Source organism: Carcharhinus amblyrhynchos, chromosome 4, assembly GCF_965287045.1.
Source record: "Carcharhinus amblyrhynchos chromosome 4, sCarAmb.v2.hapA, whole genome shotgun sequence".
Lineage (NCBI taxonomy): Eukaryota > Metazoa > Chordata > Chondrichthyes > Carcharhiniformes > Carcharhinidae > Carcharhinus > Carcharhinus amblyrhynchos.
Window position 1 is genome coordinate 69,954,719 of NC_137327.1, and position 288,358 is coordinate 70,243,076.

Here is a 288,358-nt window from a genome sequence, read left to right on the forward strand (position 1 = left end):
TCTGGAGTTAAAAGTTAATGATAACCATAAAACCATTGTCATTTATTGTAAAAACCCATCTGGTTCACTAATGTACTTCAGGGAAAAAAACCTGCTGTCTTTACTTGGTCTGGCCTACATGTGACTCCAGACCCATAGGATTGTGATTGATTCTCACCTGCCCTCAGGGATGGAGGATAAATGCTGGCCCAGCCAGTGAAGCCCAAATAAAATAAAGACTCTTATAGTCCCAAACACCCTAATACTGCAAGAGTATGCCCAACATAAGGTCAGCTGAGTCTCGTCTTAAAAATAATGGTTAATGTCACTCTTACATCACTACCCATATTTCCATCCTTTTAGTTTATAAATTGCAGATGTTTCAGAGAGTGCTGATCTTTTTCAAAGTGGTGACGGCCATATTGCTGGTGGCAATTGAAGGCAAAGGGCACAGACTCCATACTGAAGTGCTGCCACTCAGTTACTACCTATCATGTATTATTCCTCTTCTTCAGCTCTCTGCCCGACAACAGGTCTGACTTACACCATGACTTTCACCAAGGCCCCTGTCTAGACAGTAAATGTTGAATACGAATCTGGCCTGGCCTGTAGAAGATAATCACAGCTAGGTGTACTCAGATCCTCTGTACCTGCTATACACAGACACACACCAGGATAATGATGAGGAAGAGGAAACTTTTGCTGCTCTCAGCATACCTTGCATTACTGCTGTCACCTCGGGCCGTGCATTGTGGTTCTCGCCTCCACCCTGCACAGCTCTTGCCTCTGCCCTGCATCGTCGCTTGCACCTCCACCCTGCTCCATGGTGCTCATCCCCTTGGCCTGTGCCGCAGCCCTCGCAACCCCCCCGCCCCCCCCCCGCCCCTCCCCACCTCCGGCCTGCAACGTGGCCCTCCTCAGCCCACGCCATGGCCCTCACCACCCCCCCCAACCCAGCCCATGTCACAGCCCTCGCCCCTTGCCCCCCTGGCTCGCACCACAGCCCTTGCCTCTCACCCCCACCAGCCCACGCCGTGGTCCTAGCCCCTATCTTGTATTGCTCTTCCCTGCATTTTTGCTGCCACCTCTATCTACTTCTACTACAAAATGTCAGCCAGCAGCTGCAATTTCCAAACAATGATGTGGAGATGCCCGCGTTGGACTGGGGTAAGTCCAATGCCAGTACCTCCATGCCATGGCTACCATCGACACCGCAAACTGCTGGCTCCAAATGGGGAGGATCTCCAAATGATCGTGCATATCAACACAGACATCAAGTTTCTACACCCACTGAAAATGTTGGACTTTAACCTGGTATTGTGAGACTTCTTACTATTCCAAGCAAAGCAACTTTCAGACATTCCTTGCAAACTAGCTCCTCAGAGCAAAGGCAGCATCAGGAGCAAGAGTGATGGGGTAGGTGGGTAGTACAGTGTGAACCAAAGAGAATGAGATGGATGCACCTGTGGAGTAAAATGACAATGCAAATCAGTTGGATGGAAGGGTGGAAAGAGCAGCCAATGTGAAGTGGAGCTGATGAGTGGCAACAAATTCTTGGGAAGTGAGGCACGGAGAGGAGAATATCAATGGGGATGAAATAAGGGGACATGTGGGGCTCAGCATTGTCATGCCTACTATTAAAATTGTTTAAACATAACATAGCGGTCAGTTATGTTTACCATCAATATCGATTCAATGTGAAATGTGGTATTGGCACAAAGAAAATGAAATGTTATCCTGGTAGAACTTTCTACTGTCCAAGTGCTGGTAAAACTGATGAATGTGGAGACATGAATGTGGCAAATATCTGACTGCCTTCTTAATATAAGCTATTGAGAGGGTACAGAGGAGATTTACAAGGATGTTGCCTGGACTGGGAGGCATGCCTTATGAAGTTAGGTTGAGGGAGCTGGGACTCTTTTCCCTGGAGAGACGAAGGTTGAGAGGCGACCTGATAGAAGTTTACAAAATGTTGAGAGGAATAGATAGGGTGGACTCTCAGAGGCTATTTCCCCGGGTTGAAATGGCTGCTACGAGAGGACACAGATTTAAGGTGCAGGGAGGGAAGTTCAGAAGTGATGTTAGGGGTAAGTTTTTCACTCAGAGGGTGGTGAGTGAATGGAATCGGCTGCCGTCAGTGGTGGTGGAGGCGAACTCGCTGGGGTCTTTTAAAAGACTTCTGGATGAGTATATGGGGTTTAATGAGATTGAGGGTTATAGATAGGTCTGTAGGTTGGTAGGTGTTGATGTGATCGGCGCAACTCGTGGGCCGAAGGGCCTGTTTGTGCTGTAGTGTTCTATGTTCTATGTTCTATAAGTAGTTGATGCTGGTTTCTGTTGGATTTACTTGTTTTTAGGAGCGTTTTCTTTTGTTCATTTTTGTTTAATAGATATGTGCAAATATTGTCATCATGACAGTCTGTTTGCTGGTTGTATAATTTTCTGTGATTGTATTTATATTGTTCTGGCTTCAATTCAGCAAGACAACAGCTTGCAATAATTATTGTGGCATGCATTTATATATCCAACAATGTATTCATTATGTGCAGCCCTTAGAGTATAAAAACTGCCTTCCTACCCAAAAACAAACCTATTCAAAGCAACCTCTTAGCTTCACCTCCATAGCCTATATAAAAGACAAAAAACAGAACTTGCATTTATTCTGATTCAGGATGTCTTGAGGTATTTAATGGACAATGGCCGGAATGACTGAGGCTGTGATTCTCCAGTCCTTTTGCTGTGAATGGAGATTTGGCTGAGAATTCCAGCCAATAAGTATTTTGGAAGTGTAGTCACTGTTGCAATGTAGGAACGGGGGAAACCAAAAAACTGGAGAAATAGCAGCAGGAGTAAACCATATGGCCCACCGAGCCTGCTCCATAATTTAAGACATTCATGATTGCTTCAACTCCACTTTTCTCCCCATGAATTTCCCTTAATTCCCTGAGAGACTAAAATCTGTCTATTCCGGCCTTAAATATATTCAACAATCAAGCATCCACAGCCCTCTGGGGTCGAGAATTTCAAAGAATCAATGAAGAAATTTCCCCTCATCTCAGCCCTAAGTGATCAGCCCTTTTTCCTGAGATTGTGTCCCCACTTTTAGATTGCCTGATTACAAACTCTATCAAACTTCTTCAGAATTTTGTAGGTTTCAATATGATCACCTCTCATTCTTCTAACTTCCAGAGAATATAAGTCCAATTTACTCAGCCTCTCATCATAGGACAACACCCTCCATTCCAAGACCAATCTAGTGAACCTTTGCTGGACCATCTCCTATACAAGTATAATGCTTCTTAAATGTGGAGATCAAAGTTGTACACAATATTCCAGATGTGGTTTCACTAAAACTCTGCACAAATGCAGCAAGACATCTTTACTCCTTTACTCCAATCCCCTTGCAATAAATTAATTGTGGAAAATCACATCCAGTGCATTCCTTATCTCTGCAGCTGTCTTCTTCAGAGCCCTAGCTTGGAGGCCTTAGGTCCCAGAGGTTTGTCACATTTTATCCCTTATATTTTTTCAATATTTACTCCCTGTTGTTCATTTCCATAATTTCTGCATCCTTTTTAGCTTTTAGTTTACTGTCTATTTCTGGAATGAAACTTGTGTCTTATACTGTGAAGACAAATATACTTGTTCAATGCTTCTGCTATTTCTTCATTCACCATGATAATTTCTTCTGTCTCTGCTTCTAATAACTTTTCTTTCTTTGTGTAGACTTGTAAAAGCTCTTACAATCTGTGTTTCTGTTACTAGCTAGTTTACTGTCATATTCTATTTTTTTTCTTTTTTATCAACATTTTGGTATCCATTTGCTGGTTTCTAAAACACTCCATATCCTCAATGCTGCTATTTGCAACATTATAAGCCTTTTTGAAAACTATCCTTAATTCCTGAGCATGTCATGGATGGGTCTTGTTGAGATTCGTTTTTCAATGTGATGTACTTTTGCTGAAGATTTTGAATCGTTTATTTAAATGTTTCTCACTGTTCATTTACCTCATTTACCTTAGCCAGTTCTCTCTTATACCTATGTAATTGGCTTTGTTTAAGTTTAAGTTTAAGATTCTTGATTCTGATTTGAGTATGTCACTTTAAAACTTAAAATGGAATTAAAGGTATTATGGTCATTATTTCCCAACACTGCTCCATTACATCATATTAGGTCTAAGATTATTTTATTCATAGTTAGTTTCTTAAAGGGAAACCATCATGAGTTCTACAACCTCATCTTTAAGACCATTCTTGCCAATTCATTGTCCCAGGCTATATGAAGATTAAAATCCCTCACAATTATTACTTTGTCTTTGTTACAAACTCTAATAAATTCTTGTTTAATGCTCTGTCCAGAATTGTAACTCCTGTCATGGAGCCTATAGACTACTCCCATCAGTGATTTCTGAATCGACTATTTCTAATGTCAATCCATTCTGATTCTAGTCATGATCTTCAGAGGCCAGATTCTCACTACTGTCCTTATGTAATCCTTTACAATCAAGGACACCCCTCGTCCTTTACTATCCAGTCTATCTTTTTGACACGTTGTGTACCGTGCAATATCTGTTCCCAATCATGATAACCTTCATGTCTCTGTAATGCTGATTAGATCTAACTCATTTATCTTTGTTTACGCCACAAATTCATCTATCTTTTTGCAGAACCTTTGTGCATTCATATAAAGAATTTTTATTACTTTGCCTATAATCCAGAGAATCCTTACAGTCCAGAAGGAGGCTATTCGGCCTATTAAGTCTGCAGCGACTCTCCAAAACAGCATCTTACCCAGTTTCACCACCCGTTGTATCGCTGTAACCCTGTGCATTTGATGTGGAGATGTCATACATTGCTGAAACTATCTAAAGGCAGCCTGCCAATCGGGAGAAGTCACTAAAAAGAATGGAAAATCACCAGCTGAAATGCAGTTGCAAAACCTCCATGGGGCAAACACAGTAAGAAGTCTCACAACACCAGGTTAAAATCCAATAGGTTTATTTGGTAGCAAAAGCCACTAGCTTTCAGAGTACTGCTCCTTCATGAGATAGGTGAGATTTCAGTTCACAAACAGGGCAGATAAAGATGCAAACTCAATTTTCAAAATAATGTTTGGAATGTGAGTCTTTACAGGTAATCAAGTCTTAAAGGTACAAAAATGTGAATGGGGAGAAGGTTAAGTACAGGTTAAAGAGATGCATATTGTCTTCAGCCAGGACAGTTAGTGAGATTTTGTAAGCCCAGACAAGCCATGGGAGCTACAGATAGTGTGACATGAACCCAAGATTCTAGTTAAGGCCGTCCTCGTGTGCGGAACTTGGCTATCAGTCTTTGCTCAGCGACTCTGCGTTGTCGTGTGTCGTGAAGGCTGTCTTGGAGAATGCTTACCCAAAGATCAGAGGCCTAATGCCTTTGACCGCTGTAGGAGAATACTCTTGCCTGGTGATTGTCAGCAGTGTTCATTCATCCGTTGTTGTAGCTGCATGGTCCCTGACTTGCCTGGGCTTGCAAAATCTCACTAACTGTCCTGGCTGGAGACAATACACATCCCTTTTACCTGTGCTTAACCCTCTCTCCACTCACATTGTCTGTACCTGTAAAGACTTGATTACCTGTAAAGACTCACATTCCAACCATTATTTTGTAAATTGAGTTTGTGTCTTTATATGCTTTGTTTGTGAACTGAACTCTCACTCACCTGATGAAGGAGCAGCGCTCCGAAAGCTAGTGGCTTTTGCTACCAAATAAACCTGTTGGGCTTTAACATGGTATTGTGAGACTTCTTACTGTGTTTACCTTGTGCATTTACCGTGGTTAATCCACCGAATCTACATACTTGTGGACTGTGGGAGCAAACTGGAATACCCAGAGGAAACCCACACTGACAAGGGAAGAACATGCAAACTCCACACAGTCACAAGAGACTGGGGTTGAACCTGGGTCCCTGGTGCTGTGATGCAGCAGTTCTAACTGCTGTAATGCTAACCACCATGTCACCTGTTTTTACACTGAATGCACTTGCAATCACATTGATTCAGAAAAGGCCCTATATTTCATAATGTCATAGAATCATTAAAATTAAGTCCCCTGGTTATTTTCAATAAGATAAGCAGACTGCTATTGACTGGAGCTCAGCTAATCAATGTCGAACATTGCTGAAACTATCTAAAGACAGCCTGCCAATCAGGAGAAGTCACTAAAAAGAATGGAAAATCACCAGCTGAAATGCAGTTGCAAAACCTCCATGATGCACTTAGTTTTTGGGAGCTACTTTGTTGAAAGAGTTTGGCAGATGAATGGTCATCTACTATCTAAAGGCAGCAAAATAATTTCCAAGCAAACTGTCCAGATCAATGGGTGGAACAGGCTGTAACAGTGCTGAGGGAGAGCTGGCATTCTACTCCTACTGGAGTCTTCGGAACCTGATTCTCCTGTTCGCATGCTCCTGCTTCTAGCAACAACCACTAACTACACAACACTTCCTGACACAGGACAGCACCCTCTTTGACGTGCAGTGCTCCCTCCATACTGACCCCCTGATGGCGCAGCACTCCCTCAGTGCTGACCCACCGACGGCGCAGCACTCCCTCAGTGCTGACCCACCGACGGCGCAGCACTCCCTCAGTGCTGACCCAGCAACAGGTTGTAGTACTCCCTTAGCATTGGTCCACTGATGATGCAGCACTCCTTCAGTATTGACCCCCTAACGATGCACCACTCCCTCAGTATTGACCCCCTGACGATGCACCACTTCTTCAGTACTGACCCACTGATAGTGAAGCACTCACGTACTACTGACCCACTGATAGTGAAGCAGTCACGTACTACTGACCCACCAACAGTGCAGCATTCCCTCAATACTGACCCTTTAACAGTGTACCATTCACGGTAAAAAGTCTCACGACACCAGGTTGTCATGTGCACCATTCCCATAGTCCTCATCTCGCACCAGTGTGATACTGCATCAGTGCTGATCCTTTGACAGTGTAACACATCCTCAGTACTTGCCCTCAAAGAGTGCAGCACTCCCCCAGTACTGACCCTCGAAAGGTGCAGCACACCCTCAGTACTGACAATCGGATTTTGCAGTACCTCCTCAGTGCTGATCCTCAGATGTTGCAGCACACCCACAGAACTGACCCTCCAACAGTGCAGCATTCCCTTAGTACTGAACCTGCACCAATGTGACACTCCATCAGTGCTCACCCTCTGACAGTGCAACACTTCGCCAGCACTGACCCTCTAACAGTGCAACATTCCCTGAATACTGACTCTCTGATACTGTGGCACTCCTTCAGTACTGACCTTGTGACAGTGCAGCACTCCTTCAGTGCTGACCTTGTGACAGTGCAGCACTCTTTCAGTACTGACCATCTGACAGTATATCATTCCCTCAGTACTGACCCTGCATCAGTCTGACACTCCATCAGAGCTGAATCTCTGCCAGTGCAGCACTCCCTCAGTACCTGCCCTCTGATGTTGCAGCACTCCCTCATTGCTGAACCTCCAACAGTGCAGTATTCCCTCAGAACCAATCCTCCAGCAGGGCAGCATTCCCTCCATCCTGATGCTGCACCAGTACAGCACTCCATCAGTCTGACTCTGACAGTGCAGTGCTCCCCCAGTTCTGACCCTCTGACAGTGCAGCACTCCTTCAGTGTTGACCCTCCAACAGTGCAGATACCTTCTTTTCTGACCCTCTCACCGTGCAGCATTCCCTCAGTACCGACTCTCCAACAGTGCAGCACTCCTCCAGTACTGACCCTGTGAGAGAGCAGCATTCCTTAGCACTGACCCTATGATGGTGCAGCACTCCCTCAATACTGACCCTCTGATGCAGCACTCCCTCAGTACTGACCCTCTGCCAGTGAAGCACTCCTGTAATACTGACCTCCTGACTGTGCAGTACTGACCTTCTAACAGTGCAGTACTCCCTCTTTCCTGACCCTCTGATAGTGCAGTACTCCCTCAGTACTACCTTCTGATGTTGCAGCATCTCCTCAGTACCGACCCTGCACCAGTGTGAAACTCCATCAGTGCTGACTCTGTGAGAGTGCAGCAATCCTTCAGCGCTGACCCTCTGACAGTGCAGCATTCCTTCAGAACTGACAGTCTGATGTTGCAGCATTCCGTCTGTTCTGACCCTCCAACAGTGAAGTATTCCCTCAGCACTGACCCTGCACAGTGCGACACTCCATCAGTGCTGACTCTGACACTGCTGCACTCCCTCAGTACTGACCCTCTGTTTCTGCAGCACTAAAAATATACTTGATATGATTAAATGGGGTATTTTTCAAAGTCCACATTTGAATTCCGACTAATTCTCTGACAGATTTGTTGGTCAGGCTTACAGACTAATGATTGTTCCTCCCTGGATCAAGAGCTGAATAAACAGGATAAACTGTTCAACAGGACCACACGCAGTGATTCTGAGGAAAATATTTAACATTGAATAGTTCACTTGAACAACATTATTGAAAATGAGCCTCAGAAATGTTGATCATTGAAGATCAGTCTCAAAAATCTAATTTTTGTTACAAATGGAGAACATTTCCATTAAACCCTCCCAATATGCACGGTGTGAATTCAAGCTGATCCTTATTCACCACGAATCTGTACAGTGGGACAGAATTAAAAGTGTCAGAATATGGTATATTTAAACCTCCTCCCCTCCTTCACCCATCCCCAGGTGCTGTCTGTCAACAAGCATTGATAATGGGTAATGTGTGCAGAATGATCCAGAACACATTTTAACCTCGGTTGAGTACAGTTGCTTATACATCTTATAATTTAGAAGTTATTGAATCTCCATTCAGTGTGAGGAATCTGGATGGAATGAGTTTGGACAGAGCCAATGCAGTAAACACAAACCTACACTGCTGTATCGCCCCTCAAAGTCTCTCATTACACTTCCTTGTTTCTCGCTGGACAAGCTCACATTCCATGGCAGACATCTGGTGGCCGCTGCAACAGGCAATCCTTCGCATGTTACTGACCCAATCCCTGATAGTGAAGCATGTCATGCAGGGGCTGTTTTGGCATACCACTGAGGATGCAAGATAAATCGTTTCTTTTGGCAGCTGCTAAGGTTAACAGAGGGAATCCAATACTATTTACCAGTGCCCAGCTCAATAATAATGATCTGTTTCCAAGATGAGGGAATTGCTTAGATTGATATTCACGGCATCTGTGGGCAGGTTGGGGCCACCCATATACTTTGGGGGTGAAATTATATATGTGGGCAGAGGCATGGTAGCAGTGCTAGGTGAAGTGGGGGGGGTGTTTCACTTGTTCATTTCTCATACCTTCAGCTAGAAGCGGTCAGGAAGCACTGGGAAAAGTCATACAGATTCTCACCATGAAACTTGGAAATAGCCTGTGACCGTAAAACTGGTTCTTCATGTTCCTAATGAACTCAGTAAACAAAACATCAGCCAATGCATACACACATGCACAGCTGATTAAGAACATAAGAACATAAGAAATAGGAGCAGGAGTAGGCCATCCAGCCCTTCGAGCCTGCCCCGCCATTCAATAAGATCATGGCTGATCTGTTGCTGCTCAGTTCCACTTTCCCGCCCTCTCCCTATAACCCTTAATCCCCTCTCCTATCAAAAACCCATCAACCCACGTCTTAAAAATATTTAGCGAGGCAGCCTCCACCACTTCAACGGGCAGAGAATTTAATGTTGGCAAGTGTGAGGTGGTCCACTTTGGTAGGAAGAATGGTAGGAAGGACTATTACTTAAGGGGCAAAAAACTGCAGCAGGCGACGGTGCAGAGGGACCTCGGGGTCCTTGTGCATGAGTCGCAAAAACCCAGCTTGCAGGTGCAGCAGGTGGTCAGGAAGGCGAATGGGATGCTGGCCTTCATAGCGAGGGGGATTGAATATAAAAGTAGGGAGGTCTTGCTGCAGCTGTATAGGGCATTGGTGAGGCCGCAGCTGGAGTACTGTGTGCAGTTTTGGGCGCCGCACCTGCGCAAAGATATTTTGGCCTTGAATTGATTGATTGACTGATACACCTTCTAACTGCCTATAATAACTAAACAGAGGGTGATGGTGACATTGACAGTGGATTTCATGGTGGAGATGTGTTCTCTGTCACTTTGTAGCAGGAGGCAACACCCTCAAATATTCCTACCATCTGCACTTTAAGAAGCAGAGTGGAAGTTAAGATCAGTGCTTAGAATTTGGTTCACTGCTCAGGCATGCAACAAAAGCTCACGTCTCTTGATTTGATTTGATTTGATTTATTATTGTCACATGTATTGGCATACATTGAAAAGTATTGTTTATTGCGCAGTAGTAGTCACGATGTGGGTATGCCGGCGTTGGATTGGCGTAAACACAGTAAAAAGTCTGACAACACCAGGTTTTAGTCCAACCTATTTATTTGATAATATACTCACAAGCTTTCGGGGTTAGCCCCTTCGTCAGGTGAATGGAGAGTTCTAGCCTCAGACAGAGCATATAAAGCACATAAACTTTGTCTGTGCTTTATATGCTCTGTCTGAGGCTAGAACTCTCCATTCACCTGACGAAGGGGCTAACCCCGAAAGCTTGTGAGTATATTATCAAATAAATAGGTTGGACTAAAACCTGGTGTTGTCAGACTTTTTACTGTGTATTGCGCAGTATACAGACAAAGCATAGAGAAGGAAAGAGGAGAGTGCAGAATTTAGTGTTACATTCATTGCTAGAGTGTAGGGAAGGATCAACTTAATGTGAGGCAGGTCCATTCAAAAGTCTGAAAGCAGCAGGGAAGAAGTTGCTCTTGAGTCGATTCGTACGTGTCTTCAGACTTTTGTACCTTTCTCCCGACAGAAGAGGGTGGAAGGGAATATGTCCGAGGAGTGTGGGGTCCTTAGTTATGCTGGCTGCTTTTCGGAGGCAGCAGGAAATGTAGATGGTGTCAATCATAAATCCCTACAGTGCAGAAGGAGGCAATTCGGCCCATTAAGTCCACACCGACCACAATCCCACACAGGCCCTATTCCCATAACTCCTGCTAATCCCTTTGATGCTGGTTAATTAACATGGCCAAACTACCTAACACACACACCTTTGGAATGTGGGAGGAAACCGGAGCACCTCAGCTCAATAAACATCCAGTAACTACTTTATTCCCTACCACTCAGTCAATTCCAGGTCCATGATGCTACTGTCCCTTTTATTCCGTGAGCTTTAAGTTTGATCACATGTCTGTTGTACGGCACTGCATCAAATACATTCTCTATTACTACTCCAAAAAACTCCAGCAAGCTAATTAAAAGCAATTTTCCCTTAAGCAATCTGTGCAGGCTTGACTTAATTAGCCTCATTTGGTCATGCAATCAATAGTTCATGCTGAACTATTGTTTGTCAAAGTTTCCCCAGCACTGACGTTACACTAATTGTCCTGTGGTTGCTGGATTTATCTTTACATCCTTTTGTTGAACAAGGAGATAACATTTGCAATTCTCCAGTCCCCTGACCATGAGTCTAAAAGAGACTGGAAATGGTGGTCAGTGCCTCTGCAATTTACACTCTAATTTCCCTCAGCATCTTTGGATGCCTCTATGTGGCCCTGATGCCTACTATAATCAACTTTAATACCTTGTCTCTATAGATTTTAAACACCTCATGCAGGCTAAAGGTATTTATTTGATCTAGAAGAATAAATACTTCGGAACAAAATACTTTGGCTGTTTATCTGGTGTGAGTGTTATGCTTTGCACAGGATCGGTGTTAGGACTGGGTGCTGTGTTCTGAGGTTCTGGTTGTTGTTGTAGAGAATCCCCAGCCAGAGAAGAGAGTGAGAAGAACATTGTCTAATTGTTCAGTGAGTGGATTGAGAAACATGAGAGGGGACACATTGTCACACAACGCATTATGATCAGGAATTTGCTTCCTGAAAGGGCAATGGAAGAAAATTCAACAGTAAATTATAAAAAGGAATTGGATAAAAGTTTTGAACAGAAGATCTCTGTGAGGATGTGAGGTAAGAGCAGATGTGTGGGACTAATTGAATGGCTCTATTAAAGAGCTTCTATCAATGAGGTGACACGGGTATGATGGAGAGAATGGCTTCTTTCTGTGGTACAGCTTATCCCTTTCTCTTCCCCTACAGTCACAGGTTGGTTCTCTACCCCACCCCCTCCACAACGCCCCCCCAACACACCCCACCTCCATCGGAAATTCAGGCACCAGAAGCAATGATTTAGGATTCCGATCACATTCTGTGATGGATTTGTGGGAATTTTGTCCCACTCGACTTGGGTGGGTGGCTCTCAGGCAGTGTCCCAGCATGGGTTTGCAAATGTTTGCTGAATGATACCCAACGCAAGGGTCTCGGCCGCTCTTTTGATGTTTTCAGTGAAATCCTCCTCTGCTTCCCACAGATTTAGTAAAAAGTCTGACAACACCAGGTTTTAGTCCAACCGATTTATTTGATAGTAAACTCACAAGCTTTCGAGGGGACTCCCTCGTTGTCAGGTGAATGGAGAGTCCCACAGATTTCTCAGGTATGTGGACATTCTTAATGGAAAATTCATACTTGGCCTTATACTGAGTGACGAGAGAAATTGGAAAGGCGCTGCTGCTAAATGCTGACAGTCGCAAGCTGAAAGCAGAATTAGAGATGAAAAACAAAGCTAAAAAAGGAAGAAAAACTTCGAACTGACTAGAAATTAAAATGTTGCAAACAGATGTTCTAAAAGCTGTTATATGTTCTTCCCCTCCCCTCCCCCTCACCCTGCTTCCAAATACACCAAGGCCATGATTGCTCCTCAGTGAAGTTTGGTTGGAGATGTGACTCTCTGAAGACCCCCAGTGGGGATGGTCTCCTCTCCTCTCTTCCTCCCTCTTTCACTAGTTCCACCCTCTCTCTCCTGTCCATTGCTGCTCCATATTCATCTCTAGGCCCAAAGACTACCTCCCTAAAAAAGAGGCAGCCTTAACCCAGTGAAACGCTTTCTCCTTCACAAGCTGCTCTTTGTAAAGTGATAAAACACATCAGGTTAACCAGCAGACAGGAATGACAAGGCAACACCTACCTTTTTAAGATTTACATAATGTTTAAGTAGCTCTGGTGTAGGGCCCTTCCTACCTCTTAGTGCCAAGTGTTGCAGGCAGCTTAGGCCCTGGAGCAGATCCAATTGAAAAAGCAGTCCTGTGGAAGCACAGTGCCTGAATTTAAATCATGTACTCAGTATTTAAAATCCTTCTACAGTCTGGATTGAGAAGAAACCCATTCTAATTTGGGAGGCTATGCAGTGTTTTCTTTGCCATATTGACACCTTAGGTTCCTATTTAGTACCTGAGAGCAGGCACGGGAGGCCTTTGAATTTCTGTAGGCCCTTGTCACAGTAACCCAGATCCTTCGTACAAATATAAGGGTGTTGGGGAAAGGGTTAATGTTTTAGCTGAAATGGAATGGATGGGGGAGGGGGAAGTGTTGATTTTACATGGTCAGAAATTCACTTTCACCTCGTATTTCTCAACAAATGAAATCCTCCATTTTAAAACCACTGCTCAGCAAGGGAGATCTGGCATCTTTATTCAAATGTCGGCATTCCCCGGAGAACTCTGGAATGTTCTAGCTTGCAAACTCTGCCAGCTCTTATCTTTGCAATTTGCTGAGGATGTTGAACATTTGAGTAAATCAGACCACATAAAGCAGTTCTCCCTTTATAGTCAAATGTCACAATCACTGGATGTTGGCTGCAATCTAAAGATGGGGAGGGGGGGTCAATGAAAGGGCAAACATTTCCCTGTATCGGTCTGAAACTTCTAAACACTCATGTAGCTTGATGGAGCCAGTTCTGCGTCATCAGCAAATATTCTTCCAACAAGTTTCCGACCAGGAAATTACTTACAACAAAGCTGCTTATTTTGTCCTGGTTACATCTAGCAGATGTTTTTGCCAGTTGAGCCCATTAGTACATACGAGAACAATAAGAGGTGGGTAGATAGAGGTAGAGGAAACAATAATATTGTCACCGGCACTGATCCAAAGACCCAGGGTAATGCCCTGAGGACATATGTTGATACCCTATCCAGCTGGAACTTGAATTAAATGAACTTAATTAGAGTCATAGAGGTTTACAGCATGGAAACAGGCCTTTTGGCCCAACTCATCCACGCTGACTTTTTTTTAAACCCCAAGGCTAATCCCAATTGCCCATATCCCTCTATACCCATCATACCCATGTAACTATCTAAATGCTTTTTAAAAGATAAAATTGTACCTGCCTCTACTACTAACTTTGCCAGCTTGTTCCAGACACTCACTACCCTCTGTTTGAAAAAATTGCCCCTCTGGACACTTGTATCTCTCCCCTTTCACCTTAAAGTTAGTTTTAAATTCCCCTATCTTTGGGAAAAGATATTGACTATCTAACTTGTGTATGCCCCTCATTATTTTCATAGATCTCTATAAGATCCTACATTCCAGAGAAAAAGTCTTAGTCTATTCAGCCTCTCATAACTCAGTCCATCAAGTCCCGGTAGCATTGTAGTAATTCTCCTCTGCACTTTTTCTTGTTTAATAATATCCTTCGTATAATAGGGTGACCAGAATTGCACAGAGTATTCCAAGTGAGACCTTACCAATATCTTGTACAACTTCAACAAGACACCCAACTCCTGTATTCAATGTTCTGACTGATGAAACCAAGCATGTTGAATGCCTCCTTCACCACCCTGTCTACCTGTGAATCCACTTTCAAGGAGCTATGAACATGTACCCCTAAATCTCTTTGTTCTGTAACTCTCCCCAGTGCTCTACCATTAACTGAGTAAGTACTGTGCTGGTTCAATCTACCAAAATGCATCACCTTGCATTTGTCTAAATTAAACTCCATCTGCCATACATCAGCCCACTGGCCCAATTGATCAAGATCCCTTTGCAATTGGAGATAACTTACTTCACTGTCCACCATGCCACCAATCTTGGTGTCATCTGCAAACATACTAATCATGCCCCCTATATTCTCATCCAAGTCATTAATATAAATACTGCAATTAATCAGGAATTATAAAACTGGGTTGTTATAACAAACCTATCTGGTTCATTAAGGTCCTTTAGAGAAGCGTAGAAGTTCTGGGTTCCAATGACTGACAACCAAAGGCTTAGAACAACAGTTCATTGAATACGCTGAGCAGCTCTTACACGTTGTGTGTCTGCCTGCGCTCCAGGGAGAAATCCCATGTTACCAACATGTGAACCCTTATATATTTGTGTCAGCCCAGCATCTGTGACCGTTCGCTCTACATCTTCCCCGTTTCCGATGGAGAAGTAACAGTATACAAGAACAGTCACAAGGTGCAAACTATTTACAACATGCAAATTGAACATGCAAACAACACGTAACTATTTACATTGTGTTAAACACAGATCAGGCTACCGCAGCTGCTGCACAGCCCATCACATCTCCTTTCCCCTCCTCCCCGAGCTCCCCCCACCTTCCCTCATGCCTTTAGTTGTAGACTAGTCTCTGATATAGTCCATGAACCTTGCTCTTGGATTTCTCATGCACCCTGAATGTTGACTGTGCCGGTTGGCTGTGCTGGAGATGCTCCTGTGTTGGTGACCTTATACCCAGTAGCAATATACCCAGTAGCTGGAGGGTTTGCTGCATTGGTCTCTGGAAGAGCCCTCATTTTCACTGGTGTAGGGAGCTGGACTGTGGGCTGAATGGCTGGGGTACTGCGATGGTTGGTGGTGCTAGTTTTGATACCTTTTTTCAATGTAATGGGCACAACCTGAAGCTACTGTGTGGCTGTTTAGCTGTGGGACACGGCCGTAGCACCAACAGTCTGTTGTGGCCATTTGTAGTCTGCATCCAGACCAAATAGCAGAGTAGAGAATGTGAGCATTTAGATCATTGTCAGCACTCACTGTGCTGACACTATGCTCTGTCTGAACACTTTTCACAGGCTGAGGAGTGAATGCAATGTAGAAATCTGTGTGATCTCAGACACATTTCTCTGGTAGGTGCTTGGCTGAACATACCGTCTGTCCTGCCAGGCCTTTGAACTGCAGGAACAAAAACAGAAAATGCTGCAAAATCTTAGTAGGTCTGGTAATATCTATGGAGACAGAATAATGTTTTGAGATTGGATGATCCTTCATCAGAGCTGAAGATTACTCATCAAACACTCCCAGATAAATACAACATGGGTTATATACAGAGTAATATTGCCCCAACACTGTCTCCATCAAACACTCCCAGGATAGGTACAGCACAGGGTTAGATACAGAGTAAAGCTCCCTCTACATCTTCCTCATCAAATTGTCCCAGGACAGGTACAGCACGAGTTTAGATACAGAATAAAGTTCCATCTGCACTGCCCCCATCAAACACTCCCACGACAGGTACAGTATGGGGTTACATACAGAGTAAAGCTCCCTCTGCATTGTTTCCATCAAACACTCCCAGGGCAGGTGCAGTGCAGAGTTAGATACAGAATGAATCTCCCTCTACAATGTCCAATCAACAAGCAACAAGTGTACTATACAAATAACTAACAGGGTAGTCAGAGTAATCTGATTGATAACTGGAATGACCATAGAGTGAGGACACCAAGTGCATATGAGCTGATTTAAAACCCTTCTTCTTCCTAGACTGTCCCCTACTCATTACTAACTTGTGCCCAATAGGAATAGAACATTTGGGAATGTGCCTTAAAATATCATCGTCTTCATTGCAGATATCCAATGTTCTCTGTATCTGCACCAAAAGGTAACTGAAGATCTGAGGAAGGCCTGAAGCCTTGGGGTCAGTGATATCATGGCAGCTCCCAATGCATCCCCGTTGAAGGGTCTTTTTCCAGCTGGAAGTCTATGACCAGTGGTGTTCCACAGGGCTCTGTATTGGGACCTCTGCTATTTGTGATATATATAAATGATTTGGAAAACGGTGTAACTGGTGTGATCAGCAAGTTTGTGGATGATACAAAGATGGCTGGACTTGCAGATAGCGATGAACATTGTCGGACAATACAGCAGGATATAGGTCGACTGGAAAATTGGGTGGAGAAATGGCAGATGGAATTTAATCCAGATAAATGCGAAGTGATGCATTTTGAAAGAACTAATGTAGGGGGGAGTTATACAATAAATGGCAGAACCATCAAGAGTATAGAAACACAGAGGGGCCTAGGTGTGCAAGTCCACAAAGCCTTGAAGGTGGCAACACAGGTGGAGAAGGTGGTGAAGAAGGCATATGGCATGCTTGCCTTTATAGGACAGGGTATAGAGTGTAAAAGCTGGCTGATGTTGCATCTGTATAGAACATTGATTAGGCCACATTTGGAGTACTGCATCCAGTTCTGGTCGCCGCACTACCAGAAGGACGTGGAGGCTTTAGAGAGAGTGCAGAGAAGGTTTACCAGGATGTTGCCTGGTGTGGAGGGTCTTAACTGTGAGGAGAGATTGGGTAAACGGGTTGTTCTCCCTGGAAAGACGGAGAATGAGGGGAGACCTAATAGAGGTGTACAAAATTGTGAAGGGTATAGATAGGGTGAACCATGGGAAACTTTTTCCCAGGTCGGAGGTGATGATCACGAGGGGTCACGGGCTCAAGGTGAGAGGGGCGAGGTATAACTCAGATATCAGAGGGATGTTTTTTACACAGAGGGTGGTGGGGGCCTAGAATACACTGCCAAGTAGGGTGGTGGAGGCAGACATGCTGACATCGTTTAAGAATTACTTGGATAGTCACATGAACAGACTGGGAATGGAGGGATACAAACAAATGGTCTAGTTGGACCAATGAGCTGCACAGGCTTATAGGGCCAAAGGGCCTGTTTCCTGTGCTGTACTGCTCTTTGTTGTTCTTTCTTTGTTGTTGTATGGCGTCACCAGTACCTTATACAGCTACAACATAGCCTCACTGTTCTTAAACTCCATTCCTCTACCAATAATGGACAAAATTCAATTTGCCTTCTTAATCATCTGCTGCACCTGCAAACCAACTCCTTGTGATTCTTGTACAAGGACACCCAGATCCCTCTGCACAGCAGGACGCTGCAATTTTTTACCATTTAAATAATAGTCCATTTTGCTGTTATTCCTACCAAAATGGATGACCTCACATTTACCAACATTGTACTCCATCTGCCAGACTCTCACCCACTCACTTAGACTATCTATATCCCTTTGCAGACTTTCAGCATCCTCTGCATACTTTGATTTGCCACTCATCTTAGTGTCATCTGCGAATTTTGACACAATGCACTTGGTCCCCAACTCCAAATCATCTATGTAAATGTAAACAATTGCAGTCCCACCACTGATCCCTGAGGCACACCACTAGTCACTGATCGCCAACCACAAAAACACCCATTCACCCCTATTCTTTGCTTTCTGTTAGTTAACCAATCCTCTATCCATGCTAATACATTACCCATAACACGTGCACCTTTATCTTATGTAGCAGTCTTTAGTGCGGCACCTTGTCAAATGCCTTCTGGGAATCCAGATACACCACATCCACACGTTTCTCATTGTCCATGTATATGTAATGTTCTCGAAGAATTCCACCAAATTAGTCAAATATGACCTTCCTTTCATGAACCCATGCTGTGTCTTACCAATGGGACAATTTATATTCAGATGTCTCGCTATCTCTTCCTTGATGATAGATTCAAGCATTTTCCCTACTACAGAAGTTAAGCCAACTGGCCTATAGTTACCTGCCTTTTGTCTACCTCCTTTTTTAAACAGTGGCGTCATATTTGCTGTTTCCCAATCTGCGGGAACCACCCCAGAGTCCAGCAAATTTTGGTAAATTACCATAGTGCATTTGTTATTTCTCCTGCCTTTTTAGTACCCTGGGATGCATTCTATCAGGACCAGGAGACTTGTCTACCTTTAGCCCCGTTAACTTGCCCAACACTACCTCTTTCATGATAATAGTTTCTAGGTCCTCACCTGCCATAGCCTTCCAGTCATCAGTTTTTGACATGTCATTTGTGTCTTCCACTGTGAAGACAGACATAAAATATCTATTCAATACCTCAGCCGTTTTCTCATTTCCAGTTATTACATCCCCCTTCTCATTCTCTAAAGGACCAATGTTTACTTTAGCCATTCTTTTTTGTTTTATATATTTGTAGAAACTTTTGCAATCTGTTTTTATATTATGAGCTAATTTGCTCTCATAATCCAACTTATTTTTCTTTATAGCTTTTCTCATGGCTTTCTGTTGACCTTTAAAGATTTCCCAATCCTTTAGGTTCCCACTAATCTTTGACACTTTGTATGCATTTTCTTTCAATTTCCTTTCATTTCCCTCCTTCATTTCCTCTGATCTCCATGGCTGATTGTTTCTTTTTCTACAGTCTTTCCTTATCACTGGTATATAAGTTTAATGAGCACTGTGAAAGATTGCTTTGAAAGTCCTTCATTGTTTCTCAATTGTCCCACCATAAAGTTTTACCCACCTCAAAATCAACCAGGTTGAAATCAAGGGAGTTGGAAGTGGATTGTTCTATTTCAGATCTTTATTTTAAATCTTTACATGCTTTGTCGGTCTTTATTTACAGAGATACATATTATAAACATACATGGGCAAAAAGGGGACACGAGATTGTTTTGGCAGATAAGGCAAAGGAGAATCCAAAGAGCTTCTACAAATCCATATAGAGCAAAAGAGTGACGAGAGAGAGTAGGGCCTCTTAAGGATCAACAAGGTCATCTATATGCGGATCCACAAGAAATGGGTGAGATCCTAAATGAATATTTCTCATTAGTATTTACTGTTGAGAAAAGCATGGATGTTAGGAACTTGGGGAAATAAGTAGTGATGTTTTGAGGCATGTATATATAACTGAGAAGGAGGTGCTGGGAATCTTAAAGTGCATCAAGGTAGATAAATCACTGGGACCTGATGAATTGTATCCCAGGACATTGTGGGAAGTTAGGGTGGAACTTGCAGGTCCCCTAGCAGAGATATTTGAATCATCGATAGTCACAAATGAAGTGTCTGAAGATTGGAGGGTGGCAAATGTTGTGCTTTTGTTTAAAAAGGGCTGCAGGGAAAAGCTTCGGTACTACAGGCCAGTAAGCCTCACATCTGTGATGGGTAAGTTGTTGGAAGGTATTTTATGAGACAAGATCTACAGGCATTTAGAGACACAAGCACTGATTAGGGTCAGTCAGCATGGTTTTGAGAATTAAAACTAATGTCTCACAAATTTGATTGAGTTTTTTGAAGGGGTAACCAAGGAGATAGACGAGGGCAGTGGAGTTGATTTTCTCTGCAGGGATTTTTAGCAAGACCTTTGACAAGGCACCGCATGGTAGGTTGTTGCATAAGGTTAAATCTCATGGGATCTTATAGAGTCTATAAGATAATGAGGGGCCTAGATCAGCTAATTAGTCAATACCTTTTCCAAAGGTATGGGAGCCTAAAACTAGAGGGCAGAGGCTTAAGATAAGAGGTGAGAGATACAAAAGTGTCCATAGGAGCAATTGTGTCACATAGGGGGTGGTGAGTGCCTGGAACAAGCTGCCAGAGGTAGAAGTAGAGGCAGGCACAATTTTGTCTTTTAAAATGCATTTAGGCAGTTACATGGCCAAGATAGGTACAGACGGATATGGACTAAATACTGGCAATTGGGACTAGCTTTGTGGTTTTTTTAAAAAAAAGGCGGTGTGGACAAGTTGGCCAAAGGGCTTGTTTCAATGCTGTACACCTCTATGATTCTATGACCTCCAAACTCCAATAACCACAGTTGTAATTTGCTCCTGTATAAGTACAGCTAATCTCCAATAATTCCCACTACCTGAACACAATTAGCTACTCATTTACTAGACAATTAACAATGGGATCTCTCTATTTTAATTGATGGTCTGCTCCTTTCCAACTGATTAGGGGCAGATTCATTCCTCCCTTTTAGGCCATGTCTCGGGTCACCCTGAATCTGACCATTATTTACCTGTCTTTTCCCTGGTACTCCTGAGTCATGTTCATTGCTTTACCAGACAGGGTGTACCATCTGCTCCTCGGCTTTTGGTAATATCACCTCATCATCAGGATCCAAACTCATCTTGGACTGACATTCCATTCGAACACTAAGGTTTTGAAGTGACTCAGTGACAACTGAAAGCTTTTGGGGTCGAACAGACAGTTTCTCCGGTGTAACATGTCTCATTTGCCTCTCAACCAACACAACTATGAAACAAATCAATCCCAATCCATCTGAGCACACTTGTGGAATGTTGCTGTGTAGAAAAAGTTAGCTGCATTTGCCTGCATAAAGCAAGACTCGAGTGCCCTTTTTTATTATTGTTTCTTACGATATGAGTATTGCTGGCAATGCCCACATTTGTCTCCCATCCCTAATTGCCCTTTAACTGAATGACTGACTGGCCAGGACATTTCAGATGACTGCTGGGAATCAACTTCATTATGAAGTGCTTCAAAAGGCTAGTCGTGGCATAATTCAATTCCGGCCTCCCAGATTGCCTGGATCCACTACAGTTCACTACTGCCACAACAGGTCCACAGCAGATACCGTTGCCCTGGCCCTGCACTAAACATTGGAACAATTGGATAACTAAGACACCTATGTCAGACTCTTATTTATCAACTACAGCTCAGCCTTCAACACCATTATTTCTACGAAACCCGTGTCCAAACTTTGTGGCCTGGGGCTTGGCTCCTCCCTCTGTGACTGGAGCCTGAACTTCCTAACACACAAACTGCAATCAGTAAGGGTAGACAAAAACACCTCCTTCATGATCATCCTCAACACTGGTGCCCAACAAGGCTGTGTCCTCAGCTCCTTACTATACTCCCTACACACCTATGACTGTGTGGCCAAAAGTCCCTCCACCTTGATTTTTCAAATTTGCTGATGACACCATCGTAGTGGGTCAGATCTCAAACAACAATAAGATTGAATACAGGAAAGAAATAGAGAATCTGTGAACTGATGTGATGACAATAATCTCTTCCTCAATGTCAATAAACAAAGGAAATAGTCATCGACTTCAGGAAGCATAACGGAGGACATGCCCCTGTTTGCATCAATGGAGATGAAGTGAAATGATTGAGAACTTCTAGTTTTTCGGTGTCTAGATCACCAACAGCCTGTCCTGGTTCCTTTATGTTTACATTATAGTTAAGAAAGCCTACCAACGTCTCGACTTTCTCAAAAGACTAACAGAGTTTGGCATGTCTGCTGCAATTCTCGTCAACCTTTACAGATGCACCACGGAAAGCATTCTTTCTCGTTGTATCACACCTTGGTATGGCTGATGCTCTGTCCAAAACCTCAAGAAACTACAAAGGGTTGTGGACGAAGCCCAGCCCCTCACTCAAACAAGCCTCCCACCAATTGACTCTGTCTACACTTCCCGCTGCCTCAGAAAAACAGCCAGCATAATCAAGGACACAACACACCCCAGGCATTCTCTCTTCCACCTTCTTCCATCAGGAAAAAGATACAAAACTCTGAGGACATGTACCAACTGACTCAAAAGCATCTTCTTCCCTGCTGCCATCAGACTTGTGAATAGACACACCTTGCACTAAGATGATCTTTTTCTACACCCTAGCTATGACCGTAACATTGCATCGCTACATTTTGCACTTTTTCCTTTCCTTCTGTGTGAACGGTATGCTTTGTCTGTATTGTGCGCAAGAAGCAATACTTTTCACTGTATGCTAATATATCTGACAATAATAGATCAAATCAAAATCAAACATTGCTATGGATCTGAAGTCACATATTTTAAGTTTATTTATTAGTGTCACAATCAGGCTTACATTAACACTGCAATGAAGCTACTATGAAGATCCCCCCCGCCCCCCCCGGCACCTGTTTGGGTACACTGAGGGAGAATTTAACATGGCCAATGTACCTAACTTGCATATCTCTCAGACTGTGGGAGGAAACTGGAGGTCCCGGAGGTAACCCACGCAGACACAGGGAGAATGTGCAGACTCTACACACACAATGACCCAAGCCAAGAATTGAACCCAGGCCCCTGGCACTATGAAGCAGCAGTTCTAACACTGTGCCACCATGCAATGGGCCAGACAAAGTAAGGACGGCAGATTTCCCTCCCTAAAGGACATTTCAAGTCTCACACTAACTGTGTTCTGCAGGAATGATTCCTCTAATTTCTCTGCAGCTGTTCCTCCTAAAGGTTCATGCACTATACCAACTCACCAAAGCTTCTCCAACACACCAAATGCAGCATCTATAATCTGCAGAAAGTAATGATGGGTAAGAAAGGAAACCCAGTGGGGCTTGGCTGCCTTCTTCAGATTAACAATGGGACTTGTTGCTTTTACTTTCAACTGCAGCCTTTTAATTTAGAATTCTGGCTCTTATTTTCATAGTGGACACAGAACAGGCAGTGGTTGCTTCCTGTTTGCATGTTAATCACCTGGAAAGGCAAAGGCAGCAGGTGCATGCAACACTATCAGCTCCAAGCTTCACTTCAAGTCACACTCCCTCTTGACTGGGAATTATATTTCTCTCACTGTCACTGGGCCAATACTTCCTCCTGAACAGCACTGTAGTGTACCCACATCACAAGAACAATTAGAGATGGGTAATAAATGCTGGCCTTGCCAGTAACACCTACATCCTGTGAATGACTAATAAAGATACATTTGCAAAGAAGCTGTGCATATTGGCCTAACTTTTGGCTTCTTCCTCCTTCTCTGCTCCATCAGATTTTATTCTCTGCTGGGTCCCTAAATGCACTAGGGTGAGCTGTTACCACCTCAGACCCACTATTCAGCTCCACTGAACCTCCACCCACCCCCTCCTGCCCCCAGCTTCTTGATTGACTCTGCCCCACACCCCACCCAGCACCCCCACCCCCCCCCCCCCCCCCAGCTTGAATGCCATTGGACACCCATCCCTGGATCTGTTGATCTTTCACCTTCTTCCTGGATCCAATTGCTCAGTAAAGCTGACCCCTAACTTCCACATTCATTGGTCGGTGCTCCAAACTGACACACCATTGTCCACATGTCACTTGTCAACACTCCAGGATTGTTCTGAAATCTCCAAGAATTAAAGTTTAATCTGCAGGGAATAGCTGTGAGAAATCCTGAGAAGAAAGATAATTAAAGTTTAATTTTATTTTCAATAGATTTTCTTCAACCATTTTACTTATTAGTTCTGAAATTATGAATTATTTGAATAAGAGTTGTTTGATAGACAGTCAAGATACATTCAGTCTGTTGATGGAGACTTTTCTTCCCTGACCTTGTGTGGCTGAGTGGCATGTCAGACAAACAATGGCAAGTATGTGTTAGGGTGGGGTCACTGGAAATAGGTGGTCCAAAAGTTCCAGAAATACTTTCAACCAAATTTGGTGTGTCTGTGCCACTGCAGGAATTCAGATTTTAACATGGGAATCTCTCTTTTGTCTCACTTATAACCAGAACTAATCTTTCTTATTCTCTGTCTTGTGTCTGGAATGCGAGATAATCCTGCGTCCACTCACATTGCACATTTCATCCGCTGCTCTGGAATCAAGCCCATTCCATCCAGGAACATAGGAATTGGATGAGGCTATTCAACCCTTTCTATTTCCCTGTTTTCTTCATTTCTCCTAGCTTACTTCACCTTCATGAAACCCTTGGTGGCATAATCAGCGAACAAAGGACTAGTTTCTAATGTATGCTGATGACACCCCACTTCTGCCTCTCTGCCTTTACACTACTTTCTCAATATCCAGTCCTGAATGAACGACAGTTTGCACTGTGAACACAAACACCAAAGCTATTGTCTTTGTTCCATGATACAAACTCCACTCTCCAGTCTCTGATTAAGTCCTTTCCCAAGCCCCAATCCAGACCGAACTAAACCATTCAATGGAACACAGAGCTGTGTTGCCAACCTTATATCCCCTCCATTAATAAGCGCTCCAACTTTCACCACAGTAATAATACCCATATTATACTGTATTAGCATGTTTATATTATTATAAATTATTCGTCACGATTGCATCCAGAGTTGATTTGGGAATGTGAAAGTTTGTACGCTATTCATTATCCTTGCTGATAGCCCTAATCAAACAAGTGGTTTGGATGTACTGGATTAGAAAGTCTTGACACCCTTGAACTTGTACGGATTGTATGGATACGATTGGAGCTGAGAATATTTCCATGACAATGCTGGGGACATTTCAGTGCATGACACAGGCTCTCATCCTGCCAACACAGATGGGGGACCGTCTAGAGCGAAACAATAGCTCCCTTCTTTTTTGGCTGAATTGAGGATTGTTCCTGGTTGTATCCGAGTGCCGTTAGTGTTTCTGAAAAGACCTGTGTCACTGTAATCTCAAATAGAATACATTCACTTGCTGCATACTCAGTCTGTAATCTCAGATGGGAGAGAGGTGGCTCATATTTTTGAGTTTGTTGTATATTTTTGCTCTCTGTGTTCAAAAGTCCTATGTGTGACAGAGCCCTCAGTAGAATTATATTGAAGACGCAGTGCAGAAACAGGCCATTCAGTCCAGCTGTTCTATACCAGTCTTTATGTCGCACATGACCCTCCTTCCATCTCATTCGATCAGCATATCCTTATATTCCTATCTCCTTCATCACCTTATGATATAGGGAAAGTCATTGATAAAGCAGCTGAAGATGGTTGAGCCTAGGCCATGACTCTAAGGAATGCCTGCAGTGATGGCCTGGAACTGAGATCATTGACCTCCAAACATCTCCATCTTCCTCTGTGCCAGGTGTGACTCTAACTAGCAGAGAGATTCCCCCCACTTCCCATTGACTCCAGTTTTGCTAGCGTTCTTTGATGTCACTATAGTCACTAGTTTTGAATTGGGAACATGTGAAAACATTGAATGCAAAATTCAGCCTCATGGTCTTTAACGTCAGTTTGGGCACTTGTGTTGCTTTGGTTGGATGGCCTGTGCTGCCAACTATTTCCTGAGTAACATATGCAGTATTCTGTGTCTTGGGGTGTCCGCGTGCACAGGGGCCTCATCTATGTACACCAAAATATTTTGAATTTGTGTTGTCCTAACATCACACTATTAAGCCAGGAAACCAGATGTAGACAATACTGGTGCAGATACTATATTTGTTAATCACTCTGCTAACAATGTGAATGCAGATGCAAGGTGGGCATTGTTTAATGGGTCAAGCAGCAAAATGCTGGTAAGGGAATTTTTAGGAAATGTTTTCTAATGTGGAAGATATTTTTGAGTTATCCTGGAAGACTGGTGGTGAATGTATAGGTTTAGGAGGGAATGTTGCTGCATCAGCACAGTGAGGGCAGAGGGTTAGGTGATTTGTTCGCACACAGACTGTGACAAGTTTCGGGGCAGCACTGGGAGTGTCTCTTGATCTGAAATCCAACAGGGAGATGGAACAGATATTTCAGAGAGGGGATGCCCTCTGCAAGCTTAGATCCAGAATCCCCTGTGGTCCTTGACAATGTGTTTTATATTTGCTCTGTCTGAGGCCAGAACTCTCCATTCACCTGACGAAGGGGCTAACCCCGAAAGCTTGTGAGTCTATTATCAAATAAATAGGTTGGACTAAAACCTGGTGTTGTCAGACTTTTTACTGTCCTTGACAATGACAGGGGATTGACATCTCAAGCAGCGCCTATGGCCAGTCAACAGAGTTAATGATTCAAGTCAATGATGATACTAACCTCATTCTTCACTGCCTGGCCTGCTGAGTATTTCCATCAATTTCCATTTTTATTGCAGATTTCACAGCATTTTGGTCCAACAGCCATCATCTTGCTGTGCATATCCATCATCAATATCCTGTGTACTGTTACATTAAAGACCCTCCCCGCATCAGAACTCATCTCTGACCCTATCCTCTGGAAAACCCAAACCATTCTGTACCCTCTCCTGGCTACTGCACACATGTGACCTCGTAACTCATTGTGTCTTGATGCCAAATCTTGCCTTGCAATTAGACCACGCCAGTGTGTGAATGTTCCCATTGGTGATGGGGAGCAGGTGTCAGGTCTGTTTTAGATCTGGAGCACACCTCTTGTGGAAAAGTGATGGAGTTTGGGATTTTCCCTGGGATGAGCCCTAATTTGGGGTGAAGATAGGTTTTCTGTGCAGTTTGAATTGGTGAGTCAGGAATGGGAACACATTTCAGATATTCAGGATGGCCAGAACGGGGGGGGGGGGCGGGTGATGGTTGCCCTGAGGGAGAGGGTTTGTGTCAAAGTCTGCCCTTGGCACCATAGGATTCTTGAGATGGCACAAGGGAGCCAGAGAACTGACAGACATGAGGGAATGGAAGGTGTCAAGAGGAAGCCACCTTGCCATACGACAGGCGCATCTCCCAGTTCAGTATCATCTCCCTCTGCCAAAGGTTATTTGAGGGTCCCACCTGCCCACACCAGTCACTGGACCTAGTGCCTTCTGAGCCTGCAATACGCCGTTAGTTGTGAATTGATATGTTGCCTAGCCTTGGCGAAAACAGCATTTATCATCTGGGTGACGCATTAATGTATACTCACTATGTGGGGTTGCAGAGGTCACAAGAAAACATAAGTGCCAGAATTCTACTGCCCTGCCTGCTCGCCACAGAATCGGAGCGGGCGAGGGGTGGACAATGGAACTGTCCATGACCTCGGGTGGGATTTTCCAGTCTCGGGTCAAGCGAGGCCATAAAATCCCATCCAAGGTCCGCATTGATAAGGGCACAAAGTCTGTGACTGTCAGCCAGTCACAATTGTCTCCAGTTCTTAGATGTCTCTTGGTCTCTGCCCATCCATCCTGTGCTCAGGATAGTCTTTAGTTCTCCTTTGTATCCCTTGACCCTTTCCTCTGCCCTCCTGATGCCTGGCACCCTGCCCTTCCTGTGCAGGGTGCTGCTCCTCACCTCAAATGGCCTCAATTTATGAGGGTTCAGCACCCACCTCCAACTACAGCCTTCCCAGTGCTCAGACAGGGTCCATCCACTGTGCCCTCTGCTCTGATCTACATGCAATGCCAGGGGGTTGACCACCCCGTAAACTGTGATGGAACTTTCAGAATAAGCCCTTTAAACTTCCAAAACCATCTCCACTTATCCTTAAAAACTCTTCCTACATCCACAGCATATCGTTGCATCCATGCAGCTAGTCTGACACTGGATAGCTGCTGAACTCTGGTCACCTCATGGAAAATTTAGAAACTATTCGAGGTGGGCTTTTAATGAACTGACAATAATGTCAATGGCCTTCTTACCCAGAGTGGACCTGCTCTGAGGCCTGCTATCCCCTACCCCCACCGTCCTCTGGATTATGGCCGTGAGGTTAGGTGACATTTTCTTTTCTGGTAGTAGTAAAGGAACAGTGCATTTGTCTAGAGTAGTTGATAACAGCAGAATGAAGGTCAGCACTGTCTGAAAGAAAAGTAGCAGAATGTGTTATTGGTGGGATAAAGTACATTACTGTCTGACAGCAAAGCATGAGAACAAGATGCAGGGTGGCAATAGGGAGGAAATGCTCAATGGAGGGCAGAGCTTATGGTTTAAAGTTGTTGAGCTGAGTGTTGAATCCAGAAGTTTGTAAGGTGCCTAACTGGAATATGGGATTCTGTTCCAACAGTTTGTGTTGGGTTTCACTGGAACATTACAACAGGCCGAGGAAATGTGACAATGAGAGCAAGATGGTGAGTTGAAGGGGCAAGGATAACTCCAGCAGGTCGGGGTTATGCTTATGCACTGAATGGAAGGCAGTTACCCGTCTACGTTTCACATGGGAAGTTTGGTTTGAGGAATGGGGCTTCGGGTGGCAAGTAAGATCCTCACCATCAAATGCTCTGCAGCTTGCTCTTCAAGATACAGAGCAGCATGAGGATGAGATGGGAGTTGAGGAGGGGAAGATATCATCAGACCTAATGTGGTTGTCATTAATCCCACCACTGATAACTCCATCTCTACAGCTCAGGAAACGTAGGTGTTCTTGTCTCCCAGCTGTTCTGCTCTATTCCCTTTGACTGTGTTACTTTGTTGTGCCAGTGTGAGAGAACAATGTCAGTGGCTCTGTAGCCACTGTTTGGTTGATGTGCGTGCCATTGCTGAATAGCTGGAGACATGCAGAGGTGGTGAGTAGTGGGTGGGAGGTTGGGAGCAATGGTTAGGTGTTTGAGGGTGAGGTGAGGGTATCTGGATGTGAGGCATGTGTCCTGAGGGCCAGGTGCTGCTGTTTGCTGAGTGATGGCAGTTTGTTGCACGGTGCTGTGTGAGGAGTTAGTATGGTGGTGGGTTGGAGATGTCTTGTGAAGATGCATTCTTGCCAAGTCCTTGGGTCAATCTGCATCATATCTGCAAGGCCATCCATTCCCAATTATTTTCTGGGGAACTTGAGGTACTCCTGCGCTTGCCCTCACCCCTCCCTCACTACCATGCTGAACTTTCGTGCCTCTGCTCCTGCCCCTGCCCTCCGCCCTCCCCCCATCACTCACCACTCTGCTGAACCTTGGTGCCTCTGTTCCTGCCCCTTCCTTTTGCTGCTCCCTCACTGCCATGCTGAACCTTGGTGCCTCTGCTCCTGCCCCTGCCCTCCCCCATCACACACCACCCTCTGAACTTTGGTGCCTCAAAGATCACCAGCCCCTTCTTTTCGCTGCTCCCTCACTGCCATGCTGAACTTTGGTGCCTCTGCTCCTGCACCTGGACAATGCTCTCTGCCCTGTAGGCTTCTTTGCTGTAATTTAAATTGCAGCAGTATTATTCAGTGTAGTCTCACTTTAAGAGGAACGTCCTGCCTTTACAAGCAGACTGGCTGCACCATGTTGTGTCTCAGTAGCTGGGCTCCCCCGCCGGCTGGGGGTGCAAGGGACAAGAAAGCAGTTCATCACACTAGTACCATAGTGCAATCAAATTTTTAACTCTTATCTTCTCAATGTCTACCTCATTGAATCCCTTCCTGGTTAGAAAGACCTTTATCAAGTATCTGCTCAGCAACTTTTGTTTAGACCATTCATCCTTTTTCTGATATTTATAACTTCTCTGTTCTGGTATCATTCTTGCAAATGTTTTTATGCCTTCAGGTTTTACATATCTAATTGTAACATGAAGACCAATACAGAAAAGAGCACAGGAGTGGCTGTGGTTTGACCTTGCTGAGGTTTAGCCTAACTTCCATACTTTGAAACTCCACCTCTCCAGAAATGAACTTTGAATGCACTTGTTTGTATTTTTATGACCTCAGACTGTTGGCACTTTCAAGCTCATATCAAACTAGCTTTTGCAGTGTACTGATAATGGATAACAGGATACTGAAAACAATGCATTGGGTTGCAGTGAGTAGTGTGTGTTGGACTCCGGCCCATTCAGCATATGTTGATTCAATTTGCACAATGGGTTAGTCTCCAAAGGGTAGAGAGTGTTTGGATTTAATGGGTATTCAGATTTGGGATACGGTGCTTACACTATTCTGGGATTTATTGTGTACATTGTTCAGGGGCTCAATGTGGACACTGTTCTGGGATTCATTGTACGCTGCTCTGGGATTTATTGTGTACACTATTCTGAGATTCCGTGTGTACACTGTTCAGGGGTGCATTGTGTTCACCATTTTGGGATTCAATGTATACACTATTCTAGGGTTGAGTGTGTGCACTGTTCTGGGATTCAGTGTGTACATTGTTTTGGGATACACTGTGTACACTGTTCTAGGATTTAGTGTGTACACTATTCTGGGGTTCGGTATGTACACTGTTCTGGGGTTCAGTGTGTACACTGTTCTGGGGTTCAGCATGTACACTGTTCTGGAGTTTCGGCATGTGTGCTGTTCTGGGGTTCGGTATGTACACTGTTCTGGGGTTCAGCATGTATGCTGTTCTGGGGTTTCAGTGTTTACGTTGTGTTTGGATTCAAATCATACAATTCAGTGACACAGTGTAGAATCTGTGAGCTGTCCCCTAGCAGAGGAATGGCATTCATTATGGGGTCGTTCTCCCTGATACAAGCCTGGAACTTCCATGGTTAAAGTGACAGCTCCACCCCTAAGGAGGCACTGGGGGAGGGCTATGTTGGTGAATGGGAGGGTGAAGGAAAATATATCCAGAAATGTACATGAAGATGAAGAGACTGTCAGCAATTGTCTAATTGATAGAAAAATGTAATGGACATGCACAACCCAATCCCAGTGCAACCATTAATCTATTAGAGAATGGAGTCAGAATTTACAGTGATTATAATGTTCTAAGACAGGACTTCCTGTAGTTAGTTTCCTCTCCTACTCTCTGAAGGAAACAAATCAAGATTTTAAATGCAGAATCTAAGTACTGTTTGGGATGTTACTAAGGGCGTCATATTTTTATTTTGCAGGAACAGTTTAAACTCCTTCAATCTAATCTATGCTGGAACTTCAAACACCCATCCTTGAAAGCCAGAGTTGACTGAAATGGAAACTTTAACAGACTATTGCTTTATCTCCATCAATGCCGTGTCTGTTTTTGACCACAGAATTTACTCTTCCTTTTTCCACTTCTTCTAAAGAGGCCTACGTGTGCTGAGACACAGGCTTGTCATCTGAAATTCTTTCTGTTGGTATCAGTATGAGACACTAGAGCCAAAATAACTTGCAGCTTCCTCTGAGGTTCAGTGTGTACACTGTTCTGGGGTTCGGTGTGTACATTGTTCTGGGGTTCAGTGTGTACACCGTTCTGGGATTCGGTGTGTATGCCGTTCTGGGATTCGATGTGTACACTGCTCTGGGATTCGGTGTGTACACTGCTCTGGGATTCGGTGTGTACAGTATGATGGGGTTCAGTGGTGACCAAGAATATCCTTGACAGTAAAATGATGACTATGGATTTTGTGATAACATGCTGGTTGGTGTGTCAGGTTGGATTGGGACTACTGTAGAACCAAATGGCCTGACTCACCTTAAAACCGGGGGCCTTCCAAAAATTAGAGGGCCTCGCTCTCCCCTCAAATAGAGGCCCTGACTCTCCCCCCACACTAAAGAACCTGGCTCCCCCTCATAGTAGTGTCTGGCTTCCCCACCCCCTGCCCCCATGGTAAAGGGCCTGGCTCTCTCATGTCAGGAAGGTCAGATATGTCTCAGTTATGTTACTGTACCTTAAGCATGATATTTGGTCAATACAGCAGGTAGTTAACCTTGAACAATCATTTGTGCATTGGCTATTGACTTCTTGTGCTTTTAAGGCAATTGAATGTAATTTCCACAAAGGAAAAGAGCAAGCATTGCCTAGTACGAATGGAAAGATAACACAACCAGCAAACATGTGATGACATCATTCCTAATTCACTTAATGGACTTTTGTTTAATATCTGATGTCACTGATAGATTAGAATGATAAGTATGTTATACTAATTCATTGCTTCACCCAGACGGTATCAGTAACCAAACAGAGGTCAGTCCATACTCTCTCTCATTGCCATCCCTGGATCGTGCTATTAATGACGTCTCCATTTGTTAAAGGCACACCAGTTGAAATGATTTAGCAAGTGTTGGTTAATATTCAAAGTTTCTAGTATCTTGTCCAGGCCTTGGGCCTGCAGAGTCTTACCTTACTCATGTGGTTAACGTTGCTCACCTCAGTTATTGCTAATGAAAGAGTTATTGAAAGAGTTGTTTTCTATGAAACAGCGGTATTGCATAGTTATGACAAAAAGCAAAACAGAAAAAATAAACAGTGGGTAAACACTTGTTTAATTAGCAGAAACAAAATCTAAAATCATCCCGAGGGACATCATTGAATCATGAGCTTAAAATCCATCTTTTCATTTGAAACAATTTCAATCTGATATGCTCCATTATTCCAATGTTCTCTTGGCTGACCTCCCAAACGTCAACCTCCAGAAAGTAACCTCATCTAAAAATTGGTTGTTTCTATCCTGGTTTGAACCATGTCCCATTCAGCCCTCTGCTCACTGACGTACATTGGCTCCAATGAATCCAATCCAGCCAAAGAAGACTATCTTTCTTGTTTTCAAATTCCTCTTAAGCCTCTCCCTTCCCTATCCCCATAATCTCCTCTAGTCCCACAGCCCTCTGAAATATCATAAAGAGCCTAGATCTCCCTATATTAGAAGCTCTGGTTCTCCCTCATAGTAGCTCTGACCCCTTGACTGTTCCCCATTACCTTTGTCCCTCCAATGGTGCTGGTGTCTTCAGTTGCCTAAACCCTAAGCTCTGGAATATCCTCCTTAAATTTCTCTGCCTCTCCCTCCAACGCCCTCTGCCTCTCCCTCCAACACCCTCTGCCTCTCTCTCCATCTTAGGCCTTGTAGTCCATCTCTTTGACCAAGTTCTTGGTCACCTGCCCTTACGTTACCCTGTGTGGTTCAGTGCCAATTTCAAGCTGATTATGCTATCGTGAAGCATCTTGGGGACTTTCACTATATTAAATATGCTATCTATACACAACTGATGTTGTTGCTTCCGTAGTAATCCAAACAAAGGTAAAGAAACAATAGCCATAAATCGTCCAAGAAAAAGCAATCATGGTTGGATTACCCAACCACTCCTACTGTGTTAGTCAGAATTCCTCATTTATGGTCAGGATTTTTGATCCTAGCTTCTTCTGTAGAGGTTTCCTGAACTGGAACTCTGCTGCGTGGTGTTGGAATGTCAAGAGAAAATAAGCCAGACTCACATTTCTATGATCCTAGCTGCCATATTTTAATAAGTAAAGAGTTCAAATGTCCAAAAACATCTTTAAAAAGCTACAGAGAGAAAGAAAGTGAGGAAGGTGGTAGGGTAGCAGAATGACAGCTTGTAGGATGGTTGATACCTAGGTTGGCAGGTGGGTGAGGTGGTTGGGGTGGAAGGTGTGTGAGTGGGGTAGTTGGGTCAGGTGGAGAGGGGTTTCCATTGTCAGGATGTGGATTTTGGGAGGTCGTCAGGGGGTTAGTTATAGCTAGCCAGGTTAGGAATAGTTTTTTTTTGGAGTGTGGGAGGAAACCGGATCATCTGGAGAAAACCCACACAGATACAGAGAGAACATGCAAACTCCACACAGACGGTCAACTAACAACCCAGGTCCCTGGTGCTGTGAGGCAGCAGTGCCACTATGCCACTCACAGTGTGCAGTTTGCACATTCTCCCCGTGTCTGCATAGGTTTCCTCTGGGTGCTCCTGTTTCCTCCCACACTCCAAAAATGAACAGGTTAAGTTGATCGACCATGGTAAATTGCCCCATACAGCCATGGGGTTAGGGAGATAGAGCCTGGGTGGGATTGTCGTTGATGCAGGCTTGATGGGCCGAATGGCCTCCTTCTGCAGTGTAGGGATTCTATGAATAGTTATCCAGGTGATGGACAGGGTTTGAATCTATCCAACATTTCCTGAGTAACTAAGTTGGAACTGTACGACTTGGGATTGGAGACTTTTGCGGAGGACCCCAGGGAGCAGAAAATTGGAAGTTTAAATCTTCCTGGCTGTCCTCAGGGAATCAGTGCTTTCGGACATGGGAGGAGTCCTGTTGCATATCTTCCAGGGTACGTTTGGTCTCTGAAACTTCAGAGACAGGAAGACCCAGGCGAATACATAAAAGAGCTTTGTGCACATAATCAGTGCCCAACTTCTTATCTGTTTACATTCAACTGCACAGAAAACAATGAAATAAATCATTGTCTTTTCATGTCGAAACTTCTAGAAACAGAATTTGAACTAAGGCCAGTGGAGCTGTTTCCTCGAACAGCTGGCAGTTCTGGAAAGTGGAACATTTCAATCTTGTTTCCAGATGAATGTATGTTTAAGATCGCTGTATTAACCTGTATCTGAATAAATGTTTAAGTTCGCTGGATCAACCCTGTCCCTGAATTTATGTTTAGGATCACTGTATTAACCTTTTCCTCAAGCAGTGCAGTAGGTCGGGAGACATCAGCAAGGGTTGGGGGGATGGGGGGTGGAGGAGAGCAAAGTAGTGGAGGGGGGGGAGCCTTTCGTGTCGTTTCGTGTGGTTCTGTGTCTCCCAAGTGCTTTTTTTTAATACAGTCAGCTCCACACTGGAAATTGGCACGGAGTTGATTATCGTAGACAAATTTCATTGAAATTGACATTTCCGTATGATTAGCAGGACCGAATGGTATTCTCGATCCTATTAGCATCTCCCACCTCCCCGCCGGGAGTGATTCCTTCCAGCAGTGTTCATATTTGCTCCGCCCTAATAGAGAACAGGCGTCCTCATCCTGCTTGCCCTCTGGGAGGTCGAAAGCAAGATGGGTGCCCTTTGGGTAGTGCCAACCTGCAGTGTCAGCTGGCACACTGGCACTACCCACTGGGCATCTCAGCACTGCACACTGAGCAATGAACAGTGCTAAGGTGGAGGGGCCAGAAGGGGAGGGGCGGGGCCTTTGGGGGCAATCAATGGGACAGTAACCTGCTGCCACTCTGCAAATAGGATTGGTAGGAGCAGAAGGGAGGAGGGTAAATGGGCTTGCCCATCGGTGGGGGGGTGGTGAGTGGATCAGGGCTGGCAAGGGGGGAGGGGGGCGGTGGTCAGGAAGGCCAACAATCAGAGCGGTTCTGGAGAAGGTCAACAATCAGGAGGCTGGTGATTGGGAGGGGGAATTACTGCACATGCTCCAATCTCTGCACTGATAGATTGGCGCATGCGCAGTGGCCTGCTATGTTGTGGGTGTCCTGGGCGGGAATAGGCCCCACCCCCTGTTTAACAGAGTGAATCACACTGAGATACTCAGCAGTGCTTATGTTGGCAAGTGTGAGGTGGTCCACTTTGGTAGGAATAATGGTAGGAAGGATTATTACTTACGTGGCGAAAAACTGCAGCAGGCGACGGTGCAGAGGGACCTCGGGGTCCTTGTGCATGAGTCGCAAAAACCCAGCTTGCAGGTGCAGCAGGTGGTCAGGAAGGCGAATGGGATGCTGGCCTTCATAGCGAGGGGGATTGAATATAAAAGTAGGGAGGTCTTGCTGCGTCTGTATAGGGCATTGGTGAGGCCGCAGCTGGAGTACTGTGTGCAGTTTTGGGCGCCATACTTACGCAAGGATATTTTGGCCTTGGAGGGAGTGCAGAGGAGGTTTACTAGGCTGATGCCGGAGTTGAGGGGGTTGAGCTATGAGGAGAGGCTGAATAAATTAGGCTTGTACTCGTTAGAGTTTAGAAGAATGAGGGGAGATCTCATTGAGACGTATAAGATGATGAATGGGATGGATAGGATAGAGGTGGAGAGACTCTTCCCGATCAGAAAGGATAGTAGGACTAGGGGGCACAGCCTCAAGATAAAGGGGGGCGCGGTTTAGAACGGAGTTGAGGAGGAACTTCTTCACTCAAAGGGTGGTGAATCTCTGGAATTCTCTGCCCGTTGAAATGGTGGAGGCTACCTCACTAAATATTTTTAAGACGCGGGTTGATGGGTTTTTGGTAAGAGAGGGGATTAAGGGTTATGGGGAGAGGGCGGGAACGTGGAACTGAGCCACGACAGATCAGCCATGATCTTATTGAATGGCGGGGCAGGCTCGAAGGGCTAGATGGCCTACTCCTGCTCCTATTTCTTATGTTCTTATGTTATGTTCTTAGGTAAGTATGCCCAAAAGATGGGTTGGTAATACTTCTACTTTCCCACCTGCTGGGCACTTAGTTTTGTTTTTGGAAAATCCCAGGCAATATTTTGCATTTATTTATTACCTTAAGCAATCCAAAATGTTTCACAATTCAAATTCTTGGAACTCTCCTGCTAACAGCACCGTGGGTGTACCTATGCTGCTATTCAAGAAGGTGACACACCATCGCCTTCTCAGGGTAATTAGTGATGGGCAATAAATGCTGGCATAGCCAGCAATATCCACATTCCATGAATGAATATTACAAAAGTAATTCCACATCCAAACATCCCCATTGAAACAATGGCCCAGTTTGCTTAGGAGCGTAAAATACGGTTCCCAGAAGTATCAATTTTGCCTTTCCCTTATGCCATTTCAATCTGCCTAGCTCAGATTTTGACTCCAAGGTCAGGTGTGCAGAGCTAAGAGAATTCCCGACTCTGCGAACCCAATCTTTAAAAATGACTGCCCAGGAGTCAGGTTTTATTCTGGGAAAGGCGGTTGTGGGCTGGGTTGGAAATCGGGCCCGCCGCCCCTGGAGCAAGTGCTCAGAGTGTCGGGTGCAAAGGTGGGCTGGGTGGAAAGCCTACCTTTCTGTTCTGACCCTGTTGACTTTCATTTAAAAAAATTATTTTTAAAAAAACAGTCCTCCTGGTCTCACCCCTCACCCCCCAACCTCCCTCACCCCCCAACCTCCCACACCCTCTCCATGCCCATCCATATCAACCTATACATTCACATGCCCCCACCAAGCTGCCAAGGGCCTCTCACACCGCTTTGTCAGCTCATGCTCCTCTACCCACCCACTTGGCCTCTCATACGCACTATGCCTCCCACATCCCATGGCCCTTTATAACCCCATGCCAACTTAGTGCCAACTCTTACCAACCCATTCCCCCACTCATTACTCTGCCCTTACACACTCCATGCTAACCCACCTGGTATCCATTGTGGGCAAACATCAGAAGACACACTTTTATAAAATGCATTTATGTCTGGTGATGATGTTACTATTAAAAAAGCACTCCCATTGATAAAAAAAATCATTCAACAAAGAGAAATTCCTTCAACTAATCCCTTATGAAAATAAATGATTAACTTCTGTAACCTGTTAAAGCTGTCAGTCAAACTGCACTTAATAGGCACCCCACTGCATTAATGTTAACTTTTGAAATCAGTCTTTGACATACAAATCCTATAATAATGGATAGGATTCTTCCAAAAAAGTTCTAAATGTTAATTTCACATAAAAACTGGAGTAAATCCTGCTGGTCTTTTTCAGCGGGACTTTCAAAATGAATCTCCCATACTCTGTGCACTGCAGAGAGTTCTAGCATGAATCTCATTAAAATTCCAGGGGGCAAGGTATATTGCCACAGAGAGGCCAGCAGCATAGTGCTGAGTGCGCCACTGCGTATGTGCCAATTTGGCTGAACAGAGATTGGCATATGCGCAGTAGCCCCGCACTGTTGGCCTCCCGATCGCTGGCCAGTTCGGTCAGAACCCCACAAACCTACTGCACCGATTCCCCCAGGCCCAAGTGTTGGTCCCCAGGTGTGTTCCAGCAATTCCTGACAAACACCCCCTCCCCCCCCATGAAGCAGCGCAATGGGATCACCCCCCCATTACTCTCAAGCTTATGTCAACAGAAGGAAATAGCAAGCACTGATTTTTTTGAATTCTGTACTTCATTAAAGACTTTCAAGGTCAGCAGAATTAAATCAATTGACAGTTCTTTGACAGCTCTGAAAGCTCCAATGAAGTTTTTCACTTTTCATGTACAATAATGTTTAGTTATTACTATTACAAAGGGTGCCTTACCTTTCTCAAAGCTATTGTTGGACCATATACCATTTATATAGATGATCTGGAGGAGGGAACCGAGTGCAGGGTGTCGAAATTTGCTGATGACACCAAGATTGGGGGAAAGGCAAATTGTGCGGAGGGTGTGGAGAGTCTGCAGAAGGATCTAGATAGGCTGGGCGAATGGGCCAGGAAATGGCAAATGGAATTTAATGTTGGCAAGTGTGAGGTGGTCCACTTTGGTAGGAAGAATGGTAGGAAGGACTATTACTTACGTGGCGAAAAACTGCAGCAGGCGACGGTGCAGAGGGACCTCGGGGTCCTTGTGCATGAGTCGCAAAAACCCAGCTTGCAGGTGCAGCAGGTGGTCAGGAAGGCGAATGGGATGCTGGCCTTCATAGCGAGGGGGATTGAATATAAAAGTAGGGAGGTCTTGCTGCAGCTGTATAGGGCATTGGTGAGGCCGCAGCTGGAGTACTGTGTGCAGTTTTGGGCGCCGCACCTGCGCAAGGATATTTTGGCCCTGGAGGGAGTGCAGAGGAGGTTTACTAGGCTGATACCGGAGTTGAGGGGATTGAGCTATGAGGAGAGGCTGAATAAACTAGGCTTGTACTCGTTAGAGTTTAGAAGAATGAGGGGAGATCTCATTGAGACGTATAAGATGATGAATGGGATGGATAGGATAGAGGTGGAGAGACTCTTCCCGCTCAAAAAAGACAGTAGGACTAGGGGGCACAGCCTCAAGATAAAGGGGAGGCGGTTTAGAACGGAGTTGAGGAGGAACTTCTTCACTCAAAGGGTGGTGAATCTCTGGAATTCTCTGCCCGTTGAAGTGGTGGAGGCTGCCTCGCTAAATATTTTTAAGAAGCGGGTTGATGGGTTCTTGATAAGAGAGGGGATTAAGGGTTATGGGGAGAGGGCGGGAAAGTGGAACTGAGCCACAACAGATCAGCCATGATCTTATTGAATGGCGGGGCAGGCTCGAAGGGCTAGATGGCCTACTCCTGCTCCTATTTCTTATGTTCTTATGTTCTTATATACAAAGAATTTTGGTTACCCAAACTAATCTACCAAGTTCAGAGTAGCTCTTACCAGGTCTAACCTGTACACTTAATTTCATACTCCTGACCAAGCAACATCTCACTTCAAAAGAGGCAATTGACAATTTAAATGGCCAGTTGCTTCTATAAACCACATATGAACGAATTTCAGACTGACTCCAGAGCAGCTCCTGTGAAAATAGTAAATGCTGCATTTGGGGGTAGCTTTCGAATTTGTGGGCTCATGTATCAGTTTTGCGACCACTTGGATCCTCTCTGTGATGGCAAAAATTTCAGCTTATGTCTTCCATTCTTTCTTTTAGACAAATACAAGAGATTATCACCAACTCTCCCCCTATCCAACCCAGCCTACCCCCGCCCCGGCCCTCTCTTCCCAGCTCTGCCAGACCGGTGCAAAAATTGGGATGAATGAGTTTAGAGGTAACATGGGACGAGATGTCAGATTAGGGACAGCAAAGGCCATTGATAAACACATGAGTGAATAAGAGTGGTGCTGCTTGTTCATTGGATGTGTGCATCATTGCCAAAGTCAGCGTTTGCTGAACATCTCTAATCACCATTGGGAAGGTGCTCATGAGCTGTCTTCTTGAGTTGTCTGTGTGGTGTAGGCACATCCAGAGTGTTGTTGGGCAGCGAGTTCCAGGACTTTGACCCAATACAGTGAACGAATGATGATATGTTCCAAGTCAGGTTAATGTGTGACTTGAAGGGTATTTCCTTACATTAGCTTCATAGAGTCATAAAAGTATACTGCACAGAAAAGGCCCTTTGGTCCATCACGTCTGTGCTGGTCAAAGATAAGCCACCTAACTATTCTCCTCCCATTATCTAGCACTTGGGCTTGAATGCCTTGCCATTGCTAGTGCAAATCTAAATACTTCTGAGTTATTATGAGGGCCTCTGCTTCCACCAGTCTTTTAGTTAGTGAATTCCAGACTGCCACTTCTGGGTGAAAAAACCTTTCCTCACATTCCCTCTAAATCTTCTGCCCCTTACCTTAAAAATCTATGCCCCCTAGTCATTGATCCTTGCACCAAGCGGAAAGGTTTCTTCCTGTCTATTCAATCTATGCACCTTGTCATTTTATACATAGAGTCATAGAGGTTCATAGTATGGAAACAGGCCCTTTGGCCCAACTTGTCTATGCTGCCTATTTATTACCACTAAGTTAGTCCCAATTGCCCGAATTTGGCCCTGATATACCTATCTTATCCATGTAACTGTCTAAATGTTTTTTAAAAGATAAAAATTGCACCCTACTACTGCCTCTGGCACCTCATTCCAAACAGTCACCACCCTCTGAGTGAAAACAATTGCCCCTCTGAATCTTTTTGTATCTCTCCCCTCCCACCTTTAATCTGTGCCCTCTAGCTTTAGATTCCCCTACCTTTGGGAAAAGATGTTGACTATCTAGCTGATCTGTGCCCCTCATTATTTTATAGACTTCTATAAGATCACCCCTAAGTCTCTTACGCTCCAGGGAAAAAGTCCCAGTCTATCCAATCTCTGCTTACCATCAAGTCCTAGTAGCATTCTGGTAAATCTTTCCTGCACTCTTTCTGTTTAATAATATCCTTTCTATAATAAGGTGACCAGAACTGTACATATATTCCAAGTGTGGCCTTATCAATATCTTGTACAACTTCAACAAGACATCCCAACTCCTGTGGTCAATGTTCCGACCAATGAAGCCAAGCATGCCGAATGCCTTCTTCACCACCCTGTCCACCTGTGACCCCACTTTCAAGGAGCTCTGAACATGTACCCTTAGATCTCTTTGTTCTGAAACTCTCCCCAACACCCTGCCATTAACTGGGTAGAGCCTGCACCGATACGATCTACTAAAATGCATCACCTCACATTAATCAAAATTAAACTCCATCTGCCATTCATTGGACCACTGGCCCAATTGACTAAGATCCTGCTGCAATCCAACCTTGTTCACTGTCCGCTATGCCACCAATCTTGATGTCATCTACAAATTTACTAACCATGTCTCCTAAATTCTAATCTAAATCATTGACATAAATAACAATCCCTGAGACACACCGCTGCTCATGGGTCTCCAGTTTGAAAAACAACCCTCTACAACAACCCTCTGTCTTCAATCTTCAAGCTAATTTTCTATCCAATTGGCTACTTCATCATGGATCCTGTTAGACTTAACCTTATGTAACAACCTACTATGTGGTACCTTGTCAAGGCCTTGTTAATGTCCATGTAGATAAAATCTGCTTCTAACTTCTTGGTTACCCCTTAAAAAACTCAATCAAATTTGTGAGACATGATTTTCCACTTAAAAAGCCATGCTGATTGATCTTAATCAATCCTTGCCTCTCTTAATGCCTGTAGGTCCTGTCTCTCAGAATACCTTCTAACAAATTACCCACTACAGACACGGCTCACCAGTCTGTAGTTCTTGCATCTCAATCATTTCCCCCCTCAGTCTCCTTTGGTCCAAGGAAAACAACTCCAATATACCAATCTCTCTTCATAACTAAAAGTTTCTAGCTCAGGCAGGTCTTGGTAAATCTCCTCTGCACCTTTTCCAGTGGTATCACATCCTTCCTATAATGTGGATTCCAGAACTGCACGCAATACTCCAACTGTGGCATAACCAACATTTTGTTGGTGTAACTTCCCTGCTCTGAAACGCTATGCCTCACCTAATAATGGTAAGTATACCATATGCCGTCTTAACCACTCTATCCATCTGTCCTGCTACCTTAAGGTACCGGTGTACATATATACCAAGGTCTCTCTCATCCTCCGTGCTTCTTAGGGTCCTACCGGTCATCATGTATTCCTTTGCCTTGTTTGTCCTGTCCAAGTGCATCACCTCACACTTATCCAGATTGAAATCCATTCTGTTCTTGTCCTTCTAGATTGTAGTGACCATGGGTTTGGAAGGAGCCTTGGTGAGTTGCTGCAATGCATTTTAATGATAGTATACACTGCTGCTACTGCGTGTCGGTGATGTAGGAAGTGAATGTTTAAGGTGAGGTGCCAATCAAGGAGGCTGTTTTGTCTTGGATGGTATCAAGCTTCTGAATTGTGTCTTAATAGCTCTCATCCAGGCAAATCCATCACATTCATGCCTTGTGCTTTGTAAATCGTGGACAGGCTTTGGGGGGGGTCTCATGAAGTGAGCTATTCATTGCATCCCTACAGTACAAAAGGAGGCTATTTGGTCCGTAGAACCATAGAAAATTACAGCTCAGAAACAGGCCTTTTGGCCCTTCTTGTCTGTGCCGAACCATTTTTTGCATAGTCCCACTGACCTGCACTTGGACCATATCACTCCACACCCCTCTCTCCATGAACCCGTGCAAGTTTTTCTTAAATGTTAAAAGTGACCCTGCATTTACCACTTTATCCAGCAGCTCATTCCACACTCCCACCACTCTTTGTGTGAAGAAGCACCCCCCCCCCCAATATTCCCTTTAAACTTTTATCCTTTCACCCTTAACCCATGCCTTCTGGTTTTTTTCTCCCCTAGCCTCAGTGGAAAAAGCCTGCTTGCATTCACTCTATATATACCCATCAAAATATTTTACACCTCTATCAAATCCCCCCTCATTCTTCTACGCTCCAGGGAATAAAGTCCTAACCTATTCAATCTCTCTCCGTAACTCAGCTTCTCAAGTCCCGGCAACATCCTAGTGAACCTTCTCTGCACTCTTTCAACCTTATTTACATCCTTCCTGTAACTAGGTGACCAAAACTGTACACAATACTCCAAATTCGGCCTCACCAATGCCTTATATAACCTTACCATAACACTCCAACTTTTACACTCAATACTCCGATTTATAAAGGCCAGTGTACCAAAAGCACTCTTTACGACCCTATCCACCAATAGTCTGCTCGAATCTGCACCAACCATATCCCATCCAAGCCCTATTCCTGTAACCTCACATATTTACCTTACTAATCCCCTAACACTAGGGTCAATTTAGCATGGCCAATCAACCTAACCCACACATCTTTGGATAGTGGGAGAAAACCAGAGCATCCAGAGAAAACCCTTGCAGAAATGCAGAACAATGTGCAATTCCCAAACAGTCATTGGAGGCCGGAATTGAACCTGGGTCCCTGGCGCTGTGAGGCAGCAGTGCTGACAACTGTGCCACCATACCGCCCCAAAGAATTCACTAGAGTTCTTAGCTTCTGACCTGCTCTTGTAGCCATATCTATATGGCTTGCCTAGTTCATTGGTCAATGGTAACCCCAGCATGCCCCAGTGGGGGATCTAGAGATAGCACTACTGATCTGCCTCTCATTCTCCAATCTTTTCTCATTGAATAATGGAGTTGATTACTGGGCATGTTTACTAGTGTTTATAGAATTGTATGCTTTAGGTGTCTATAGAATCCACATAGTGCAGAAAGAGGCCATTCAGCCCATCAAGTCTGCACCGATCTTCCAATCAAGCATCTCATCCAGCCCCTCCCCCCTGCCTTACTCTCGTAACTCTGTCCATTTACTGTGGGTAATCCACCTAACCTACAGGAAGCACCCGGAGGAAACCCACATAGGCACAGGCAAATGTGAAAATTCTACATAGTCACTCAAGGCTGGCTGGAACCGAAGAGAAAATGCTGGAAAGTTTCAGCAGGTCTGGCAACATCTGTAACAAAAAGAGCAGATGTTTCAAGTCCAGATGACTCTTTGTCAAAGCTAAATGACATAGAAAGTGGGAGATACTTATATGTGGGGTGAGGGAATGAAAGATGGGTCATAGCCCCAAAAGCAATGGGAAAGGATAGGAGGTGCTAAAAGGTAGTCTTTTGAGATAATTGAAGGTGCGAATGACCAAAAGGCAGAGAAACTGAAATCGGAGGGTAAGCTGTGACAGATGAAGATGTGGGAGGAGGCTCAACGCTGGAATTGAGCATGGGGCCCTGTGCTGTGAGGCAACCATGTTGACTACTGTGCTGCAATGCTGTCAGTCTTTATGCTCAGATATATATATATAGTGCATGTAAAGGAATAGCTGCTTTTGGCTTCCATTTCCCCTCGTAGCACTCTCACTGTAGACATAGTGAAGGCTGCTGACCCTTTATGCAATCACATGGAGGGGAACTGTCCTAAACCCACCTGTCTTGAAGTTGGCAGGAACCCAAATGTCCCTTAACTGAATGTGTCCCCCACAGTGGGAAAAAACTGAGAAAATTCTGCCCAATATCGCAGTAAAAGAAGCAAGTTGTATTTATATAGCATCTTTTATGAGTTCCAGACCTTCCAAAATGCTTCATAATCAATATTTTTCAGTTGGGCTCACTGATGTAAGAAACAAAGCAACCAATTTATATACAGCAAGTTCCCACAATCAGTGTGAGACAAGTGACTGGATAAATGTTCCAGTGATATAAAAACAGAATGTATGGGAAATATTGACCTTTAAATCAGAACTTTTAGGACCAGATTCTCTGCCTTCTATGCTGCATGCCAGCAGGATGTCCTATGCCACTTGTCAGCAGCAGCATCTTCTGATCCAGCTGCTGTTGATGGAATTTCCCATTGGTTCCTCTCTGTGCTGCCAAGAAACCAGAATGTCCCAGTCACAATCTCGATGCTTTTCTACCCATTGCTCGAGGGATAAATATTGGCCAGCATACACTGCCAAACTCCCTTGCTCATCTTTGAAAAGTACCATATCAACCCGAAACAGTAGGCATGGCCCCTATTTAAACTTCTAACTGTGAGAATGGCACATCTGACAGTGCAGCACTCTCTCAGTAGTGAATTGAGTGCTGTTCATACCCATTCAGTTGGCTGAATTGAGCGTAATTATAATGTCACTATATCCTGGCAAACTGCTGGCATGAAAATACAGAACCAGTTTATTTCAAATGTATATTTTATTTCATTTTTATATTAAACTTTTTCAGTGAGTTTAATAGGAAGACAAAACAATTGCCAATGCATCATCATTACATGGTATAAATCTAGCCATGATCCATCACTCAATTATTCAGCATCTCCCACCTTCACCCCTATACCATGACACTCCTGCAACTCACCTTCCTTCCCACAAAGCTGTGTCAGAAGCAAACAGAAAAATAAAAATCACCAAATACAAGCAAAGAATGCCTTGAATATTGAGGGGTTCATGGGGGCAATGCCCCTCCCCTCAAGCTGCAATATTGTGATTATTGACGTGCCAGGCTTATATAAAAAAGGTTGGCATTGTGGAAGGTGCAGGGGCCATGAAGCCTTGTCTGCTGCCAGTCTCAGGAAGTTGCACTTGCTGCATTCCGCTTTTCCTGCTCGATGGCTGCAAAACAAAAAACAAATACAGTAAGAAATATGCTGCTCAAGTGTTTCAAGGTTTAAACATCAGTAATGATCAATAAAGGGACAGTATCCCGTTCTTGTATCCAAGAGATGGAATGTTAATGTTGGTCAATACACATCTTCTGAAACAGGTATGGTGTTCAGGGATAAATAAAAACAGAAAATGCTGGAAAAATCTAGCAGGTCTAGTGGAATCAGTGTAGAGAGAAACAGAGTTGACATTCTGAATCTTATGACCCTTCTTCAGAACCTTTTGAAGTTCTCAGCTCCAAGGCAGAGTCACAGTGGACTCAAAATGTTAACTCTTATTTCTCTTGCCACAGAAACTACCAGACTTGCTGAGTTTTTCCAGCATTTTGTTTTCATTTCAGAATTTCAGCGTCCACTATTTTTTTGCTTTTGTATGGTGTTCAGGGGAATTAGCTACAATTCAAAACCCCAGGCCAAACCAATTTTGATGGAAGGTTGCACAGTTTGTTGGCAAATATATACAATGCCCATTTATTAAAAAAAGATCATTTTATGCACAGTTCCTTCTAAACTTGCAGGGCAAGGATCCCAACCCCAGGAAATTTGGTTACTTTCCGTTGTAATATAATGGTTGTGGCAGTTGGCAGTTAACAGGGCATCTGAAAAATCATTCTTAGAATCTCAGCTGAGCAACTGGAAGATAGATTGAGAAGGAAATGCTGAATGAAAAAAAGGAAAACGGTTTGTATATCCATGTACACAGATTTAGTTTAACTCTTATTCTTTGTTTGTCTTAAGAGTTACACTAAAGATCTCCTACTGCAGAAGGTAGGATTTTCTGATCCCTCCAGCAGCGGGCAAAGTCAAAGTCAATCACTCTCCCAATTTTCCAGTCTTGCTTGTGACAGTGGTAGGACTGGGAAATCCCACCCAGACTAAACTTAAAGACAAAACAGGAGGAAGCCATTCAAGCTCTAAACGGTTTCTATTCATTCATGATTGATCTGCATCATGACTCCATTTGTTCCATCTCCCTGATATCCTGACAAAATCCACTGATCTTAGATTTGGAATAAAATCTCCAACAGACCCTAGCATGCACAGCTCTTCTGGGGGAAGAATTGAAGATTTCTATTCTCTATTGTTGTGATTCCTGATTTCACTCCTGAATAGGTGAGCACTAATTTGTTGGTTTCTTCTTGACAGAAAATTATTTGTGTTGCCAGCGGACTAAAATGTCCTACTCTCTACTTTTTATAAAATAATATCCTCATGGCTAATTTCTAAAATTTTGAAAACTGGATAAAAGCCCTTTTCAAAATGACTGTCTGTGACCCTCAAATCACCTAATATGGCAATTTTGCAATAACTAATCTCTCACTATCTGAGGGGACCCCAATGATCCCTTGTGGGCTGTACAGACCACATTCAAAAAGGGAACTACACAAAGGCCATCTGCATTTCATAATGCCAGGTCTGACCACCTGGAACCAATTCATCTCTTAGAATAAAGGAAGTTGCATTATCCAACATCAATTTTCAACCTGCAACCTTTCTGTACTTTGATTCTGGGCTCTAGACGAGCATGGAACAATAATTCTGTGGTCTGTGATCTTTGCCCAATCAATCTTTGTTTCTCTATCCCTCTTCACTGCATGAGTGGGGTATGTAGTGACCTTCCCAGAATCCCTATAGTACAAAGAGGCCATTTAGCCCACTGAGTCTGCACCAACTCTGACAGAGTATCTTACCCAGGCCCTCTCCCTTGCCCTATCCCTGTAACCCCATACATTTGCCATTGCTCATCTATCTAACCTACACATTGGAACACTAAGGGACAATTTTCCATGGCCAATCCACCTAATATGCACATTTGGACTGACAGGGGAAACTGGAGCACCTGAAGAAAACCTATGAAGACACGGCGAGAGTGTGCAAACTTCCACCTAGTCACCCAAGGCCATAAATTTAACCTGGATTCCTGCCACTATAAGACAGCAATGCTAACCACTGTGCCGCCATGTCAGCCCCCTGCGGTTTGTGTGTGCAGAATAAATTTACCATAAAGATATAAGGGCAGAAGTTGGCCAGCCTATTGAGTCTGCTCCACCATTCAATGAGATCATGGCTGACTCCACTTTCCTGCCTTCTCCCTATAACTCGGGATCCCCTTGTTGATTAAAAAAAAATCTATCTCAGTCTTGAACATGCTTAGTAATTCAGCCTCTACAGCTTTGTAGTGAAGAATTCTACAGATTCACTACTCAGGTGAAGAAATGTCTCCTCATCTCTGCCTTAAAATGGGCACTCTTACTGAGATTATGTCCTCTGGCCCTAGACTCGCACACAACCCTCTCAGCATCTACCTTGTCAACTCCCCTGAGAACTCTGTCTCAATAAGGTCACCTCTCACTCTCGAGTACATCCAAATCTCAAGTTTGCTGTGGGGTTATTTATAGAAAATTGGATCATACCAAAACAAAGCAGGTTGGGTAATATGCCACCACTTATAAAAGGGGGAAGTAAATCAAAAGGTGGAGGTGGAGGTGGAGGTAGGGCTGGTTAAATTAATCTCTCCTGTCTGCAACATTATCTAATCAAATCCTCCTAACGTTTTCCATACTATGATCAAATCACCCACCAGCTTTCCAAATGCAAGGATATACAAGGCAAGGTTATGTAACCTCTTCTAATAATGTAACTTAAGTCCTTAAATCACTCTAGTGAACGTGTGTTGTGAAGGAGCATTAATCTCTGCATGCAGAAACTGAAGGATGATGCACAATGGGACTACCCATCTAGTCATTTTCTGCTCTTTCTTACAGCTGCCAACAGGACAAGGAGGAGGCCACAGCAGGAAGAGTTAGGGTAAGTCAAGGTTATAGGTATTCAGAGAGCTGTTGGAGAAGAGGGTCTTCAAAGTTAGAGTCAGATGACAAGTCTCGGGAAGCAGTCCTGGACCAAATGTTGGCAATGCAGCAAGATGTGGATGTGCCGGCGTTGGACTGGGGTAAACACAGTAAAAAGTCTGACAACACCAGGTTTTAGTCCAACCGATTTATTTGATAGTAAACGCACAAGCTTTCGGGTTAGTCCGAAAGCTTGTGCGTTTACTATCAAATAAATCGGTTGGACTAAAACCTGGTGTTGTCAGACTTTTTACAATGCAGCAAGAAGCAGGGGAACATCAGGCAGAGGTGCGAGAGGTCCTCAGAATGCCAAGTGAGGTGGAGGAGTTTGTCCATTTGTGCTGTGATGTAGCAGCATGGTGGCACAATGGTTAGCATTGCTGCCTCAGTGCCAGCAGGGACCTGGGTTCAATTCCAGCCTTTGGTCATTGTTTTGTTTGTGTGTTCTCTGTGCATTTGTGTGGGTTTCTTCCGGGTGGTCCGGTTTCCTCCCACAGTCCAAAGGTGTGTAGATTAGCTGGATATTCATGGTTAGAGCATGGGGATGTGAGGCGGTGGGGAGGCCCTTCCTCTAGGTAACCCATTCCCCAAAGAGTCAGGAAGAGGCCCTTGTGCATCCATAAGGAGGTAGATAATCAGGTGGATACCTCTGGAACCTCCGCTCCAGACTCTAAAGATGTGCAGTGTCCTCTCTGCCTCAGATCCCATTATTTCCAGCCTTTAGGACCACACCTGACCCAGAAGGCATCTGCTAAAGTTATCAAGGACACGAGGGTATTGTGGTCAACAGGTACCTCTGCCCATGCTGCCGATGTTGGGGATGATAAATGTAGTGGCAGGACACCTAAAATTAACAAGGTCTGAGTTCACTGTGTAGCACGGGTATACAATCATTGTAAACTGTTGTTGCAAACTTGTAACTGTGTATAGTTGCACTTAAGAGTTTCCGCTTGTGTTAATGCTTATGTACATCCCTGCCAAATGAAAGAGCAGACCCAGACTGGGGCAGTAATTCCACCCCCCCACCCTCCAAATCATGTCTGCACCTGGAAGCACCTATCTTTATCAGGATCTTTGCGAACCTTGTGCGAGAAGCTTTCCACACATCTTGTTCCTTCGCCTTCTGCTGCTGATTCTGTAGAAACTAGAAACAGCTTTCCCTTGTCAGGACACTATGTTCTCCTTCAGTTGTCCAGTCCAGTTGGGCTTCTGCAACACCCACCCAATGACCTTCCATCCAGCCAGCATTTTAGGAGTGATCAGCGCCTTAGCCGCAGGATGGTATGCATTGCCTTCCAAAAATGCTCCAATGCCATCTATCCTCCATTTGAAAGCAACACTGCCCACCCCCCACCTCCCATAACCATTAACGTCCACAGAGTAACCTTCATCCACCATAACATCAACTGGAAGCCCATCCATAACTGTGCTGCCCATTACTGTTACTATTCACAAGCCCTTCCTCCCTGATGTGCCCGTCAGCCACAGTCCCACTGCCCGTGTCTTGGATCCATTTCCGCTTCTGAGTTCTCTACAACAACTCTTCCTTCATCTGGCCATGAGGGGCTCTCATCCTGCCACTCTATATCATTCCCATGCCCACCTTATTTGTAAATGTTCCCTCCCACCACCAGAACCCAGCCGTCCACCATTGTCCACATAATAAAGGTGCCCCTCAGTAACAGTAATCATAATATAATTAAATTTACATTCAGTTTGAGGGAGGAAAGAGTGGGTCTAAACTTTAAATAATGGCAATTATGAAGGCACGGAAGCAAAACTAGGTAAAGAGAACGGGCAAATGAAGTTAAGGGATTGGTCAGTAGAGATGCAATGGTAGATGTTTAAGAGGATATTTTGGTATGCACAGAATAGGAGCATTCCAACAAGAAAGAACAATTCCAAGAGGACAGTAAAGCATACATGGTTCACTAAAAAGTTAAAGATAGTATGAAACTTAAAGAAAAAACATGCGATTCCCCAGGCTAAAACAGTGCAGTGGGCCAGGAGACTCAAGCAGAGACTGTGTAATGGGCTCCTAGCTGGGCACCACAGCCTTTGGAGAGTCTCCATCCGCTGGATTCCCAGCACTGACAGCTCTGCACCAAAAAAAAAGCGTGGAGCTGTACAACTTATTCTCATGATAGAGGTGGGGTAAGGCCAACAATCAGGGCTGGCATCGGGTTGGAGACAGGGTGGTCAGGGCTGCTGGTGGATTTGGGGGGGGGGGGGGGGGGCAGGAAAGCAGGTAGAAGATGGTTGGGGAGGAGATCCTGACTACCAGCAGAAGAGTGGTCAAGCCTAGCCCAGACATATCTCAGGAGGCCATGATCGAGCCATGAAGGGAGAAAAAAAAAAATTGGTGGGGCAGCGATGCGGGGTCGTGGTCGTGGGGCTGGCCAGCAATTGGGAGGCCAGCGCTGCAGGACTACTGCACATGTGCTGATATCAGTACATGCGCAGTAGCCTGCTCTGCGCTATGCTGCCAGCCTCTCTAGCAGGAATTGGCCCCGCCCCCTAATTTTCACGTGTTTTACACTCGTGCTCTCTGTAGTGCACAGAGTGTGGCAGATTCAGTTTGAAAATCCCACTGAAAAAAAGATAGAAAATATTTTCTACAGATTTAAAAAGAGAAATTAAATTAGAACTTGGGGGAATTAATGATGGAAAATAAGGAAATGGGCAGGTATTTGGTATCAGTGTTCTCTATAGAGGATAGAAGTAACATTTCAGAAAAATAACTTTCTCAGAAGACTAAGGAAATTTGACATGTCAGTTATGACTCTCACCAACTTTTATAGATGCATCACGGAAAGCATTCTTTCTGGTTGCATCACAGCTTGGTATGGCTCCTGTTCTGCCCAAGATCGCAAGAAACTACAAAAGGCCATGAATGTAGCCCAATCACACAAAATAGCCTCCCATCCAGTGACTATGTCTAAACTTCCTGCTGTCTTGGCAAAGCAGAGCGCATAATTAAGAACCACACACACCCCAGACATTCTCTCTTCCACCTTCTTCCATTGGGAAAGAGAAACAAAAGTGTGAGGTCACGTACCAAGCGACTCAAGAATAGCTTCTTCCCTGCTGCCATCAGACTTTTGACTGGACTTACCTTGCGTTAAGTTGATCTTTCTCTACACCCTAGCTATGACTGTAACACTACATTCTGCACTCTCTCATTTCCTTCTCTATGAATGGTATGCTTTGTCTGAATAGTGCGCAAGAAACAATACTTTTCACTGTATGTTAATACATGTGATAATAATAAATCAAAAAGAAACAGCTGTACGTCAGGAAAACTGGAACTCTGGAAAATTACTATCGCCAGAGAAGTGATACTGAGCTAATTGTTGGAGCTGTGGACAAGAGCCTGAGTATTGATGGACTTCAAACTAGGAATAGATAGTGAAATAGTCAATGTATTGGATTAAATTTTCTAAAATTCCCTAGATTCGGGAAAGGTTTCATTATACTGGAAAATAGTGAATGTAACTCCTTTATTCAAAACGGGGAGGGAGACAGAAAGCAGAAAACTGCAGGCCAATTAATCTAACATTTGGAACATATAGAACGTAGAACATTACAGCACAGAACAGGCCCTTCGGCCCACGATGTTGCGCCAACCAGTTAAAAAACAATGACCCTCTAACCTAAACCAAACCCTTACCATCCATAAACCTATCCATGGATCTCTTAAACGCCCCCAAACTAGGCACATTTACAACTGCAGTAATCATATTTGTCACAGAAAAATGGATAGCAGCAATTGTTAAAAGATGTTATAGCAGGGCATCCAGAAAAAAAAAACCAAGATGCAAATCTCTTCAAAGTCAATAAGATCATAAAGCAAAATATGCTATTCTTAAAGATAAATTTCATCACAGTAACTAGAAATGGGAGTGTTCAATGCTACCTATACATTCATCTCCATATACATCGGTCATATATACAGTATGAATAGAACCCTGTGTGGAACATTAAAGTGCAGCAATGAAGCTTAAATTATGCTTACTCTCTTGTGTTGGCAGTGTGTTTTTCTCCTGCATGTCTGTTTTCTTTAGGCTGGCTCTTTTGAAATTCTTGACCTCTGACATGTCGTTTCTCTGGCCATCTGCTGGTTTGTCCGGCATGTTTTGCAGTTCACTGAAAAGCAAACAATTATCTGTTTTCCTTTGAGAACATTCCCAAGAGGTAAGATTGAGATGTGGGAAAAATACCTGAACTAGACAGCAGCTGGGAATCACAGCAAAACGAATTGGCAGTAAAAAAGGAGTGAGACAAGAAGAAGAAACGCCAAAAATAAAAAGATAACAGCAATGCAGAAAAATGGATTTTTGTTATTTTCAGTGCAAAATAATTCCAGACAAACAGCAATTTGCTCTACTAAGAATTAGATATATTGCCTGTTGATGCCAAATGACATTGTTGCAGATTTGATTGCATGATACTATGACCACATGATACCCAGTTATATGATGTTGTTTGTGGAAATCAAAAGTGAGTTGAGGATTTTCGTTGGTGGATTTACACCAGCTGATGTTCATTTTTATTCTTACATGACGTGTTGGCATCTCTGACTAGGCTAACATTTATTGACCATCCCTTATTACCACAGAATCTTTTCTGCACAGAAATAGGCCAGCCAGTCCAGCAAGACTGCACTGACTCTCCAAAAGAGCATCTCACCCAGGCCCTCCCCTCTATCTCTGTCACCCTATGTATTTCTGATGGAGATGCTGGCGTTGGACTGGGGTAAACACATTAAGAAGTCTGACAACACCAGGTTTAAGTCCAACCAATTTGATAGTTTATTAAATAATAAACTGGTTGGACTTAAACCTGGTATTGAGAGACTTCTTACTGTGTTTATCCCATGTAATTACCATAGCAAATCCATCTAATCTACAAATCTTTGGACTGTGGGAGGAAACTGGAGCACAGAGGGGAAAACCCCACAGACATGGGGAGGATATGCAAACTCCACACTGACAGTGACCCAAGGCTGGAATCAAAAGTGCTTATCATTGCTTTCTCAAGGTGTGGCACAATGCTATTTTGAACTTTCAGTCGGAGGTGGTAGCAATAGCAGCATTTCTTCCCCCTTTAGATCAAACATCCCCAACACATTCAATCAATTGTCAAATGTCAGACAATTAAGGTTGTCATTCTCAATGGTTGTTGCCAAACCTCAAACGTCTGTTCCTTAGTGCTTGTTGCAACGTCTGGTTTTTCTAGCTCAATGTGAAGTCAGTGGTTGACATAATGATTTGAGGTTGACTGCATGTTTGATCTGGAATCAAGCTGCTTTTCCCAATGGTTCTGTTAGTGTCAGGTTTTCAGGAAGGTCTCAGGTTATCTCTCGGCACAGTTGAGTTTGGACTTTCTATAGGTTCCACTTCTGATGGATTGTCTCTTCCCACCAATCGTTGATTCGCATTCCTCTTCCAGATGACATTGCCTTGGGTTTGAACAGTGCAGGAGACAGTTGTAGTCTGTCCTATGATAACAGCAGGAACCCATTTTTGTCCTGTAGCTTAGTTTCTTGTCAAAAGCTTTAAGAGCCTGATGGAAGACACACAATTTCACTGTTTTCCTGCTGTATGATCCAATCCTATTGCTTTTTCTGGACGATTTATTTTGTCCTCAGTGGTTTTACCAAGTCAAATGCAGTACATAGTTGTTATTTAATCAGGGCACAGTATTCTTGCAGGAATCAACTCAAACATTTGGTCAACAAACCTTGTTCTCTGAATTTGCTAAAGATCTCACCCAATCTCTCAATCATCTTCTCTGTTGAGACTGACTTCATGATGGCAACTTCTGGCATTGACTAATTAGAAATGTGTCTTTCACCATCCTGCAGAATCAATGTGTACTCATTGCCAAGCCTCTTCTGGCCGTTCCCAAGAATACAATGGTGCTAGTGTCAGCAGGGTTTGCACCTTCGCACAAGATGAACGCGTTTCCACCTTCTCTAATTCTGGCCAATAGAACTAGCTCCTCATTATCTCCTTCACTCAATTCCACAACGGCCCTCGTGTAACTGTTTCAACACTAATCTTCCAAATAGTGGTGGAATGACGGCTCTCATCCCCAAAAAGGGACATCCTGCCTGAACAGAATTCAAATCTTTGCGTGGAATATGGCTTTGACTCAGGGTTTTCTCTTGAGCTCTTGCTTTGAAGCACGATGTCTGTTAGCTTGGGGAGTAATGGATCATATCTGGTGTGCTTCTTCACTTGTCCTGCAATGTATTACCTAATTGCTTAAAGTAGAAAACATTTGCATACAAACTACTCATTAGTAAAGAATTTGGTAAGTGCAATTGGCAAAACCCACTTGAATTAACATGAAGATTTGACAGATAATACTTGATAGTATACATGTGAACTGACAATAGCAATGCCCATCTCTATTCTGCTCACTGACAGGAATGGAATCCCTGTATGTGGCCCAAGTATTAATAGATGATGGTCCGTCAATCATGAATTTCCTAAGCTTGAGAAGATGAGCCCATGTTTAAGGAGTGGCTGTGCCTTCAGTGGCCTTAAAACCAAACTCTTTGACCAAGTCATTAATCAACTGTTCGAATATATTCCTTTGGTTCAGTTTTATCCAGTCATGCACAAAGTGGTTACTGTATCAAAAATGTGGTGTAAATACACATTGGTATTGATGATATCAAATAAAGTAGTGTGCTCTGAGCTATGCCTTGATTCAGGAAGAACAAAGAACAACACAGCACAGGAAACAGGCCCTTCAGCCCAACGAGCCCACGCCACCATTTTAACATTGTGAGTGCCCTCTTCTACCTATGACCTTTGTCTAAGCCTACTGGACTCCACAATAAAGGAACCATAACCAGATTGAGGGACGACTAATTTAGGGGCAATTTGTTAACACCAATCAGCCTAACAGCACGTTTTTGGGGTGTGGGAGGAAACCTGAGAAAACCTACACAAGCACAGGGAGAATGTGCAAACTCCCACAGACACTGGCCCAAATCCATGTATCTGCACAGCAAACAGTGATAGTCACTGAGCTGTCATGTTGCTCGTCAGCTAGTCCAGTTTAAGCGTACACTAACGACATGAAGCACTAGGCAACATCCAAGAGCAGCCCTTGCACGACCGTGTGTATGCCCCTTGTTGGGCAACAAGGTACCGAATCACCTGTGGATTAAAAGAAATCAATAAACATGCACAACTCATACAGAAGGTCCTTCTTTAGTCTGTGTGAGCATGTGTATGCATGTGAGTGTAAATGTGTTTGTGTGTATGTTTAAAATTTATTTTTAGTGTCACAAGTAGACTTACATTAACACTGCAATGAAGTTTCTATGAAAATCCCTAATCGCCACACTCCAATGCCTGTTCAGGTGCACTGAAGGAGAATTTAGCATGGCCAATGCACTTAACTAGCACATCTTTCAGATGTGTGTATGTGTACACATGCACGTGTATATATTTATGCACGTGTATATTTGTGCAAGTATATATTTGTGTGCACGTGTGCATGCATCTATATAGATTTGTCTGTAAGGCTCCTGCCACATGCCATTATTTAAGGTACAGGCCAGTAAAGTTGCACTTGGAATCATTGGGGATGTGGCTAGTAACATTGACCAGGAGACCGTTGAGCACAAAACCCAAACTTTGTGGCAAGGAAAATGTTTTGGATGGGGATGGGAAGGCAGGAGAGAGGAGCAGGGAGTAAAGGAGCAGAGAGATGGAACAAGTAGGAGTGGCTCAGAGGGAGGAGGAGAGGGAAAAGAAGGCAGTAGAACAGAATTGGCAGAAGGCATGATAACAGTTGTGGGTAAGCACAAATGATAAAACTTCTAGACTCTCCAGTCAAGTTTAGGTATGGGCACTGACTGAAGGACTCAAAACAGATTGCACTTAACCCTTCATGGTGGTTAGCATACTACCAGACAGCACCAGGGACCCAGGTTCTGTACTGCCCTTGGGTAACTGTATGGAGTTTATATGTTCTCCTTTTGTACGTCTACATGGGTTTCCTCCAAGTGCTCCAGTTTTCTCCCACAGTTCAAAAATGTGCAGATTAACTGGATTAGCCAATTGTAGCATAGTGTTACAGGGATAGGGCCTGGAAAAAATGCTGTTTCAGTTAGTGCAGACACAATGGGTTGAATGGCCTCCTTCTGTACTAAAGGGATTCTCTGGTTCTATTAAAGTTATTTTACTAATACTCAGTAACTATACTGTTTAGGGCATAGGTTTGTACTCATAGCAGGTTTACAAAAAAGTGTCCCCCCTCCCAGAAAGGGTGAGGCACTGAAGCTGTGAAGTTGTCTGTTGGGTTGATGAGAATTTATTTGCTCAAAACACTGGCTGTTTTTACAAAAGCGGGAACAGTTCATGTTCTGGATTAACAAACGATGAAGAAATGAGGACTCCCATGACACATAAGAACATAATAAGAACATAAGAAATAGGAGCAGGAGTAGGCCATCTAGCCCTTCGAGCCTGCCCCGCCATTCAATAAGATCATGGCTGATCTGTCATGGCTCAGTTCCACTTTCCCACCCTCTCCCCATAACCCTTAATCCCCTCTCTTATCAAAAACCCATCAACCCGCGTCTTAAAAATATTTAGCGAGGCAGCCTCCACCACTTCAACGGGCAGAGAATTCCAGAGATTCACCACCCTTTGCGTGAAGAAGTTCCTCCTCAACTCCGTTCTAAACCACCCCCCCTTTATCTTGAGGCTGTGCCCCCTAGTCCTGTCTTTTTTGAGCAGGAAGAGTCTCTCCACCTCTATCCTATCCATCCCACCCACCTTCAAGATTCTATCTTTGCTTTAACAGCAAGAAACCACCTTGTGAATAGGGATCAACATGAATTCAAATACTATACAACATATCACCCCGGTCAATTTGAAATAAAAAGCTCAACAGCTCCTTTAGAAATCTCTCTCATTTTTAGCTCTAAAAGGTGGAAAATACATGGATCTGGAAACTTTAGGAGAGACTAGAGAAATTTACAACTTCAATTCTAATGTTTGAAATATTGCTTTAACAAACATAGCTACAATACTGAAGATTTTGAACATTAATTTGCATTAGCTTACAACCCATTCTTAAACATCCCTCTGTCAAATTGTTTTTAACACCATTAGATCACACATAGAATAGCAAACGTCCCCAGAGTTTCAAAGACACGAAAACATCTATTACATTTGGTAAATAGATTTGTTTTTACTGGCTCCTGCAGCGCCCCTCTCCCCGCTCCTCTTCGCAAAAATCACTCCCTCCTCTCCGCAAAAATCAGAGAATAAATATTTTTGCAATCTATTCAATTTTATAGTTACCCATATTGATAATATAATTTTAAAGCTAAGATTTTTCTATCATTGAGAGATTGAATTGGTTTAAAAGTTGGGATCTCGCATCACTTGCCCTGTCCTTACCTGTGCTGATTACCAGGTGTATCACTGTTACTCCTTCTCTATCCCTCTCGGCTGTTTCTGCTCCTTCCTTCCCGTTCACTCCCTTTTATTCCAGACTTTGCAGCTCAACCTAACCTGAAATGGGTGGCACCCTACTCAGAAAACCTTGCTCCAATTGGATGTCAGGGCTGTCAATCATTGCACCCTGCTCCTTACAGGTTAGGATGCGCTGGAGAATGTTTCTGCTGAGGTAGGAGTTCCTTGAGGATGTGCATTTAGATGACCGAGGGTCTCAGCAGAGGGAGTTCTGTTTTTAAAACAAAACATAATTCGTTGATCTTTCAGACTAATTTAATGCATTATCTCAAAAAATCTGCAAGCCCCACAACCAGTTTATTGACTTTGTCATGTGGCGATCCCGGATAGAGTCAGATCCTTTGTGGAGATTGCCACCTGGTGGATGCAATCAAAATTAGGAAACTAATTCACCTCTTTTCTCTTTTCACCACCTTTCACTATTCTCCCTCCTCTCCTGTGAGTGCTGAGTTTCACTGGAAGGGTCAGTGTTGGTTGCAGCAGGATGTTCTATAACATAAGAGTCATAGAATCCATGCAATGCAGAAAGAAGTCATTCGGCCCATTGAGTCTGCACCAACCACAATCCCAGGTCCTATTGGCATAACCCCATGTATTTTCTTTGTTAAACCCGATGCACGGGTCAATTTAACATGACCAATCAACCTAACCTACACACCTTTGGACTGTGGGAGGAAACTGGAGCACCTGGAAGAAACCCACACAGATGTGGGGAGAATGTGCAAATTCCACACAAACAGTGACCTGAGGCCAGAATTGAACCTGGGTCCCTGACACTGTGAGACTACAGTGGAACTATTGTTCCACTATGCAACTTTACTGCAAAGGGGGAGTGAGACAGGCCTAATAGTCAGAGCAGTTGATTTGTTGCTATAGTGGTGCATGATTTGTTTTTGACTGTGCCTTTGACTTAGTAAAACATTCCAAAGTGCTTCACAGGGATGCTACCAAAACGTTGACAGTTATTTGCATAATTATTAGGGCAGATGACCAAAGGCTTCATTAACGAGCTAAGCTTCAAACCTTAAAAGGATGAGAGAGCGAGATTGAGAGCTAGGGACATTTAGGGTTGATTATAGCTGAACGTACAACCACCAAAGATGGAGTGATGAGATCAGAAATACAGAAGAGGTCAGAATCGGAGCAGCAAAGGCTTCATGGAGTTTGTGGGTCTACAAGAACAGGGCTAATGTGAGTGGGATAGTGTGAGTTAGATACAGAGAGTAGGTCAGTGTCTGAGTCAAAACGTCTTGGGTTAAACCCAAGACCAAACCCAGAGACTTGAGCACATAATCAGACTGGCACATCACTGCAGCACTGAGAGAATGCTGCACTGACGAAAATACCATCATTTGGAAAGATGTTAAACTGAATGTATTGGATATATTTGGAGCTTGGTGTTTTCACTGCTCAATTTATCATTTGAAAGGCATCACTAAAACTGAATTTGCGCAATATTGTGTGTTGCTGGTTGTGGGATCTTGATGTGCGTTAATCTTTTGCTGTACTTTATTAATTGCAACACTTTGAAGAGCATTTTATGCTGTAAAACATTTTTTTGTTCCAAGGCTGCTACATAAATATTGTGCTTTGTTTTTAATCTTCAATGTGCAATTGTGAAAAGGCAACACCTAAAGTGTACACAGCAAGCTCTCACAAACAGTAATAAAAGAAATCTGCTTCTAGTGTGATCAATTAAGGGATAAACCTCAGCCAGAACACCAAGCAGGAGATGAGGCCCATGTCATCTGAAAAACAAACCTCTCTCTAAAGTGGCACTCCCTCAGTTCTGAACTGGAGCACTGGCTTGTACTTTATAGAAAGAAGTCTCACAACATCAGGTTAAAGTCCAACAGGTTTATTTCATAGCAAAAGCCACTAGCTTTTGGAGCACTTGCTGCTCTTTCATCAGGTGAATGGGCTGTTTACCCCAGTCCAATGCCGACATCTCCACATCATTGAACTTTGTATTCAGGTTTCTGGACTGAGAGTCACTTCCAACACTTTCTGACAACAAGTGGCTACACTCCCAAAGCACTGAAATAAATGTGATACACTTTGGGAGTTTCAGAGGTCATGGAAGACACTATGTAAACACATGTTTTCACCACTGCTTCAATTTGAACAAATTCTGCTTGTCGCTCACATGAGAAGAAATGGCTTAAAGGAAGTTACCGCAGTGCACCAGTATGCAATACCCACAATACCTAGGCTTTAGTTAGATCACGTTTTGTTTTCTTTCCAAGCAGTTATCTTTATTTGGATTTAAATTATGAAGCAAATAACTTTGGAGATGATTTGTGGCTTCAAGTTAGAGCCAGTTTATTAGCAACAATATTTACATATGTACAAACATGGTCTAACAGAACTGAGTACACCTTGAATTTCTCTCCTCCTATCCCAGGACGTATGTCCTTGCACCTAATTGGCTCGGCTTCGCAATCTGCTGTTCAAAAGGGTCCGGCCTGATTACGTGGCCATCAGGGATTGCTCCCTTAAGAGGGCCACACTATCACATTCCTTCCCCCACCCCGACTCCTAAGTTCACATGTGAATGAAACAAAAGGAACAGCATAGGCATGCAAAACTCAGCAAGACATCAGGGACATCTCAGGAAAAATTTCATCACAAAGTCGACTTTGGTGGGACGTTTCATTCGGTGCTTTGAACTTTGGTGAGTAAAGAATCTGCAAAAGGCAAACTCATCAAACTGGAGTCAAGATCCTTCTCAGTAGCTATTGTCTCCTGAGCTAGGTAAACTGCTGGTTGCCCCTGCTCCACATTGACAACAGGGATCTCTACATCAGCAACTGGTGAACATGACTACCACAGGAGACATCTGTTGATCCTCTTTATCTGGCCCAGCTGTCTTCCTCAAATGATCCACATATTTTTCTACACAATGACCTTATAAGAACATAAGAACATAAGAAATAGGAGCAGGAGTAGGCCATCTAGCCCTTCGAGCCTGCCCCGCCATTCAGTAAGATCATGGCTGATCTGTCGCGGCTCAGTTCCACCTTCCCGCCCTCTCCCCATAACCCTTAATCCCCTCTCTTATCAAAAACCCATCAACCCGCGTCTTAAAAATATTTAGCGAGGCAGCCTCCACCACTTCAACGGGCAGAGAATTCCAGAGATTCACCACCCTTTGAGTGAAGAAGTTCCTCCTCAACTCCGTTCTAAACCTCCCCCCCTTTATCTTGAGGCTGTGCCCCCTAGTCCTACTGTCTTTTTTGAGCGGGAAGAGTCTCTCCACCTCTATCCTATCCATCCCATTCATCATCTTATACGTCTCAATGAGATCTCCCCTCATTCTTCTAAACTCTAACGAGTACAAGCCTAGTTTATTCAGCCTCTCCTCATAGCTCAACCCCCTCAACTCCGGTATCAGCCTAGTAAACCTCCTCTGCACTCCCTCCAAGGCCAAAATATCTTTGCGCAGGTGCGGCGCCCAAAACTGCACACAGTACTCCAGCTGCGGCCTCACCAATGCCCTATACAGCTGCAGCAAGACCTCCCTACTTTTATATTCAATCCCCCTCGCTATGAAGGCCAGCATCCCATTCGCCTTCCTGACCACCTGTTGCACCTGCAAGCTGGGTTTTTGCGACTCATGCACAAGGACCCCGAGGTCCCTCTGCACTGTCGCCTGCTGCAGTTTTTCGCCACGTAAGTAATAGTCCTTCCTACCATTATTCCTACCAAATATTTCTACAATGTAACAAATGGTCCTGTTCTTTCCACAATTTAACCAGCCACCCATGTCAGTCCTGCTGCAAAGTTCATGACCAAAACTAAATTGTCAAATTGGAAAATTCAATTCCTTTTTCTTGAGTAATGGTTTTCTTTCTGGGTGGCTTGTCTAGCTTCCGTCCTCCTTGTCAAATCTGGAAATACCTAATCCGAATGGGTCTGAAATTTCCAATTAGTATTCCTGCTGGCATCACCCCTGTGTTCGCATTTGGTGTGCTATGATATGAATACAAGAAGCTTGCCAAATGTAAAGGCAATGGCTTATGATTTTGGTTTTTCATCAATGATCTGAACATTTGTATAGCTTTCTGCTAACCCATTGGAAGCCGGATGGTAAGGGATTGACCAAACTTGGCGAATAGCATTTGACTTAACAAATTTCCGAAACTCCTCTGCTATAAATGCTGTGCCATTGTCTGACACTAAGCCCTGTGGGACGCGATGGATGGCAAAAATCTGCCTCACCTTGTCAACGGTGACTGTGACAGGTGTAAACTTCATCAATTGGACATCCTACTATTTTGAAAAAGGCATCAACCAGGATGAGGAACATGTCCCATGAATGGTCCTGTGAAGTCTATATGCAATTGCAACCATGGCCTACGTGACCACTCCCATGAATGCATACTTGGCAGTGCCAACAATGCCTGTTGTGTTTCACAATCTGGGCACTGGCTGACCATTCTTTCAATTTCTTTTTCACTGCCTCACCAACAGACATTGCTTTGGGCCAGTGTTTTCATCCTGCTTTGCCCAGGGTGTGTATCATGAATTCCTGTAATAAAAACTGTCACTTTTGGGGTGGCACTTTAACACAAACCACCCACAATAACATGCCATCCTCATATATTATTAGCACCTTACACTGCTGGTAGAGTTTAAGTTGCTCTGACTTATATCATCCTTCTTGTATCACCATCCTAACGTTTCATAACAGTGGGTTCCTTTCAGTTCAGGTTTTCACATGTGTAGCTGAGACCGGCAAACATTCGGATGGAATCTATCAGGCCAGCACCAGCACTACTTGTAGTGGTATTGGTGGTGAAAGTACTGAATGTGGCAGAAGGAGGTGGCTGAGTGCATCTGCACTCAATCTTTGTCTTCCTGGATGGAGCTGGAAAGAGTAGCTAGGAAGAGATATATCATAGGTAACTATCAATGGTTTGGTTGGATCAAAGTGCACAAGCAGTGCTGATACGGTAATGCCTGCTTTACTTCAAATGTTTCATTTTGTGCTTCCCCCCATTTCCAATGCCTCTTTAAAAGCTGGTGAGGTGGGGCTAAAATTGTAGACATATTTTGTCAGAATCTGCCGTAATAATTCACCACTCCTAAGAATGATTTTAACTCTGATATGTTTAGGCTGAGGTACTTCCTTTGTGGTTTAACTTCAGTCTCCAAAGGATGTAAACCTTTACTATCTACCCTGAAATCCCAGCATATAACTTCATTCCCTAGAAAGTGCATTTCAGCCATTTCAAACAGACACCCGCTTCTTTAAATCATCTTAAAGCTTCCTCTAAGGTTCACTTCGCTCCTCAGGTGAGGCTACTGTAATTAAGACATCATCTAGATATACCACGACATTAGGAATGCCCTGCAATAAATGTTCTATCATACGTTGGAAAATGGCACAGATCAATAAGAGTTCAAAAGATAAACATGTTAACTGGCATGGTCCTTTGTGGATGTTAATAGTAACCGGCCTCTGAGAATCCTTATCCAACTCCAGCTGCTGGTAGGTATGACTGAAGTTTAACTTGATGTACTTCAGGGCCCTAGCTAATTTAGGGTAGAGGTCCTCAATGCTAAGAATGGAGTATTTGTCTACTTGAGCTCCTCGATTTACAATTAATTAATGATATGTACAAATTCTCACTGTGCAAACCAATTTGGAAATAGGGACTATGGTGCAGTGCAATCAGAGAATTGTACAGATCTTATCTCATCTAAGTCTTCCAATCTCCAAAGCTCTACTTCAACATTAAAATGGGCGGACCCAAAAGAATTTTGCCATTGTCTCAGGATTCAAATACATTTTGGCTTTTGCCTCTTTTATTCATCCTGCTTCTGATTCATATCAACAATCATTTTTACAGCCATCCTGCCACCACCCTCCTCATTTATCCAGGTTGGGACCAGCACTGATGCACACTGATCTGCCTGTAAAACTGGTTGTTTTTTAACCCTAATCTCAGTTTATTTTTTCATAATTATCCACAGAATGTGGATATTGATAAAGCCATCATGTATTCTGCAATCCAGTGTAGCTTTGAGAAGGCAGTGTTCTTCAACCACTACAATCTGTGTAGTGTAGGAGTCCCCACAATGATATTAAGTAGGATGTTCTAATATTTGAACAGAGCCTTTGAGGGAGAAACAATGATATAGTTTGAAGTCAGGATGGTGCATACCATGGAGGGGAGCTAACAGTGTTCTCATGCATCTACTACTCTTGTCCTTGGCAGTGGTAGAGTTTGGATTTGAAAGTTTTTTGAAGGAACAGTGATGAGTTGCTGCAGTGTATTTTTTATATGGAGCAAACTCCATGCATTGAACATCATTGGTCGTGGGAACGAATCTAAGTTACTGGCTAGGGCATTGATCAAGCAGGTTCCTTGTCCCGAATGGTATTGAGATTCTTGAGGGCTATTGGAGCTGCGCTCATCCAGGCAAGTTCAGGCAATTCAACCTGTGCCTTGAAGATGGTACAGAGATGTTGGGAGTCATGAAGTGAATTCTCGGCCTCTGGCCTGCTCTCGTAGCCATGATATTTATATGGCTGGTCTTATTCAGTTTCTGGTCAATGTTAACCTTAGTATGTTGACTGTGGGGAATTCCAGTGTAATGCTCTTGAAAGTCAAAGGTTGGTTGGGTGGGTTTTCTCTTGTTGGAGAAGGTTATTGCCTGGCACTTGTGTATAGTGCCAATGTTACTTGTCACTAATCAGCTCAAGCATGAATTCTATCCAGCTGTTGTTGTATGTGGGCACAGACTGCTTAATTCTAGAGGAGCTGTGAATGGTGCTGAATATTGTGCAATCATTAATGAACATCTCTACTTCTGATATGATGACAGAGGGAAGGTCATTGATGAAGCAGCTGAAGATAGTTTGGCCTAGGACACTACTCTGAGGAACTCCTTCAGTGATGTCCTGTAGCTGAGATGATTGACCTCCAACCACCACAACCATCTTCCTTTATTCCAGGTATAATTGCAATTAGTGGAACATGTTCCCCGATTTCCATTGACTCCAGTCTTGCTCAGGCTCCTTGATGCCACAATCAGTCAAATGCTGCCTTGATGTCAAAGACAATTACTCCGACCTCAATATTGGAGGTTTAGACAAGGTGTATCAAGAGCTAAGTGACCCTGCAGAACCCAAACTGAGCACAGTGAGCAGGTAATTGCTGAGTAAGTATGCTTGATAGCACTCGATAACACTTTCCTTGCGGGAGTAGATTGATAGAATGGTAAGTTGGATTTGTTGTACTTTTTACCAACACAATTTTTCACTTTGTTGGGTATATGTCAGTCTTGTAGCTGTATTGGAATAGCTTGCCTAGGGGTGTAACCAGCTCTGGAGCACAAGTCCTTAACACCAGATCCTGGATATTGTCTGGGTCTGTACCCCTTGCTGTGCTCAGTGAGTTCAACTATTTCTGATATGGCATAAATTGTTGAACCTGATGGGTCACATTTTCAATCGCACCCCCAGAATCTATACTTAACATCCTCTGATTCTCTGCCTCAGTGTCTTAATTGAAAAATTGTTATCAGTTTCCACGTGTATGCTGATAACACCTCACCACTGCCTCTGTTGACCCTTTACTGTCTCTACAGGGCCTGCCATTCAATGGATGGACAAAAATGTCCTCCAAAATAAACATTGCAAAATCCAACGTCATGTCTTTGATCATCAATTGTTTCCGAGCATTGACTCCATCCCTTTCTCTGGTGGCTAACTGAGGGCTAAACAAGACTCTTTGGAAATTTGGTGTTGTATTTACCCTTCGGATGGTTGCATATCTGTCCCATCACTACTTGCACCAAGGTTACATCCTCCAACTCTGCCTCTGTCTCAGCTCATTTGCTGCTGAAGCCCTGAGCCATGCCTTAATTATCTGTATATTCAGAATTCTGGCATAATCTCTGTACTTTCACGTTCTATCCCCATAAACCTGAGCTCAACCATGTCTTAACACACAGCAAATCTCATTCATTCATCAACCCTGTGCAACGTTTAAAAATTCTCATCCTTGTTTACAAATCCTTCCCTGGCCTCATCTCTCTAAACCCACAACCCTCTGAAATCTCTTCACACCTCCAATTCTGCCATCATGAGCATTCCCACTTTTAGTCAGTCAACTATTGGTGCTCATGTCCTCCCATAACCTTTCCCTCCTCTGTCCTCTTTTTAATTAATTTAAAGCCTAACTCTTTGACCAAATTTTTGTTCATCTGCTTATGCATCTCCGTGTATTATTGTGTTTGATAATCACTCCTGTTAAACCATTGGGTACGTTTACCACATTAAGATCACTATATGAATCAAACTGAGAGAAAATATCTTCCAAAGATACCACAATAAAACCACAAAGAGTGGTACTTTGTTTGAACAGTAAAGGAATACACACAGATTGCTGAGGGAAGAACTCTTCTTTTGCCCCCTTGTAATTTTCCTCCACATTCTAGAAGTATCAGTGATATTTACAAGGTGGGTGTCACTTCGTGTGTTGTGTGCTGGTGGTTTACAGGAAATAATCACAAGGTCAGTAATTATACTACTATAACTTCTTCAGTAAGTAGAGAGCATCAGAGTTTTAATCTGATGGTCAAATGTTCAAATCACTGTCCAGGCATTGCTTATGAGTTGGTTAGCTCAGCTGGTTGGATAGATGGTTTGTGATGCGGAATGATGCCATCAGTACAGGTTCAGTTCCTGTACATGCTGAGATTATTCATGAAGGGCCCGCCTTCTCAATCTTTCCCCTTTCCTGAGGTTTGGCGATCCTCAAGTTAAAATCACCACCACTCAGCTCTCCCCCTCAAAGAACATAAGAAATAGGAGCAGGAGTAGGCCATCTGGCCCTTCGAGCCTGCCCCGCCATTCAATAAGATCATGGCTGATCTGTCGTGGCTCAGTTCCACATTCCCGCCCTCTCCCCATAACCCTTAATCCCCTCTCTTATCAAAAACCCATCAACCCTCTTCTTAAAAATATTTAGCGAGGCAGCCTCCACCACTTCAACGGGCAGAGAATTCCAGAGATTCACCACCCTTTGAGTGAAGAAATTCTTCCTCAACTCCGTTCTAAACCGCCCCCCCTTTATCTTGAGGCTGTGCCCACTAGTCCTACTGTCCATTCTGAGCGGGAAGAGTCTCTCCATCTCTATCCTATCCATCCCATTCATCATCTTATACGTCTCAATGAGATCTCCCCTCATTCTTCTAAACTCTAATGAGTAAAAGCCTAGTTTATTCAGCCTCTCCTCATAGCTCAACCCCCTCAACTCCAGCATCAGCCTAGTAAACCTCCTCTGCACTCCCTCCAAGGCCAAAATATCCTTGCGTAAGTACGGCGCCCAAAACTGCACACAGTACTCCAGCTGCGGCCTCACCAATGCCCTATATAGCCGCAGCAAGACCTCCCTACTTTTATATTCAATCCCCCTCGCTATGAAGGCCAGCATCCCATTCGCCTTCCTGACCACCTGCTGCACCTGCAAGCTGGGTTTTTGCGACTCATGCACAAGGACCCCGAGGTCCCTCTGCACCGTCGCCTGCTGCAGTTTTTCTCCACGTAAGTAATAATCCTTCCTACCATTATTCCTACCAAAGTGGACCACCTCGCACTTGCCAACATTAAATTCCATTTGCCATTTCCTGGCCCATTCGCCCAGCCTATCTAGACCCTTCTGCAGACTCTCCACACCCTCCGCACAATTTGCCGTTCCACCAATCTTGGCGTCATCAGCAAATTTCGACACCATACACTCGGTTCCCTCCTCCAGATCATCTATATAAATGGTAAATAGCTGAGGCCCCAGCACTGACCCCTGGGGCACTCCACTAGTCACCAACTGCCAATCCGAATAGCACCCATTGACCCCCACTCTCTGCCTCCTATTTGACAACCAGTCCTCTATCCACGCTGACACCCTACCCCCAACTCCATGTCCCCTGACCTTCTGCAATAACCTCTTGTGAGGTACCTTGTCAAACGCCTTCTGAAAATCCAGAAAGACCACATCCACTGGCTCTCCTCTATCCACCGCCCTAGACACATCCTCATAGAACTCCAGTAAATTTGTCAGACACAACTTCCCCTTAACGAAACCGTGCTGCGTCTGCTCTATCACGCAATTCCCCTCAAGATGCCTCGCTATTTCCTCCTTGATGACGGATTCTAACATTTTACCTACAACAGACGTTAAACTAACCGGCCTATAATTCCCCGCCTTTTGCCTGGCACCCTTCTTAAACAACGGCGTAACATTAGCCGCTTTCCAATCTTCCGGCACTTCCCCGGAATCCAGCGACGTTTGGAAAATAACCACCAATGCATCCACTATCACCTCCGCCATTTCTTTCAGAACCCTCGGATGCATTCCATCCGGTCCTGGGGACTTGTTCACAATCAGTCCCTCCAGTCTGTTGAGCACCGCCTCTCTAGTAACAGTAATGTCATTGAGACCCTCCAGTCCTACCACCTTTCCATCTCTAACACCTGGCAAATTATTCACGTCCTCCTCCATGGATGTATGTGGTGAGGGAATCTAGTAGTGTTTCAGGTGATTTTACTTGTAGGAAGTGTGTTAGATTGCAGCTTCTGGAGGAGCGTGTAAAGGAGCTGGAGGTGGAATTAGAGGAACTCCGCATAATTCGGGAGGCGGAGGTGGAAATTGATAGGAGTTATAAGGAGATAGTCACTCCTAGAAATGAGTCTTGGGTCACTGCCAGGAAGAGGGGAAAGAAGCAATTGGGGGGACAATCCCCTGGGGCTGTTCCCCTCCAAAATAGGTTTTCGGTCCTGGAGGCTACAGTTGAGGAGGAATCAACTGGGGATAGCCAAAGGGAGCAGGTCTCTGGGGGTGAGCCTAGTGTGAAAGCTCAGGGGGTTAGGGGCTGTAAAAGATTGGGCCTCGTGATTGGGGACTCCACAGTTAAGGGGACAGATAGGAGAGTTGGAAGTAAAGGTAGGGACTCAGGGCTGGTGTGTTGCCTACCAGGGGCTGGGGTCCGGGATGTATCAGAAAGGGTATTCAGGACTCTTAGGGGAGAGGGAGATCAACCCCAAGTTATAGTTCATGTCGGGACACATGACATAGGGAGGTTAAGGGAAGGGGATATTAAGCAGAGATTTATGGAGTGGGGGTGGAAACTAAAGGCCAAGTCTGATAGAGTGGTTATCTCCGGACTCTTGCCTGTGCCACGGGATAGTTTAGAGAGGAATAGAGAGAGGGAAAGTTTGAACTCGTGGCTGAGGGGTTGGTGCAGGAGGGAGGGGTTCAGGTATTTGAGCAATTGGGGCTCATTCTGGGGAAGGCGGGACCTCTATAAGAGGGATGGTCTACACCTGAATCAGAGGGGGACCAATATCCTGGGGGGTAAATTTGCAAAGGCTATGCAGGGAGGTTTAAACTGATTCGGAGGGGGGGTGGGATCCTGAGTAGAGGGGTTGAAAGTGAGGGGAGCATAGATGGGGACTGCAATGCACAGCATCGCAGGGGTGGGGTGGGGCAGGGTTTGAAATGCGTATACTTTAATGCGAGGAGTATTCGCAATAAAGTGGATGAACTTGCAGCGTGGATCAGTACCTGGGACTTTGATGTTGTGGCCATTTCAGAGACATGGATAGAGCAGGGGCAGGAATGGTTGCTGCAGGTCCCGGGGTTCAAATGCTTTAGTCGGAGTAGAGAAGGAGGTAGAAGCGGGGGAGGGGTAGCATTATTGGTCAGGGACTGTGTCACAGTGTCAGAGAGGAAGTTTGATGAGGACTTGTCTGTTGAGGTAGTATGGGCGGAGATTAGAAATAGGAGTGGAGAGGTCACCCTGTTGGGAGTCTTTTATAGACCTCCTAAAAGTTCTAGAGAGGTTGAGGAAAGGATTGCGGAGACGATCCTGGTTAGGAGTGAAAGTAATAGGGTAATTGTTATGGGGGATTTTAACTTTACTAATATTGATTGGAATTGTTATAGCTGTAGCTCGTTAGAGGGGTCAGTTTTTGTACAAAGCGTGCAGGAAGGTTTTTTGACTCAGTATGTAGATAGGCCAACTAGAGGTGACGCTATATTGGATTTGGTGCTGGGAAATGAGCCAGACCAGGTGCTAGACTTGGAAGTTGGTGTGCATTTTGGTGATAGTGACCACAATTCGGTTACGTTCACCTTAGTGATGGAAAGGGATAGGCATGAACCTCGGGCCAGTGGTTTTAGCTGGGGGAAGGGTAATTATGAGGCTATTAGGAGAGAATTAGGAAGCATAGGTTGGACTAGGAGATTACAGGGACTGGGAACGTCCGAAATGTGGAGTTTTTTCAAGGAGCAGCTACTGCGAGTCTGTGATAGGCATGTCCCTGTCAGGCAAGGAGGAATTGGTAGGGCTAGGGAACCGTGGTGCACCAAAAAAGTTGATTCGTTGGTTAAAAGGAAAAAGGAGGCTTATGTTCGGATGAGACGTGAGGGCTCGGGTAGTGCACTAGAAAACTTTAGATTGGCTAGGAGGGAGTTGAAGAGTGAGCTAAGAAGGGCTAAAAGAGGACATGAGAAGACTTTGGCTGATAGGGTTAAGGAGAATCCTAAGGCGTTCTATAGGTGTGTCAAGAACAGAAGGTTGGTTAGGGCAAGATTAGGGCCAGTTATAGACAGCAGAGGGAAGTTATGTGTGGAACCGGAGGAGATTGGAGAGGCATTGAACCAATATTTCTCTTCGGTGTTCACGCAGGGGGACATGGATATAGCTGAGGAGGACACTGGGTTGCAGGGGAGTAGAATTGACACTGTTACAGTTGATAAGGAGGATGTGCTGGATATTCTGGAGGGTCTGAAAATAGATAAGTCCCCTGGTCCGAATGGGATTTACCCCAGGATTCTCTGGGAGGCAAGAGAAGTGATTGCAGAGCCTCTGGCTCTGATCTTCAGGTCGTCGTTGGCCTCTGGTATAGTGCCGGAAGATTGGAGGTTAGCGAATGTTGTCCCATTGTTTAAGAAGGGGAACAGAGACTTCCCCGGGAATTATAGACCGGTGAGTCTCACTTCTGTTGTGGGCAAGGTTTTAGAAAAAATTATTAGGGATAGGATTTATAGTTATTTGGAGAGTAATGAATTGATTGGAGCTAGTCAGCATGGTTTTGTGGCGGGTAGGTCGTGCCTTACTAACCTTATTGAGTTTTTTGAGAAAGTGACCAAAGAGGTGGATGGGGGTAAGGCAGTGGACGTGGTGTATATGGATTTTAGTAAGGCGTTTGATAAGGTTCACCATGGTAGGCTTCTGCAGAAAATGCAGATGTATGGGATTGGGGGTGATCTAGGGAATTGGATCAGGAATTGGCTAGCGGATAGGAGACAGAAGGTGGTGGTTGATGGTAAATATTCATCATGGAGTTCGGTTACGAGTGGTGTGCCTCAGGGATCTGTTTTGGGGCCACTGCTGTTTGTAATTTTTATTAATGATCTGGATGAGGGTATAGTTGGGTGGATTAGTAAATTTGCTGATGACACCAAAGTCGGAGGTGTGGTAGATAGTGAGGAAGGGTGTCATAGTTTGCAGGAAGACTTAGACAGGTTGCAGAGCTGGGCCGAGAGGTAGCGGATGGAGTTTAATGCGGAGAAGTGTGAGGTAATTCACTTTGGTAGGAATAACAGATGTGTCGAGTATAGGGCTAACGGGAGGACTTTGAATAGTGTGGATGCGCAGAGGGATCTAGGTGTATGTGTACATAGATCCCTGAAAGTTGGGAATCAAGTAGATAAGGTTGTTAAGAAGGCATACGGTGTCTTGGCGTTTATTGGTAGGGGGATTGAATTTAGGAGTCGCAGCGTTATGTTGCAACTGTACACAACTCTGGTGCGGCCGCACTTGGAGTACTGTGTGCAGTTCTGGTCCCCACATTACAGGAAGGATGTGGAGGCTTTGGAGAGGGTGCAGAGGAGGTTTACCAGGATGTTGCCTGGTATGGAGGGGAGGTCCTATGAGGAGAGGCTGAGGGATTTGGGGTTGTTTTCGCTGGAAAGAAGGCGGCTAAGAGGGGATCTTATTGAAACATATAAGATGATTAGAGGTTTAGATAGGGTGGATAGTGATAGCCTTTTTCCTCTGATGGAGAAATCTAGCACGAGGGGGCATGGCTTTAAATTAAGGGGGGGTAGTTATAGGACAGATGTCAGGGGTAGGTTCTTTACCCAGAGGGTGGTGAGGGATTGGAATGCCCTGCCTGCTGCAGTTGTAAATGCGCCTAGTTTGGGGGCATTTAAGAGATCCGTGGATAGGTTTATGGACGAAAAGGGATTGGTTTAGGTTAGTGGGTCATTGTTTTGTAACTGGTCGGCACAACATCGTGGGCCGAAGGGCCTGTTCTGCGCTGTAATGTTCTATGTTCTATGTTCTCTGTTCTATGAAGACCGAAACAAAAAAGTTATTCGAGACCTCAGCCATTTCCCCATCCCCTACCACTAAGTCCCCCTTCTCATCCTCTAAGGGTCCAACGTTCACCCTAGCCAGCCTCTTCCTTTTTATATACTTATAAAAACTCTTGCTATCCTTTTTTATATTAAGCGCTAGCCCAGCTTCATAGTTTCTCCTACCCTTCTTTATCAACTTCTTTGTCAATCTTTGTTGACATTTAAACCTCTCCCAATCCTCTTCTCGCCCACTACTCTTAGCTACTCTAAACGCCTCCGCTTTTAATTTAACACTTTCCTTCACCTCCTTCGTTATCCACGGCTTATTACCTTTCCTCCTACGGTCCTTTTTGACCATCAGAATAAATTTCTGCTGAGCACCAAGAAAGATCTCCTTAAAGATCCTCCACTGCTCCTCAGCAGACCTACCTTCCAACGCGCTCCCCCGGTCCACATTCGCCAATTCTTCTCTCATCCTACCGTACTCCCCTCTGTTCAAACAAAGGACGCGTGTCCGGGAACCCACTTTGTCCTCCTCCATCTGCACCAGAAACTCCACCATACAATGATCACTCTCCCCAAGAGGATCCTTCACCGCAAGGTCCCTAATTCTACCCGCCTCATTACATAGCACCAGTCCCAAGATAGCTCGCTCCCTCGTCGGCTCCAACACACACTGTTCAAGGAAATTATCCCGGCAGCATTCCAAGAACTCCTCCTCGAGCCCACCGCGTCCAACATGGGTCGACCAATCAATATGCAGATTGAAATCCCCCAAAATTACGGCCGTCCCATTCCTGCACGCCGCACTTATTTGCGCGTTAACAGCCCGCCCCACCTCCAGATCATTGTTCGGGGGCCTATAGACAACACCCACCAGCGTCTTCCTCCCATTGCTGTTCCTAATCTCTACCCACAACGATTCCACTTTCTGCTCTTTAGCTCCAATATCATCCCTTGCTACCACCCTGATGCTATCCTTAATCAGCAGAGCTACGCCGCCCCCTTTTTCCTCCCGCCTATCCTTCCTAAACACTTGATACCCTCGGACATTCAGCTCCCAGTCCCTGTCACCTTGCAGCCACGTCTCTGTAATGGCCACCAGATCATATCCATTTGTGCTGATCTGCGCCACCAGCTCATCCACTTTATTCCGAATGCTTCGTGCATTCAGATAAAGTGCCTTCATCCCAGCCTTCACCTGGGCCCTATTTCCCGGAACGCCACCAACCATACTCACGCCCCCCACTCCCTTTATTATTGGGACATCCTCGGCCTCTACCCTTACCTGTACCCTCTCCTTAACTTTAGGCCTTGTAATGTCACCTACCCTCGCACCCTCCCCCCCCCCCAATTAGTTTAAAGCCCTGTCTACAGTCCTCTTTACACGATTCGCCAGGACTCTGGTCCCAGCACGATTCAGACCCACCCCATCCCGCCCGAACAGGTCCCACCTACCCCAATACTGATGCCAATGCCCCATAAATTCAAACCCATTCCTCCCACACCAATCCCTGAGCCACCCATTCACTTCCTTAATTTTGTCAACCCTACGCCCATCTGCACTTTGTTCAGGCAGTAGCCCAGAGATAACCACCTTGTCGGTTCTACTTCTTAATTCCATTCCCAGCTTTTCATACTCCCTCCCCAGATCCTCAGTTCGCATTTTGCCTATGTCGCTGGCACCCACATGTACCACAACGACCGGATTCTCACCCTCCCATTCCAGGTTCCTCTGCAGCCCAGATGCGACATCCCGGACCCGAGCACCAGGCAGACAACACACCCTTCTGTGCACTTTGTCATTGTGATAAAGGACAGTGTCAATACCCTTCACCCCACTATCCCCAACTACTACTACGTTCCTTTTCACCTTCTCTTTGCCTATGTCCTGCTGCATCACTGTACCGTGTGCAGTTTGCTCACTGACCTCACCTCCCTCATCCTCGTCCACACTGGAAGCAAGAACCTCAAACCTGTTATGCAGATTGATAGGCTGAGGCCTCCGCTCCCCCCCCTCCTTCCTCCGCTCCCCCCCCTCCTTCCTCCGCTCCCCCCCCTCCTTCCTCCGCTCCCCCCCCTCCTTCCTCCGCTCCCCCCCCTCCTTCCTCCGCTCCCCCCCCTCCTTCCTCCGCTCCCCACCCCCCTTCCTCCTCTCAGCAGCCCCCTCTTGTTCCTGACCCTTAGAGTTAGCCAGCCTAGGGGGGGTGGATGTTACTTGCACCCCATTGACAATGGCACCCTCTCTCCCCCTGATGAGCCTCAGTGTCTGTAGCTCAGAGGCCAGCTCATCTACCTTGAGCTGGAGCTCCTCCAGCAACCTGCACTTACTATAGACGTGGTCACTGGGGAGGACCCTGGGGTCCACCAGCTCCCACATCATACAGAAACAACACATCACATGCCCCTCCATTATTCACTGTAGTGGTATTGAAAATTTCCACACGAACTTATCCGGCCCTTTTTCCCCCCAGCCCTTTTGATCTTAAGCCCTAATAGCTCACTCTGCTTCCCACTCACTCCGCTGCCCGCTTTCTACACCAGGCCTCCTTTTAAACCTGGCGCTGATTTAAAGCCTGCTCCCCCTCAACTGCCTTCTAACCACTCCCTCAGAATTCTTAAAGCTGTAAATACAAAAAGCCCACAAAAATGCTTTTAAATGATTTAAACAGTTCTACAAGGTTAGTTCTTACTACAAAGTGCTTTAAACTTATTTAAACAGGTTTTTAACAGGTAGTTTTTTATCTGTCTCTCTGCTCCTTCCCTCGTCTGCTCCAGCAAATTTGCTATCCTATGTTCATCTGGGACTATGGTAATTCTACACTTCTGTCCAGTGAGGCTGACTGACTCAGTCTCTGGTTCATTCTAACCTTTCTGTTAAGACACCTCCTTCTCATTATTAACAGGTTTTCCAGTATAATATTATACCGATGTTTAAATGATGAAATCTGGAATGGGCTAGATAGAAATAGGCTGTTTCTGGGGATCAAAGAGCAAACTGTGAAGATCCATGGAGACAAAATCAAATGCACGAGGTTTAGAACAAAGCTTAAGAGAAATTTATTTATACTGGGAGTTGTGAAGCTCTGGCATTTACTTGCAGGATCATTGATTGAGACACAATGTTCAATAGTGACAAGTGATCCTTATGTTTTTTATCCAAGACCAGCCTCAGTTTAAACATTTGCTCCAAATGTTGGTGTAATTGTTCAAACTAAGAGGTGTCAGCTATCAAGAAGCAGCAGAAACAGTAAATTTAATCTAAATGCCAGCAAATATAGAGAATCTTTGTCGATTCCTATTTTAATAAAGTCTAATAATAACAGTCCAGGATACCGGATTAGGCCTAGAATAGAAAAGGTTTTGGACCCTTGACCTGATGGAGCTAATCTGTCATATTCGAGGTCAAGCATCATAACAGTCTCCACAAAATAACATTGACTGTGTAATGGGGTTCAAGTTAATCTCTGTTCAGTGCACTCTGTACTAGCCGTTGAATAGTTTCCAAACGGTCATTCAGTGAATCTTTCAGTAACTTGTGGGTAAAAGCAAAGGACGACACTGCCCCAAAGACTGAGAGGGTCATTGGCCTGAAACTATATTTAATCCCAGTTATCATACAGGCAACGACGGTGATTCCTAACAGCACGTTAGTAACTGTTGGTGGTATCTTCCTTGGCAATCGATGATTGCTTTCTGCTTTCAGAATTGAACTGGGTTTATTGACTTTGTTGGCCAGACTTTGCAGAAACGTGTCACTAAGTCCCAGCTGTTTCTGGAGGTATATCCACCCAGTAACTGTGAACCCAATGGTGGTAAACAAAGACCACACTAGCATTGACATTGGTTTTGAAGATGGTACTAACACTGGTGCTGCACCCACTGCTCCAGAGAGAATGACCAATAACCAGACTCTCTTCATCAAACTGCTTCTTTTGGCTTCTGTAATTTCCAGCACCATTTTTGGGATGGAGAGTGAGAAAACATTTGATTTAATGCTCGTGAGATCCCTGGCGAGGGTAGCCTTTAATTTTGGGAAATCGTATTCTTCCCTCTCAAAACTAGAGATCAGAAAAATGGCTGGTGGTGTAACCCCAACACTTTGGAAGTTACTGATACAGTCCCTGCGGATTGTGCTCCAGCCTTCATCAAGGTCAATCCTTTGCTTCTTCATTGAGTGAGCATCATTATCGATCTTGGATCGGATATAGTAGAACTCTTTGCCCTGTTCCTGAATCCTTTTGGCAATTTCTGCATCGTTTTCTCTGAATCGGGACTGAGACACAATGATGAAAAAGTCAAAGTTTTCAAACTTCACTTTCTTTAGGTAATTATTTAGTTCAAAACCAAAGGAATTTGTTCCTGGCAGATCCCAGAGTTGGACATTAGGCAGAGCTTGATAGGGATATCTGGTTGGCTCCATCCTGGTTTCTTCATTCCCTGTTGGAGCAGCTCCTTGATCGTCACTCCAAAGATCTCTCATAGCATTGATGAAGGTGGATTTCCCAGAGCCCACATCACCCATCACTGCAATGTTAAGCTGCACATTGTCTAAGCGGTTGGACTTATTCTTCATCTGCAGAATCACTGTTTCCAATTGATCAGAGTTGCATGTATATTGTAGCTTATTCCTTTCTTGAGCAGTGAAAAACTTGGAGAGAGTGGACTGGGCCATGTGATCTCTGAAAGAAACATCAATATACAAATATTAGACATGGGGCAGGATGTTCTGGTCCTTCCTGTCAGCAGTGTCTTCCAGTCTTGCCAAAGGTGACTCAGCACCCCCCCCTTACACTCCATGGCTGGTTCCCCAGTGACAGGACAGATGAGCCATAGAAAATGTCGTAAATACCCCTCTGAAATGTCCTAGCAAACCATTCAGTTTAAGAGCAATTAGGGATGGGCAATAAATGGGTAACAAATGCTGGCCCAGACAGCGACACCCATATCCCCTGAACAAATAAAAAAATACAACAATGGGACAAAAAGATTCCACCAGGAGCTAATGGCAAGCCACCTCCACAGCCAGAAAACACACTGTGCCAAGGGGGTGCAAGGCGTACCATCCTTGCATTCAGGAATATTTAAGAAGTTTCATAGCTTTTTTAGAGCGTTAAATGCCTCTTGTTGCTGAATCTACCAAAATTTTAAAGAACAGTTGCCTTGATGAATTGTCACAGACCTAAAGCTTTATTTCTCTCTCCTCAGATGCTGTACTCGTTAGAGTTTAGAAGAATGAGGGGAGATCTCATTGAGACGTATAAGATGATGAATGGGATGGATAGGATAGAGGTGGAGAGGTTCTTCCCGCTCAGAAAGGATAATAGGACTAGGGGGCACAGCCTCAAGATAAAGGGGGGGCGATTTAGAACGGAGTTGAGGAGGAACTTCTTCACTCAAAGGGTGGTGAATCTCTGGAATTCTCTGCCCGCTGAAGTGGTGGAGGCTACCTCGCTAAATATTTTTAAGACGCGGGTTGATGGGTTTTTGATAAGAGAGGGGATTAAGGGTTATGAGGAGAGGGCGGGAATGTGGAACTGAGCCACGACAGATCAGCCATGATCTTATTGAATGGCGGGGCAGGCTCGAAGGGCTAGATAGCCTACTCCTGCTCCTATTTCTTATGTTCTTATGTTCTGACAGACCTGCTGAGCTTTTCCAGCATTTTGAGTTTTCATTATTTCAGTTTTGTATTGATACAACTGTAGATTGAATCAATAGCTGGGCAAGGCTTTTGATAACGTCCCACATAAGAAGTTAGTGCACAAAATAAAAGCACAGGTGACTGGGGGTAGCAGACAGGAAACAGAGAGTAGGAATAAATGGATATTTTCCTAAGTGGAAGGCAATGACTAGTGGGGTCCCATAGAGATCAGTACTTGGACCCCAGATATTCACAATTCAGGAATAGTTCATTAAATATGTTAGAGATTGTTTTTTGGAGCAATATCAGGGAGCAAGCTATTCTAGATTTGGTATTATGTAATGAAGTAGGGCTAATAAATTACCTCATATTTAAGGATTTTCTCGGGAAGAGTGATCATAGCAAGCTAAAATTTCAGATTCAGTTTGAAGGCGAGAAACTGGAAACCCACACTAGCATCCTGAATTTAAACAAAGGAAATTACATCAGCATGAGGACAGATTTGGCCTTAGTGGACCAGACAGGAAGACTGAAAGGTAGGACAGTTGATGAACGGCGGCAGATATTTAAGGAGATATTCAAGTCCTCTCAAATAAAATATATCCCAGGGAGGTTGAAAGATGGGAAGAGGGGGGACACACTTCCATGGTTAAGCGAGGAAGTTAAGGATAACCAAAAGACATACCATATTGCAAAGGCTCGTGGCACACTGGAGGATTGGGAAGCTTTTAAAAAGCAATAGAGGTTCATAAAAAATGAAAAAAGAAAATGCTAAATTATTAAAGAAAACTCATGCAAAATATAAAAATTGACAACAAAAGCTTTTATCAGTATACAAAGAAGATGAGAGTAACTAAAGTGACTGTTGATCCCTTGGAAGATGAAGTTGGGGATTTAATAGTGGAGAATGCAGAAATGGCTGATACAATAAACCAATATTTTGCTGGTTTTCACAGTGGAGGACACAAGTATTATCCCAATAGTAGCAGAAGTTATAGAAAGGGAGGAACTTAGAACTATCATCATCACTAGGGAAAATTACTGAGCAAACTATTGGGATTGAACGCAGGCAAGTCCCCAGGGTCTGCTGGCCTACATCTTAGAATCTTAAAGAAGTGATAACAGAGACAGCGGATCCAATAATTACAATATTCCAAACTTCCCTGGTTGCGGGAAAAGTCAGTAAAAAGTCTGACAACACCAGGTTTTAGTCCAACCGATTTATTTGATAATAGACTCACAAGCTTTCGGGGTTAGCCCCTTCGTCAGGTGAATGCGGGAAAAATTACAGTGAACTGGGAAAATGCTAATGTAACACCCTTATTCAAAAAGGTAGACCATGTTCAACTTATGTTTTGCAGGTGGACAATGTTCCACCACCTGTTATTTGTGGAAATATTTATGCAGAAAACACCTTTGACCACAAGTTCATCAGCCAGTGCTCCACACATAACATGCTCAATTAGCTGTAGAAAAAAAGTATTGTGTATCCAGTCTGGTGGTTCTGTCAGCAGATTGCCAAAGGCAGTATATATACCTCATTGGCAGGACTTCCAACTAAGATGTAGCGTAGCCAGTGGTAAGAGGATCACTTACCATCAGATTCTTTCTACACATCCATAGAATCCCTCCAGTGGAGAAAGAGGTGATTCAGCCCATCAAGTCTGCACTGAAACTCTAAAAAAGCATCTTACCGAGGCCCTATCCTTGTAACCCTGTGCATTTACCAAGGTCAATCCACCTAACCTACACATCTTTGAATTATGGGAGGAAACTGGAGCACTCAGAGGAAACCAACACAGACACAGGGAGAACGTGCAAACTCCACACAGACAGTCACCCAAGGCCAGAATTCAACCCAGTCACTGGTGCTATGCGTTAGCAGTGCTAACCACTCTGCCACTGTGCTGCCCAAAGTCTCACAGCCTCCACTTGTTGGCCTTGAAGGGGCTGTGGTGGGGAAGAGACTATCATCCTCCTTCTGGAATGTGCCTTTGCACAACTATTCTGGAGACAGATAAGATGTTTTTGTTGGGGGGCATCTCTATGGCACAGGACATTGTGTTCTACAGGCTGTACCAGGGATGCACTCCAAGACAAACATCAACCGTTATTGGAGGAAAATTTCCAAAAGGCATCCAGTATGGTGTCACACAAAAGGTTAACAGTCAAGATACAGGCTCTTGGAGTTGGGCATGAATAGAGGATTGATTAAAGGACAAGAAGCATAAAATGGGCAAGAACAGCTTTTTTTCAAGTTGGCAGGCAATGAATAGTGGAATGTCACAAGGATCAGTACTGGAGCCTCAGTTATTTACAATCCATATTAATGGCTTAGTTGAAGAAACAAATAGTAACATATCTAAGTTTGTTGATGATGTAAGCTTGGTGGGAAGGTAAGCTGTGAGGAGAATGCAGAGGGGTAATAAATGTCTCTCTGCAGAGATTTCATATTCTGTTATTTTTCTTCATTAACTATTGAATTTGTATTAAAAGCCAGTCATAAAGCAGATGATTTAAAAGAAAAATTACTAATTTATTAGTGAAATGATGTAATAAATAATTGTTATGGAAAAAGACTGGATACTTTATAAACCTAATGTTTTCAGAAACTGCAGAATTGTTCAAACACACACATTCCCTTCCAATTTTGATAAGCTACAGAACATGATGTGCCAAAGCCTAGCTCTAGAACATAGAACACTACAACACAAACAGGCCCTTCGGCCCACAAGTTGCACCGATCACATCTGTACCTATACCCAAATTCCAATTGGCTTGATCATTGAACCTGATTCTAGAGGGATCACATCTATGCCTAGATGTGATACCTCTAGAATCAGGTTCAATGCTCAAGCCAATTGGAATTTGTTAAGGAAGAAATAATTGACTTTTTCAAACTGATTTTACTTAAACGTTTTTTATTCAGACTATTTTAATAAACAATATATTAATTAAAGATTATTGTATTAATTAGCTACCAGTTAGCAGCAGATGATTGAATCACTGGTAAGCCTTAAATTAGAATTAATGAATCAGTAATGGATCAGTGGTTACATTAGAAAGGCTGGGTTGTATTTTCTGTAAAAATGTAAAGAATGTACAAGTACGATGAATGTATTGTGAAGTGAGACCATCAAGCTTTGATTAGCCTTGAGATTTGAAATTGTGGAATTGTATTGAATCAGATATCAAGATAGTCTGGAATAAACTGACTGCATTTCTCTCCTAAAATGGTGGCGTAAGTCATTGGCAATCCAATTAAATTAATCTGATAACAAAACTGATCAATTGCCATATTAGAACTATCAAATTCTGATAGGAGGTCATGGTTATTCTGAGACTAAAAGTAAAGTTTCTGAATGTATTTCTTACTAAGGTAAAGGTAAAATTGCCATTGTCCCAGAGGCTGCTCTGGCCTTTTGGGGGGAGAATTAACTGGTGGTGATTAAATTTGAGGATTACCACACCTAAGGTAATAAGTAAATTTGTGAAGATGGGGCCTTCATGAATAATCTCAACCAGCACAGGAACTGAACCCATGCTGTTGGCTTCGATCTGCATCACTAACCATCTGTCCAGATAACTGAGTTAAACCAACTCCCTTACTAGCCAAGTATTGAAGACGTCTACAGTCAGAATTCCTGGGGGGGAAAACTAGTGAAGCGAACGAGCAGCCATTACAGCTGACACTCTGGCTGAGATCAGATAGACGAGAATGGACCCAACAAGATTAGTCCTAGCCAGATAAATTGTGAAAATAGATTGGAAGATGTGATCAATTGTATCAAAGGCTGCAGACAGATTGAAAAGATCAATGGCAGATGCAAAGGATATTATTTTGACTTTGGCTGAAACCCAGTTGGAGGCATTCAAACACGGAGTCCTGAGAAAGATGGAAATGGCTTTGTAAGGAGGTATCACATTTAAGCATAATGGAGAGGATGAGGAATTTGGACCTGGGGCATAGTTTGCAAGGACTAAGATATTCTGGCTGGTTTTTGACATAAGAGGTGATGATTGCAGATGTGATAGTTGAGAGAGTGAACAGTTAACAAAATTAACTAATACTGGAAGCTGTAAAGGAAGTTGGACAATCAGAATCATGTTGAGGCTGCAAGGGATGTGTCTCGGGAGCAAGATAAACTTAGACAACATGAGGGGAAACAGGAGAGAAAGCGTCCTCTACCTGTTCACCCACAGTGTGCCCAATCTCAGAGCCTGTACACAACACTCACTAAACTCTGGGCTTCAGGATTGCAATAACACCAGTTTTAAACAAGTTAAACAATACAAAGAAAAGGTGAGATCTGTGACTGATCTCCCCTGGAGGTACTTACATTGGACAGCTCCTTCACTGCTGTTTCTCTTCAGATTCGGAACCTATTTAATACACAAACTCCTAAAATGAGGATGCTTTTGCGATGGCTCGACAGTTGCAAAATGTTTCTGCAAGAATGAAACCGCAACTGAAAGAACGCTCACAGGTCGAGGGGTGGGGTTTGTTCTAACAAGGCAGGAAGTGGAAAGCACTCTCTCTGGAGGTGGAGTTACAGACAGTGACGGGATAACTCGATTATAAACACTAGCGAATTTAAACATGAGGCTGACTTGTTACTGAAAACAGAACAAGTTCAGCAGAGATTGAAAATTCTAAATTCAGTGTGTTGTCGTTAATCATCAGACAACCATTTTGTGAGTTAGATTTTTTAAAAAGCTTATGATTTGGTTCTGGATGAATAAACCAGGAGAATGATATTGTTGAATATTGCACACAGTCTAGGTTTCTGTGACTGTGCATTTCTACAATTAGAACAGACTATTCCATTTTTAAGCCAATGTATTAGAACAAAGAACAACACAGCACGGGAAACAGGCCCTTCGGCCCAATGAGCCCGCGCCGCCGTCCCATTGTCTCAGTGACCTATTCATGATTTTAGTCTACGCCTAATGTGCGAGGATCAGGGAGGTCCAATGTAGGGACAATTTGTTACCCAATCAATCAGCCTAAAAGCGCATCTTTGGGATGTGGGAGGAAACCGGAGTACCCGGAGGAAACCCACGCAACCACGGGGAGAACGTGCAAACTCCCACAGACACAGGCCCAAATCCATGTGTCCGCACAGCAACAGAGATAGTCTCTGAGCTGTCATGTTGCCCTCGAGATGGTCCAGTTTAAGCACACTAACGACATGAAGCAATAGGCAACTCCCGAAGCAACGTCCAAGAGCAGCCCACTACAACCTGCCGCATGCATGCCCCTTGCTGGACTTAAATGCCTGTGGAGACAAAAAATTCATTATTAAACAGGCAAAGACTGTAACATCCCTGAGGCAAAAACGTAATCCCAAGCCTACAATGTTTAGTAAGGCCTGCTATATCCCCCTATATGTAGCCCGCTCATGTGGCTGTCTAAGTGACTCTTAAACAACCCTAGCGTGCCTGCTTCCACCACCTTACTCGGCAGTGCATTCCACACCCCCACTACCCTTTGCGTGAAAAACTGCCCTCTAATATTTGTCTTATACCTAGCCCCCCTCACCCTAAGCCCGTGACCCCTCGTTCTATCCATTTCTAATAGCGGAAAAAGCTTACCACCATTTACTCTATCTATCCCCTTCATAATCTTATAAACCTCTATTAGATCCCCCCTCAGCCGACGTCTCTCAAGGGAAAACAGCCCAAGCTCGTTCAATCTTTCCTCGTAAGACAGCCCTTCCATACCAGGCAGCATCCTGGTAAATCTCCTCTGCACTCTCTCCAGGATCTCTACATCCTTCCGGTAGTACGGCGACCAGAACTGGACGCAGTACTCCAAGTGAGGCCTAACCAACGTTGTATACAACTGCAACATCAGACTCCTACTCTTATATTCTATACCCCTTCCTATGAAGGCTAACATACCATACGCTTTCCTCATCACATTCTGCACCTGCACCGACACCTTCAGGGACTTATGCACTTGCACCCCCAGGTCTCTCTGCGTATCTATACTCCGGATAGTTCTACCTTTTATCGTATAACTCCCCTCCACATTATTCCGGCCAAAGTGCATCACCTCGCATTTCTCCGGATTAAATTCCATTTGCCATCTATCTGCCCAATCTACCAGCCTGTCTATGTCCTGTTGCATTGCCAGGCACTGCTCCTCAGTACCCGCCAATCCAACCATCTTTGTGTCATCAGCAAATTTGCTGATCACACCACCTACCCCCTCTTCCAAGTCATTAATATATACCACAAATAGAAGAGGTCCTAGTACCGAGCCCTGCGGCACACCACTGGTGACAGACCTCCAGTTGGAAAAGGAGCCTTCTACTACTACCCGCTGTCTCCTCCTCCCAAGCCAGTTCTCCACCCATCTACATACCTGGCCTTGTATCCCATGAGCCTTCACCTTTTCTATCAGCCTACCATGAGGGACCTTGTCAAACGCCTTACTGAAATCCCTATAGACGACATCAACGGCTTGTCCTTCGTCAACCGTTTTTGTCACCTCTTCAAAAAATTCCACTAGATTCATAAGGCACGACCTCCCTGTAACGAAGCCATGCTGCGTATCCCTGATCAGATTGCAGCGCTCCAGATGTTCATACATCCTATCCTTGAGGATCCTCTCCATTAGCTTGCCTATAACTGAAGTCATTGGGCTGCAGATTCTGAGCTCCAGGGCAGTGTAACTGTGAGGGTACCTATAATAATCTCACTGAGGCCAGTCTTCCATCACCAACATCCTTTATTTACAATGTGCACAAATTACCACTTGGCAGCTGCAGTGTACAGGCCAAGCCCTGGAGTCCTTCTACTGCCAGCCTAAGTAGAGCCAACTGGTTTTAAACCCCCTAGAAACTACTTCCCTGTTGGGTGAATAGGGAAGCTTGTATTTGTTATGTATGAGGTACATAGCCCGTTTAGGAGGATGGGTCAGGTGACTCGGGGTGTGGGTTGATCTGTTCCGGAAAGCGCTCCGACAGCCTGTCGAGGGCTGGAGTGTGAGTGGGGGGAGGAAACTGGCACTCAGACTTGGGTGCAGCGATGGAACTATTCGTTACAGTGCTGCTGATCACTGGGGATGGCAGGGTGAGTAAGGAGTCTTGTGGTCATTGAGGGACCACAATTGACAGCTAAGAGTCAGCGCAGAAGGAACAGGCTTCGGGTTAAGTCACACTGAGGCAGAAAACCATGCAGCCGTCGGGAAATTGGAGAAAGAAATGGCAGGAAAATTTCGGGACCATTGGAGAGTTCTGTGAGAAAGCCAAGGCGTGGTCGGTCGGCTTACATAGAGAGATTCAGTATTTTTATTGCAGCGAGCAAGATACTAACCCACACAATGTGAGAAACGCAGCTCACAGTCAAACAATTTAGTCGAGTCAAGTTCCGAAGGAGCAAGATATTTTATTTAATGTTCTGGCAAGACCGGGTGTCCAAAAAATAGGCACACCTTACATCGAGTTTAAGCAGGGGTTTTATACTAGTTTTACAAGCCTATTGATCAATTACACAATACATTGTTCTCCCCTAATTGGTGTTCCCGATCCCATTTATGTGTTGTCATTCCCCTATTGGCTCAAGGTGCCCCAAGTTCCCATCCCCTCTACTCACCTTCTAACCATGTCTCCTGTTATCACAAGAGTGCTTATTTAATGTCCTTACGTGATTAGTCCTTATGGGTACCCATCCATCTTATCTAAAACTGTTTACATGTCCAATTCATACCGGCTGTAATCAATCTTTTGCTAACTTCATCACTGCTGTCCCGACTATCTCAGTGACCTTCCCCTTTAGGGAGTATGCTCAGTTGTAGAAACAACACATCTTGCATACCATTTGGTTTTACAACCTACACCTAATACATTCTTACAGGATGAGGTAGGTGTGCCTCACTGCGCACGGCACATCTGGTGTTATTCCTTCACAACAGGCAGTCTCTTCACTGTCCCTGACTATTGCTCTGTTAGCATCAGTGAATTTTATATCCTGTGTTTGTGACTAAAATCACAGTTGTTCCCATAATGTGGGTTAGCAATGTGCCTGGCTATATCCAGTCTACCTGACTTTAGGCTATTTCTCTATGGTGTGCAGATATATGTGTTAACAGCATCTTTACCTGTTGCTCACATCAAGAACAGCTTCTTCCCTAATGCTATCAGACTTTTGAATGGACTCACCTTGCATTAAGTTGATCGTTCTCTACACCCTAGCTATGACTGTAACACTACATTCTGCATTCTCTTGTTTCCTTCCCTATGAATGGTATGTTTTGTCTGTATAGCGCTCAAGAAATAATACTCTTTTCACTGTGTTAAGACATGTGACAATAATAAATCAAATCCAATCAAGATTGAAGATGACCTGGTTGTCCCAGTATTCTTGAGCACAGTGGGGCAGTAAAACATTTGGAGTCCTAAGGAACATTCTGCAGCCAGAGAAAGCAGATGATAAGCCATTCACAGAGTTGTCCCAATTATTGAAGGGATACTTTGTACCACAACCTCTGCAAATTGCACAGTACAGGTTTTATAAGTGGGATCAACTAGAGGTTGAAAACATTATAAATTTGTCACGGCTCTCAAAAGCTTGGCAGAATTTTGTGATTTTGGATCTTTTCTCAGGAAGCGGTATAGAAGTACGTGGGTTACTACAAGAAGAAATTAGGCAAAGGTTGTTAATGGAAGAGCATTTAGATTCAAAATGATTTCTGAGATCACAGTATCCACTGAACGGGCTGCCACGGAAGTCTCACACTTAGGCACTAGAGCAACAGTACACAAGACGGATACACAGATACCCCAGGAAATCAATTGAAGCCCGAGGTGGGTTGTCAGTGTGGTAAAAAGGGCCACATGCAGACCAGTAGCTGGATGAGAGGAGATCCGTGTTGGAGGTGTGGAAGAATAGGTCACTATGCCTGCAACTGTGGAGCAACACAGCTCCCAGAAAGAGCAAAACAGTAGCGACCGGGCTCCACAACCAGGAGAAAGTGACAAACAGCCACTGTTGAAGCAGACAAGAAATTGGGTAAGATCCATGGATGAAAAGGAACTGATGGAGATGATGAAATTTAAACTTAATGTGCTGTCAGTTCATGGTAATACAGAGCAGTTTTGGGCAACACCCAAACTAGAAGGGAAGATAGTAAGGAGGGATGTGGACATCGGGGCAGCAGTGTTGTTGATCCTGGAGTCCGTATATACAGAAAAACTGAATCATCTTCCCTTGAAACCTGCAAATATTGTTCTAAGAACATATACAGATCAGATAGTGCCTTTGAAGGGTTACATATACACCATGGTGCAGATGAGGGACCAGTGCGCACGTCTCCCCTTGTATGTCATAAAAGGGAATTACTCTGCATTGTTTGGAAGAGTTTGGATAAAGCAATTGAGACAAAATTGGGTAGTAGTAAACAGATTCATGGAAGCTGGTTTGGGCCGTGATGAGATATTGGGCAGATACCAGGAGGTGTTTATTGGAACTCTGGGGGAGATGAAAGGTGCGAAGGTGAATGTATAATTGAAATCAGGAGCTTGTCCCAGGAATATGAAAGTCTGGCCAGTACCATATGCAATCAGATCTAAAATGAAGACTGAACTGGAGAAACTGGTAGAGTTTCTCTACTTTCTCAGAAGACTAAGGAAATTTGATATGTCCACTATGACTTTCAGTAACTTTTACAGATGCACCATAGAAAGCATTCTTTCTGGCTGCATTACAGCTTGGTATGGCTTCTGTTCTATTAAAGACTGCAAGAAACTACAAAAGGTTGTGAACAAAATCCAGTCCATCACTCAAACCAGCCTCCCATCCATTGACACTGTCTATATTTCTTATTGCCTTGGAAAAGCAGCCAGCATAATTAAGGACCCCATGCACCTCTGACATACTCTCTTCCACCAACTTGCATCAGGAAAAAAATACAAATGTCTGAGGACACATACGAATTTACTCAAGAACAGCTTCTTCCCTGCTGCCATCAGATGTTCAAATGGACTTAGCTTGCAGTAAGTTGATCTTTCTCTACACCCTAGCTATGACTGTAACACTACATTCTGCACTCTCTCCCTTCCTTCTCTATTAACGGTGTGCTTTGTTTGCATAGTGTGCAAGAAATAATACTTTTCACAGTATTCCATTATATGTGACATCAATAAGTCAAATCAAAATCAAATCAAATTTAGGGGTTTTGGAACCAGTGGCCAAAGTGAGTGGGCCATGCCCGTAGTTTCAGTCATGAAGACCGATGGATCTGTGAGACTACGTGGGGACTTTGAGGTCACAGTGAATCCTAACGTATGTGTGGAATAGTGACCGTTACCATTCGTTAACTGGGCTGGGGAGGAGAAATTCATTAAGATGGGTCTTTCCCAAGTGTATCTGCAAATGGGGATGGCTGAGGATTCACAATCATTGTTAACGATTGTCACCCAAAAACGATTAAAAGCAAATTACTGCGGATGCTGGAATCTGAAACCAAAAAAGAAAGTGCTGGAAAATGTCAGCAGGTCTGGCAGCATCTGTAAGGAGAGAAAGGAGCTGACGTTTCGAGTCCAGATGATCCTTTGTCAAAACTAAAAGGCGTAGAAAGTGGGAGATATTTATACTGCAGGGGGAGGGAATGAAAGATGAGTCATAACCATAGAAACCAGGGATAAAGACTCCTAATAGCTGTCCCCAGAGAGAATAAAGGATGTGAATGGCCAAATTGCAAAGAAGCTATAAGATGTGACAGATGAAGATATTGGGACTGGGGGGGTGGGGGGAATGGGACAGAGGTAGAATGTAGAAAAGGGGAAAGGGGGGAGAAAAAATAAGGGAAGGGGGATGAAGTAGGGGAAGGAAAGAGTTGGTGGGGGGAAGGAAAATGAAGAAAGACCATAAAGAAATAAAAGGTAGAGAACAGTAAAATATTTAATAAATTGGAATGAAAATAAAGGGGACAGAGGTGGGGGTAGAGCAAATCATCTAAGTTGTTGAATTCGATGTTGAGACCGGAAGGCTGTAAGGTGCCTAGCTTGAAGATGAAATGCTGTTCCTCCTGTTTGCAGAATGCTGACAGAGGGAGTGAAGCAAAGATGTGTTTGGTGGTGACGTCACGCTGGAATTGGCGAAAATGGCAGAGGATTATGCTTTGCATATGGAGGCGGGTGGGGTGAAATGTGAGAACAAAGGGGGACTCTGGATTGTTTCGCTACAAGCGACTGCCTTTGGAATTACATCATTTCCGGCCATTTTCCACAGGAAAATAGACCAAATTCTATGTGGTCTTCCGGGGGGTGCAGTGCTATTTAGATGACATATTCATCACAGTGCTACTAATGAGGAACACTTATATAATCCGGAACGAATGCTGAAGAGGCAGGAAATTCCCTAGCATAGTAAATTTGTCTCTCCTAATTTGCAGACATGGTTTGCAAATCAGGAGAGACACATGCAAATTTTTCAAAGACTCAGTGGAGTACCTGGGTCATGTCATCGATGATGAGAGGTTGCATAAGGCTCCGAAGAAACAAGAAGATATTAATAAGGTACCCAGACTGGCAAATTTGCCACAGTTGAGATCCTTGCTGGGACGGATCAATTATTATGGCAAATTTATGCCAGATCTCACGATCGTATTGAAATCTCTGCATCGAATACTGATGAAAGGTCAGATATGGCAGTGGGTATGGGAATGTGAAAAGGCCTACCAAGTGGCAAAGGAGGCATTAAAGGAATCTGGAGTTTCGATACACTTCAACCCAAATCCACTTATTCAGCTGGCATGAGACGTGTCACCACATGGGGTGGGAGTGGTTCTCTCCCACATGATGGACAATGGGGAAGACCGACCCATTGCTTTCACATTGCGATCATGCTCTAAGGCAGAGAGAAATAGAAAAGGAGGCAGTGAGTATCATTTTTGGGCTGGCGAAGTTCCACCAATTCTCGTATGTCAGAAATTTGTCCTATTATCGGATTACAGACCAGTCACAACAATGTTGAGCCCCTATTCGAGTATTCCATCAGTGGAGACTGCAAGGTTGCAAAGGTGTGTATTGATCTTGTCAAGACATTCATTTGAGATCCATTATTGGCAGTTGAACTGAGTATGTTCTTATGTTCTTATGTGTGTTATCGAGACTGCCTTTGCCAGGGAACAGGGAGGATTCTGAGGAGACTGTGAAGATAACATATTTTTCACATGAGAATAAAGTTCTGATTATTGCTGTGAATATTAAGCTAGCCACAAGGAAAGACCTCATATTGAGTCGAGTGATACCTCGTCCAGAGGGGGACGACTTATCACAAGAAGGACCCAGAGTTGAGGCCCTGTTTGAACCGAGAGTAGGAAGTATCGTTTCAGGATGGCTGCTTGTTGTGGGGTATGTGTGTCATTAGCTTGACTGGAGCAGCTGCACTAAGGGCACCCAGGGGTGATACGGATGAAGGAGATGGCCAGGAGTTACATCTGGTGGCTAAACATATTTGCTAGTATAGAAGATTAAGCAGGAGCGTGAGTAGCATGCTCCCAAATTCAGAAAGCACCACCAGTGTTGCCATTACATTCTTGGGAATGGCCAAAAGGACCATAGGAATGTGTCCATATCGATTTTGCAGAGCCAGTGGAAAACTGCATGTTTCTAGTGGACATGGATGCATATTCTAAGTGGCCGGAGGTGAAATGCATGAAAACAAAGTAACCACAGTAACAACTACCACAGTAACTACCTTGGACAGACTGGATGACGTGCTTGCCAGTTTTGGGTATTCAGTGGAAGTGGTGAGTGACAACGGGCAGCAGTTAGTGTCATGGGAATTCGAGGAGTACATGAACTGCATGGCATTCAACATGAAAGGTCTGCTTCACATCATCTGGTGAACAATGGCCCAGTGGACCGACTTGTGCAGTGGGTAAAACACTCCTTGGCAGCACCAGAGGGGGAAGGCTCGTTGAGGCAAAAAAACAGTTTTTAAATATATATGGAAATACACCGCATGTAATGGCAAAATAACCCCGGTGACATTGATGCTAGGAAGACAGTTACAGACAATGGTCAACTTACTGAGGCCAGAAGAGACCAGACAAATAGTGGAGAAGAGTCAAGAGAGGCAGATGGACTGGTGAGCTGAGCATGCAAAACTGAGAACTTTTCAAAAAGATGAAATAATCCTAGCAATTAACTATGCGCCAGGAAAAATGTGGATTCTGACAGTAATACTCGTCAAAACTGGGCAGCTGTCCTACACTGTAGAGATGCAAGGTGAGCTGCCGTGGTGTCGGCCTGCAGACCAATTACTGGTGGCACCCTATCAAGGAATGAAAACACCAGCTGGAGAGGTTCCTGAGGAAGGGAGTGGGGACCCATGACAACAGTATCAGCTAATGAGCCAGGAACACCGGTAGTAGTGAATGATGTTGTGGGTATGGAAGAATCATTGGAGCCGCAGTCACTGGAGAAAGACCAAAGGCTGATCCCAGCTCACAGGAAATAACTTCCACGAAACTGTCTGCCTCTGGATTGATTGATCATTTTTATATAATATGAACAGTTGTGTGGCAGGCCAAATGAATGTTATTATGTCTGTAATGTGTAAAGTTATGTTTAAGTAAATAATTGATTGTTATTTCTGGATGAAGATTGCTAAATAAATGGGAGAATGTTATGTATGTGGGGTGTGGCCCCTTTAAGAAGACAGGTCAGGTGACCCAGGGTATAGGGTAACCTGCCTGAGAAACTGCCCCTACAGCCACTCGAGGGCTGGGGTGTGATAGTACAGTTCTTCAATGAACCCTATTGTTCCTGTGGCTTATCTTCCCATGTGGCTTCTTTGGAGCTACCCCCTGGTAGTCTCAGACTTAACAATATTCTACAAGACTCACGGGGAGATGTGTTTATGATCCCCCATGGCCATCATAACCTCCTTTCCCTTCAAATCCACTTCTTCCCCTGCACCCCGCCACAGGGCGGCCTGGCATTCGGCCTGGGGTCAATTAGAAGCAGGATCGGATCGGGGATATGAAACGGATTGGAGACATTCACTTCTGAAGGACACGTTATAAAGCCACTGGTGCTGGTTCTTCCTGAGGTCTTGATTCAGTTGGCCACTGGTCTCTTCCGTTTTCATCTTGGAATCTGTGCCCTCAACACCCAGAGGGACAGGCATGGGGTTGATCTCCAGTTATGACAGTGGTCATGCTCATAGCTGGTAATGAGACTTGCACTGGCAGGGATTTCTTACTCCTAAGATGGCGCTTCCCAACAATTTTGCCCTGCACTTGGACCTTATATGACAGTTATGATCCCAGGAACCCAATTTCATGACTATCATCACACAATGCAATAGGCTTTTTCGTTACATCTCTCCGGTGATGTTCCAGTAGGGCGACACGGTGGCACAGTGCTGCCTCACTGTTCCAGGGACCCAGGTTCAATTCCGGCCTTGGGTGACTGTCTGTGTGGAGTTTGCACATTCTCCTGATGTCTGCATAGGTTTCCTCTGGTTGCTCCAGTTTCCTCCCATAGTCCAAAGATGTGTGGATTAGGTTGATTGGCCATGCTAAATTGTCCGTTAGTGTCAGGGGGACTTGCAGGGTAAATATTTGGGATTACAGGGATAGGGCCTGGGTGGGATTGTTTTCAGTGCAGGCTTAATGAGCCAAATGGCCTCCTTCTGCACTGTAGGGATCCTATGATTCTATGATACTGCCCCAACCCCATAAGGGGAGGCATCACATGTTAGGATAAGGTCCTTTTTGGGGTCAAAATTGGCCAAAAAATTAAAGATTTCTGTTTAATGTTGTTGAAAGCCTTCAGCTCCGGTGCCCCCCAAGACAATTTTTGATGTTCCTGTAATAGAGTATGCAAGTGGGGGGCAAATAAGGAAAAAAAAATTGGAATAAATTTCTGTAATAATTCACTAAACCCCAGGAAACATTTCAATTCCATGGGATTCCTTGGAGTTGGTGCCTCCTTAATGGCCCTCACCTTGTTCTGCACCAAATGAAGGCCCTTGTTATCCACCCAATATCCCAAATAGATCATGGCACTTGCTTGGAAGACTTACTCTGACCTCCAACAATTGCTGTAAGACATCTTCCAAGTTTGTTATGTGTTTGTGTTCCAAAGTTCAGCGACCGACTCATTGTCCAGGTACACTGCGACCTGAGGTAACACTTGGAGTATGTTCTCCATGACTCATTGAAAAATGGTGCATGCAGACGAGACTATGAAGGGCTGGTGAATTTACTCACGTCAGCCTTTTTGCATGCTAATGTCACATACTTCCGGGAAAGCTCATCTAATTCAAGTTGGAGATATGCAAGGCTCATGTCTGACCTCGAAAATGTTTGGCCACCAGTTAATCTGGCATACAGGTCTCCGCTCGGAGCATGGGGTACCTGTCAAGTTTAGAAATCATATTCACAGTTAGCTTATAGTGTCCATAAAGTCAGATTGACTTTTCTTACTTAAGGACAGGAACAACAGGTGCAGCCCACTTTGTGATCTGTATGTGTCTTATTATGATGTGGAGATGCCGGCGTTGGACTGGGGTAAACACAGTAAGAAGTCTGACAACACCAGGTTTAAGTCCAACCGAATCAAATAAATTAAATATATATCAAATAAATTGGTTGGACTCAAACCTGGTGTTGTCAGACTTCTTACTGTGTCTTATTATGTCCAGCTTTTCCAGGTATTCCAGTTCCAACTCTATATTTTCAAAGAGTGAGTAAAAGACCTGGTCTCACTTTAAAATTCTTAAGCATTGCATCAGGATTGACTTAGATCTTAGCTTTGCTTCCCTTATTTTTAAAGTCCCTCGTGGAAAGCTTTGGATAAACTAGGCTTGTACTCGTTAGAGTTTAGAAGAATGAGGGGAGATCTCATTGAGACATATAAGATGATGAATGGGATGGATAGGATAGAGCTGGAGAGACTCTTCCCGCTCGGAAAGGACAGTAGGACTAGGGGGCACAGCCTCAAGATAAAGGGGGGGGCGGTTTAGAACGGAGTTGAGGAGGAACTTCTTCACTCAAAGGGTGGTGAATCTCTGGAATTCTCTGCCCGTTGAAGTGGTGGAGGCTACCTCGCTAAATATTTTCAAGACGCGGGTCGATGGGTTTTTGATAAGCGAGGGGATTAAGGGTTATGGGGAGAGGGCGGGAATGTGGAACTGAGCCACGACAGATCAGCCATGATCTTATTGAATGGCGGGGCAGGCTCGAAGGGCTAGATGGTCTACTCCTGCTCCTATTTCTTATGTTCTTATGTTCTTATTTATTGTATGGTTCCTCAATGGCCAGCCTGAAGATCTCCAGCCAGTTCACTCCAATGAGGCTATGTCCTTGTCGCATACAATGATTAGTAGAAGTTGTGCTGACTGCTGCCTGTTAGTCACTAGGATCAGCGTGGTGCCATTTATCCGCAATGGTTCCCCCATGTAGGTGACCTGCCTGGCCTTTCTGTTTTCTAAGCTCGTGAGCTGAATCTCAGCTAGGAAGCAATTATAAGTCTGCTTCTCAGTAACAGAGACTGCAGTCGCAATATCCACTTCCATTTTTAATGGGTGGCCATTCACTAATAAGTCCACCATTATGGGAGCAGCATTTATCATGAAGATGCAGTTTAATTGCATTGTCCCTGTTCCTGGCAATGGACATACCTGCAGGATATGATTTGGTACTGGCCTTGGCCTCATTTCAAAACATAATGCATCTTGTTTGTCCCATTCTTGTCACCCATGTAATAATTTTTGCTAGGCCAGTCTTCCATCACGTTTATTTGCAATGTACATTAGGTAGCACTTCTCCAGCTGCGGTGACAGATCAGCTCCTGAACATTTTGACTGCTGGCCTGAGTAGAGCCGACTGGTTTTAAGCCACTGCTGTTCCTTCCCTATTGGGAGCACCTCCACTCACTTAATAGGGGAGCTCGTGTACCACAAGGCCATTGGGGAGATCTATTAACAATCGCCCCATGACCATCATAATCGCACCCTAAAGATGCATTGAGGAATCCCACACACAGGTTCCCAGCTAAGGTTTGAATGCCAATTCCCAAGAAGAGCAAATTTCCAATAGGAAATTGACCTGCGCTGCGAAACATCTGAAAATGTGACTTAAATCTCAAACCTCGAATCGGTTTGACTAGATTCCATCAATAGTTGTCCAGAAAAAAATTAGAAGAATTAAAATGACTTCTAACTTCTGGGTAACTATTGTGCTGACTCATACCAATTCCTTATGGGACACACCCCATGCCCCTAAACCTCCAGGGGACTTCATCCACCCCCCAACTAAACCCCATGGGACTCCTCCACCCTCCAATATCTCCCCCTCCCCAGCAGGGACACACCACCCCCATTGGATAGCCCTCCCCAGTGGTATTCCCTGAATCCCAAGAAACGTCCTACTATGCCATCAGAACTCTTCCCCCATCAAGGCCCGACTTCAAGCCTTTAATCATCTCCTCCTACCTCTAGCTAACCCAACTCCTGACTCTCACTTCCACCCCAACATTTCACCGGATCCCACCCTCCCGTGTGGCCTGACCCATCTGAGACCCGACCCAACCCATCCTCTCAGTCTGATCTACCCCCAAGGCCCAGCCTAACTCCCCTGCCCCTCCTCAAAGACCCAACCAACCCAACTCAACCTGGTCCAGTATGATCCCGGCATCCTGAATCCCAATCCAAATCTCAAACACTCCCCCCCACCCACCCCACCCAGCAAGAGATTCGTAGGCCCAACTACACAGATGTTTATTAACAGAGAAAAAAAACACTCCTAATGCTCAATATAAGAGCTTCAAACAAGTGTAATGATGCTGCGCAACACTTAAAACCGTGACTTACTAATTAAAGTAATTTACTAATTAAAGTAATTTACTAATTAAAGTAAGTTACTAATCTGTGTGAAAAACCTCAGGCAAAATCCCACACGTTTTTGCCTAACCCTCAACTCAAACCCCCTCATGGCTCGACAGACTGGAGGGGCTGATTGTGAACAAGTCCCCAGGACCGGATGGAATGCATCCGAGGGTTCTGAAAGAAATGGCGGAGGTGATAGTGGATGCCTTGGTGGTTATTTTCCAGACGTCGCTGGATTCCGGAGAAGTGCCGGAAGATTAGAAAACGGCTAATGTTACGCCGTTGTTTAAGAAGGGTGCCAGGCAAAAGGCGGGGAATTATAGGCCGGTTAGTTTAACGTCTGTGGTAGGTAAAATGTTAGAATCCGTCATTAAGGAGGAAATTGCAAGGCATCTTGAAGGGAATTGCTTGATAGAGCAGACGCAGCACGGTTTCATTAAAGGGAAGTCGTGTCTGACAAATTTACTGGAGTTCTATGAGGATGTGTCTAGGGCGGTGGATAGAGGAGAGCCGGTGGATGTGGTCTTTCTGGATTTTCAGAAGGCGTTTGACAAAGTACCTCACAAGAGGTTATTGCAGAAGGTCGAGGGACATGGAGTTGGGGGTAGGGTGTTAGCGTGGATAGAGGATTGGTTGTCAAATAGGAGGCAGAGAGTGGGGGTCAATGGGTGCTATTCGGATTGGCGGATGGTGACTAGTGGAGTGCCCCAGGGGTCGGTGCTGGGGCCTCAGCTATTTACCATTTATATAGATGATCTGGAGGAGGGAACCGAGTGTAGGGTGTCGAAATTTGCTGATGACACCAAGATTGGGGGAACGGCAAATTGTGCGGAGGGTGTGGAGAGTCTGCAGAAGGATCTAGATAGGCTGGGCGAATGGGCCAGGAAATGGCAAATGGAATTTAATGTTGGCAAATGTGAGGTGGTCCACTTTGGTAGGAATAATGGTAGGAAGGATTATTACTGACGTGGCGAAAAACTGCAGCAGGCGACGGTGCAGAGGGACCTTGGGGTCCTTGTGCATGAGTCGGAAAAACCCAGCTTGCAGGTGCAACAGGTGGTCAGGAAGGCGAATGGGATGCTGGCCTTCATAGCGAGGGGGATTGAATATAAAAGTAGGGAGGTCTTGCTGCAGCTGTATAGGGCATTGGTGAGGCCGCAGCTGGAGTACTGTGTGCAGTTTTGGGCGCCGCACCTGCGCAAAGATATTTTGGCCTTGGAGGGAGTGCAGAGGTTTACTAGGCTGATACCGGAGTTGAGGGGGTTGAGCTATGAGGAGAGGCTGAATAAACTAGGCTTGTACTCGTTAGAGTTTAGAAGAATGAGGGGAGATCTCATTGAGACGTATAAGATGTTGAATGGGATGGATAGGATAGAGGTGGAGAGACTCTTCCCGCTCAGAAAGGACAGTAGGACTAGGGGGCACAGCCTCAAGATAAAGGGGGGGCGGTTTAGAACGGAGTTGAGGAGGAACTTCTTCACTCAAAGGGTGGTGAATCTCTGGAATTCTCTGCCCGTTGAAGTGGTGGAGGCTGCCTCGCTAAATATTTTTAAGACGCCGGTTGATGGGTTTTTGATAAGAGAGGGGATTAAGGGTTATGGGGAGAGGGCGGGAAAGTGGAACTGAGCCACGACAGATCAGCCATGATCTTATTGAATGGCGGGGCAGGCTCGAAGGGCTAGATGGCCTACTCCTGCTCCTATTTCTTATGTTCTTATGTTTCTACCATAACCTATCTTGGAACTTCAGCCCAAATATCCCTCGGACCTGACTGATGTTTACAATTCCCCACACAGTTGGTCCTTTCAGTGCAAACTGTAGGTCTGTGAATCAGGTTGAGCCTCTTCTTGGTGATTCAGTGCAAGACTTAACTGTCTTAGCCTTTCTATTAAAAAAATTATCAAAAATATCAAAGATATTTTCTGGAGACATCCTGTTTGGATGGTCAGTGCTTAGCATTTTTTAATCTCTTTAACCTGGTTTCTGCCTTGGTCCAGACAAACCATCGCGATGATGTTTCCAAAATTGAAACAATGGATCCATTCAGGTGTGATGCCTTAGTGTCTTGATACAGTACTGACATGTTTTAAAGATTAACCCCTTACAGTACAGTTGCGGCTTAGCCTGTTTGTTTACAGTGTTTTTTGTGTCCATGAAGCATTTGGGGTTTTGTATTTAATAAAAACACAGTTGGAGGGGATTTCCTTCCTACATCTGCTACACCTGTAAATGGTTTGATAGACTCACATCTCTCACTGGAGGAGTCATTGCCTAACGTGAAAATTATTAACCAAAAACTAATGTAGCTGTGCTGTACAAAGTTCATAGATACCCAACATTTCAACCCTCAAACGTGACAGAATTGGCATAATGGTCAAGAGAGAATTTGTTCTATCTGGGTTCTCACAGAATGGCCATTCAGAGGACACAGTAAATATCAAAATGTGACGATAAACTTGTGTAAAACTCAGAGGTGCTAATGATTTGGGGAGATTGTTATGAATTGCAGAGTCTGTCTGTTGGGTTCAAGGACTGCGGCTAAGTGGAGAAAAAGTGTTTCTGTTATGGGGGAAAACTGTACTTTCTGTTTGAGTTCCAGATTGAGAAAGTCTTTCTTCTTTTGCTCCAGGTTGTCACCAATGAACATGACGGTGAGAGTGACGAGAATGTGGAGCGAGGCAACTGGTCCTCAAAGACTGACTACTTGCTTTCAATGATTGGCTGTGCTGTTGGTCTGGGCAATGTCTGGAGATTCCCCTACCTGGCTTACAAAAATGGAGGAGGTACTGTCATGAAGTGTGCTGTACTGTAGGAGAGTGGAAGACAGAAAGCTTGTGACTAGTGGTGTGCCGCAGGGATTGGTGTTGGGTCCATTGTTGTTTGTCATCTATATCAATGATCTGGATGATAACGTGGTAAATTGGATCAGCAAATTTGCTGATGATACAAAGATTGGAGGTGTAGTGGACAATGAGGAAGGTTTTCAAAGCTTGCAGAGGGACTTGGATCAACAAGAAAAATGGGTTGAAAAATGACAAATGGAATTTAACGCAGACAAGTGTGAGGTATTGCACTTTGGAAGGACAAACCAAAGTAGAAAGTATAGGATAAGTGGTAGGACTCTGAAGAGTGCAGTTGAACAGAGGGATCTGGGAATACAGATGAGAATTCCCTAAAAGTGACGTCACAGGTGGATAGGGTCGTAAAAAGTGTTTTTGGTACATTGGTCTTTATAAATTGGAGTATCGAGTATAAAAGTTGGAGTGTTATGGTAAGGCATTGGTGACGCCAAATTTAGAGTATTGTGTACAGTTTTGATCACCTAGTTACAGGAAGGATGTAAATAAGGTTGAAAGAGTGCAGAGAAAGTTCACAAGGATGTTGCCAGGACTTGAGAAGCTGAGTTACAGAGAGAGATTGAATAGGTTAGGACTTTATTCCCTGGAGCGTAGAAGAATGAGGGAAGATTTGATAGAGGTGTATAAGATTTTGATGGGTATAGATAGAGTGGCTTTTTCCACTGAGGCTAGAGGAGAAAAAAAACCTGAGGGCATGGGTTAAGGTTGAAAGGAGAAAAGTTTAAAGGGAATATTAGTGGGGGCTTCTTCACACGGAGAGTGGTTGGAGTGTGGAATGAGCTACCGGATAAAGTGGTAAATGCAGGATCACTTTTAACATTTAAGAAAAACTTGGACAGGTTCATCGATGAGAGGAGTGTGGAGGGATATGGTCCAAGTGCGGGTCAGTGGGACTAGGCAAAAGATGGTTCGGTATAGACAAGAAGAGCCAAAAGGCCTGTTTCTGAGCTGTAATTTTCTATGGTTTTATGATTCTAAAAGAATATTCAGTATAAAAAAATCCAAAGTTGAACATTACTGGAGTAGACTTGAATACCACAAATTTAATCTTTTTCCAGATTTTTTTTATCAGATATTATTTATTCAGATGTGAATCATGTGACAAGGTGATATTTATTCCCCTTCCCTGAAGGCAGTAAGAGATAATCGTGTTGTGAGACTGAAGATGTGTAGGTCAGATTAGTTGTGGGTAGCAGTGACATTTTCAGCTGTGGAAATTAGCGAATCAGTTGGCACTCTTACCAGATATTGCTTTTGAATTTCCTATAAAGTAATTTGGATGTGGTTGTTTGTTCGGCAGTGTGTAATGAGGCAGTAATGATGGGAATTTGGTCTCATTCCCTTAGCCTGCTGTACTGCTCCATTTTACCCTGTAAAAGGGGCAGGTGCAGGAATCACTGGTCTGTATTTGCAGCAGCAATTTCACTGGGAGCAAAGCGTGTGGAAAACTGATGAGATTGGGCCCCACTTGAAATAAATTCCATTAAAGATTCAAAATGAACCTTAAGGTTTGATCTACAAATAGTGAAGAAATTCAGGATTGGGGGATTATTTGATGTTATAGTCATTAATATAGGATGAGTATCCTTTATGCGTAAATCCAAAATCAAACACAACCAAAAATCCCATTGTTTTTGAACCTCATTAACTTTTATTATTGAAGTATCTTTGTTGGACTGCCTGGTTAACATTGTGAGTTTAATTGTGAACATGTCAAGAAGGGACATGTTGCATGTATCCAGTATTTACTCTGTGAGACATCTTACTTTTCTACTCATTTTATTCACTTTGGACTATAGCTAACCTAGGCTTAGAATATTGTGATGTAAGCTTTTAGATAGAGGATACTTGACTGATAATATATTTTATCTAACGTGTGTATGTCCCACACTTTCAAAAGGAATAAATCGATCCTCCAGTCCCTGGAAGAAATTCAATATCAAATGTTTCTGCTGGGATCACTAATTATGTTTTAATTTCCAGCAATAAAACCCTCAGTGAATTCCCTGGAAATCTTACTGTGCTGAAACAGAACATTTACTCTGTTTTTGTTTGTATTTAGATGCTGAATAAACATGCAACCTGCAGTCATACTCACAACCATTTGTCTCCCATGTTAATATGAAATCCAACACTTAGTTGTTTGACAACCACTCCAAAACTGCAGTACTAAAATTGCTCGCTCAAGCATCCAGAGAATCTATTTTACTTTTCTTTAACTATATATTCCAGGTGTCTTCCTTATTCCCTATACACTCATGCTGGCACTAGTTGGGATACCAATGTTTTTCCTGGAATCTTCCTTTGGTCAGTTTGCCAGCCTTGGACCTGTTGCAGGGTGGAAAGCTGTGCCAATGTTACAAGGTTAGTGTTTATTCACCAGTACAAATTCGGAAGGGTTTAATTGAGCAATAGGGGGCCATGTTCTCTCTGGTCGGTAGAGAAGGCTGCCAGTCATTTGAATCAATATCACTCATTTTACACTTTCACACAAAGTGAAAATTACCCTAATGTTGATTAATTCATATTATTACACTGTTAATAATTTCATTATCAGCAGAGTTTGAGCCAGTCTTGCTGTTACTGTTCACAATCTGTTTTGTCATTCATTTTACAAGGACTGATACAGATTTTGGAGAGACGGACACAGTGAGTGAAAAAGTCCATTCCCTCGTTCTGAATTGAATCGGATGTTAGACCCAACACGAGGAAAAATCTCAGTCTGACATTTGGTTTTTAACACTGACGTTTGTTTTTATCATTCATTTTTCTGTATAAGATTTAGATCAATTGAAATTGTTAGTTTAATTTCATTGAAACAACTGGAGGCTCATGAGGTCACTGAAATTGAAAGCTGGGAATAAAGACATCCATCCTCAGTGTGCAGAGGAGGGAATTCAATCTCTTGTAGTGAACTGATTACATGATGTTGTATTTGTAACATAGGTCATACAATCAAATCAGTTTATCTATATTCCAGTTGAGCTGCCTCCCTTCTGTTTATAACAAACTCTGTCAGCAAATCCTCTAGTTACAACTCCCTCAAATCTTTGTCAAACCTCTTCTTAAAGACATCTATTAGACTTAACCAGTCTCTGCGGTATTGAGTTACACATTCACATCACTCTCTAGCTAAAGACATATCTCCTTAATTCCTTGCTGTTTCCTAGTGACCGTTTTAGGTTAATGGCCTCTTCCCCACAAGGGGAAAGACTGGTGTAATTTTATCCATGAGACCTGTGCGCAATACTTGGTCAAGGATAGGTTTGTTTCAGCAGTGGGCTTTCCTTGTCCCTTCAATTCCACCAAAGTACCAGCATTTTATTTTCAGCTTTCCCAAAATCCTGGAGTGCGAGTGTGATGACAGTTGCAAATGACGGCACGGTATTTAAAGGGAAGTCTGGAGGGCCGAGTGGCCTACTCCTGCTTCTAATTTGCATGTCAGAATAGTTGCATGAGACCTTATTTGTGAAAGCTACTTGAAGTTAGAGAATGAAGAACCAGGTGGGAAGGCTGACCTCTGGTCGACTATCTCACCCCTGGAGATAAAGCTGGAGATGTTAGGGCGAGAATGGGAATGGTCTTTTGGACCGGAGGAGGAGGAGCACAGCTACATGATGAAACAGGCCTGGCTGGCTTTTGTGGAGGCTGGAAGCATTGCTGGAAAAGGTTTAATAACCTTACCAGGACAGGAAAGGTGCTTGTTATATCACTTTCATGTAGCATCAGTCACTCTGTGCCTTTCCCAGTGCTCCTCTGACCTACTCGCTTCACAGTTTCGCACATTGCTTTCTGTCGAGCGATCTCTTCGAACTAGATTCTGAAGAGGCCATACTCACATTTAACCTCATCCAATTGCTAACTCTCACCAATCCCTCCATTCATCCTCTCCACATATTACCCTTCTCACATCCTTAACCCTCTGCTTTCTCTCTTTGCAGGAGAAGAGAGTGCACACCTCGAGACACAGCCAAAGAGCAGGGGAGCTACAACCACCCTGAATGTAGAAAGGCAGCATGCCCAGGAGAATGGCAGAATGGCACAGCCATTAGGGATCAGGGTTATAAAGCCAGCAGCCACCCACGTTGGTGACATTAAAAATCACACTGCCAATTGGTGCATGATAATCATTCATGTTGAATTGATGCTACCACTAACTGAAATGTCATGAGCTTTCAGAGCATTGCCCCTTCATCAGGTGAGTGATAATGTAATGACATGCACAATACGGCATCTGACCCTTTTCCACATATTAATACTAATTTAAGTCTTTTATCTCTCATAGGTGCTGTAATGGTAATGGAGAAGTTGCAGTTTTATGAGGATAAGGAATCCTTGGAGGAGACTGACCACACTGAGGAATCACTGTCACATGGCTTATGCACACGGTCTACCAGAGCAGATTCAGTAAAAAGTCTGACAACACCAGGTTTTAGTCCAACCGATTTATTTGATAGTAAACTCACAAGCTTTCGAGGGGACTGCCTCTTCGTCAGGTGAATGGAGAGTGAATGGAGAGAACTCTCCATTCACCTGATGAAGAGGCAGTCCCCTCGAAAGCTTGTGAGTTTACTATCAAATAAATCGGTTGGACTAAAACCTGGTGTTGTCAGACTTTTTACTGTGTTTACCCCAGTCCAACGCTGGCACATCCACATCATGAGCAGATTCACACCTTGGTGGGTACTGCATGGAGGTAGTTAGGTTGTCACACGGTGAGATGTATGACATGGGTGAGCAGGAACAGTTATTAGAAAGCAGGACAGGTGTGGAGAAACCCCATGAAGACACTTGAATAAGCATTGGTAAAACAATGAAAACAGAAAATGCTGCAAATACTCAAGAGGCCAAGCAGGTTCTGTGGAGAGAGAAACGGAATTTACAAATCAGATTTCTGAAAAGTCCAGTCAACTGTGGAGAAATGGGGCATGTGGGACATGGACGTGGAAGGCCCACCACTATTTCTGACAGATTCTTTTTTGCCGGCAGATGGAATCACATAGGTGTGAAGCCTGTATTTAGCCTGGCCATTTGTAATCAATGCTGAACTCATTCTCCTTGGTCCAGATCCTTAATGGTATAAGTCATGAATTTATGCTGTTCATGTAAATGCTCTTGAATGGTCATGATCTGATTTATTTAAATCTGCAGCACTTTAAGCATGAAAAAGCAGGCTGAAACTACCAGTTAGAGTTAATAAAACACTCTCTGTTGGACTGCTTTGATTAACAGTTAGCCACCTGGGATAAATTATAAAAATCATTTTGTAACCTGGAGACCAAAACTGCATGTAGCACTCTGACAGTAAACAACTAATATTCCGTACAGACTTAGGCAAGAATTCTCTGGCCATTCATGCTGGCGGAATCTTCCAGTCCCACTGATGGTGCACCCCTGCCATGTGTTTCCTAGCGGTGTGGGGTGGAATCAATGGGAAATTCCATTGACAGCGGCTGAACCAGGAGTGGTGGGAAATAAACGCCAGCTTAGTTTTTTTTAATAGCCTAATTACATGAAGGAGGTCATGTAATGTAATAGGTAGCATCCCTTCCCTGGACCAGAAGCTCTGGGTTCAATCCCAGCTCAGGACTTGATGACTGAATAAAGTGTGTCAATAATGTGGCCAAACAGGTTCCGTATCAACCTGTAAATCCTTCCAATATACACCATGACACTTGTTAAGAACGGGAGAGATTCCTAGTCACCATTCAATTGGAGCCTCTACTATCATCATCCATAGCTCTAGACTACAATATGCATGTAAAATGCCACAGTAACAGAAGTCCCTGAATTAACTATGACACACTAACAATTAATCCATGATTTGTATATTTGTATTCCTAGATCATTGCCCCTTTTAACACTTTTAGATTCCAGCTGTTCAAAGAAGCATGTAACCTTTTAATTTTATTAACTAAATTGCAATATCTCACACTTATCTATGTTGAAATTTATTTACCAATATTTTGCCCACTGCGTTGTCCTGGAATTTGATGTAGTCCACCTTAGTCCGACACAGTTTGGTTTCATCATGAATTCAGAAATTCTGCTTTGCATTTTAAAGCCTAAATTATTAATAGAATTCATTAACAATTGTCCCAGCGTAGATCCATGTGGGAACCAACTTTCCATTTCCTACCCCTCTGAACGGATGCTCTTTAGGCCCTAATCTGTGTTTCTTTTGTCTTACAGCCAGCGAGCTCGGCATTGCATTCTTTGTCCCTTCATTCTATATGCTGTAACCGTAATCATTGGTCTCTTGTGTAGCAAGTTATTGAAGGTCATTTGAAAATCTGGATAAATAACCACATTAGCTCAATGAAACATTCTTACTAATTTCTGATTTTTAAAATTCTGATTACATCTTAAGTACAGATTATTTCAGAAGCTTCATTATATCTCTTTCATTAACAGAAAGCATAATTAAAATTATCTGTGCACCCACATCCCCAATATTAATATGAAAGGACTTTCCAAGAGAATGGGATGGCTTTGCATCTGGAAAATGGAATGGCAAAAATCTTAGCTCTAGCTTAAATTGTACCAACCATTTGTGACAAGAAGATGTGATGAACACTTATCCACATGAGATGATCTCCGCTGTTTGTAAAGGGACAATGTAGAAATGAAAATTTAGAGTTGGTCATAATGAATGGTGGACATGGAGTTTTGGCAGCATCCAGATTCATTGATGCCTCTATGGAGTTATTGCTGAGTGCAGTGAGGAGCAGGAGACATACTGAAATAGGAGGGAGAACTGACTGTGAAGCACTTACCAATGCAGCTGAGGCAATGAGTAGCAAGAGAATTCTGCCTCAGTCTTAGATAAATTACAGGAAGGATTTACTGACTTAATCAGGGTCAGCCAGTGTGAGCATATATGATGATTCAGCTTCATCCTTTGGTTTAAGCCTTTTCATCCTCTCACCTTTCACTGTTTTTACAGAGTCATAGAATTTGTTTTTCAATCATTTACATGAAGGCATCACTGGCTTGACCAACATTTATTGCTCATCCCTGCTTGCCCTTGAGAAGGTGGTGGTGAGCTGCCTTCTTCAAGTGCTTCAATCCAAAAAGTGTAGGTACACCAACTGTGCTGTTAGGGAGGAAGTTCCATGATTTTGATTTTGACTGAGCAACAGTGGAGGAACAGCTATATATTTCCAAGTCAGAATGGTGAGTGACTTGGAGGGGACTCCAGGTAGTGGTGTCTGCTGCCCTTGCCCTCCTAGATGGTAATGAGTTGGAAAGGTCTAAGGCACCTTGGAGAGTTCCGCAGTGCTTCTTGTAGATAGGCACGCTGCTGCAATTATTCATCGGTGGTGGAGTGGGTGAATGTTTGAAGAAGGGATTTCAATCAAGTGGACTGCTTTGTCCTGGATGTTGTTGAGTTTATTGAGTGTTGTTCCAGCTACACTCATCCAGGCAAATGGAGAGTATTCCATCACATTCCTGACTTGTGCCTTAAAGATGGTGGACAGGCTTTGGGGAGTCAGGAGCTGAGTTACTTGCCACAGGATTATTAACCTTTGGCCTACTCTTGTAGCCATTGCATTTATATGGTGAGTCCAGTTCAGTTTCTGATCAATCATAATCCCCAGGATTCAGTGATGGTAATGCCGTTTAATGTCAAGTGCAATGATTAGATTCTCTCTTGTTGGAGATGATAATGGCCTGGCACTTGTATGGAGTGAGCATATATTTTTTGCCACTTGTCAGCCCCAAGCCTGGATATTGTCCAGTCTTGTTGCCTTTGGACATGAACTGCTTCAGTATTGGAGGAGCCATGAATGGTACTGAACATTGTGCAATCATGGGTGAACATCCACACTTCTGAACTTACAATGCAGAAGGAGACCATTCAACTCATCGAATCTGCACTGGCTCTCTGAAAGAGCGTTCTACCTAATCCCACTCCCCAGTCTTATCCCCATAACTTTGCACATTATTTTTTTCAGGTGGCAATTCAATTCCCTTTTGAATACCTCAATCGAACCTGCCTCTACCACCCTCTCAGGATATTCATTCCAGATTCCAACCAGCCTCAGGGTGAAAAGGTTTTTGCTAACAGATTCCATTATTTTGAATCTGTGCCCTCTTGAATGGGAACAGTTTCTCACCTGTCCATGCCCTTTTGGAACTTGAATACTTCTATCAAATCTCCTCTCAGCTATTTTTCCTCCAAGGAATAAGGTCCCAGCTTTTCCAATCTATCCTCATTGTGACAGCTCTTTACCCCGGAATCATTCTTGTGAATCTTCTGTGGGCTCTCTCCAGTGCCTATATTATACTAACATGTCACCCTTCACAGTCTCTCAATTGTTCAGCAACACCCACACTTCACTTTCCGTGCACTTGAACTCCCCATCCATCATTGCCACACACCCCAATCTTTATGCGATGTAATGCATCTGTCTCATGGTCACCCTGACTGAAAGCACGGTTCACACCCCGCCAATAGGATAAGTGCCTCGCCTTTATTCATTCATGGGACTGTCTTCATGCCCTTTGTAGGTGACAGGAAAAGAGATGGTCAGCTCCGAAAAGCCCAACAGCTGCAGAAGAGGATGCCCTGGAGATAAGTGACAGCTTTGTCTTCCTCTCAATCAGAGATGGAGAGAGAGAGAAATCACAAATATCTCAAACTCACATGCACTGACTTTATTTCACCATTGTTTGAGCCTCGGAAGCCTGAATCTGCCGATTGTCAGGATTCCACAAATGAATTGTATGCCTTTCTTTTATCTTCCAGGGTCGTCTTACATGAACAAGATTTGCATATTGTGCACAGTTCTTCACAGGATGTCAATAGTTTTGATTGCCGCAGTATTAATGTGAAAGTGGCTTGTCAGTGACAGGGTATCCCCCCTCCCCTACCTCCTTCTATGCCTCCCTTCAGTTTATTTCCCACCGGTGCACCACCCTCCCTGTGCACAGGCTGATCCCATCACAGCATGTCTTGGCTACCATGATTGGTTGTGGTGATGTTTGGTCAAACAGGTTCAACTCGTTCTTACCCAGATCTTGTTGATTTGAAATCTGCCAAGCTTGAATAAAACTGACATCACTCAAGTACTCTTTGTCAAATAATTCAATTTAATTTAATTATTAGTGAGACAAGTATAGAATCATTGAATCATAGAATCTCTACAGTACAGAAGGAGACCGTTTGGCCCATCAAGTCTGTACCAATCGCAATCCCACCCAGGCCCTATTTCCGTAATCCCACACATTTACCCTGCTAATCCCCCTGACTCTTGGGTCAATTTAGCATGGCCAATCAACCTAACTTGCACATCTTTGGACTGTGGGAGGAAACTGGAGCACCCAGAGGAAACCTCCACAGCTACAGGGAGAAAGTAAAAACTCCACTCAGACAGTTACCTAAGGTCAGAACTGAACCTTCTTCCCTGGCACAGTGAGGCAGCAGTGCTAACCACTGTACCATCAGGCCACCCAAGTTGGCTTTCATTAACACCGCAATGAAGTTACTGTGAAAATTCTCTAGTCGCCACACTCTGACGCCTATTTGGCTACACAAAGGGAGAATTTAGCATGGCCAGAGCACCTAACCAGCACCTCTTTCGGACTGTGAGAGGAAACCTGAGCACCCCAAGGAAACCCACGTGGCAAGGGGAGAACGTGCAGATTACACACAGTCACTGACCCAAACCGGGAATGTTTGGCAAATGAAACTGCAGCACCAGCTGCAAAAGTGCCCACTGTAAAAAGTGAACTTTTATTCAGATTAGATAATGATGCTATCCAGTGATCTCACCTGACTGTCAATTTATGGCTTTTCACAAGTCAGAAAATGAGGAGGAAATAACTGGCTCTTTTCTCTTGATATTAATGCCATTTTATCCAGTAGCTCAATGCATAAAACAAAATTGTGACATCTGAAGCAAGATTGGCTCAAAATTGAAATATATCAAAGTTAAAACTGTAACTATTATTAGTATGGTTTCACGGTCTAGGAGAAAGTTCAGAGGCGTGGGTCAGGGCTTGAATGTAAAACCATCAATGAAGCGCAGTTGATAAATAATTCTAGACAGTTATGAACATACAAATAATGGCAGATATTACTATGGTAACAAATTGTCATGAAAGAAGATTGATTTGTCTGATCATGTGAAAGAATTAATTTCAAATTAATAGTTTCTATTCTTGTTCCATTTCAAGGTGTGGGTATAACCATGATCCTTTTTGGTTCAATTTCCAACATTTCCTACTGCTGCATCATTGCCTACAGCCTGTATTACTTGTTCGCCTCCTTCCAATCCCCCCTGCCGTGGGCAGACTGCTTCAGTTGGTGGGGCGCAGATAAAACATGCAGCAGGACTCCCAAAGGTACTGTCTGAACTTCTATTGGGTAACCAACTGTTATCGGTCTGAATGTGAGAGAAACACGGACATTGGTTTCAGTGAGCTTTTTCGTTGTGATCACACAGCAGAAATACAGAGATAGAAATCAGCCACAGGAGCCATCTGACTGAAGGACTTGAAATTTCGGAGTGTCAATAATAAATATTTACAGACAAGCCAAATACTTTAAGAAAACTGATTGGTCTTCAATGGATTGATCCTGTCTCTGCTGGTGATATGTTCTCTTGTTCTTTGTCCCTTGCTTCCTTATTCTACTTATTTCTCTTCCACTTAGTTAATCTTCAGAGTTTAAATTTGGGAACACACAGTTTTAACCAACCTCACCATCCTAAACACGAAGATAGGGTGCGAACATCATGAATCTTACCTGTGACCCACACAGAACTTATACTGAGCAGCAAGTGGTTGGTGCTGTACTTAGTGTCTGAAGTGTGCATGGAGGATCAAGAGGTCAGGAAGAAGGGATAAAGGGTCATGGGGCTAAAGGCTAGGCTCAGGTCTGGGAGGAAGCTCAAAGTTGGGGGTCAGACTTTGAATGTACAAGGTCAAAGATCTCTGGAATCAGAGCAGTACAATTGTGGTAAAGACATCAGGAGCAATTTTACTACTTTGCCCTGCCATTGATAGGTGGGGTGAGCCGGTGAATTCACGGGAGTGCCAAGAAATCAGGTTCGCACCCAATTTCTCTCCTCTCATGATTTTACTGGAACCAGATATCAGGCACATTCAGCCTCCATTCATTTCCAGTGAGAGGCTGAATAAATTATTTAAATATGTGCCTCACCAGGAGAGGTTCTTTCCGGCGAGGAAAATAGCTGGTCCCCACAAATGGCGATCAGAAGTGATGGCCTTGCTGGCAGAACTGGAGGCCATTGAGGACCCCTTGGAAGTTGAGGGCAAGGGAGAATGCCCCTTGGGCAGTGTCAGCCCAGCACCTTGGCACTGCCCACAGAGCGGTGGCAGGGATCGGGTCTGAGGGCTCGGTTCTGCAGAGGCTGGGGCATAAAGGGGCGGAGCCTATAGGGCCAGGCCAATCAGGTAAGGATGGGTGGCTGTGAGTCGGCAGGCGATTGGTGGGGGAGGGCAATGATCTGAGCAGCAGGCAACAAGGAGCAATATTTCCAGGTAGGGGGACGTTCATGATTGGCCCCCAGTATAGCTGGGTGGGGGGTAGAGGGGGTGCCTGTTAGCAGTTTGTTTTGTCAAGGCTGGCTACAGCAGCAGAGAGCTGACAGGTGTTTTTCTCTCTGTCAGACCTGTCAGCTCTTCACTGGTTGCCATTGCACATGTGCAGCCACAGGTCTGCACTTGTGCAATGGCTCCCTTTGCTGCTGCAGCAGCCTTTCTGGCAAGTTAAGTCCTGTCCACATCCTCTATGGTTAGAAACTTTCTAGTCTATTTTTTCCTTCTCTAAGTGTATCAAATATGCAATTTGGACTTGCCCAAAAAATGGATCTGAAACTCTCCCATTTTCACATCAGCACTTAGAATTTTTCTCATATAATTGCCCCCATCCATTTTTTTACATATATATGAGTCATTTAAAGCTGGTTCTCTCTGAGGCAGTCAGCTCTGTACACCAGTTGTTAGGATCAGTACTTGAATTTATGATTAGCTTAAAGCCTATTTCAGGTGTGAGTAAAGGACATTGCCTGTTTGTCATTTTCCAACACAGTGGGAGGTTCACTTCTAGTTGGAAGAGAGCCCACCAATCCTACCCACGAACTTAGGGCCTTAATTGACTGTAGAACCTGTAAAATAATTGTATGTGGCCACATTTAATCCCTAATGTAATGATTTAGGAAGCCTGACTGGAAAGGAACATTATTTAATATAGAATGTTAAGTAAAACAGCTATTGTGATGTACACATAATAGTCCCTGCCTGGGAGTGTAGTTCAGCAAGCCCCGTCCTGAGCCTGCCTTATAAAAGGCTCAGATAATGAGTTCAAGCTGACCATTCTACTGGCTGTTACCAGAGGAACTCATTCTCAATGAGTCTCACAGGGAGATGAATCAGTGATTTCCCCATGGACCTTGTGGGAATTATCACACCTGATATCTTTTATCTGCAGGTTCTGGGTTTTTGTCACATATTTTTCCTTCAAAGAAATCATAGAATATCTACAATGCAGAATGAGGCCATTCAGCTCATTGATGTTCACTGACAAGAATCCCACGCAGGCCCTATCCCCGGATCCCCATGTATTTACCCTGCAAAACCCCCTGACACTAAGCGACAATTCACCATGGCCAATCCACTTAACTTGCACATCTTTGAACTGTGGGAGGAAACTGGAACACTCAGTGGAAACCCACGCATTCACGGGGAGAACATGCAAACTCCATGCAGACAGCCACCCAAAGCCAGAACTGAACCTGGGTCCCTGGCACTGTGAGGCAGCAATGCTAACCACTATGCTGCCGTGCCGCACCCTTGTTTGCTTCCCTTTGTGTACATCAATTTTTTCTCATTCATCACCTTCATTACAAGACCTGATGTGACACTTAACAATTTCCAAGCAAGGAGAGTGATTATACTGGAGTCATGGATCAGTACAGCAATGGAAGACATTATCAGAAATGAGTTGTTATTGATTTCCTGATGAATTAATGAAAATTTACCTCAAGATAAGTAGAGAAACTCTTGAAGTTGTTGGGGAGTTATAGTTTTGTATCAGAAAGATTTGATGTGGGAGATATAATAGATTTAGAAGTTTAGAAAAGCCTTGGCAATGTAACAATGTGACATCTGATTAGCTAGGGTCTGGTTTAACTGGAACAAGGAGCTGCAGCCTTGAGTCATGATTGGAGGGAGCAGAGAGACAGGATCTTAGCTCCTGGGTGATCGGCCGATCTATTTCTGCTTTCCGTGTGAGTAGGTAATATCTTGAGGCAACTCGATGTGGCAAGTAACAAACTCAAAGATTTATTGATTGAAAAGGGTTTAACAGCACAACTTTACAGGTCTACTCCCAGCAATGCTCTGACTCCAACTAAAACCTTTCAACCCTGGGAATGTACACCCTCACTTCTGATTGGCCCAGGTTCACTCATGCTCCATTGGTTCCGGACTGGTCAGATAGGTATGTGCTTTAATTAGCTGATGTGACTAGTGATGTCCTGCAAGGATCTGTGTTTGAGGCTCAACTATTCACATTTCCTACTGTAATAACTTGCATAGAGGGACAGAAAACCTTTTAAGTTTGATATTGGCACAGAGATAGGTGATAATGTGAGCAATGTGGAATTCTGAATTTACCAAGCAATGTTTATAATCCCAGTTGAAACTCCCCTGGTTAGGATCCAGTAGCTTTTGTGTTGTTGAAGTAGACAAAATTTGAGATCAGAATTATTCACTCAGAGGATAAAACCACAAGGTTCCATGGCTTTAAACAAACAGTTTGGTGCAGATTCGATGGGCTGAAGGGCCTCTTTCTGTACTGTAGGGTTCTATGATCTATGCTCCCCAGTAGAAATGTTTCTATAAGCAAGTTAACAAAACAAACAATTAATATTACCTCTTTTATATTCCAACATGAATTAACAGGCAAACTGTGATTGAACATCCCATTAATTTCACATGAAATGGCAGACATAATCAAATCAGATCCACAAATGTCAGTCATCACAAAAATTCTTTCTTGATCAGGGGAATTTTAACTCTGATCTTTTAAAGGGATGATCTGATCCCCAGCTGACAACGGTTCTGCTCTACCTGAGTTATATGAGTAAAATAAGAATGCAAATGGCACAATATTCCAGAATTCACTGCAGCATCTAAACACAGGCACAGTCCCAGTCCCAGCTTCCTTTGAGGCCTAATTTGTAACTGCAGTGATGCTCCAGAAGATCCTCTGAGATCCAGCCCACTCAGCAGCACAGAGCCAATGATAGCTGACCTTTCTCTACATCTGCACCTGAGCAACACACTCTTTTCATTCATTCATTCAGGAGGTGAAGATATCATTGGCAAAGCCAGAATTTATTGCCCATTCCTAATTGCCCTTGAGATACTGGTTGTGAGCTGCCTTGAACAACCACAGTACCTGTGGAGTAGGTGGGCCCACACTGCAGTTAGGACAGGAGATCCTGGATTTTGACCCAGCAACAGTGAAGAAACGGTGATATATTTCCAAGTCAAGAGGGTAACATCCAGGTGGTCGTGTTCCTACATATCTGCTTCCCTTGTCCATCTAGGTAGTAGGAATCGTGGGTTTGGAAGGTGCTGTCGAAGGAATGTTTTTGAGTTCCTGCAGTGCATCTTGTAGATGGTACATACTGCTGCCGCTGCTCATTGGTGGTGGATGGCGTGAATGTTTATGAATGGAATGCCAATCAAACAGGCTGCTTTGTCCTGAATGGTGTCAAGTTTCTTGAGTGTTGTTGGAGCTTCATTCATCCAGGCAAGCGGAGAATATTGCATCATGCTCCTTGCGTCTTGTGGATCATTGACAGGCTTTGGGGAGTCAGGAGGAAAGTTACTTGCCGTAGGACTTTTTGTCTGACCTGCTTTTATAGCCATAGAATTAAATGGCTAGTTTTGTTCAACTTTTGTCAATAGTAAATTCCAAAATATTGATAGGGGGAATTCAACGAAGGTAATGCCATTCAGTGTCGAGGGGCAATGGTTAGATCCTCTTTGGTAGGAGACGATCATTGCCTGGCACTTGTGTGGCACGAATGTTACTTGTCAGTTGCCAGGCCAAGCCTGGATATTGTCCAGGTCTTACTGCAATTGGACAGAGAATGCTTCAGTATCTGAGGAGTCATGAATGGTGCTGAACATTGTGTTCAGTCATCAGCAAACATCCCCACTTTCATCCTTCACTGTTTTTTAACCTTCTGTCCAATCTTTTGAGTTGCCACCAGTCCCTGCACAATAAAATATTTTTCTTTAAGTTTGATACTATTTGTAGAATTACCTTGTGGCAATAACTGGAGATCAGGGACTAACAACTATTAAGGTTTGTTGATAGTATTGAGTACCTCTAATGTGCCGCATATCACTATGCACCCAAGGGAAAACTTTCGCACTACTATCACATGACCCCTTATGTACCCGTGTCATCCCAGTGCCCATGTGACCACTGGGCCTACATCTTCCCCGTTTGAACTAGAATAATCGGTAGGTGTAACAGTGTAAGAGAGCAAAGTGTAAACTATTTTCAACATACAAAGTTAAATAAAGATAACAACACATATCTATTTACACTGTGCAAAACATTGATTGGACTGCAGCAGCTGGCACACATTGCCCCTTTCCTCTCCCTTTTATAAACAATGTCCGTTCATAGACTCGTTCTTCACATAGCCCATGAACCTTGGATTTGGTTTATTCAAACACCCTGGTTAAACCAAATTGTACCAGCTAGCTGTGCTGGAGATGTCCTTGAATTGGTGTCCTCAGTGTGGGTAGTATCAGGCATCCTTGTAGTTTACCCTTGGCTGAAGGTCTTGTTGTGTTGGTCTCTGGAGGAGTCTCCATTTCCACTGGTGTAGGGGCCTGGATTGCAGGCTGGATGGCTGGGGTACTGTGGTGGTTGATGTTCAGATATCTGCAATAGGTGCCGCCGGTATCATATGTACTTAGCACTGTCTGAGGAAATCATGTCGCTGTTTGGCTTTGGGGCATGGCTGTGTATTTGATTTTATTTATTATTGCCACATGTATTAGTATACAGTGAAAAGTATTGTTTGTTACACGCTATACTGACAAGGCATACTGTACATAGAGAAGGAAAGGAGAGAGTGCAAAATGTAATGTTATAGTCATAGCGAGGGTGTAGAGAAGGATCAACTTAATGCGAGGTAGGTCCATCCAAAAATCTGATGGCAGCAAGGAAGAAGCTGTTCTTGAGTTGGTTGGTACATTCCCTCAGACTTTTGTATTTTTTTTCCAATGGCAGAAGGTGAAAGAGTATTTCCGGGGTATGTTGTTGTAGTGGAGAATTTCTTGTTTCCTGAGCTGTGATAGTAAAACTTAACAAAGTTTGCTTTTTTAAAAATCAACTAGTTTTTATTATCACAAGACTGCGTGCAGTATATGGCCGAATCTTGGAAACAGAGAGCACTAACTGCTGATTCTATCCCAAGACCACGCCAACTATATGGATCAATTCAATAATTATACCTTTTTCTTATCAGCTTACATGACTTTAGTAACACAAGCAGTGGTACATTGAACAAATCAAATTCTGTGACTCCCTCATCCCCGACCTTATCCAATGTCTCGTACGTTATCTCACGGTATATGGAGTCAACCTTGTTAAGACAGGCTTTCCTGGTGTTAATCATGTCTCACTCAGGCTGTACGAAGTCAGCCTTTATCAAGATAGACTGAGGCCAAGCATTTGGCCTTCTCTGGTTGTAGTCATTTCTTTGTTCTGAGTCAGTTTTACAGGGGTCTGGCATTTTGAAATGGCTTGGTCTGCCTTCCTTACTTCATACTAAATACTTGACCATTTTTCCCATCATGCCACTGCTTCATTCGTACACTATCACAATGTGGCATCCTTAATTATGTTGGTTGCTTTTCCAAGGCAGTGGGAAGTGTAGACAGTGTCAATGGATGGGAGGCTGGTTTGACTTATGGACTGTTCTTCGTTCTCAGCCCTTTGCTGTTGCGATCTTGGACAGAGCAGGAGCCATACTAAGCTGTGATACAACCAGAAAAAATGCTTTCTCTGGTGCATCTGTAAATGTTGGTGAGAGTCATAGCAGACATGCTAAATTTCCTTAATCTTCTGAGAAAGTAGAGGCATTCGTGGGCTCTCTTAACTATAGCGTCCTGGAGGGACCAGGACAGGTTATTTATGATCTGGACACCTAAAAACTTGAAGCTTTTGACCATTTCTACTTCATCCCCATTGATGTAGACAGGGTATGTACCTCTGCCACTCTGTCATGGCTGCATCTAGTCAGATGGAACATGGCCATCTAAGCATATTCTAAAGGGCAGAGTTTATGAGCATTTCAATTGTAATAACTCTTTTCATATCAACACAGCTTGATGATAATGTTTTTCATGCTGGGTTTGATGTTTGGCTGTCAGAGGACCTGGGAACTGGGGATTGTGGTCCTGATGCACCTGGAGAACAGTCACTGTGCTGACTCAATATATTTTGCAGACCAGGAATGAGTGCAGCATAATAATCTGTGTGATTTTGGGCACATTTCACAAATAGCTGTTTTGCTGTTCTTCTAGGCCATTGGATTGTGGGTATAGGGGGCTACTCAGGATGTGCCTGAAAACCCATGTGTGTGCAAAGTTCCTAAACTCACTGGAGATGAACCAACGAGTGTTGTCTGTCATTATCCTTTGGGAGATGCCATGTGCCCTTTGAGCTTAATTATGATTGTGTTGTTCTTCATATCTGGCAGGTGGTCAAATTCAAACTACCTGGATTATGAGTTGACTGGGACCACGTGTTGTTTAGCATTCTATTCAAAAATGTCGGCTGCTGAGAGTGACCATGGAATGTTTGGGGACTTCATGTAAATGCAACCATTGTTTAGTTTGATGCAGCTTAACCACATTGCATGGTGCACATCCAGATACTTGCCTCTCCACATCCACATACATGGAGGGCCGGTACAGGGATTCCTTTACCCTTTATCTAGTTGCCTGCAGCCTGGGTGCCCTTGGTGAAGTTGCTGGGTATGATACCTCCGCAAAGACGTGGGAGTGTTGAATCGCGAGGCATTCAGTATCAGTCCATCCTGTATAGTTTGCGCCTCTTTCATTGAGAAAAATAGGTGGAACTCATGAAGAAGCTCCTTTGAGGATTTGGGCCAACTTTTCACAATGACCTCATAGAGCTGCATGAATGTGAGTTTTGTTTGTTGGACATCATTTAGCTCCTCAATTTGACGAGACAAAAGTGCCGGGTTGGAATGGTAGCACAGTTATTTGCACTGCTGCCTCACAGTGTCAGGGTTCGATTCTGGCATTGGATGACTGCCTGTGTGTAGTTTGCATGTTCTCCCCATGACTGCATGGGTTTCTTCCAGGTGCTCTGCTTTCCTCTCACAGTCCAAAGATGTGCAGGTTAGCTGAATTAGCCAGGGGAAATGTATGGGTTCAGTCCGAGAGTTAGTGCAGACCTGATGAGCCAAATGGCCTCCTTCTTCATTGTAGGGATTCTGTGGTGCCACTTTGATCATGATGTCAGTGTGCTCCTCATGACATGTTTGGTCAGTGATGGATAGGAAGGCTCAGCAAGAGCACCAAGGACAACTCCTTACTGTGTTTGTAGATGATGCTGAAATTGTAGCACTGTAGCTTTAGCATCATGAGCTGCAGTTGTGCAGAGGCTTTTTAGAATAGTTATGAATGGCTGAAGATCAGTTTCAACACTTACAGGATGACCATATATGAAATGATGGAATTTCTGACAGGCGAAGGTTCATAGATTCATAGAACCCTACAGTGCAGAAAGAGGCTCTTTGGCCCATTGAGTCTGCACTGAACACAATCCCCCGTATCACTACATATTTTACCCACTAATCCCTCTAACCTAAGCATCTCAGGACACTAAGGAGTAATTTTTTAGCATGGCCAATCAACCTAATCATGGATTGTGGGAGGAAACCAGAGAACCTGGAGGAAACCCACACAGACACGAGGAGAATGTGCAAACTCTGTGATGCAGGCCAGGAATCAAACCCAGGTCCCTGGAGCTGTGAAGCAGCTACCATGCCGCCCCTAGGAGTTCCTTCTTGATCTGAACATTACAAGTTTCAGTGTCAGTGAGGGCCCTTGAGGCAAAGGCTATTGTTCTGTCATTGTGGATATCAACTGCACCAAGTTCATGTTGGGAGGCGTCTGCTGACAGGAGTAGGGGTGCTCGAATGTTTAAGTGTTGTAGCAGAGATGGAGAGGTTCTGTTCGAGCCTGTTGAAGACCCACTGTGTGATGTTCCTGCCAACACTATTCAATATTCTGCTGGAGGAGCTGACAAAGGAGTTCAGTGACCTCCCTGTAACAAGGAATGAACTTAGAAAGATAATTTGTTATACCGAGGAAACAAAGAGCAAAGAACAAAGAAATTATATCACAGGAACAGGCCCTTCAGGCCTCCAAGCCTGCACTGACCACGCTGCCTGACTGAACTAAAATCCCCTACCCTTCCAGAGGCCATATCCCTCTGTTCCCATCCTATTCATGTATTTGTCCAGATGCCCCTTAAAACTCACGATCATATCTGCTTCCACAACCTCCCCTGGCAGCGAGTTCCAGGCACTCACCATCCTCTATGTAAAAATCTTGCCTCGTACATCTCCTTTAAACATTACCCTTCGCACTTTAAACCTCTGCCCCTAGTAATTGACTTTTCCATCTTGGGAAAAACTTCTGACTATCCACTCTATTCGTACCTCTCATAACCTTGGAGACTTCTATCAACCTCTGCTATTCCAGTGAGAACAAACATAGTTTCTCCAACCTGTCCTCATAGCTAATGCCCTCCATACAGGCAACATCCTGGTAAATCTTTTCTGTACCCTCTCCAAAGCCTTCATGTCCTTCTGGGAGTGTGGTGATCAGAATTGAACACTGTATTCCAAGTGCGGTCTAACTGTAAAGCTGCAACATGACTTGCCAAATTTTTAAACTCAGTACCTTGGCTGATGAAGGCAAGCATGCCTTCTTGATTACCTTCTCCATCTGTGTTTCCGCCTTCAGTGACCTGTGTCCCTGTGCACACAGATCCTTCTGCCTATCTATACTCTTGAGGGTTTTGCCATTTACCGTATATTTCCTATCTGTATTTGACCTTCCAAAATGCATTACCTCATATTTGTCCAGATTAAACTCCTTCTGCCGTCTCTCCGCCCAAGTCTCCAACTGATCTATATCCTGCTGTATCCTCTGATGGTCCTCATTGCTATCCACTAACCAACCAACCTTTGTGCCGCCTGCAAACTTACTAATCAAATAGTTACATTTTCCTCGAAATCATTTATATATATTACAAATAACAATGATCTGTAAAGCACACTTGTTCATGGGGATGGACATCTATTGTAAAGCCTTGTCTAGACCTAGCTTCATACCATCAGCTATGAGTTAGGGACTCAAGTAGGGAACCTGATCCATCCTGAATCTGCATTTAGTGGGGTTCAGCTTCAGCTGTCTAGTCCTGATTCTGTCGAGGATGAGACAAAGACAATGAGCATTGTGTTCCTGAATTGTATGACCAGGATGCTCCATGCATCACTGGTGAACCTCACTCCCAGTAGGGATCTTATAGGGCTCATGGAGAAAAGAATATCTTCCAACCAGAGACGTAAATGCAGTGAGTTTCAAGGATTCTTTATCGTGCAGGAATTGTCAGAATTTACAGTTCACATCCAGAATGGTGAAAACCTTGGCATCTGTTCCTCTGCCTTCATAGGGTGATGAGGTCTGGGGAGTGCCTTATTTAAGTGAACTGGGTCAATGCCAATCCTGACTGTGCCATTTTTTTTTACTGCAGCCACCATTGCAGGAACCCATTATGTGGCCGCGCTGATGGGAGTTATGACACCCAGTGTCATCATTCATTCCAGCTGACCAGCTACTTTCTGCTTCATAGGGAAACCCTTCTCAGAGCACATCTCAGAGGTGGAATTGCATCAACTAGCCTCATATGATATATTACAGGTATATTCCCAATGATGTCACAGTTGAATAGGTCTTCATATTCTATAATTTCTGGAGCCTGGTGCTGCAGTGCGTGTACATCTGGACCAAGGTGGATTAACCCCAGTGTGATGCTGCCCCAAAAACTCAACAGTGACTTCACGTTTTGGTAGACAATGTAAAACTGGAAGCAAACCTTCAGTGTGGAAGGTTTGTCTACCATATGCATGAGGTCCACCTGAATGTTGGGATCTGGTGTAGAATATGGGTCAGTTTCTTATAGCAGCAGCCTGGGCAGATTGTTGCACTTTGCTCCTGTGTCAATCTTTACTTTAAGTTTTGGATTGCTGCAGGCCATGTTTAAAATGGCGAAAAACTCACCCTTCATGATGGAATTGATACTCTTACAGAAGAGTGTTGGAGGCTCAGTGCCTTGGTTACTCTGGCTGAGTTTCAATTCATTTACCCTGGTCATGCTCTGGAACCTGGAGCAGTGACAGGCTGCAATGTGGTTGGTGGGATGTACAGGCTGCTCTGGCTTGGATCTGGGCGCATTTCACAAAATGATACAATTTGCCACATTTGTTACACCATTTACCAAATGCCAGACATGTAGTTCTGTTCTGTGAATAATGGCTGACGCAACTAGATCAGTGTGTGCTTTGTATTGTGAAAACCTTTGGCCAAATTTTCCTGTCTTGCCCACCACAGGAATCATAGTGGGTGGGACACGAATCGTCAAAGGCCCAGCCTTGAGGCGAGCTGGATCAGAAAATACCCCCTTTGTTTCCCATCTTAACTCTTTGCAGATCCTTTCTGATTGCTCATTTAGCATACAGATACTGACAGCTGATTCCATCATTGAATCTTTCTTGTGAAAAAGCAGACAACATCACTATTGACCCTACACACAATGTGATTTTTCATATAGCTCTGTGAGGGTCCAAACGTACACTTCTGTTCAAATTTTTGGAAGTGCAGTGTCCGACTGAATAGATTCATCAAATTTTTGGTTGGTAGAATTAAACACCTGTGTATTCAACATAATGTTCTTTACTGATATGCATATGTGATCAAACCTTTTGAGCAATATCTTGGGGTCGTCCTTTCCTCCCAAGGTTGGAAATTTCCACCCAAGCTCAGCGGACTTTTGCATGGTCTGCCCCCGCCCATTTTGATTCCTGTGCTGGGCGGGATGGGAAAATTCTGCCCATAGACTCAGACCCACTTTTCATATCTTGGGCTTCTCTTCCTCCAAAGGGAAAACAAAAGACTTGCACTTCTCGAACACCTTAGGACACACTAAATTTAAGAGAAGATTCACCTGTACCTTCTTTGATTTGTCTGATAAGTTGGCACCACAATAGATGCACCATTCCTTTTTGCATTTTGTCCAGTTGCCTGTAATGTTTTCATCGAACACAAGTAGGTTTATGCAGCAAAGTCCCTGTATCATTCTGTCAACACCTAACACTTCTCAGAAGGATTGGGTTGCAATTTCTGGCAATCAGAAACTAGCAACAAAAGAAATTTATTGATAATACTGAGCAGCTTTTAATTGCTATGTGTCTACCTGCACCCAGGGTAGCATTCTTGTGCTCCTGACATCTGATCCCTTTTGAACCTATGTCATCCCAGTATCCACATGACCACCCAGTTTACAGTATCTGTAATCATTCTAGTTAACCATGGATGCCATGGACTTTTTCTCACTCTTTGAAATATATCTATTCCGTGCAAACTGAAATGTCTGCCACAGCATATCTATTGACCTAGCCCTTAACCTAATATGTTCATTCAAAAGCTCAGCTTTTATAAGCTCATAACTGCCCTCATAATTGCCTTTATTTATGTTTAAAAACATAGGGCAGGATGTTCCAGTCAGGCGAGCCCCATGGCTGGAAATTTTCACCTGAGGTCAGTGGACTTGTCTGTGGTCTGTCACCACCCATTATGATTCCCGTGGCTGGTGGGATGGGAAAATTCTGCTCCTACTTTTAGACCCATTCCTCTCTCCTTCAAATTGAATGTAAAATTCAATCATCTTATGATCATTGCTACCTAAGAGCATCTTCACCATGAAATCATTAATTCATGGCATCACATTGGACAATGCTAGGTTCTAGTGTAACATTCTCTCAGGTTATATCCAGAATGTGCTGTTCTAAAAGAACTATCCCGGAAACATTCCATAAACTCCTCATCTCGGCTAGCTTTGCCCATCTGAATTTTGTAGCCTACATATAAATTAAAATCGCCCACGGGTTATGGTGTACCTTTCTGACAAGCTCCAATTATTTCTTCCTTTATGCTACATGTCAACGCAGTTACTATTAAAGGGCCTGTACATGACTTCCTCAAGTCATGAGGCGGCATAGATTTAAGGAGGATGTGAGGGATGTGATTTGTGTTATGCCTAGATATTCATGTCGAATATACAGAACCACCTCCTTTATCAGGCCCACATGGCAGGTACCTACATGAACGACAACTGGTTCCTCCCCCTCCCACTGCAAGTTTCTCTCCAGCCCCAAACAGATGTCTTAAACCCTGGCACTGGGCAGGCAACACAGCCTTCTGGTTCTTGCTGCAGAGAACAATGTCAATCTCTCTGACTATACTGTCCCCTACTATCACTACATTCCTTTTTGCTCCCCCCCCATTGAATGGCTTCCTGTGCCATGGTGCCACATCAGTCAGTACATCCATCCTGCAGCACCCACTCTCATTCAAACAAGCTGGAAAAATCTCAAACCTGTTCGGCAATTGTGAACGCTTTGGCTCCTGTGCTCCAGCCCTCTGAATCCCTTTACTTGACTCGCTCATAGTCATACCCTCCTGTCCCTGACCACTGACAAAACCAAAAGACCCTCTCTGAAGAGGTGTGACCACCTCCTAGTAGAAAGAATCCAGATAACTTTCCCCTTCTCTGATCGCCATGACTGTAGTTCAGTTTGTATTTAGTGCGGACATGTTTGCTGTGGATCAAACTGACATCTAGGAGCTCCCACATGCTGCAGCTGTGACACATCACCTGTGCTGCTACCCTTAATGTTTTCTATTTAACTAATTAATTATTTTATTAAATTACATATTTTACTTTTGCCTTGCTATATTCTATTTTAGTTGCTATTTTGAACCTTAGGAATAGACTAAATCACAGTCACTAGGTACTCACCAAATAAGTAGCTTCTTCTCCTGTATCAGAGTAAGAGAATTTCCTGAAGTCTGAGAAAGTCAGAAAGCAAAAAGCAAAAGAGTACCTCTTTTCTTTCCTAATTCCCAACTCCCAGCACTAAGTTGCACTTTTTGCAATAAACCTACTCTACAGCATTTCTTTCCCCTATGCTCTGAATTCCCCCTTTAAACCAAATTCCCAAATATACTCACTCAATCTGTGTTTCACTCAGGCAATGTCTTCCTCACTGACTTCAAAATCTTAATCTGGATAGTAGCATTATATATATCTGTTGAATAAAATCTACTGTTACATACAGTGTGAGCACCAGATCTGGACTGTGTTGTGAGTGCAGTGTACAGACTGTACTCTGTTGTTCTAACCTCTCTGTAACCTCCCCATTGTAATAAAAGGGATTGGACTGATTCAGTGAAACAGTGACCCTGATGATATCACTAGAAATGACAGCCTCATTCCCAGTGAAATGTAATTCTAGAACACATTCCCTATTTTCTAGATCCACTCTGTAACCTCACACTGGGTGATGCATATTTTGAAATCGTTAATATAACATGGCTGCACGGAAACAATGAAACTTGTCCAAATGGATCAGAAATCTACCTTCCTCACCAGGGACCAAGTGAGCAATACTGGAAGTAAGTAAATGACTGCAAATAGATGCACCTATATATAACCTGCACAGCTGTACCAGTAGCTTCCTCGTGGGAAGATTTGTTGTGGGAATGTCCTGTTTAATGAGTGAAAAGCTGTTTGATTTAGATAGAGGTACTATAGAGGTACTGCGCAAGGATATTTTGGCCTTGGAGGGAGTGCAGAGGAGGTTTACTAGGCTGATACCGGAGTTGAGGGGGTTGAGCTATGAGGAGAGGCTGAATAAACTAGGCTTGTACTCGTTAGAGTTTAGAAGAATGAGGGGAGATCTCATTGAGACGTATAAGATGATGAATGGGATGGATAGGATAGAGGTGGAAAGACTCTTCCCGCTCAAAAAAGACAGTAGGACTAGGGGGCACAGCCTCAAGATAAAGGGGGGGCGGTTCAGAACGGAGTTGAGGAGGAACTTCTTCACTCAAAGGGTGGTGAATCTCTGGAATTCTCTGCCCGTTGAAGTGGTGGAGGCTGCCTCGCTAAATATTTTTAAGAAGCGGGTTGATGGGTTTTTGATAAGAGAAGGGATTAAGGGTTATGGGGAGAGGGCGGGAAAGTGGAACTGAGCCACGACAGATCAGCCATGATCTTATTGAATGGCGGGGCAGGCTCGAAGGGCCAGATGGCCTACTTCTGCTCCTATTTCTTATGTTCTTATGTTCTTATGTTCTTATTTACATCATACACCTTTTACAAAATGACATCACAACACGGGCCCTTTAATTAGTTATCAGTTTTTTGGTTTCTAACAGTGAAAATTTACTTTAACAGTGAAAACTTTATTGAACATTTATATTTACTTCCTCAAGAAATTAGATTCATGACCAGAATTTCTAAACATTAAAGAATTCAAATTATCAGTGAGTGATATCCTTTTCCCTGTGTAATTGAATCCAGTATTATGTTTAACCCAGAGACCTGGGAACTGAGTTGGGGAAAATGTCTCGGAGCAGGGGCCATGTTTAATAATATGAAGGAGCTGAAATCATTGGGAGATACAGTGACTAACATAGGTAGTTTTAACAGTGCAATGTAAGGCAGTTGGTGAAGCGCTGTCAGAAAATCCTTCAAATGAAATCAGCTCTCCAGAGAATCTCACCAGCACTCACTGTTTTGCATTTTAAGAACAACCAATAAAAATAAGTGGATAAACGCTGAAGGATATAAAAATTATTCTCCATACTTGCCAAAAATTCACTTTTAAAAGTAAAACTGATTCTGTTAAATTGAATATTATTCAAATCCCCATATCTATTTAACTAAATACTTTGGTACTTGTAACTAATAATGCATGTGTATAATGAACCATATTCTTGTATGAGTATTTCTGTTGACATTTTATTTAGTAAAGTGGCTTTATACCGGAGCAGTTCAATGGAAGAGACTGGGGAAATAGTCTGGTATCTAGCCCTCTGTCTGCTTCTGGCCTGGTTCATTGTTGGGACAGCGTTATCGAAAGGAATCAAATCTTCAGGAAAGGTAAAATGGTTGATGATGAGTGATGTGTAAGCACCAATTGCTCATAAGGGATTGTGGAAACACATTGCAGACTCAGTTATTAATACAAGGCACATTTATACCAAGGTGGAAAGTTTGGAAACCTTAATGACAGAGCTGTTCTGCTCAGAAGCAAAAGTGAATCTAAGACGTGACACAATTCCCTACCAGCAGTGTCATGCTGATATCCCTTGAAGGCATAGTACACCATCTTCCTTCATAAAGATACGTTTCCCTCTTGCAAAGAAGTATAGTTATTTATATTACATGTGCATGTTTAGTTACCATTACCTTTGTTCATACAATCAATGCATCTATGAAACTAAAACGTAAATGCCCAGATCGAGTAATGGTAAGCTTGTATGGAATCTTCTTTAATTTCTCAGAATGATCTGTGTCATCGTCATTCTTGGATCTTGTCCTTGATGCAATTGTTGAGGATCAGAAATGAGTTTGTTTCTTCCTCGGCTGTCTCTCACTGTTGTACCTTTTATATATAACTTTTTTAAAAATTAGTTTATGGGATGTGGGTGTCACTGGCTTTCTTGCCATTCCCCAGTTGCCCTTCAGAAGATAGTGGTGAGCTGCCTTCTCGAATTGCTGAGGTGTACAGTGCTGTTAGAGAGAGATTTCCAGGATGTTTACCCAGCGACAGTGAAGGAACGGTGATATATTTTCAAATCAGGCTAGTGAGTGACTTGGAGCGGAATTTCCAGGTGGTGGAATTCCTAAGTACCTGTTGTTCCAATCCTTCTAGATGACAGTGGTCATGGGTTTGGAAGGTGCAGTCTAAGAAAGCTTACTGAATTGCTGCAATGCATCTTGTAGATGGTGCACACGGCTGACACTATGCATCAGAGGAGGAGAGATTAAATGTTTGTTGAAGGGATAGTAATCAAGTGGACTGCTTTGTCCTGGATGGTGTCAAGCTTATCTACAGCACAGAAAGAGGCCATTTGGCCCATTAAGCTTGCACCGACTCTCTAACAGAGCATCCTATCTATGTTCTATTCCCATAACCCCACATATTTACCCCACTAACTCCTTTAACCTATACATCCTGGAAAACTAAAGGACAATTTCATATAGCTAATCCATGTGAAACCTACACATCTTTGGACTATGGGATGAAACCCAGAAGAAACCTACATGGACATGGAGAGATTCTGCAAACTCCACAGTGAGAGACACCCAAGGCTGGAATTGAACCCAAATCCCTGGCACTGTGAGGCAGCAGTGTTAACCATTGTGCCACCGTGTTGCCCTTTGAGTGTTCTTTGAGCTGCGCTTATGCTTATCCAGGCAAGTGGAGATTATTCCATTACACTTCTGCCTTATACATTTTGAACAGGCTTTGTGGAGTCAGGAGATAAGTTACTCACTGCAGAAATCCTGGCCTTTGACCTGCTCTGGTAGCCACAATATTTACTTAGCCAGTCCTGTTCAATTTCTGGTCAATGGTAACCTCCAGGATGTTGATAGTAAGGGATTCAGTGATGGTCATGGCATTGAATATTAAGGGCATTGAATATTAAGGTTAGATCCCCTCTCATTGAAGATCAATATTGCCTGGCACCTGAGTGACACAAATATTACTTACATAAGAACATAAGAAATAGGAGCAGGAGTAGGCCATCTAGCCCTTCGAGCCTGCCCCGCCATTCAATAAGATCATGGCTGATCTATCGTGGCTCAGTTCCACATTCCCACCCTCTCCCCATAACCCTTAATCCCCTCGCTTATCAAGAACCCATCAACCCGCGTCTTAAAAATATTTAGCGAGGCAGCCTCCACCACTTCAACGGGCAGAGAATTCCAGAGATTCACCACCCTTTGAGTGAAGAAGTTCCTCCTCAACTCCGTTCTAAACCGCCCCCCCTTTATCTTGAGGCTGTGCCCCCTAGTCCTACTGTCCTTTCTGAGCGGGAAGAGTCTCTCCACCTCTATCCTATCCATCCCATTCATCATCTTATATGTTACTTGTCACTTGTCAGCTCAGCCTGCATATTCTCTAGGTCTTGCTGCATTTAGACATGAACTGCTTCAATATCTGAGGAGTCGCAAATGGTGCTGAACATCAGTGCACATCCCTACTGCTGACCTAATGATGGAAGGAAAATCATTGATGAAGCAGCTGAAGAGAGTTGGGCCCAGGACACTACTCTGAGGGACTGCTGCAATGATGTCCTGGAGCTGAGGTAATTGACCTCCAACTACCACCACTATCTTCCTTTGTGCCAGGTATGACTCCAACCATTGGAGAGTTTTCCCCCTGATTCCCATTAACTCCAGTTTTGCTAGGACTCTTGATGCTATACTAAATGCTGCCTTGAAAATGACTGCCAACGACAGTCACTCTCACCTCTGGCATTCAGCTCTTTTGACAATGTTTAAACCAAGGATATAATGATGTCAGGAGCTGAATGACACTGGTGGAATCCAAACTGAGCATCTATGAGTAGGTTATTGCTGAGTAAGTGCCGCTTGAACCATCCTTCTATCACTTTACTGATGATGGAGAATAGACTGATAAGGCAGTGATTGACCAGGTTGGATCTGTCCTGTTTCTTGTGTCTAGGACATGCCTGGGCAATTTTCCACATTGCCGGCGTTGATACCAGTATTGTGTCTGTACTGGAACAGCTTGGCTAAGGTTGCTGGAAGTTCTGGAGCGCAAACCTTCAGTTCCAGTGCTGGAATATTTCCAGAGTCAATACCTTTTGCCGCATCCAGTATCTTCAGCAATTTCTTGATATCACATGGAGTGAATCGAATTGTAAAGACTGACATTTGTGATGCTGGGGATCTCCAGAAGAGACCAAGATGGATAGCCACTCAACACTTATAACTGAAGATTGTTGCGAATGCTTCAGTTCTATCTTTTGCACTGATGTGCTGGGTCCCTCCATCATTGAGGATGAGGATATTTATGGAGCCTCCTCCTCCAGTGAGTTGTTTAATTGTGCACCACTATTCATGACGAGCTGTGGAAGGTCTTCAGAGCTTGGATCTGATCAATTGGTTGTAGAATCATTTAGCTCTGTCTATTAATTGCTGCTTATGCTGTTTTGCACAGAAGTAGTCCTTTGTTGTAGTTCCACCAAATTAACATCCCATTTTTAGGTATGCCTGGTGCTGATCCTTCCAAATTTCTTGCTAGGGTTTTAGTAACTGGGTCAACAGATGGGCTTATACATTGGCCCTGTAAACTTCATCAGACTGTAAGATCACTCATGCTTACATTCATCCATGATCTTACTGAATAGCGGGGCAGGCTCAAGGGGCTAGATGGCCTATTCCTGCTCCTATTTCTTATGTTCTTATCCTTGACTAGGTCTTTGATACTGTACATTTTGGGCTTGTCTAAACTCTGTTTCCTAGCTCTGTTTGAAAAATCCCAGTATGTACCCTTTACTCTGAATCTGTTGATGAAGTGGTCTATGGATTCTGCAGGCTGTAATTGAAATGGCATTTAGTCAATGAATATGGAAGTTTCACCTGATTCTGAACTGGTTTTCCAATGTAGTCCATGGCTTGAATTTTATACCTGAAGTCAGCACAGATAGAAATATTTGTGAAATCCACTGGTGCTAGGAATCACATTGTTAACACAATATTATACTGACTAGCTAATTACTGTGCCATAATAATTATTATTACCTTTCTGCAATAGTATGGAGTCATCAACATTAAGGGCATTTAAAGGCCATTGGATAAGCATGTGGATGACATTGGAATAGTGTAGGTTAGGTGGGCTTTAGATTTGTTTCATAGGTCAGCGCAACATCAAGGGCCAAAGGGCCTGTACTGCGCTGTAATGTTCTATACACATAGTGTGAAACATGCTCTGTGAACAGCTGAGTGCTGCCAGGGAGGGTGGAATAAGGGTAAATGGGAGAAAGGGATCATGTGGGCTGCACTTCCAATGTGCTGCCCCAGGGGGCAGCCACTGTAGGGCTGTCTGAAGGAGCTGCTGACGTGTAAACTATAAATAGCAGCAGAATAGCTGTGCCAGGAATGACTGGACAGAACTATCATGCACAAACCTCAGTCCACAGATATGTTCATTTTATTCAAGCCCTGACCTTTCATCCTGCATCGGGTCGAGGTTTCAGCTTAAACAAAAAAGCCAATCGGATTGCCCACCAACCATAAAGGCAAATAGGCAACATAAAATCCCAGTCAACTGCTCCTTAATTAATTTAAATTGGCTTTTTGATTGTCATTGGGTGCAGTTCTAACTCACGCTCACCTGCTAACCAAAATGTCGCTGTCCTTAAAAGCATGCTACAAGAATGAGTATAGAAACATGAGTGATAAACTGCAGATATCTACAAAATCAAAACAGAATTTATGAATCATTTATGGGCTAGTTTACGCACAGTTGATGTTAAAAATGTCTGTCCAAGAGTGCAGGGAGTTTTCCCTATGATTTAACCTCGGAGCTTTCCTATATTTCATCTGTATGCTGCTACTTAATCATAGAATCCCTACGGTGCAGAAAGAGGCCATTCGGCCCATTAAGCATTGTCAAAAATCCCACCCAGACCCTATCCCTGTAACCCCACATATTTCCCCTGCTAAACCCCCTAACATTAAGGGGCAATTTAGCTTGGCCAGTCAACCTAATCTGCACATTTTTGGACTGTGGGAGGAAACCAGAGCACTCAGAGGAAATGCACATCGACACGGGAGCACGTGCAAAGTCCCCACAGTTAGTGGTGACTCGAGGCCAGAATGTAACCCAGATCCCTGGCGCTGTGAGGCAGCTAACCACTATGCCACAATTCCAAAAGCATTGTGTTGTTTTCATAAGTTTGCTGATGACAGCTGGATTTAACTCATCAGCCTTTTCAATAACTGAAAAGTAAAGCATAGTGGTATTGTCACTGGATGAGTAATCCAGAGACCCAGGGTAAGGCTCGGGAACCCAGGTTCAAATGCCACCACAGGAGATGGTGAAATCTGAATTCAAGAACAGTTTAGAATTAAAAGTCTAATGATGATCATAAACCATTGCTGATTGTCATAAAAACCCATCTGGTTAACTTCCACCATTACCTGGTCTGGCCCACATGTGATTCTAGATCCACAACAATGTGGTTAACTCTTAAATGTCCTCAGGGATGGGCAATAAGTGCTTGTTCAGCCAGTGACACCCTCATCCCACGAATGAATGGAAATTTCCTCCAGTTAAGTATAAGCAATGTCTTTGGTCCCAGCTCCATTCTCTGTTTTCCAGTAGCAGACTTGATGGCCTAAATTTTCCATCTCACCCACTATAGGAATTGTTGAGGGTAGAATGGAAAATTTGATGGGCCAGAAAAAGATTCATTGACTTTGGGTGTGGAATTTCTGGTCAGGCAGCAGGCTGATCTACAAGATCCCACTTTATCCTTCTTCCTGGCAACTGTTTGAGCTTAAACTAGTCTGCCTGCAACTTCACTATCTTTTGGCACTGAGATGAACTTCTGACCATATGTTTATGCCTTATCATTAGAAAAAGCTTTAACATCACCTGACTTCACTCCTACATCAGTTCACAAGCTAATGGCCAGAGCTTCATCTGCTCTCTGGGAGTGGACTGGCAGGCAGAAGGGTGCATAAAACTGGGTGACATGGCTGGTCCACCATGCCTGTTACCTGTCCTCCTCCACTGGTATTTTATCAAGGTTGGAAGAGGCATCAAGTAACCCAACCAGTCAGGGGTCAATTGATTTCTTTAACATGCAAGTAATGTCCACTTCAGGGCGCCCTCCTGTGGCTGATACTTAACCAGCAGTGAGATGACTATCCAATCCATGTTGGTGAGGCAGCCCTTGGCAACTTGCTGCATGCTGTGGGTGGGGTGGAGTCCATTCTATACCCAATGGAGGTGCCCCCAACATGGTACATGCCAATCCACGCTCCCTTAATTGTAGTTTCTCTGTCTTCCTGTTGACAGCCATCCCACTTTTTCGCTATGTCCTTTCAGATTGACCCAGTGAAACCCCTGTCCCCCACCCCTCCTTCCATGTGACCTTTATCACCCTATTTTCCAGTTGTAGGAAGACTCTTTGATGGAGATTGGTTGCAATACCACAATGGCCACCAGTCCCATTTGATTGACTAGCAGATCCCAGAGATTGGATTTCCTCCGAGATAGAAGCAGAAGTCTCAGCCTGAGAAAACTAATGGCCCATGTGACTCTGGGTGGAATGTTCACCCAGGTGGGACAGGAGAATCACCATGTAAAGGTCCATTGACCTCAGGTGGGAATTTCTGGTCTGAGGGTATGCATGGCTAGAAAATCCCGGTATCATATTCTGTTTGATAAGGCTTCTCTGAAGCGCCTTGCAATGCTTAATTGCATTAAAGATTCTACGAAATAGAGGTTTAGTTATCAATGTTATATGTGCTGGAGCGGAGTGACTTCTTTCAAGCTGTTTCCAGCGTAACCTCTAAATCTATCTTTTACTCTTGTTCTCTGAGCTTTTTCTACACCCTAGCTATGATTGTAATGCTAGATTCTGCATATAAAAAAGCTATACTTTGAGTATTTTAGATAGGTCAGTTTATGTCCAACCTGTGCAGGAGGGTTTCATGACACAGTATGTAGATAGGCCAACAAGAGGCGAGGCCACATTGGATTTGGAACTGGGTAATGAACCAGGCCAGGCGTTCGATTTGGAGGTAGGTGAACACTTTGGTAATAGTGACCACAATTCGGTTATGTTTACATTAACGATGGAAAGGGATAGGTATATACTGCAGGGCAAGAGTTATAGCTGGGGGAAAGGAAATTATGATGCAATTAGGTGAGATTTAGGATGCATAGAATGTGGAAGGAAACTGCAGGGAATGGGCACTATTGAAATGTGGAGCTTGTTCAAGGAACAGCTACTGCGTGTACTTGATAAGTATGTACCGGTCAGGCAGGAAGAAAGTGATCGAGCAAGGAAACCGTGGTTTACTAAAGATGTTGAATGTCTTGTGAAGAGGAAGAAGGAAACATATGTCAAGATGAGACGTGAAGACTCAGTTAGGGCACTTGAGAGTTCCAAGTTAGCCAGGAAGGACCTAAAGAACATAAGAACATAAGAAATAGGAGCAGGAGTAGGCCATCTAGCCCTTCGAGCCTGCCCCACCATTCAATAAGATCATGGCTGATCTGTCGTGGCTCAGTTCCACATTCCCGCCCTCTCCCCATAACCCTTAATCCCCTCGCTTATCAAAAACCCATCAACCCGCGTCTTAAAAATATTCAGCGAGGTAGCCTCCACCGCTTCAACGGGCAGAGAATTCCAGAGATTCACCACCCTTTGAGTGAAGAAGTTCCTCCTCAACTCCGTTCTAAACCGCCCCCCCTTTATCTTGAGGCTGTGCCCCCTAGTCCTACTATCCTTTCTGAGCGGAAAGAGTCTCTCCACCTCTATCCTATCCATCCCATTCATCATCTTATATGTCTCAATGAGATCTCCCCTCATTCTTCTAAACTCTAACGAGTACAAGCCTAATTTATTCAGCCTCTCCTCATAGCTCAACCCCCTCAACTCCAGCATCAGCCGAGTAAACCTCCTCTGCACTCCCTCCAAGGCCAAAATATCCTTGCGTAAGTACGGCGACCAAAACTGCACACAGTACTCCAGCTGCGGCCTCACCAATGCCCTATACAGCCGCAGCAAGACCTCCCTACTTTTATATTCAATCCCCCTCGCTATGAAGGCCAGCATCCTATTCTCCTTCCTGACCACCTGCTGCACCTGCAGGCTGGGTTTTTGCGACTCATGCACAAGGACCCCGAGGTCCCTCTGCACCGTCGCCTGCTGCAGTTTTTCGCCATTTAAGTAATAGTCCTTCCTAAGAAGAGCCAGGAGGGGACATGAGAAATCTTTGGCAGGTAGGATCAAGGAAAACCCTAAAGCTTTCTATAGGTATGTCAAGAATAAAAGAATGACTAGGGTAAGATTAGGGCCAGTCAAGGACAGTAGCAGGAAGTTGTGCGTGGAGTCCGATGAGACAGGAAAGGCGCTAAATGAATATTTTTCGTCAGTATTCATACAGGAAAAAGACAATGTTGTCGAGAAGAATACTGAGATACAGGCTATTAGACTAGATGGGATTGAGGTTCATAAAGAGAAGGTGTTAGCAATTCTGGAAAGTATGAAAATAGATAAGTTCCTGGACCGGATGGGATTTATCCAGGACATGGTCAATGCATGGTCAGTGCACCAGGAGAAACCCATGCAAAGACGGGGAGAATGTGCTGACTCCTCATAAACAGTCATCCAAGTCGGGAATTGAATTCTGGTGCTGTGAGGCAGCAGCGCTAACCACTGTGCCACCGTGCTGCCCAAATGCCCCTATTTCTCCATTACTGCTTTGCTCTGCAATCACCTTTTTCAATCGATCTGTGTCTGGTCCCTTAAATCACTGTTTCTTCCTTCATTGAGCATTACTAACTCTAATATTTTCTGGTGCCTTTCCATAATTACAACCAACCAAGCTATGTTATGGTCACTGTTAGCTGTTTTATCTTAAAACAATTGATCGGTTACTTTTTCTGAACCAAATCCATTGCATCTTTATTCCTGGGTTGGACTAGAGACACAATGATGGCAAAACTCCTGAGTACGCTTTAGAAATTCTTGTCTTTCTCTTCCCTATTCTTTTGCTGATCTATATTAGGAAAATTATGGTCACATAATACTACTGTTCTAATTTTGTTGAACAATTTTTAGAATGTTCTAACTAAGAAACGTGACTTTAAATTAAAATTCTCAGCAATATAACAACTCCATGTGTTCCTTAACTCAGAAAGATTTATCCCAGGATCGTGTAGAATATCTGATCAATTCGGAACAGTAACGTTGCTCTAATTCACGCTGCTGCTCCCGCCTTCCCTTTCTGTTCTTCCTGATTTATCTTTCCTGACTATTCAATGTCTACTTGATTGGCCTTGTTTGAGCTAGACCTCTGTTACACAACAATAGGTGAAATTCTCCCATGCACCCCGCCATGGTTTTAATGGTGGGCAGAGAGGGTCAATGTGATGGGAGGTCCAAAAATCCATTTCACGTTGGCATAAAATGATGGCAGCATCTTCTGCTCCCACCGCCCACGGTGGGTCACAATTCCCACCATAGACTTGCATTGAAACCAATTTGCATATTGCTAATGTCAATGAAGGCCTGTCTCGAATTTCCTCTGTCAGCCATCCCCATGCCCAATTATCTGTATTGCCAGTGGGAAATAATGCCAGTGCAGAATACGTCTGGATCAACATTGCACCTACATATCGGTACTTAACAGAAGAAATCTTGGGGCAGAATTTGGGATCGAGGCTTCCAGCAACTGTGAATCCTGGAACATGCAGCAGTGGGTTGGGGGAGAATCTATCAGGTGGATTCTTCATCTTCAGTATCTTCAAGAAGGTCCATTTCCTACATTGGGAATGTTCCTGGAGGCCCATCTTTCTTTTCAGGAGGTCCATCTTTTCTCAATCGTGGCTCAGTTGCGTCAGGGTGTCTTTTCAAAATGGTGCTGTAACATGGCCATGGAGAGTGGGTCATCTGTCCCATCCAACAGTGTGATACCCCTGACTGAATAATTTATAAGGTTGAGATCGTGCAATACTGCACAAATTCCCAAGATCCTTCCCAGTGGGAACACTCCCCATCAACACCCCCACCATGGAGCTTAGTCCTTGATGAGAGAATTCTGCCCATTTGTCATGATCTTATGTAACAATTGATCCCTGCAGCTCAACAATCTTATTAGTTACATTGTGAACATTGACATTGGCGTAATTTATTACTTCCTCTGTCACTCGATTTTGTGATTGCTCAATTTGCTCTCTGCAATTTTGGGAATATTTCTAACTTCACTACTGTTTTTATCTCTCTGATCTAATTCTACTTTCTTTGCTGATTTTTGATTCAGGGTGACTGCCAAATTCATTTAAACCCTCCAAACTAATCTATCTGGATCTCTCTCCCTGAGTAAAGTTTCTTCCCTTCGTAAGTAGTGGGATCATCTAAACCTCCCTCTAATTTCACTATGACTCCCTTGTTGGAACAAACTGTTACTGAAATCAGGATTATTTTCTAGTTGGAAGTTAACGGTGGCTAAAAATCAGACAAAAATTGTTAAACATTTCACTTCAATTTTCACAGAAAGTCTCTGCCGCTTGCACATCAGCTCCTGATTGGGGCCCATACTTGGAACAACACAGAGGGGAAAGGTACAGAAACAAGCCTGATTCTGCAGAAGATTCTAACTGTGTGCAACACCTGACTATGACTGAGATATAAAGAATGACAAGAAAATAGCTATTCAATTTGTAAACATTGCTTTGAAAATCCATCACTGTTTTGGTGTACTCCTACCACTGTCTCAACTGAGTCTTCGATAGGTAGTCAATGTGTGTATATTAATAATCAGCTTGACATTCACCAAAGCAGGCTTGACGCCTGGACTTCAAAGAGAATTAAAATTAAAAAACAAAGATTTTACTATGGGCCCTGTAAAGGACTTTTGGGGAACCATTTGGTTGTCTTAGTGAGAAAATTGTACCATGTCTCGCCCCAGCAGATCCACTTCATGATGTTTATACAGTGGTTCTGATGTGCCCTTCATGGTGAGGGTGCCTGTCCTTGGCATAGCTGTGATCAGTATCAAGGAGCCTATCAGGAAGATATTAGCATTTGTGCTAGGACGTACATTGCTTTCAGGACCAATCATTTTTAAATTGAGGAATTTAGGCGTTGTAAAGAAACAGCTATACTTCTAACAATTAATTCAGAGACGAGGTTGATAAATGCAAATTTGTTCTAGTGATCCCCTTGATTTATATTCTAAAACATCTCATATATGTAAGGATTATGAAAGGATCAGGTAGATTTAGGCAAGGACTATCAGACGTTCTTTCTCAGTATGTTGTTTATTGGTTTCGGATTGTGTGTTAATAGTGTTAGCGTTTATATATTTCACTGACCCTAGCAAATCTTGCTGACTTTTTCAAAGTTTTACTTGCTGGGATGGCTGCAGGATACAGCAATCTTTTCCACTTCCCCACTGAGGCAAATTAAAACAGAAGTTATTGAGAAGCTCTTGGGGGTAGGGGAGTGTGGAATTTTGGAAGGACGCATGGAGCTGTCGGCTCCTAATCAGATTAAATTAGATGGGTGTGAAATGGGGAGACAGCTGCTTCAGGAATATTTTCCTAGCTCCGAAAGTTCAGTGGGGCAAAGGACAAAGAATTTGCAAAGATTATGGATACCCTTGGCACTGCACACATGGCTGGTAGCGTGTACACCAACATTGACTGGAGCCATCATCCCTTCGACCCATGGAAACAGAAAATGAAATGGCAAGAATGCCAGTCACAGGACGGCAGTGAACAGGGTAAAGGAAAGCTGCAGCTGGCAATGGGACAGGACTGAGAGATTTTGTCCCAATGAGATGAGGGGTAACATTTCCTGCAGGAAAGGTGGAACCGTGAACAGCAGGAGGTTATGGGAAAGGGGAGAGGAACAGGAAAACCATGTACATCAGGTGATCAAGATCCAGAAGAGATCTCCAGGGAGATGATTACAGACATCTGTGCCTGTTCAGAGATGTGTTCTCATCTCTGAAGAACTCGCACATTGGCACAGCATGGAACATCCCAAACAGTTGTATGTTATTGTGTCTAACTAGTCACTGAACCCTCTTGACCAGACCTGGACAATACATTGATTTCATAAGAGGTAGCCAGTCCTCAGTCAATTCAATTCACTCCACATGATATCAAGAAGTGGCTGAATGTACTGGACACAGAAGACGTCATGGGCCCTGACGACATCTTATCTGTATTGAAGAATGGTGCTCCAGGACTTAACTGCAATCAGCTCCAACATTATCCAAGCTGTTCCAGTACAGCTACAACGTGACAAAGTGGAAAATTGTCCAGCTATGTTTCATCCACAAAAAGCAAAGCAAGTTCAATTAGGTCAGTTACCATTCCATCAGTCTACTCTCAATCATCAGAAAAGTCATGGAAGGTGCTGTTGACAGTGCTATCAAGCAGCACTTACACAGCAATGCCTGTTCACTGACACTCAGTTTGGGTTTTGCCAGAGCCACTGATCTCATTACAGCCATGATCCAAAGATGAACAAAAGAGCTGAACTCCAGTGCTAAGGTAAGAGTAATTGTTCTGGGCATCATGACAGCTTTAACCAATTATGGCATCAATGTTCCTTCGTAAGTTTGACATTAATGGGAAACGGGGGGCAAAATCTTCACTGATTGGAGTTTGGTTGTTGAAGGTCAATCATCTCAGCCCCAATTTAAGTTTTCTTATTAGTGTCATTCGTAGGCTGACATTAACACTGTAATGAAATTACTGTGAAAATTCCCTAGTTGCCACACTCCGGTGCTTGTTCAGGTACACTGAGGGAGAATTTAGCATTGCCAGTACACCTAACTAGCACGTCTTTCAGACTGTGAGAGGAAACTGGAGCACCCAGAGGAAACCCACGCAGATACAAGGAGAACGTTCAGACTCCGGACAGACAGTGACCCAAGCTGGGAATCGAACCCTGGCGCTGTGAGGCATCAGTGCTAACCACTGTGCCACCACCAGGACATCACTGCAAGAATTCTTCAGAGTAGTGTCCTACTCTGCCATTTCAGCTGTTTCATTAATGAGCCACTGCCATTATAATGGCACCAGAATTGGACATGTTCACTGACGGATGCAGAGCACTCTGTATCATTCATGACTGTTCAAGTACTGAAGCAATCCATGTCCGTAGCAAGATCTGGACAATATTCAGGCTTGGGTAGATAAGTGGAAAGTAATATTCACATCACACAAATGCCAGATAAAGACAATCTCCAGTTATAGGGAATCTAATCTTCTCCCCTTGACATTTAACAGAATTACCATCTATTTTCATCAATAATTTGAGGGTTAGTACTGACCAAAACCTTAACTAGACTTGTTATATAAATGTTGCAGTTACAAGGGCAGTGACTAACTCATCTCCAGACTACCCAAAGCATGTCTTTCACTGGCGCTGACCCCCACCACACCCCACCCCCCCCCCCCCTCCCCACCGCCCCCCAACCTTCCAATGGCTGGCCTCCTGATCGCTGGCCCAGACCTCTGATGGCTGGGGCCACAGCCTCTGATTGCTGCCCCACCCCATGCACAGTTCCCTCCTACCCTCCCCTCCTACCTCTTTCCAGTCTGGCTTTGCCCCCATCTGGCCCTGCCATCATGAGGCCCCACTCCCTTGACACAGGCTGGCAGTGCCAGGGTACTAGGCTAGCACTGCTGGGCTGATACTGCCAAAGATGCACTTCTCCCCTTGCCCCCAACCTCCTTGGTGTCCTCAATGGCCTCTGGTTGCACCAGTGAGGCCATCACACCTGGTCAGGTTGCTGGTGTGGATTTCTACTGGCAGTGTTAGAAACATAAGGGCGACTGGATGATACTACCCCAGGTTTGTTAAGTAGACTGAAATGAGGCTATGGATATTGTAATCAGCCTCACACCATTCCCCAGAGCAAGGCTGATTACATCAGAAAAAACAACCCGGGAAGATGGGTCACGATTCCCAGTTTTGGCCTCCCACTTAAATTACCTGCCCCACTGCATTACATGAGCATGACCATCTCCTACAGGAGTGAACCTACACATCTCCGTTCGACACCAAGAGCTAAGAAAAGATTCAAGTACAATTTCATTGGATTCTTAGCGATCTAAGATGTGTTAAGCTCCTTAAAAATAATTCTTATCTTCCTCATTCTACAGGCAATTACGGTAAATAAAGGATTCTGTCTGCTCAGCAGAATAAATCTGAATCATATTCTTATGGTAGAATGTGATGAGGAAATAAAAGTGAATTCATGATCATGCTTTTGGGTGAACGCTCACTCATCCTTTGAGATTCCCCCTGACAGATTCCATCCATAACTCTTATTGGATAATCCATATGAAAGTGGAATCCTATAGCTAGAGTATTACATCGCCGATTAAAGATGGTGCGTGTTTTTCGCCAAAGATAGCAGCATCACTAGATTAATGTGTTGACTTATGAAGAGAACAGACTTTCCATTAAGAAACACTGAAATGGAACAACAATTAAGAAAACTGTTTTCATAATCTCATGAGCCTCCAGTTTGACATAAAAATTGAATAGCAACAGAGAGTTACAAGAGGCAAAATAAGGGGGTGCTCATTTAAGATGGATTTAAAGAAGAACTTCTTTTCTCAAAGAGCGGTGAACTCTTGGAATTCTTTATCCTATGAAATGTGCAGGATGAGTCTAATCAGTAGGGGAATTAAGAGTTACAGAAAGAAGGCAGGAAAGTGGATTCAGTGTTTGATCAGCCATGATTTTATTAAATGGCAGAGCGGACTTGAAGGGCTTGTGACCTACTCCTGTTCCTATTTCTTATATAAATAACTTGGGTAAAGGTCTTATGAGTGGGAAAATCTATGTGAAATGGAATTCAAGCTGGGCAAATGTGAAATCACACACTTGTTATATGAAATGACGCAGATGGTGAGAGACCAGGAGCTATGATGGAGCAGAGGGATTTAGATGTTTACATATCAAATCTCAAAAAGCACAGTTAGAAAACAGAATTAAAAAGGCTGATGGATTTTGGGTCTTTATCTCAATGGGGGGGAATTCAACAGTGAAGTTGACCAGACTCATTTGGCGCACAGCATTGAAACAATAAAACTGTATCAGCGTTTAATGTGTTAAATTATGAAGACACGTTACATCATAATGCTATGCATTTCTTAAATTTGAAAGCTAAAAGGGGCATCTGCTTGTCATGTTTAAAATGATAAAGGAATTTAATTAGGTAGAAACAAAGAAACCTGTTGAGAGAATCCAAAACAAGGGGCGGAATTTTCCTCCCGCTTGCCATGGAAATCATAGTAGCAAGACTGAAAATTCAATGGACCATTTAAAGTTCCATTGACCTGGGGCAGGAATTTCAGACTTGGGGTGTGCACAGCCAGAAAATCTCACCCAAGGAGTTAGAATCTGAAAATCAGATCCTGGCTGTTCAGATGTGAAATCAGGAAGCTGCTGATTCGCTATCACCCGTTTTGCGTCTTTCCCCATTGACTCCAATGTGAATTAAAATCTGGGGAGATGTAAAACAGGCTGTGGCCTCACTACCATCCATTTTACACAACCACAAAGTCACAATCCTATCCTAGGGTCTGAAGCAATCAATGCGGAATAATCTACTGGTTAAAACAGTGGGGTTGTTCAGAATACTGATGTGGGAATGTTCCTGTATTAAGTTTGAAATTGGGAGTGAAATGGGAGTTAAGAAAGAGAAGGAAATAAAATCAGAGAATCTCTACAGTGGCCTCTACAGGAGACTATTTGGTGTTTAATAACCTTTGAATCTCTGAATTACTGCTGGCACAGCATTTATGGAGCGATAGGAAGTGACAAGTAACATTCGCACCTCACAAATGCAAAGCAATTCTGTCCAAAAAGAGAGAATCTAACCATTGCCCCTTGACATCCATGGCATTACCATTGCTGAATCCCCCACTAGCAACACCTTGGGGCTTACCATTGACCAGAAATTGAACTGGAATACCTATATAAATGCTGTGGCTATTAGAACGGGTCAAAAGCGAAGAATCATGTGGCAAGTAATTTACATCCTAATTTCCCAAAGCCCGTCCACCATCTACAAGGCATAAGTCAGGAGTATGTAGGACACTCTCAACTTGCCTGGATGAGTACAACTCCAACAATACTCTTGACACCAACCAGGACAAAGCAGTCCATTTGATTCCTACCCCATCCACAAACATTCACTCCCTCCACCACCAATGTACAATGGCACCCATGTGTACCGTTTACACGATGCACTGCAGGAACTCAACCAAACTCCTTAGACAACACCTTCCAAACCCAAAACCACTCCCATCTAGAAGGATAAGGGCAATAGACACGTGGGAACACCACTACCTGGCTCCTCACCATCCTGACTTGGAAACATATCATGATGTTTCAGGACTCACCTAATGAAGGGGCAATGCCCTGAAAGCTTGTGCTACCAAATAAACCTATTGGATTTTAACCTGGTGTTGTGAAACTACTTACTGGAAATATATCACTATTCCTTTACTGTGATTGAGTTAAAAACTTGAAATCCCCTCCCTGTTCTGTACCGACACCACATGGAATGCAGTGAAGGTAATTCATTAGCATATACTAAAGGGCAATAAATTATGGGCAATAAATGCTGGTCTAGCCAGCAATACCCACGTCCTATGAATGAATGTAAAAAACAACTGATACCATGAGAATGCAGGGGTTCAGAATCAATGTTGAGGATTCTGTGGGAAGGTGATGGTGGTAGCTGGGACTTTGTAAGGTATATCAAGTTATTGCTTTGACGAGTTTGCAGGACAGTTCCTCCCATTTTAGCACACGCCCCCAGGTGTTAGTATTATTACATGACTTCTTTGTGGCAGTGTGATACAGCTGAGAGGCTTGTTAGACCATTTCAGAGGACAGTTAAGATCCAATGCTATCACAGATAAGCCAGATCAGACAAGGAGTGCAGCTTTCCTCCCTTCTGCAACTTTAATGAACCTGATAGGATTATACGAGTTACATGTTCATTATTAATGAGACAAACTTTTCATTTTATTTCAGATTTATTAGCTAATTAAAATTAAATTCCCCAACTACAATATGAACTAATACCTCTGGAGCATTAGCCTTGTCCTCTGACTCCGAACAATCCCACTGTGCTGCCGTCTCCCAACTCACGCCCCCACTCCAGATGCACAACTTCCAATCCCTGTTAGTGATGCTGCTACTCATCTGTCTCATTGAATCCTGATATGAAAACTTGCCCAATCACCCATATTCAAATTGTCTCCTGACCCCAATATCCAACTCACCCAAACCCCCAGTCTAATGTCTCCTTGACCCTGATCTTCAACTCACCTGAAAGTCCTTCTACTATGATATCCTTCTTATTCCAATCCCAAATATCCAACTAACCCTGACCTCTATTGTCCACTCATTATCAACAGTACTTGCTACATAAGTGATTCGTGGTTTAAAAGATATGAACTCCTGAGATTCAGGGAAGATCCGTTAGGTTGGAAGATAGCAAATACAACTCTAAAAAGGGAGTGAGACAGAAAGCAGGAAAAAATTGGACTTTAACTTGGTGTTGTGAGACTACTTACTGGAAATATATCACTATTTCTTTACTGTGATTGAGTTAAAAACTTGAAACCTCTTCCCTATGCTAAGATCAGTTAGCTTAGCACCTGTCAGAGGGAAAATGATAGTGCTTTTATTAATGTTAAAAGGAGTGTTACTTTATAACAGAGTTGCTAGTGGTACAGAGTGTTAATGTAGCAAAATCACAGCTGATGAGTAGAAATATTATCTTAATGCAAGGAAAGGGACTCTCTTTTTGTCTTCCTTAGCCCTTCCATTTTGCAATCTCCTGGAAAATAAATGAAATTGATAGCTGTGAAAAAAAATGGCACAGTGGTTAGCACTGCTGTGTCATAGTGCCAGAGGCCCAGGTTCAACTGCAGCCATGGGTGACAGTGTGGAGTTTGCACATTCTCCCCGTATCTGCGTGGGTTTCCTCGGGGTGCTCCGGTTTCTTCCCACAGTCCAAAGATGTGCAGGTGAGGTTGATTGGCCATGCTAAATTGTCCCTTGGTGTCAGCGGGTTTTGCAGGGTAAATGCTTGGGGTTACGGGGATAGGGCCTGGGTGGGATTGTGTTGGCATAGGCTTGATGGGCTGAATGGTTTTATTCTGTACTGTAGTGAATCTATGTTATGGGGGGGTAGCATATTGGCATGGAATGAAGATTGGCTAGCTAACAGGGTGCTGAGAACAGGCATAAATGGATCTTTCTCAGATTGGCAAGATTAATGAGTCGTGTGCCACAGGGATCGTGCTGGAACCACAACTGTTTACAATTTATATAAATAACTTGGATAAAGGAATGGATGGGATGGTTGCCAAATTTGTTTAATTTTGAAGAGGGCATAAAAAAATGTAGATAGGTTAAGTGAGTGAGCAAAGTCCTGATAAATGGAGTATAATGTTGGAAAATGTGAAATTGTCAATTTTTGAGGAACAAAAGCAACATATTATGGTCAGAGATTGCAGAACTCTGAGGTTAGAGGAATCTGGGTATTCTACTGCATGAATCACAAAAGGCTAGCATGCAGGTATAGCAAGTGATTAGGAAAGTAAATTGGAGATATAATTTATTGTGAAGGGAATTGAATACAAAAATTGGGAATTATGCTTCAATTATACACAGCACTTGTGAGATCTCATTTGGAGTATTATGTGCAGTATTTGTCATCTTGCTTAAGGAAGGATATAAATTCACTGGAAGCAGTTCAGAGATTTAATAGACTCATAGCTGGAATGTGTCAGTTGTCTTGTGAGGAAAGGTTAGACAGGCTAGGTTTGTATCTGCTTGAGTTCAGAAGAATAAGAGGTGACTTGATTGAAACATGTAAGATCCTGAGGGATCTTGACGGTGTGTGGATGTGGAGAGGAGATTTTCCCTTGTGGTAGGATCTAGAACCAGGGGTGACAGTTTTAAAATTAAGGATCACCAATATAAAACAGAGATGAGGCAAAAATGTTCTTTCCTCTTTCTGAAGCAGAGAATGAATATTTTTAAGTTTAAAGTTTATTTATTAGTGTCAGAAGTAGGCTTACGTTCATCTGAAATGAAGCTACTATGAAACTCTCCAAGTTGCCACACTCCAGCACCTGTTTGGGTACATGGAGGGAGAATTTAGCATGGCCAATGCATGTAACCAGCACACCTTTCAGACTGTGGGAGGAAACTGGAGCACACAGAGGAAACCCACACAGACACAGGGGGAATGTGCACAGTCCACGCAGTAATCCAAGCCCAGGTCACTGGCTCTGTGAGACAGCAGTGTTAAACACTGTGCCACTGTGCCATTACAGTGGCATAGTGGTAAGGGAGATGTGGATAGATTCTTGACAAGCAATGGGGTGAAAGATTATCAGAGGTGAATTGGATGTAGATTTGATATTACTAGCAGATCAACCATGACGTTATTAAATAGTGGAGTAGGCTTGATGGGCCAAATAGCCTAATCCTACTCTTAGTTCATACGGTTTTATGAACTCTGTGGGGATATTGTGAGGATGTGAATATGTAGTCAATCAATTCAAGTAATTTTTATGCATTACAAAACATCATATTAAAATCTTTTCTTTCAATGAGAAATGGCTTGGTTTTGAGCTGATCCCACTCCAGCCTGGAAGAACTTAATAATCTGAAGAACTCTTTTAGAATGAATGTGCTGGAGGCAGTTACACCACTAATGCAGTGAATTAGATAATAGAGAGTTTAACACCGCAGTGTCAGGAGAAACAGGCATAGGGAAATCCACCTTCATCAATGCGATGAGAGGCCTTATGAACGATGATGAGGGAATAGCTAAAACTGGAACCATAAAAACCACAATGGAACCAATCGCATAGAAACATCCCAACATGCCCAGTGTTCTGAGATCTGTCAGGAATGGGAATGACAAAATTCCTAGTGGATAAATACCTGAGTGAAATGAACTTTCAAAAATATGATTTCTTCATCATCATCTCAACAGTGTCAGTTCACAGAAAATGATGTAAAGAGATTGCCAAAGAAATTAAACGGCTGGGGAATAATTTCTACTTCATTCTATCTAAAATTGTTAATGAACTTGAATCATTGAGAAGGGAAAGGAAGAAATTTAATGAAGAGGAAGAACTGGAAAAGCTCAGGAATGACTGGGTCATCAAGTTGGAAAATGTTAGCATTTTATCACCCTATGTTTTCCTGATATCAAACTTTGATCTGAATTTGTATGATTTTAATCTGTTAAATAAAGCTTTTGAAAATGATCTCCTGAATGTAGAGAAAAACGTGTACATACTGGCCCTTCCAAATGTAACCTTGGAAATTGTAGAGAAGAAAAGGGAAGAGTTAAAGAAACAAGTCTGGATGTTGGCAACAATTTGCAAAATATTGGGAGCAGTGCCAGTCCCTCGAGTCTCCCTCATTTGTGAGATTGGGATCCTGATTGAAGGGATAATTTCTGTAAATTCTGAGTCTGGATGATGTCTGTCTTCGAAAACTGGTCAATAAGGCAGGGAAATCTATGGAAGAACTGAAGGCTGTGGTGAAAACTCCCCTTTTGGGAAAAATAACCAGAGTTTGACTTGGGAAAATGGAGAGGGGTCTCATTGATGATTCCATTTCAGCAGCTGATCCTGCCCTTCATTCCATTCCAGTCATTGGTTCCATCTTTAGACCAGGATCATCATATCTTATGACCTACCAGCTGTTGTGTGTTGCATTGGATGATCTTACAGAGAATGCACAAAGTGGTGAAGGCTGCATATGGAATAGATGAAAATAATCTGCTAAAAACCTGTTTAAATAAGTTTAAAGCACTTTGTACCTTGTAGAACTGTTTAAACTGTTGTGTGTTGCATTGGATGATCTTACAGAGAATGCACAAAGTGGTGAAGGCTGCATATGGAATAGATGAAAATAATCTGCTAAAAACATGTTTAAATAAGTTTAAAGCACTTTGTACCTTGTAGAACTGTTTAAATCATTTAAAAGCATTTTTGTGGGCTTTTTGTATTTACCGCTTTAAGAATTCTGAGGGAGTGGTTAGAAGGGAGTTGTGGCCCAGCAGGCTTTAATTATCAGGTGGTCACATGGTGAAGCCTTCCATTGTTTGCTGGAGCAGACCAGTGAAGGAGCAGAGAGAGAGATAAGAAATTACCTGTTAAAAACCTGTTTAAATAAGTTTAAAACACTTTGTACCTTGTAGAACTGTTTAAATCATTTAAAAGCATTTTTGCGGGCTTTTTGTATTTACCGCTTTAAGAATTCTGAGGGAGTGGTTAGAAGGGAGTTGTGGCCCAGCAGGCTTTAAATCAGCGCCAGGTTTAAAAGGAGGCCTGGTGTAGAAAGCGGGCAGCGGAGTGAGTGGGAAGCAGAGTGAGTTATTAGGGATTAAGATCAAAAGGGCTGGGGAGAAAAAGGGCCGGGTAAGTTCGTGTGGAAATTTTCAATACTACTACAGTGAATAATGGAGGGGCATGTGATGTGTTGTTTCTGTATGATGTGGGAGCTGGTGGACCCCAGGGTCCTTCCCAGTGACCATGTCTGCAGTAAGTGCAGGTTGCTGGAGGAGCTCCAGCTCAAGGTAGATGAGCTGGCCTCTGAGCTACAGACACTGAGGCTCATCAGGGGGACAGAGGGTGCCATTGTCAATGGGGTGCAAGTGACATCCACCCCCCCTGGACTGGCTAACTCTAAGGGTCAGGAACAAGAGGGGGCTGCTGAGAGGAGGAAGGGGGGTGGGGAGAGGAGGAAGGGGGGTGGGGAGAGGAGGAAGGGGGGTGGGGAGCGGAGGCCTCAGCCTCTCAATCTGCATAACAGATTTGAGGTTCTTGCTTCCAGTGTGGACGAGGACGAGGGAGGTGAGGTCAGTGAGCAAACTGCACACGGTACAGTGATGCAGCAGGACATAGGCAAAGAGAAGGTGAAAAGGAACGTAGTAGTGATTGGGGATAGTGGGGTGAAGGGTATTGACACTGTCCTTTGTCACAATGACAAAGTGCACAGAAGGGTGTGTTGTCTGCCTGGTGCTCGGGTCCGGGATGTCGCATCTGGTCTGCAGTGGAACCTGGAGTGGGAGGGTGAGAATCCGGTCGTTGTTGTGCATGTGGGTGCCAACGGCGTAGGCAAAATGCAAACTGAGGATCTGGGGAGGGAGTATGAAAAGCTGGGAATGGAATTAAAAAGTAGAACTGACAAGGTGGTTATCTCTGGACTACTGCCTGAACCGAGTGCAGACGGGCGTAGGGTTGACAGGATTAAGGAAGTGAATGGGTGGCTCAGGGATTGGTGTGGGAGGAATGGGTTTGAATTTATGGGGCATTGGCATCAGTATTGGGGTAGGTGGGACCTGTTCGGGCGGGATGGGGTGGGTCTGAACCGTGCTGGGACCAGAGTCCTGGCGAATCATGTAAAGAGGACTGTAGACAGGGCTTTAAACTAATTAGGTGGGGGGAGGGTGCGAGGGTAGGTGACATTACGGGGTCTAAAGTTAAGGAGACGGTACAGGTAAGGGTAGAGGCCGAGGATGTCCCAATAAAAGAGGGAGTAGGGGGCCTGAGTATGGTTGGTGGCATTACAGCAAATAGGGTCCAGGTGAAGGCTGGGATGAAGGCACTTTATCTGAATGCACGAAGCATTCGGAATAAAGTGAATGAGCTGGTGGCGCAGATCGGCACAAATGGATATGATCTGGTGGCCATTACAGAGACGTGGCTGCAAGGTGACAGGGACTGGGAGCTGAATGTCCAGGGGTATCAAGTGTTTAGGAAGGATAGGCGGGAGGAAAAAGGGGGCGGCGTAGCTCTGCTGATTAAGGATAGCATCAGAGTGGTAGCAAGGGATGATATTGGAGACAAAGAGCAGAAAGTGGAATCGTTATGGGTAGAGATTAGGAACAGCAAAGGGAGGAAGACGCTGGTGGGTGTCGTCTATAGGCCCCCGAATAATGATCTGGAGGTGGGGCGGGCTGTTAACGCGCAAATAAGTGCGGCGTGCAGGAATGGGACGGCCGTAGTTATGGGGGATTTCAATCTGCACATTGATTGGTCAACCCTTGTTGGACGCGGTGGGCTCGAGGAGGAGTTCTTGGAATGCTGCCGGGATAGTTTCCTTGAACAGTGTGTGTTGGAGCTCGCTCCCTCGTCGGCTATCTTGGATCTGGTGTTATGTAATGAGGCGGGTAGAATTAGGGACCTTGCAGTGAAAGATCCTCTTGGGGAGAGTGATCATTGTATGGTGGAGTTTCTGGTGCAGATGGAGGAGGAGAAAGTGGGTTCCCGGACACGCGTCCTTTGTTTGAACAGAGGGGATTACAGTAGGATGAGAGAAGAATTGGCGAATGTGGACTGGGGGAGCGCGTTGGAAGGTAGGTCTGCTGAGGAGCAGTGGAGGATCTTTAAGGAGATCTTTCTTGGTGCTCAGCAGAAATTTATTCCGATGGTCAAAAAGGACTGTAGGAGGAGAGGTAATAAGCCGTGGATAACGAAGGAGGTGAAGGAAAGTGTTAAATTAAAAGTGGAGGCGTTTAGAGTAGTGGGCGAGAAGAGGATTGGGAGAGGTTTAAATGTCAACAAAGATTGACGAAGAAGTTGATAAAGAAGGGTAGGAGAAACTATGAAGCTGGGCTAGCGCTTAATATAAAAAAGGATAGCAAGAGTTTTTATAAATATATAAAAAGGAAGAGGCTGGCTAGGGTGAACGTTGGTCCCTTAGAGGATGAGAAGGGGGACTTAGTGGTAGGGGATGGGGATATGGCTGAGGTCTTGAATAACTTTTTTGTTTCGGTCTTCACGGAGGAGGACGTGAATAATTTGCCAGGTGTTAGAGATGGAAAGGTGGTAGGACTGAAGGGTCTTAATGACATTACTGTTACTAGAGAGGCGGTGCTCGACAGACTGGAGGGGCTGATTGTGGACAAGTCGCCAGGACCGGATGGAATGCATCCGAGGGTTCTGAAAGAAATGGCGGAGGTGATAGTGGATGCCTTGGTGGTCATTTTCCAGACGTCGCTGGATTCCGGGGAAGTGCCGGAAGATTGGAAAATGGCTAATGTTACGCCGTTGTTTAAGAAGGGTGCCAGGCAAAAGGCAGGGAATTATAGGCCGGTTAGTTTAACATCTGTTGTAGGTAAAATGTTAGAATCCGTCATCAAGGAGGAAATAGCGAGGCATCTTGAGGGGAATTGCTTGATAGAGCAGACGCAGCATGGTTTCGTTAAGGGGAAGTCATGTCTGACAAATTTACTGGAGTTCTATGAGGATGTGTCTAGGGCGGTGGATAGAGGAGAGCCGGTGGATGTGGTCTTTCTGGATTTTCAGAAGGCGTTTGACAAGGTACCTCACAAGAGGTTATTGCAGAAGGTCAGGGGGCATGGAGTTGGGGGTAGGGTGTTAGCGTGGATAGAGGACTGGTTGTCATATAGGAGGCAGAGAGTGGGGGTCAATGGGTGCTATTCGGATTGGCGGTTGGAGACTAGTGGAGTGCCCCAGGGGTCGGTGCTGGGGCCTCAGCTATTTACCATTTATATAGATGATCTGGAGGAGGGAACTGAGTGTATGGTGTCGAAATTTGCTGATGACACCAAGATTGGTGGAACGGCAAATTGTGCGGAGGGTGTGGAGAGTCTACAGAAGGATCTAGATAGGCTAGGCGAATTGGCCAGGAACTGGCAAATGGAATTTAGTGTTGGCAAGTGCGAGGTGGTCCACTTTGGTAGGAATAATGGTAGGAAGGATTATTACTTACGTGGCAAAAAACTGCAGCAGGCGATGGTGCAGAGGGACCTCGGGGTCCTTGTGCATGAGTCGCAAAAACCCAGCTTGCAGTTGCAGCAGGTGGTCAGGAAGGCGAATGGGATGCTGGCCTTCATAGCGAGGGGGATTGAATATAAAAGTAGGGAGGTCTTGCTGCAGCTGTATAGGGCATTGGTGAGGCCGCAGCTGGAGTACTGTGTGCAGTTTTGGGCGCCGTACTTACGCAAGGATATTTTGGCCTTGGAGGGAGTGCAGAGGAGGTTTACTAGGCTGATGCCGGAGTTGAGGGTGTTGAGCTATGAGGAGAGGCTGAATAAACTAGGCTTGTACTCGTTAGAGTTTAGAAGAATGAGGGGAGTTCTCATTGAGACGTATAAGATGATGAATGGGATGGATAGGATAGAGGTGGAGAGACTCTTCCCGCTCAGAAAGGACAGTAGGACTAGAGGGCACAGCCTCAAGATAAAGGGGGGGCGGTTTAGAACGGAGTTGAGGAGGAACTTCTTCACTCAAAGGGTGGTGAATCTCTGGAATTCTCTGCCCGTTGAAGTGGTGGAGGCTACCTCGCTAAATATTTTTAAGACGTGGGTTGATGGGTTTTTGATAAGGGAGGGGATTAAGGGTTATGGGGAGAGGGCGGGAATGTGGAACTGAGCCACGACAGATCAGCCATGATCTTATTGAATGGCGGGGCAGGCTCGAAGGGCTAGATGGCCTACTCCTGCTCCTATTTCTTATGTTCTTATTATGTTCAAACATCAATCCAGTGAGTCAATGCTGTAGCTGTTATAACAAAGGAGTCTAACATAAGAACATATAAGAACATAAGAACATAAGAAATAGGAGCAGGAGTAGGCCATCTGGCCCTTCGAGCCTGCCCCGCCATTCAATAAGATCATGGCTGATCTGTTGTGGTTCAGTTCCACTTTCCCGCCCTCTCCCCATAACCCTTAATCCCCTCTCTTATCAAAAACCCATCAACCCGCTTCTTAAAAATATTTAGCGAGGCAGCCTCCACCACTTCAACGGGCAGAGAATTCCAGAGATTCACCACCCTTTGAGTGAAGAAGTTCCTCCTCAACTCCGTTCTGAACTGCCCCCCCTTTATCTTGAGGCTGTGCCCCCTAGTCCTACTGTCTTTTTTGAGCGGGAAGAGTCTTTCCACCTCTATCCTATCCATCCCATTCATCATCTTATACGTCTCAATGAGATCTCCCCTCATTCTTCTAAACTCTAACGAGTACAAGCCTAGTTTATTCAGCCTCTCCTCATAGCTCAACCCCCTCAACTCCGGTATCAGCCTAGTAAACCTCCTCTGCACTCCCTCCAAGGCCAAAATATCCTTGCGCAGGTGCGGCGCCCAAAACTGCACACAGTACTCCAGCTGCGGCCTCACCAATGCCCTATACAGCTGCAGCAAGACCTCCCTACTTTTATATTCAATCCCCCTCGCTATGAAGGCCAGCATCCCATTCGCCTTCCTGACCACCTGCTGCACCTGCAGGCTGGGTTTTTGCGACTCATGCACAAGGACCCCGAGGTCCCTCTGCACCGTCGCCTGCTGCAGTTTTTCGCCACGTAAGTAATAGTCCTTCCTACCATTCTTCCTACCAAAGTGGACCACCTCACACTTGCCAACATTAAATTCCATTTGCCATTTCCTGGCCCATTCGCCCAGCCTATCTAGATCCTTCTGCAGACTCTCCACACTGAAATTCTACTCTACAAATTTCCATATTTAGTGAATATATTCCTGGAAATACTTCTCATCCATTTCTGTGTTTTCATATGATATATGACGTAGTGTTTGTCTGGGTGTAAAAAGATATTCGAGATGTTGGTTTTTTTAAGTAGCCCACCCCATTTCTCACAGACTGTGCAACGAGATAATTCTCTTCATGAACACAGTAACAAGGAAATGATTTACACCATTGGTGTTTGACCATGAAAGTCTGCTTTCATTCTACTTTGAACTGGATGAGAGTCACGCAGTTCTTGTAACAAGAATTGTCTCCCCGGTATCCCTGGCAATATCTCTAGTAAATGAAGAGCCAGTATAATCTCTTGAGTTATGCTACTGTTTGTGGCAAAGGCAATCAACTAAATGTGTCTGCATGTGATGTATCTGTTCCAGGACAATGCTGATATGTATAACTGTACACTGTCAGTGAAACAGCCCATCTCTGCACCTTTGCAGAGGCAATCGGCATCACAGCCTTAGATTCTTTGAATAGATTTCAAAATGTGTTGTGGTCTGAAATGTTGTAAAATGTCAACCATAAATGTACTGATGGAACCTTTTGACACATAAATGACAGTCAACCCTTCCTTGTCTATTTGACAGTATTTCCTCTCCATGTCTGATAGCATTCTAGACGCAAAGTCAATGGGCCTTTCTACTCCATCAGGCATCCAGTGAGTCAAAACAGCTCTCGCTCCATACAATGAAGCATTGCAGGTTACTATCAAGTGTTTGGGGCAAAATGCACCAACAAGACAAACAACTGCAGAGCCTGTTTAAGTTGTACAGATCGTTCCTCTTGTTCTTCTCCCCATTTCCACCCTTGATGTTTTTTAACAGTTGGTGAAGTGAGACCAAAATGGTAGAAACATTTTGTAAAAATCTACCATAGTAGTTCACCATTCACTGAAATGACTTTTTTTGACTGTGGAACCTCCTTGATTTATTTTCTCTTCCAAGGGATGTAAACCTTTTGAATGGACTCCAAACCTAAATTGTTGATTTCCTCTAATTTGAATGTACATTTCTCTTGTTTCAACCTAACACCTGCTTCTTTAAACTATTTCAATACTTCTAAAGTTGATTTGTGTTCTTCAGGTGAGGTTTCAGTGATCAGTACATCGTCCAGATGAACCACAACACTGGGAATGCCTTGCAAGAGAGTCTCCATCGTATGCTGGAAAATGGCACCTGCTGATGAGACACCAAAAGGCACCTTGTATACTGGTACAAACCCTTGTGTGTGTTGATTGTCACCAGCTTTTGCAAGTCCTCATCCAACTCCAGCTGTGGATAGGAATGGCTTAGGTATATTTAGTACATCTTAAACTTTCTGCTAGTTTAGCAGAGAGATCTTCAATTCTGGATCTGTGGTACCTGTCTCTGTGCTCCTCTATTGACAGTTAAATTGTAATCTCCACAAATTCTTATTGTCTGACTCTGTTTTAAAATGGGAACTGTGGGTGCAGCTCTTTCAGGAAATCGTACAGGCTTTATGATATGTAAGTCTCCCAGCCTCCAGAGCTTGATTTCTACCTTCAGATGAAGGGCATAAGGCACCAGATTGTGTTTAGATGTGGTTCCCCGAATACAATAACTCCTGAAAACCCCCACCCCTCAAGTTTAATATTTCCAGCCAGTTGAGGTGTATTTGCTTTAACCTATCAAAGCCCATAAACAAGGTCTGTGATCTTTAAGGACCAAGACCAGAAGCTTCTCTGTCTGGTTCTGATATAGTAAGAAGTCTCACAACAGCAGGTTAAAGTCCAACAGGTTTATTTGGTAACAAAAGCTACTAGTTTTCAGAGTGCTGCTCCTTCGTCAGGTGGGAGTTCTGTTCACAAACAGGGCATATAAAGACACAAACTCAGTTTACAAAATAATCGCTGGAATGCGAGTCTTTACAAGTAATTAAGCCTTAAACGTACAAACAATGTGAGTGGAGAGAGAATTAAGCCCAGGTTAAAGAGATGTGTATTGTCTCCAGACAGGACAGTTAGTGAGATTTTGCAAGCCCAGACAAGTCGTGGGGGCGGGGAGACAACTCCTGTTACAAGAATTGCATGACTCTCATCCAGTTCAAAGTAGAATGAAAGCCCTAGCCAGGAGTTTTGTGTGATAGCTGAACATTGACAAGAAAATAGAAGAGATGATTAGTCAATGCCTTAGTTGCGAAGCTCAAGAGGCTTTACCACCACCAGCGAATTTGCATCTATAGGAATTGTCTGGCCAACCATAGCCAGGGCTACATATAGATTTTGCTGGGCCATTTACGGGTCATATGTTTCTTAAAGTAGTAGATGCACATGCCAAGTTGTTAGGCGTGGAGTTGATGGAGTCCACATCTGCCACAACCACTATTGACAATTTAAGGAAAGTATTTGCTATCCGTAGCATTCCAGAAATGGTGATGCAGGACCATGCACATTATCACATGGCAGAACGATTCCAGAAATTTCTCAAGTCAAATGGATTTGCATGGGCTTGCAAAATCTCACTATCTGTCCTGAATGGAGACAATACACATCTCTTTAACCTGTACTTAACGCTTTCTCCACTCACATTGTTTGTACCTTTAAGACTTGATTGCTTGTAAAGACTCGCGTTCCAACCATTATTTTGTAAATTGAGGTTGTGTCTTTATATGCCCTGTTTGTAAACAGAACTCCCACTTACCTGATGAAGGGACAGCACTCTGAAAGCTAGTTGCTTTTGCTACCAACTAAACCTGTTGGACTTTAACCTGGTGTTGTGAGACTTCTTATTGTGTTTACCCCAGTCCAATGCCGGCATCTCCATATCATGGTTCTGGTATTCCACTGTTACTGTTGCTGCATCCTAACCTGCAGTGTTTCCTGGGTATACCTGGTCAAACTGGTTCCAGACTCGTTCAGTTTTTATGTTTGGAATCCTTTTTGAAGATAATGAAATGCCTGTTTCTCTATGACTGTTGCAGCCACCCATCTATCGGTTTCCACTTTGAACATTTTGCCATTTACCAGTAAAGATATTTCTGTTGGAGGCACTTTGCTTGGAAGGATCTGGTTTAGAGTGAATGACATGGATCCCTTATTGGGCTCCTCATCCAGACTCTTTAAGGGAGTTAAATTAATAGTCACTACCTTACCTTTAGCTTTTCTTCAGCTGTTATTTTATTCGCTCCAATGAAGTAGCCTTTCTATATAATGTTCCCAGTACTCCACTTTGGGGTCAAATGGCTCGATCTTTCCAATCATTATCCTATGTGAATGTATCTTACTACTTCATATTCTTGATGTGCAAGACTCTTCCCCCTTTAGCTGCACACTGCAATCCCTGATGACTTTCAGAGTTTTTCACATTGCCAGTGTGAAGGATTGGAGATGAATAAACAAAGGCTTCATTGCCAACAATAAATTATTGTATATACTAAAGCTCAGACTGAAGTATTTATGCAACTGACCAACTCTCCTCACAGTTTTCAACTGCAGGACCTTCCTCGACCCGGATATTCACCCTCTTCGTGGTTGGCTCAGCTTACCAATTTGACAATCCGTAGGGTCCAGCCTGATCACATGGCCCTCAGGCAAAGCTCCCTTAAAGGACCACTCAATGTAACATTGATATCTGGACCCAGCCTGATGTTGTTTGATCATTCCTAATTTTTTGTATTAAACTCTCTGCCACATGGTGGAGCCAAAGTTTGACATTTTTCAAGATGAACCCATCATGTGGTGGGTTAGGGTACTGTGATCCTTACTGCAATGTTAACAACTAAGGTAAAAGTAAATTAATGTGGATGCTGGAACTTGAAACAAAGGGCCTGATTTTACCAAAAATTAAATTGCAGTAAATTCAGGCGTCAGGCCTGTAATGCGAAACCGAGCAGATCGCGTCTTTACCGACGCCTGATTTGGGTGCGGACCGTGCCCCAATCAAACAGCCCGACAATTTAAATGCATTAGCATGCATTTAAATCAACTTAATGAACCGCGCGCCCAGCTCTACTGCCAAATCTCATTTTACCATCTTCGGATCCGTTTTGGATCCGCACTGCTATCCACCTGCTGAATGAAAATCTGAAGCGGATTCCTATTCTGCAGGGGAATCTCCAAAGCCCATCTTCCTTGAACACCCTTCGCAGACCCCCCCACGCTAACCATCTCGGCAGACTTGCCCCCTCCTCCCCCTCCACCACCCCCCCCATCCAAACTCCCTGGGAGTCAGACCACCCCCCAACCCCCCCGCCACGATCGGACCCCCACCCCGGGATGTGATCCAACCCCTCTGGGAGGCAGGCCCCCCCGGCAGAACCACTGACCCGCAATTAGACCACCCCCACAATCAAGCCCCCCGGGAGGCAGGACCCCCCCAACCAGACCCCCCGGGAGACAGGCTCATCCAGCAGACCCCCTCCCACGGTCAGATCCCCCCCCCCCCAAGGAGGCAGCCCTTCTCCACAATCAGGTCCACTCTCCCAGGAGGCAGACACCTCCTCAGCAGAGCACACCCCCAACCTACCTTGATTGTGCTGTCCCTCCACCATCCTTCTGACCTGCACTCATTGATGTGGAGATGTCAGCGTTGGATTGGGGTCAACACAGTAAGACGTCACCCAACACCAGGTTAAAGTCCTGTTGGAGTTTAACCTGGTGATGTGAGACTTCTTACTGCACTCATTGGAGAGCCTGCAGCACCTTCCTGGCCTTCTGCTGGTATCTGCTAGAAGGTTGCCGGCAGGGGGATGGTGGGGCGGGCTCAGATGGATCTCTGGTTGAGGGGAGTGGTGGAGGCTGGGGAGAGAATGGACTTTGGAGAATCTCCACCACACCCCCCCAACCAGAGATCCATCTGAACCTGCCCCCTTCTAGCAGACACCAGCGGAAGGCCAGTAAGGTGCTGCAGGCTGTCCAACGAGTGCAGTAAGACGTCTCACAACACCAGGTTAAATTCCAATACGACTTTACCTGGTGTTGTGAGACTTCTTACTGTGTTGACCCCAGTCCAACGCCGACACCTCCACATCAAGGAGTGCAGGTCAGAAGGTGGAGGGACAGCAGCAATCAAGGTAGGTTGGGCGTGTGCTCCACCAAGGGGGGCCTGCCTCCTGGGGAGGGTCTGATCGCGGTGGGGGGGCAGCCTCCCGGGGGGTCTGACTGCTGGGGGCTGCTGGATGAGCCTGCCTCCCGGGGTGGGGGGGGTCTGATCGGGGGTGCCTGCCAGGAGGGAGCCTGCCTCCCAGGGAGGTCCGATGGCGGCTCATTCTGCCCCCTCCCCCACCCCGGCTCTCTCTGGTTTTGTTTTTTGCACCTGGGCACGCGCAGTTCAGAGCTCCAATCGTTCCGACAGCGCTAAGCCCCACCCGCAGTGCAGACAGGACTGGAGCAGGCAAAAAGCATATGGGTGCGCAGGAACAAGGATTCCGGACTCGGATCCATTTTACAGCTGGATCCGTCACTTCGCCTCCAATTGGTAAAGTCTGGCCCAAAATGTTGGAAAATCTCAGCACGTCTGACAGTCTCTATGAAGAGAGAACAGAGCTCATGTTCAAGTCTGGACTACCCTTTGTCAGAGCTGAAGATCATTGGAATATGGGAATATGGATGACACAGTGGTTAGCACTGCTGCCTCACAGCACCAAAGACCCGAGTTCAATTGCTAGCTTGGGTGACTGTGCAGAGTTTGCATGTTCTCCCCGAGTCTGCATGTGTTGTAGGTAAAAATACCTCTGAGACTAATTGTGAGTTAAAGTACAGCAGTTTATTCAAAAGCTTTTGGGAGATACACCTGTCACCTAACAGCGGTTCCCCAGGCATCTCTCCGAACACAAGTTAAAAGCACATATTTATACCCCCCCCACCACCCCCCAGTCACATACGCATCTTCTCATTCTCAGTAGGTTCCCGGGCTGTGGACTGTCCTCCATCATGGGAACATGGCTGCCTCGGCATTTCTTCATGGTCATCTCAAAGCCACAATTGACATGTGATTAGCCCTTAGCTAACGTACAGGCTGACAAGACAAGTTAAACTTAATGGGCCGGTATAACAATCTATACTCATAAGTTGTATAATATATGTTTATGTATAATATGTTAGTACATGACACATAAGCAGTATATAATGAACATATATATAAAATATATTTAGGACATGCAGGTTTCACTATATTAGGCGAAAGTCCACAAAATTAAAGACACAACATAACTACAAGCTGGGTCAACTACATTTCTAAGCAGGCTTATCATAAACTTGTGTATAACAGCGAGAGCAGCTGCTATCTCCCTGTCTGGGTCACCTGAAACTTATGTACAACAACAAGGGCACTGAGCAGTCTGGGCACACGAAAACAAAGTGACATTTATCTGAAATATATGAAAACAATCTGCATCTAGGCTACTGGATATTTTTCTCATTCTCTCAAGTGTTACAAAGTTCATTAACTCATTCCCTACTACAGCATGGATTTCCTCCGGGAGCTGCAGTTTCATCCCACATTCCAAAAGATGTCCTGGTTCGGGAATTGGCCATGCTAAATTTTCGTTAAGTATATCCGAACAGGCTAGTGTGGTGACTTGGGGATTTTCACAGTAACCTTATTGCAGTGTTAATGTAAGCCTACTTGTGACAGTAATAAACAAACTTCAAATAGGATGAGACTTATACTATTCTGGGGAAGGGGGGGGTGAGGGGCAGAGGACCAGTAAAGGTTGAATAGAGGGCCAGCGACAGGTTGAGGCAAGGGAGAGATTGACAAAGATGTAATGGACAAAAAAAAATGGGAATGTAAATGGCGGTGATCATTGCTAAGAAGGGTGCTGATAGCAGCTATGAAGAGTTCAGAATGTATAAATTGCAGAACACACATAAGGAGAATGTCAAAAGATAATCTGAGACATATAACAGGTAGCCCTGGTGAGTGGGTGGGAAAAAAATATAGAAAGCGAGATAAAAAAGGGAATTGAAAAATAAATCAAAGGAAGAGATGAAAAAGAATATACAAAAAATATATTAAATAAATGTCCTTGGTCTGTGGCAATGTTTCAGTGAAGCCCAACGCAAACTGGAGGAACAGTGCCTCATGTTCCGATTGGGCACTTTATAACCCTTTGGACTGAACCTTAAGTCCAAACACATCAGTGCTCAAACTCTTTCCTCCACCTTCACTCCATTTCCATTTTATTTTTAAATTTATTTTTCATTTTTTGTGGATGTATTTTTATCTCTTCCATTGATTCATTTTCAATTCCCCTCTTGATCACACACAAATGCAGAAAATGCTAGAAAATCTCAACAGGTCTGACAGCACCTTTGGACACAGTAAGAAGTCTCACAACACCAGGTTAAAGTCCAACCAATTTATTTGATAGTAAACTCACAAGCTTTTGTGGTTTGCCCCTTCGTCAAGTGAATAGAGAGTTCTGGCCTCAGACAAAGCATATCACAGCACAGACAGTTTACAGATTACTGATTAGAATGCGGGTCTTTACAACTAACCTGCTATTTAAGTCTCTTTGCTCTTTCCACTCACATTGTCTGCATCTTTAAGACTTGAATAGCAGGTTAGTTGTAAAGACTCGCATTCTAATCAGTAATCTGTAAACTGTATTTACTGTTATATGCTCTGTCTGAGACCAGAACTCTCCATTCACCTGACGAAGGGGCAAACCCCGAAAGCTTGTGAGTTTACTATCAAATAAATTGGTTGGACTTTAACCTGTTGTTGTGAGGCTTCTTACTGTGTTTACCCCAGTCCAATGCCGGCATCTCTACATCAGCCACTTTGGAGACAAAATAGAGCCAATATTTTGAGTCTGATGAAGGGTCATTCTGACTCAAAACATTAGTTCCATTCTGTCTCCACAGATGCTGTTAGACCTGCTGAGAGGTTCCAGCATTTTCTGTTTTTGCTGCAAGATTAACAAACACTTCCTCATGAGATGGGCTGAATGTGCCATTGAATGACAATCACCATTAAATGACCAAACTGCTTGTATCTACTGACAGAATGACGGAGCTCCATAGACATATGGAGCTTTCTGTGGGGTCATGGGGAAGACCATGGGGGTGAAATGCAAACTCCACCAGGATGTTTTTGTCAGAGTTTGTCAGCTGCAAAATGTTTCTGGTAAATCGAAACTCAGAAGTGAAATTGGAAGAGATTCAAAGGCATTATGTGAAACAAGCTTGCTGTATCATAACAGGAAGTGGAAAGCATTCCCTCTGGATGTTAAGTTAACATAATTAATTGCAAATACTTCACACAAACAAGACCAGTGGCTCCCAATCTGCTCAGCAACACAGGGTGGCACAGTAGCACAGTGGTTAGCACTGCTGCTTCACAGATCCAGGTCCTGGGTTCGAATCCTGGCTCAGGTCACTGTCTGTGTGGAATTTGCACATTCTCCTCATGTCTGTGTGGGTTTCCTCTGGGCACTCTGGTTTCCTCCTACAGTCCAAAGATGTGATTAGGTTGATTGGCCATACTAAGAAATTGCCCCTTAGTGCCCAGGGATGCGTAGGTTAGAGGGATTAGTGGGTACAATATATGGGGGGAGGGCCTAGGTGGGATCATGTTCAGTGTAGACTTGATGGGCTGAAGGCCCTCTTTCTGTACTCCTATGCACACACTTCTATACTGTAAGCATTCTATGGATCTTATCTTTTGGCCTGGAGCTCATTAATGATGCACCTGGGGGTTTGGTGCCTTGTTCCATGGTGGTACATGTCCTGCCATCACTGACCCATGTGGAAGAATGAAGATAGATCTTCAGGAGCACTCTGAGGCTAGAAGATGGTCCTCCTCGATGATACTGAATCTAGAAGATCAACCTGTAGATGATCTCCCCACTCACTAATGCAGTGCCTCTTCAGAAATGCCTGTGTTTGGAGTCCCCCTTTGTTTGGACAAGATTGCAAAGTGGTGCCAAGCCATGCCCTCTTTTTACAGCATTTGCTGTCATATTCTGGTAAGTCATCATTCACAAACACTGGGGAAAGCTTTGGGGCATTTAAATAGCTTTCGTCTGTGTTAGTTAATGGGTATAAATGAAATAAGTGGGAAAATAGTGGTAAGGTTGGGTCAGGTCCGTTCAGGTTGGAGGGTTGAGGGAATTGGGCGGTTGGGATGATTCGTGGAGGGGAGAGGGGTCAATGTGAATGATTGGGGTACCACTTGTAACATTACCCAGAATTTAGATATAGTTTTTATCTGTTTAATATTTCCTGAGTTCTTGTCCAGGGAAGTATGTTGGATTGCTCCCAATTCATTGACTCTAACTCAGCATTGCAGATATTTTCAGGGGGGGGTTGCTCATTAAATTAACGGACAATTCCTGCAGATTCTTTGGGCAGGATTTAACGGCTTTGCTCAGGCGAGACTAGAAATTCCTGCCTGAGGTCAACAGAGATTTCTGTTGTCAGATCTTCACTCCGATTGGTGGGCAAGGTGGTAGATTTCTGTCGTTTGTGTTGGGACCTCCAAGGGATCCTGTGGTGCATCTGGTGGGGTACATCTGGTCCATAGCAATCTGGAGATGAGAACATCTGGGTTGATAATCTGTTTTCGGAACGCAAACCAGTGCAAAGCATTTCCACCTGATATGAGTCTATTCGAGTTGAAATTCCAAAGCTCTAACCACGATAGAACTTTCTGGAAATTCGAATGAGAAGAATTCAAATTGAATGTTAATTTTTAAACAGAATTCAGTGTTGGAGTGAATTTCTACAACAATGTACTTGTCAGATAAAAATCCACAGAAAGGTATTGCTCAATTGTTGGAGTTTTCCACTGCTCCTTTGTGAGGTTGTGCTGAAGAAGTGGGAGCATCTTGGTGTGAGTTCACAGTGTGGTTGTTTCAGTGTTGCTGTTCTGGGCACTATTTGAAAAGAAAAGATCTTAGGTAACATTTTGTGCTGCGCCAATCACCCCCCTTTCTCACTCTGTAATCTCCTTGCTGATAGTGCACATTTAGAGTGAATTCTCCCATGATCCTGTCAGTAGTTCAATGGTGAGCAAACAGGGGAGAATTTGGCAGGAGTGCAAAAATTGATTTTGCTTCAATGTGAATTTCCTGTGGGATCTTCCACTGGTGCCAGTCATAACAGATCAGGAGACCTGCTGGAGGCTGGTATAAAACCCATTTGCATCCTGCCAATGGATGAAGCTCGGACTAGAATCCTCCACCACATCAAATTCTCCACAACGCCAGCAAGAAAATACACTGATCCAGAACACATCTGGAGCAAGGTGGTGTGCAGATGTTGGGACTCACCTGCCCATGGCTGCACCTGGAATTTGGGATGGATGTTGCAGCAACTGGACCCCAGAACATTACATTAGTGAGTGGGGAGATCATCTACAAGTCGATCTTCCAGATTCAGTATCATCAAGGAGGACCATCTTCTAGCCTCAGGGTGCTCCTGAAGATCTATCTTCATTCTTTCACATGGGTCAGTGATGGCAGGACATGTACCACCATGGAACATGGCACCAAACCCCCAGGTGCATCATTAATGAGCTCCAGGCCAAAAGATAAGATCCGTAGAATGCTTACAGTATAGAAGTGTGTGCGTAGGAGTACAGAAAGAGGGCCTTCAGCCCATCAAGTCTACACTGAACATGATCCCACCTAGGCCCTCCCCCCATATATTGTACCCACTAATCCCTCTAACCTACGCATCCCTGGGCACTAAGGGGCAATTTCTTAGTATGGCCAATCAACCTAATCACATCTTTGGACTGTAGGAGGAAACCAGAGTGCCCAGAGGAAACCCACACAGACATGAGGAGAATGTGCAAATTCCACACAGACAGTGACCTGAGCCAGGATTCGATCCCGGGACCCTGGAGCTGTGAAGCAGCAGTGCTAACCACTGTGCTACCGTGCCGCCCTGTGTTGCTGAGCAGATTGGGAGCCACTGGTCTTGTTTGAGTGAAGTATTTGCAATTAATTATTTGTTAACTTAACATCCAGAGGGAATGCTTTCCACTTCCTGTTATGATACAGCAAGCTTGTTTCACATAATGCCTTTGAATCTCTTCCAATTTCACTTCTGAGTTTCGATTTACCAGAAACATTTTGCAGCTGACAAACTCTGACAAAAACATCCTGGTGGAGTTTGCATTTCAAACAGCAAGTGAAGAGGAATAGGATTGCAGACAGTGAAGGAACTCTACAACCTAAGTACCTCCACATCCACAACAGTCTCACTGCTAAGACTAGCTACAGATCTCTATGCGTTGAATGTGTGTGTGCTACTTAATCTCCTTAGTGAATGTTATCCCAGTCCTGGAGCCCAGAGCTCGGGGAGTGTGATGTATAGGAGGTCAGAAAAGTGATAGGAGGTCAGTAGTCAGAGGTCGAAGGCTAGTGGAGAGGGGGTGGCGTGGGAGGGTCATGCCTGCTGGTTGGTGGGAGGCAAGAGATAGGATCCGATCCGGTCCACAGATTGGGGGTGTGGGCCTGCAGTGGCGAGATCCTTTGGGAGGTTGGGGTCATGGGGAAGACCATGGGGGTGAGAACACCTGGGAGGAAGGAAATTGGGGGTTCGGAGGAGTATAATCTGGGGTCGGGAGGAAGGTAATGCAGGGAAGATAATGAGGGGGTTAGAAGGACAATTGGGCAGAGGGTAATCAGGAGTTGAAAGGGTAATTGAGGGGAGGGCAATCCAGGGTTTGGAAGGGAGTAATGGGAAATGGTTAATCGGGGATTAGAGGAGAATAATGGAGGGAAGGGTAATCATCTTGGGGGTGTATTGGAGGGAGGGTAATCTGGTTAGTGGAGGGTATTGAGGAGAGGATAATTAAGGGATAGGATAATTAGTAATTTGGGGAAAGTAATTGGAGGAGGGCAATCAAGCGTTGGGAGTGTGTGGAGAGTCCCTGGATTATCGGGTGCATAGAGGGAGTCCCATTGGGCAAAGGGTCTCGGAGTTTGCAATAGTTATCCTAAAGCTACAAATAGTTTTAATTCTTCTAATTTGTTCCATGTAACTATTGATAGAACCATCCAAAGTTTGCAATTTAAATCACATTTTCAGATGGTTCCCAGCATAAGACAATTGTCATGCAAACTCTTACCTGCAATGTTCCGAAAGCGACTCAGCACACTTTTAGGATATCTTACAAATCTGACACTGGGGAGCTCGGAAGTTACAGCTGTTTATATTCTCCTGTTTTGTTCCTATACTCTGGGGCTGGGATTCTCTGGTCCCGCTGCAATGAAGGGAGTTTTGGCTGAGCGCCAAATTCTCCATTCTCATTGGCAGCAATGGTGGGGTGAACGGAAGCGGAAAATCCTGGCCTATATCTCTTCATTCTTTTATGGGATGTGGGATTGCTGGCTCGGCCAGTAATTATTACCCATCCCTAATTGCCCTTGTGAAGGTGGCATTGAGCTGCCTTCTTGAACTGCTGCATTCCATATGGCGTAGGTAAATCCCCAGTGCTGTTAGGGACAGAGTTTTTTATTCATTCATGGAGCTACACTTATCCAGGCCAGTGGGGATTATTCCGTCGCACTCCTGACTTGTGCCTTGTAGATGCCTGTCAGGGGATGAGTTACTCACTTCCTGATTCATAGCCTCTGACCTGTACTTGTAACCACAGTATTTATATGGTTGTCCAGTTCAGTTTCTGGTCAACAGTAACAGCATAAGAACATAAGAACATAAGAAATAGGAGCAGGAGTAGGCCATCTAGCCCTTCGAGCCTGCCCCGCCATTCAATAAGATCATGGCTGATCTGTCGTGGCTCAGTTCCACTTTCCCGCCCTCTCCCCATAACCCTTAATCCCCTCTCTTATCAAGAACCCATCAACCTGCTTCTTAAAAATATTTAGCGAGGTAGCCTCCACCACTTCAACGGGCAGAGAATTCCAGAGATTCACCACCCTTTGAGTGAAGAAGTTCCTCCTCAACTCCGTTCTAAACCACCTCCCCTTTATCTTGAGGCTGTGCCCCCTAGTCCTACTGTCTTTTTTGAGCGGGAAGAGTCTCTCCACCTCTATCCTATCCATCCCATTCATCATCTTATACGCCTCAATGAGATCTCCCCTCATTCTTCTAAACTCTAACGAGCAAAGATGTTGATGGTGGGGATTCAGTGTTGGTGATGCTACTGAATGCTAAAGGGTGGTGGTTAGATTCTCTCTTGTTGCCATATCTCATTGATCATCATCAACAAGCTAGAGAAAAAGTCTTGGTATATGAAGACTGTAGGAGAACCTGCCAGGACCTTCACCAGTCATACCAAAAAATGAGGTGTTAGTCTAGTGAAGCTATATTACAGGATTAGTTACGTGCCAAAGAATATAAGCAGCATGTGACAGACAGACCTAAGTGATCCTATAACTAATGGATCAGGTCAAAGCTCTGCAACCTTGCCACCTCCAGTCACCAATATGAATTAATGATTAAACAACTCACTGGAATGGCAGGACTGACATATGAGGAGAGATTGAGTTGGTTAGGATTATACTGGCTGGGGTTTAGAAGAATGAAACCTATAAAATTCTAACAGGACTAGACAGGGTAGTTGCAGGAAGGATGTTCCCAATGGTGGCGGTGTCCAGTTCCAGGGGTCACAGTCTAGGTTAGGGGTAAATCATTTAGGACTGAGATACAGAGAATTTACTTCGCACAGAATTCTACAGGTAAGCCAGTAGAATTCGCTACCACAGGATGCCAAAACATTGTTGAGGCCAAAACATAAGCAGAGACTGTTTAACAGGTTTTCTGTTGGGTGCCACAGCCTCCGCACTTCTCTAGCCGCCAGATTTCTGGCGTCAATTCCACACCAGAAATCGGTGCAGAGTTGGATAAGTCAAGTAAATGTTCATTTTAATATCATTAGCAGCCCCGGAGACTTCTCCCCCTCCCACTGCCTCCCACTCCCCCACCTGTGAGGAGTGTTTCACTCCAGCAGTTTACAACAGTTCCCCACTAACAGAGAGCTGGCAGCCTGACCTCACTGGTGTGAAGGATGGCCATGGAGGCCACCCAGAGGTTTGGGGGTAAGGGGAATCCCCTGGCACTGTCCAACGATCAATGTTGCAATGCACAGGGGGCACCTTGGCACTGTCCACCAGGCTTTGGGCAGTGCCAAGGGTGTGGGGCCAGAGGAGGCAGAGCCTAATGGCCTCTACAGGTGATTGGTGGGGGGGGTGGGGGGGCAGCATCCTACTGCCACTCTGCAGTCGGGATCGGTGACAGAGGGAGGGAGGGAGGCCAGCAATTGGGGCTAGACATCGGGATGGGGGGAATGGGCGGTGGGGGGGGGAGGCAGGGAGATTGGGACTGCTGGGTGGGGGATGGGAGATCAAGGCAGGCCGAGGTAGTTGGGGTGGGGGTGGGGGTGGGGGTGGAGGTGGGGGGTTAGGATGCGGTGGGGGGATGGCCCAGACACATCCAGGAGGCCAGCAATCGGGTGGTGGGAGTCACATGGCCAGCGATGCAGAGGCACAGGCTGACCAGCGATCGGGAGGCCGGAAGTTTGGGGCCACTGCGCATATGTGCACCTCTCAAGCAGGAACTGATTTTTAGCACGATTCACGCTAGTGCACTCTGTGATGCACAGTGTCAGAGATTCATTTTGATCATCCTGCTGAAAAAAAAACCAGAGGGATTTACTCCAATTTTTATGTAAATTCTGCACTTAGAATGTTTTGGGAAGAATCGCCCCCAGAATGTTTTCAAGGAGTTAGATATAGCTCTTGGGGTGAAGGGGATCGAAGGATATGGGGGTGGGGGGAGGCAGGATCAGGCTATTGAGTTGAATGATCAGCCATGATCATAATGAATGGCAAAGCAAAGGTCTAATCTTGCTCCTATATTCTGTGTTCCTATGTTTTTAATTTTCATATCCTCTTTGACAAAAGGCAAGGTTCTAAAGAACTGGAGAATAGCCAGTGTTGTTCCCTTGTTTAAGAAAGGAGGTAGGGATAATCTAGGAAATTATAGGCCAGTGAGTCTGATGTCATCGGTGGGGAAGCTTTTTGAGAAGATACAGGAAATATCCACATTTAGGAGAAAATGGACAAGTTAATAACAGGCAGCATGGTTTTGTACAGGGAAGGCCATGTCACACTAATTTGATTGAGGTTTTTGAAGAGGTGGCAAAGATAATTGATGAAGGAAGGGCTGGGGATGTAGTTTATAAGGACTTTACTAAGGCATTTGTCAATGTCCCACATGGCAGACTGGTACATACAAAAACTAAAATTACACGAGATTTGAGGTGGAGTGGCTGGATGGATACAGAATTAGCTTGGTTTTAGAAGACAGAGAGTAGCAGTGGAAGGGTGTTTTTCAGAATAAAAATCTGTAGCTAGTGGTGTTCCGCAGGGATCAGTGCAGGGACCTCTGCTGTTTGTTGTATACATAAATGATCTGGAGGAAAACATGGGGGGTCTGATTAGAACGTTTGCTGATAGTGCTGGGGATTGTCAGAGGATAAAAAAGGATTGTTAGCGCGAGTGGGTGAAACGACCACTACGGACTCAGGGTGAAGTTCAATAACGGCACAGCTTTATTTTCTTTACATCGACGGAGAAGCGCAGTCAGGACATACAATCCGACTGTCCCGAAAGTGCTCTAAAGACTCCCCCACACGGGCTACAGTTATACCTGAACACGTGTTTCAAATGCTAATCCTTTCTTTACAGTATTTGACTTCAGCCATCCTGTTTCGATGTTTTCGAGTGTTGGAGCAATTGTTTTAAGTGTGTGTTAATCGTTTTTGTCTGATTTGTTATCAATGGTCTAGAATCTCTGGGGTTTGAACCATCGGTGTGTCATTGATCTCAAAAGAGGTTTTGAGGGGCCAGGAATGTTTCCTTAACTATGCTAATTTTAGGTGTTTCCATGGGTTGTTTAACTTTTAAAAGTGCTGATTTTGATGGTGTGGGGATTTAGTTCCTGTAGGAGCCATCCTGTCCAGCTTCCCTTATGTGCTAGCCCTCATATGCATTCTAAAAGCATGCTCTTGCCTACTGATTGGTGTCTGTTAATTTGTGATTTTTAGTGGAGAGGCTCTGAGTGTAACTTTAGTCTGCTTCCATTTTGTGTGCCCAATTTCATAAAATTTGTTGTCCGATAACAGTTCCCCCCTGTCGGTCGGGGGCGGACTTGTTCTGCCTCCCTCAGACCGATTTTCTTAACAAATTTTATGTCCGGTGCTCCCTGCATTTGTATGCTGCAGTCGTACAGTTTAGGGGAGCCCCGGGTTTGTCAAATTAGGTGTATGCGGAAGAAGTCTTCCCGATTTGTTAATTGTCCCATATTGCCAATCATTCTGATTAGTTCCCTCCTAGTTTTGGTTTTCTTGTGCTGGCGGTATGTATAGCACATTATTACTCCCCAGTAATTGCCAGTATGAGTTGGATGTCAACCAGTATGTGCAAGATTATCCGGACCCAGGGGTGAATGTCTACACTTAGACCCCAGTCTCACACCCTCTAAACCCATGTCTGGCTCTGTAAGGCTGACTCTGTGTCATGCTCTAGGGTTTTGATATGTGATTGTAGCTGGTCGTATAATCGAACAGAGTGTCCCACTTTGAGACGGAGCTCTCTCAGTACTTCTGCTAAGTGTGGGATGGGAGCCTGTTCTGGCTCTTGGTAATATTTAGGGTCATCTCTCAGTGGGTCTGTGGCATTGAGTGTCAGGGTCTGCCTGCTTTGGATGTTGGTGATGTGGACCTGGCCAATAGTGACCGGTCTGTGAGGGGTGAAGCAGAAGTTTGGGCTGGGGATCGGGCGTGTCAGCCCGTTGTATATGAAGAATGTTCTTGTTGTGGCTACACAATCCCTGCCTTGTCCTCCATATCCTGCCCGGGCAAATTGTGGATCAGTGGGTGTGATTTCTAGGGTACAGCCCTGCGTTTTGTTAAACCCGCATTCAGCTGCCTCTCCTTGTCTCAGTGGGTGAGGGCAAATGGTTATCTCTCCCCTTTGTTTGCATCCCAAGAGGGAGGTACTGAACATCATGCCTTGAGATGGCCATAACTTCGGTTATATGGTAACGGAGGGAGGTATTGCCTCTAACAACACTGATGTTTTCAATCTGGAAAATAGGGAATGGTCCCGAGTCTGGTGTAACTATCGGAATCAATAGGACCATCCCTACTCCCGTACTCTCGCTAACCTCGCAGTCGGGGATCACTGGATATACCCGTATCATTCCTTTCAAGGTTCGGCTATCCAGCACCCCCTTCTGATCTGCGGGTTGTGCTAGCCGGGTGCTGTCAATCCAATCGGGCACCTCCCCCCTGTGTACCTGGTCCAAATTATGTCTTAATTGACCTATCATCCACTGACCGTACACATGGCACATCTGCCCCTGTTGTACCCGGGCAGTGTTTTCTCTCTCTCGCTATCTATAAGGCAGTTAGTGGTACGGGTGTGTGTTTCTAATATTGTGATTCCATCTAGTTGAGTATGGGCACCCCTCTCCCCCAAAACAGCCTGCTCGGCTTGTTGGGCAAGTGACCGTTGCAGGATATCTTTCATCACTCCCTTTATCTTATTATTGAGGCCCTGGATGTCAATTGAGTTAACCACGCTGGATCCGGTGTTTATCCCTGTGAGGATGGCATTGACTATACCCCTTTTGCTTCTGTGTGTGTGTGTGTGTGTGTGTGTGTGTGTGTGTGTGTGTGTGTGTGTGTGTGTGTGTGTGTGTGTGTGTGTGTGTGTGTTGTCTCTGTAGTGTGTTGCTCCCATCGCATCAATAGCCCGCTTTATAGTTTCCCTGCCCAGCATTTGGTACATGTCTCGTGTCTGTTCTGAACAGTATCCCGGCACCTGGATCCCTGAGATATCGATCAGAACAGGCATGATTTCGTGTTTCATATTTTCATATACAATTTCTCCCTCGTTCCACAACACCAGTCCTCCCTCCGGCCCCCTGCTCAGCAAGGGGCAGGGTAAGATTTCGGGCGTCGTGGTCATAAGAACATAAGAACATAAGAAATAGGAGCAGGAGTAGGCCATCTAGCCCTTCGAGCCTACCCCGCCATTCAATAAGATCATGGCTGATCTGTCGTGGCTCAGTTCCACTTTCCCGCCCTCTCCCCATAACCCTTAATCCCCTCTCTTATCAAAAACCCATCAACCCGCTTCTTAAAAATATTTAGCGAGGCAGCCTCCACCACTTCAACGGGCAGAGAATTCCAGAGATTCACCACCCTTTGAGTGAAGAAGTTCCTCCTCAACTCCGTTCTAAACCGCCCCCCCTTTATCTTGAGGCTGTGCCCCCTAGTCCTACTGTCTTTTTTGAGCGGGAAGAGTCTCTCCACCTCTATCCTATCCATCCCAGTCATCATCTTATACGTCTCAATGAGATCTCCCTTCATTCTTCTAAACTCTAACGACTACAAGCCTAGTTTATTCAGCCTCTCCTCATAGCTCAACCCCCTCAACTCCGGTATCAGCCTAGTAAACCTCCTCTGCACTCCCTCCAAGGCCAAAATATCTTTGCGCAGGTGCGGCGCCCAAAACTGCACACAGTACTCCAGCTGTGGCCTCACCAATGCCCTATACAGCTGCAGCAAGACCTCCCTACTTTTATATTCAATCCCCCTCGCTATGAAGGCCAGCATCCCATTCGCCTTCCTGATCACCTGCTGCACCTGCAAGCTGGGATTTTGCGACTCATGCACAAGGACGTGGGGACACACGTTGTAGGAAGTGCAAAACGTATATATGGTGAGACTACTGGAGCCTCAACTAGTCCATAGTACCCGCAAATATCAGTGTCCGGTTTCAAAATGTCTCATCTTTCGGTGCTTCCAGGTCTTCGGGAAGGGCGCAGATCGTTCCAAAGGTGCAGCCAGAGTCGCTCAGTGAGTCTGGCCATTGGATACATGTTTGGATCGTATCCAATGTGCAGGTGAAGCAGGTCACATCGAGACCTGGGTGGACTTGCAACCATGCATTGGAATACATTCTGTTGTTCTTGGGGAATGGCGCTGCCGGCACGCACAATGCCTCGGACGTATTGAATATTATTCCATGGGGTTGTTGATAGGTGGTGTATCCCTGGATGGCGAACCTTGACAAGAAGATCACGGATAGGGCCATCCTCAAAGTGGTTAACATTATCCTGGAGAGGGGTAGTGTGAGCAATAGGTAAAGATGTTGTTAACACATATATTTGTAGAGCATAGAGAAATAGCTTAAAGTTAAATAGATTGGATATAGTTAGGCACATTGATAACCCACTTTATGGAAACAACTGTGAGTTTAGTCACAAACATAGGACATAAGGTTCGATGCTGCTAACACAGCAATAATTAGGGATAATAAAAAGACTGCCTGTAATGTAGAGATAACATCAGAGATGTGATGTGCAGTGAAGCATACACCACATCCTGCAGGAATGTAAGAGGCCCACGTTATAAAAAGCAAATGGTCTGCAAGATGTGTTGTTTATACAACTAAGCATAAAAGGGGGAAGGGGTCACTGAGATAGTCGGGACAGCAGTGATTAAGTTGGCAAAGGATTGATTACTGCCAATCTGAACTGGACATGTAACAGTATTGGATAAGATGGATGAGTTTGCTAATGCACTCTTGTGATAACAGGAGGTGATAGGAACTTAGGGCACCTTGAGCCAATAGGAGAATGTCAACACATAGATGGGACAGGGACCACCAATTAGGAGAGAACATCACATTGCAAAGCCATTACAATGCTTGTAAAAAAAAGTATAAAATGTGCTGCAAATTTATGTGAGGTGTGCCTATTTCGCTAGACACCCGGTCTTGCAAGAACGTCAAATAAAATCTTGCTCCTTCAGAACTTGACTTGACTAAATTGTTTAACTGTGAGCTGTGTTTCTCACAGTAGGAAGGGTACACAAAGCCTGGTGGCCGCCAGATATTAGAATCTTAGTATTAACTAATCTCTACAAACTAATCTACTTAGGCGTACCTCTACATCTATATACACATATACACATATTAGAGCCATGGCTGATGTGTGGCTTTCCTCCATCCTAGAGATGAAGGTTGTTAATTCGATCTCCGCTGTGTGGATAGAGGTGGTTAGTTATGGGTCGATACGTGGCCGTTTATGTCGACGGACTATTCTTGTCTTTACAGTCAGTCTGTCCTGTCTCTCCCCCCCCCGGTGGTATGCCTTTAACTGTGACCAGTGTTTCCAGCGGCCTTTCCCTTTGATGTCAACACAGGCACATGTGTCGCTGGTGAGGATAATCTCATGGGGTCCTACCCATTTCAGTGCGAACCCTGTTTGATCAGGGGCAACTCGGATCAAAACCTTGTCTCCTACCTGGGGAAGAGTGGGGGTATGGCAGATGTCATGTTTCCGAACCTGGTCTTTTATAGCCTGTTGGTCTCTGGCTGTGTGGTGTAGTTCTCTGAGTTGGTGGTCTAACTGTTGCGCATATCTTTTCATTTTATCCCGGAGTGGGGGGGGTGCCACTGTTGTAATTTTAAAGATCTCTGATACTTTGGACCAGTTTGCTTACTCCAACGTTTTACCCCAGTGCCCTTATTTGCAAGATGGACAAAGGACAAACACAAGTAACGGTTCAACAAGTTTATTCAATTGAGTGATGCATGGAGTGGACGGATAAAGCTATTTACAAACTAGACTGTGATTTCCTGATTCTTCCTTAGTGAAGGGAACCTACGTGGACGGGCTTTGACTGCCAGGTACCATCTCTGGTAGTGAGCGCCGGGTCAAACGGTTCTGGGAGTCCCGGTACCGGGACGCCACAGGGGGTAAGATTTGCAGGGTGCCCCAACCTTTTCGTCGGCGCCTCCTGGGTCGTGGTTTTATTCCTAAAGCTCTGTAAATTGGGGCGGGAACCGTGAGTTCATGTGCTGGTTCTGGGGGTAGTGGGTGGGGGTTGTAGCTGCTTGTTGGGCCGGCCCTTCGAGGGGCGTGGGTTGGGGTCCATCGTGAGGGAATTGCTGAGTTAGTCATGTAGGGTCGTAGGGTGGTACCCAACAGTTCCGTGCAAAATGGTTGGGTTGCCCGCAGGTGTAACACTGTACTTGTGGGGGTGCATATCTGGGATTGGTTCTATCTTGTTCCCTGTACCTGGGATTGGGAATATATCGGGGTCCTGCCCAAGGCTGCGATTTTCTGTATCGATGATCGGCAGAGGTATATGGGGGTGGGTGCCCTCTGTGCCATACTCCACCTTTGTCCCTGGATGCCCCTGCCTGTTCCCACTGTGTCACCTCATCTGGGCTTGCATTACCCTGCAGCTGATAAATATCCACTTCCTCCAAGGGTGCTGTTGTGGTAGCGGCTACGTGCGGGACAGGTTCCCCAGCTGCAGCCTTGGCCACACTGTCTACTAGTTGGTTCCCTTCCTGTTCTGTCTTTACTCTCTGGTGGGCTTTTATCTTAACTACGGCTACTTCTGAGGGAAGCCTGGCTGCAGCTACCAGGTCTCGAATTATATTTTCATTTTTTATGCACCCCCTCTCCCCCGCCCCGTGGTGATAAACCCGTGTCTTTTCCAGGCCATCATGTAGGTGTGGGTCACCCCTTTGAAGTTAAATCAAAGTGTAAAGCATTGTGTACTCAAAAACAAACAGACCTTTAACAACTCTGCACTTACCTCAGTGCAACAATGACCTACATTCGACAAGCAGCCAGACCACACAAATACACTGAAATACAAAAACTATCCAAATTATCAGCTCAACCTTAAATTTTCTCGAATCAATTTTCCATCTTGCCAATTAATTGGTAATATTTTCCTAATATGTTGAGAGACTAGTCTCATTCTCTCAAAATTCTTGTAACACACCCTGCGAACTTCCTCCTTTAAAAAAAGCAAAGGATTACTTGGGTGTGATTATATGCAGTGCTAAGGTTCTTTAAAACATTCATTCCCTCCCAATCAACATCTCCTGGTAGTTCCATGCCTTCCTTGCAATGAATAGTCACAGAATTCATCAAACCAGGGGCAAATTCTAAACTTACTGTGGGATCAGGTGCCTCTGGAAAAAGAAGTGGGGGGTCCCCAGTCACTGCCACAACCCAATCCATAAACACTATCTCCCTCAGACTCAACTGTCCCAAACACAGACAACATCCCTATCTGCATTGACAACTGAGATTTTAATCTCCTGCTGGAACTTGGAGTAATCAGAACTTGGATTCTTTTCACTAACTTGATGTACTTTAAACTGACTCATAGACAATATATTTACCTCATTGTTTTGTTCCTGCTTATTTACTTTCCCACAAAATTACTTCTTTTCTGCTCTTAACTTCTCAACTAATTCAGTCACATTTTCTCTTTAAATTAATTTTCTCTGACTTCTCACTCTGTAACTCTTCTGAATTACTAATCACAATAACTTTACTCAGTTTCAACAAACATTTCCTTTATCTCTGCTTCTCTACCAAGGAGCTGTTCCAGACAACTGGCAATTGCAATCATTTTCCTAAACTTGTGAGCCCCTTTACCTACTTCCCTTTGGGCACGAATCCAACAATTCTCTCCCTCGGATCCCAGGTCTGGTTTCGGGGCATCACCCCACCGTACCCATTTGAGCCACTTATGATTCAAATATCAACGGAGAACTTCCTCCCATTCGGCATGACAGGCCATAATTATTTCCTTTTAGGATTCATTACTTTAGAATACATAAGGGATCAGAGTAGGGATCTGGTTTTCACTAAATTCCCTCCCACAGATTTTACCAAAATTTCCTAGACTGTTCTAGTTCTAACTACCAGTTTGTCCACCTTGTGTTACAGACACTGGGTTTATGGCCCAATTTACCTGTCAAATCTGTATTACTCCTTCACTCACTTAAGACTGGCCGTCACGTGGGGCGCCTGCCCTCTTAATTCAGGCTCAGACGGAGTGTTGGAGAATACTGGGTTGAAGGTTCAACTTTGGAGCTGCGTATTGCTTTTTATTGAAGTACCGACTGGCTTACGAACTGGCCACATCGGGGAGTTGGTGTTGGACACTGGGTTTTAAGATACCCTGGGCGACCAAAGCCTGAGCAATTTCCTCAGTGGCTTGTAGTGCCTCGGGCTTTATGGGGTATTGTTTGTGGGGAGTGTGGACTTGCCCGCATATGTATAGGGGAGGGATTCTTACGAGGCCGCAGTCTTGTTTTTCCTTGGGGACCCAGTATCCCTGAATCCCACATATGTGTATATGATTTAAATTCTACACCTTTTAAGCACAATCATGGCCATTGATTATACTCAAAAGGCTAAGAAGTTCCAAGAATCTACTTCAATTTTATTCAATCCAATTTTCAAGTTTTATTAAAACTTTGCGTCAAACCCCCCTGTTGTGAAATCACAATTGGGGGAAGAACATTAAAACATTAATAAAACAACAAACAAAAACATTGATACAACCTCTTTACCAAACACACAGACACACATGAAAGCTTTCAATATGCATTCCACATTACCTTCATCAGGTTTTTAACTAGATTCTTATTTTGTCTGCTAGATAGCAGGTGAGGGACCCTTCTGGTCCCCATTCAAATGTGGTACTGTTGCTATCCATGTTAGTTTCCTTTACTAGGGTCAGTAGTGTACCAACCCTGGCTCTAATGCTTTCACAGATACTTGTGTGTGTACCTGATTGGGTTACGGTCTCGTGTTCCCACTGTTAGTACGTTTGTACCTTCAGTGACAACCCGCAGAGCCCGACCTGTGTGTAGCGGGGAGATTGCCGCTCTCAGAGGCAGGTGAGCTCTGTACAGCCTCTCCGCAGGGGCCGCAGCATACGGAGAGACTACCGACTACGGGGACTGGGGCCGCTAAACTCCTACCCAAACTCCTATCGCTAAATCGACTCTCAGAGGGCAGCCGTTTCCCTATCTCCCAGGGAGTCACCCGGACCTGGGTGCGGACTGGTGTGTAGTCGACCGCGGGTCGGAGTCCCCCGATGTGTAGTCGTTTTTTCACGCTACCAGAGGTCTCCTGCTTGTAGTGGTCGAGGCACTCAGAGGCTCCAGACTTAGTAGTGCCTGGACATGTAGCAAATTCCTCGCGGATTTTGCCCCCAGTGGCCCAATCTTTTGCGCCTGCAGAGGTCCTCACCGACTTGCAGCGCCTGGACGTGTACCGAACTCCGAGAGTCCGATCCCAGTGGCCTGAAACCTTGGACATCCTCCTTAACCTTAAATCCCAGGGTGCTGTCCCTGAATCTTAAATCCCAGAGTAATATTCCTACTCTGTAACACCTGTTCTGTCGGGTCCCCTAGTGGACAGTCAGTCTGTGATCGGGCTGGTCGGGGGTCAGCGGAATGTAAAAATAACACAATGATTCACAGTTCGTGATCCCAGCCGCCCACCCAAAAAGAAACTTAAATCCACGTTACCGCTGTGCAGCTACTGAATGGACCCTGTTCACAAGTTCAGATCGCGGCAGCCGTGAAACACCGCTCTGACACTGGGACACTAATATTCCGAGGGTTCGATGAAATGAGTAAAGATACTCAGCCAGTGCCAGGAGACGGCGTTCCAGCGACGGTCGCGATCCTGAACGATCCCCCAGTTGTTCGCGCGAGTGGGCGAAACGACCACTGTGGACTCAGGGTGAAGTTCAATAACGGCACAGCTTTACTTTCTTTACGTCGATGGAGAAGCACAGTCAGGACATACAATCGGACTGTCCCGAAAGCGCTCTAAAGACTCCCCCACAACGGGCTACAGTTATACCTGAACATCGCGTTTCAAATGCTAATCCTTTATTTACAGTATTTGACTTCAACCATCCTGTTTCGACGTTTTCGAGTGTTGGAGCAATTGTTTTAAGTGTGTGTTAATCGTTTTTGTCTGATTTGTTATCAATGGTCTAGAATCTCTGGGGTTTGAACCATAGGTGTGTCATTGATCTCAAAAGAGGTTTTGAGGGGCCAGGAATGTTTCCTTAACTATGCTAATTTTAGGTGTTTCCATGGGTTATTTAACTGTTTTAAAAGTGCTGATTTTGATGGGGGTGGGGATTTAGTTCCTGTAGGTGCCATCCTGTCCAGCTTCCTTTATGTGCTAGCCCTCATTTGCATTCTAAAAGCATGCTCTTGCCTACTGATCGGTGTCTGTTACTTTGTGATTTTTAGTGGAGAGACTCTGAGTGTAACTTTAGTCTGCTTCCATTTTGTGTGCCCAATTTCATAAAATTTGTTGTCCGATAACAAGATAGATTGGAGCCTTGGGCAAAGAAATGGCAGAGAGAGTTCAATCTGGACAATTGCGAGGTGATGCATTTTGGAGGATCAAATTTAGGTGTAAATTATACTGTAAATGACAGAACCTTAGGAACATTAAGATACAGAGGGATCTGGTCGTGCAGGTCCACTGTTGGGTAAAAGTGGCAACACAGGTGGCCAAGGTGATTAAGACATGCTTGCCTTCATCAGCTGAGGCATTGAATACAAGTGTTGGGAGATCATGTTACAGCTATATAAAACCTTATTTAGGCCATATATGGAGTGCAATTCTGGTCACCACACTACTAGAAAGATGTGGAAGCTTTGAAGAGAGTGCAAAAAAGGTTCACCAAAATGTTGCCTGGTTTCAAGGGTGCATATGACCTGAACTTAAATAAACTAGAAATGTTTTCACTGGAAAGATGGAGGTTGATGGGAGACCTGATAGAGGTCAACAAAATTATGAGAAGCGTAGACAGGGTGGATAATCAGAGGCTTTTTCCAAGGTTGGAAGTGTCAGTTATGATGGGACACAGATTCAAGGTGAGAGGGGGAAAGTTTAAGGGGAAGTTTTTCACACAGAGAGTGGTGAGTGCCTGGAATGTACTGCCAGAAGAGGTGGTGGAAGCAGGCACATTAAAAACATGGGTACATAAATAGGGAGGGACCAAGTAAGAGCAGAAGGCTCTTTTTTTGGTTAAATTTGGGCATCATGATTGGCACAGGGTTGGAGCATCAAAGAGCTTGTTTCTGTGCCAAACTTTTCTTTCTTTTTTGCTCTTTGCTCTTTGCTGCCTCACAGCGCCAGGGACTTGGATTCAATTTTGACCTTAGCTGATTGTGTGGAGTTTGCACATTCTCCCCTTGTCTGTGTGGATTTCTCTAGGTGCTCCGATTTCTTTCCACACTCTTAAAATGTGCAGATTAGGTGGATTAGCCATGGCAAATTGTCCCAAGTATGTAGGTTAGGAGGATTAGTTACGACAGATGTGCTGAGTTGTGGGGATGGGGCTGGGGTGCTGGGTGGGATGCTGTTCAGACGTCAGTGCAGACCCGATGGGCCAAATGGCCTCCTTCTGCACTGTAGGGATTCTGTGATTCTATGAATACATTGAGAGCAGGAATATAGAATGGGAATAGAGCAGTCATCAATGTTACAGAGTGAGAAATCTCTTTGTTTTTCAGTTCACTGCATTATTTCAGCCCAGTATTTCCTGCTTTGAATCGATAAGTTCTGATTCTAATTTTTCTTCTATCTTTGATTAAAGATGCACACAGATTGGATAAATTATCCATAATGTAAAGAGTTTATTCTTTTCCACAGAGACCAGATGGCTCAGTCTTCAAACTCTTCATTCTTCAGTGAGGAAGAGCTTGACAAACTGAAGTCTGATTGTAAAAGAGACGAGCTGGGGGCAGCTTCACTATTGATACAGAAGAAATTAGAGGAGCTGGATAACAAAGATTTTAACATTGCAGTGATGGGCGAATCACGTTCAGGGAAATCCACCTTCATCAATGTGATGAGAAGATTTCAGAGCAATCATGAGGGAGCAGCTAAAACTGGGAACACACTAACCACAACGGAGCCAATCGGATATAGACATCCCAACTTGCTGTTTGTTTATTTGTGGGAGTTGCCAGGAATTGGGGCTAAACATTTCCCAGCAGATGAATACATGAAGAAAATGGAATTTAAAAGATATGATTTCTTCATCATTATCTCACAGTCTAGATTCACAGAAAATGATGCAAAAATTGTCAAAGAGATTAAGAAGCACCAGAAGAATTTCTACTTCATTCGATCTAAAATTGATGGTGATTTAAATACATTTGAAATGGATGGTAAGAAGGTTTTGGTAGGAATAACAGATGTGTTGAGTATAGGGCTAACGGGAGGACTTTGAATAGTGTGGATGAGCAGAGGGATCTAGGTGTATGTGTACATAGATCCCTGAAAGTTGGGAATCAAGTAGATAAGGTTGTTAAGAAGGTATACGGTGTCTTGGCGTTTATTGGTAGGGGGATTGAATTTAGGAGTCGCAGCGTTATGTTGCAACTGTACACAACTCTGGTGCGGCCGCACTTGGAGTACTGTGTGCAGTTCTGCTCCCCACATTACAGGAAGGATGTGGAGGCTTTGGAGAGGGTGCAGAGGAGGTTTACCAGGATGTTGCCTGGTATGGAGGGGAGGTCCTATGAGGAGAGGCTGAGGGATTTGGGGTTGTTTTCGCTGGAAAGAAGGCGGCTAAGAGGGGATCTTATTGAAACATATAAGATGATTAGAGGTTTAGATAGGGTGGATAGTGATAGCCTTTTTCCTCTGATGGAGAAATCTAGCATGAGGGGGCATGGCTTTAAATTAAGGGGGGGTAGTTATAGGACAGATGTCAGGGGTAGGTTCTTTACCCAGAGGGTGGTGAGGGATTGGAATGCCCTGCCTGCTGCAGTTGTAAATGTGCCTAGTTTGGGGGCGTTTAAGAGATCCATGGATAGGTTTATGGACGAAAAAGGATTGGTTTAGGTTAGTGGGTTGTTGTTTTTTAACTGGTCGGCGCAACATCGTGGGCCGAAGGGCCTGTTCTGCGCTGTAATGTTCTATGTTCTATGTTAACATAGCTGAAGAACTAGACAAGATCAGGAATTACTTTGTGGATAGCTTAAATAAGGAGGTAATAGCATCACCCACTGTTTTCCTGATATCAAACTTTAAAGTCAATGAGTTTGATTTTCCAACATTGAACAAAAGCCTCCCAGATATCATTAAGAATTCAGAGAAAGAGGTTTTCGTTTTGTCACTTCCAAGCACAACACTGGAGATTGTAGAGAAGAAAAGAAAGTGGTTAAGGGAACACGTCGGGGTGTGGGCCACACTTTCCATAACAGTAAGAGCAATTCCTGTTCCAGGCCTGCCATTTTCTTATAACATTATGATTCCGGTTGCTGGATTAATAAATTGCTGTAAATGTCTGGATCTGGCTGTTGCCTCTCTTCAAAGACTGGCCAATATGGCAGGAAAACCTGTGGAAGAACTAAAATCTGTGGTGAAAACTCCCCTGATGGGTGAAATAAATAAAGAATTTGTGAGACAAATGTTGCTGCATTACAATCATGTTGACATTTCAGTAGCTGAACCAGTTGGTTTCTTCCCAATCATTGGTTTAATCTTTGTTGCAGGATTATCATTTTATATGAGCTACAAGCCGCTGAGTGATGCACTGGATGATCTTACAGAGAATGCACAGAGAGTGGTGAAAGCTGCTTTTGGGACTGATTGAAATGGTCAGTACTAAAACATCAGAACTCTGAGCTCCTATAAATCATTAAAACCTCAAGAAAGGAAAGGACATTGTGCTGAAATGGCATCCTCTGCTTCCTCAGGGCAGTACAATTTGTTCCACAACCAAGAAATTTGAAATTCAGTCACCATGGTAATGTAGCCAAAAGCAGCAGCCATTTTGTGCACAGAAACAGCAAATGTGGTGACTGATCAGTTAATGCGTTTCTGGTGGTGTTGGTTGAGGAATAGATGTTGGTCAAAACAATGGGAGAAGACAGCTATACTTCAAATATTGCATGGAATCAACCAGGTGATTAACATCAACTTGAAGATGCAGATACATCTTGATTTGATGGATGATTTGTGAACTCGGATCTCTGACAATGACCCTCAGTGCGCTTCTGTGCGCTTACATTATTCGCTCAAGTTTCTCAAGTAAATGTCAGAGTAACTCCCAGAATTGCCGCAATTTTATTCCAAATGCAATTTACTTTCTCTCCATCTAATTACTCTGAATCCACAGCTGTTACTAATTTCTCTTGTCTGATCACGGTGTTTATCACATTACTGTAACAGCAATAGCTTTCCAGTTAAACAGAGATGTTTGCACAGCAATAGTAGCTATTAGCATGGACTTGATGCTCTCAGAAATCGAGAGCTTCCTGTAAATGAATGGTAATAATTTCATGCATTAATTCAATGGGCTGAATTTTACCAGTGCCTAGAGACAGGAAGGAAAGTGAAGATGGTATTATGCTGTTACAGGGAGTGAGTGGAGTGGGATTGATGCAGTCCTGGCATCAGGAAAGTTTACTTACAGACTGAACAATTTTGACAGAATCCTTACCACAAGGAGGCAAAAACCAATTCTACTTATTGAAATGCTCCATTAAAGGCCATGTTGCCAGCCCATTGACATTTAGCTGATAGTGGATCAACCACCTCCAAACCACACAAAGTAGGCAGGCTGCCCGCTGAATACAGATGGCCTCTCACAGCAGCTTAGGAAGAAAGTTGTTTTTATGAATCACAATTGGGAAGCGGAAGAGAAGGCCCACTCCCTGGCCCCAACAATTTGGTAAAAAGTCTGACAACACCAGGTTTTAGTCCAACCTATTTATTTGATAATATTCTCACAAGCTTTCGAGGGGACTGCCTCCTGACGAAGAGGCAGCCCCCTCGAAAGCTTGTGAGAATATTATCAAATAAATAGGTTGGACTAAAACCTGGTGTTGTCAGACTTTTTACTGTGTTTACGCCAGTCCAATGCCGGCATACCCACATCACATCCCAACAATTTGGTCAGAGGTCTTTTTCCTCCAAAAGAGTATTTTTTAAGGTTTTCCTTCCATTTTGGCCTACCTGGTTTAGGCTGCTGTGCCTTTATCAGCAGTGGTCACCATTTTTGGGCATTTGACTGAGGGTGCCAGGCTTCTGCACAGGAGCTGGATGTGTTCTGACTTCTGTCAGGACTCTAAAAACTCTGTTAAATTTTATAGCCGAACCGCAAAGCCATAACCATCTGTTGGGAAACCAAAATCAATTACTGTTCAGTTACAGATTGTATTTCCTAATATTATTCATAAGTATATGATTCATGGGGGTGAATTCAGATGGAACTCTCCAGCTTAATCTTCTGTAATTTTGTTCGAAGAGCAGTAAAAATCTCACTCAGCCAATTTCAACACCACTTCCAGAGTTCTGAGGATTTTCGGTCTTTGGACACAGGTGAGGTCCCAGAGGACTGGAAGATAGCGAACGTGGTACCGTTGTTTAAAAAGAGTAGGAGGGATAACCCGGGTAACTATAGGCTGGTGAGTTTGACATCAGTGGTAGGCAAGTTGATGGAGAGGATTCTTAGGGATAGGATGTATGAGCACCTAGAGCATTGCGATCTGATTAGGGATACGCAGCATGGCTTTGTTAATGGGCAGTCTTGCCTTACGAATCTGGTAGAATTTTTTGAGGGGGTGACAAAAACGGTCAACGAAGGACGAGCCGTTGATGTTGCTTATATGGATTTCAGTTAGGCGTTTGACAAAGTCCCTCATGGTAGGTTGGTAGAAAAGATAAAGGCTCGTGGGATACAAGGCCAGGTATCTAGATGGATGGAGAACTGGCTTGCTTTACTGTGTTTACCCCTGTCCAACGCCGGCACATCCACATCATTGCTAAGAGACAGAGAGTAGTAGTGGAAGGGTCCTTTTCTAGCTGGAGGACTGTCACTAGTGGTGTGCCGCAGGGCTCAGTACTAGGACCTCTTCTTTTTGCAGTATATATAAATGACTTGGAAGAGGGAGTAAGTGGTGTGATCAGCAAATTTGCTGATGACACCAAGATGGCTGGATTGGCGGGCAGTGAGGAGCAGTGTCTGGCAATACAATGGGATATAGGTAGGCTGGTATATTGGACAGATATATGGCAAATGGAGTTTAATCCTGATAAATGTGAGGTGATGCATTTTGGCAGGAATAATGTAGCGGGGAGTTATATGATAAAGGGTGTTGGGACCTGGGGGTGCAAGTGCACAAGTCTTTGAAGGTGGCAGTATAAGTGGAGAAGGTTGTGAAGAAAGCTTATGGTATGTTAGCCTTTATAGGAAGGGGTATAGAGTATAAGAGCTGGAGTCTAATGTTGCAGTTGTATAGAACATTGGTTAGGCCGCATTTGGAGTACTGCATCTAGTTCTGGTCACCTTACTACCGGAAGGACATGGAGACTCTGGAGAGAGTGCATAGGAGGTTTACCAGGATGTTGCCTGGTATGGAAGGACTGGGTTATGAGGAAAGATTGAGCAAATTGGGGCTGTTTTCCCTTGAAAGACGGTAGCTGAGGGGGATCTAATAGAGGTATATAAGATTATGAAGGGTATAGATAGAGTAAACAGTGGTAAGCTATTTCCTATGTTAGGGACACACAGTACGAGGGGCCATGGGCTTAGGGTGAGGGGGGAGAGGTATAACACAGATATTAGAGGGAGGTTTTTCACACAGAGGGTAGTGGGGGTATGGAATGCTCTGCCAAGCAAGGTGGTGGAGGCAGGCACGCTGGAGTTGTTTAAGAGTCACTGAGACAGGCACATGAGTGGGTTGGAGATGAGAGGATGTAGGAGATTGTTTTAAATAAGGTTCATTAGCATTGGGTCATCCCTGGTAATGTATAAGGATGAGGAATGATACTAATGTTTTTCTCTTTTAATTCACAGGTTTTAAGTTGGTCCACCTTGTTGTCCAATGAGGGGCATACACGCGATGGGTCGTACTTGGGCTGCTGTTGAATGTTCGAGAGTAGCCTAGTGCTTCATGTCGTTAGTGTGCGCTTAAACTGGACCAGATGCTGGGCAACACAACAGCTCAGTGACTATCACTGTTTGCTGTGCAGGCACATGGATTTGGGCCAGTGTCTGTGGGAGTTTGCGCATTCTCCCCGTGCTTGCATGGGTTTTCTCCGGGTGCTCTGGTTTCCTCCCACACGCCAAAGATGTGCTATTAGGCTGATTGGAGGTAAAAAATTGTCCCTAAATTAGTTTCCCTCAGTGTGGAATGCCATAATCATAGATAAGGGTCATGGGTGGAGGGGGGACTGGTAATGTTGAAATGGCGGCGTGGGCTCGTTGGGCCCAAGGGCCTGTTTCCTGGGCTGTTTTTGTTCTTTGTATATGCTGGCATTGGGGAAGTCCAAAGAAGGTTCACTAAGTTGATCCTGGGTGTGGAGGGATTTTCTTATGAGGTGAAATTGAATAGTTTGGACATTTACTCAGTGGAATTTAGAAGAATGAGAGGCTGCGGTATTGAGATATATTGGTTCCTCAGGCCGTTTGACAGGGCAGATGCTGAGAGTCGGTTCGCCTTGTGTGAGAGTCTGGCGCCAGAGTACATTATTTCAGAGTAAGGGGGTCACCCATTTAAGGCAGAGATAAGGAGGAACTTATTCTCTCAGTGGAAGGTGAATCTGTGGAATTCAGTGGGTTGTAGAGGCTGGGTCATTGATTATGTTGAAGGTTGTGATGGTCAAATGTTTAATCAGTATAGGAAATCATGGGATAAGGCTGGAAAGTGGAATTGAGGAATATCACATCAAATCATTCATGATCTCATTGAATAGTGCAGCAGACTGGATGGGCCAAATTGCCCATGTCCAACTGCTCCTACATTTTATGGTCTTATATTCTTACCTGTGACAGATTGTTGAGGTTCCATCACCACCTGGTCCAGTCTAGCAAATTTGTCCTTCAAAATGTATGCTGTTCAGTGAATAGTGGTGCTACCGAGGCACTGTTGAAGATGAACATTGAAGTCTCCCACCCAGAGGTCATCCTGAGCCCTTGCTACCATCAGTGTTTCTTCCAATAGATGACAATAGGTGGTAATCAGCAGGAGGTTTCCTTGCACGTTTTCGTCTGAAGGCATGAGACTTCATAGGGTCCAGAATCAATGTGGAGGAGTCCCTCCTGACTATTGCTGTCATCTCTGGTGGGTCTGATCCACCAGTAAGAAAGAGTTGATGCAGCGATGATAATGGAGGTGTCTGGGACATTGGTTGTAAGTTATGACAGACATGTTAATAAGTTTTTTTCCTCATGAGTACACACTTGCATTAATGACATTTACACAATGGATAAGCAGGATGTGGGGATGATGGGGTGTGGTGAAGCTGGTGGATTCCTCAGAGTAAGCTGATGATATCATGGAAACTACTTCTTGCTGTGAATATGAATCAAATTTGTTCAGGGATTTCTGAACTTTGCCATTTAACCCTTTCACTAAAGGCTGGTGCACACAATGAGGAAGGCATTCTCTGCTCTTTAACAGTGAACACGAACCAGGATAGGTTGGCCATATGCCATATGAGGCACACAGGATGTTAATATGAAAACTATACCACACAGTAGCAAGTAGTTAATGACAAATAAATACTCATCACAATCTTCAAACTTAAAAGTTTCAGCATTTATTGCATCCAGTACATGGTGTGTGGCTATTACCTGCCTGACCTGTTACAGTAATATCACAACAGTAGAACTGTAGGCCAGGATTTTCCAGCACTGTGACAATGGAAGTTGCCGTGGGGGATGTGGTGGGCCAGCCAAAATTTCATTAACTTTCGGTGGGACCAGCAGATCCAGAAATTCCCAGAAACAGAATTCATGATTCATGATGACATTTCCAACAACACCTTTGCAAAAGTACAATACATTTTATCAAGGGAAATCTTATTGCGTTCATGTTTAGAATATGTCGTGATACAATTACACTGATCATTACAATCTGATATTAACAGGTAAATATTCATTCTAGCATGAATAATTTTTATTTGGATAGGTCCTTTAACAAATATTGGGACCCAGTTTGGAACATTAACATTCAAAGAGAAGTCCAGATACTCAGTAGTTTATTTGCAGACCAATTTCAATAAAAAAGCACAGGGCGCAATCTTAATGGCCGTTCACACAGTGCTCCCACTGCAGTGAGGTCGGAGAATTTGGTGCCGAACCAAATTTCCATTCACTGCAGTGGGATGGGAAAGTCCCGCTAGCGTGAACAGTGGTAACATTCCAGCCATGAGCTTTATTGTACTGAAAGAAGTAAACAAAACCAGCCTACACAATGAGTGAGGTTTTTCAGTCCCAGCAGTAGCAGCCATCATCAGGAGATGAACAAAGAACAAAAAAACAACACAGCACAGGAAACAAGCCCTTCGGCCCAACAAGCCCGTGCCGCCATCTTAACAATGTATTTTTCCTACACCACCCTTGACCCATGTCTATGCTTATGGTACCCCCATTGGAAACCAGATTCAGGGAAGAATAATTTAGGGACAATTTGTAACACCAATCAGCCTAGGAGCACATCTTTGGGGTGTGGGTAGGAGAGTGGCAGAAGTCAATTGGTTTGTTTCAGTTTTTCCAGCTTGTCCGCCACTGGTAGAACTGGAAAATCACACCATATGTTTGTTCACTTTCTCAATATTTCCAAGCTAATCTATTGGGTGCTTTCTTTTGCTACAAGACCCTATGAGGACCGCCATAGATTTTTGCACTAGTTGCAAGCTAGAAAACATTCTCATTTTTTCCTCCTTCACAAAATTTAAATTGAGATTAAGTCTTAGACATATTACATGCAGCGTGAAATGAAGTCAACATTTTTTCTGTTTACTCTACAAATCTAAATAACTACAATTTATTTTGTCTATCTTCTCTCAGTGAGCTGCAGCACATAAAATCCAGTTTGCAAATAAAAGTACTCTCAGTAAAGGATTCCCAGATAAATTGAAACCAGAGCATTTCCCTAAACTCCATTCATTCCATGATGACATGGTATGATCTAGGATGTCCTCAAAACTAATGTTTATATCAAGTATCCCTCATTTAAAATTGCTTCTTTGATCTGAGGAAAGAAATGGATTTTGTTACCTGTCAGGGTTTAACAAAAGTTTTTAAACTAATTTAGCTCTAATTCCCAAACTAAAAATATATTTCTCAAGACTGCCCTTACTGAAGGGATTACTGATGTCATATTTCCACTGACAGTCCCACGGATTGGCCATGCATTGTTCGAATTTCTCAATCAGCTGTTTAATGATTCTTACCATTTTACTCTGACCTTCTACAATGACCTCATTGAAGTCCATGAGGTTGGCTCTTGGACTCTGAGCTCCCTGATTAAGCTAATGATTGGCTGCCCAATCAGGGCATCTCACCTGTATTTATGTATGGAGGAATTTCCAGATTCTGATTTTGAACTTGAAGCACTTTTAGAGTGGAATTGAGTTTGTAAATAAAGAGAATCTGGTGACGAGACACTGGCCTCTGAGGAGGTATTTTAGTGGCAATGAGGAAAAAGAATGACTCCAAGGAACTTGCTCATCAACAGTCCACTTTGTTTAAAGTAAGCAATTTTCAAGCAAGATGCCTCTTCCTAGAAACTGGACTCTTTTGACCCTGCTGTGGAGGACCAAGACCAATATGTAGAATGTTATCTTTTAGGGCGAACAGCATTGTGGCAGATAAAAAGAAATGGGTCATTCTTCTGTCTGCTTGTGGACTGTCAGCATTTGCCATTATTTGCAGATTAAATCTCCAAGAGGCACCAAACACCAAAACGTTGATGGGTCTAAGTCGCCTCTGATCCTGAGAAGGTACTGGTTTTACTCGGCACTCTGGGAGTCTTTTACGGGTTTCCTTTCAAGGTTGAGATAACTGGTGGAAGCATGTGAATTTAGGTTGATGCTTTATTAGATGCTTAAAGACCATTTGGTATGCAGGATAACTTGTTTTTATTCATTTGTGGAACATGTGCATCACTGGCAGGCCAGCATTTATTGTCCATCCCTAGTTGCCCGACTGCAGTTGAGAATCAACCACACGTGGCTCTGGAGTCACATGTCACCAGTGATGCTAATACAGCTGCTGATGGGAATGATGTAACACAGATAACGTCCTCGCCCTCACTGGAGGCTGGGACAATTCCCATTCAGATGGCTCTTAGATAATGATGGGATTCGGAACTCATGTGCCAACCATCATTGTGAGTTTAACTCTTTTTCCTGATCAGTGAGTTGTTTACACAATGACAGACATCAGTGATATTGCCAGTGAGTATCTGGATTGTTGCTGTGCGATGTTTGATTAAAGGATTTGCCTGGCTGTCCATGAGCTCAGAAATCGAGGATGGAAATTATAAAATGATCATTGAATAGGAGATAGAGATTGGGGAAATCTGTTGACATTCAACTGAGACTGAAAGTAAAGCTTGCACCATGGGCAGTTGCCAAGTCAATCATCTTACCAGCAGAAAGGAAAGTAACAAAAGCACAGGGGGATTAGGAAACAGGGTTTACTGCAAGTTAAGACATGGGTAACTGAGACTGCAGAGGCTCTTCTCTGAAACTGAAGAAGAATATTGCTAAAAATGAAATCAGCAAAATCAGAATACTGCAGAATAAAATTCCTGTATGGTTAGACCGCTTTAACATATTAATTCTAGCTTTGACTTTCAGGATGAATATTTCACGTGGGCCAATTTCACGAGTTTTAAAAGCAGCCGTCACCACTCTCCGTGCATTCTCTGTGAGATCATCCAGTGCACCATGCAGCAGCTTGTAGGTCATAAGAAATGATGAACCTCCTCCAAAGATGGATCCGACAACTGGGATGAAGTCAAGAGCAAGCTCAAGACCAGACATGACAACAGCAGCGTAACCCCAGCACATCTTTTCAATAATATCCACAGTTATTTTTCCAGCCAGGGGAGTTTTCACCACGGCTTTCAGTTCTTCCACAGGTTTCCCTGCCATGTTGGCCAATCTTTGAAGAGAGACATCATCCAGACCCAGACATTTACGGAAATGTATTACTCTTTCAATCAGGATCGCAATGTCACAAGCAAGGGAGACTCCAGGAATCGGCACAGCTCCCACTGCTCCAGAATGTATTGCCGCCATCCAGATTCCTTTCATTAGCTCTTTCTTTTTCTTCTCTACAATTTCCACATTTAGGTTTGGAAGGGACAGTATGTACACCTCCTTTTTCATCGTGGGAAGATCATCTTCAAGCGTTTTACTCAACAGATTAAAATCATACAGATGCAGATCAAAGCTTGATATCAGGAAAACGCAGGGAGATGGGATCCCTGCCTTGTCCAAATTGCTGATACAGTCTTTCCTAACCTTTTCTAGTTCTTCCACTTCATTAAATTTCCTGCTTTCCCTTCTCACTGCATTGAGATCATTGTCAATTTTAGATCGAATGAAGTAGAATTTCTTCCCCAGTCGTTTAATCTCTTTGGCAAGTTTTACATCATTTTCTCTAAATCGACAAGCAGATATAATGATGAAGAAATCGTACTTTTCAAATTTCATGTTCCTCAAGTATTTCTCCGCTGGGAATTTTGTCGTTCCAATTCCAGGCAGATCCCAGAAACAAACATTGGGCAGATTGGGATGGTTGTATCCAGTTGGCTGCATTGTGGTTTCTGTGGTTCCAGTTTCAGCTGCTCCATCATCATTAATCTGAAGCTCTCTCATTGCATTGATGAAGGTGGATTTCCCTGCGCCTGATTCTCCTGTCACTGCGATGTTAAGCTCTGTATTGTCCAGCTCATCTAACTTCTTCTGTATCAGTGGTTTAATCTTTTCAATCCCACTCCTTTCAAAATTAGATTTCAATTTGGTGATCTCTTCCAGACTGAAGAATGAAGAACTTGAAGTCTGAGCCATCTGATTTCTAAAAGAAAACAATTTACGTCAGAAAACAGAGCAAAATAATTTGTATTGAAGCAATACATTGTCACATTCCCATCGAGTTCACATTTAATTAATCACTGCAGAGCTGTAATCACTGTTGTATACGGTCATAATCTGTAACCTCATGGCCCAGTATTTCTCCATATGACAATTTCCAGGGTTGAAAGAGTGCAGCAAGTCATGTCAGGAGCAGCACCAGACATACATAAAAATGAGGTGTCAACCTGGTTGAATGACAGCACAGAACTACTTGTGTTAAACAGCAAAAAAAAGCATGGAATAGATGAGGCTAAACAAACCCACGACCAACAACTCAGATCTGAGATCTGTTGTCCTGCCGCATCCAACTGTGAATGGTGATGGAAAATTAAGTACCTAAATTGAGGAGGAACCTCCACAACCATCCCTCTTCTCAATTATGAAGGAGCCCAGCACATCAGTATAAAAGACAAGTATAAAACATTTACAACCATCTTCAGCCAGAAGACTCTCTCTTTCTTTCTAGGGCAGTCTCAGAGTGGTGCAGAGGGTGATTGGAAGAGGGGATGGTAAGGTGCACAGGTTGCCATGCGCTCCTTTCACTGTCAACACTTAGTTTCAGCTCACTCTTGATAATGAGACTCGAGCTGTTCAGCCTCTTCCCAGATGCTTTTCCTTCACTTCAGATTGTTTTCGGCTAGGGATTCCCAGATGTCAATGAGGACGGTGTAATTCCCAAGGAGGTTTTGAGAATGTCCTCAAAGTGTTTCCTCTGCCCTCCTGGGGCTCGCCTACTGGGTCGAAGCTTCAAGAACAACAGGTATTTCGGGAATCTCATTTCAGGCATGTGGACAATGTGGCAGAGCTGATTGAAGAATTGACCCCGCTCACTGTTGGCACAAGTGAGAACACTGATATTGGTGCACCTACCCTGCCAGTAGGTTTGCCGCATGGTGCAGAGGCAATGCTGGTGGTACTTCTCCAGCATTGAGGCACCTGCTATACATAATCCACATTTCTAAGCCATGTTGGTGGGGGTATCATTACTGCTCTGTAGGCCATGTGTTTGGTGTTGGTTTTGAGGTCTGATCTTCAATGCTCTCTTCCTCAGATGATCAAAGGCTGCACTGGAAAACTGAACACAGCATTAAACCTTGCCATTGATGACGACCCTTGTTGATAGGTGGCTCCAGGATCTGGAAAGTAGTCCATTTTGTTCAAGGCTTCATTGTGGATTTTGATAACCAGGGTGGCAGTGCTGTCTGTCAGGGGGCAGGTTAATAGAGATCTTTTGTCAGGATCACAGATGGTTGTCATCGTGGAGCAGGCAGAGGATGGTGAAAAACCTTTGAGTGCAATCGAAACAGAGGAGGACACTTCATAATCCCTCACAGTTGACATTGTCAAAGAACCTCATGAGGTCAAAGGGGGCAAAGGACAAGGGTTGGTGCTGTTCCCTGCATTTCTCTTATCATTGCCACACAGTGAAGATCTTGTCCTTTTTGGCCCATATTGGGCATAATCCACATTGGAGGATCTGGGAGAAGGTGATTAAGGTGAAGAAAATACGAGTGTCAAGTGAACGATAAATCTCTACTTCCTCTGGAGGTCCCCATCATCATTCCAGTCTTCAGCCAATTTGATTCACTCCAGGTAATGTATGGCTTAGCCACAGGATATTATTAAACTCACATCCTGAATTCCAATGACCCAGTTCCTCAATGGATGTCAGACCTCCTAACCTCCAATTTTCAATGATGGTAGATAAGGACAATGATACTGAAGACTTGCACCAAGATGGATCTTCTATTCAGAATTTTTGGTTGAAGATGATTGCAAATGCTTCAGTTTCTGCCCCAATTCATTGTTCAATTTACAAAATAATGGTTGGAATGTGAGTCCTTACAGGTAATCAAGTCTCAAAAAAAGGGTATCGACAATGTGAGTGGAGAGAGCATTAAGCACAAGTTAAAGAGATGTGTATTGTCGCCAGACAGGACAGTTAGTGAGATTTTGCAAGCCTAACTGGGGGTTACAGCTAGTGTGACATGAACCCAAGATCCCTGTTGAGGCTGTCCTCATGTGTGTGGATATTGGCAAGCAGCCTCTGCTCAGCGATTCTGTGCTATCGTGTGTCGTGAAGGCCAACTTGGAGAGCACTTATCCGAAGATCAGAGCCGAATGCCCATGACTGCTGAAGTGTTCACCAATAGGAAGAGAACACTCTTGCCTGGTGATTGGCGAGCTGTGTTCGTTCATCCGCTGTCGGAGCGTCTACACAGTCTCGCCAGTGTACCATGCCGCAAGATATCCTTTCCTGCAGCTTATCAGGTAGGCAACATTGGCCGAGTTGCAAGAGTATGTACTGTGTACCGGGTGGATGTATTCTCATGTGAGGTGATGACATCCTTGTTAACAATCTGGCACGTTTTGCCGAGGTTGATGAGGCAGGGATTTGTGGTGTTGTGGTCACTACTCTCCCAAAGGCTGGGTAATTTATTAATGACAATAGTCTGTTTGAGGTTGTGCCATTGTTTGAAGGCAAGAAGTAGGGGTGTGGGGATGGTTTGGCGAGATGTTCATCTTCATCAATGACATGTTGAAGGCTCAGGAGAAGATGTCATAGCTTCTCCGCTCTGGGGAAGTACTGGATGACGAAGGGCACTCAGTGTGGTTTTTTGCTGTGGCGTGTCTGAATTGTCGATCGATGAGTCCAGCACCATATTCTGTTCTTATGAGGGCATTTTTCAGCATCTCGACGTGTCTGTTGCGATCCTTCTCATCTGAGCAGATCCTGTGTATACGGAGGGTTTATCCGTAGGGGATGGCTTCTTTAATGTGTTTAGGGTGGAAGCTGGAGAAGTGGAGTATCATGAGGTTATCCGTGGGCTTGTGGTACAGTGAAGTGCTGAGGTGACTGTCCCTGATGGAAATGGGTGTGTCCAAGAATGCAACCAATTCTGGAGAGTAGTTCATGTGAATCTGATGGTGGGATGGAACTTGTTGATGTCATGATATAGTTGTTTCAATGATTGTTCACCGTAAGTCTAAAGGAAGAAAATGTCATAGATGTATCTAGTGTATAGCATCAGTTGAAGGTCCTGTGCAGTGAAGAGGTCTTGTTCAAACCTGTGCATGAAGATGTTGGCATATTGGGGTACAAATTTGGTCCCCATGGCTGTTCCGTGTGTCTGGATGTACAACTGGTTGTTGAGGGTGAAGACATTGTTGTCCAGGATGAAGCAGGTGAATTGTAAAATTGCCTCTGGAGACTGGCAGTTGTCAGCATTGAGTACTGAGGCAGTTGCAGCAATGCCATTGTCATGGGGAATGCTGGTGTAAAGTGCCAAGACATCCGTTGTGACCAGGAGTGCTCCTGGTTCAATTGCTCCATGCGTGCGGAGCTTCTGTAGGGAGTCTATAGTGTTGCGACAAAAGCTGTTGAACCTGCCTCCACCACCCACTCAAGCAATGTATTCCAGATCCTAACTGCTTTCTGTGCAAAAAACAGATTTTCCTCATGATGTCTTTGCTATTTTTGCCAAGTAATTAGTGGACAGTGAAGAAAATTATCTCCAATTGCAACGGCATATTGATCAATTGGGCCAGTGGGCTGACAAAAGGCAAATGGAGTTTAATTTAGACAAGTGCAAGGTGATGCATTTTGGTGGATTGAACCAGGACAGGACTTGCTCAGTTAATGGTAGAGCGTTGGGGTAATCAGAATTGTGCACAGTATTCCAAGTGTGGCTTTATCAATGTCTTGTACAACTTCAACAAGACATTCCAACTCCTGCATTCAATGTTTTGACCAATGAAACCAAGCAGACCGAATGCCACCTTCAACACTCTGTCCACCTGTGACTCCACAAAGAGATCTAGGAGTACATGTTCATAGCTCCTTGAAAGTGGAATCACAGGTGGACAGAGTGGTGAAGAAGGCATTCGGTGTGCTTGGTTTCATCAGTCAGAACATTGAATACCGGAGTTGGAATGTCTTGTTGAAGTTGTACAAGACATTGGTAAGGCCACACTTGGAATACTGTGTGCAATTCTGGTCACCCTATTATAAAAAGGATATTATTAAACTAGAAAAAGAGTGCAGAAAAGATTGACTAGGATGCTACCAGGACTTGGCGGATTGAGTTATAAAGAGGCTGGAGAGACTGGGACTTTTTTCTCTGGAGCATAGGAGGCTGAGGGTGATCTTATAGAGGTCTATAAAATAATGAGGGGTACAGATCAGCTAGATAATCAATATCTTTTCCCAAGTTAAGGGAGTCTAAAACTAGAGGGCATAGGTTGAAGGTGAGGGGAGAGATACAAAAAAGTGTCCAGAGGGGCAATTTTTTCACAGAGGGTGCTGAGTTTCTGGAGCAAGCTGCCAGACGTAGTAGTAGAGGTGGGTACAATTTTCTCTTTTAAAAAGCATTTAGATAGTTACATGTGTACGATGTGTATAGAGGGCAATGTGCCAAATGCAGGCAATTGGGAATGGCTTAGGGGTTCTTTTTGATAAATAAGGCAGCATGGACAAGTTGGGCCAAAGGGCCTGTTTCCATGCTGTAAACCTCTGATTTTATGATAGGAATGTCTGGATTATTACCTAAGCCATGTGCAAGTAAGCACAAGATAAAAGACTTGGAAAATGAATGTGGCTCAAAGACACATGTGGTTTCATTTGAGGGGAACTGTCACCAGTACTAGGGAATATAGAAGCTGTATTGTTGGTACAGTCTATACCTGAACAGTGCAGAGATGAATGTTTTTGTGAATCAACACTTAAGCAAGCAGGGAGGGCTTTAAACGATCAAACAAGACTAGATCTTCCAAAGATAGCAAAAAGACAAAACTAAAAGCTCTGTATTTGGATGCACACAGAATTCATAACAAAGTAAATAATGTAGTGCAAATGCGTTTAAATCATGTTCCCACTTGGTCTCCTCTGCTCCAAGAACAACCAGCCCAGTCTATCCAATCTCTCCTCATAAATGAAACTCTTCAGCTCAGACAATGTACTGGTGAATCTCCTCTGCATCTTTTCCAATGCTATCACATCCCTTCTATAATGTAGATATAATCCCTTTCCTCACCCTTTCATAATGGTACATCGGTTTCCACTTTTTGTTGTAAGAAGGCCTTGGCAATGGGGATTGTGGTCCTGTGCCTCGAGGACAGTCACAGTGCAGATGAGGGTAGAGCCTGTCTTGGCACATTTCACAGTCTGAGTAGTGAGTGCAGCATAGAAATCTCGTTGGTCTTGGGTATATTACTCAAGTTGGTGCTTAGCTGCCAGGCCATTGGAGTATGAGTATCGGGGCTGCTGATAATGTACTCAAAGTCCCATGAGTGTGCAAACTTCCTAAACTCATTGGAGAGGAACTGGTGAGCTTTATCCATCATTACCTTCTCAGACATGTTGTGTATAGCAACGTGTCTGTTGAGCTTGATGAAGACTGTGTTGCTCTTCACATTTGGCAGGTAATGATTTTGAACCAACCAAAGAATGAGTCAACTGGGATCAAGTGTTGTTTATCATTCTATTTGAAGATATCTGCCATTGTGAGTAACTGTGGATGGTCTGGGACCTCAGAGGTGCAGTGATTCCTTGGTTTGATGCAGCTTGAGTGAGATCCATAGTGCTCACTTGGAGACTTCCCTCTCCATGTCCACATACATGGAGAGGCAATATAATCATTCCTTTACCCTATATTGAGTTGCCTCCACCCTGAGTGCTTGGTGGAGCTGCAGAGATGTGGGAGTGCCGAATCGCCGGCCACTTGGTATCAATCCATCCTGTACAGTTTGCTCCTCTCTCAGAGAAGAATAGGTGGAACTCATGGGAAGCTCCTTTGAAGACTTGGGCCAGCCTTTCACAATGACTGCATGGAACTGTCTGCATGTGAGATGCTCCTTTAGGACATCTTTTAGCGCTTCGATTCAACAAGATGGAAGTACCTAAATGGTCATGATATCAATTGCCTCCACATGATCTATCTGGTCAATGGTGGATAAGAAGGTTCTGGAAAGAGCATCAGCCAAGTACAATTTCTTACTGCATTTGTAGACAATGCTGAGATCGTAGTGTTGTAGCCCTAACACCATAATTCCCTACAGTGCAGAAGGTAGCCATTCGGCCCATTAAACCCATCAAACTTGCATTGACAACAATCCCACCTAGGCCCTATCCCTGTAACCCCACATATTTACCCTGTTAATCTCTCTGACTAAGGGGCAATTTAGCATTACCAATCCCGCACATCTTTGGACTGTAGGAAAGAAACCCACGTAGACACAGGAAGAACGTGTGAACTGCATATAGACAGTGACCTGAGGTGGAACTGATCCCAGGTGCTAACCACTGTGTAGATGTGTAGGCAGTGTAAAGAGGATTTCTTTTAGAATAACTATGAGTGGCTGATGATCAGTTTTGACATTTACAAGATGACCATAAAGTGATGGAATTTCTGACAGGCGAAGACTCGAGCAAGGAGTTTCTTCTCAACCTGAGCATGACCAGTCTGTCAGTGAGGGCCCTTAAAACAAAGGCTATTGGTCAGTCTTTTTGATACCAAGTCCATGCTGGGAGGTGTCTGCGGATAGGAATACAAATGCTCGAATATCAAAACATTGCAGCACTCGGTAGATTGAGAATGTCCCTGTTTCAGTTTGTTGAATATAGCTGTACGGTGCTCGTGCCAACACCAATCGACATTCTGGTGGAGGAGCTGATGAAATATCCAGTGACCTCACTGTAAGAAGGAATTAACTTAGATAATTCATCATCCCAAGGAAGCACTGTAAAGCGTACATGTCCATAGGGATGGCAATTGTCATTGTCCTGTCTGAATCTAGATTCACACTATCGGATGTGAATTAGTGACTCATGGAGGGAACCTGGTTGGCTCTGAATCTGCATTTCGTAGAGTTTGGCTTCAGCAGTCTGATCCTGAATCTGTCGAGGACGAGGCAAAGATGGGCAATATGTTCCTGTATTGTACAACCCCAATCCAGGATGTCATTAACAATGATACATTGAAGACTCCACAGAAGGTGTGCGGAGACCTTCTCCGGAGTCTTCAACATATCATTGATGAAGATGGACATCTCGCCAGGACCATCCCCACACCCCCACTTCTTGCTTTCAGAAAACCACTCAACCTCAAACAGACCACTGTTCGCAGCAAACTACCCAGTCTTCAGGAGAACAGTGACCACAATACCACACAACCCTGCCACAGCAACCTCTGCAAGACATGCCAGATCATCGACACGGATACCATCATCACATGTGAGAATACCATCCACCAGGTACACGGTAAATGCTCTTTCAACTCGGCCAACGTTGTCTACCTGATACGTTGCAAGAAAGGATGTCCTGAAGCATGGTACATTGGGGAGACCATGCAGACGCTATGACAACGGATGAATGAACATCGCTCGACAATCACCAGGCAAGACTGTTCCCTTCCTGTTGGTGAACACTTCAGTGGTCACGGGCATTCAGCCTCTGACCTTCGGGTAAGCGTTCTCCAAGGCGGCCTTCACGACAAACAGCGCAGAGTCGCTGAGCAGAGACTGATAGCCAAGTTCCGCACACATGAGGACGGTCTCAACAAGGATCTTGGGTTCATGTCGCATTATCTGTAACCCCCGTGACTTGCCTGGGTTTACAAAACCTCACTTACTGTGCTGTCTGGAGACAATAAACTCTTTGACCTGTGATCAGTGCTCCTTCCATACACACTGTCAGCCACTTTAAGACTTGAACAGCAGGTTAGGTGTAAAGATTCGCATTCTAATCCGTAATCTGTAAACTGTCTGTGCTTTATATGCTCTGTCTGTCTGAGGCCAGAACTCTCCATTCACCTGACGAAGGGGCTAACCTGAAAGCTAGTGAGTGTGCTATCAAATAAATTGGTTGGACTTAAACCTGGTTTACCCCAGTCCAAAGTTGGCACATCCACATCATGGCCAGATTAGAGACCAGGGAAGGTATAAAATGAAAAAGGGATTGCACTGGACCAGTTTCACAATGTTATTCCACTGTAGTCCCTGATCCATATCAGGCTGTCCTGATAGCACAACCTTACAATGAACAACAGCAAGTAGGTAACTAATGCTATTAAAAAGCCAATTGACAGCAATTTGGGGTTTTTAAATTATTGGCTAGAGTGTTAGCTTTTTTGAAATGTTATTCCTTTCTCAGAGTTACAAAGCCAATGCGCAGAACGGACAGGGCAAACCTTTAATCCATTGCCTTCCTTGCTCCAAAAAAAATTCAAATTTAAATTGAATCCAATTCATAGTCCCCACAAGAGAGAGACGTATCAAATGCAAGTAGCTGACAAGAGCAGGCATTACACTTGATCTCGAGTTTCACTCCAAGTATTGAGAGGTTTTGGTAGTTGTGCGGTTGTGAGATTGGGATCCACTGTTTGCAACTTTACTGCACAGAAGTGAGACTGAGTAGGTGTGAAGGCAGTGCAGAGGGTGAGGCTGAAGTGAAGACTGTTAGTGGAAGGTTAACTCCTGTGTCCACTGCAGAAACTTCAGGCAGAACTAGGTGCTTGAAAGATTCATCACCCTAAAGTTTCATTTGCCAATTGGGTCTCAATGTTCAGAGTTTGAATCCTCCAAATGAGGAGGAAAGTGATGGAGAGATGGGGATTCAGCAATATGGAAGTGACTGTGCTCCAGTGATGGGTCTCCAGTGACTTGAGGAAATGATCCACATAGGGCAAGAGTGCAGCTGATATTCATCTCAAAATGTCTACCATCAGAGGTTGAGTAACATGGCGATGACCCAGCGGGTGCTCCGGTTTCCTCCCACAGTCCAAAGTTTAGGTGAATTGGCCATGCTAATTCTCCCTCAATGTCTGCGGACAGGCGCTGGAGTGTGACAACTAGGGGATTTTCACAGTAACTTCATTGCAGTAAGCCTACTTGTGATTAGTAAATAAACTTGAAACTTTTTCTCATTAGTTTATATGAAGACTGTCTACAGGTAGGTAGTGGGGAACTGGTGAAATGTTGGTGTGGGAGTTGACGCCATTGAGTCATGGTCGAAACCAAATCCTGTTGCATTGAATGTGACAGTGGTTCTCAATTCTTTCACCTGTAATTCAATATGGGCAGCATGGGTCCTCTCTGTGCCAGAGTATATATCACTGAGAAAAAGAGGGTAGTTAATTTCAGGGCAATGGCTGGATGGGCAAAAGCAGGGTTAGGTTGAGTTGGATGATCAGCCATGATCATGATGAATGGCAGAGCAGGCTTGTAGGGCCGAACGGCCTCCTCCTGCTCCTATCTTCTATGTTTCTATTTTCTCAAGTAGATGGTGTGATTGCATTCATGAGGTCATCAAGTCTCCATCAGGGCAGCCAAATTCCTTTGTAAACAGGAAAAGATAATGATTGGAATGTGAGTCTTGACTGACAGGCATTCCCAAATGATGCTTCAAAGCAAAGGTCAACAATTGTCATAACAAAACATCTATTCTGAGTTAAGACCCTGTAAGTGTTGTAGAAAGGTCAAATGGTATATTTAAAATGGTAGTGCAGCAGAGTGTAAGCTGATGTATAAACAACAGCAGGATGTTACAAATGTATGTGTGAGCACAGTAAGTAGTCTCACAACACCAGGTTAAAATATAACAGATTTATTTGGTAGCATGAGCTTTCAGAGCATTGTCCCTTCATCGGGTGAGTGAAGAGTTTGGTTCACAAACAGGGCACATATAGACACAAACTCAGTTACAAGATTATGGTTGGAATGTGTGTCTTATCACGTAATCAAGTCTTTACAGGTGCAGACAATGTGAGTCAAGAGAGGGTTAAGCACAGGTTAAAGAGGTGTGAATTGTCTCCAGCCAGGACAGTTAGTGAGATTTTGCAAGCCCAGGCAAGTGGTGGGCGTTACAGATAGTGTCACATGTACCCAAGATCCCAGTTGTGGCCATCCTCGTGTGTGGAAGTTTGCATGAGGACAGCACGGGCACCTTGACAGTACCAGCACTTAGAATTGTGAGTCTAGGGGCGATCAGTGGGGGTGAGGGGTTCGGCTGCCACTCTGCATGGGGATCGGTCTGGGCTGGAGGGAGGGCAGCAATTGGGGCAGACTGGTGGGGCGCTGGTCTGCTGGGGAGGGCTGCCTCCCGAGAGAGGGGGGATCTGTCATGGTGAGGAGTGCAGGGGCGGGTGGTGGACTGTTTATCGGGGTGCTCTGGAATGTGGAGAGGTGGGTCAGGGATGGCCTGGGAATTGTTGTGGGACTCCGATCGGGCCTTGGGGGGTGGAAGGGCAGCACTGTGGGCGTTGAATGAGGCAAATCATTTGTGGCAAGAAACCTGGCAATCCTTGCAACTCATTACACCCTACCCTGGCATTCAATCACCTGGCCAGTTCCATAACTCTCTCTGAAGAGATTTTGCTCTTAATAAGTAACTTCTTTTGTATGATTGGGCTGTTTATCCCACAGACCATCCTGGCTCTTAGATTGCCAAATGAAATTTGTATCCCTTCATAATGATTGAGGGATGGGGATTAAAATGATTTTTCACAAGCTCCACAGTATAGTCAAAGACTTTGGGTGAGATCTTACCATCATTCGTTAAGGCAGGATAAGAAGTGAAAAATTGGGTCTGCACCCGATTTTCTTAACTTTCATACATTTAACTTGTCATTAGTGAGCCTGAGCCACAATAGTCTGGGCTCACTTCCCTTTGTCCCCACGCTGGTTGAGGTCCTCACTACTGAGGATCACGGACAGTCTGCATCAATGGGGACCAGATGTGATGGCCTCACCAGTAGGGATCAGAGGCCATTGAAGCCCTCGGGGAGGTCAGGGCAGGGCCAGGCAGTGGGAATGGGAGGCGGTTTACTGGCCAGGCAACGATCAGGAACAATCAACTGGGCCCGTGATTGTGAGGAGGGCAATGTTCGGGATGGTGATCGGGGCAGCGATCTGGTGCTTAGAGGGAGGGGTTTGATCTGCTGGAGCAGCGATCTGGTGAGGGAGTGATATTTGACACAGCGATCGGGGGGGGGGGGGGGAATGTCGATTGGCTGGCACAGTGAACTGGAAGTGGGGGGGTGGGGCACTGTCTTGGCAGGGTGACAGATCTCCCCATACAAAGTATAGTGGGAGATTGGGCCATCTGTGCAATGGCTCCCTACAGCTCAGCATTTGGCCTCATGGGCTCCACCCAACCCACTACAGCCCAGATTCACATTATGGCCTCTGCATTGCACACATTGCCACAAATTACCATGACTTACCCCTCAGACATAGTTTTACACATAGAATATTTTTGAGAAAATTTCACCCTTTGTGATGGAGCATTTGCCTATGTTGAACACTAAATCTGTGGGCCACAGTCAGTAAGCAAAATAATCTTCATCTTTTCTTCAACTGTTATTTTATTTGCTATAAAGAAGTAACACACCCTTTCTATATAATGTTCCCAATTGTCCACTTTGAGGTCAAGTGGCTCGACCTTTCCAATCAAAGTCATTGTCCGATGTGAATGCACCTTATTACTTCATATTTTTGATGCTCAAGACTCTTCCCTCTCTAACTGCACACTGCAATCCCCGATAACTTAAAGTTTTTCATATCACCAACGTGATGGATTGGGGTGAGTCAATTTGGTTTGAATAAACAAAGGCTTCACTGTCAACAGTAAATAATGATATATACTAAAAAGGTCAGACTGAAGTATCTATTGCACTGAATAACTCTCTTCCCAGGCTCCAACTGCGGGACTTTCCTCGACCCCGGGTAGTACCCGCTTCCTGATTGTCAAAGCTGGAAGCTGAACCAATCCAGAGGGTCCAGCCTGATTGCATGGCCCTCAGGTAACACTCTCTTAAAGGGCCATACTACCACACAATATAACATTGATACCTGGACCACTCAATACAAAAGCTCAGACTAAATGTTGTCTGATCATTCCTAATTTTTGTCCTCGCTGCCCCATGATTGAGCCAAAGTTTGACATTTTTCTGGATGAAATTCATGTGATGGGTTAGGGTATTGCAATCCTTGCTGAAATATTAACAACTAGGATAAAAGCACATTACTCTGGATACTTTTTCTAAGTTTTTTTTAGTGTCACATGTAGGCTTAAATTAACACTGCAATGAAGTTATTGTAAAAATCCCCTAGTTGCCACACTCAGGCAGACTGCAAAGTCTGGACATAGTGACCCAAGCCGGGACTGAAACCCAGGTCCCTGGTGCTGTGAGGCAGCAATGCTAACCACTGAGCCACCATAATGCCCAGATACTAGAATCGGAAACAAAAACAGAAAATGCTGGAAAATTTCAACAGGTCTGACAGCCGCTGTAGAGACAGAACACAGCTCACATTTCAAGTCTGGATGACCCTTTGTCCGAGCTGAGGATAATTGGAATGTGGGTGACTCGATGGCACAGTGATTAGCTTTGCTCTCTCACAGTGCCAGAGACCTGGGTTCGATTCCTGGCTTGGGTCACTGTCTGTGCGGTGTCTACGCGCTACCCCTATGTCTACTGTGGGTTTCTTCCAGGTGCTCCAATTTCCTCCCACAGTCTGAAAAACATGCTGGTTAAGAATAAATTCTTCTTCAGTGTATGCAAATAGGTGCCAGAGTGTGGTGAGTAGGGGACTGTCACAGTAACTTCACTGCAGTGTTGATGCAAGGCTTTTCATGGCAGTAATAAAGCAACTTTACATATGATGAGATTCACACTGATCTTAGGGGTGTTGGGGAGGGTGGCGGAGAGGGTGGGGGTGGTGGTGGCAGTGTTGGAACAGTAGGGGTTGGTTAGAGGACCAGTGATAGATGCAAGGGTGAGATTAACAAAGGTATCATGAAATAAAAGACAAAAAAGGGAATGTAAGTGGTGGTAATCATGGCTAACAACAGTGCTGATAGTGACCATTAAGAGATCAGAATGTGTAAATTGCAGAATAAACATAAGGAGAATGTCAAAGGATAATCTGAGACAGATAACTGGTGGCCGGGGTGGGGGAAAAAAAAACCATGAAAAGTATGAGTTAAAAAAAAGGAAAAGGAATTGAAAAATGAATCAACGGAAGAAATGAAAAGCAATATATAAAAAGTATATGAAATAAATGTCCTTGGCCTGTTGCAGTGAAACTCAATGCAAACTGGAGGAACAGCTTCTCATGTGGGCAGCACGGTGGCACAGTGGTTAGCACTGCTGCCTCACAGCACCAGTGACCCAGGTTCAATTCCAGCCACAGGTCACTGTGTAGAGTTTGCATATTCTCTTTGTCTACATGGGTTTCCTCCGGATGCTCCAGTTTCCTCCAAAGATGTGTGGATTAGGTTGATTGGCCATGCTAAATTCAGCCTTACTGTAAGGGGCATTAGCAGGGTAAATATGTTGGGTTATGAGAATAGGGCCTGGGTGGGATTGTGGTCGGTGCAGACTCAATGAGCCAAACGGCCTCCTTCTACACTGCAGGAAATCTGTGTATCTATGTTCTGACTGGGCACTTTACAGCCTTCCAGACTGAACATTGAGTTCAAATACTATGAACTCGTTTCCTCCAACTTCATCCCATTTCCATCATATTTTGAAATTTAGTTTTCATTTTTTGGAGACATATTTTCATCTCTTCCACTGATTCATTTTCAATTCCACTTTTATCACAAACAAACAAAGTGCTGGAAAATTTCAGCAGATCTGACAGCATTTTTGGAGACACAACAAAGTTTTGATTCAGATGAAGTGTCATCCAGACTCGAAACATTAGCTCCATTCTGTCTCCACAGATGCTGTCAGACCTGCTGAGATGTTCCAGCATTTTCATTTTTTTTGCTGCAATATTAACAAAGTCTGCCTCATGAAAAAGACTGAATATGTTATTGAATGACAATCACCACTGGATGACCAAACTGCTTCTATTTACCAGTAGAATAACAGAGCTCCATATCTCTGTGCAGGACCGCTTCAGGAATGCCTGTGTTTGGAGTCCTCCATCATTTGGACAAGATTGTTAAGTGGTGCCAAGCCATAGCCCCTTTTCACAGCATTTGCTGTCGTACTCTAGTAAGTCATCATTCAGCAACAGAGGGGAAAGCTTTGGGACACTGAAATAATTTTCCCTTGTGTTAATTAATGGGAGTGAGTGAAATAAACAGGAACATGTGGTACAGTTGCATCAGGTCAGGATGGAATGAATTGTGGTGGCGAGAGGGGGTCAATGTGAATGATTGGGGTACCACTTGTAACATTACTTGGAAGTTAGATATGGTTTTTATCTGTTTAATATTTCCTGGATTACTGTCCAGGGAAGTATGTTGGATTGCTCCCAAATCATTGACTCTAACTCAGCATTGGAGATATTTTCAGGGGGTGCTGCTCATTCAAGTTTACAGCTTAAATTCATAGACAATTCCTGCAGGTTTCTTGAATGGGATTTTACAGCCTTGCTGAAGCAAGACAGGAAACTATTCCCCCAAGGTCAGAGATCTGTTGTCGGACCCACGCCCTCTCTGATTCCATGGCGGGCAAGGTGGTAGAGTTCCGGCGATTGTTGGGACCGCCAAGGGATCCCATGGTGCATCTGGTCTACAGCAATCTGGAGATCAGAAAATCTAGGTTGATCAATCTGTTTTCGGAACTCAAACCAGTGCAAAGCATTCCCCCTGATGTGAGTCTATTCGAGTTGAAATTCCAGAGTTCCTACCATATTGAACTTTCTGGAAATTAGAATGAGAAAAATTCAAATGGAATGTCAATTTTTAAACAGAATTCAGTGTCGCAGTGAATTTCTACAATAATTTATTTTTCAGATAAATATCCTTGGAAAAGGTATTGCTCAATTGTTGGAGTTTTCCACTGCTCCTTTGTGCTGGATGAAGTGGGAGAATCTTGATGTGAGTTCACACTGTGATTATTTCAATGTTGCTGTTCTGGGCATTGTTTGAAAAGAAAAGACCCTGGGTAATGTTCAGTGCTGTGTCAATCACTTCCTTTTCTCACTCTGTCATCTCCTTGTTGATAGCGCACATTTAGCGTGAATTCTCCCATGATCCTGTCAGTGGTTCAATGGTGAGCAAACAGGGGAGAATTTGGCAGGAGTGCAAAAATCGATTTTGACTCAATGTGAATTTCCTAAGGGGTCTTCCACTGATGCCCATCATAACGGATCAGAAGACCCCCAGGAAACTGGCACAAAACCCATTCATATCCTGCCCATGGATGAAGCTTGGACTAGAATCCTCCACCACACCAAATTCTCCATGATACCAGCAAGAAAATACACTGATCCAAAACACATCTGGAACAAAGTGGCATGCAGATGTTGGGACTCACCTGCCCTGGGTTACATCCGGAATTTGGGATAGATGCTGCAGGTCAAAAGATAGGATCCATAGAATGCTAACAATGTGGAAGGAGGCCATTCAGCCCTTCAAGGCTGCATCAGCTCTCAAAGTAGCATCTTACCCCAGCCCCACCTCCCTGCCCTGTGCATTTACCATGGCCAATACCCCAAATCTACACATCTTCAGGCACAATTCAGCATCTCCAATCCACTTAACCTCCACATCTTTGGAGTGTGTGAGGAAATCAGAGCACCCGGAGAAAACCCACGCAGACACGAGGAGAACATGAACATTCCACGCAGACAGTGACCCAAGCCAGAAGTCGAATACAGATCCCTAGTGCTGTGAGGCAGCAGTGCTAACCACTAAGCCAATGTGCCACCCACATGTTATAAAAGGTTCTCTGAACATTTAAATACCTTGTGTTCACTTTGACATTAAAAAGAAAAAAAAAGAGGAATATGCAGAGCTATCGAAGGATCAATGAAGCTGAAGTTTGGAGAGGTGTTTCTGGATGTGTTTTGTGTGTGGTGCCTGAATATCTGACAATCTCACCACGCTTTTGTTGTATTCTTCCCATTTCTGACAACATACCTCTGCGAGCCAGCATTTTAAAACACTGGTGTAATAGAAAAACAGATGGCTGTGCTGATGAGTGAAACAGGATTTGGGAATGGCTCTCTGCAGATGCCAGCAGCTCCAGGTTTCCCTTTAACCTCATACATTGCTATCAACTCAACTTTGTGTTTTGCTCTGAGCCATTGAATTTCGATTGTATGCTGTCAACCTCACCAGTGAGACTGTAGCCAATGTAAATAAATATGATGTTTCTGAGCAATCGATTCAGCTGAAATAAAGTGGAATGGTTTGTCTCAGTGAAGTGTGCTGTGTTACTGAACGGGTTGGGAACCACTGGTCCAGGTTATGTGAAGTATTTGTGATTTGCTAAGTTCACATCCAGAGGGAATGCTTCCCACTTCCTGTTATGTTGCAGTAAGCTCATTTCACATATTAATCTACTTTTGAATCTCTGCCAGTTTTAATTCTGAGTTTCGTTTTACCAGAAACATTTTGCAGTTGACAAACTTACAAATACATGCTGGTGGAGTTTGCATTTCAAACATGTTGTTGTTCGTCCATTGTCATCAGAGGACCTCGACACCATTAATCATTTTGAGGCTGGTTGCAGGATGTCTGAAGATGATTGATCAGGCCAATTTGGGCATGGAATGTCCTGGCACATATTGGACAGACTTGTGTAGACACTGTAGTTTTTGTGTTCGTGGCTCTGGACTTGCGCAGCTCGCTCTTAAGTTGTGCTTCAGCAATGCACCTTGCTTCGTAAGCTTGACAGCCTTTGTGGATGAGGCAGCGCCAGGTAGGGCGGTTTTGTACCAGCATTTCCCAGGTGGTCGTGTCTATGCCAGGTGACTTCAGGGAGGCCTTGAGTGTGTCTTTGAAACGTTTCTTCTGCCCTCCCTGCAAGCGTCTTCCAGCAGAGTGTTCCCCAAAAAAGGAGCTGCTTGGATATGCGGTCGTCTGGCATATAGATTACATGATCTGCCCACCAGGTCTGCGCTCTCATCAGCAGCGTGTGGACTGATGGTAGACTTGCTCTAGAGAGAACTTCAGTGTCTGGTACTATGTCTTGCCATCTGACGCTTAAATGTTCTGTGAAGGCAAGTCATGTGGAAATGATTGAGCTGTCTTGCATGCCTTTGATACACAGTCCACATTTCACAGGCATACAGGAGGGTAATGAGTACTGCGGTGCTGTGGACCTTCAGTTTTGTTGCTGGGCTGATTCCTCGACGTTCCCATATAGTGGAGCTCAGTCTACCAAAAGCAGAACTTGCCTTTGCTATTCTGCAGTTAACTTCTGCATCAATAGTCACTGCTTAGGAGAGGGTGCTGCCAAGATAAGTGAACTGGTCCGCTGCCTGTAGTTTCTGCCCGTTGATTGTTATTATGGGTATTGTGTACAGTGCATGAGGAGCAGGCTGGTGCATGACTTCGGTCTTTTTAAATGTTGATGGTGAGTCCAAAGTTGTCACAAGCTGTGGAAAATTTGTCCATGCTGACTTGCATCTCTGGCTCTGAGCCAGTATACACAGTAAGAAGTCTCTCAACACCAGGTGACCAGCCTGCTCCTCATGCACCGTACGCAATCAAAGGGCAGAAACTACAGGCAGTGGACCAGTTCACTTACCTAGGCAGCACCCTCTCCCAAGCAGTGACTATTGATACAGAAAGTTAACTGCAGAATAGAAAAATCCAACCAATTTATTTGATAGTAAACTCACAAGCTTTCAGGGTTTGCCCCTTTGTCAGGTGAATGGAGAGTTCCGGCCTCAGACAGAGCATATAACAGCACAAACAGTTTACAGTAATCTCACAGGATTCTCCACCATCCAGTCCTCTGGCCATCATGCAATCATGGAACTGGCGTACCATCTGAATGAATTTAGAGAGGCAGCCGAACTTTGAATGATCCTCCACAGGCCTTGTCGGCTTAGTGTCGAAGGCTTTCGCAAGGTCAACAAAGGTTATGTAGAGCTCGCAATTCTGCTCCTGACACTTCTCCTGAAGTTGACATGCAGCAAAAATCACATCAATAGTCCCACAACCATTGCGGAAGCCACACTGACTCTGGAAGCAGACCCAGCTCCAGATGAGTGATGACAATTTAGCAGGACTCTTGCAAGGGATTTGCCTTGGGTAACTGTATGGAGTTTATATGTTCTCCTTTTGCATGTCCCACAGTTCAAAAATGTGTAGGTTAGGTGGATTAGCTAAGTTTCGCATAGTCTTACAGGGATAGGGCCTGGAAAAAAATGCTCTTTCAGAGAGTTAGTGCAGACACAATGGGTTGAATGGCCTCCTTCTATACTAAAAAGATTCTCAGGTTCTATTAAAGTTATTTTATTAATACACAGTAACTGTACTGGTTAGGGCATGGGTTTGTACTCATAGTAGATTTAAAAAAATGTCTCCCCCACCCCCACCCCCCTCCAGAGAGGGCGAGATACTGAAGCTGTGATGTTATCTGTTGGGTTGATGAGAATTTATTTGCTCAAAACACTGGCTTTTTTTTCACAAAGACTGGAACAGTTCATGTTCTGGGTTAACAAACAATGAAAAAATGAGGACTCCCATGACACACCCACCTTCAAGATTCTATCTTCGCTTCAAAAAGCAAGAAATCTCCCTGTGAATAAGTATCAACATTAATTCAAATACTTTACAACACATCACTCATCTATTTGAAATGAAAAGCTCAACAGCTCCTTTAGAAATCTCTCTCGTCTTTAGCTCTAAAGGTGGAAAATACATGGATCTGGAAACTTTAGGAGAGACTAGAGAAATTTACAACTTCAATTCCAATGTTTGAAATATTGCTTTTCAACAAACATAACGACAATACTGACTGAAGATTTTGAACATTAATTTGATTAGCTTACAACCCATTCTTACACACCCCTGTCAAATTGTTTTTAACACCATTAGATCACAGATAGAATAGCAAATGTCTCCACAGTTTCAATGACACGGAAAACATTTATTACACTTGGTAAACAATTTTATTTTTACTGGCTCCTGCAGCTCCTCTCCCTCCTCCCCGCAAAATCAGAGAATAAATATTTTTGCAATCCATTCAATTTTACAGTTACCCATATCGATAATATAATTTTAAAGCTAAGATTTTTCTATCATTGAGATATTGAATTGGTTTAAAAGTTGGGATCTCACATCACTTGCCCTGTCCTTACCTGTGCTGATTGCCAGATGTATAACCGTTCCTCCTTCTCTATCCCTCTCGTCTGTCTCTGCTCCTTCCTTCCCGTTCACTCCCTTTTATTCCAGACTTTGCAGCTCAACCTAACCTGAAATGGGAGGCACCCTGCTCAGAAAACCTTGCTCCAATTGGATGTCAGGCCTGTCAATCATTGCACCGTGCTCCCTACAGGTTAGGATGCGCTGGAGAATGTTTCTGCTGAGGTAGGAGTTCCTTGAGGATGTGCAGTTAAATGACAGAGGGTCTCAGCAGAGGGACTTCTGTTTTTAAAACAAAACATAATTCGTTGATCTTTCAAACTAATTTAATACAATATCTCAAAAAAAATCTGTAAACCCCACAACCAGTTTATTGACTTTGTCATGTGGCGATCCCGGATAGAGTCAGATCCTTTGTGGAGATTGCCACCTGGTGGATGCAATCAAAATTAGGAAACTAATTCACCTCTTTTCTCTTTTCACCACCTTTCACTATTCTCCCTCCTCTCCTGTGAGTGCTGAGTTTCACTGTAAGGGTCAGTGTTGGTTGCAGCAGGATTTTCTATAACATAAGAGTCATAGAATCCATGCAATGCAGAAAGAAGCCATTCGGCCCATTGAGTCTGCATCAACCACAAACGCAGGTCCTATTGGCATAACCCCATGTATTTACCTTGTTAATCCCCCGATTCAAGGGTCAATATGACATGGCCAATCAACCTAACCGGCACACCTTTGGACTGTGGGAGGAAACCGGAGGAAACCCACGCAGATATGGGGGGAAATGTGCAAATTCCACACAAACAGTGACGTGAGGCCGGAATTGAACCTGGGTCCCTGACACTGTGAGACTACAGTGCTAACTACTGTTCCACCGTGCAACTTTACTGCAGAGGGGGAGTGAGACAGGCCTAATAGTCAGAGCAGATGATTTGTTGCTATAGTGGTGCATGATTTGTTTTTGACTGTGCCTTTGACTTAGTAAAACATTCCAAAGTGCTTCACAGGAATGCTACCAAAACGTTGACAGTCATTTGCATAATTATTAGGGCAGATGACCAAAAGCTTCATTAACGAGCTAAGCTTCAAATCTTAAAAGACAAGAGAGAGCGAGGTTGAGAGCTCGGGACAATTAGGGCTGAGTATAGCTGAACGTACAGCCACCAAAGATGGAGTGATGAGGTCAGAAATACAGAAGAGGTCAGAATTGGAGCAGCAAAGGCATCCTGGAGTTTGTGGGTCTGCAAGAACAGGGCTAATATGAGAGTGGGATAGTGTGAGCTAGATACAGAGAGTTTTGGCTGATCTCACATTTATGGAGGGTGATAAGAAAGAGAGGAGAGTAATGGAACCAAAGATCACTCTGTAATGCCCTCGGAACATTGTATGGTGTTGCAGATGTTCATTACTCCTATCTTTGATGATCGCCATTAAGCTTCATTCATTTCCACTTCAAGCATGGGACCGCAGTTCCAACTTTACAAAATGCAGCAATGAACCCCATTAGCTGCTTAATTCAGACTGGAATTGATTTCTGCTGTCATTAATGAAACTTTAAGATTATGGTCCTGCTTTTACCAGCAAAGCCACCCAAGGCTCATAAGATCGCGCCGGAGGCCGATGGGGTATGCCGTCTGCGAGCCTCGCCTGTCCGATTTCAGGGTGGCCATGTCAGTAGAATCAGGGCCTATATCTAGTTAACGAAAAGGCAATGAAGGTGAACAACCTGAATTAACTGGTTAAGCGCTGCTGTCAGCCCCAGGTCAGTGTCTGAATCAAAACGTCTTGTGTTAAACCCAAGATCAAACCCAGAGACTTAAGCACATTATCAGACTGGCACATCACTGCAACGCTGAGAGAATGCTGCACTGACGAAAATACCATCAAATGGAAAGATGTTAAACTGAATATGCCGGATATATTTGGAGCTTGGTGTTTTCACTGATCCATTTATCATTTGAAAGGCATCACTAAAACTGAATTTGTGCAATACTATGTGTTGCTGCTAGTGGGATCTTGATGTGTGTTAATCTTCTGCTGTACTTTATTAATTGCAACATTTTGAAGAGTGTTTGATGCTGTAAAACATTTTCTTGTTCCAAGGCTGCTACGTAAATGTTGTGCTTTGTTTTTAATCTTCAATGTGTAATTGTGAAAAGACAACATCTAATATTTACACAGCAAGCTCTCACAAACAGTAATAAAAGAAATCTGCTTCTAGTATTATCAATTGAGGGATAAACCTCGGCCAGAACACCAAGCAGGAGATGAGGCCCATGTCATCTGAAATGTCACCATTTCAGCCTTTCACTAAAGGCTGGTGCACACAATGAGGAAGGCATTCTCTGCCCTTTAATGGTGAATATGAACCAGGATAGTTGCCCATGATGCCATTTGGGGCACACAGGATGTTAATGTGAAAACTATACCACACAGTAGCAAGTAGTTAATGACAAATTAATACTCACCACCATCTTCAAAATTAAATGTTTCAGCATTTATTGTGTCCAGTACATGGTGTGTGGCTATTACCTGCCTGACCTGTTAAAGTAATATCACAACAGGAGAACTGTAGGCCAGGATTTTCCAGCACTGTGACAGTGGAAGTAAAATCAGGGCCTATATCTGCCATGGGGGATGTGGTGGGCCAGCCAAAATTTCATGGACTTTCGGTGGAAGCAGCAGATCCAGAAATTCCCAACCACAGAATTCAAGACTCATGATGACATTTCCAACAACATCTTTGCAAAAGTACATTTCACCAAGGCAAATCTTATTGCATTCATGTTTAGAATATGTTGTGATACAGTTACACTGATGATTACAATCTGATATTAACAGGTAAATATTCATTCTAGCATGAATAATTTTTACTTAGATAGGTCGTTTAACAAATATTAGGACCCAGTTTGGGAAATTAACATTCAAAGAGAAGTCCAAATACTCAGTAGTTTATTTGCAGACCAATTTGAACAAAAAAAAAATGGCCATTAAGATTGCGCCCGACACACAATGCTCCCACTGCAGTGAGGTTGGAGAATTTGGCACTGAGCCAAATCTCCGTTCACTGCAGTGGGATGGGAAAGTGCTGCTAGCGGGAATGTTAGTAACATTCCAGCCATAAGCTTTATTGCACTAAAAGAAATAAACAAAACCAGTTTACACAATGAGTGAGGATTTTCAGTCCCAGCAGTAGCGGCCATCATCAGGAGATGAAACTTAGGAGAGTGGCAGAAGTCAATTGGCTTGTCTCAGTTTTTCCAGCTTGTCCGCCACTGGTAGAATTGGAAAATCACACCATATGTTTGTTCACTTTCTCAATATTTCCAAGCTAATTTATTGGGTGCTTTCTTTTGCTGCAAGCCCCTGTGAGGACCACCATACATTTTTGCAGTAGCTGCAAGCTAGAAAACGTTACCCAGTTTTTCCTCCTTCACAAAATTTAAATTGAGATTAAGTCTTAGACACATTTCATGCAGCGTAAAATGAAGTCAACATTTTATTTGTTCACTCTACAATTAACTGCAATTTATTTTGTCTATCTTCTCACAGTGAGCTGTGCACACAAAATCCAGTTTGCAACTAAAACTAGTCTCAGTGAACTCTCAGTAAAGCATCCCCAGATAAATTGAAACCAGAGCATTTCCCTAAACTCCATTCATTCCATGATGACATGGTGTGATCTAGGATGTCCTCAAAACTAACTTTTATACCAAGTATCCCTCATTTCAAATTGCTTCTTTGATCTGAGGAAAGAAATGGACTTTGTTACCTGTCAGGGTTTAACAAAAGTTTTTAAACTAATTTAGCTCTAATTCCCAAAATAAAAATATATTTCTCGAGACTGCCCTTACTGAAGGGATTACTGATGTCATGTCTCCACTGACAGTCCCACGGATTGGCCATCCATTGTTTGAATTTCTTAATCAGCTGTTTAATGATTCTTACCCTTTTACTCTGACCTTCCACAATGACCTCAATGAAATCATAGAACATTTAACATAGCTTGCCACAACATTGAGGGCCAAAGGGCCTGCACTGTGCTGTAATGTTCTATGTGCAATCACAAGATCAAGCTATCCCACTCCCTATAGTCCGTTACATTGGCCTCTTGGGAGTATGAGCTCCCTGACTAAGGTAATGATTGGCTGCCCAATCAGGGCATCTCACCTGCATTTATATATTGAGGAGTTTCCAGATTCTGACTTTTACTTGAAGCACTTTTAGAGTGGAATTGAGGTAGGAAATAAAGAGAATCTGGTGATGAGACACTGGCCTCTGAGGAGTTATTTCAGTGGCAATGAGGAAAAAGAATGAGCCCAAGGAACTTGCTCACCAATAGCCTGCTTCATTTAGAGTAACCTATTTTCAAGCAAGATGACTGTATTTGGAAACTGGACTCTTTTGACGCTGCTGTGGAGGACCAAGCCCAATATCTGGAATGCATCTGTTACCTTTTAGGGCAAACAACATTGTGGCAGATAAAAACAGATGGGTCATTCTTCTGACTGCTTGTGGACTGTCAGCATTTGCCATTATTTGCAGATTAAACCTTCCAGTGGCACCAAATACTAAAACCTTGGTGGGCCTAAGCCATCTCTGATCCTGAGAAGGTACTGGTTTTACTTGGCACTCTGGGAGTCTTTTACAGGTTTCCTGTCAAGGTTGAGATGGCTGGTGGAAGCATGTGAATTTCATGAGACGCTTAAAGACCATTTGGTAATCAGGATAACTTGTTTTTATTCATTTGTGGGATATGTGCACCACTAGCAGGCCAGCATTTATTATCCAAACCTAGTTGCCTGACTGTAGTTGAGAGCCATCCACACGTGGCTCTGGAGTCACATGTAGGCAGATTTCCTTCGCAAAACGACACAAGTGAACCAAGTGCATTTTTCCCCTCAAATCGACAATGGTTTCATTGTCATTGGTATATTCTTATTCCAGATATGTACCAATAAATGAATAATGTAACCAGCCAAAAGCATCTGTTGACTGAAGCCCAATTGGACTTCAAACAAGTGCTACAGCTGGCCATACAGTTGGAAAATGCTGCAAATGGAGCATATATGAGTCACAAGATATCCTGACACTCTGGAATCTGACTTTGTACCTGAAACACTCTTAGAAGTGGAATTGAGTTCGTAAATAAAGGGAATCTGGTGAAGGGACACTGGCCTCTGAGGAGTTATTTCATCTTCTAAGTCCCAGCCTTTCAATAAATTGCGTAATCTTTGATTTGATTAATTATTGTCACATATATTAACAAACAATGAAAAGTCTTGTTTCTTGCACGCTATACAGACAAAACATACCGTTCAAAGAGAAGGAAACGAGACAGTGCAAAATGTAGTTTTACAGTCATAGCTAGGGTGTAGAGAAAGATCAACTTAATGCAAGGGAAGTCCATTCACAGCAGGGAAGAAGCTGTTCTTGAGTTGGTTGGTACATGACTCGGACTTTTGTATCTTTTTCCTGAAGGAAGAAGGTGGTAAATAGAGTGTCCAGGGTGCGTGGAGTCCTTAATTATGCTGGCTGCTTTACCGAGGCAGCGGGAAGCGTAGACAGTGTCAATAGATGGGAGTCTGGTTTACGTGATGAATGTAACCCAATTCATGACCTTTTGTAGTGCCTTGTGATCTTGCACAGAGCAGGAACCATGCCAAGCTGTGATACAACCAAAAAGAATGCTCTCTATGGTGCATTTGTAAAATTTGGTGAGAGTTGTAGCAGACATGTCAAATTTCCTGAATTTCCTGAGAAAGTAGAGCCGTTGGTGGCCTTTCTTAACTATAGCGTCCACACGGAGGGATCAGGACAGTATGTTGTTTCGGGATACCTAGAAACCTGAAGTTCTCGACCATTTCTATTTTGTACCCATTGAAGTATACAAGAGCATGTCCTCCACTATGCTTCCTGAAGTCGACGGTGATCTCCTTCCTTTTGTTGACATTGAGGGAGACATTATTGTCATCACACCAGTTCACCAGATTCGCTATCTCTTTCCTGTACTCCGTCTCATCATTGTTTAATATCCGACCCAGTACAGTGGTGTCATCAGCAAACTTGAAAGTCAAACTGGAGGGGAAATCAAGTTGGCATCACCTGAAAATCGATAACATTCTCATCTTCACTGGACACTAAGGCAATGCTCCTGCTTGGTAGTCAATTGATTCCTTTCTATCTGCAGCTCGTAAAATTGTTGGGAAATCACTGGAAGCTGATCATGTCAGTTGTCTTTTTTGATGCTGTCCCTGGTCACCAGTGATGCTAACACAGCTGTTGATGGGAATGATGTAAAACAGATAATATCCTCGCCCTCACTGGAGGCTGGGCAATTCTCATTCAGATGGCTCTTAGATAATGATGTAGCTGTTGATGTGTCTGGTATGAATCCTAATCTACACTGTAAACTGGGGCAATTGCCCTAGTGATTCATCACAAGATCAGAAACTTGAAGAACCCTAACATTTTGCTCCATTTACAGTCTGATCTTTGGATTGTTCCAAAACCATGCTGACCAGTCAGTCTGAAGATTGGAAACTGGGATGAGTACCCAGAGCTATGATGAACATCCTAGGCCCAATTTTATCCTAGTCCTCACATTTCATAGTCATAAAGTCAAGAATCAATCTTGTCTTTGGAAAGAAAACGTAAATTGAATGCAAGAATTCCAGCTGTGCATCATTTACTATGTCAATATTGATGAAGTATCAGAACTCTTTGTGGTTAATGTTGAGTTCTGGATTGAGGACTGACATCTATTTTGCACCATTTATATGGTTAAATGTTGTTCCAAACCACAGAGAAGAGGCAGTTCAACCAAATTCTAACTGTTCTTGCTGTGGCTGCTTATGGTGGGATTCGGAACTCATGTGCCAACTATCATTGCGAGTTTAACTCTTTTTCCTGATCAGTGAGTTGCTCACACAATGACAGACATCAGTGATATTGCCAGTGAGTATCTGGATTGTTGCTGTGCGATGTTTGATTAAAGGATTTGCCTGGCTGTCCATGAGCTCAGAAATCGAGGATGGAAATTATAAAATGATCCATGAATTGGAGATAGAGATTGGGGCAATCTGTTGACATTCAACTGAGACTGAAAGTAAAGCTTGCACCATGGGCAGTTGCCAAGCCAATCATCTTACCAGCAGAAATGAGAGTAACAAAAGGACAGGGGGGTTGGGAAACAGGGTTTACTGCAAGTTAAGACATGGGTAGCTGAGACTGCAGAGGCTCTTCTCTGAAATTGACGAAAAATATTGCTAAAAATGAAATCAGCAAAAACAGAACATGGCAGAATAAAATTCCTGTACGGTTAGACCTCTTTAACACATCAATTCCAGCTTTGACTTTCAGAATGAATATTTAGCATTGATCAATTTCATGAGTTTTAAAAACAGCCGTCACCACTCTCTGTGCATTCTCTGTGAGATCATCCAGTGCACCATGCAGCAGCTTGTAAGTCATAAGATATGATGAACGTGCTTGGAAGATTGGTCCGACAACTGGGATGAGGAAAAATGCAAGCTCAAGACCAAGTTTGCTAACAGCAGTGTAATCCCCATACACCTTTTCAATTATATCCTTAGTTTTTTTTTCAGCCAGGGGAGTTTTCACCACGGCTTTCAGTTCTTCCACAGGTTTCCCTGCCATGTTGGCCAATCTTTGAAGAGAGACATCATCCAGACCCAGACATTTACGGAAATGTGTTATTTCTTTAATCAGGATCCTAATGTCACAAGCAAGGGAGACTCCAGGAATCTGCAGTGCTCCCAGTGCTCATACTCCAGAAAGTATTGCTGCCATCCAGATTCCTTTCATTAGCTCTTTCTTTTTCTTCTCTACAATTTCCACATTTAGGTTTGGAAGGGACAGTACATACACCTCCTTTTTCATCATGGGAAGATCATCTTCAAAAGTTTTACTCAACAGATTAAAATCATACAGGTCCAGATCAAAGCTTGATATCAGGAAAACACAGGGAGATGGGATCCCTGCCTTGTCCAAATTGCTGATACAATCTTTCCTGATTTTTTCCCAGTTCTGCCACTTCATTAAAATTTCCTGCTTCCCCTTCTCACTGAATCAAGATCATTGTCAATTTTAGATCGAATGAAGTAGTGTTTCTTCCCCAGTCGTTTAATCTCTTTGGCAAGTTTTACATCATTTTCTCTAAATCGACAGGCAGAAATAATGATGAAGAAATCATATGTTTCAAATTTCATTTTCTTCAGGTATTTCTCCGCTGGGAATTTTGTCGTTCCAATTCCAGGCAGATCCCAGAAACAAACATTGGGCAGATGGGATGGTTGTATCCGGTTGGCTCCATTGTGGTTTCTGTGGTTCAGCTACTCCATCATCATCAGTCTGAAGCTCTCTCATTGCATTGATGAAGCTGGATTTCCCTGCACCTGATTCTCCTGTCACTGCGATGTTAAGCTCTGGATTGTCCAGCTCATCTAACTTTTTCTGTATCAGTGGTTTAATCTTTTCAATCCCACTCCTTTCAAAATCAGATTTCAATCTGGTGATCTCTTCCAGACTGAAGAACGAAGAACTTGAAGTCTGAGGCATCTGATTTCTAAAAGAAAACAATTTACGTCAGAAAACAGAGCAAAATAATTTGTATTGACGCAATACATTGTCACATTCCCATCGAGTTCACATTTAATTAATCACTGCAGAGCTGTAATCACTGTTGTATACGATCAGAATCTGTAATCTCATGGCCCAGCATTCCACATGACAATTTCCAGGATTGAAAGAGTGCAGCAAGGCACGTCAGGAGCAGCACCAGACATACATAAAAATGAGATGTCAACCTGTTTGATCTACAACACGGAACTACTTGTGTGTGACACAGCAAAAAAAAGCATGGAATAGATGAGGCTAAACAATCCCATGACCAACAATTCAGATCTGAGATCTGTTGTGCTACCAGTTGTGAATGGTGATGGAAAATTAAGTACCTAAATTGAGGATGAAGCTCCACAACCATCCCTCTTCTCAATTATGAAGGAGCAATTATGACGGAGACGTGGTTAAAGGAAGGGCAAGACAGGCAGCTAAATATTCCTGGGTATAAGTGTTTTAGGCATGACAGGGGAGGGTCGAAAAGAGGAGGGGGAGTGGCATTGTTAGTTAGGGAGCACATCACAGCAGTGCAGAGGGAGGATAACATAGAGGGGTTAGGAATTGAGCCGCTGATGTCGTCTATATAGATTTTAGTAAGGCGTTTGACAAAGTCCTTCATGGTAGGTTGGTAGAAAAGATTAAGGCTCATGGGATACAAGGCCAGGTATCTAGATGGGTTGAGAACTGGCTTGCTAAGAGGAGAGAGAGTAGTAGTGGAGGGGTCCTTTTCTAGCTGGAGATCTGTCACTAGTGGTGTGCCGCAGGGCTCAGTACTGGGACTTCTTCTCTTTGTAGTATATATAAATGACTTGGAAGAGGGAGTAAGTGGTGTGATCAGCAAATTTGCAGATGACACTAAAATGGCTGGATTGGCGGGCAGTGAGGAGCAGTGTCTGGCAATACAACGGGATATTGATAGGCTGGTATATTGGGCAGATGTATGGCAAATGGAGTTTAATCCGGATAAATGTGAGGTGATGCAATTTGTCTGAAATAATGTAGGGGGAGTTATATGATAAAGGGTAATCCTATAAAGAGTATAGAAACGCAGCGAGACCTGGGGGTGCAAGTGCACAAGTCTTTGAAGGTTGCAGTACAAGTGGAGAAAGTTGTGAAGAAAGCCTATGGTATGTTAGCTTTTACAGGAAGGGGTATAGAATATAAGAGCTGAAGTCCACTGTTGCAGTTGTATAGAACATTGGTTAGGCCGCTTTTGGAGTACTGCGTCCAGTTCTGGTCGCCTTACTACCGGAAGGACGTGGAGACTCTGGAGAGAGTGCAGAGGAGGTTTACCAGGATGTTGCCTGGTATGGAAGGACTGGGTTATGAGGAAAGATTGAGCAAATTGGGGCTGTTTTCCCTTGAAAGACAGCGACTGAGGGGGGATCTAATAGAGGTATATAAGATTATGAAGGGTATAGATACAGTAAACAGAGGTAAGCTATTTCCTACGTTAGAGACACTCAGTACGAGGGGCCATGGGCTTAAGGTGAGGGGGGAGAGGTATAACACAGATATTAGAGGGAGGTTTTTCACACAGAGGATAGTGGGGTATGGAATGCTCTGCCAGGCAAGGTGGTGGAGGCAGGCACGCTGGATTTGTTTAAGAGTAACTTAGACAGGCACATGAGTGGGTTGAAGATGGGAGGATATAGGAGATTGTTTTAAATAAGGTTCATTAGCATTGGGTCATCCCTGGTAATATAAAAGGATGTGGTATGATAACAATGTTTTTCTTTTAATTCAGATTTTAAGTCGGTCCGCCTTGTTGTCCAACGAGGGGCATACACGCGATGAGTCGTACTTGGTCTGCTCTTGAATGTTCGAGAGTGACCTAGTGCTTCATGTCGTTAGTGTGTGCTTAAACTGGGCAACACAACAGCTCAGTGACTATCACTGTTTGCTGTGCAGACACATGGATTTGGGCCAGTGTTTGTGGGAGTTTGCACATTCACCCCGTGCTTGCGTGGGTTTTCTCCGGGTGCTCCGGTTTCCTCCCACACCCCAAAGATGTGCTATTAGGCTGATTGGAGGGAATAAAATTGTCCCTAAATTACTTTCCCACAATGTGGAATGCCATAAACAAGAGATAAGGTTCATGGGTGGAGCGGGGTACTGATAATATTAAAATGGCAGCGCGGGCTCGTTGGGCCGAAGGGCCTGTTTCCTGGGCTGTTTTTGTTCTTTGTAGCCCAGCTTCTCGGTATAAAAGACAAGTATAAAACATTTACAACCATCTACATCCAGAAGACTCTCCTCACTTTCTCGGGCAGTCTCAGAGTGGTGCAGAGGATGATTGGAAGAGGGGATGGTAAGGTGCCCAGGTCGCCATGCGCTCCTTTCACTGTCAACACTTAGTTTCAGCTCACTCTTGGTAATGAGACTCGAGCTGTTCAGCTTCTTCCCAGATGCTTTTCCTTCACTTCAGACTGTTTTGGGCGAGGGATTCCCAGATGTCCGTGAGGATGGTGTAATTTCCAAGGAGGTTTTGAGAATGGCCTCAAAGTGTTTCCTCTGCCTTCCTGGGGCTCGCCTGCTGGGTCGAAGCTTCAGAAAGGGCAGGTATTTCGGGAATCTCGTTTCAGGCATGTGGACAATGTGGCAGAGCTGATTGAGCGGGATCACTTCTTCACTGTTGGCCCAAGTGAGAACACTGATATTAGTGCACCTACCCTGCCAATGGGTTTGCCGCATGGTGCACAGGCAATTGAGGCACCTGCCATACATGATCCACATTTCTGAGCCATGTTGGTGGGGGTATTATTACTGCTCTGAAGGCCATGTGTTTGGTATTGGTTTTGAGGTCTGATCTTCAATGCTCTCTTCCTCAGATGATCAAAGGCTGCACTGGAAAACTGAATACAGCATTAAACCTTGCCATTGATGACTACCCTTGTTGATAGGTGGCTCCAGGATCTGGAAAGTAGTCCATTTTGTTCAAGGCCTCATTGTGGATTTTGATAACCAGGGTGGCAGTGCTGTCTGTTAGGGGGCAGGTTAATAGAGATCCTTTGTCAGGATCACAGATGATTGTCATCGTGGAGCAGGCAGAGGATGGTGAAAAACCTTTGAGTGCAATCGAAACAGAGGAGGACACTTCATAATCCCTCACAGTTGACAATATCAAAGAACCTCATGAGGTCAAAAGAAGGCAAAGGACAAGGGTTGGTGCTGTTCCCTGCATTTCTCTCATCATTGCCACACAGTGAAGATCTTGTCCTTTTTGGCCCATATTGGGCATAATCCACATTGGAGGATCTGGGAGAAGGTGTTTAAGGTGAAGAAAATACGAGTGTCAAGTGAACGATAAATCTCTACTTCCTCTGGAGGGCCCCAGCATCATTCCAGTCTTCAGCCAATTTGATTCACTCCAGGTAATGTATGGTTTAGCCACAGGATATTATTAAACTCACATCCTGAACTCCAATGACCCAGTTCCTCAATGGATGTCAGACCTCCTAACCTCCAATTTTCAATGATGGCAGATAAGGATAATGGTACTGAAGACTTGCACCAAGATGGATCTTCTATTCTGGATTTTTGGTTGAAGATGATTGCAAATGCTTCAGTCTCTGCCCCAATTCATTGTTCAATTTACAAAATAATGGTTGGAATGAGAGTCCTTACAGGTTATCAAGTCTCAAAAAAAAAGGTATCGACAATGTGAGTGGAGAGAGCATTAAGCACAAGTTAAAGGGATGTTTGCTGCCTCCAGACAAGACAGTTAGTGAGATTTCCCATCCCAGGCAAATCATGGGGGTTACAGATGGCGTGACATGCACCCAAGATCCTGGTTGAGGCCATCCTCATGCGTGTGGAAATTGGCTGTCACTGCTCAGCGATGTCGTATGTCGTGAAGGCCAACTTGGAGAGCACTTACCCGAAGATTAGAGCCAAATGCACATGACTGCTGAAGCGTTCACCAACAGGAAGAGAACACTCTCTCACCTGGGTGATTGTCGAGTGGTGTTCACTCATCTGTTGTCACACTGTCTGCATGGTCTCCCCAGTGTACCATGCCTCAGGATATCCTTTCTGGCAGCGTATCAGGTAGACAACATTGGCCGAGTTGCAAGCGTATGTACCGTGTACCTGGTGGATGTGTTCTCATGTGAGATGATGACATCCATGTCAATGATACGACAGGTCTTGCAGAGGCTGCTGTGGCAGGGTTTTGTGGTGTCATGGTCACTATTCTCCCGAAGGCAGGGTAATTTACTAATGACAATAGTCTGTTTGAGGTTGTGCCATTGTTTGAAGGCAAGAAGTAGGGGTGCGGGGATGGCCTTGGCGAGATGTTCGTCTTCATCAATGACATGTTGAAGGCTCCGGAGAAGATGTCATAGAATGCAACCAATTCTGGAGAGTAGTCCATGGTGAGTCTGATAGTGGGGCGGAACTTGATGTCGTGGTATACTTGTTTCAGTGACTGTTCACTATGAGTCCAAAAGGAAGAAAATATCATAGGTGTATCTAGTGTATAGCATCAGTTGAAAGTCCTGTGCAGTGAAGAGATCTTGTTCAAACCTGTGCATGAAGATGTTGGCATATTGGGGTGCAAAATTGATCCCCATGGCTGTTCCGTGTGTCTGGATGTATAACTGGTTGTTGAAGGTGAAGACATTGTTGTCCAGGATGAAGCAGATGAATTGTAAAATTGCGTATGGAGACTGGCAGTTGTGAGCATTGAGTACTGAGGCAGTTGCAGCAATGCCATTGTCATGGGGAATGCTGGTGTAAAGTGCCAAGATATCTGTTGTGACCAGGAGTGCTCCTGGATCAATTGCTCCATGTGTGCTGAGCTTCTGTGGGAAGTCCATCGTGTTGCGACAAAAGCTGTTGAACCTGCCTCCATAAGAACATAAGAACATAAGAAATAGGAGCAGGAGTAGGCCATCTAGCCCTTCGAGCCTGCCCCGCCATTCAATAAGATCATGGCTGATCTGTTGTGGCTCAGTTCCACTTTCCCGCCCTCTCCCCATAACCCTTAATCCCCTCTCTTATCAAGAACCCATCAACCCGCTTCTTAAAAATATTTAGCGAGGCAGCCTCCACCACTTCAACGGGCAGAGAATTCCAGAGATTCACCACCCTTTGAGTGAAGAAGTTCCTCCTCAACTCCGTTCTAAACCGCCTCCCCTTTATCTTGAGGCTGTGCCCCCTAGTCCTACTGTCTTTTTTGAGCGGGAAGAGTCTCTCCACCTCTATCCTATCCATCCCATTCATCATCTTATACGTCTCAATGAGATCTCCCCTCATTCTTCTAAACTCTAACGAGTACAAGCCTAGTTTATTCAGCCTCTCCTCATAGCTCAACCCCCTCAACTCCGGTATCAGCCTAGTAAACCTCCTCTGCACTCCCTCCAGGGCCAAAATATCCTTGCGCAGGTGCGGCGCCCAAAACTGCACACAGTACTCCAGCTGCGGCCTCACCAATGCCCTATACAGCTGCAGCAAGACCTCCCTACTTTTATATTCAATCCCCCTCGCTATGAAGGCCAGCATCCCATTCGCCTTCCTGACCACCTGCTGCACCTGCAAGCTGGGTTTTTGCGACTCATGCACAAGGACCCCGAGGTCCCTCTGCACCGTCGCCTGCTGCAGTTTTTCGCCACGTAAGTAATAGTCCTTCCTACCATTCTTCCTACCAAAGTGGACCACCTCACACTTGCCAACATTAAATTCCATTTGCCATTTCCTGGCCCATTCGCCCAGCCTATCTAGATCCTTCTGCAGACTCTCCACACCCTCCGCACAATTTGCCTTTCCCCCAATCTTGGTGTCATCAGCAAATTTCGACACCCTGCACTCGGTTCCCTCCTCCAGATCATCTATATAAATGGTAAATAGCTGAGGCCCCAGCACCGACCCCTGGGGCACCCCACTAGTCACCAACCGCCAATCCGAATAGCACCCATTGACCCCCACTCTCTGCCTCCTATTTGACAACCAATCCTCTATCCACGCTAACACCCTACCCCCAACTCCATGTCCCCTGACCTTCTGCAATAACCTCTTGTGAGGTACCTTGTCAAACGCCTTCTGAAAATCCAGAAAGACCACATCCACCGGCTCTCCTCTATCCACTGCCCTAGACACATCCTCATAGAACTCCAGTAAATTTGTCAGACACGACTTCCCTTTAATGAAACCGTGTTGCGTCCGCCCTATCAAGCAATTCCCTTCAAGATGCCTCGCAATTTCCTCCTTAATGACGGATTCTAACATTTTACCTACCACAGACGTTAAACTAACCGGCCTATAATTCCCCGCCTTTTGCCTGGCACCCTTCTTAAACAACGGCGTAACATTAGCCGTTTTCCAATCTTCCGGCACTTCCCCGGAATCCAGCGACGTCTCCACCACCCACTCAAGCAATGTATTCCAGATCCTAACTGCTTTCTGTGCAAAAAACAGATTTTCCTCATGATGTCTTTGCTGTTTTTGCCAAGTAATTAGTGGACAGTGAAGAAAGTTATCTCCAATTGCAATGGGATATTGATCAATTGGGCCAGTGGGCTGAGAAATGGCAGATGGAGTTTGAATTTAGACAAATGCAAGGTGATGCATTTTGGTGGATTGAACCAGGACAGGATTTGCTCAGTTAATGGCGGAGCGTTGGGGTGATCAGAATTGTGCACAGTATTTGAAGTGTGGCCTTACCAATGTCTTGTACAACTTCAACAAGACATTCCAACTCCTGCATTCAATGTTTTGACCAATGAAACCAAGCACACCGAACGCCTTCTTCACCACTCTGTCCACCAGTGATCTAGGAGTACATGTTCATAGCTCCTTGAAAGTGGAATCACAGGTGGACAGAGTGGTGAAGAAGGCATTCGGTGTGCTTGGTTTCATCAGTCAGAACATTGAATACCGGAGTTGGAATGTCTTGTTGAAGTTGTACAAGACATTGGTAAGGCTACACTTGGAATACTGTGTGCAATTCTGGTCATCCTATTATAGAAAGGATATTATTAAACTAGAAAGAGTGCAGAAGAGATTTACTGGGATGCTACCAGGACTTGACGGATTGCATTATAAAGTGGCTGGAGAGACTGGGACTTTTTTCTCTGGAGCGTAGGAGGCTGAGGGTGATCTTATAGAGGTCTATAAAATAATGAGGGGTACAGATCAGCTAGATAATCAATATCTTTTCCAAAGTTAAGGGAGTCTAAAACTAGAGGGCATAGGTTGAAGGTGAGGGGAGAGATACAAAGGAGAGGGTGGTGAGTTTCTGGAGCAAGCTGCTAGAGGTAGTAGTAGAGATGGGTACAATTTTCTCTTTTAAAAAGCATTTAGATAGTTGCATGCGTATGATGTGTATAGAGGGCAATGGGCCAAATGCAGGCAATTGGGATTAGCTTCGGGTTTTTTTTTTGAAAAAAAGGGCAGCATGGACAAGTTGGGCCAAAGGGCCTGTTTCCATGCTGTAAACCTCTGACTTTATGATAGGAATCTCTGGATTACTACCTGAGCCATGTGCAAGTCAGCAGAAGATAAAAGACTTGGAAAATGAATGTGGCTCAAAGACACATGTGGTTACAGTTGAGGGGAACTGTCACCAGTACTAGGGAATATGGAAGCTGTATTGTTGGTACAGTCTATACCTGAACAGTGCAGAGATAAGTGTTTTTGTGAATCAACACTTAAGCAAGCAGGGAGGGCTTTAAACGATCAAACAAGACTAGATCTTACAAAGATAGCAAAAAGACAAAACTAAAAGCTCTGTATTTGGATGCACATAGAATTCATAACAAAGTAAATAATATAGTGAAAATGCATTTAAATCATATTCCCACTTGGTCTCCTCTGCTCCAAGAACAACCAGCCCAGTTTATCCAATCTCTCCTCATAAATAAGACTCTTCAGCTCAGACAACATCCTGGTGAATATCTACCCTCATCAACCCTCCTACATTCAAGTCTCAATCATTTATATAAACCACAAACAGCAAGGTTTGAACACTGATCCCTTCAAGACACCACAGGTCAAAGTCTTCAAACCCAAAAATAAAGCCCCTTGACCATCATGCACTGTTTTTTTCTACTTAGCCAATTCTGGATCCAATTTGCCCAATTTCCTTGGTTCCCTTGGGCTCTTACCTTCGCCATCAGTTTCCAGTGTCGGAACTTAGCAAAACCCTTGCTGAAGTCTAAGTCAACCATGTCAAATGCATTGCTGTCATCTGCACACCTGGTCACCTCTTCAAATAAATTCAATTCAGTTGGTCAGACATAATTAATTAATTAAACCATGCTGACTGTTCTTGATTTATCCATGCCTCACCAAATGCAGATTAATTCTGTTTATCAGAATTGCTTCCAATCATTCTCAAAGACCTTGCAACATACCCAATGGTTGCAGGGCTTGCTGCTTTGCCCTCTGGAGGAGCTTCTATTCTTGTTGGTGGGGGGATACTGGATTGAGGCCGGATTTATGGAGTACCGTGGTGGTTGATAGTGCTAGTTCAGATATCTGCAGTATGTGATGCTAATTTCTGACATAATGAGCACTGTCGAGGCTACTGCACAGCGATTTGACTGTTTGTCGTGGCCGTGTGTGGTTTGGACCCTGACCATTTGAGCAGTTTCTAATGGGCAGTGTGTGCTAGGATTTGAGCATAATTTCTCTTTCCCTTTCCTCACCTCTTCATAATGGTACATCAGTTTCCACTTTTTGTTGTAAGAAGGCCTTGGCAATAGGGATTGTGGTCCTGTGCCTAGAGGACAGTCACAGTGCTGATGAGGGTAGAGCCTGTCTTGGCACATTTCACAGTCTGAGTAGTGAGTGCAGCATAGAAATCTCGTTGGTCTTAGGTTTATTACTCAAGTTGGTGCTTGGCTGCCAGGCCATTGGAGTATGAGTAGCGGGGCTGCTCATAATGTACTCAAAGTCCCATGAGTGTGCAAACTTCCTAAACTCATTGGAGAGTAACTGGTGAGCTTTATCCATCATTATCTTCTGAGACATGTTGTGTATAGCAATGTGTCTGTTGAGCTTGATGAAGACTGTGTTGCTCTTCACATTTGACAGGTAATGATTTTGAACCATCCAAAGAATAAGTCAACTGGGATCAAGTGTTGTTTATCATTCTATTTGAAGATATTTGCCATTGTGAGTTACCGTGGATGGTCTGGGACCTCAGAGGTGCAGTGGTTCCTTGGTTTGATGCAGTTTGAGAGAGATCCATGGTGCTCCCCTGGAGACTTCCCTCTCCATGTCCACATACATGGAGAGCCAATATAAAAATTCCTTTACCCTATATTGAGTTGCCTCCACCCTGAGTGCTTGGTGGAGCTGCAGAGATGTGGGAGTGCCGAATCGCCGGCCACTCGGTATCAATCCATCCTGTACAGTTTGCTCCTCTCTCAGAGAAGAATAGGTGGAACTCATGGGAAGCTCCTTTGAAGACTTGGGCCAGCCTTTCACAATGACCGCATGGAACTGTCTGCATGTGAGATGCTCCTTTAGGACATCTTTTAGCGCTTCTATTCAACAAGATGGAAGTACCTAAATGGTCATGATATCAATTGCCTCCACATGATCTGTCTGGTCAATGGTAGATAAGAAGGTTCTGGAAAGAGCATCAGCCAAGTACAATTTCTTACTGCATTTGTAGACAATGCTGAGATCGTAGTGTTGTAGCCCTACCACCATAATTCCCTACAGTGCAGAAGGTAGCCATTCAGCCCATTAAACCCATCAAACTTGCATTGACAACAATCCCACCTAGGCCCTATCCCTGTAACCCCACATATTTACCCTGCTAATCCCTCTGACACTAAGGGGCAATTTAGCAGTACCAATCCACCAATCCCGCACATCTTTGGACTGTAGGAAAGAAACCCACGTAGACACAGGAAGAACGTGTGAACTGCATATAGACAGTGACCTGAGGTGGAACTGATCCCAGGTGCTAACCACTGTGTAGATGTGTAGGCAGTGTAAAGAGAATTTCTTTTAGAATAACTATGAGTGGCTGATGATCAGTTTTGACATTTACAAGATGACCATAAAGTGATGGAATTTCTGACAGGCGAAGACTCGAGCAAGGAGTTTCTTCTCGACCTGAGCATAACTAGTCTCACTGTCAGTGAGGGCTCTTAAAACAAAGGCTATTGGTCAGTCTTTTTGATACCAAGTCCATGCTGGGAGGTGTCTGTGGATAGGAATACAAATGCTCAAATATCAAAACATTGCAGTACTCGGTAGATTGAGAACGTCCCTGTTTCAGTTTGTTGAATATAGCTGTACGGTGCTCCTGCCAACACCAATCGACATTCTGGTGGAGGAGCTGATGAAGTATCCAGTGATCTCACTGTAAGAGGGAATTAACTTAAATAATTCATCATCCCAAGGAAGCACTGTAAAGCGTACGTGTCAATTGGGATGGCAATTGTCATTGTCCTGTCTGAATCTAGATTCACACTATCGGATGTGAATTAGTGACTCATGGAGAGAACCTGTTTGGCTCTGAATCTGCATTTCATAGAGTTTGGCTTCAGCAGTCTGATCCTGAATCTGTCGAGGACGAGGCAAAGATGGGCAATATGTTCCTGTATTGTACATCCCCAATCCAGGATGTCATTAACAATGATTTCACAGGGTTGTCCTGCGCTGTTGAGATTCTATGATCAACAAACACCAAAAAAAAACTCCCATAGTTTCTCAGCATTAATGCAACCTAATGATTTCACTTTCTCCTATACACATTTTGACACTGATGTCCATCTGCCATTGATATTCCCATTAACCTCATTTGCCTCTGTCATTCTGCATCTTTCCGCTCCCAATCAAATTTTATGTCAAACTGGAGTCTTCTGGGTGAATCAATATCTAAAATTAAGTAATAAACTGGGTGGATATTATTATTTTGATCTATTTATTGTTCTTACCTGCAATGTTTCTCTGTGAAAAATCTCTGCTACAGACACGTCCACACCTCAATCCTGTGACAGTCATACAGTTTCAGTGGTGGAGCTACAGTGGGAAGAGAAAGAGAAAAATTCTGTTTAAAATATGGCTTCACAGCCTTGTTAAAGGATTAGATTGCATTGACTGGCCAATGAGACTTCAATGAAGAACTGCCTCACTTGTTTTCAGGCAGAATGCTGTCAGACAGGTTAGCATTCACTAAAATGCACCTGCTCATTAACTCATTTATTTCCTTGTTCCACTTTACGATATAGTCCTGGCAAATAGTGCTTATAACTCAGCTTTGTATTTCCTGCTGCATTACTTTATCGAGAGAATGAGAAAGATTAGGATGGTTTTAAATTGTTTTGTACTTCAGTTGCACAATTTCAAAGAACAGGGGGCTCATCCACAATGGCCTGACTAAAATTTATCCTTCAATCAGTGTCACTAAAACAGATGAATTAATTGAGCATTATCACTGCTTGTTTCTGGGATCTTTCTAAGTGCAAGCACATGGTTGCCGTTTATCCTTACATTATAACAATAATTACAGCTTAAACTCTTTATTGCTTTGGGACATCCTCAGCGAACAGATCATTTTGTCAAAAGAACAGATGCATCATGATCCAAAGGCATGATATAGTGATCCCATGGTGGCCAGATTAGAGACCAGGGAAGGTATAAAATGAAAAAAGGGATCGCACTGGACCAGTTTCACAATGTTATTCCACTGTTGTCCCTGATCCATATCAAGCTGTCCTGATAGCACAGCCTTACAATGAACAACAGCAAGTAGGTAACTAATGCTATCAAAAAGCCAATTGACAGCAATTTGGGGTTTTTAAATTATTGTCTAGAGTGTGAGCTTTTTTGAAATGTTATTCCTTTCTCAGAGTTATAAAGCCAATGCGCAGAACGGACAGGGCAAACCTTTAATACATTGCCTTTCTTGCTCCAAAAAAATTCAAATTTAAATTGAATCCAATTCATAGTCCCCACAAGAGAGAGACGTATCAAATACAAGTAGCTGACAAGAGCAGGCATTACACTTGATCTCGAGTTTGACTCCAAGTATTGAGAGCTTTTTGGCAGTTGTGCGGTTGTGAGATTGGGATCCACTGTTTGCAACTTTACTGCACAGAAGTGAGACTGAGTATGTGTGAAGGCAGAGCAGAGGATGAGGCTAAAGTGAAGACTGTTAGTGGAAGGTTAACTCCTGTGTCCACTGCAGAAACTTCAGGCAGAACTAGGTGCTTGAAAGATTCATCACCCTAAAGTTTCATTTGCCAATTGGGTCTCAATGTTCAGAGTTTGAATCCTCCAAATGAGGAGGAAAGTGATGGAGAGATGGGGATTCAGCAATATGGAAGTGACTGTGCTCCAGTGATGGGTCTCCAGTGATTTGAGGAAATGATCCACATAGGGCAAGAGTGCGCTGGTATTCATCTCAAAATGTCTACCATCAGAGGTTGAATTTCATGGCGATGACCCAGCGGGTGCTCCGGTTTCCTCCCACAATCCAAAGTTTAGGTGAATTGGCCATGCTAATTCTCCCTCAATGTACGCGGACAGGCGCTGGAGTGTGACAACTAGGGACTGAGAAAAAGAGGGTAGTTAATTTCAGGGCAATGGCTGGATGGGCAAAAGCAGGATTAGGTTATTGAGTTGGATGATCAGCCGTGATCATAATGAATGGCAGAGCAGGCTTGTAGGGCCGAATGGCCTCCTCCTGCTCCTATCTTCTATGTTTCTATTTTCTCAAGTAGATGGCATGATTGCATTCGTGAGGTCATCAAGTCTCCATCAGGGCAGCCAAATTCCTTTGTAAACAGGAAAAGATAATGGTTGGAATGTGAGTCTTGACTGACAGGCATTCCCAAATGATGCTTCAAAGCAAAGGTCAACAATTGTCATAACAAAACATCTATTCTGAGTTAAGACCCTGTAAGTGTGGTAGAAAGGTCAAATGGTATATTTAAAATGGTAGTGCAGCAGAGTGTACGCTGGTGTATAAACAACAGCAGGATGTTACAAATGTATATGTGAGCACAGTAAGTAGTCTCACAACACCAGGTTAAAATATAACAGGTTTATTTGGTAGCATGAGCTTTCGGAGCATTGTCCCTTCATCGGGTGAGTGAAGAGATTGGTTCACAAACAGGGCATATATAGACACAAACTCAATTACAAGATAATGGTTGGAATGTGTGTCTTATCACGTAATCAAGTCTTTACAGGTGCAGACAATGTGAGTGGAGAGAGGGTTAAGCACAGGTTAAAGAGGTGTGAATCGTCTCCAGCCAGGACAGTTAGTGAGATTTTGCAAGCCCAGGCAAGTGGTGGGCATTACAGATAGTGTCACATGAACCCAAGATCCCAGTTGTGGCCGTCCTCGTGTGTGGAAGTTTGCATGAGGACAGCACGGGCACCTTGACAGTACCAGCACTTAGAATTGTGAGTCTAGGGGCGATCAGTGGGGGTGAGGGGTTCGGCTGCCACTCTGCATGGGGATCGGTCTGGGCTGGAGGGAGGGCAGCAATTGGGGCAGACTGGTGGGGCGTTGGTCTGCTGGGGAGGGCTGCCTCCGGCGAGGGAGGGATCTGTCATGGTGAGGAGTGCAGAAGCGGGTGGTGGACTGTTTTTCGGGGTGCTCTGGAATGTGGAGGGGTGGGTCAGGAATGGCCTGGGAATTGTTGTGGGGCTGTGATTGGGCCGTGGGGGGTGGAGGGGCAGCACTGCGGGTGTTGAATGAGGTAAATCATTTGTGGCAAGAAACCTGGCAATCCTTGCAACTCATTACACCCTACCCTGGCATTCAATCACCTGGCCAGTTCCATAACTCTCTCTGAAGAGATTTTGCTCTTAATAAGTAACTTCTTTTGTATGATTGGGCTGTTTATCCCACAGACCATCCTGGCTCTTAGATTGCCAAATGAAATTTGTGTCTCTTCATAATGATTGAGGGATGGGATTAAAATGATTTTTCACGAGCTCCACAATATAGTCAAAGACTTTGGGCGAGATCGTACCGTCATTTGGTAAGGAAGGATAAGAGGTGAAAAATTGGGTCTGCACCCGATTTCTTAACTTTCACACATTTAACATGTCATTAGTGAGCCTGAGCCACAATAGTCTGGGCTCACTTCCCTTTGTCCCCTTGCCGGTTGAGGTCCTTACTAATGAGGACCACGGACGCTCTGCATCAATGGTGACCAGATGTGATGGCGTCGCCAGTAGGGATCAGAGGCCATTGAAGCCTTCCGGGAGGTCAGGGCAGGGCCAGGCAGTGGGAATGGGAGGTGGTTTACTGGCCAGGCAACGATCAGGAACAATCAACTGGGGCCATGATTGTGGGGAAGGCAATGTTCGGGATGGTGATCAGGGCAGTCGATTGGCTGGGGCAGCGATTTGGTGGTTGGAGGGGTTTGACCTGCTGGAGCAGCGATCTGGTGAGGGAGTGATATTTCACACAGCAATCGGGGGGAGAGGTCGATTGGCTGGGGCGGGGAACTGAAGGGGGGGTGGGGCAATGTCTGGGCGGGGTGACAGATCTCCCCATACAAAGTATAGTGAGAGATTGGGCCATCTGTGCAATGGCTCCCTACAGCTCAGCATTTGGCCTCATGGGCTCCACCCAACCCACTACTGCCCAGATTCACATTATGGCCTCTGCATTGCACACATTGCCACAAATTACCATGACTTACCCCTCAGACATAGTGTTACACTTAGGGTGGAATTTTCTCAAAAATATTCTTTGTGATGGAGCATCCGCCTATGTTAAACACTAAATCTGTGGGCCACAGACAGTAAGCAAAATAATCTCCATCTTTTCTTCAACTGTTATTTTATTTGCTACAAAGAAGTAACACAGCCTTTCTATATAATGTTCCCAACTGTCCACTTTGGGGTCAAGTGGCTCGACCTTTCCAATCAAAGTCATTGTCCGATGTGAATGCACCTTATTACTTCATATTTTTGATGCTCAAAACTCTTCCCTCTCTAACTGCACACTGCAATTCCCTATAATTTACAAAGTTTTTCATATCACCAATGTGATGGATTGGGGTGAGTCAATTTGGTTTGAATAAACAAAGGGTTCATTGCCAACAATAAATAATGATATATACTAAAAAGTCAGACTGAAGTATCTATGCAACTGAACAACTCTCCTCCCAGGCTCTAACTGCGGGGCTTTCCTCGACCCTGGGTAGTACCCTCTTCCTGATTGTCAAAGCTGGAAGCTGAACCAATCCAGAGGGTCCAGCCTGATTGCATGGCCCTCAGGTAACACTCTCTTTCAGGGCCATGCTACCACCGCTCAATATAAAAGCCCAGCCTAATGTTGTCTGATCATTCCTAATTTTTGTCCTCTCTGCCAATAATTGAGCCAAAGTTTGACATTTTTCTGGATGAAATTCATGTGATGGGTTAGGGTATTGCGATCCTTGCTGAAATATTAACGACTAGGATAAAAGCACATTACTCTGGATACTTTTTCTTAAGTTTATTTATTAGTGTCACACATAGGCTTACATTAACACTGCAATGAAGTTATTGTAAAAATCCCCTAGTTGCCACACTCAGGCAGACTGCAGACTCCGGACATACAGTGACCCAAGCCGGGACTGAAACCCAGGTCCCTGGTGCTGTGAGGCAGCAATGCTCACCACTGAGCCACCATAATTCCCTGATACTAGAATCTGAAACAAAAACAGAAAATGCTGGAAAATTTCAACAGGTCTGACAGCTGCTGTAGAGATAGAACAGAGCTTACATTTCAAGTCTGGATGACCCTTTGTCAGAGCTGAGGAACTCCAGGTTGAATATTTCCCGTCAACCACCACCCTCTGTCTTCTATCCGCTAGCCAATTCCTGATCCAAACTGCTAAATCACCCTCAATCCCATGCATCTGCATTTTCTGCAATAGCCTACCATGGGGAACCTTATCAAACACTTTGCTAAAATCCATATACACCACGTCAACTGCCTTACCCTTATCCACCTCTTTGGTCACCTTTTCAAAAAACTCGATAAGGTTTGTGAGGCACGACCTACCCTTCACAACACCGTGTTGACTATCCCTAATCAATTTATTTCCCTCTAGATGATTATAAATCCTATCCCTTATAATTCTTTCCAAGACTTTGCCCACAAAAGAAGTAAGGTTCACTGGTCTATAATTCTCAGGATGGTCTCTACTCCCCTTCTTGAACAAGGGGACAACATTTGCTATCCTCCAGTCTTCCAGCACTATACCTGAAGCCAATGATGACATGAAGGTCAAAGCCAAAGGCTCTGCAATCTCCTCCCTAGCCTCCCAGAGAATCCGAGGGTAAATCCCATCCGGCCCAGGGGACTTATCTATTTTCACACTCTCAAGAATTGCCAACACCTCCTCCTTATGTACCTCAATCCTGTAAAAGACAGGAAACTATTCCCCCAAGGTCAGAGATTTCTGTTGTCGGACCCTTGCCCTCTCCGATTCCACGGTGGGCGAGGTGGTAGAGTTCCGGCGATTGTGTTGGGACCTCCAAGGGATCCCATGGTGCATCTGGTGGGGTACATCTGGTCTACAGCAATCTGCAGATCAGAAAATCTAGGTTGATCAATCTATTTTCGGAACTCAAACCAGTGCAAAGCATTTCCACCTGATGTGAGTCTATCCGAGTTGAAATTCCAGAGTTCCTACCATGTTGAACTTTCTGGAAATTAGAATGAGAAAAAATCAAATTGAATGTTAATTTTTAAACAGAATTCAGTGTTGCAGTGAATTTCTACAGTAATTTATTTTTCAGATAAATATCCTTGGAAAGGTATTGCTCAATTGTTGGAGTTTTCCACTGCTCTTTTGTGAGTTTGTGCTGGATGAAGTGGGAGAATCTTGATGTGAGTTCACACTGATTATTTCAATGTTGCTGCCCTGGGCATTGTTTGAAAACAGAAGACCCTGTGTAATGTTCAGTGCTGTGTCAATCACTTCCTTTTCTCACTCTGTCATCTCCTTGTTGATAGTGCACATTTAGGGCGAATTCTCCCATGATCCCGTCAGTGGTTCAATGGTGAGCAAACAGGGGAGAATTCAGCAGGAGTGCAAAAATCGATTCTGAGTCAATGTGACTTTCCGAAGGGTTCTTCCACTGATGCCCATCATAACGGATCAGAAGACCCCCAGGAAACTGGCACAAAACCCATTTATATCCTGCCCATGGATGAAGCTGGGACTAGAATCCTCCACCACACCAAATTCTCCATGATGCCAGCAAGAAAATACACTGATCCAAAACACATCTGAAACAAAGTGGCATGTAGATGTTGGGACTCACCTGCCCTGGGCTACATCCGGAATTTGGGATAGATCCTGCAGGTCAAAAGATAGGATCCATAGAATGCTAACAGTGTGGAAGGAGGCCTTTCAGCCCTTCAAGGCTGCATCAGCTCTCAAAGTAGCATCTTACCCAGGCCCCACCTCCCTGCCCTGTGCATTTATCATGGCCAATACCCCAAATCTACACATCTTCAGGCACAATTCAGCATCTCCAATCCACTTAACCTCCACATCTTTGGAGTGTGTGAGGAAATCAGAGCACCCGGAGAAAACCCACGCAGACATGAGGAGAACATGAACATTCCACACAGACAGTGACCGAAGCCAGAAATCGAATACAGATCCCTAGTGCTGTGAGGCAGCAGTGCTAACCACTAAGCCAGTGTGTCACCCACATGTTATAAAGGTTCTCTGAGCATTTCAATACCTTGTGTTCACTTTGACATTCAAAGAAAAAGAGGAATATGCAGAGCTATCGAAGGATCAATGAAGCTGAAGTTTGGAGAGGTATTTTTGGATGTGGTGTGTATGTGGTGCCTGAATATCTGACAATCTCTCACCATGCTTTTGTTGTATTCTTACCATTTCTGACAACATACCCCTGGGAGCCAGCATTTTAAACACTGGTGTAATAGAAAAACAACAGATGAGTGGAGCAGGATTTGGGAGTGGCTCTCTGCGCACACCGGCAGCTCCAGGTTTCCCTTTAACCTCATACATTGCTATCAACTCAACTTTGTGTTTGCTCTGAGCCATTGAATTTGAATTGTATGCTGCAAACCTCTCCAGTAAGACTGGAACAATGTAAATAAATATGATGTTTCTGAGCAATCGATTTGGCTGAAATAAAGTGGAATTGTTTGTCTCATTGAAGTGTGTTGTGTTACTGAACAGGTTGGGAACCACTGGTCCAGGTTTTGTGAAGTATTTGTGATTTGCTAACTTCACATCCCGAGGGAATGCTTCCCACTTCCTGTTATGTTGCAGGAAGCTCATTTCACATATTAATCTGCCTTTGAATCTCTGCCAGTTTCAATTCTGAGTTTCGTTTTACCAGAAACACTTTGCAGTTGGCAAACTTACAAATACATGTTGGTGGAGTTTGCATTTCAAGCATGTTGTTGTTCGTCCAACGTCATCGATGAGGACCTCGACACCATTAGTCATTTTGAGGCTGGTTGCAGGATGTCCGAAGATGACTGATCAGGCCAATTTGGGCATGGAGTGTCCTGGCGCATATTGGACAGACTTGTGTAGACACTGTAGTTGTTGCGCTGGTGGCTCTGGACACGCGCAGCACGTGCTTAGGTTGTGCTTCAGCAATGCACCTTGCTTCGTAAGCTTGACAGCCTTTGTGGATGAGGCAGCGCCAGGTAGGGTGGTTTTGTACCAGCATTTCCCAGGTGGTCGTGTCTATGTCAAGTGACTTCAGGGAGGCCTTGAGTGTGTCTTTGTAACGTTTCTTCTGCCCTCCATGCGTGTGTCTTCCAGCAGAGAGTTCCCCAGAAAGGAGTTGCTTGGGTATGCGCTCGTCTGACTTACAAGACCTGCCCACCGGGTCTGCACTCTCATCAGCAGTGTGCAGACTGATGGTAGACTTGCTCTAGAAAGTGTCTGGTACTTTGTCTAGCCATCTGATGCTTAATAATCTGCGAGGACAAGTCATGTGGAAATGATTGAGCTGTCTTGCATGTCTTCAACACACAGTCCACGTTTCACAGGCATACAGGAGGGTCGTGAGTACCACGGCGCTGTAGACCTTCAGTTTTGTTGCTGGGCTGATTCCTTGACATTCCCATACAGTGGAATGCAGTCAACTGAAAGCAGAACTTGCCTTTGCTATTCTGCAGTTAACATCTTGGAGAGGGTGTTGCCAAGATAAATGAACTGGTCCACTGTCTGTAGTTTCTGCCCTTTGATTGTGATTGTGGGTTCTGTGTACGGTGCATGAGGAGCAGGCTGGTGCATAACTTCAGTCTTTTTAAATGTTGATGGTGAGCCCAAAGTTGTCACAAGCCATGGAAAATTTGTCCATACTGACTTGCATTTCTAGCTCTGAGCCAGTATACAGGGCGCAGTCATCGGCAAAGAGGAAATCTCTCTGGAGGGATTGATTGTGGACAAGTCCCCAGGACCAGATGGAATGCATCCAAGGGTTCTGAAAGAAATGGCAGAGGTGATAGTGGATGCCTTGATGATTATTTTCCAAACCTCACTGGATTCCGGGGAAGTGCCGGAAGATTGCAAAGCGGCTAATGTTACGCCGTTGATTAAGAAGGGTGGCAGGCAAAAGGCAGGGAATTATAGGCCGGTTAGTTTAATGTCTGTTATAGGTAAATTGCTCGAATCCATGATCAAGGAGAAAATAGCGAGGCATCTTGAGGAGAGTTGTTTGATAGAGCAGACGCAGCACGGTTTCGTTAAGGGGAAGTTGTGTCTGACGAATTTATTGGAGTTCTATGAGGATGTGTCTAGGGTGGATAGAGGAGAGCCGGTAGATGTGGTGTTTCTTGATTTTCAGAAGGCATTAGATAAGGTGCCGCACGAGAGGTTATTACAGAAGGTTAGGGGGCATGGCGTTGGGAGTAGGGTGTTAGCATGGATAGGGGATTGGCTGTCCAATAGGAGGCAGAGAGTGGGGGTCAATGGGTGCTATTCGGATTGGCGGTTGGTGACTAGTGGAGTGCCACAGGGGTCGGTGCTGGGGCCTCAGCTATTTACCATTTATATAGATGATCTGGAGGAGGGAACCAAGTGTATGGTGTCGAAATTTGCTGATGACACCAAGATTGGGGGAAGGGCAAATTGTGCGGAGGGTGTGGAAAGTCTGCAGAAGGATCTAGATAGGCTGGGCGAATGGGCCAGGAACTGGCAAATGGAATTTAATGTTGGCAAGTGTGAAGTTGTCCACTTTGGTAGGAATAATGGTAGGAAGGACTATTACTTACATGGCGAAAAACTGCAGCATGCAACGGTGCAGAGGGACCTCGGGGTCCTTGTGCATGAGTCGCAAAAACCCAGCCTGCAGGTGCAGCAGGTGGTCAGGAAGACAAATGGGATGCTGGCCTTCATAGCGAGGGGGATTGAATATAAAAGTAGGGAGGTCTTGCTGCAACTGTACAGGGCATTGGTGAGGCCACAGCTGGAGTACTGTGTGCAGTTTTGGTCGCCGCACTTACGCAAGGATATTTTGGCCTTGGAGGGAGTGCAGAGGAGGTTTACTAGGCTGATACTGGAGTTGAGGGGGTTGAACTATGAGAAGAGGCTGAATAAACTAGGCTTGTACTCATTAGAATTTAGAAGAATGAGGGGAGATCTCATTGAGACACACACCATGATGAATGGGATGAATAGGATAGAGGTGGAGAGGCTCTTCCCGCTCAGAAAGGACAGTAGGACTAGAGGGCACAGCCTCAAGATAAGAGGGGGGGGGGGCAGTTTAGAACGGATTTGAGGAGGAACTTCTTCACTCAAAGGGTGGTGAATCTCTGGAATTCCCTGCCCGTTGAAGTGGTGGAGGCTGCCTCGCTGAATATATTTAAGACGCGGGTGGATAGGTTTTTGATGGGCAAGGGGATTAAGGGTTATGGGGAGAGGGCGGGAAAGTGGAACTGAGCCATGACAGATCAGCCATGATCTTATTGAATGGCGGGGCAGGCTCGAAGGGCTAGATGGCCCACTCCTGCTCGTATTTCTTATGTTCTTATGTTCTCTCAGAACAGTCTCCTTCACTTTGGTAATAGCTTGAAGTCTCGTCAAGTTGAAGAACTTCACATCCATTCCGTACTTGAGGCTGATTCCAGCAACACTGTCCTGGAAGGCATCATTCAGCATGGCAGTAAACATCATGCTGAACAGTGTGGGTGTGAGCGCACAGCCCTGTTTGATGCCATTGGTGACTGGGAATGCCTCAGCGGATTCTTCGCTGTCCAGTACTCTGGCCATCATGCCATGATGGAACTGGCGTACCATCTGAATGAATTTGGGAGAGCAGCCGAACTTTGACATGATCCTCCACAGGCCTTGTCGGCTGACAGTGTCGTAGGCTTTCGCGAGGTCCACAAAGGTTGTGTACAGCTCACGATTCTGCTCCTGACACTTCTCCTGAAGTTGGCACGCAGCGAAAATCATGTCAATAGTCCTGTGGCATTTGCGGGAGCCACACTGTGACTCTGGAAGCAGGCCCAGCTCCAGATGAATGACCAGATGATTTAGCAGGACTCTTGTGAGGGTTTTTCCTGTGATGGAGAGCAGCAAGATTCCTCGGTGGTTGTCGCATACTTGCCGATTGCCCTTCCTCTTGTAGAGGTGTACGATGGAAGCATCTTTAAGTTCCTGAGGAATGGATCCTTGCTTCCAAAAGGACTGGAACAACTCGATGAGCTTCTCGATAAGTGCAGGACCAGCAGCTTTGTAGATCTCTGCGGGTGTGGCATCTGCCCCTGGGGCTTTGCCACCGGATAGCTGGCTGACAGCTTTCACCACTTCGTGGGGAATCCTGTCTATTGCCTCATTGTTAATAGATGACGGTCGGTTGAGGACGGCTTCAAAGTGTTCAGCCCATTTCTGCAAGATCTGAGCCCTCTCTGTAATAAGAGTTGTACCATCTGTACTCTGGAGGGGGGAGCTCCCGAGAGATTGAGAGTGTTGAGGACTTCGTAGAACCATTTCAAGTTGTTTCTGCCAGCATATCTCTGTATTTCATGTGCCTTGGAGCTCAGCCAGGCATCCTGCATTTTACACTGTTTATTCTGGACTGGATTCGAGCACTGGTAAAAGCATTTTTCTTGGCTGGTGATTCTGACAGGCCCGATGAAGATGGTGCTTTTCAAAAAGTAGAGCCTGTATCTCCTCATCATTCTTATCAAACCAATCATGCTTGCAGGTGGAGGGCCCGAGTGTCTTCAGCGCAGATGTATGGATAGCATCCCTGAAGCGTTCCCAGTCGTCCTCAGCGCTGCCCGCGAGGTGTAGGTCAGCAAGCTTGATTTCTAAGTCTTCAGCCAGTGCCGAAGCTATGCTGGGGTTCTTTAGCTTGGCCGCATTGATTCTTTTCATAACCTTGCTTCCTTGTGGTCACCTTTTGGGTCTGATGCGGAGCCTCATTTTAGAGACAATGAGCCTGTGATCTGTCCAGCAGTCAGCACCACACATGGCCTTGGTCACTCTGACATCCTGCCTATCTTTTCTGCTGGATTCTCTCTTGTTGGATTTGTTACGTACTGGACAAAAATGTTCCCCTGAATGGACCTTAAGAAATTTGCTCCCTCCAGTACCTTTCACACTAAAACTATCCCAGTTAATACTGAGGTAGTTAAAATCCCTTGCAATTCCTACCCTTCTTTTTTTTCCATTTCTCAGAGATTTGCCTCCATATTTCGTTCTCTGTTGCCTCCAACTGTTTGGGAATCTATCGTACTTTCCCAGCAATGTCCCTGTGCCTTTTTTGTGGCAGTGGCCATCAAAGGTATACCATCACACACATACTAAACTCCTGAAGGCATCACAACCATTCACACTGAATCAGCAGAAGATGTTGAGTGCTTTGTTGACCTAAACATTGAACTAAAGCTGCTTCCCATTTTAGGAGATATATTTAATGAAAGGTCAACACTGCAGCCCTGGTGGATTGGTGCGGTCGCAATGAACATTTACTGTGGTGAATGAGGTAACAGTAAAGGGCATTGCTTTGTCCTGGGTAATGTCTAGCTTCTGAATGTTGATGGAGATGCACCCATCCATTCAAGTGGAGAGTATTCCAGCACTCTTCTTACTTATGCCTTTACGCGGTAGATAAGCTTTGAGAAATGAGTTTGTCATCTCAAGATTCCCAGCCTTTACCCCACTCCAAAGCCTGGCTAATAGGCTAAAGGCCAATAAGACCTCTGGACTTGATGGGTTGCATTCTAGCATATTAAGGGAAGTAGCTACAGAGATAGTGGACAGCAGTAAAGTCCTAGAGGATTGGAAAACTGCAAATGCAACATCTTCAAAAGGGGATGGAGGTAATAAAACAGTTACCTATAGGTCAGTTAGCTTCATATCTCTCATTGGGAAGGCATTAAGGATGGAATTTTACAAGATTTTTTCTAAATGTCTGAAAATGGGAGAGCTCCAGATCTATTTTTTGGGCAAGTTTTCACTCTGTCTTTGAAAAGATGGGCTAGTCAGTTTCTAGCCAGAGAGGTAGTGGGTGGGGCTGAATTCACCAGACAACCTGTAGAGGGAGGTATTATGCATGTGCAGACCACTGATGCTCCACATTCGCGTTTGCAGTCATGGGGACGGAGAGATAAAGAGAGAGCTGTCAAGCCCCTGGTACTGCAGACAGCCTCAACTTGCACCCTCCCCTTGCAATTGCAAGGGCCCGCAACCCAAGATGCAACCCTGGCCTGCCCCTTCTGCCCAGGCCAATCGCGGCCCCCCTACTCCCCCACCGAATGTAGGCAGAGTGGCAGTGGGTCCCCTTTCCCCCCATTGGCCCCACCCCATTTGTCCACCCCCATTGGCCCATCCACACAGTCCCCAACCCCATCACTGGCCCCGTCCTCTGACACATACCCTACTGGTCCCAACCCTTGCCTGGTGGATGGTGCCAAGGTGCCCTGTGGGCATTGCCCAGGTGCCAGACTGGCAGTACCAAGGTGCTGCCCAAAGGGCTCCACTGCCTTGCCCTCAGTCTCCCTGGGGGCTTCAATGGCCTACGGTTCCATCAGTGAGACCAACTGCTCCCCATTCATGCAGAGCAGATGTCTTCCTCGCCGGAGAGAACCTCTCCTGACGAGACCATAAAGGCAAGCCAGTCCAGACAATTGAGTGCCGGCTTTGCTAAGCAGATGTAAAACAGTATTTACATAAATTAAATTAATTAATCAACCTCTCGCCCTTTTCAGCGTAATCCTGATTTCTTGGCTCTTGCACAATTTTACCGGCTCGCTCTGCCCATCAATGGGTAGGGCGAGCCGATAGAATTCCATCGGAAATGTCCATTATAAGGGATGTAATAGTCAAACATTTGGAAATATATGATATAACCAGGCAGAGTCAGCATGGCTTTATGAAGGGTAAATCATGCCTGACAAATATATCAGAATTCTTTGAGGAGGTAATGATCAAGATCGATAAAGTCCAATCAACAGCTGTAATATCGCAGGATTTCTAAAACTTCTTCAATCAGGTACTGCACAAAAGGCCACTTAACAAGATAAGAACCTACGGTGTTTGGGGTAGTATATTAACATGGATAGAAGATTGGCTGACTGTTCGTAGACATTGGGATTTTCTGTGCAATTTGCGGCATGTTTTGCAGCACTGGCGATGACCAGCCATTGGCCAGTGAAGGATTTTCTGGTTCCATCATTGTCAACAGGGTTTTCCTTTGAATGCACCCCTTGCTGCCGAGAAACCTACAGCTAGAGTGTGCTGTGGGTGAGACTGGGAGATTCCACTGGCATGAAAATTTTAGCCAGAGCATCGGGATAATATGGACATTTTCAGGATGCAACTAGTGGAGTGGCACAGGAATCTGTGCTGGGATCACTAATTTTACAAAATATGTTCATGACTTGAATGAGGAAAGAGAATCTACTATTGCCAAGTTTGCAGAAGATACAAAATAGGTGAAAAGTCAAATGGTAAGGATGATACAGTCTGCAGAAGATGAGACAGGTTAGGTGATGGGCAAAAAATTGACAGGTGGAGTATTGTGTAAGAAAGTGTGAAGTTTTGCACTTTGGTAGAAAGAATAAAGGAGCTGAATATTATGTAAATGGCACCAGAGTACATCATTTCAGAGTAAGGGGGTCACCCATTTAAGGCAGAGATAAGGAGGAACTTATTCTCTCAGAGGACAGTGAATCTGTGGAATTCAGTGGGTTGTAGAGGCTGGGTCATTAAGTATGTTGAAGGTTGTGATAGTCAAATGTTTAATCAGTATAGGAAATCATGGGATAAGGCTGGAAAGTGGAATTGAGGAATATCACATCAAATCAGTCATGATCTCATTGAATAGTGCAGCAGACTGGATGTGCCAAATTGCCCATGCCCAACTGCTCCTACATTTTATGGTCTTATATTCTTACCTGTGACAGATTGTTGAGGTTCCATCACCATCTGGTCCAGTCTAGCAGATTTGTCCTTCAAAATGTATGCTGTTCAGTGAATAGTGGTGCTACCGAGGCACTGTTGAAGATGAACATTGAAGTCTCCCACCCAGAGATCATCCTGAGCCCTTGCTACCATCAGTGTTTCTTCCAATAGATGACAATAGGTGGTAATCAGCAGGAGTTTCCTTGCATGTTTTAGTCCTGAAGGCATGAGACTTCATAGGGTCCAGAATCAATGTGGACGAGTCCCTCCTGACTATTGCTGTCATCTCTGGTGGGTCTGATCCACCAGTAAGAAAGAGTTGATGCAGCTATGATAATGGAGGTGTCTGGGACATTGGTTGTAAGTTATGACAGACATGTTAATAAGATTTTTTCCTCACGAGTACACACTTGCATTAATGACATTTACACAATGGATAAGCAGGATGTGGGGATGATGGGGTGTGGTGAAGCTGGTGGATTTCTCAGAGTAAGCTGATGATATCATGGAAACTACTTCTTGCTGTGAATATGAATCAAATTTGATCAGGGATTTCAGAACTTTACCATTTAACCCTTTCACTAAAGGCTGGTGCACACAATGAGGAAGGCATTCTCTGCTCTTTAACAGTGAACACGAACCAGGATAGGTTGCCCATGATGCCACGAGGCACACAGGATGTTAATGTGAAAACTATATCACACAGTAGCAAGTAGTTAATGACAAATAAATACTCACCACAATCTTCAAAATTAAATGCATTTATTGTATCCAGCGCATGGTGTGTGGCTATTACCTGCCTGGCCTGTTACAGTAATAACACGATGTGGATATGCCGGCGTTGGACTGGGGTAAACACAGTAAAAAGTCTGACAACACCAGGTTTTAGTCCAACCGATTTATTTGATAGTAAACTCACAAGCTTTTGGGTTAGTCCCTTCGTCAGGTGAATGGAGAGTTCTGGCCTCAGACAGAGCATATAAAGCACAGACAGTTTAGTGATTACTGATTAGAATGCAAATCTTTACGAGATGTTCGTCTTCAACATATCATTGATGAAGACAAACATCTCGCCAGGGCCATCCCCACACCCCCATTTCTTGCTCTCACCCACTCAACCTCAAACAGACCATTGTTCACAGCAAACTACCCAGCCTTCAGGAGAACAGTGAACACAATACCACACAACCCTGCCACAGCAATCTCTGCAAGACATGCCAGATCATCGACACGGATACCATCATCACATGTGAGAATACCATCCACCAGGTATACAGTACATACTCTTTCAACTCGGCCAACGTTGTCTACCTGATACGTTGCAAGAAAGGATGTCCCAAAGCATGGTACACTGGGGAGACCATGCAGACGCTACGATAACGGATGAATGAACATCGCTCGACAATCACCAGGCAAGACTGTTCCCTTCCTGTTGGCGAACACTTCAGTGGTCACGGGCATTCAGCCTCTGACCTTCGGGTAAGCATTCTCCAAGGCGGCCTTCACGACACACGACAGCGCCGAGTCGCTGAGCAGAGACTGATAGCCAAGTTCCGCACACATGAGGATGGTCTCAACAGGGATCTTGGGTTCATGTCGCACTATCTGTAACTCCTGTGACTTGCCTGGGTTTGCAAAACCTCACTCACTGTGCTGTCTGGAGACAATACACATCTCTTTAACCTGTGATCAGTGCTCCTTCCACACACATTGTCAGCCACTTCAGGACTTGAACAGCAGGTTAGGTGTAAAGATTCGCATTCTAATCAGTAATCTCTAAACTGTCTGTGCTTTATATGCTCTGTCTGAGGCCAGAACTCTCCATTCACCTGACGAAGGGACTAACCCGAAAGATTGTGAGTTTACTATCAAATAAATCGGTTGGACTAAAACCTGGTGTTGTCAGACTTTTTACAGTAATAACACAACTGTAGAACTGTGGGCCAGGATTTCCCAGCACTGTGGTGGTGGAAGTTGCCGTGGGGGATGTGGCGGGCCAGCCAAAATTTCACTGACTTTCGGTGGGACCAGCAGATCCAGAGATTCCCAGAAACAGAATTCATGACTCATGATGACATTTCCAACAACACCTTTGCAAAAGTACAATACATTTTGTCAAGGCAAATAAGTCGTGATACAATTACACTGATCATTACAATCTGATATTAACGGGTAAATATTCATTCTAGCATGAATAATTTTTACTTAGATAGGTCCTTTAACAAGTATTAGGACTCAGTTTGGGACATTAACATTCAAAGGGAAGTCCAATTACTCAGTAGTTTATTTGCAGACCAATTTCAATGAAAAAACATATAGCACAATCTTAATGGCCATTCACACAATGCTCCCGCTGCAGTGAGGTTGGAGAATTTGGCGCCGAACCAAATCTTCATTCACTGCAGTGGGATGGGAAAGTCCCGCCAGCGTGAATGGTGGTAACATTCCAGCCATAAGCTTTATTGTACTGAAAGAAGTAAACAAAACCAGTTTACACAATGAGTGAGGTTTTTCAGTCCCAGCAGTAGCAGCCATCATCAGGAGATGAAACTTAGGAGAGTGGCAGAAGTCAGTTGGCTGGTCTCAATTTTTCCAGTCCCATCTGTGATAATGTCCGCCGCTGGTAGAATTGGAAAATCACACCATAAGTTTGTTCACTTTCTCAATATTTCCAAGCTAATCTATTGAGTGCTTTCTTTTGCTACAAGACCCTGTGAGGACCACCATAGATTTTTGCACTAGTTGCAAGCTAGAAAACATTCTCAGTTTTTCCCTCCATCACAAAACTTAAGTTGAGATTAAGTCTTAGACATATTACATGCAGCGTGAAATGAAGTCAACATTTTTTCTGTTTACTCTACAAGTCTAAATAACTGCAATTTATTTTGTCTATTTTCTCTCAGTGAGCTGCAGCACACAAAATCCAGTTTGCAACTACAACTACTCTCAGTGAACTCTCAGTAAAGCACTCCCAGATAAATTGAAACCAGAGCATTTCCCTAAACTGCATTCATTCCATGATGACACGGTGTGGTCGAGGAAGTCCTCAAAACTAACTTTTATACCAAGTATCCCTCATTTGAAATTGCTTCTTTGATCTGAGGAAAGAAATGGATTTTGTTACCTGTCAGGGTTTAACAAAAGTTTTTAAACTAATTTAGCTCTAATTCTATAACTAAAAATATATTTCTCAAGACTGCCCTTACTGAAGGGATCACTGATGGCATATCTCCACTGACAGTCCCACGGATTGGCCATGCATTGTTTGAATTTCTCAATCAGCTGTTTAATGATTCTTACCCTTTTACTCTGACCTTCTACAATGACCTCAATGAAGTCCATGAGGTTGGCTCTTGGACTCTGAGCTCCCTGATTAAGGTAATGATTGGCTGCCCAATCAGGGCATCTCACCTGTATTTATTTATTGAGGAGTTTCCAGATTCTGACTTTGTACTCGAAGCACTATTGGAGTGGAATTGAGTTTGTAAATAAAGAGAATCTGGTGAGGAGACACTGGCCTCTGAGGAGGTATTTTAGTGGCAATGAGGAAAAAGAATGACCCCAAGGAACTTGCTCATCAACAGTCCACTTTGTTTAAAGTAAGCTGTTTTCAAGCAAGATGCCTCTACCTGGAAACTGGACTCTTTTGACCCTGCTGTGGAGGATCAAGCCCAATGTGTAGAATGCATGTGTTACATTTTAGGGCTAATAACATTGTGGCAGATAAAAAGAAATGGGTCATTCTTCTGTCTGCTTGTGGACTGTCAGCATTTGCCATTATTTGCAGATTAAATCTCCCAGAGACACCAAATACCAAAACCCTGATGAGTCTAAGCCACCTCTGATCCTGAGAAGGTACTGGTTTTACTTGGCACTCTGGGAGTCTTTTACAGGTTTCCTTTCAAGGTTGAGATAACTGGTGGAAGGATGTGAATTTAGGTTGATGCTTCATTAGATGCTTAAAGACCATTTGGTATGCAGGATAACTTGTTTTTATTCATTTGTGGAACATGTGCATCACTGGCAGGCCAGCATTTATTGTCCATCCCTAGTTGCCCGACTGCAGTTGAGAGTCAACCAGACATGGCTCTGGAGTCACATGTAGGCAGATTTCCTTCCCTAAATGACACGAGTGTACCAAATGGGTTTTTCCCCTCAAATCGACAATGGTTTCATTGTCATCGGTATATTCTTATTCCAGATATGTACCAATAAATGAATAATGTAACTCGTGAAAAACATCTGTTGACTGAAACCCAATTGGACTTCAAACAAATGCTACAGCTGGCCATATAGTTGGAAAATGCTGCAAGTGGAGCACATGAGTTGCAAGATATCCTGATACTCTGGATTCTGATTTTGTACCTGAAACACTCTTAGGAGTGGAATTGAGTTTGTAAATGAAGGGAATCTGGTGTAGGGACACTGGCCTCTGAGGAGTTATTTCATCTTCTAAGTCAATATGGCCCAGCCTTTCGATAAATTGCCGAATCTTTGATTTATTATTGGCACGTATTAAAAAACACTGAAAAGTGTTGTTTCTTGCATGCTGTACAGACAAAACATACAATTCAAAGAGAAGGAAATGAGAGAGTGCAAAATGTAGTATTACAGTCATAGCTAGGGTGTAGAGAAAGATCAATTTAATGCAAGGTAATTCTATTCATAGCAGAGAAGCTGTTCTTGAGTTGGTTGATACGTGACCTCAGGCACTTGTATCTTTTTCCCCGAAGGAAGAAGGTGGTAGATAAGAGTGTCTGTGGTGCATGGGGTCCTTAAGTATGCTGGCTGCTTTGCCGAGACACGGGAAGTGTAGACAGAGTCAATAGATGGCAGTTGGGTTTACGTGATGAATTGGGTTACATTCATGACCTTTTGTAGCGCCTTCCCATCTTGGACAGAGCAGGAGCCATACCAGACTGTGATAAAGCCAGAAAGAAAAATGCTTTCTATGGTGCATTTGTAAAAGTTGGAGAGAGTTGTAGCAGTCATGCCAAATTTCCTGGTGGCCTTTATTAACTATAGCGTCCGCATGGAAGGACCAGGATAGGTTGTTGGTGATCGAGATACTTAGAAACCTGAAGTTCTTGACCATTTCTATTTTGCCCCCATTGAAGTAGACACGGCATGTCCTCCACTGTGCTTCCTGAAGTCGGTGATTATCTCCTTCCTCTTGTTGACATTGAGGGAGAGATTATTGTCATTATACCAGTTCACCAGATTCGCTATCTCTTTCCTGTACTCCATCTCATCATTGTTTAATATCCGACCCAGTACAGTGGTGACATCAGCAAACATGAAAATCAAATTGGAGGGGAAATCGAGTTGGCATCACCTGAAATTGATAACATTCTCATCTTCACTGGAAACCAAGGCAATGCTCCTGCTTGGTAGCCAATTGATTCCTTTGGTGTATGCAGTCATAAAATTGTTCGGAAATCACTGGAAACTGATCATGTCAGTTGTCTTTTTTGATGCTGTCCCTGGTCACCAGTGATGCTAATACAGCTGTTGATGGGAATGATGTAAAACAGATAACGTCCATGCCCTCACTGGAGGCTGGGGTAATTCCCATTCAGATGGCTCTTAGATAATGATGGGATTCGGAACTCAGGTGCCAACCATCATTGTGAGCTTAATTCTTTTTCCTGATCAGTGAGTTGCTCACACAATGACAGACATCAGTGATATTGCCAGTGAGTATCTGGATTGTTGCTGTGCCATGTTTGATTAAAGGATTTGCCTGGCTGTCTATGAGCTCAGAAATCGAGGATGGAAATTATAAAATCATCCATGAATAGAACATAGAACATAGAACATTACAGCGCAGAACAGGCCCTTCGGCCCACGATGTTGCGCCGACCAGCTTTTAAAAAAAACAACACTAACCCACTAATCTAAACCAATCCCATTTCGTCCATAAACCTATCCACAGATCTCTTAAACGCCCCCAAACTAGACGCATTTACAACTGCAGCTGGCAGGGCATTCCAGTCCCTCACCACCCTCTGGGTAAAGAACCTACCCCTGACATCAGTCCTATAACTACCCCCCCTTAATTTAAAGTCGTGCCCCCTCGTGCTAGCTTTCTCCATCCTAGGAAAAAGGCTATCACTATCTACCCTGTCTAAACCTCTAATCATCTTATATGTTTCAATAAGGTCCCCTCTTAGCCGCCTTCTTTCCAGCGAAAACAGCGAATAGGATATTGAAATTGGGGAAATCTGTTGACGTTCAACTGAGACTGAAAGTAATGCTTGCACCGTGGGCAGTTGCCAAGTCAATCATCTTACCAGCTGGAAGGAGAGTAACAAAAGCACAGGGGGATTAGGAAACAGGGTTTACTGCAAGTTAAGACATGGGTAGCTGAGACTGCAGAGGCTCTTCTCTGAAATTGATGAAGAATATTGCTAAAAATGAAATCAGCAAAAACAGAATACTGCAGAATAAAATTCCTGTACGGTTAGACCTCTTCAACATATCAATTATAGCTTTGGCTTTCAGGATGAATATTTCATATGGGCCAATTTCGCGAGTTTTAGAAGCAGCCATCACCACTGCCTGTGCATTCTCTGCGAGATCATCCAGTGCAACATGCAGCAGCTTGTAGGTAAGAAGAAATGATGAACCTGCTCCAAAGATGGATCCGACAACTGGGATGAAGTCAAGAGCAAGCTCAAGACCAGACAGGACAACAGCAGTGGAACCCCAGTACATCTTTTGAATTATATCCTTAGTTATTTTTCCAGTCAGGGGAGTTTTCACCACGGCTTTCAGTTCTTCCACAGGTTTCCCTACCATGTTGGCCAATCTTTGAAGAGAGACATCATCCAGACCCAGACATTTACGGAAATGTATTACTCTTTCAATCAGGATCCCAATGTCACAAGCAAGGGAGACTCCAGGAATCGGCACAGCTCCCACTGCTCCAGAAAGTATTGCCGCCATCCAGATTCCTTTCATTAGCTCTTTCTTTTTCTTCTCTACAATTTCCACATTTAGGTTTGGAAGGGACAGTATGTACACTTCCTTTTTCATTGTGGGAAGATCATCTTCAAGCGTTTTACTCAACTGATTAAAATCATACAGATGCAGATCAAAGTTTGATATCAGGAAAACGCAGGGAGATGGGATCCCTGCCTTGTCCAAATTGCTGATACAGTCTTTCCTAACCTTTTCCAGTTCTTCCACTTCATTAAATTTCCTGCTTCCCCTTCTCACTGAATTGAGATCATCGTCAATTTTAGATCGAATGAAGTAGAATTTCTTCCCCAGTCGTTTAATCTCTTTGGCAAGTTTTACATCATTTTCTCTGAATCGACAGGCAGATATAATGATGAAGAAATCGTAGTTTTCAAATTTCATGTTCTTCAAGTATTTCTCCGCTGGGAATTTTGTCGTTCCAATTCCAGGCAGATCCCAGAAACAAACATTGGGCAGATTGGGATGGTTGTATCCGGTTGGCTTCATTGTGGTTTCTGTGGTTCCAGTTTCAGCTGCTCCATCATCACTAATCTGAAGCTCTCTCATTGCATTGATGAAGCTGGATTTCCCTGTGCCTGATTCTCCTGTCACTGCGATGTTAAGCTCTGTATTGTCCAGCTCATCTAACTTCTTCTGTACCAGTGGTTTAATCTTTTCAATCCCACTCCTTTCAAAATTAGATTTCAATTTGGTGATCTCTTCCAGGCTGAAGAACGAAGAAGTAGAAGTCCGAGCCATCTGATTTCTAAAAGAAAACAATTTACGTCAGAAAACAGAGCAAAATAATTTGTATTGACGCAATACATTGTCACATTCCCATCGAGTTCACATTTAATTAATCACTGCAGAGCTGTAATCAATGTTGTATATGATCATAATCTGTAACCTCATGGCCCAGCACTTCTCCATATGACAATTTCCAGGATTGAAAGAGTGCAGCAAGGCATGTCAGGAGCAGCACCAGACATGAGGTGTCAACCTGGTTGAACTACAGCACAGAACTACTTGTGTGTTATACAGCAAAAAAAAAGCATGGAATAGATGAGGCTAAACAAACCCACGACCAACAACTCAGATCTGAGATCTGTTGTCCTGCCACATCCAATTGTGAATGGTGATGGAAAATTAAGTACCTAAGCTCCATTCTGTCTCCACAGATGCTGTCAGACCTGCTGAGATGTTCCAGCATTTTCATTTTTTTTGCTGCAATATTAAGTACCTAAATTGAGGAGGAAGCTCCACAACCATCCCTCTTCTCAATTATGAAGGAGCCTAGCACATCAGTATAAAAGACAAGTATAAAACATTTACAACCATCTTCAGCCAGAAGACTCTCTCTTACTTTCTCGGGCAGTCTCAGAGTGGTGCAGAGGGTGATTGGAAGAGGGGATGGTAAGGTGCCCAGGTTGCCATGTGCTCCTTTCACTGTCAACACTTAGTTTCAGCTCACTCTTGATAATGAGACTCGAGCTGTTCAGCCTCTTCCCAGATGCTTTTCCTTCACTTCAGACTGTTTTGGGCAAGGGATTCCCAGATGTCAGTGAGGACGGTGTAATTTCCAAGGAGGTTTTGAGAATGTCCTCAGTGTTTCCTGTGCCCTCCTGGGGCTCGCCTACTGGGTCGAAGCTTCAAGAAGAACAGGTATTTCGGGAATCTCGTTTCAGGCATGTGGACAATGTGGCAGAGCTGATTGAAGAATTGACCCTGCTCACTGTTGGCCCAAGTGATCCTCCGGAACCTCTTCTGTCTCCACTGATGACGCAAAAGATCATTGCCAGAGGCTCTGCAATCTTTTCCCTGGCCTCCCACAGTAACATGGGGTACATCCCATCCGGTTCCGGCGACTTATCTACCTTGATGCTTTTCAAAAGCTCCAACACATTCTCTTTCTTAAATGTCAACATGCTCAAGCTTTTCAGTCCAGTGCAAGCCTGCACAACAACTATCAAGATCCTTTTCCACTGTGAATACTGAAGAAAAGTGTTCATTGAGTACCTCTGCTATTCCTACCGGTTCTATACAAACTTTCCCACCGTCACATTTGTTATCGGACAACAAATTTGATGAAATTGATCACACAATATGGAAGCAGACTAAAGTTACACTCAGAGCCTCTCCACTAAAAATCACAAAGTAACAGACACAGATTAGCAGGCAAGAGCATGCTTTTAGAATGCAAATGGGGGCTAGCACACAAGGGAACCTGGACAGGATGGCACCTCCAGGAACTAAATTCCCGCCCCACTAAATCAGCACTTTGAAAAACAATCAAACAACCTCTGGAGACACTTAAAGATTAGCTCAGCGAAGGAAACGTTCCTGGCCCCTCAAACCTCTTTTGAGATCAATAACACACCTACGGTTCAAAACACAGAGATTCGAGACCATTAATAACAAATCAGACAAAACGATTAACACACACTTAAAATAATTTCCCCAACACTTGAAAACATCGAGACAGGATGGCTAAGGTCGAATACTGTAAATAAAGGATTAGCATTTGAATCGCATACTACACCGAAGTTCAGGTATAACGATAGCCCGCTGCGAGGGACTGTTAGAGCGCTTTCGGGACAGTCCGATTGTATGTCCTGACTGCGCTTCTCCGTCGAAGTAGAAGAAAATAAAGCTGTGCCGTTATTGAACTTCACCCTGAGTCCGTAGTGGTCGTTTCGCCCACTCGCACTAACTGAGTCAACTGGGATCAAGTGTTGTTTACCATTCTATTTGAAGGTATCTGCCATTGTGAGTGACCATGGAAGGTCTGGGAACTTCAGATGTGTAGTGGTTCATTGGTTTGATGCAGTCTGAGTGTGATCCATGGTGCTCCCCTGGAGACTTCCCCCTCCATGTCCATAAACATGGAGAGCCAGGATAGTGATTCTTTTACCCTATATCGGGTTGCCTCCAGCCTGACTGCTTGGTGGATTTGCAGAGATGTGGGACTGCTGAATCGGTGCCACTCAGTATCAATCCATCCCGTACAGTTTGCTCCTCTCTCAGAGAAGAATGAATGGAACTTGTGAGAAGCTTCTTTGAGGACTTGAGCCAGCCTTTCACAATGACCTCATGGAACTGTCTGCATGTGAGATCCTCCTGTAGGACATCTTTTAGCTCTTCAATTCGACAAGATGGAGGTACATAAATGGTCATGATATCAATTGCCTCCACATGATCTGTCTGGTCAATGGTAGATAAGAAGGTTCTGGAAAGAGCATCAGCCAAGTACAATTCCTTACTGCGTTTGTAGACAATGCTGAGATTGTCGTGTTGTCACCCTACCACCATAGAATCCTCACAGTGTAGAAGGTAGCCATTCAGCCCCTTAAACTTGAACTGACAACAGTCCCACTCAGGCCCTATCCCCCTAACCCCACATATTTACCCTGCTAATCCCTCTGACACTAAGGGCAATTTAGCATTACCAATCTACCTAACAAGCAGATTTTTGGACTGTGGGAGGAAACCCACGCAGACATGGGGAGGACGTGCAAACTGCACACAGGCAGTGACCTGAGGTGGAACTGATCCCGAGTCCCACTGTGGAGATGTGTAGGCACAGTGTAAAGAGGATTTTTTTAGAAAAACTATGAGTGGCCGATAATCAGTTTTGACATTTACAAGATGACCATTCATAAAGTGATGGAATTTCTGACAGGTGAAGACTTGAGCAAAGAGTTTCTTCTTGACCTGAGCATAACCAGTCTCCCTGTCAGTGAGGGTCCCTGAAACAAAGGCTATTGGTCTGTCATTCTTGATACCAAGTCCGTGCTGGGAAGTGTCTGCGGATAGGAAGACAGGTACTCAAATGTCAAAACATTGCAGCACTCAGCAGGTTGAGAATGTCCCTGTTTCAGTTTGTTGAAGTGGAGATGCCGGCGTTGGACTGGGTTAAACACAGTAAGAAGTCTCACAACACCAGGTTAAAGTCCAACAGGTTTATTTGATACTATCAGTTTGTTGAATATAGCTGTACGGTGCTCCTGCCAACACCAATCGACATTCTGGTGGAGGAGCTGATGAAGTATCCAGTGATCTCACTGTAAGAAGGAATTAACTTAGATAATTCATCATCCCAAGGAAGCACTGTAAAGCGTACTTGTCCATAGGGATGGCAATCTGTTGTATAGCCATTGTCGAGAGTGAATCTAATTCACACTATCGGTTGTGAATTAGTGACTCGTGTAGGGAACCTGGTTGGCTCTGAATCTGCATTTTGTGGAGTTTAGCTTCAGCAGTCTGATCCTGAATCTGTCAAGGACAAGGCGAAGATGGGCAATATGTTCCTGTATTGTACAACCCCAATCCAGGATGTCATTAACAATGATTTCACAGGGTTGTCCTGCACTGTTGAGATTCTATGATCAACAAACACCTAAAAAAAACTCCCAAAGTTTGTCAGCATTAAGGCAACCTACCGATTTCACTTTCTCATAATACACATTTTCACATTGAAGTCCATCTGCCATTGATATTCCCATTAACCTCATATGTCTCTGTCATTCTGCATCTTCCCACTCCCAATCAAATTCTATATCAAACTGGGTTAATTAAGATCTAAAATTAAGTAACTAACTGGGTGGATATTATTATTTTGATCTATTTGTTGTTCTTACCTGCAATGTTTCGCAGTGAAAAATCTCTGCTACAGACACGTCCACACCTCAGTTCTGTGACAGTCGTACAGTTTCAGCGTTGGAGCTACAGTGGGAAGAGAAAGAGAAAAACTCTGTTTAAAATATGGCTTCACAGCCTTGTTAATGGAGCAGATTGCATTGACTGTCCAATGATACTTCAATGAAGAACTGCCTCACTTGTTGTCAGGCAGAATGCTGTCAGACAGGTTAGCATTCACTAAAAAGCACCTGCTCATTAACTCATATTTATTTCCTTGTCCCATTTTACTATAAGGATGACAATCTCTGGCTAATAATGCTTATAACGCAGCTTTGTATTTCCTTGCTGCATTACTTCATCTGTAGAATGAGAAAGATTAGGATGGTTTTAAATACTTCCATCGCACAATTTCAAAGAAGAACCGGGGACTTATCCACAATGGCCTGACTAATATTTATCCTTCAATCAATGTCACTAAAACAGATTAATTAATTGAGCAATTATCATTACTTGTTTCTGGGATCTTGCTGTGTGCAAGCACATGGCTGCCTTTTATCCTACATTATAACAATGATTACAGCTTAAACTTTTTATTGCTTTGGGACATTCTCAGCTAACAGATCATTTTGTCAAAGGAACAGATACATCATGATATAAAGGCACGATGCAGTGATCCCATTGTTAAGTTTGTTTGCCCTGTCAGAGGAATAACAGACAGCTGTCTTTAGTTCCCCAAAAGCTCTCTGTTGTTCTTCTGTCAGAGCAAAGGTTTTTGGAGCCTTGCAGGAGGCAATAGATAACCAGGCCTAAAAAGGCCCTCATCTGCTGAGGAGTGGTGGGCAGAGGAGTCACGAGGATAGCCGAAATGCGTTCCAGAGCAAGGGAGCACTCTGAGGCACTGAGAGGGGTCCCTAGGGATGGGATCTGCCATTGCGTACGTTTAAGCTTCACAGCCAGGACAACATATCCCCAAGAGTGGAGGGCACTTAGGACTATTGTGTCTGCAATGTTGGCAGATTCTGTCTGACTGACAGGAATTTCAGACTCTGGGGTATAAGGTGGAGGAAGGGGAGGTGGAGTTGGTTGGACCTGGACTGGTTGGAGTTGGATTTGGGGAGCGGTCAGAGCATGAGGCTGACTTCCCCAATCCTCCTCCTCATGTTGTTCATCGGTGTCAGTACTTTGGAACAACAATGGCATGCCAGATTGTCAGGAGGTATCTCTGGTTTTTTTGTCTTTCCTTTGTTTGGCTTGCAATTCTAATCCTTTTTCTCTGCCTCGTCTTTCCCTTTTCAACCTCTCTTGTTCTGCCCTATCTCTTTTGTCCTTCTCATACTTTTCACATTCCCACTTCAACATTTCCCAGTTTTTGGGTTACCCTTCATTATCACATTCACTGATCCCTCTGCTACGTGCATTATCCTCCCATGTCTTAAGCTTGTCATTTCGAAATCAACTCATAGCAGAAGTGGCTGTGGTTAACCGTATGCTTGACAGCTAGAGGTATTTACGCCTTTCATACTCAACCTTCTAAACAGCTCAAGTTATTTATGCCTTAGCTGCTGATTTAGCATGTTTATGCAAAAGCTTGTAGTTGCATAAGGGATTAACCCCTTAATATCTCACCATGGTGGCCAGATTAGAGACCAGGGAAGGTATAAAATGAAAAAGGGACACACTGGATCAGTTTCACAATGTTATTCAACTGTTGTCCCTGGTCCATATCAGGCTGCCCTGATAGCACAACCTTACAATGTACAACAGCAGGTAAATAATTAATGCTATTAAAAAGCCAGTTGACAGCAATTTGGAATTTTTAAAGGATTGCTTTGAGTGTTGGAGTTTTTAAAAATGTTACTCCTTTCTCAGAGTTACAAAGCCAGTGCACAGAACAGACAGGGCAAGCCTTAATCCATTGCCTTTCTTGGTCCAAAAACCAATTCAAATTTAAATTGAATCCCATTCATAGTCCCCACGAGAGAGAGAGAGACATATCAAATGCAAATAGTTGACAAGACCAGGCATTACACTCGAGTTTGACCCAAAATTTTGAAAGCTTTTTGGCAGTGGTGCGGTTGTGAGAGTGGGATCCACTGTTTGCAACTTCACTGCATAGAAGTGAGATTGAGTAGCTGTGAAGGCAGTGCAGAGGGTGAGGCTAAAGTGAAGACTGTTAGTGGAAGGTTAACTCCTGTGTCCACTGTAGTAACTGAAGGCAGAACTGGATGCTTGAAAGATTCATCACCCTGAAGTTTCATTTGCCAATTGGGTCTCAATGTTCAGAGTCTGAATCCTCCAAATGAAGAGGAAAGTGATGAAGAGATGGGGATTCAGCAACATGGAAGTGACTGTGCTAGGGTGATGAGTCTCCAGTTATTTGAGGAAATGCGACCACATAGGGCAAGAGCGCAGCTGCTATTAGTCTCAAAATGTCTACCATCAGAGGTTGAATTTCTTGGAGATGACCCAGCGGGTGCTCCAGTTTCCTCCCACAGTCCAAAGATGTGCAGTTTAGTTGAATTGGTCATTCTAAATTCTCCCTCAGTCTCTCCAAACAGGTGCTGGAGTGTGGCGACTTGGGGATTTTCACAGTAACTTCATTGCAGTGTGAATGTGCACGACTTGTGACTAGTAAATAAACTATATTCTTTCATTAGTTTCTATGAAGACTGTCTCCAAGCAGGTAGTGGGGAACTGGTGAAATGGTGGTGTGGGAGTTGACGCCACTGAGTCATGGTGACAACCAAATCCTGTTGCATTGAATGTGACAGTGGTGTTCAATTCTTTCACCTGTAATTCAATATGGGCAGCATGGGTTCTCTGTGTGCCAGAGGCCTGGTCCTTATATCAATGAATATATCACTGAGAAAAAGAGGGTAGTCAACTCCAGGGCAATGGCTAGATGGGCGAAAGCAGGATTTTGGGAGAAAACAGAATTAGGTTATTGAGTTGGATGATCGGCCATGATGATGATGAATGGCCGGGCAGGCTTGTAGGGCCAAACAGCCTCTTCCTGCTCCTGTCTTCCAGCCTTCTATTTTCTCAAGCAGGCAGGGTGATTGCATTCTTGAGGTCATCAAGTCTCCCTCAGAGCAGCCAGATTCCTTTGTAAACAGGAAAAGCTTTCACTTGCTCAAGTCATCTGCGACTACAGGAAGTGGATCATGTGGGTGTGCATTAGTTTTCCTGGAAAAGTGAGCAGGTCAGAGAGGCAACATACAAACATACGAGCAAGGATCAGGTGTAGGCCTTTCACCCCCTCGCGCCTGCTTCATCATTTAATAAGGTCACAGATGATCTGATAGTAACCTCAAATCTGCATCCCGCCCAGCCCCTGTTAACTTATCATACCCTTGCTTACCAAGAATTTATCTACCTCAGCCTTCAAAATAGTCTGCTTCCACCACCTTTTCAAGAAGAAAATTCCAAAGATTCACAACGCTCTGAGAGAAAAAAATTCACTTTATTCATATTTAAATGGGTGACCGCTTATTTTTAAACAGTTATACCAAGTTCTAGATGCCCCCTCAAGAGGAAACATCTGTACCAAATCCACCCTATCAAGACCCTTCAGTATCTTTTACATTTCAGTCAAATCGGCTCTTACTCATCTAAACATCAGTGGACTGAAGCCTCGCCTTCAGAAGACAATCTACCCATTCCAGGGCCTGAATTTTCAGAATGGTAATTGCTCAGTTGACCAGACTCTGACAGTAACACAGTCAGTTCAGATTCAATGAAACTCTGCTTGGTAGCAGGCGAAACTTCCATCCTTACATGGATATTCCACCTTGGAGAACTGTCAGCCAATCTGCTCTCCAGCCCATCCAGCTGTAGCACTGCATTGGCCAGAACATCTGTCTTTTGTGAGGACATTATTTCACAGAAAATTGATTACCATTGCATAAATGGTGATAAGACAATGAGGAAACTCATTTGATTTTTCACCTATTTCAAAGTCAACGCTGAAATCATCAGCACTGTGATATGTTGTCCAGATGGACATCCACATTTTGCAATGTTAGCACCAGCTGTTGGCAACCTGGCGAACAGTGTTAACATAGATTCAATCACATAATCACACATGATGTGAAGTTGCAGTCGTTGGACTGTGGTAGGCACAGTAAGTAGTCTTACAACACCAGGTTAAAATCCAACAGGTTTATTTGGCAGCATGAGCTTTCGGAGCATTGCTCTTTCATCAAGTGAGTGCAGAGTTTGATTCACAAACAGGGCATATATCGACACAAACTCAGTTACAAGATTATGGTTGGAATGTGTGTCATATCACGTAATCAAGTCTTTACAGGTGCAGACAATGTGAGTGGAGAGAGGGTTAAGCACAGGTTAAAGAGCTGCACATTATCTCCAGCCAGGACAGTTCATGAGATTTTGCAAGTACAGGCAAATTGTGGTGGTGACAGATCGTGTGACATGAACCCAAGTTCCCAGTTGAGGCCATCCTCATGTGTTCGGAACTTGCCTATCAGTTTCTGCTCAGCGATTCTGCATTGTCATATGTCGTGAAGGCTGCCTTGGAGAACAATAACCCAAATATCAGAAGCTGAATGCCTTTGACTGCTGAAGTGTTCCCCATCAGGAAGGGAACACTCCTGCCTGGTAATCATTGACCCATCTTTATTCATCCGTTGTCGTAGCATTTGCATGGTCTCACCAATGTACCATGATTGGGGCCATCCTTTCCTGCAGCGTATCAAGTCGACAATGTTGGCCGAGTCACAAGACTATGTACCGTGTACCTAGTGAATGGTGTTCCCATGTGAGGTGATGGCATCCGTGTCGATGATCTGGCATGTCTTGCAGAGCTAGCTGTGGCAGGGTTGTGTGGTGTTGTATAAAGAACAAAAACAGCCCGGGAAACAGGCCCTTCAGCCCAACGAGCCTGCGCCGCCATCTTAACACCACCAGTCCCCCCTCCACCCATGACCCTTATCTAATGTTTTCTGGCCATCCACATTGAGGGAAACTAATTTAGGGACATTTATTACTGCCAATCAGCCTAATAGCACATCTTTGGGGTGTGGGAGGGACCCGGAGCACCCAGAGAAAACCCACGCAAGCACGGGGAGAATGTGCAAACTTCCACAGATACTGGCCCAAATTCATGTGTCTGCACAGCAATCAGTGATAGTCACTGATCTGTCATCTTGCCCAGTATCTGGTCCAGTTTAAGCACATTTGAGCACATTTAAGCATGTTTGTGGTCACTGTTCCCCCGAAGGCTGGGTAGTTTGCTGCAGACAATAGTCTGTTTGAGGTTGTACGGTTGTTTGAAAGCAAGTAGTGGGGATGGCCTTAGCAAGATGTTGATCTTCATTGATGACATATTGAAGGCTCCAGAAAAAGTGTCGTAGCTTCTCGCTCCAGGGAAGTACTGGACGACGAAGGTTACTCTGTACGCAGCAACTTCTGCAAGATGTGCCAGATCATCGATGTGGGTGCCATCATGTCACGTGAGAACTCCATTCACCAGGGACATGGTACATATCCTTGTGACTCGGCCACATTGTCTATCTGATACGCTGCAGGAAAAGATGTCCTGAGGAATGGTACATTGGCGAGGCCGTGCAGGTGCTACAACAACACATGAATGAAGACCGTTCAATAATCATCAGACAGGAGTGTTCCCTTCCTGTTGGGGAACACTTCAGCAGTCAAGAGCATTCAGCCTCTGATCTTTGGGTAAGCCATCTCCAAGGCGGCCTTCCCAACAGGCAACAATGCAGAATCGCTGAGCAGAAACTGATATCAAGTTCCGCACTGAGGACAGCCTTAACCGGGATCTTGGGTTCATGTCACGCTATCTGTAATCCCCACAACTTGCAATGGTTTGCAAAATCTTAGTAACTGTCCTGGCTGGAGACAATTCACATCTCTTCACCCTGTTGACTTAACCCTCTCTCCACTCACATTGTCTGCACCTGTAAAGACTTGATTACATGATAAGACTCACATTCCAGCCACTACCTTGTAACTGAGTTTGTGTCTATATATGCCCTGTTTGTGAACCAAACACTTCACTCACCTGATGAAGGGGCAATGCTCAGAAAGCTCGTGCTACCAAAGAAACCTGTTAGACTTTAACCTGGTGTTGTGAGACTACTTACTGTGCTCACACATACATTTGTAACATCCTGCTGTTTATACGCCAGCACACACTCTGATGTACTACCATTTTAAATATTTGACCTTTCTGCAACACTTACAGGGTCTTAACTCAGAATAGATGTTTTGTTATGACAATTGTTGACCTTTGCTTTGCAGCATCATTTGGGAATGCCTGTCAGTTAGGCGAATAGAATTAAATAAGGCCGAGTAGCTATTAACAGAAGACAGAAAAAATGTTCACACATTGCATGATATGTTAAAAGTGCTGTGGTCATGGCAATTAGGCCCAACATAAAATTGGACACCTGAAATTAATACCGATAAAACCATTTTGACAAGGTTCCCACAGGTCAAAAGCCACAGGAACACATATCAAAACTGTCTTGCATATCGAAAAGACGTACCTCACTTTAACAATGGGAAAGTTATTATGACCCGAAACCTCTTGCATATTGAAAAGAGAGGCTCAACCTTTAGAACGCCAGAATCGTTGTGGCCCGAAACCTATCAGGAGGTATTCAGCCAGAAGACATTATGGTTGTGTCTTCCCTACTTTCAGCCAGACTTCCTGCTATTAGCCATATCCTGAAAGGAGATATGTACAACTAGGATGACCTGGCCTAACCAGATTGGGTGTTCTGCCTCCCCTCCTCTATTCTCCCCGGACCTTGTTACCCCATTGGCTGAAAACCGACCACATTCCAAAATGTGATGATGAGGGGATTTTCACAGTAACTTCATTGCAGTTTTAATGTAAGCCTACTTGTGACACCAATGAATGAATAAATAATCTGGGCTCAAAGAAGGGAGAGGATAAAAACAACCATTTTCAAGATTAACTCCAGTGAAGACTCCACTAAATCTACTGTGACTTGAGACAACACAAAAGGACATGCAAGATTCACTTTTATAAGAAGTGAGCTCAGTGAATTGAATCCAACAGCCCAATCGCTTTCACCAAACTGAATAATATCTATTTCTCAGGCAGTTAACCTAGTAAGGGGAAAAGCTAACTTAATTTAATGTGTAAGAATTAGTTATTTAAGCTGTGAGTATTTTGAGCAGAGTTGAAGCTTAAAGTTTGATTTTTACTAAAGTTGAAACACAGTCCTTTGTCTGTCTCATAAAGTAAAGCAGGTTAGTAAAAATGCGTTCATGATAAACTGGTCGAAGTGTCTGTGTAGAATATGACCAAGACATTGGGGATTGAATTTAGGAGTCGCAGCGTTATGTTGCAACTGTACACAACTCTGGTGCGGCCGCACTTGGAGTACTGTGTGCAGTTCTGGTCCCCACATTACAGGAAGGATGTGGAGGCTTTGGAGAGGGTGCAGAGGAGGTTTACCAGGATGTTGCCTGGTATGGAGGGGAGGTCCTATGAGGAGAGGCTGAGGGATTTGGGGTTGTTTTCGCTGGAAAGAAGGCGGCTAAGAGGGGATCTTATTGAAACATATAAGATGATTAGAGGTTTAGATAGGGTGGATAGTGATAGCCTTTTTCCTCTGATGGAGAAATCTAGCACGAGGGGGCATGGCTTTAGATTAAGGGGGGGGTAGTTATAGGACGGATGTCAGGGGTAGGTTCTTTACCCAGAGGGTGGTGAGGGATTGGAATGCCCTGCCTGCTGCAGTTGTAAATGCGCCTAGTTTGGGGGCGTTTAAGAGATCCGTGGATAGGTTTATGGACGAAAAGGGATTGGTTTAGGTTAGTGGGTCATTGTTTTTTAACTGGTCGGCGCAACATCGTGGGCCGAAGGGCCTGTTCTGCGCTGTAATGTTCTATGTTCTATGGGAGCAGAATTACACCACTCAGCCCATTGAGTCTGCGTCACCATTCAATCGTGGCTGATACTCTTCTCATCCACATTCTCCTGCCTTTTCCCCATAACCCCTGATCCCTTTTGTTAATCGATAACCTATTTCTCTCTGTTTTAAAGACATAGAACATAGAACATTACAGCGCGGAACAGGCCCTTCGGCCCACAATGTTGCGCCGACCAGTCTTATTTTTAAAAAAAAACATTGACCCACTAATCTAAACCAATCCCTTTTCGTCCATAAACCTATCCACCAATCTCTTAAACGCCCCCAAACTAGGCGCATTTACAACTGCAGCAGGCAGGGCATTCCAGTCCCTCACCACCCTCTGGGTAAAGAACCTGCCCCTGACATCCGTCCTATAACTACCCCCCCTTAATTTAAAGCCATGCCCCCTCATGCTAGCTTTCTCCATCCGAGGAAACAGGCTATCACCATCCACCCTATCTAAACCTCTAATCATCTTATATGTTTCTATAAGATCCCCTCTTAGCCGCCTTCTTTCCAGTGAAAACAACCCCAAATCCCTCAGTCTCTCCTCATAGGACCTCCCCTGCATACCAGGCAACATCCTGGTAAACCTCCTCTGCACCCTCTCCAAAGCCTCCACATCCTTCCTGTAATGTGGGGACCAGAGCTGCACACAGTACTCCAAGTGCGGCCGCACCAGAGTTGTGTACAGTTGCAACATAACGCTGCGACTCCTAAATTCAATCCCCCTACCAATAAACGCCAAGACACCGTACGCCTTCTTAACAACCTTATCTACTTGATTCCCAACTTTCAGGGATCTATGTACACATACACCTAGATCCCTCTGCTCCTCCACTCTATTCAAAGTCCTCCCGTTAGCCCTATACTCAACACATCTGTTATTCCTACCGAAATGGATGACCTCACACTTCTCCGCATTAAACTCCATTCAATGACCTGGCCTCCACAGCCTTCTGTGGCAAAAAGTTCCCCAGATTCACCACTCTTTGGCTAAAAAATTCCTCCTCATCTCTGTTTTAAAGGATCGTTCCTTTAGCCTGAGGTTGTGCCCTCTGTTTCTAGTTTTTCCTATGAGTGGAAACATCTTCTCTACATCCATTCTATCCAGGCCTCGCAGTTTCAATAAGATCTCCCCTAATCCTTTTAAATTCCAATGAGTGCAGACCCAGAATCTTCAACCGTTCTTCATACCACAAGCTCTTCATTCTAGTAATTTATATTACTGGCTAGCCTACACTCATATTTCATCTTCTTCCCCCCTTATTACTATTTTAGTCATCCTCTGCTCACTTTTAAAGGCTTCCCAATCCTCTGGCTTTTCACTAATCCTCGCCACTTTGTATGTTTTTTCCCTTTAATGCTGTCCTTGACTACCCTCATCAGACATGTATGCCTTGTCCTCCCTTTAGCATGCTTCCTCCTCTCTGGGACAAATTTCTGTTCTGCCTCCTGAATAACCCCCAAAAAGTCCTGCCATTGCTGCTCCACAGTCTTCCCTGCTCGGATCCCTTTCCAATCGACTCTGGCCAGCTCCTCCTCCATATCTTTGTAGTTAACTTTATTTAATTGCAATACCATTACAAAGGAAAAGAACAAAGAAAATTGCAGCACAGGAACAGGCCCTTCAGCCCTCCAAGCCTGCACCGACAATGCTGCCCGACTGAACTAAAACCCCCTACCCTTCTGGAGACCATACCTTCTATTCCCATCCTATTCATGTACTTGTCAAGACTCACCTTAAAAGTCACTACCATACCCGCTTCCACTATCTTCCCCGGCAACGAGTTCCTGGCACTCACTACTCTGTGTAAAAAAATCTGCCTTGTATATCTCCTTTAAGCCTTGCCCCTCGTACCTTAAACAATGTCCCCTAATTATTGACTCTTCCACCCTCGGAAAATGCTTCTGGCTATCCACTCTGTCCATGCCTCTCATAATCTTGTAGACTTCTATCAGGTCGCCCCTCAACCTCTGTCGTTCCGGTGAGAACAAACAAAGTTTCTCCATCCTCTCCTCATAGCTAATGCCCTCCACATCAGGCAACATCTTTTCTGTACCCTCTCCAAAGCCTCCACATCTTTCTGATAGTGTGGTGACCAGAATTGAACACTATATTCCAAGCACGGCCTAACTAAGGTTCTACAAAGCTGCAACATGACTTGCCAATTTTTCAACTCAATGCTCCAGCCAATGAAGGCCGTATGTTTTCTTGACTACGTTCTCCAACTGTACTGCCACTTTCAGTGACCTGTGTACCTGTACACCCAGATCCCTTTGCTTACCAATGTTCTTAAGGGTTCTGCCATTTACTATATATATCCTATCTGTATTAGATCTTCCAAAATGCATTGCTTCACATTTATCCAGATTAAACTCCATCTGCCATCTCTCTGCACAAGCCTCTAACCAATTATATCTTTCAATACCCTCTGATGGTCCTCAGCGCTCTCCACAAATCCACCAACCTTTGTGTTGTCTGCAAACGTACTAATCAAGCTAGTTACATTTTCCTCCAAATCATTTATTTATATACAAACGTCAAAGGTCCCAGCACCTATCCTTGAGGAACACCACTTGTCACAGTCCTCCATTCAGAAATGCACCCTTCCAGTGCTACCCTCTGTCTTCATTGACCAAGCCAGTTTTGTATCCACCTTGCCAGCTCACCTCTGATCCCATGTGGCTTCACCTTCTGCACCAGGCTGCCATGAGGGACCTTGTCAAAGGCCTTAGTGAAGTCCATGTAGACAACATCCGCTGCCCTACCCTCATCAATCATCTTCATCAATTCCTCGAAAAACTCGATCAAGTTCGTGAGACACGACCTGCCCTTTACAAAACCACGTTGCCTCTCACTAATACGTCCACTTAATTCCAATCCTGTCTCGAAGAATCCTCTCCAATAATTTCCCTACCAAAGATGTAAGGCTCACCGGCCTGTAATTACCTGGATTATTCTTGCTACTCTTCTTAAACAAAGGCAAAACATTGGCTATTCTCCAATTCTCTGGGGACTCACCTGATGAAGGAACAGCATTCCGAAAGCTTGTGGTGTTTACCATCAAATAAACCTTTAACCTGGTGTTGTGAGACTTCTTACTGTGTTTACCTCTCCTGCAGCTAGTGAGGATACAAAGATTTCTCTCAAGGTTCACTCATCTGATTCCAGCTTCTCCCTCTCAAACTGCAGGGCAAATTCTATCATATTTCACAGGGAAGAAGAGAAATGCTTCAGATTTAGAAATCAAGTCCTGTTTAGATTATTTGAAGGTTCTTCCAGTTCATGAGAGGGGTGTAAATAAAGTTGGAGAATCTCAGATTTTCAGATATTAATGTTATGGTTACCATCATAAAATGGCAGAATTGACTTTAGCTACTTAAGATGGCAGGTAACTTAAGTTATTGCCAGTGTATTTATAAAACATAAGGGGGTCTTTAGACAATGAGAAATTGGTATGCAACCAAAATCGACATCTGCGCTTAGAGTCAGTCCCTTTATTAATAGAACACGCAGGGTAGAGTAGGTGTAGGAGGATGCGGCGGCACGGGCTCGTTGGGCCGAAGGGCCTGTTTCCTGTGCTGGGTTGTTCTTTGTTCTTTGTTTTGTATCCTCGAAGCACAAAATCACTTCAGATAAGGAAACATTAAAAACAGAGTCCAGTACAGGAGAGTTCATCCTTGAAGACCTTAAGACATAGGAGCAGAATTAGGCCATCAAGTCTTCTCATCCATTGAATGAAGATCTTCCCATTCAATGAGATCATGATTGATCTGGCATATTCCTAAACTCCACTTTCCCGCCTTATCCCTATAACCCCCAATTCTCTTTACTGATTAAAAATGTGTCTATCTCTGCCTTCAACATTCTTAATGATCCAGCCTCTATATCCCTCTGCAGTAAAGAATTCCACAGGTTCACTCTCTTCTGAGAGAAGAAATTCCTTCTCATCTCTATTTTAAATGTCCCACCCATTACTCTGAGATTATGCTCTCTGTTAAAACTGTTAACTGTATTCCAACTGTCAAGCTTAATTGATGAGATTTAATAATAAAATAGACAATGAAAGCCTGATCTGTTTCTGTAGAAATTGTCTTTTAAAACATACACCGCTTGTGTAATAAATCAAGGGCAACTCAGTGTGGTTTGAATCAACAAAGGCTTTGTTGCCAACAATGAGAATAATATATATATACACAAGGCCAGACTGAATTAGAATGTGAGTGCTCTACTCGAGTCCCTGGCTCCAATTGTTAGATTCTCCTCGACCTGCTCCCTCTTGCCGATTTGCTCAACTTCCCACTGGGGTAATCTGTAGAGCCCAAACCAATCAAATGGCCCTCAAGAAATTCCCCCTTTAAAGAGCTGCACTACTATACTCCTTCCCCCTAAAATCTGAAATACACCTACGGAGGAACAAAGAATAGGATTAGTAAGGCTCACAATAGGACTTAAATAAATAGGATAACAGGAAGAAGCTGGAAAAGGTTCAAACAGTCTGGAGACTTCTGGGCTCTAGTGGAGCACCTCAGTTCGGTTCTTCCACATCAAAAGGGACCAGACTGGACAGATGAGAATGGCAGACTCATTAATCCAGCATCTAGTTGCTCTTTGGCAGCTTCTGGCACCTCAGTCACCACAACCATCAGTTGCTCTGCTTCACCTTCTCCATCAAAATCCCAGTAAACGGACCTGGTAACCTCAAACTATCTGCAGGGATTTCCAGTAGATCCTGTATCCATTGCTTCTCACGCCCAGAAATGGTCCACATTTTTCTGAAGCCACAGGCCCAGTCTCCCACAGTGTGGGAGAGTGGCCCTGTTGGCTCCATGATTTTACCAAACACTCATGTCGGGCCTGCTGCAAACATCTCTATCCAAGACTATCCATTCTCCACTTTAAACGCACTGTTTTTCCTTCCTGAATCATGATTTTCCTTCTGAGAGGCTTGCGTATCCTTCACCCTCCCCACCAAATTTGGGAATATCTTGTCCAATTGTGTTCTTAAAAAGCGTCCTATCAGTAACTTGGCTGATAGTCATATTTGCATGCGTGGTCACATTTGCAGTGATGTTATAAGACAGTTCAAAAACTAGCTATAATAAAGGAAAGAGCCTATTTTTTTTAATTGGCAATTTAAATATCTGTACCATCCACTGTGCCAGCTCATTTGATGTTGGCTGGTAAGGTGCCAAACTGACATGATGAATGCCATCGGATTTGAGAAATTTTGGACTTATTCTGCCATGAATGATGTGCCACTGTCCAACACCACCACTTCTGGAATACCATAGGATAGCAAATATCTTCTTTAAGATAATTCCAGTGGTGGCCATGGTTCTTGTGAACTTCTGACCCATAAATGACCTGCCAGGATCAATATGTAGCCTCGCCCATGTTTGACCTAGCCACTCCCATGGATGCAAATTTGCTCAAAGTGGTAAAGCCTGTTAAGCTTCACAATTAAGGTGTTAGCACGAGTGGGTGAAACGACCACGACGGACTCAGGGGGACGTTCAATAACGGCACAGCTTTATTTCTTTTACGTTGACGGAGAAGCGCAGTCAGGACATACAATCGGACTGTCCCGAAAGCGCTCTGAAGACTCCCCCACAACGGGCTACAGTTACACCTGAACTTCGCGTTTCAAATGCTAATCCTTTATTTACAGTGTTTGACTTCAGCCATCCTGTTTTGATGTTTTCGAGTGTTGGAGCAATTGTTTTAAGTGTGTGTTAATCATTTTTGTCTGGTTGGTTATCAATGGTCTAGAATCTCTGGGGTTTGAACCATAGGTGTGTTATTGATCTCAAAGAGGCTTCAGGGGCCAGGGACGCTTCCTCAACGATGTTAATTTTCGGTGTCTCCATGGGTTGTTTGACTGGTTTAGAATTGCTGATTTTGATGGGGTGGGGATGTGTTCTTTAATTTAGTTTCTATAGGTGCCATCCTGTCCAATTTCCCTTATGTGCTAGCCCTCATTTGCATTCTAAAAGCATGCTCTTGCCTACTGATCAGTGTCTGTTACTTTGTGATTTTTAGTGGAGGGCTCTGAGGATAGTTTTAGTCTGCTTCCATTTTGTGTGCCCAATTTCATAAAATTTGTTGTCCGTTAACAGTTGTTCCCTGCTGTCGGTCAGGAGCGGGCTTGTTCTGCCTCCCTCAGACTGATTTTCTTAACAAGTTTTATAGCCGGTGCCCCCTGCATTTGCACGCTGCAGTCGTACAGTTTAGGGGAGCCCCGGGTTTGTCAAATTAGGTGTATGCGGGAGAAGTCTTCCCAATTTGTTAATTGTCCCATATTGCCAATCATTCTGATTAGTTCCCTTCTAGTTTTGGTTGTCTTGCGCTGACGGTATGTATAGCACATTATGACCCCCCAGGATATTGCCAGTATGAGTTGGATGGCAACCAGTATGTGCGAGATTATCTGGATCCAGGGGTGAATGTCTACACTTAGACCCCAGTCCCACACCCTCTGAACCCATGTCTGGCTCTGTAAGGCTGACTCTGTGTCATGCTCTAGGGTTTTGATATGTGATTGTAGCTGGTGGTATAATCGAACAGAGTGTCCCACTTTGAGACGGAGCTCTCTCAGTACTTCTGCTAAGTGTGGGATGGGAGCCTGTTCTGGCTCTTGGTAATATTTAGGGTCATCTCTCAGTGGGTCTGTGGCATTGAGTGTCAGGGTCTGCCTGCTTTGGATGTTGGTGATGTGGACCTGGCCAATAGTGACCGGTCTGCGAGGGGTGAAGCAGAAGTTTGGGCTGGGGATCGGGCGTGTCAGCCCGTTGTATATGAAGAATGTTCTTGTTGTGATTGCACAATCCCTGCCTCGTCCTCCATATCCTGCCCAGGCAAAGTGTGGATCGGTGGGTGTGATTTCTAGGGTACAGCCCTGCGTTCTATTAAACCCGCATTCAGCTGCCTCTCCTTGTCTCAGTGGGTGAGGGCAAATGGTTATCTCTCCTCTTTGTTTGCATCCCAAGAGGGAGGTACTGAACATCATGCCTTGAGATGGCCATAACTTCGGTTATATGGTAACGGAGGGAGGTATTGCCTCTAACAACACTGATGTTTTCAATCTGGAAAATAGGGAATGGTCCCGAGTCTGGTGTAACTATCGGAATCAATAGGACCATCCCTACTCCCGTACTCTCGCTAACCTCGCAGTCGGGGATCACTGGATATACCCGTATCATTCCTTTCAAGGTTTGGCTATCCAGCACCCCCTTCTGATCTGCGGGTTGTGCTAGCCGGGTGCTGTCAATCCAATCGGGCACCTCCTCACTGTGTACCTGGTCCAAATTATGTCTTAATTGACCTATCATCCACTGACTGTAGGCATGGCACATCTGCCCCTGTTGTACCCAGGCAGTGTTTTCTCTCTCTCGCTATCTATAAGGCGGTTAATGGTACGGGCGTGTGTTTCTAATATTGTGATTCCATTTAGTGGAGTTTGGGCACCCCTCTCCCCTGAAAGAGCCTGCTCGGCTTGTTGGGCAAGTGACCGTTGCAGGATATCTTTCATCACTCCCTTCAGCTGTTCCATCTTATTGTTGAGGCCCCGGATGTCAATTGAGTTAACCACGCTGGATCCGGTGTTTATCCCTGTGAGGATGTCATTGACTATACCCCTTTTGCTTCTGTGTGTGTGTGTGTGTGTGTGTGTGTGTTGTCTCTGTATTGTGTTGCTCCCATCGCATCGATAGCCCGCTTTGTAGTTTCCCTGCCCAGCATTTGGTACATGTCTCGTGTCTGTTCTGAACAGTATCCCGGTACCTGGATCCCTGAGATATCGATCAGAACAGGCACGATTTCGTGTTTCACATTGTCATATACAATTTCTCCCTCGTTCCACAACACCAGTCCTCCCTCCAACCCCCCGCTCAGCAAGGGGCAGGGTAAGATTTCGGGCGTCGTGGTCATGGGGGCACACGTTGTAGGAAGTGCAAAACATACATATAGTGAGACTACTGGAATCTCAACTAGTCCACTGTCTAATCAGTGTCCGGTTTCAAAATGTCTCTTTGTGGCTGGATCCATGGGTCTTCGGGAAGGGCGCAGATCGTTCCAAAGGTGCAGCCAGAGTCGCTCAGTGAGTCTGGCCGTTGGATACATGTTTGGGTCTTATCCAATGTGCAGGTGAAGCAGGTCACATTGAGACCTGGGTGGGCTTGTAGTCATACATTGGAATACATTCTGTTGTTCTCGGGGTATGGCGCTGCCGGCACGCACAATGCCTCGGACATATTGAATATTATTCCATGGGGTTGTTGATAGGTGGTGTATCCCTGGATGGCGAACCTTGACAAGAAGGTCACGGATAGGGCCATCCTCAAAGTGGTTAACATTATCCTGGAGAGGGGTAGGAAGGGTACACAAAGCCTGGTGGCCGCCAGATATTAGAATCTCAGTATTAACTAATCTCTATAAACTAATCTACTTAGGCATGCATCTACATCTAGATACACATATACACATATTAGAGCCATGGCTGATGTGTGGCTCTCCTCTGTCCTAGAGGTGAAGGTTGTTAATTCGATCTCCGCTGTGTGGATAGAGGCGGTTAGTTATGGGTCGATACGTGGCCATTTATGTCGACGGACTATTCTTGTCTTTACAATCGGTCTGTCCTGTTTCCACGCCCCCCACCCCCCACCCCCCACCCCCACCCCAGGGTGGTATGCCTTTAACTGTGACCAGTGTTTCCAGCGGCCTTTCCCTTTGATGTCAACACAGGCACATGTGTCGCTGGTGAGGATAATCTCATGGGGTCCTACCCATTTCAGTGCGAACCCTGCTTGATCAGGGGCAACTTGGATCAAAACCTTGTCTCCTACCTGGGGAAGTTTGGGGATGTGGCAGATGTCATGTTTCTGAACCTGGTCTTTTATAGCCTATTGGTCTCTGGCTGTGTGGTGTAGCTCTCTGAGTTGGTGGTCTAACTGTTGCACATATCTTTTCATTTTATCCCGGAGTGGGGGGGATGCCACTGTTGTAATTTTAAAAATCTCTGATACTTTGGACCAGTTTACTTCCTCCAATGATTTACCCCAGTGCCCTTATTTGCAAGATGGACAAAGGACAAACACAAGTAACGGTTCAACAAGTTTATTCAATTGGGTGATGCATGGAGTGGACAGATAAAGCTATTTACAAACTAGACTGTGATGTCCTGGTTCTTCCTTAGTGAAGGGAACCTATGTGGGTGGGCTTTGACTGCCAGGTACCATCTCTGGTAGTGAGCGCCGGGTCAAACGGTTCTGGGAGTCCTGGTGCCAGGGGTGCCATAGGGGGTATGATTTTCAGGGTGCCCCAACCTTTTCGTCGGCGCCTCCTGGGTCGTGGTTTTATGCCTGAAGCTCTGTAAATTGGGGCGGGAACCGTGGGTTCATGTGCTGGTTCTGGGGGTAGTGGGTGGGTGTTGTAGCTGCTTGTTGGGCCGGCCCTTCGAGGGGCGTGGGTTGGGGTCCATCATCAGGGAATTGCTGAGTTAGTCATGTAGGGTAGTAGGGTGGTACCCAACAGTTCCGGGCAAAATCGTTGGGTTGCCCGCAGGTGTAACACTGTACTTGTGGGGGTGCATATCTGGGATTGGTTCTATCTTGTTCCCTGTACCTGGGATTGGGAATATATCGGGGTCCTGCCCAAGGCTGCGATTTTCTGTATCGATGATCGGCAGAGGTATATGGGGGTGGGTGCCCTCTGCGCCATACTCCATCTTTGTCCCTGGATGCCCCTGCCTGTTCCCACCATGTCACCTCACCTGGGCTTGCATTACCCTGCAGCTTATAAATATCCACTTCCTCCAAGGGTGCTGTTGTGGTAGCGGCTACGTGCGGGAGGGCTTCCCCAGCTGCAGCCTTGGCCACACTGTCTGCTAGTTGGTTACCCTTCTGTTCTGCCTTTTCTCTCTGGTGGGCTTTTATCTTAACTACGGCTGCTTCTGAGGGCAGCCTGGCTGCAGCTACCAGGTCTCGAATTATATTTTCATTTTTTATGCGCCCGCCCCGTGGTGATAAACCCGTGTCTTTTCCAGGCCATCATGTAGTCGTGGGTCACCCCTTTGAAGTTAAATCAAAGTGTAAAGCATTGTGTACTCAAAAACAAACAGACTTTTAACAATTCTGCTCTTACCCCAATGCAACAACAATCACCTACATTCGACAAGCAGCCAGACCACACAAATACACTGAAATACAAAAACTATCCAAATTATCAGCTCAACCTTAAATTTTCTCTAATCAATCTTCTATCTTGCCAATTAATTGGTAATAATTTCCTAATATGTTGAGAGACTAGTCTCTTTCTCTCAAAATTCTGTGACACACCCTGTGAACTTCCTCCTTTTAAAAAACAAAGGATCACTTGGGTGTGATTATATGCAGTGCTAAAGTTCTTTAAAACATTCATTCCCTCCCAATCAACAACATCTCCTGGTAGTTCCATGCCTTCCTTGCAACGAATAGTCACAGAATTCATCAAACCAGGGGCAAATTCTAAACTTACTGTGGGATCAGGTGCCTCTGGAAAAAGAAGTGGGGGGTCCCCAGTCACTGCCAGAACCCAATCCATAAACACTATCTCCCTCAGACTCAACTGTCCCAAACACCGACAACATCCCTATCTGCATTGACAACTGAGATTTTAATTGGTTAATCTCCTGCTGGAACTTGGAGTAATCAGAACTTGGATTCTTTTCACTAACTTGATATACTTTAAACTGACTCATAGACAATATATTTACCTCATTGTTTTGTTCCTGCTTATTTACTTTTCCACAAAATTACTTCTTTTCTTCTCTTAACCTTTCAACTAAATCTCTCATAATTTCTCTTTAACTTCATTTTCTCTGACTTCTCACTCTGTAACTCTTCTAAACTACTAATCACAATAACTTTACTCAGTTTCAACAAACATTTCCTTTATCTCTGCTTCTCTACCAAGGAGCTGTTCCAGACAACTGGCAATTGCAATCATTTTCCTAAGCTTGTGAGCCCTTTTACCCACTTCCCTTTGGGCACGAATCCAACAATTCTCTCCCTCAGATCCCAGGTCTGGTTTCAGGGCATCACCCCACCGTACCCATTTGAGCCACTTATGATTCAAATATCAATGGAGAACTTCCTCCCAATCGGCATGACGGGCCATAATTATTTCCTTTTCGGATTTGTTACTTGAGAATACGTAACGGATCAGAGTAGGGATCCGGTTTTCACTAAATTCACTCCCACAGATTTTACCAAAATTTCCGAGACTGTTCTAGTTCTAACTACCAGTTTGTCCACCTTGTGTTACAGACACCGGGTTTACGGCCCAATTTACCTGTCAAATCTGTATTAGTCCTTCACTCACTTAAGACTGGCCATCACGTGGGGCGCCTGCCCTCTTAATTCAGGCTCAGACGGGGTGTTGGAGAATACTGGGTTGAAGGTTCAACTTTGGAGCTGCGCATTGCTTTTTATTGAAGTACCGACTGGCTTACGAACTGGCCACATCGGGGAGTTGGTGTTGGATGCTGGGTCTTAAGATACCCCGGGCAACCAAAGCCTGAGCAATTTCCTCAGTGGCTTGTAGTGCCTCGGGCTTTATGGGGTATTGTTTGTGGGGAGTGTGGACCGGCCCGTGTATGTGTAGGGGAGGGATTCTTACGAGGCCGCAGTCTTGTTTTTCCTTGGGGACCCAGTATCCCTGAATCCCACATATATGTATTTGATTTAAATTCTATACCTTTTAAGCACAATCATGGCCATTGATTATACTCAAAAGGCTAAGAAATTCCAAGAATCTATTTCAATTTCATTCAATCCAATTTCCAAGCTTTATTAAAACTTTGCGTCAAACCCCCCCTGTTGTGAAATCACAATTAGGGGAAGAACATTAAAACATTAATAAAACAACAAACAAAAACATTGATACAACCTCTTTACCAAACACACAGACACACATGAAAGCTTTCAACATGCATTCCACATTACCTTCATCAGGTTTTTAACTAGATTTGTATTTTGTCTGCTAGATAGCAGGTGAGGGACCCTTCTGGTCCCCATTCAAATGTGGTACTGTTGCTATCCATGTTAGTTTCCTTTACTAGGGTCAGTAGTGTACCAACCCTGGCTCGAATGCTTTCACAGATACTTGTGTGTGTATCTGATTGGGTTACGGTCTCGTGTTCCCACTGTTAGTACGTTTGTACCTTCAGTGACAACCTGCAGAGCCCGACCTGCGTGTAGCGGGGAGATTGCCGCTCTCAGAGGCAGGTGAGCTCTGTACAGCCTCCCCGCAGGAGCCGCAGCGTACGGAGAGACTACCGACTACAGTGACTGGGGCCACTAGCTCCTACCCAAACTCCTATCCCTAAATCGACTCTCAGAGGGCAGCCGTTTCCCTATCTCCCAGGGAGTCACCCGGACCTGGGTGCAGACTGATGTGTAGTCGACCGCGGGTCGGAGTCCCCCGATGTGTAGTCGTTTTTTCACGCTACCAGAGGTCTCCTGCTTGTAGTGGTCGAGGCACTCACAGAGGCTCCAGACTTAGTAGCGCCCCGACATGTAGCAAATTCCTCGCGGATTTTGCCCCCAGAGGCCTGATCTCTCGCACCTGTAGAGGTCCTCACCGACTTGCAGCGCCCGGACACGTAACGAACTCCGAGAGTCCGGTCCCAGTGGCCCAAAACCTTGGACGTCGTCCTTAACCTTAAATCTCAGGGTGCTGTCCCTGAACCTTAAATCCCAGAGTAATACCCCTACTCTGTAACACCTGTTCTGTCGGGTCCCCTAGTGGTCAGTCAGTCTGTGGTCGGGCTGGTCGGGGGTCAGCGGAATGTAAAAATAACACAATGATTCACAGTTCGTGATCCCAGCCGCCCACCCAAAAAGAAACTTAAATCCACATTACCGCTGTGCAGCTACTGAACGGATCCTGTTCACAAGTTCAGATCGCGGCAGCCGTGAAACACCGCTCTGACACTGGGACACTAATATTCTGTGGGTTCGATGAAATGAGTAAAGATACTCAGCCAGTGCCAGGAGACGGCGTTCCAGCGACGGTTGCGATCCCGGACGATCCCCCAGTTGTTAGCGCGAGTGGGCGAAACGACCACTACGGACTCAGGGTGAAGTTCAATAATGGCACAGCTTTATTTTTTTACGTCGACGGAGAAGGACAGTCAGGACATACATTCGGACTGTCCGAAAGTGCTCTAAAGACTCCCCGACAACGGGCTACAGTTATACCTGAACATCGCGTTTCAAATGCTAATCCTTTATTTACAGTATTTGACTTCAACCATCCTGTTTCGATGTTTTCGAGTGTTGGAGCAATTGTTTTAAGTGTGTGTTAATCGTTTTTGTCTGATTTGTTATCAATGATCTAGAATCTCTGGGGTTTGAACCATAGGTGTGTCATTGATCTCAAAAGAGGTTTTGAGGGGCCAGGAATGTTTCCTTAACTATGCTAATTTTAGGTGTTTCCATGGGTTGTTTAACTGTTTTAAAAGTGCTGATTTTGATGGTGTGGGGATTTAGTTCCTGTAGGTGCCATCCTGTCCAGCTTCCCTTATGTGCTAGCCCTCATTTGCATTCTGAAAGCATGCTCTTGCCTACTGATCGGTGTCTGTTACTTTGTGATTTTTAGTGGAGAGACTCTGAGTGTAACTTTAGTCTGCTTCCATTTTGTGTGCCCAATTTCATAAAATTTGTTGTCCGATAATAGGATAGATTGGAGTCCTGGGCAAAGAAATGGCAGAGAGAGTTCAATCTGGACAATTGCGAGGTGATGCATTTTGGAGGATGAAATTCAGGTGTAAATTATACTGTAAATGACAGAACCTTAGGAACATTAAGATACAGAGGGATCTGGTCGTGCAGGTCCACTGTTGGGTAAAAGTGGCAACACAGGTGGCCAAGGTGATTAAGACATGCTTGCCTTCATCAGCTGAGGCATTGAATACAAGTGTTGGGAGATCATGTTACAGCTATATAAAACCTTATTTAGGCCATATATGGAGTGCAATTCTGGTCACCACACTACTAGAAAGATGTGGAAACTTTGAAGAGAGTGCAAAAAAGGTTCACCAAAATGTTGCCTGGTTTCAAGGGTGCATATGACCTGAACTTAAATAAACTAGAAATGTTTTCACTGGAAAGATGGAGGTTGATGGGAGACCTGATAGAGGTCAACAAAATTATGAGAAGCGTAGACAGGGTGGATAATCAGAGGCTTTTTCCAAGGTTGGAAGTGTCAGTTATGATGGGACACAGATTCAAGGTGAGAGGGGGAAAGTTTAAGGGGAAGTTTTTCACACAGAGAGTGGTGAGTGCCTGGAATGTACTGCCAGAAGAGGTGGTGGAAGCAGGCACATTAAAAACATGGGTACATAAATAGGGAGGGACCAAGTAAGAGCAGAAGGTTCTTTTTTTGGTTAAATTTGGGCATCATGATTGGCACAGGGTTGGAGCATCAAAGAGCTTGTTTCTGTGCCAAACTTTTCTTTCTTTTTTGCTCTTTGCTCTTTGCTGCCTCACAGCGCCAGGGACTTGGATTCAATTTTGACCTTAGCTGATTGTGTGGAGTTTGCACATTCTCCCCTTGTCTGTGTGGATTTCTCTAGGTGCTCCGATTTCTTTCCACACTCTTAAAATGTGCAGATTAGGTGGATTAGCCATGGCAAATTGTCCCAAGTATGTAGGTTAGGAGGATTAGTTACGACAGATGTGCTGAGTTGTGGGGATGGGGCTGGGGTGCTGGGTGGGATGCTGTTCAGACGTCAGTGCAGGCCCGATGGGCCAAATGGCCTCCTTCTGCACTGTAGGGATTCTGTGATTCTATGAATACATTGAGAGCAGGAATATAGAATGGAAATAGAGCAGTCATCAATGTTACAGAGTGAGAAATCTCTTTGTTTTTCAGTTCACTGCATTATTTCAGCCCAGTATTTCCTGCTTTGAATCAATAAGTTCTGATTCTAATTTTTCTTCTATCTTTGATTAAAGATGCACACAGATTGGAGAAATTATCCATAATGTAAAGAGTTTATTCTTTTCCACAGAGACCAGATGGCTCAGTCTTCAAACTCTTCATTCTTCAGTGAGGAAGAGCTTGACAAACTGAAGTCTGATTGTAAAACAGATGAGCTGGGGGCAGCTTCACTATTGATACAGAAGAAATTAGAGGAGCTGGATAACAAAGATTTTAACATTGCAGTGACGGGAGAATCAGGTTCAGGGAAGTCCACCTTCATCAATGTGATGAGAAGATTTCAGAGCAATCATGAGGGAGCAGCTAAAACTGGGAACACACTAACCACAACGGAGCCAATCGGATACAGACATCCCAACTTGCTGTTTGTTTATTTGTGGGAGTTGCCAGGAATTGGGGCTAAACATTTCCCAGCAGATAAATACATGAAGAAAATGGAATTTAAAAGATATGATTTCTTCATCATTATCTCACGGTCTAGATTCACAGAAAATGATGCAAAAATTGTCAAAGAGATTAAGAAGCACCAGAAGAATTTCTACTTCATTCGATCTAAAATTGATGGTGATTTAAATACATTTGAAATGGATGGTAAGAAGGTTAAGATAGCTGAAGAACTAGACAAGATCAGGAATTACTTTGTGGATAGCTTAAATAAGGAGGTAATAGCATCACCCACTGTTTTCCTGATATCAAACTTTAAAGTCAATGAGTTTGATTTTCCAACATTGAACAAAAGCCTCCCAGATATCATTAAGAATTCAGAGAAAGAGGTTTTCGTTTTGTCACTTCCAAGCACAACACTGGAGATTGTAGAGAAGAAAAGAAAGTGGTTAAGGGAACACGTCGGGGTGTGGGCCACACTTTCCATAACAGTAAGAGCAATTCCTGTTCCAGGCCTGCCATTTTCTTATAACATTATGATTTCGGTTGCTGGATTAATAAATTGCTGTAAATGTCTGGATCTGGCTGTTACCTCTCTTCAAAGACTGGCCAATATGGCAGGAAAACCTGTGGAAGAACTAAAATCTGTGGTGAAAACTCCCCTGATGGGTGAAATAAATAAAGAATTTGTGAGACAAATGTTGCTGCATTTCAATCATCTTGACATTTCAGTAGCTGAACCAGTTGGTTTCTTCCCAATCATTGGTTTAATCTTTGTTGCAGGATTATCATTTTATATGAGCTACAAGCCGCTGAGTGATGCACTGGATGATCTTACAGAGAATGCACAGAGAGGGGTGAAAGCTGCTTTTGGGACTGATTGAAATGGTCAGTACTAAAACGTCAGAACTCTGAGTTCCTATAAATCATTAAAACCTCAAGAAAGGAAAGGACATTGTGCTGAAATGGCATCCTCTGCTTCCTCAGGGCAGTACAATTTGTTCCACAACCAAGAAATTTGAAATTCAGTCACCATGGTAATGTAGCCAAAAGCAGCAGCCATTTTGTGCACAGAAACAGCAAATGTGGTGACTGATCAGTTAATGCGTTTCTGGTGGTGTTGGTTGAGGAATAGATGTTGTTGAAAACAATGGGAGAAGACAGCTATACTTCAAATATTGCATGGAATCAACCAGGTGATTAACATCAACTTGAAGATGCAGATAGATCTTGATTTGATGGGTGATTTGTGAACTCGGATCTCTGACAATGACCCTCAGTGACTGTGCTTCTGTGCGCTTACATTATTCGCTCAAGTTTCTCAAGTAAATGTCAGAGTAACTCCCAGAATTGCCGCAATTTTATTCCAAATGCAATTTACTTTCTCTCCATCTAATTACTCTGAATCCACAGCTGTTACTAATTTCTCTTGTCTGATCACGGTGTTTATCACATTACTGTAACAGCAATAGCTTTCCAGTTAAACAGAGATGTTTGCACAGCAATAGTAGCTATTAGCATGGACTTGATGCTCTCAGAAATCGAGAGCTTCCTGTAATTGAATGGTAATAATTTCATGCATTAATTCAATGGGCTGAATTTTACCAGTGCCTAGAGACAGGAAGGAAAGTGAAGATGGTATTATGCTGTTACAGGGAGTGAGTGGAGTGGGATTGATGCAGTCCTGGCATCAGGAAAGTTTACTTACAGACTGAACAATTTTGACAGAATCCTTACCACAAGGAGGCAAAAACCAATACTACTTATTGAAATGCTCCATTAAAGGCCATGTTGCCAGGCCATTGACATTTAGCTGATAGTGGATCAACCACCTCCAAACCACACAAAGTAGGCAGGCTGCCCGCTGAATACAGATGGCCTCTCACAGCAGCTTAGGAAGAAAGTTGTTTTTATGAATCACAATTGGGAAGCGGAAGAGAAGGCCCACTCCCTGGCCCCAACAATTTGGTCAGAGGTCTTTTTCCTCCAAAAGAGTATTTTTTAAGGTTTTCCTTCCATTTTGGCCTACCTGGTTTAGGCTGCTGTGCCTTTATCAGCAGTGGTCACCATTTTTGGGCATTTGACTGAGGGTGCCAGGCTTCTGCACAGGAGCTGGGTGTGTTCTGACTTCTGTCAGGACTCTAAAAACTCTGTTAAATTTTATAGCTGAGCCGCAAAGCCATAACCATCTGTTGGGAAACCAAAATCAATTACTGTTCAGTTACAGATTGTATTTCCTAATATTATTCATAAGTATATGATTCATGGGGGTGAATTCAGATCGAACTCTCCAGCTTAATCTTCTGTAATTTTGTTCGAAGAGCAGTAAAAATCTCACTCAGCCAATTTCAACACCACTTCCAGAGTCCTGAGGATTTTCGGTCTTTGGACACAGGTGAGGTCCCAGAGGACTGAAGGATAGCGAACGTGGTACCGTTGTTTAAAAAGGGTAGGAAGGATAACCCTAGTAACTATAGGCTGATGAGTTTGACATCAGTGGTAGGCAAGTTGATGGAGAGGATTCTTAGGGATAGGATGTATGAGCACCGAGAGCATTGCGATCTGATTCAGGATAAGCAGCATAGCTTTGTTAATGGGAAGTCTTGCCTTACGAATCTGGTAGAATTTTTTGAGGGGGTGACAAAAACGGTCGACGAAGGACGAGCTGTTGATGTCGCCTATATGGATTTCAGTAAGGCGTTTGACAAAGTCCCTCATGGTAGGTTGGTAGAAAAAATAAAGGCTCATGGGATACAAGGCCAGGTATCTAGATGGATGGAGAACTGGCTTGCTAAGAGGAGACAGAGAGTAGTAGTGGAAGGGTCCTTTTCTAGCTGGAGGACTGTCACTAGTGGTGTGCCGCAGGGCTCAGTCTGGGACCTCTTTTTGTAGTATATATAAATGACTTGGAAGAGGGAGTAAGTGGTATGATCAGCAAATTTGCTGATGACACCAAGATGGCTGGATTGGCGGGCAGTGAGGAGCAGTGTTTGGCAATACAATGGGAAATAGATAGGTTGGTATATTGGGCAGATATATGGCAAAGGGAGTTTAATCCTGATAAATGTGAAGTGATGCATTTTGGCAGGAATAATGTAGCGGGGAGTTATATGATAAAGGGTAAGCCTATAAAGAGTATAGAAACGCAGTGGGACCTGGGGGTGCAAGTGCACAAGTCTTTGAAGGTGGCAGTACAAGGGGAGAAGGTTGTGAAGAAAGCTTATGGTATGTTAGCCTTTATAGGAAGGGGTATAGAGTATAAGAGCTGGAGTCTAATGTTGCAGTTGTATAGAACATTGGTTAGGCCGCATTTGGAGTACTGCGTCTAGTTCTGGTCACCATACTACTGGAAGGACATGGAGACCCTGGAGAGAGTGCAGAAGACGTTTACCAGGATGTTGCCTGGTATGGAAGGACTGGGTTATGAGGAAAGATTGAGCAAATTGGGGCTGTTTCCCCTTGAAAGACGGCAGCTGAGGGGGGATCTAATAAAGGTATGTAAGATTATGAAGGGTATAGATAGAGTAAACAGTGGTAAGCTATTTCCTATGTTAGGGACACACAGTACGAGGGGCCACGGGCTTAGGGTGAGGGGGGAGAGGTATAACACGGATATTAGAGGGAGGTTTTTCACACAGAGGATAGTGGGGGTATGGAATGCTCTGCCAAGCAAGGTGGTGGAGGCAGGCACGCCGGAGTTGTTTAAGAGTAACTTAGACAGGCACATGAGTGGGTTGGAGATGAGAGGATATAGGAGATTGTTTTAAATAAGGTTCATTAGCATTGGGATGTCCCTGGTAATGTATAAGGATGAGGAATGATACTAATGTTTTTCTCTTTTCATTCACAGGTTTTAAGTTGGTCCGCCTTGTTGTCCAACGAGGGGCATACACGCGATGGGTCGTACTAGGGCCCTTGGATGTTCGAGAGTAGCCTAGTGCTTCATGTTGTTAGTATGTGCTTAAACTGGACCAGATGCTGGGCAACATGACAGCTCAGTGACTATCACTGATTGCTGTGCAGACACATGGATTTGGGCCGGTGTCTGTGGGAGTTTGCGCATTCTCCCTGTGCTTGCGTGGGTTTTCTCCGGGTGCTCCGGTTCCCTCCCACACCCCAAAGATGCGCTATTAGGCTGATTGGAGGTAAAAAATTGTCCCTAAATTAGTTTCCCTCAATGTGCAATGCCATAATCATAGATAAGGGTCATGGGTGGAGGGGGAACTGGTAATGTTAAAATGGCGGCGTGGGCTCGTTGGGCCCAAGGGCCTGTTTCCCGGGCTGTTTTTGTTCTTTGTTCTTTGTATATGCTGGCATTGGGGAAGTCCAAAGAAAGTTCACTAAGTTGATCCTGGGTGTGGAGGGAGTTTCTTATGAGGTGAAATTGAATAGTTTGGACATTTACTCAGTGGAATTTAGAAGAATGAGAGGCGACAGTATTGAGATATATTGGTTCCTCAGGCCGTTTGACAGGGCAGATGCTGAGAGTCATTTCCCCTTGTGTGAGAGTCTGGCGCCAGAGTATATCATTTCAGAGTAAGGGGGTCACCCATTTAAGGCAGAGATAAGGAGGAACTTATTCTCTCAGAGGACAGTGAATCTGTGGAATTCAGTGGGTTGTAGAGGCTGGGTCATTAAGTATGTTGAAGGTTGTGATCGTCAAATGTTTAATCAGTATAGGAAATCATGGGATAAGGCTGGAAAGTGGAATTGAGGAATATCACATCAAATCAGTCATGATCTCATTGAATAGTGCAGCAGACTGGATGTGCCAAATTGGCCATGTCCAACTGCTCCTACATTTTATGGTCTTATATTCTTACCTGTGACAGATTGTTGAGGTTCCATCACCACCTGGTCCAGTCTAGCAGATTTGTCCTTCAAAATGTATGCTGTTCAGTCAATAGTGGTGCTGCTGAGGCACTGTTGAAGATGAACATTGAAGTCTCCCACCCAGAGATCATCCTGAGCCCTTGCTACCATCAGTGTTACTTCCAATAGATGACAATATGTGGTAATCAGCAGGAGGTTTCCTTGCATGTTTTAGCCTGAAGGCATGAGACTTCATAGGGTCCAGAATCAATGTGGAGGAGTCCCTCCTGACTGTTGCTGTCATCTCTGGTGGGTCTGATCCACCAGTAAGAAAGGGTTGATGCAGTGATGATAATTGAGGTGTCTGGGATATTGGTTGTAAGTTATGATAGACATTTTAATAAGTTTTTTTCCTCATGAGTACACATTTGCATTAATGACATTTATACAATGGGTAAGCAGGATGTGTAGATGACGGGGTGTGGTGAAGCTGGTGGATTCCTCAGAGTAAGCTGATGATATCATGGAAACTACTTCTTGCTGTGAATATAAATCAAATTTGATCAGGGATTTCTGAACTTTACCATTTAACCCTTTCACTAAAGGCTGGTGCACACAATGGGGAAGGCATTCTCTGCTCTTTAACAGTGAACACGAACCAGGATAGGTTGCCCATGATGCCACATGAGGCACACAGGATGTTAATGTGAAAACTATACCACACAGTAGCAAGTAGTTAATGACAATAAATACTCACCACAATCTTCAAAATTAAATGTTTCAGCATTTATTGTATCCAGTACATGGTGTGTGGCTATTACCTGCCTGACCTGTTACAGTAATATCACAACAGGAGAACTGTAGGCCAGGATTGTCCAGCACTGTCACAGTGGAAGTAAAATCAGGGCCTATATCTGCCATGGGGGATGTGGTGGGCCAGCCAAAATTTCATGGACTTTCGGTGGAACCAGCAGATCCAGAAATTCCCAACCACAGAATTCAAGACTCATGATGACATTTCCAACAACATCTTTACAAAAGTACATTTCACCAAGGCAAATCTTATTGCCTTCATGTTTAGAATATGTTGTGATACAATTACACTAATGATTACAATCTGATATTAACTGGTAAATATTCATTCCAGCATGAATAATTTTTACTTAGATAGGTCCTTTAACAAATATTAGGACCCAGTTTGGAACATTAACATTCAAAGAGAAGTCCAAATACTCAGTAGTTTATTTGCAGACCAACTTGAACAAAAAAAAATGGCCATTAAGATTGCGCCCTCCTCACAATGCTCCCGCTGCAGTGAGGTTGGAGAATTTGGTGCCGAGCCAAATCTCCGTTCACTGCAATGGGATGAGAAAGTCCCACCAGCGGGAATGGTAGTAACATTCCAGCCATAAGCTTTATTGCACTAAAAGAAGTAAACAAAACCAGTTTACACAATGAGTGAGGATTTTCAGTCCCAGCAGTAGCGGCCATCATCAGGAGACGAAACTTAGGAGAGTGGCAGAAGTCAATTGGCTTGTCTCAGTTTTTCCAGCTTGTTCGTCACTGGTAGAATTGGAAAATCACACCATATGTTTGTTCACTTTCTCAATATTTCCAAGCTAATTTATTGGGTGCTTTCTTTTGTTACAAGACCCTGTGAGGACCACCATACATTTTTGCAGCAGCTGCAAGCTAGAAAACGTTACCCAGTTTTTCCTCCTTCACAAAATTTAAATTGAGATTAAGTCTTAGACACATTTCATGCAGCGTAAAATGAAGTCAACATTTTTTTGTTCACTCTACAATTAACTTCAATTTATTTTGTCTATCTTCTCACAGTGAGCTGTGCACACAAAATCCAGTTTGCAACTAAAACTACTCTCAGTAAACTCTCAGTAAAGCATTCCCAGATAAATTGAAACCAGAGCATTTCCCTAAACTCCATTCATTCCATGATGACATGGTGTGATCTAGGATGTCCTCAAAACTAACTTTCATACCAAGTATCCCTCATTTGAAATTGCTTCTTTGATCTGAGGAAAGAAATGGATTTTGTTACCTGTCAGGGTTTAACAAAAGGTTTTAAACTAATTTAGCTCTAATTCCCAAAATAAAAATATATTTCTCGAGACTGCCCTTACTGAAGGGATTACTGATGTCATGTCTCCATTGAGAGACCCACAGATGGGCCATCCATTGAGAAATTCAAACAATCAGCTGTTTAATGATTCTTACCCTTTTACTCTGACCTTCCACAATGAAATCATAGAACATAGAGCATAGCTTGCCACAACATTGAGGGCCGAAGGGCCTGCACTGTGCTGTAATGTTCTATGTGCAATCACAAGATCAAGCTATCCCACTCCTATAGTCCGTTACATTGGCCTCTTGGGAGTATGAGCTCCCTGACTATGGTAATGATTGGCTGCCCAATCAGGGCATCTCACCTGCATTTATATATTGAGGAGTTTCCAGATTCTGACTTTGTACTCGAAGCACTTTTAGAGTGGAATTGAGGTTGGAAATAAAGAGAATCTGGTGATGAGACACTAGCCTCTGAGGAGATATTTCAGTGGCAATGAGGAAAAAGAATGAGCCCAAGGAACTTGCTCACCAATAGCCCATTTCATTTACAGTAACCTATTTTCAAGCAAGATGACTGTATTTGGAAACTGGACTCTTTTGACGCTGCTGTGGAGGACCAAGCCCAATATCTGGAATGCATCTGTTACCTTTTAGGGCAAACAACATTGTGGCAGATAAAAACAAATGGGTCATTCTTCTGACTGCTTGTGGACTGTCAGCATTTGCCGTTATTTGCAGAATAAACCTCCCATTGGCACCAAATACTAAAACCTTGGTGGGCCTAAGCCATCTCTGATCCTGAGAAGGTACTGGTTTTACTTGGCACTCTGGGAGTCTTTTACAGGTTTCCTGTCAAGGTTGAGATGGCTGGTGGAAGCATGTGAATTTCATGAGACGCTTAAAGACCATTTGGTAATCAGGATAACTTGTTTTTATTCATTTGTGGGATATGTGCATCACTAGCAGGCCAGCATTTATTATCCAAACCTAGTTGCCTGACTGCAGTTGAGAGCCATCCACACGTGGCTCTGGAGTCACATGTAAGCAGATTTCCTTCGCGAAACGACACAAGTGAACCAAGTGCATTTTTCCCCTCAAATCGACAATGGTTTCATTGTCATTGGTATATTCTTATTCCAGATATGTACCAATAAATGAATAATGTAACCAGCCAAAAGCATCTGTTGACTGTAGCCCAATTGGACTTCAAACAAGTGCTACTGCTGGCCATACAGTTGGAAAATGCTGCAAATGGAGCATACGAGTTGCAAGATATCCTGACACTCTGGAATCTGACTTTGTACCTGAAACACTCTTAGAAGTGGAATTGAGTTCGTAAATAAAGGGAATCTGGTGAAGGGACACTGGCCTCTGAGGAGTTATTTCATCTTCTAAGTCCCAGCCTTTCAATAAATTGCGTAATCTTTGAATCTTTGATTTGATTAATTATTGTCACATATATTAACAAACAATGAAAAGTCTTGTTTCTTGCACGCTATGCAGACAAAACATACCGTTCAAAGAGAAGGAAACGAGAGAGTGCAAAATGTAGTTTTACAGTCATAGCTAGGGTGTGTCGAAAGATCAACTTAATGCAAGGTAAGTCCATTCACAGCAGGGAAGAAGCTGTTCTTGAGTTGGTTGGTACATGACTCGGACTTTTGTATCTTTTTCCTGAAGGAAGAAGGTGGTAAATAGAGTGTCCAGGATGCGTGGAGTCCTTAGTTATGCTGGCTGCTTTACCGAGGCAGCGGGAAGCGTAGACAGTGTCAATAGATGGGAGTCTGGTTTACGTGATGAATGTAACCCAATTCATGACCTTTTGTAGTGCCTTGTGATCTTGCACAGAGCAGGAACCATGCCAAGCTGTGCTACAACCAAAAAGAATGCTTTCTATGGTGCATTTGTAAAATTTGGAGAGAGTTGTAGCAGACATGTCAAATTTCCTGAATTTCCTGAGAAAGTAGAGCTGTTGGTGGCCTTTCTTAACTATAGCGTCCACACGGAGGGATCAGGACAGTATGTTGTTTCGGGATATCTAGAAACCTGAAGTTCTCGACCATTTCTATTTTGTACCCATTGAAGTATACAAGAGCATGTCCTCCACTATGCTTCCTGAAGTCGACGGTGATCTCCTTCCTTTTGTTGACATTGAGGGAGACATTATTGTCATCACACCAGTTCACCAGATTCGCTATCTCTTACCTGTACTCCGTCTCATCATTGTTTAATATCCGACCCAGTACAGTGGTGTCATCAGCAAACTTGAAAATCAAACTGGAGGGGAAATCAAGTTGGCATCACCTGAAAATCGATAACATTCTCATCTTCACTGGACACTAAGGCAATGCTCCTGCTTGGTAGTCAATTGATTCCTTTCTATCTGCAGTTCGTAAAATTGTTGGGAAATCACTGGAAGCTGATCATGTCAGTTGTCTTTTTTGATGCTGTCCATGGTCACCAGTGATGCTAATACAGCTGTTGATGGGAATGATGTAAAACAGATAATATCCTCACCCTCACTGGAGGCTGGGACAATTCTCATTCAGATGGCTCTTAGATAATGATGTAGCTGTTGATGTGTCTGGTATGAATCCTAATCTACACTGTAAACTGGGGCAATTGCCCTAGTGATTCATCACAAGATCAGAAACTTGAAGAACCCTAACATTTTGCTCCATTTACAGTCTGATCTTTGGATTGTTCCAAAACCATGCTGACCAGTCAGACTGACTGAAGATTGGAAACTGGGATGAGTACCCAGAGCTATGATGAACATCCTAGGCCCAATTTTATCCTAGTCATCACATTTCGTAGTCATAAAGTCAAGAATCAATCTTGTCTTTGGAAAGAAAACGTAAATTGAATGCAAGAATTCCAGCTGTGCATCATTTACTATGTCAATATTGATGAAGTATCAGAACTCTTTGTGGTTAATGTTGAGTTCTGGATTGAGGACTGACATCTATTTTGCACCATTTATATGGTTAAATGTTGTTCCAAACCACAGAGAAGAGGCAGTTCAACCAAATTCTAACTGTTCTTGCTGTGGCTGCTCATGGTGGGATTCGGAACTCATGTGCCAACTATCATTGCGAGTTTAACTCTTTTTCCTGATCAGTGAGTTGCTCACACAATGACAGACATCAGTGATATTGCCAGTGAGTATCTGGATTGTCGCTGTGCGATGTTTGATTAAAGGATTTGCCTGGCTGTCCATGAGCTCAGAAATCGAGGATGGAAATTATAAAATGATCCATGAATTGGAGATAGAGATTGGGGCAATCTGTTGACATTGAACTGAGACTGAAAGTAAAGCTTGCACCATGGGCAGTTGCCAAGCCAATCATCTTACCAGCAGAAAGGAGAGTAACAAAAGTACAGGGGGGTTGGGAAACAGGGTTTACTGCAAGTTAAGACATGGGTAGCTGAGACTGCAGAGGCTCTTCTCTGAAATTGATGAAAAATATTGCTAAAAATGAAATCAGCAAAAACAGAACATGGCAGAATAAAATTCCTGCATGGTTAGACCTCTTTAACACATCAATTCTAGCTTTGACTTTCAGAATGAATATTTAGCATTGATCAATTTCATGAGTTTTAAAAACAGCCGTCACCACTCTCTCTGCATTCTCTGTGAGATCATCCAGTGCACCATGCAGCAGCTTGTAAGTCATAAGATATGATGAACGTGCTTGGAAGATTGGTCCGACAACTGGGATGAGGAAAAATGCAAGCTCAAGACCAAGGTTGCTAACAGCAGTGTAATCCCCGTACACCTTTTCAATTATATCCTTAGTTATTTTTCCAGCCAGGGGAGTTTTCACCACGGCTTTCAGTTCTTCCACAGGTTTCCCTGCCATGTTGGCCAATCTTTGAGAGACATCATCCAGACCCAGACATTTACGGAAATGTGTTATTTCTTTCATCAGGATCCTAATGTCACAAGCAAGGGAGACTCCAGGAATCTGCAGTGCTCCCAGTGCTCGTACTCCAGAAAGTATTGCCGCCATCCAGATTCCTTTCATTAGCTCTTTCTTTTTCTTCTCTACAATTTCCACATTTAGGTTTGGAAGGGACAGTACATACACCTCCTTTTTCATCATGGGAAGATCATCTTCAAAAGTTTTACTCAACAGATTAAAATCATACAGATCCAGATCAAAGCTTGATATCAGGAAAACACAGGGAGATGGGATCCCTGCCTTGTCCAAATTGCTGATACAATCTTTCCTGATTTTTTCCCAGTTCTGCCACTTCATTAAAATTTCCTGCTTCCCCTTCTCACTGAATTGAGATCATTGTCAATTTTAGATCAAATGAAGTAGAATTTCTTCCCCAGTCGTTTAATCTCTTTGGCAAGTTTTACATCATTTTCTCTAAATCGACAGGCAGAAATAATGATGAAGAAATCATATGTTTCAAATTTCATTTTCTTCAGGTATTTCTCCGCTGGGAATTTTGTCGTTCCAATTCCAGGCAGATCCCAGAAACAAACATTGGGCAGATTGGGATGGTTGTATCCGGTTGGCTCC

At 44.1% G+C, this 288,358-nt stretch overlaps 6 protein-coding genes, 1 long non-coding RNA gene and 3 pseudogenes across 10 annotated transcripts in view; 4 read left to right on the forward strand and 6 right to left on the reverse strand.

Annotated features, from left to right (window-relative positions):
- Positions 1-45,175: 45,175 nt before the first annotated feature.
- LOC145342101 (uncharacterized) lies at positions 45,176-208,123 on the reverse strand. Of its 2 annotated transcripts, none has more exons than XR_013886509.1 (3): positions 208,041-208,123; positions 52,525-52,655; positions 45,176-45,610 (listed from the first exon to the last, which is right to left on the reverse strand). It is a non-coding gene; the product is annotated as an uncharacterized LOC145342101 (long non-coding RNA). The 2 variants fall into 2 exon arrangements; XR_013886508.1 differs by lacking the exon at positions 208,041-208,123 and adding an exon at positions 57,944-58,030.
- On the reverse strand, positions 74,809-82,510 carry LOC145342617 (T-cell-specific guanine nucleotide triphosphate-binding protein 2-like). Its single transcript, XM_080188162.1, has 2 exons — positions 82,381-82,510; positions 74,809-77,078 (listed from the first exon to the last, which is right to left on the reverse strand). Exon 2 carries the CDS (start codon positions 77,069-77,071, stop codon positions 75,857-75,859), a length of 1,215 nt encoding a protein of 404 aa, XP_080044288.1. The 5' UTR covers positions 77,072-77,078; positions 82,381-82,510; the 3' UTR covers positions 74,809-75,856.
- Positions 85,021-125,154, forward strand: LOC145342618 (sodium- and chloride-dependent neutral and basic amino acid transporter B(0+)-like). Its single transcript, XM_080188163.1, has 6 exons — positions 85,021-85,120; positions 98,520-98,673; positions 100,981-101,112; positions 108,931-109,098; positions 123,453-123,591; positions 124,951-125,154. Exons 1-6 carry the CDS (start codon positions 85,076-85,078, stop codon positions 125,111-125,113), a joined length of 801 nt encoding a protein of 266 aa, XP_080044289.1. The 5' UTR covers positions 85,021-85,075; the 3' UTR covers positions 125,114-125,154.
- Positions 144,030-145,552, forward strand: LOC145341719 (interferon-inducible GTPase 5-like; annotated as a pseudogene).
- Positions 177,757-179,973, forward strand: LOC145342099 (interferon-inducible GTPase 5-like). The gene is made up of 2 exons (XM_080187316.1): positions 177,757-178,278; positions 179,035-179,973. Exons 1-2 carry the CDS (start codon positions 177,757-177,759, stop codon positions 179,701-179,703), a joined length of 1,191 nt encoding a protein of 396 aa, XP_080043442.1. The 3' UTR covers positions 179,704-179,973.
- On the reverse strand, positions 184,664-188,933 carry LOC145342098 (interferon-gamma-inducible GTPase 10-like). The gene has a single exon (XM_080187315.1). The coding sequence runs from the start codon at positions 188,919-188,921 to the stop codon at positions 187,551-187,553; it is 1,371 nt and encodes a 456-aa protein (XP_080043441.1). The 5' UTR covers positions 188,922-188,933; the 3' UTR covers positions 184,664-187,550.
- A 7,275-nt stretch (positions 208,124-215,398) lies between the features above and the next one.
- On the reverse strand, positions 215,399-227,671 carry LOC145342619 (interferon-inducible GTPase 5-like; annotated as a pseudogene). The gene is made up of 2 exons (XR_013886581.1): positions 227,583-227,671; positions 215,399-216,631 (listed from the first exon to the last, which is right to left on the reverse strand). The product of XR_013886581.1 is annotated as an interferon-inducible GTPase 5-like (transcript).
- Positions 227,672-248,372: 20,701 nt separating this feature from the next.
- LOC145342435 (interferon-gamma-inducible GTPase 10-like) lies at positions 248,373-249,746 on the reverse strand. Its single transcript, XM_080187998.1, has one exon. The coding sequence runs from the start codon at positions 249,741-249,743 to the stop codon at positions 248,373-248,375; it is 1,371 nt and encodes a 456-aa protein (XP_080044124.1). The 5' UTR covers positions 249,744-249,746.
- A 26,873-nt stretch (positions 249,747-276,619) lies between these two features.
- Positions 276,620-277,810, forward strand: LOC145342620 (interferon-inducible GTPase 5-like). The gene has a single exon (XM_080188165.1). The coding sequence runs from the start codon at positions 276,620-276,622 to the stop codon at positions 277,808-277,810; it is 1,191 nt and encodes a 396-aa protein (XP_080044291.1).
- Positions 277,811-287,383: 9,573 nt separating this feature from the next.
- LOC145342621 (interferon-inducible GTPase 5-like) overlaps positions 287,384-288,358 on the reverse strand; it is a 13,313-nt pseudogene continuing 12,338 nt past the window's right edge. The window contains exon 2 of the transcript XR_013886582.1: positions 287,384-288,358. This exon is cut by the window's right edge and continues 254 nt beyond it. The product of XR_013886582.1 is annotated as an interferon-inducible GTPase 5-like (transcript).

What these genes read in the sequence shown, in the direction of transcription:
- LOC145342618 (XM_080188163.1), top strand. Translation starts at nt 85,076, where the DNA reads ATGGAACTATTCGTTACAGTGCTGCTGATCACTGGGGATGGCAGG. An exon ending in GGCTTACAAAAATGGAGGAG is followed by an intron (nt 98,674 to 100,980) that starts GTACTGTCATGA and finishes TATATATTCCAG; the next exon opens with GTGTCTTCCTTATTCCCTAT. An exon ending in ATGCAGCAGGACTCCCAAAG is followed by an intron (nt 109,099 to 123,452) that starts GTACTGTCTGAA and finishes CCTATTTTCTAG; the next exon opens with ATCCACTCTGTAACCTCACA.
- LOC145342098 (XM_080187315.1), bottom strand. Translation starts at nt 188,921, where the DNA reads ATGGCTCAGACTTCAAGTTCTTCATTCTTCAGTCTGGAAGAGATCACC.
- LOC145342617 (XM_080188162.1), bottom strand. Translation starts at nt 77,071, where the DNA reads ATGGCCCAGTCCACTCTCTCCAAGTTTTTCACTGCTCAAGAAAGGAAT.
- LOC145342099 (XM_080187316.1), top strand. Translation starts at nt 177,757, where the DNA reads ATGGCTCAGTCTTCAAACTCTTCATTCTTCAGTGAGGAAGAGCTTGAC. An exon ending in TTGAAATGGATGGTAAGAAG is followed by an intron (nt 178,279 to 179,034) that starts GTTTTGGTAGGA and finishes TCTATGTTCTAT; the next exon opens with GTTAACATAGCTGAAGAACT.
- LOC145342435 (XM_080187998.1), bottom strand. Translation starts at nt 249,743, where the DNA reads ATGGCTCGGACTTCTACTTCTTCGTTCTTCAGCCTGGAAGAGATCACC.
- LOC145342620 (XM_080188165.1), top strand. Translation starts at nt 276,620, where the DNA reads ATGGCTCAGTCTTCAAACTCTTCATTCTTCAGTGAGGAAGAGCTTGAC.